The sequence below is a fragment of the Lithobates pipiens genome, unplaced genomic scaffold (assembly GCF_037356315.1).
Source record: "Lithobates pipiens isolate NorthernLeopardFrog02 unplaced genomic scaffold, aLitPip1_a1.2 Scaffold_30, whole genome shotgun sequence".
In the NCBI taxonomy this organism is placed as follows: domain Eukaryota; kingdom Metazoa; phylum Chordata; class Amphibia; order Anura; family Ranidae; genus Lithobates; species Lithobates pipiens.
In genome coordinates this window covers 88,492,860-88,781,217 of record NW_027507791.1, presented here as the reverse complement: position 1 = coordinate 88,781,217, position 288,358 = coordinate 88,492,860, and the positions used below count along the sequence as shown (strand labels likewise).

General features: G+C 44.2%; 1 protein-coding gene and 2 pseudogenes across 2 annotated transcripts; all 3 read left to right on the top strand.

Moving 5' to 3' along the window:
- Nucleotides 1-17,992: 17,992 nt before the first annotated feature.
- LOC143950431 (U2 spliceosomal RNA) lies at nucleotides 17,993-18,100 on the top strand (annotated as a pseudogene).
- Nucleotides 18,101-50,704: 32,604 nt separating this feature from the next.
- PSEN1 (presenilin 1) lies at nucleotides 50,705-192,661 on the top strand. 2 transcript variants are annotated; one of them, XM_077464580.1, is made up of 12 exons: nucleotides 50,705-50,817; nucleotides 66,686-66,799; nucleotides 84,442-84,560; nucleotides 109,316-109,548; nucleotides 119,513-119,654; nucleotides 143,295-143,362; nucleotides 146,094-146,314; nucleotides 162,445-162,543; nucleotides 165,861-165,947; nucleotides 166,585-166,761; nucleotides 189,087-189,205; nucleotides 191,932-192,661. In XM_077464580.1, exons 3-12 carry the CDS (start codon nucleotides 84,477-84,479, stop codon nucleotides 192,085-192,087), a joined length of 1,386 nt encoding a protein of 461 aa, XP_077320706.1. In that variant the 5' UTR covers nucleotides 50,705-50,817; nucleotides 66,686-66,799; nucleotides 84,442-84,476; the 3' UTR covers nucleotides 192,088-192,661. The 2 variants fall into 2 exon arrangements, with proteins under 2 accessions (XP_077320706.1, XP_077320707.1); XM_077464581.1 differs by lacking the exons at nucleotides 50,705-50,817; nucleotides 66,686-66,799; nucleotides 84,442-84,560 and adding an exon at nucleotides 104,373-104,505.
- Nucleotides 192,662-239,416: 46,755 nt separating this feature from the next.
- Nucleotides 239,417-239,525, top strand: LOC143949812 (5S ribosomal RNA; annotated as a pseudogene).
- Nucleotides 239,526-288,358: the final 48,833 nt, after the last annotated feature.

Below are 288,358 nucleotides of genomic sequence, written 5' to 3'. Positions count from 1 at the left end.
GACACAGCCCATCCCCGATCTGTGGGATTTTCCTTCCCATCGACACCCCCCCCCCCCCCCCCCGATACATGTGACCGGTCGTGTCCAATCACAGCCGGTCACATGTACTGTGCCGTTATAGGGCGCGTGCAGAGCGCCGATCGGGGATGCGGCTTGTCACCCTGACACAGCCCAACCCCGATCGCAGTAAAGAGCCAATGAAATTGGCTCTTTACCACGTGACCGGCTGTGTCCAATCACAGCCAGTCACAGAATGTAAACAAACCGCGTAACGAGATGTTACCGGGTTCTCCTCCTCCCACACTGATCGTGTGTGAGGAGGAGATTGCGGTAACATCTCGTTACCGCCCAGTGTACACACCAACCACACTGATTACCCCCCCAATAAAGAGGACCCATCACCACCCATCAAAGTACCTGTCATCACCCATCAAAGTACCTGTCATCACCCATCACAGCCCATCTGAGTACCCGAGTACCTGTCCCAGCCCATCTGTGTACCCGAGCACCTGTCCCAGCCCATCTGAGTACCCGAGTACCTGTCAGCCCATCTGAGTACCCGAGTACCTGTCAGCCCATCCGAGTACCCGAGTACCTGTCACAGCCCATCTGAATACCCGAGTACCTGTCCCAGCCCATCTGAGTACCTGTCAGCCCATCTGAGTACCCGAGTACCTGTCAGCCCATCTGAGTACCCGAGTACCTGTCACAGCCCATCTGAGTACCCGAGTACCTGTCACAGCCCATCTGAGTACCTGTCACAACCCATCTGAGTACCTGAGTACGTGTCACAGCCCATCTGAGTATCTGAGTACCTGTCACAGCCCATCTGAGTACCTGTCACAGCCCATCTGAGTACCTGTCACAGTCCATCTGAGTACCCGAGTACCTGTCACAGTTCATCTGAGTACCCGAATGCCTGTCACCAGCCCGTCGAAGTACCCAAGTATCTGTCACCAGCCCGTCGGAGTACCCGAGTACCTGTCACCAGCCCGTCGGAGTACCCGAGTACCTGTCACCAGCCCGTCGGAGTACCCGAGTACCTGTTACCAGCCCGTCGGAGTACCCGAGTACCTGTTACCAGCCCGTCGGAGTAACAGAGTACCCGTCACCAGCCCGTCGGAGTAACAGAGTACCTGTCACCAGCCCATCGGAGTAACAGAGTACCTGTCACCAGCCCGTCGGAGTAACAGAGTACCTATTTGCAGCCCATGCCTCATAGAATACACATTGGGGTGTTTGCTTTCCAAAATGAGGTCATTTTGTGGGTAATTCTATTGTCCTGGTGCTCCAGGACCTTCAAAAGTGTGATAGGTAGGAACGAAATGAGATGTGTAATTTATGCTCCTAGAACGCCTGAAGGTACCACTTCAATGTTGGACCTCTGTATATGGCCAGGCTGTGTAAAAATCTCACACATGTGGTATCGCAATACTCAGGAGGAGTAGCAGAATGTGTTTAGGGGTGTAATTTTTGCTATATACGTGCTATGTGTTAGAAATATCTTATAAATGGACAACTTTGTATAAAAAAAAAAACATTTTAATTTTCTTTCCATGTTTTCTGAAGACTTGTGTAAAAAAAATTAACCGCTCAAAAGACTCATAATGCTTCATAGAATATACTTTGGTATGTTTGTTTTCCAAAATGGGGTCATTTCGTGGGTAATTCCATTGTCCTGGTGCTCCAGGGCCTTCACAAATGTAATAGGTCGTTAGGAAATTAGAGGTGTCATTTATGCTCCTAGAACACCTGACGGCGCTCCCTGCATGTTGGGCCTCTGTATGTGGACACGCTGTGTAAAAGTCACACACATGTGGTATCGCCATACTCAGGATGAGTAGCAGAATGTATTTTGGGGTGTCATTTTTTTCTATGTACATGCTTTGAGTTAGAAATATCTTATAAACTGAGCACTGTGTAAAAAAAAAAAAAAAAATGTTTTCATTTTCTTTTCACGTTTTCCGAAGACTTGTGGAAAAAAATTAACTGTTCAAAAGACTCATTATGCCTCATAGAATATACGTTGGGGTGTCTGCTTTCCAAAATGGGTTCATTTTGTGGGTAATTCTACTGTCCTGGTGCTTCAGGGCCTTCACAAATGTAATAGGTCATTAGAAAATTAGAGGTGTAATTTATGCTCCTAGAACCCCTTACTCCCTGCATTTTGGACTTCTCTGTGTGGCCAGCCTGTGTAAAAGTCCCACACATGTGGTATCGCCATACTCAGGAAGAGTTGCAGAATGTGTTTTGGGGTGTAATTGGAAGTATGCATATGCTGTGTATGAGAAATAACTTGTTATTATGACAATTTTGTAAAAAAAAAATAAAATAAAAAACATTCTTCTTTTTCCCAAGAATTGTGGGAAAAAATTACAACTTCAAAAAACTCACCATGCCTCTTACTAAATACCTTGGACTGTCTACTTTTCAAAAAGGGGTCATTTGGGGGGTATTTGTACTTTCCTGACATTTCAGAGCCTCAAGAATTGAGATAGGCCGTCAGTGCATCAGGTGTGATCAGATGTGATCAATTTTCAATGATTTGCACCATAGCTTGTAGACTCTATAACTTTCAAAGAGACTAAATAATATCCACTAATTTGGTTTATTTTTACCAAAGAGATGAAGCCGTATAAATTTTGGCCCAAATTTATGAACATAAATGACTTATTTGCAAAATGTTATCATAGAAACTAAAAAAAAGTGTTTTTTTTTTCAAAATTTTCGCTCTTTTTTCACTTATGCCGCAAAAAATAAAAAACCCAGTGGTGATTAAATACCACCAAAAGAAAGCTCTATTTGTATGAAAAAAAATGATAAAAATTTTGTTTTGGGTACAGTGTTGCATGACTGAGTAACTGGCATTCAAAGTGTGAGAGCGCTGAAAGCTAAAAATTGGTCTGGTAAGGAAGCTGTATAAATGCCCTGTATTGAAGTGGTTAAGGGTGTTTAAGTGCCCAGTGGTCAAGTGGTTAAAATGCAGAAGCTTGAACATTAACGTGCGAGGAGGAGCCCCAGGAGGGTCCCTGTTACGTACCTGCTGGATGAGCCTGACATGCAGTGGGAAGGCTGTCTCGTACAACCCCGGCTCAAGGGCCACTGATGTTGCAACAGTGGCCGCAAGAGCCTGGCGGTGTATGGGTGCCTGGTTCATCTTTGGTCTTGTCAGTTCAGCTGGTGCAGCAGGAAGCAGGTTGGTAAGCTGGGAAGACAATGAATACGTAGTCAGACCAGCCGGGTTTGGTAACAGATGATCAGATGTAGATATAGACGACAGGCAGAGAATGGTCAGGATACAGGCAAAGTTCGGCAACAGGATATCAAGCAGTGTAGAATAGAGCATGGTACAAGGCAGGCCAGGGTCAGGATAGCAGAGATCAATTGTAGTCAAACAAGCCGGGTCAAACACAGGAAACAGATCGAATCACAGGAACAGGAAGTCAGGGGAACAGGTATGAGCTGCAGACCAGACAGAAAAGACACAGTGCTGCTGAGGTGTTTAAATAAGGCAGCCTGTTACCAATCACTGAAATTAGTCTGCACTATTTTAACCCCTAGCTGGCAGATCCATGACAGCCTCGTGCAGGGAGCATGCAATGGGCCTGTTTCACTGAGAAAAATTAGGAGAACTGGGTATTGGGCAAAAGCCGAGTGAGCAGCTGTTCAGTAAATTTAGTAGGCTCAGAGCTCTCTGTTCCCTCCGGAAGGCCCAAGATCCACAGATTGTTGGCATTCCTTAGTCTTTGCATAAGGAATTTATTCCTCTTGTGGGACTTTAAAGGGAAAAGGCTACTCTTATAGTCATTGTGAGTATACAGGATATTACACGGCATTCCAACAGAATGCTATTACCAAGTAAAAGTGGGAATTTGTCAGAACCAGCCACCCCAAAGAGGCCACTTTCTATGCTCTACCTAAAATGCATAAACAACAAGATAACCCCCCTGGCAGACTGATTATTTCTGGTCACGGAAATTTAACTGAAAATCTCAGTCAAGTAGTGGACAGCTACTGGAAACCCCTGGTTACCAGTCTGTCATCCTATATATGCGATGCAACAAATTTTTTACAGACTCTTCAGGATTTGCACATTGAGGAGGGTGTCCAGCTAGTTACGATAGATGTTGAGGCACTTTACTATACCATCCCTCTTGAGAAAGGCCTTGCCACAATACGCCATGTGCTGTCGCAATTTGGCGATGGCAAGCCAGTCTATACAGAGTTCATTATGAATTCTCTTGAATTCATACTTCATCACAATGCCTTTTGCTTTTACGGCTTCCACTACCTCCAAGTACAGGGTGTTGTGATGGGGACATGTTGTGCACCATCGTACGCCAATCTGTACCTGGGGGAGTGGGAACACTCACTGCTTACCAACAAACCATTATCGGTGTATATGGACCATGTACTCACATGGAAACGATACATTGATGACATATTCTTGATATGGGATTGTTCAGTCGAATTACTACATGAATTTTTAGCTTCCATCAACTCAAACTAATTCAATCTCAATTTTACTATGTCAAACAGTACTAGTGAAATCACATTTCTGGATGTACTCGTTAAGAGACAAGAAGATGGTAGCCTGTCTAGCCAGATCTATCGCAAACCTACAGCAGGGAACTCATTGCCGCACGTGTCAAGTTCTGAACCCTAAGCAGACAACCTTAGGAAAAGATTCCTTGAAAGAGGCTATTCCAATGCCTATCTAAAAAAAGCATATAAAAAAGTTAGTAAGTTGTCTCATCATAAATGACTTAATGCACAAAAAGAACCACCTATAAATGATACAATTAGAATTATTACCACCTATTCAGTACAACATAAACAGTTTAGGCGAATCCTTAATCAATACTGGCATCTATTGACCATGGACCCCTCAATATTTCAATTTGTGCCAAATACACCAGCTGTCACATTTAGAAGATCACCTTCTGAAGGTGACAGAGAGGTTGCCAGTGAATACCAATTACACAGAGGTGATGCATGCAAAACGTTTGGTACCTTTTCCTGCAGTGGCTGTCCCTATTGTCAGTACATGGATTGACGACAAAACATTAATTTACCTAATGGACAACATTTCTACCCAAAACATTACATGAATTGTAAAATTCCCAGGGTAGTGTACCTGTTCACTTGTGAAAGCGGCTGCTACTACATCGGGAAAACAATCAATGAATTTTGGAAGAGAATTTACCAGCATAGTGTAACTATTCGTAACCGCGATCCAGAGGTAGTCATTGTCCGTCATATGGCCACGATGCATCCTAATTCACTTCCAAATGTCCACTTTCTGGCATTAGACCGAGTGCACTTTCGCCCTGGGGAGGCAACTTCAACAAATGCTTCCTACAGTGCGAATCTCAGTGGATTTTCAATCTCCTGGGCTACCCAACCATCGGGGTTGAATGAAGCATTCAATTTTAGATCTTTTCTGCTGGGTTTCACTTCCAGGGTCTGTGAGCTAAATTTATAGTTGTTTACAACAGCTACTTTTTAAACATTTATCTTTTTCTATGCTATATTTAGTATTACTGGATCATTATCCATATGTACATTATTCTAACTAATTATGTACGATTTTAGGCTATTTTATTCATGGTGCATAATGTAACATATTTTCCTTTTTTGATTACTATAATAAAGTTGGCACCTTTTGTGCCTTTTTTATATATACTTTCTAATTGAGTTTTGACTTTGATATTATATTACTGCCATATAAATTCCAAGGGGGTGTCCCCCAATGTACCATTGTGCATGCTTTTTCATTTAACGGTATTAGGATGTTCGCAGTAATAACACAATAATCAATTTCTCAAGATTTCGTCTTTTACTTTTATAGTAATTGTGAGTATACAATATTTATTAGAAAAAGGGTGTAGATATAAAAGATCTACAGTGCAAAAGGAAATTTCATATAAGATATACAGGCTGCATAATACAATACATGCAATACAATACAAAGGTTACAATAGTTTACTCCGTAGCATGTGGAACACATACGGGGAATACCCGGCGCATTTCGAGTGTTACTCTTCTTCGGGGGGTATGATTGAGATGGCTCCAGATCAGGCGTTGTTACGGAACAGTGCACTCTGCCCCCCCCCCCCCCCCTTTTAAGTTTTTTTTTTTTTTAAAGTGGATGAAACAATACATGATGGTCTTAAGCAATACTATATGGTCAGTACCTATTTGAATGTTATGAACTTGGATGGCATCATTGTCTGCTACCTTTACATTGTTTCCCATGACTGTCTTCGCAATTATAGACATGTTTTATCGTGCTGGTCTCAATCATCACCCCTTAAGAAGAGTAACACTCGAAAAAAAAATCAGTTATTCCCTGTATGTGTTCTACATGCTACAGAGTAAATGATTGTAACCTTTGTATTGTATTGCATGTTAATTGTTTATGCATTCTGTATATCTTATATGAAATTTACTTTTGCATTGTAGATCTTGTACATCTACACCTTTTTTTCTAATAAATATCGTATACTCACAATTACTATAGGAGTAGCCTTTTCCCTCTAAAGTTCCACAAGAGGAATAAATTCAATATGTATAGACTATTTGGAATGTGGGTTAATCCTACTCTCCAGACCAACCTAGCACCCTCTCTGTATTTTCATACCTTAATCTTTGGGGCATAGGTGTGTGCAGGGGGTGTGCCGGGTGTACCAGGGCTCACCCTAAAAACCCTGGGTGCATTAACATTATCACATTGTGTGTCGACGGGGAGATGGTAATATCTCCCTCTGCACAGTTCTGCCATTAATGAAGTGCTACTGTGCTTCTCTTCCTCCCAGGAAACTCAGGAGCCCAAATAGAGGAATCATGCTGCACAAATCAGGATAGCAAGCAGCGGCCTGGTGGAGCTTCTGAATCAGGCGTCTGCTTTAAGCACTATCTTGGACATTTTAGTTTACATTAAAAGCTATAAAGACAATTTCAACACTTTTCAAAATAGGGTTTAATAATGAAAAGGTCAAAGTGCTGCAAATATTTACAGAAAATGGGTGTTACAAATAAATAAAGAGGCAGTAATACATTAGAGTAAAGGAAGAATACTTGCAATGTCTTAGTTTCAGCAGAGTCTAGCGAATGAGAAAAAAACAGTACAATGGTTCTCACCAAGTCCTATTAGGTGATTCTTGGTTTGATGTTAACAAGAGCTGTCAAATTGTCCTGGCATTCCCTTTTTTCTGGTATCAAAAGGGGTGTTGACGGAGGCCATATGATCAATTAAGCGTCTCAGGAGTGGTTTCTGGGACGTCACTATGGTTATGTCCCAGATACAGTTTTGTATAGGTACACATTTCTCTGGGAACTTACTGGGTACAGCCTGCTAACATGCAGATTATTGTCCAGCATAAATTTAACTTCCAAATGAATATAAACTTGACAGGTTTTCAGATGCCCAGTTCCCCTAGGACAGTGATGGCGAACCTTGGCACCCCAGATGTTTTGGAACTACATTTCCCATGATGCTCAGCTACACTGCAGAGTGCATGAGCATCATGGGAGATGTAGTTCCAAAACATCTGGGGTGCCAAGGTTCACCATCACTGCCCTAGGAGATGAATTGAGCTGCTTCTGCTACCAGTACTTCTAGGTTAAATTATGGCTGTGCTATTATTATTTCATGAGTTATGAAACATGCTGAAGTTTCAGAGTCATAACTGCTTACCAGTCTAGCAAGATGTGTGTTGGCCATCCCCTTCAACTGAGCATCTCTTAGTTCTCTGGATTGCTCAAGCTTGTGAGGTTGACAGTTCTATTAGGGTTTCCAGATTTAGGTTGTGGATTGGGTAATAGAGAGGTCTGTGTGTCTGATCAATGGATTAACAAGGTCCCAGCATCAGTTAACAGTTTGTGTATTGTATAAAGTGAAGGAAGGAGCAGGGAAAGGTCACTGTGGCTATATTCTGGAAGAAGGGGAGGGGACGAATTAGAGCTGCTTGATCTCTGGTTTTAACACAGAGAAGTAAAAGACAAATAAAATGTAATGGCTGACCATGAACAAAAGAAGGGGGGGGGGAAAGGAGGTGGGACTTTATATGAAGCATGTGGTTGCAAAAACAATAAGTTGGTGAACACATTGGAATTTTTATTTATTGCCCAAAAATATAACTGAGCATAACAGATGAATACATATAACAATAATATCATAAAAATACAAATACAGTAATATAGTACAGATCATAAATGAGTAATAGCACATGCTATGGCAAGCAAGAAACCTTCCAAAGTTCACCAGAACATATATTGGGTTTGAGCAGTAGCATCCAGTAATACTTGCAAAACCTATGAGCTGCTTGGTCCCATGGTGATAAAATATTGGAGGTGAGCTTGGTATTCAATTAATATGGATTGAAAGTATAATATATGGCAGCTCTACGCGTTTCGTGGCTGAGAGGCCACTCATCAGGAGCAAGCACAAGGTGTATCTGTTGGTAAAAAAAGTTAAGCTTAAATAATATGATATAGAAACACATACAGTGCCTTGCGAAAGTATTCGGCCCCCTTGAACTTTTCAACCTTTTGCCACATTTCAGGCTTCAAACATAAAGATATAACATTTTTATTTTTTGTGAAGAATCACCAACACGTGGGACACAATTGTGAAGTGGAACGAAATCTATTGGATTTTTGAAACTTTTTAAACTAATAGAAAAATGAAAAGTGGGGCGTGCAAAATTATTTGGCCCCCTTGCGTTAATACTTTGTAGAGCCACCTTTTGCTGCGATTACAGCTGCAAGTCGCTTGGGGTATGTCTCTATCAGTTTTGCACATCGAGAGACTGAAATTCTTGCCCATTCTTCCTTGCAAAACAGCTCGAGCTCAGTGAGGTTGGATGGAGAGCGTTTGTGAACAGCAGTTTTCAGCTCTTTCCACAGATTCTCGATTGGATTCAGGTCTGGACTTTGACTTGGCCATTCTAACACCTGGATACGTTTATTTGTGAACCATTCCTTTGTAGATTTTGCTGTATGTTTGGGATCATTGTCTTGTTGGAAGATAAATCTCCGTCCCAGTTTCGGGTCTTTTGCAGACTCCAACAGGTTTTCATCCAGAATGGTCCTGTATTTGGCTGCACCCATCTTCCCCTCAATTTTAACCATCTTCCCTGTCCCTGCTGAAGAAAAACAGGCCCAAACCATCATGCTGCCACCACCATGTTTGACAGTGGGGATGGTGTGTTGAGGATGATGAGCTGTGTTGCTTTTACGCCAAACATATCGTTTTGCATTGTGGGCAAAAAGTTGGATTTTGGTTTCATCTGACCAGAGCACCTTCTTCCACATGTTTGGTGTGTCTCCCAGGTGGCTTGTGGCAAACTTTAGACAAGACTTTTTATGGATATCTTTGAGAAATGGCTTTCTTCTTGCCACTCTTCTATAAAGGCCAGATTTGTGCAGTGTACGACTGATTGTTGTCCTATGGACAGACTCTCCCACCTCAGCTGTAGTTTTCTGCAGTTCATCCAGAGTGATCATGGGCCTCTTGGCTGCATCTCTGATCAGTCTTCTCCTTGTCTGAGCTGAAAGTTTAGAGGGACGGCCAGATCTTGGTAGATTTGCAGTGGTCTGATACTCCTTCCATTTCAAAATGATCACTTGCACAGTGCTCCTTGGGATGTTTAAAGCTTGGGAAATCTTTTTGTATCCAAATCCGGCTTTAAACTTCTCCACAACAGTATTACGGACCTGCCTGGTTTGTTCCTTGGTCTTCATGATGCTCTCTGCGCTTTCAACAGAACCCTGAGACTATCACAGAGTAGGTGCATTTATACAGAGACTTGATTACACACAGGTGGATTCTATTTATCACCATCAGTCATTTAGGACAACATTGGATCATTCAGAGATCCTATCTGAACTTCTGGAGTGGGTTTGCTGCACTGAAAGTAAAGGGGCCGAATAATTTTGCACGCACCACTTTTCAGTTTTTTATTTGCTAAAAAAGTTTAAAATATCCAATAGATTTCGTTCCACTTCACAATTGTGTCCCACTTGTTGGTGGTTCTTCACAAAAAAATTTAAATTTTATATCTTTATGTTTGAAGCCTGAAATGTGGCAAAAGGTTGAAAAGTTCAAGGGGGCTGAATACTTTCGCAAGGCACTGTATATATAAGGATGGGATAAAAAAAACCCCAAACCAAATACCTGTTGACTACTCCATAGTTCATGTGGTGATGGTGTGGTACCAGGTACCAAATCCATCCATATGAAAGCACCCCACAGTGGGAGCTGCGGCGGATGACACATCAGAGGTGCCCCACAAGCACCAACCGGGACAGGCACAGAAACCCCAGACAATCTAAATATAAGTTGAATAAAACAGTGAACTCAAGTAAAAATGCTCAGGAGGAAAGATGTGATGGAGTGGATAGGACCAATCCAAGGTGAGATGAAAGGGACTAGAACCGATAGCCCAAGGCTGAATTAGAAAGTGATGTGAGGAATAGAAAAAAATAATATTACCACCAGTGAGGAGTAGAAAAGTGATAGTGCAGAATGACCTGGAGTGATGTGTGAAAGACTGATGATCCCAGGCATACAAGTGGTGTATGGCTGGAACAAAGAGATTGCTGGACTAGCATGCAAACCCATGTGAAGAGGAGCCTGGAGTGTCAGAGCACGCCCGGGAGCCACTCATGTAGGCGCCCTAGCGATGACGCCGCCGACGTCACGCCAGCGCGGCAGATGGAAGGGAGGAGACAAAGGGCGAGAGAGGTCAGGCACGGACTGCCCGATCCTCCGCCGCCGGAGCTCCCCCAATCTGCCCGTGAGCATGGGAACCACATACATGGGCGCAATGGCGCCAATAGCACACTGAACGTCCAACGGGGGTGCGTGATGTTGATGCGTCATGGCGGCGCCCCCGCCCCCCAGGCGCATAAAGGGTAGTGGGTGGGGCCGCCAGGCACGTCACAGCTCCCAGAAGGGGAGAGCAAACTGGACAGCATGGTAACCTAGCTGAACCACACCTACACCAAGCCAGAACCTGGGTGGGATTAGTTAATTATAATATGCCATTAAAAATTGATGTATAGGAATAATTAGAATGATAAAAAATCATGAAAGGTGAACAGAAAAAAGGGGGGCTATGATAAAAAAATATGAAGGGATCAAGAGATAATTCTCATAGGAACTAAAATTGCAAGAAACATAATACAATTGATCAATATTAGAGCATATCCATGTGCTTCCATCCCTATTATTTGGTATTAAGGAAACAAATTCGGAATGACCTCCAATCATTCTAGGGACTTTATATGAACGTATGGCTCAGTAAGGCCAATTGTTCCATCCCTGAGACTTTAAATGAAACTGTGGCCTGGTAAGGTCACACATTTCATCCCTTGTCATGTCAAAAGAAGGGGGGGAGGAAGGAGGTGGGACTTTATATGAAGCACGTGGTTGCAAAAACAATAAGTTGGTGAACACATTGGAATTTTTATTTATTGCCCAAAAATATAACTGAGCATAACAGATGAATACATATAACAATAATATCATAAAAATACAAATACAGTAATATACCGTATTTATCGGCGTATAACACGCACCCCAAGTTTAGGAGGGAATTTTAAGGAAAAAACTTTTAGGAGGGAAATTTAAGGAAAAAAAACTTACATTTAAATGCCCATCAATGCAGCCTTATCAGTGTCCATCTGAAGCCTTGTCAGTGTCATTTGCAGCCTTGTCATGCAGCCTGTCCTCATTGCAGCCTTGTCATGCAGCCTGGCCATTATTGCAGCCTTGTCATGCAGCCTGTCCTCATTGCAGCCTTGTCATGCAGCCTGTCCATTATTGCAGCCTGTCCATTATTGCAGCCTTGTCATGCAGCCTGTCCTCATTGCAGCCTTGTCATGCAGCCTGTCCTCATTGCAGCCTTGTCATGCAGCCTTGTCTGTCATTGATGTCAGCTAATGTTTTTAAAAATGGCGCTGCCGAGATGTCCTGTGTATCTCGGCGGCACCCGGAAGTTCTTGGCGGCTTTCGGCCACTCTCTGACCTTCTCGGCGGCTTTCGGCCGCCTCGGCCCTTCTCAGTGGCTTTCGGCCGCCTCGGCCCTTCTCAGCGGCTTTCGACTGCTCTCGGCCCTTCTCTGCGGTTTTCGGCCACTGAGAAGGGCCGAAGGCGGCCGAATAGCCGCGAGAAGGGCCGAAAGACGGCGAGAAGGTCCGCTACACACACAGGTATTTATGTGCCCAGAATGCATAACCATTACAATGCCGTCTGCTCACCCTTCTCCAGTCACAGCAGCACACAAGCTGCATGTGGTCACAGAAATGTAATTTATACAAAGCTCAACCTCCCAACACAGAACAATGATTTTAAAACTAATGAGGCTCCTTGACTGCAATGCAATTTTTATTATAAAAACAAACTAACCTTTCAATCCTTTTACTGCCACTGACATAACGTTGGTGGCAGCGGGGGGGGTTTCACACAGACTATGCAGGGTGTGTGTATATCTGACAAGCTGCTCAGGCTGTCAGCTGTCAGATGGAAGTTATCTGGCAGCTCTGCAGCAGCAGGATCACTTCCACACACCCTGGTAATGGTCACCTCCCCTGTGCTGGCGCCATGGTTCCAAGGCTCTGCATGCCCATTGGCGGACTGAGGACGAGCATGGCAGGTGCTGCCGGGTAGAGGGGAGACTAGCGAACATCCATCTGCTGGCCTCCCCTTCCTGTTACTGACCTAGAAATGCTATGTAAAATGTTGTTTCTAGGTCACGGTGTCATTTACACCAGCCAGTATCTGCACTGTATTGTTTTAATTAGAGGACAGTGGAGAGATCAGGGGACTCTTGATGTCTCATTAATAGGAACTTGTCACCAAATCCAAAAAATCACATAGGTCACATAGGGGACTGGCTGAGGTGACCAGCCGGGGTATCCGGGATCTGTCACATTGGTGGCAGCGGTGGGATGTATCCTGCAGTCCAGGAAATCCAAACCACCACCGGGATTCAAGATCCGGGCAGCCGACAAGGAGCGGTATGGGGACCGACCAGCATGAAAACGGAGTTCGGGAGGAGGCTGCAAGGCATGCAGGATTGGGGATCGGCGACAGAGCGCACTGTGCTCAGTTGGGGGATGTGATCCAACAGCAACTCTGGAAAGAGACGCTAACCAATGAAGCAACGAGCAGCACCATCAGGGGAAGATTCTTCCCTCCTCCACAGAGATATACTGGACACAGTACTATGTGCAAGAGGTATTCCTAAAGGGAACGACCGCGAGGCATGTGGAAGATGGAGCTCGGAAGATTGGTCCGGGAGGAGATGAGGCTGGACCCAGCTACAGAGCCCTCCGAGGGTTTGCAGCTTCCTTACAACACTGGCCGTTGGTTGTCAGGGTCTGCGGGCGGGGGGCTTATCGGAATCTGGAGCCCCCTTTAATAAGGGGGCCCCCAAATCCCAGCCCACCACCCTATGTGAATAAGTATGGATACCCATTCACCTGAGGGAAAAAGTGTCAATAAAAAACACACTACACAGGTTTTTAAAGTAGTTTATTAGGGAGCTCCGGGGGTCTTCTTACGACTTTTCCAAGCTTTCCGGTTCTTCTCTCGGGCTATCTTCTGCTCTTTTGCTAGCGGTGGCCCGGCTTTCTCCTTCGTCGTCGCCGCCGTCTTCTTCTTCCTTCTTCTGTTCTTGCGATGTTGACACAATGCTCTCTCCCCCTGTAATGCCGTTGACAAGGTGCGCGACGACTTATATAGGCATGAGGGGCGGGGTCACGGGTGATGTCACCCGGTGACCCCGCCCCGTATGACGTCACAGTCCCGGGGCATGCTGGGACTGTGACGTCTTAAGGGCCGGGATCACTGGGTGAAGAAGAAGAAGAAGACAGCGGCGACGACGAAGGAGAAAGCCAGGCCACCGCTAGCAAAAGAGCAATAAAAAGAGCATAAGATAGCGGAGGAGCCCAGGAGAAGAACCGAAAAGCATGGAGAAGTCAGAAGAAGACCCCCAAAGTCAGAAGAAGACCCCCAGAGCTGCCTAATAAACTACTTTAAAAACCTGTGTAGTGTGTTTTTTTTTATTGACACTTTTCCCCCCAGGTGAATGGGTAGGGGTACGATGTACCCCATACTTATTCACATAGGGTGGTGGGCCAGGATCTGGGGGCCCACAGACCCTGACAACCAACGGCCAGGGTTGTCGGGAAGAGGCCCTTGTCCTCATCAACATGGAGAGAAGGTGCTTTGAGGTGGGGGGGGGGGCCACAGGGCGCCTCCCTTCCCCAAAGCACCCACCCCCCATGTTGAGGGCATGCAGCCATGTACAGTTCAGGAGGGGGGTGCTCGCTCGTCCCCACCCAATTTCCTGACCGACCGGGCTGTGTGCTCTAATAAGGGTCTGGTTTGGACTTTGGGGGACCCCCACGCCATTTTTTCATCGTAGGGGGTTCCCCTTCAAATCCATACCAGGCGACAGGGCTCGCAAGGTGTTACTCTCACCGATGAAAGCCGCAAGTTTGACTTCCCTTCCCTTTACCCGTTGTACCTGGGATTATGTTCAAAACAGGCAAGTCCGTTCATTTTGAAAGTCTGTTGGGAAGTCCGTCAGACCTAGTCTGCCGGAAAGTCCGTTCATGTGTACTCAAGTAAGCTCATTCGGAAAGTCCGTCTGGCCTCTACCGAAACTCCGTTGGGAAGACCATCGTACCTAGTCTGTCGAAAAGTCTGGTCGTGTGTACACGGCATAAAGTGCAGAATAGGGAGTATCACTAACAGAAGCAGAATATGTTAAGGGCCCACTAGAGAGAGAGACTGCTGACACTACAGGAAAGAACTAGGGAATACCGTGCTGTTTTGTCTGACCAAACCACAAAACTTAGACTCTCACAGAGGAGACGTATATTTGAGTTCGGGGACAAGAATAGCAGACTCCTGGAGTACCTGGCAAGGCTAGAATACCTCTCTGTGTATATTAAAAGCGTATATGACAAGCAGGGGTCTGAGATCTGTGACTCAGCTGAAATCCTAGGAACCTTTACTCAAATCTATAAGGAACTTTATGTTTCCTGTGCTGTTGTGGGGGGAGAGGCATTAGAGACTTACCTGGCTGTTACTGACCTGCCTATATTGACAAACGAAAACAGTGCTGCTCTAGAAGTGGATATTACTGTAGAGGAAGTGGAGGGGGCAATCTCTTCCTTCGCTCCTCGGAAATCTCCAGGTCTTGATGGTCTCCCTTCGGAGTGGTACCGCACATTTAGATGTGGTCTGGCGCCTCACCTGCTCCGACTATTTAATTTGGCTAGGTCGGATGGTAGATTGCCACTCTCTATGAGGGAAGCGTTGGTCGTTCTGATTCCTAAAGGGGGGAAGGACCTTCGGGAGTGTGACTCCTATCATCTGATCTTGCTGATGAACGTGGATACCAAAATTCTGGTTAAAATTATAGCAGAGAGGTTACAAACAGTTATCCTAAAATTGGTGGATGCGGACCAGAAGGGATTTATCCAGGAGCGATGTGTACAGAATATAATGAGACTCTTTGTGAACCTCTAGACTGTACATGACAACTCCAGGACAAGATTAGTAGCCACCTTAAAAAAAAGGCTTTTGACTCAGTAGAGTGGACATACCTGTTTCGCCTTTAAGAATCCTATGGATTTGGACTTGTCTTCGTCTCCTGGGTGAGGCTGCTGTACACAGATCCACTGGTCAGACTAAGGGTTAATGGTATTATCTCAGACCCCTTCCCTATTTCCAGGGGAACCAGGCAGGGGTGCCCGCTGTCACCCCTCCTGTTTGCTCTGGCTATAGAGCCCCTGGCAGTAAAGCTGAGATCTACAGCTACTCTGTCAGGTCTGCGAATTGGGGAGTTTGAAGAATGGGTGTCTCTTTGCGCGGATGACATGCTTTTATATCTGCAGGATCCAGGACACTCGCTATCGGGGGGCCTTCAAGATGATACAGGAATTTGGAGATTACTCTGGATTTCTAATTAACTTTGCAAAATTGTTACTTTTTCCCATAGATGAGACCGTAGCTCTTCCATCTGAATGTCCCATTTCTTTCTCTACTTCCTTTAAACATTTGGGGATTGTGATACAGCTTCCTATTGCACGGTTTCTGAAGAATAATTCGGCACCAATTATCATGGCCTTTAGAGAGAACGTACAGAAATGGCAGAATCTGCCGATCACATTGATGGAATGAATACATTTGTTTAAGATGATCTTTCAGCCTAAGATTTCTTTATATACTCTCAAACTCCCTGGTCTTTGTGACACTACAGATTTTCAGAACCATTCACTCTATTATTGTGTGATTTCTGTGGGGATCAAGCACCCCCAGAGTCTCCCTAGCTTTTCTAAGATTACCAGTTACAATGGGGTGGGGGGGGTTGGCCCTTCCGGACCTGCGCTCCTATTTATTTGCATCACAATTGTCCTTTCTACACTGGCGACTTTTTCCCCAGACACCCAATGCCACTTACTTTATTGGAAGCAGCGATTGCGGGGATCCCGGGTAGGAGGTGGGATCAGTCATGGCACTTCCTGGTAAAATATTCAATCTTTGTTCCCAATGGAGGAAGGATGGGCCCTTATGTCTATCCCCAAATAATCATTTGTGGTGTAATTAAAGTGGTTGTAAACCCTTACAAACCACTTTGACCTACAGGTAAGCCTAGATTAAGGCTTACCTGTAGGTCCAAGCAATATCTCCTAAACCTATATGGTTTAGGAGATATTTGCCCGAAAACGGGCACCGCTGTCTACGGCGCATGCGCCGTAGACAGCGGCGCGCAGGCGCACTGAGCGCGGCATTTCCAAGAATGGAGCTGCCGCGCGTGTCGACTCCTGTGCGCATGCGCGGGAGTGACGTCATCGCGGCTTCGCCGAATGACAGCGGCGGTGCTGCGAGACGCCACCAGCAAGATGGATGCGGCGGACTACAGGGGACAGCGGCGACTTCGCTGGCTCCTGTGTCAGGTAAGTGACACATAATGGGCTACGATGCGATGCATAGTAGTCCATTATGCTTTGCCTTTGCAGGGAATGAAAGAGGAAGTAAACCCATTAGGGTTTACTTCCTCTTTAATCCTTGAAGGAATTTTTTAAATTAACAGAAAACTATGGGCAAAATATGGTGTGAAATATTTACATCATATATGCCAGGACAACGGATTGTCCACTTTTACACAATTGAGGGAACAATTTGGAATACCCAGGACATGGCATTTCCGCTATGCTCAGCTGCATCATGCAGCGGTGGCACAGTTTGGGAACGGTGGACTCCAAATACAGAATACGGAGATGGAGAGGGTTCTGATTGAATCCAGCCAGGGCAGCTGATAGGCCAGTACAACCGGCCTCGTTGTACCAGGCCCGACGTCCTCAGCTCAGCAAAGGGGGCCCGGGCAGCCTCACAGACAGCACAGAATAAAATAAAAATAATACGGATTTCTGAATTACACCTCCTGCTCAGCCGCTCCTACTAGCTTGGGGGGGTGTATTATTGCTATAATCTTCCGGGGCCCCTTTTCTCTGATGTGGAAGTGGAGGGACTTTTTTCCCAGTTTCAGGCGCATGCGCACTGCTTCCTGCACCCACTCCTGCCGCTGTGGTTGCTTGTTCCTTCCCTGGTGGAGTGATCTTCCTCCGCTCAGCTTCCCACTCAGTCAGTAGTCAGCCCGTGAGAGACAGAGAGTGGGAGGGTGTGAGGTGGGCAGCGACAGGCAGCTGATAGAGTCCAGAGGCAGAGGAGGAAGTCGGAATTTGTGGCTACTGCTGGGGGTGGGTGAATATAACGGTATACTGCAGTGCACTGTACATTCCTATAATGTCACCATCCACATCACTATGTATAATACACAGGCAGCAGACAGCAGGTTCTCTCTCACAGTGTGTTACATGACATGGCTGTTGGGTGCTGATTTTGTTAACTTATTGGTCATAAGTTAACAAGGTCAGCATCCAACAGCCATGTCATGTAACACACTGTAACGCTTCTCGGCCTTTTGGCTAAGATCAAGTGTAGTATCTGTTCTTATCAGTTGCCAAAGGAGGCGCTGGTCCATCCCTATTCGAGAGGGTTTGGGCGGCGCTCTCCGATGGTGTAATTTGCATCCCGAAGGATGGTTTCGGTAGGGGCCACGTCGTGCCGCCCGACAGTAAACTGGGGGCCGATGCATGGTCGAGTCTGAGCCATCTGGAAGGATGCCCCTGGTGAGGATGGGTCCAGAGGGTCGGGTTCCTGGCCTCTGGTCTGGATTGGGGTAGTTCTAGCCCCGGGCAGTTTTTCGGAAAGGAAAGCCGGCTACTCCCTTGGTGGGGGGGGAGGACCGGTTAGTACATCCGAATATAATTAGGAAGGAGTGATGGGAGCGACGGTGGAGCCTGATGGTAAAGGGCTCTCACCAAGCTTTCTGATCTTCATGCCTTCCTGTCCGGGGTGGGGGCTGCTGTGGTCTGGACCGGGGGTTGGGGGCGGTCTTGAAAGCCTATGGAGTATGTGCCCCTGGAGTGGCAGTCCGGGGGTGCCTAACAATCACTGTGAGTGAGGGTCACTTTGATTTTGGGCACCAAGGTCACTGCACCATGACACGCTTTTTTAGCACCTGCCTCTTGGGCCGGGCCTTTTGGCTGGGACCAGAGGAATTTTTTTATTCCCGGCCGGAGGGCCTGGTCGTTGTTTCACACAACGACCACCTTTTCACTCTCCTCTCCACTATCCCTTCCCCACTTTTTATTTATTTTCAGTGTGTCTTGTCACGTCTTGTTTTGTCACTTTGCACGTTTGCTGTGATGAGTAGGGTCACAGGTTCTAGGGCCTGTCCTGAAAGTCTGGTGTGGGGGTGGACATGGCCTTCTGGCTTAGTTCACCCTCTGCCTTAGGGTTTGGGGTCTTCCTTCGGGGGAGCCCTACCTAGTATTTGGGTGGGTCTGTTTCGGCAGACCTTCCGAAGAACGGGGTCTGACTGGTTTTGGCCAGGAAGACCAAGTTTTAAGTGTCCTTGTCCCTGTCAGGAGCCTAACGCCCCGGGGGATTCAGGACAAGGTCCTCTGATTTTAGAGGACTTGTGTACCCGTCTGCACTTTTTTGTGTCACTCTCTATGTGTGTGCACATTTTTTATGCACCGGGTGAAGTTTTTTGGAGTGTGTTTTGCACGCCACTGGCTTTCAAAAAAAAAAAAAAAAAAAACACTGTAACAGTGCCAGCCATGATAGAGTGTGCCTGTGTGTAATAATGCTGATGATCTTAAGCTCCCTGTGTTGCTGTTTGTGATCAAGGTTTTCACACAGAGTAGAATCTGCTTGTTCAGTGGGGAATCTGCCCACTGATCCCTATGCTGATTGGAGTGGGCCGATGACAGGTCCGTGTCCACTCAGCTTATGCAGAGCGGACACGGACACAGCCCACTCTGCTCTAAGGGAGGCTGGTGTACACAAGCCAGCTGTCCATTTACACCTGACTTCCCTCCAATCTGATCTGCTAGATGGAGAAAAACAGATCCCTTTCCGTTTTGTTTAGCGGATCAGATTGGCGGTAGGTGGGTGTAAATGGACACAGGTCCATTTAGATCCATTGCTCTATAGTAGTGTTGGGAGGATCAGATCAGGTCCACCCGAAAAATGGACAGGCGTACCTGATCAGACCTGTCATGTGAAGCCACCCCCAACCTTTTCCCTTTAACTGCTTGCTGCCAACCCTCAGTACATTTACTGTAGCAGGGTGGCACGGGCAGGCTGGATCACATATATGTACTTTCATCCAGCCTGTTCCTGCACTTTGTTTCAAGGTGGGGCTGGGGGAAGGGACCAGGCCGGAGTTGGGGGTGGGGCTGCGAAGGGGGCCCCACCAGGTAGGCTGTACGGGGCCCCATGATTTCTATTAGCGGCCCTGGATCCAGCTAAACAAATTTCTAGATATTATTGTTTTGGATCAGAACAGAAATGCGATATTATTATATCTACCCCTGATCAGATTGAATATAAAGCATGCATGCTGTGAAGTAATATGCTGATACCAGTTCAGAGTAAAATACTTTCTGTTTAATTAGTTCCTGTTCTCAACTTATATATTAATAGCCGGATATTTCATTATCAAATTAGGCAGGCTTATGCAAACTACAAAATAACCACAAAAACGTATACATCTTATGATAGTACATAGATTTTAAGCTGGGTCTTTGCCCATATAGGGGAGTAACATTCTATTATAGCCATATAGGGTATCTTGCTTCTTGACCTCAATGTCATCTCTTGGGTGTAGAAGCAGGTGCAGTCTTTTTGTTAACTCTTGCTGTTCCATGATAAGGGAGGGGTGGGTTGTGCACATTATCTATTGAGTATGAGTTGAAGGCTAATGAGCAGAAGCTTGTTTCAAATATGTACTGTGAGGGGGTTAGCTCAGCAGCGGGTGTGTGTGACCCCCTGGATGGGTTCACAACACAAAATTAGGCACAGCAGACAGCATTGTAGGTGCAAAAAAACAAAAGATGCGGTTTATTTATGCTACATGCAGTGAAACATATAACAGCCAAACAAAAATAAAACATGAAAATAAATCCTGGTCAGCTTGACCTCTAATTACACACTTAGATTCCCTGTCTACCAACTGAGTACAGCCTTGTGCTGCACCAGTCCCTGTCTCTGTTGTAGAGGTTTGCCACACAGGCGTTAACTCACCGCACAGAACAGGTGTCACACTCCCCAGTCTATACAAACACAAAACTGGTTCCAGGATGGAGCATCTCCCTAAGCATGCTGGGGTTTTTTGTAGAGGTCTTAATGAACCCATTTACTTCAGCTGGGCTCATTAACTCTTCCCCTCTAATTATACAAGTCTGCATAAAGCCTGAATCTAGGGCACACATATTTCCCATCCTGGATACAACCAGGTGACTTTACCTGCGTGCTGCCACAGTACTTATATATTTAAAAGCAAATATGGAATAGACATTTCATTGTGATATTTTTATCATATCCATTACCGTTCCCCCCTTGGAATGTCTATTACAAAACTGTCCCTCATGTTAATGTCCTATCCACCTGGCCCATTCTGCTTCGGCAACTCTTATGCAGCGTACACATGGTCGGAGAATCCGTCGGAATGCGTCTTATGGGACCGTGTCGTCAGATAATCCGACTGTGTGTGGTATGCATTGGACTGATTCCGTCCGAATCTCCGTCGGACCCAATTTTCCAACATGTTGGAAATATTTCCTGACCAACTGGGCCGATCGGACGTAATCCGATCATGTGTAGAGAATTTTGATCGGACCAAGTGCCACGCATGCTCAGATCAAATTCCTACATCAAAGCTATTGGCTACTAGCCTGAATGTAGTCCCATTGTAACGAAATTACGTCATCACGTTCTGAAAGATCGTCCGACCGTGTGTATGCAACAGTTTCGGACACAATCCGTCAGACTAAATCTGACGGACAAAATCTGACGGATTTGGTTGGCAGAATCTCCGACCGTGTGTACAGGGGCTTAGCCCTTGTACACACGGTCGGACATTCTGCCAACCAAATCTGTTGGATTTTGTCCGTCAGATTTAGTCTGACGGATTGTGTCCGAAACTGTTGCATACACACGGTCGGACGATCTTTCAGAACGTGATGACGTAATTTCGTGATTCAGATCGCTACTGCTCTTCGGTTTGTGCTTGTGTGTGTGCGTATCTGATAATCAGTGCGTGCAGTCAGTAAGTATTTGTTTCTCATTGTGGACTATATCTTGGTATAGTACGCTTTGAAAGGCATTTTTTGTCTGCTTGCTTCTGCTATTCAGGTCGTTCTTTCAGGCCTTGCTGTTTATCGGTGCTTTCTGGTGTCCGTTCTGACGAGCCGACCGTTTTCAAACCATGTTTCGTCTACGTACTCGTCGTAGAGTTTGTGCTGTGCAGGGGCTTTGTGTTGGGGTTGTTACTTTGACACAAGCCCGGTCCATGAACAGGGAGGGGAGGCGTTTGTGGACCAAGAATTGGTTGCGCCAGCGTGACCAGTTCTCGCACATGCCTTTGCTCCGTGAGATCCGGGAGAATAATCCTGATGATTTCAGGAATTATCTCCGGATGACGGACCCTGTTTTTCACCGTCTGCTGGCTTTGCTGACCCCTTATATCACCAGGCAGGATACCTGCATGCGGCAAGCCATCACTCCGGAGCAGAGGCTCATCGCCACGTTGCGCTACTTGGCGACTGGGAGAAGCCTTCAGGACCTGAAGTTCTCTACAGGCATCTCCCCCCAGGCTCTGGGGATTATTATTCCAGAGACCTGTTCTGCCATCATTCAGGTCCTGCAGAAGGACTATATGAAGGTAAGTTTTATCCTTTAACATTACATTCTATGTATTTAATGCTTGCTAATTTCTTGGATTTCTTTCCTCATTCCCTAATTACCATCATTGCAAAATGCTCTAATTCATATGCTCTGCCCGTTTTGTCCTCATGCATATATATGCCTCACTAACTTCCCCACCATGCTCTTCTTGGCCCATAAAACTATAGTCTAGTCACTTACCAATGTCTTTTGTCAGCTCCATGGTATTGCTTTCCCCTAAACACCCCCTAAAATGTCTACAAATGTGATGTGTGTGCTTCAATTCATGCAGAGTGACATTTTTTTTTTTTGGGGTTGTGCCAAACTTATTAAGAACCCCCTTCCCCCAACTGCTAGCTCAGCTGATAGCAATCCTCTATCTGCTGACTTTACCAAACCCAATACACACTATACCTACCTTTTTGATGCTCACATTTATGGACAAATTCACCCAGGCATGTAGTGCAAGGGCCTGCCTCAATACTTTCAAATGCAATTTTTTTTTAACCTATTAATTATCTTGATATGTAATAGCATAATGTCAAAAAGTGCTTCCATTTTGGTTTCTTTTTGGTATTATGACACTTCTTACCTGTCCGGTGGGCTGCCAATAGTGTAACTAAGGAGGGGCTTCCCAAAGTAGCACACATTATTTAGCCATTCAGCTCTCAATCAAGTGGAGAGGGTTACCTGTCCTAAACATCCCCCCCTCATTTTTTAGCAAGGGCCCATCAGATGGGGGGTGGGGGAGGGATGGGGGGGTGATGACTCTCATAAGGGGACCTTAGACTTTAGGCTTTAAATACTCAGTTCCCAAAATGTTATACTAATTTTGATCAAAAATGTTGGTGTTTAATCTGCTTGCAATGTTGATTTGTCAAATTACTAATTTTTGTTCTTGTTTCTCTCCACAGTGTCCTTCAACGCCACAGGAATGGCAGACTGTGGCCTCCCACTTTGCCAGTCGTTGGGACTTTCCCAATTTTGGAGGAGCAATAGATGGGAAGCACGTCCGCATCGTCCCACCACCCAACTCGGGGTCGTACTATTATAATAATAAGGGGTTTCATAGTATCATGATGTTGGCGGTGGTGTCTGTGACATATGACTTTTTGTATGTGGAAGTTGGGCAAAATGGACGGATGTCGGATGGTGGAGTCTTCGCACGGATGGAGTTCTACTGGCGTCTCCAGAGTGTCAGTCTGGGCTTGCCACCCCAGCGGAGAATCAGGAAGGACTCCCGTTCGTCTTTGTCGCGGATGAGGCGTTTGCCCTGGCGAACCATCTGATGCGGCCTTTCCCCATGAGGACCCTCACCCCAGAGCAGAGGATTTTTAATTTCCACCTCTCCAGAGCCCGAAGAGTGGTGGAGAACACTTTTGGTATACTGGCCAGCCGGTTCCGCCTTTTTCTTACGCCTATTCACATGGCGGAATACAAACTGAATCACATAGTACTGGCGTGCTGTGTTCTGCACAATTTTATGAAAAAAGTTTCTGTGAACTATGCGGTCTCAGTTGGCCAACAAGAAGCAGACTTGCTGGAAAATGAAGATAACCTCACAGGCCTTAAACATGCTCATCCTGGCTTGCCCCCCCCAAAGCGCCCGTGAGGTTAGAACACAATACATGGACTACTTTGTGGGTAGGGGGGCCATTGACATTTTTATCTAAAACTCCTTCATCTACTGCTTGGCTTGGTTTTAGGTGTCTCCTAGGTATATTTAGTTTTTTTCAAGTTGGGCCTTTTTCACCAACAGTGCAAACCCAAGTTCAGAGCGAGATGAGGGGACAGTCTCTTCTTAAGATAATGTTATTATGTTGTGAGTCTGCTACACACACACCTTGTTTTTGTAACTAATGTATGTAGTGCATTACTGACCAAAATCGTGCTCATTTTCTGCACCATGGCAGGAAAATGGCATGATTGTCCAAATTTACACCTCACTGTGGGTGTTTTTTAGTAAAGGCACATCCACTATGCACTACAAGTGCACTGCAAAAGTACACATGAAACTGCACTTGGAGTGCAAAGTGGAGTTGCCTTTATTAAATCACACTCCTTCTCAGCACAAACTAAAATTTTACTCCAAATACATTTTTGGTGCAATGAAAAAGGAAGCCACACATTGTTGATAATTAAACTTTTTAATACAAGCACATTCACATGTGCGTTTCGAAAAGGTTTTTACAACAAACCAAGAAATTGTGTGTATCAAAAACAGAGTTTAATCAAAATTTGGTTTACTTGGTGTTTTTGTGTAAACAGGCATGTATCAAACCGTAAAATACAGAACACAGGAACTTACAAAGTTCAACTTTGAAAAGTGAAGACAATATCAGACATGAGTATGTACAAACTGGGCTGATATTGCCTTCATCACATGGGGTGTCACCCCTAAAAAATCCAAATTTGGAAGATGCACACAGTGTGTCAACATGTGCTATCTCCCATCATGGGGGAATCAATGTACATGCTTTGGGGCTGCAACCCCTTCATCTCAGACACTTTCCACAAAACACGTACATTGATCCCCCATGATGGGAGATAGCGCATGTTTACACACTCTGTGCATCTTCCAAATTTGTAATTTCGAGAAATACAAAATGTTTTGTTTAAAATATCAAAAATAAAACCCTATCTAGTTTTGTGTGTTTCACACTCTCCCCAAAACATCAATGATGTTCTTCATTTTATTTTTAACATCATTGATGTTTTGCTGTATATTTTCCAAATCCCGATTGCACCCCATTATCTCCCCAATCAGGATCTGGGCACTTTCACTGGTAAAACGGGAATCTTCTTCCACATCACCTACAAAACAAAGCAAAAAAACACACCATGTAATAAAAATATGGTGACATACATTGATGAGCTTACCGGAAGCTGTGTTCTCCGACACTCACCTGTTGTGGTGACAATTTGCCCAACCTCCACGATCTCTCCTTCCTCCTCCTCCTACTGCTCCTCTGTTTCTGTTTTTGGAAGTTGCCCTTCTTTGGGAGGGGTGTGGTCCCTGGTGTCCTCATACTTGCCGAGTCTTCTCTGCCCTATGAGAATGGAAAAAAAGAAAGAATTAGCACACAGAGGGCAGAATTAACAATATGAAACATTGTTTGGAAGTGTTGTACAATTGTTTATTTTGGCTGAGCTTCAAGGTCATAACATTATTGGTGACACTGTGTTCAGCTGGAATACTTACCTGCAGAACGATGTTTCCTACGAACGAATGAAACCATGAACTTGAAAGTGGCCATTTTAAAATGCACAACATGAAATCAAAGCACATGGAGCAGGATGCAAGCAATAATAATCATATGAACACACGACAACTACTTACTTTTGTCAAGAACACGCTTGATCCTTATGTACTGCTCGTGCTCCCTCAGTTTCAGGTCTGACCAGCTTTTTCTCAGTTGATCCTTGGATCGGCGTACCCCAAAATTCTTATGAAGACTCTTCACAACTTTATTCATGATCTTGGCCTTTCTGATATTTGAGTTTGGGTAAGGTCCATACTTCCCATCATAGTCGGTCCTGTTCAATATGTCCACCATCTCCAAAATCTCTCCAAAAGACATATTTGAGGCCTTAAATCTTCTCTTCCTGGATCGGGACGTTTCAGGCTCCGGGCTTTCCTCACCCTCCTCCTCGTTAGTGGAACTATTATTAGTGTGCACCTGTGTTCTCTCCACCATGTGCTCTCCCCACTGCACCGGAAGCAAAGGGGCGGGGAATAGTCTAGAAAGAACGTCAGGGGCGGGTGGAGTTTCGCGCATGCGCACTGAATATAAAACGCAACACGCGTGTGTCGTCCGTATGATCAGTGAAAAGAGGGAGAAGCTGACGCGACGAACGTGCAAACGAAGGTAACATTTTGAACTTGGTACATCACTAGGCTACACTGCTTCTAGATTGAGGCCTGCATTAGTGGAGTTTAGACTGACATTAGGGTTTGTCTTGTGTTGTGTCTTGCAGACATTATGGACGGCTTCAACGACCATAGCTTCCTCCCTCTGGTCATAGATAAATACAGAGACATGCCCTTCCTGTGGCAAGCAACACACCCACTATATAATAACAGACAAAAGAGGCAGGCAGCAATGTTGCAATTGGTTGAGTTTGTGAAGCCGGTGGTCCCCAGGGCAGACGTCAACTATTTAAAAAAGAAAATTGGTAGCCTCGGGAGTACATATATGAGGGAGAGGACCAAGGTGCTGAAGTCCATGCAATCTGGAGCTTCAGCAGATTACTTTTATGTCCCCACCCTGTGGTATTATGACAGGATGCATTTTCTGGCAGACCAGGCTGAGGTCAGAGAATCCCTCTCTACTCTTCCTTCCACGCGTCCTTCTATGCTCCATTCCACACCCGATGAGTCTTCCGACGCCCAACCTGGGCCTTCCACTCCGGAAGAACTGGGGGAACCCAGCTTGAGCCAGGTATAGTATTGTTCTACATATTTGTGGAGTCAAAATGAATGATGTTAACTTGATTTTTGCTCACTAATTGCTGAGTTTTGAAAGTGTTTCACATATCAATAGACAGTAGTGGCCAAAACCTTTGGGACAAGAAAGAAAAATGTGGGGCACAGAATGATAGTCTTTTCTATTGGTTAACAATTTGCAACAGTGTTGATGTGAAAATTGTGTTTGTTTGATGAACCAAAAACTCAAACTATGTCCCTTTTTCATACACAGGAAGAACTCAGCCAGGAACAGGAGGGTGTGGAATGCAGCAGCCAGGAGGTCGCTGTGGAAAGTGGCAGCCAGGAGGAGGCGGGGGGTAAGCGGCAGCCAGGCGGTGGGCAGCCAAAGGAGCCTCACTGAATGCCAGGTCCCTCCCCTCCGCCTTCCACGCAAAAGGGCGAGAAAGGGGGGGAATGTTGAGGAGTCGGCCCTGAGGCTGATTGGTGAGGCTTCTGCGGCACTCCAAGCAAAACCCACCTACCAAGAGTCCTTTGCCGCCTTGGTTGCATGCAAGCTTGATAAAATGGAGCAGGGGCAACAGATCTTGTGTGAGGAGGTTATTCTCCACACCCTCAACAAGGGTCTGTTGGGCCAAATGACACAAGAAACACACTTTTGTGGTTTGGCCCATGCCCCTGCTCCTCCTCCTTCTGCCACACCTCCAGCACCACAGCCACAGCCTGGAAGGAAGCGTGGAAGGAAGACCAGAGTGTGATGACCTGGGTTCAGCCTGGTCTGACAGAAGATGCAGCCTGTTGTAGTACCACAGCCTGGGAACATAGATGTCATCTACTGCTGTTCCGGGTTTCATGGACTTCAGGACCAGACTTCTCTCCCTCAGACATGTATTCCTCAGGCCACCAATTTTTGCGTTTAAATAGTTGATGTGTGCCCTGGGGGCCAAAGGCTTCTCTAATCTCCCCAGTTTCAACATTGCTGCCTCCCTCTTTATCTGTTACTGACACCGAAATAAAGGTATTTTTTTTTTTTTGAAGAAATACTTGCGTATGTGTTTTCCTTCCAAAAGGCCAGTTTATTTGTGAGCAGGCAGGTACATTTCCAAAAAACAAAGTGAAATGAATAACAAGGGGTACCAACAATAAACAACCTCCTGTAGATTAAAAAAGAAAAACAAAAAGTCTAAAATAGAATAATGTTGTTGTGGTAAGTTTACACACCAAAAAAACTCCAAAAAAAGGAGAAATTAGCAAACTGTCTTTAAAGGAGATTTTTAGGGAATCCCCCAAAAAAAAAACATCCAAAAAAGAATAAACAAAATCTAAAATTGTGTAGCTGTGACACAAACTAAAATTGTATTGCTGAAATGGTTAAAAAAGAGTAATGAAATCCGTTCGGGAGAAGTGTGTGCGACTATGAGCATCAAAAGAAGTTCATTCTTGCAGCATTGTAAAGAACAAGAGAATGCGCTTCATGAAAGAATTTTTAACACTGCAGCGTGACGAATGTGCTATATCGCTTACGAGCAGTAGTTTTACCTGAACGAGCGCTTCCGTGTCGGAATTTGAATGTGAGCATGCGTGGCACCTTGTCCGTCGGAGTAGGCTACACATGATCGGAGTATGTCCGATCGGACCAGTTTGTCGAAAAATATTTCCAGCAAGTTGGAAAATTGGGTCCGACGGATATTCCGACGGAATCAGTCCGATGCATACCACACACAGTCGGATTATCCAACAAAACGGTCCGACAGGACACATTCCTTCAGAATCTCCGACCGTGTGTACAAGGGCTTAAGAGAGAAGTAGTGACTAACTCACCACCCCCCCCCCAATACAGTTTGGGGGAAAGGGCGATCAGATGCTGTCTCTCCCTACAGCCTCTCGGCATCTTGGGGGAAGAGTGTCTGCAATGGGGTGTAACATGTAATCACCATCAGGTCTTATGTAATCTTCATCGTCTGGTATCTCTTGGTTCATGAACATGGGAGTAGATTGGTCGACATCTTTTTCTACACATTTCTTAAAGCAGGGAAGAACAAAGTAGACCATGACAGCTAGGGTCACTGAAATTATCAGAATGGCTATTCCCATCTGTGTTAAAATTCCCTGCTATCCCCATTTTTTCCAGGTAAAGTACTGATCCCAGGGGTTGGAGAGCCCTGAATTCTTGTTAAATTTTTTGGACAGATCCTCAAGTTTTTGGATGGCTAGAGTCACTTTACCATTTGGGCCTGCGTTATCTGGGATATAAGTGCAGCATGTACTTGTTTCAGGTAAAATTTTACACACACACACCCCTTTTCAGCTAGGACCATATCTAAGGCCATAGGGGTTTGGAAGGTCATATGTGAAGCGGCTTCTAGTTGTTCGGCTAAACCCTCAGAGTACATCTCTGGTGTAATTAACAAACCTTTGTTGATTGCAGTAGATATCATTTATCCAGTCTACATTCTTGTTTACAGTGATGATGGAGATCAGAGACTCAAATCCTGCTGCTACTTGGTCTCTTGCCTTGAACTCATCTGGGACCCCTATAGCGTCTATGTATACATGAGGGTCAAAACTCCCTGCTGGGGCGCTCCTTCGTCTCCTAGTAGGCCTGGGTGTGCTGGTTGTATCTAACTCCACCCGTGGAGTGGCTTCTGGGAAAATATGTAGAGGCATTATGGCTTTGGCCAGTGCACATTCTCCTGTCCACCGCCCTGTGAACCTGCTTCTAATCTTCATGTCTCTGCAGATCCAGTACACATCTCCCAAATGCTGGACTTGATTTTGCACCAGATCTGCAGACGCCTCACTATAAGATCCACAGTAACCCTTGGTGAAATTGCCAAGGTCTTGGTGACTATGGGATATTCCTTCTTCCAACGTTCACACAGTATCTGTGTGGTTGAGTTAGTAAATAGGCTGAGGAAACATGTCTCATGTTCTGGGGGTATATTCAGGGGCACTGGTCCCAAATGAGGTCTAGCCCCTCCATACACATAGCAATTGGTCTTATTGTGTTTCCCTGCATTGTACTTCATCCACTCAAGCCACAGGTTGGTGTCTGAGGACCCAGTCTTTGTGGCCATAGTATCTCTGAAATTAGGGTCTGCTATGGCCACCATGTCCCCTAACTTCTGTATGTGGGGCTTCAGGGAGTTGGCTATGGATCGAGGAGGCTGCCAGTCTGGTGAGTTATACATGTCTTTAAGTTGGAATTTCCCTGTTGATCCCCTGGCCCCTGAAGCCACTATCCATGTTCCCAGAATATATGTACCAGCATCTGTGGGGCTGGGGTTCTCTATGGTTAGGGTGAATTTCATGCTATGTCCTGTTCTTCCAATATTCAGACATGTACCTGTCTTTAGTAAGGTCATCTTATCGAGTAGGGGTTTTCCATTCTTATCTTTCCTATCCGGAGTACTCTGTGGTTTGTACCCCCAGTTATCCTCTATATTCCACCCACTAGATCCCCAGTAGTCACAGTTGTCGCTCCAATAGTCATCTGTGACACATATGTTTGTGGACCTGGACTTAGGGGTGTTTTAAAATGGTTTTAATTGTGTTTAAGCTGTATTAATAATTGGGGATTTTAAAATGTTGATTTTTAACCAGATACAAGTTTTAAGAGTATTATAAATAATGAGTGTATACACTAAACTGTTCCTTAGGAATTTAGACCCCTTTCACATGGGCGGCTATTCTGGCCGTTCACTTGCAGTTGTGCATTGCGATTAGCTGCGTTTACATGCGGCTGCGTTTAGCTGCGTTGGAACATTCTTGCCATGTTTGATGTGCTTCCTGTTGTTTTTATTTCCTTGTTGCTGCTGCTATCTGTAGGAGAAATAGTACACTGAGATTACCTGCAGTTATGTGCAGATAGCTGCAATAATTCGGTCTTGGATGCAGTGAAATTTATTTTTTTCTAACTGTACCAAACCCCATGTAATGAAACCATTGCTAAATTAAGTGTTTGAATCGGGCCATAGGAAACCATTGTGTGAGTTTAGCTGCGGTAGATAACTTGATCTATTTGCAGCTAAAAGCTTAATTCTATCTGCCCGTGTGAAAGGGGCCTATATTTTGGTGTCAGAAAACTGATAGTCCATCGCTGGAACTATAGAGAGCAAATGACAGTAGGGATGTGAATAAAAGTAGTAAATGCGGATATACTTCTATATAGGATGACGTATGAGGCCAGGGGTGCTCCCAAGAAATTCAGGAAGGTATGGTTTAGATGAGTGGACTCCAAGAGCACACTTGAGGAAGAAGGGACAGAGTTGTGGATGTACCTAAGAGCATAGAGCTCAGTCAGAGGTTGGGAGTAGAGGTCGACCGATATGGGTTTTTCTCTGGCCGATGCCGATATTTAGAAATCGCCGCGGCCGCTGGCCAATATATGATGCCGATTTTTTTGGGCCGATATGTTAGGCCGATTTTTTTTTTTTCCCTTCATCTCATAAAATCTAACAGTTAGACACCTTTCACACTGGGGCGTTTTTCAAGTGCTTTTGGGCTAAAAATAGCACCAGTAAAGTGCCTGCAAACAGCTCCCCTGCAGTCTGTATGGAAGCCCGAGTGCTTTCACCCTAAAGCGATGTGCTGGCAGGACGTTAAAAAAAAGTCCTGCAAGCAGCATCTTTGGAGTGGTGTATACTGCTCCTCCACCACTCCTGCCCATTGAAATGAATGGGCACTGCTGCCGAAGCACCTGCAATACGATTTGGCTTCAGGGGCACATTTAACCCCTTCCTCGGCCGCTAGCTGGATTATAAGTGCCCCGCTAGCAGCCGAATAGCGCGGCTAAAATGACGGTAAAGCGCCACTAAAACTGGCAGCGTTTTACCGTCAACGCCTGCCCGCTCCAGTGTGAAAGCAGCCTTAAGTAATACAGAAAATGTATTACATTTAAACATTTATTAAACAAAACAAAAACATCCAATCAGTTCACTTGTATGTATAATTTAGATATATATATATATATATATATATATATATATATATATATATATTAAATACACAAAAACAGATAATCAAAACTTTTGGATGAAAAAAATGGGCTAACTTTACTGTTTTCGTTTTTTTTTTCTTTAAATCATTAGTGTATTTTTTCCAAAAAAATTGTGTTTGAAGGAACTCTGCACAAATACCGTGTGACATAAAATATTGCAACAACCGCTATTTTATTCCCTAGGATCTCTGCTAAAAAATATATATAGAAAGGCCAGTATGGTGGCCTGAAATTATGGGAGGAGCCCGGTGGGGTATTTAACTATCCGTTCGCCTATCTTCCTCGTCGGTTCCGGTGCGCGATATCTGATACGTCAGAAATCAAGGGCCGACTATCCTCGAGACCTTACAGTGAGCCGGGTTCGTGAGTTCCCACGCTATTCCGTCCGCCTTCGTGTCGACAAAGCCTTGTCGTTCGTCAGCGTCCGTCTGATTGCCGTCTGAGTCGCTATACTCAAAATCGAAATTTTCCGTTGTCGTACAACACGTCTGGGCCGGCTGTCGCAGGTAGGGCTTCGGCACCCGTTTCATTTCATGTGTTACAAAATCACGTAAACTAGATTCCTGAACTCACGAACCACTCACTCTAGATTGCACGAACGTCTTAACTGTGGCACTCGTATTCGTTACTTCATGTCACTACCCCTTCTTCGAAAGAAGTCGTTATCACTTTTTCGGTACATGTCGTTCGTGCCACCAGGCACTTCGTTTCGTAGCACGTCGTTGCTAAACTGAACGACTCCCCCGATCATTTCTCTATGTTCGAATCGATCGAACCGTTTCGAAATTACAGCTGTCTGCTTGTCACGTTAAATTGAGCAGTCCGGACAATGTCAATCTCATGTTGTTCAAACCGTAAAAACGGTCGGACCGTTTCAAATCCGAATAAGTTTAAACATTTCAATCATTTCATGCCGTTTGTACTATGTCTGTCATTTCGTTTCATTTCATTTCAATCATTTCAGTCATTTCAATCATTTCGAGTCATTTCAATCATTTCAGTCTGTTATATCGGATCATTTCATTTCTACCATTTCTAAATCATTTCATCATTTCTGTCACTTACCGCGCTCCGATGCGAATCCCGTCGCATCTCCAATGCACCGATTCGCTTCGAAGTGCCCCAGGGTTCGGCCTCATTTCTGTACATGCTCCAGAGACTGAGTCACTCGCAGGTTCAAGCACGGTCCTTGATTCTAGTCTTTGTCATGGCTTTTCCTTTCTGTCACTTATTACGCGCCAATTCGAATCCTGTCGCATTCTGCTATGCACCGATTCGTCCTGGCGTGCCCAGCTGCTACGCCTTATTTCAGTACATGCTCCAGAGACGGATTCTTTTGTTGTAACCGTCAGTCCAGTCGTTGAATTTTGTCTCTGTCATGGCATATCATTTCTGTCACTTATTACGCGCCAATTCGAATCCTGTCGCATTCTGCTATGCACCGATTCGTCCTGGCGTGCCGAGCTGCTACGCCTCATTTCGGTACATGCTCCAGAGACGGTTTCTTGGTTGTAACCATCAGTCCAGTCGTTGAAACTTGTCTCTGTCATGGCATATCATTTCTGTCACTTATTACGCGCCAATGCGAATCCTGTCGCGTTCTGTTATGCACCGATTCGTTCTGGTGTGCCCAGCTGCTACGCCTCATTTCAGTACATGCTCCAGAGACGGGTTCTTTATTGTAAACCATCAGTCCAGTCGTTGAATCTTGTCTCTGTCATGGCTTATCATTTCTGTCACTTATTACGCTCCAATTCGAATCCCATCGCATTCCTTATGCATCGATTCGTTCTGGTGCGCCCAGCTGCTACGCCTCATTTCAGTACATGCTCCAGAGACGGATTCTTTGTGGTAACCATCTGTCCAGTTGTTGAATCTTGTCTCTGTCATGGCATATCATTTCTGTCACTTATTACGCTCCGATTCGAATCCTGTTGCATTTATTTATGCACCGATTAGTTCCGGTGTGCCCAGCTGTTACGCCTCATTTCAGTACATGCTCCAAAGACAGGATTCATCTGTTTGGTTCATGGGCTCGTCCTCTGATTCTTGTCTTTGTCATGGGTTTTCATTTCATTTCACCTATCACGTTCCGGTACGAATAGTCACATCTGTGTACCAAATTCGTCTCGGCGTGCCCCAGGAATGGCCTCATTTCAGTACATGCTCCAGAATCCGTTTCGTGCTCGGTCGCAAGTTTGTGGCATGGCGATTCGGATCTCTGTCATGGCAGATTCACTCATTTCATTGTCACATACCGCTTCCCGGTTTGGGTCCAGTTGATTCTTCAATGTTTTGGATGCCTACCGGGGGCCTTGCTCCTCGGCCTCATTTCATTATACGTTACCACAAAAGGAAAACACAGCTTCGTTTAGGCGTTTCTCGCTGTTTTCTTTCCTCATACAAACGTAGACTTCTTGCAATCGTTGCAAACACACATCCAAGCGTAGACTTCTTGCAATCATGGCAAGCACGCATCCAGACATAGACTTCTCGCAATCATTGCAGCACACATTCGAGCATAGACCTCTTGCACTCATTACAAGCACGCATTCGAACATAGACCTCTTGCAATCGTTGCAAGCACGCATTCGAGCATAGACATCATGCGATCATTGCAAGCACGCATTCGAGCATAGACCTCTTGCACTCATCACAAGCACGCATTCGAGCATAGACCTCTTGCAATAATTGCAAGCACGCATTCGAGCATAGATTTCTTGCGATCATTGCAAGCACGCACTCGAGCATAGACCTCTTGCACTCGTTACAAGCACGCATTCGAGCATGGACCTCTGGCAATCGTTGCAAGCACGCATTCGAGCATAGACCTCTCGCGGTCATCGTAAGCACGCATTCGAGCATAGACCTCTTGCACTCATTACAAGCACGCATTCGAGCACGGACCTCTTGCGATCATTGCAAACACGCATTCAAGCTTAGACCTCTTGCGATCATGGCAAGCTCGCATTCGAGCATGGACCTCTTGCAGTCGTTGCAAGCAGATGTCCAGGCACAGCTCATTGCAATCATTGCTGGCAGGCACTTCTGGCTTGCTCAATAGGTTGCTTTAGGGAAAGCCTGGATACTTTCCTAAAGGTACGTTGTATTACGGGGTACTTATTATAGGTATAGTTGATCCAGGAAAAATCCGATTGCCTCTCGAGGGATCAGGAAGGAATTTTTCCCCTGCTGTAGCGAATTGGCCTATGCTCTGTTGGGTTTTTTTTTGCCTTCCTCTGGATCAGCTATGGGCGTAGAATTGGGTGTGTCGGGTTGTGTGATACCTTATTTATTTTGATTTGTGGTTGGACCGGATGGACTTCTGTCTTTGCCGGCCTGGCTACCCATGTAACCTACCATAATTCCTTGCAATCGTTGCAGGCACGAGTCCTGGCATAACTCCTCGCATTAGTGGCAGGCACGCTTCCAGCATAACATCTTGCAATCATAACAAGCACGTATCCTGGGTAACATCTTGCGATCGTCGCAAGCACGCATCCAAACATACATTTAAGCACAACTCCTGCAGTCTTCGCAGTGCACATGCGGTAACACGAATTGCTCACAGTCACTACGCATACATCTCCAGTGATAAACTCCCGGGCAATTGTCGCAAGCACATGTTTAAACACAACTTTTCAGTCATGCCAAGGCTCGTGACTTATCATAACTTCTAGCAATCATTCGTTGGCAAGCACATTCTCAGTGGCACACAAATTGGCTACACGTCATTTTCAGCAGCACTCAATTGGCCACTCGTCTCCTGTGGCTTTTCTTACAAACCACTCACTGTTGTCTGCCTACCCGTCTCTTCCTCAGGACAGTTGAGTTCAACTTCCGTCCTGCACCAGGATCATGTTGACACACGCAACTGGCTTCTTCCTGTAGCTCGCCCAGGCTATTTCTAGCCAGCGTTCAGCATTTCTTACCCTTACAGTGCACGGAGAGCCATCTGTCGTTAAGGCCCATACAGCAAGATCCCCACTACGAGGCATCCAGAGACATCAGCTCATAGCCAACGGCAAACGCTCGCCCATCACAACTGCCATCTTTAGGGGCATATAATGTCCTCGCATATTCCCCAGTCTAGTCATCCTATAGACTCCTACAGTCCCTACACGGCATGTTGAGTTTCGCTATGCACATCATCCCTCAGGGTCGCGCTTTTGTGTCACGCCTATTGGCCTCACTGTCCCTCTCACAGGATTCAGAGCAAGTCCTCAGCCTGGGTCCCGCGGCGGTAGCAGTCCTTGCTATGCGGGAGGATTTCCTATCGTCTGGGAATGGCGTCTCCCTGTTCATTCCCTCTGTGTCTTCCCTTTCACCCCAGGTGATGACCGACGCAGCTGCCTCCACGGGCTTGCGGCTGTTTTTGGCCACCTCTGGCTCGCAGCTCCCTGGCCTCCCCAGTTACTGGCAATTCCTGGCTGCGCCAAGGCGTCCTCTCTGTTAATTATGTCCTTCCTACGTCGACTGGTCCAGCTCTTGTTGTTGTCTCAGTTCAACATCCATTGTTCCTTTATCCTCGGTAAATTCAATCAGGCAGCGGACGCCCTTTCCCGCTCTAACATTGTTTCATTTTCAATCAGGTACCCGGAGCCGGACTAACATCAGCAGCTATCCCGGACTGGTCTCAACTGACCCTGGATTAGCCCCTCACCTCCGAGCGGCTACCCAACTCGTCGATCACTCCCTTTCCCGCAATACCCCCAGGCCTATCAATCAGCCTGGAGGGCCTTTAACCGCTTCATCACGCGTCTCAGCACAGAGACGTCCCGTGTCAAGCAAGTCATAGCCTTCATTTCATACTGCCACTCGCAGTTGGCGTTATCCTTTAATACGACCCGGCTATACCTGACCGGCGTACAACGTTTCACATCCCTCCAGGACCCTACTGTACCCTCCTTATTTCTTACCACACCGTTCGGGCGGCTATGCGCGGTGTCCAGAAGCGCCAGCCGATGGCCGGCACCAAACGACTGCCTATCACAGGAGACGTTTTAGGAATATGTCAGATATCCTGGCCACTTCACCTTTCGGTCTCCACATTAGTGTCGTTTACAAGCAGCCATACACCTGGCCTTCTACGGCTTCTTACGGCCGAACGAGTTTACTTGTAGTAGCCCCACAGCACGCATGCTGTGCAAGCACCACCTGGTCCGATACGAAGACCATTTCGTCTTACACTTAACAGTCTCTAAGACGCAGCAGCTTGGCTCGGGTATGGACATACACTTCTATAAGTCCAACAACCGCTGGTACCCGGTTGCCATTCTCACCCGCTTGTTGACCCTTTTGGCTGATCAACCAGGAACTAGTCTGCTTCTGCCATTTCACACTAAACCTCTGAACGCTGCCCGCTTTATGGAACACGTCAGGATACTCTAGGGTATCCTTCACCTCAATCCTACTCACTACTCCGGACATCCATTCCGTATCGGAGCAGCTTCAACAGCATCCCGCCAAGGCGTCCCGGACCACTCTAACAAGAGGTTGGGCAGATGGAGGTCCACCTGTCTCGCCCGCTGCATACCCGATCCGCAAGTGGAGATGGCCCAGGCCTTTGTCAAGCTCACCCAGTAACAAGCTTGAAACAATGAAGATGCAACCCCTACCTGAATGTTTTTGCCCCCTTATTTTGGTATACCGTACGTTAGACCAGGGCACACTTTCAGGTCCATTTCGAGTAAGCGAGTTTATGTTAACCTTGTTTGTCATCCTTATCCGTATCGGTCAGAGGGCGCTGGACCATAAATATATATATATATATATAAGTTTTGGGGGTTCTAAGTGATTTTCTAGCAGAAAATACAGGATTTTTATTTGTAGGCATCAAGTGTCAGAAAAGATTTAGTCTTTAAATGGTTAAACTGAGAACTCCTACACACAGAGTTGAATTCATTCAGAAGTGTAAACATTGTATCTCTTTGCTCTTTTCTTGGCAGACTGCCCAGAGAGGAGGAAAGTCGCTTCACTGATGTCTTTAGGCAACTTGCATTGACGTCTATTACTGAAGTCATTTGCAAGTCGTGCTGAAGATATCATCGGCCTCTTTTAACAGCACCGATGCCGATTAATTAAAAAATCCGACCTCTAGTTGGGAGTATGAGCATAATCGTCAAACAAATTAAAAAATGAAGTTAGAAGGGTGTAGTAGACTGTAAAACTGTATCCCATTGCCCATGGCTTTGTAAAATTAATATTGAAATCCCTGGGGGGGGGGGGGGGGGTTGGCCCTTTACGGAATAAGGAGGATTGGTTACTTACTTTTCCTGAAAAGCAAGTGGGGGGGGGGGGGGTTGCCACCTGTCCAGGATCCACTAGGACAGTTCGGGTTTGAAACCATGTGTCCAGATTTCAAACAGCCTGAAACCTGGACATATTGTTTAGACTGAACTATGGCTTCCTAGCAAGGTAGCTGGCTGCAGTTGTCTAAGCTGAGATTGTCTTTTACACTCTTTCATACCAAAGCCAACACTAACAATCCCCCCCAAAGACACACACAGAAGATAGAGGAGAGGGAGCTCAATCTGCACCTCTTCCCCCCACCCCTACCCCTTTGTGTCTGCCCACACTCTAATCCCCGACACTGTGCTGGATGAGAGGTGCTGAATGCCAAAATCAGGGTTCTCAGAGCACCCCTTACATCAGAGTTCGCCTTTATACCAGAGGCCACAGTGTTTCCTCTTACATCAGAGTCCTCTCAGTACATCAGAGTTCTCAGTGTTCTCCCTTAACACTCTTTCTCAGACTTAAATTAAAAACACGTTTTTTTTGCTAGAAAATTACTTAGAACCCCCCCCCCGAACATTATACATTTTTTTTCTAACACCCTAGAGAATAAAATGGTGGCCATTGCAATACTTTTTGTCACACTGTATTTGCGCAGCGGTCTTACAAGCGCAATTCAAAAAATTCACTTTAGCAGTAAAGTTAGCCTAATTTTTTTTATATTGTGAAAGGTAATGTTACTCAGAGTAAATTGATACCCAACATGTCACGCTTCAAAATTGCGCCCGCTCGTGGAATGGCATCAAACTTTTACCCTTAAAAATCTCCATAGGCGACGTTTAAAAAATTCTACAGTTTGTATGTTTTGAGTTACAGAGGGCTAGAATTATTGCACTCGCTCTAACGATCGCGATACCTCACATGTGTGGTTTGACCACCGTTTTCATATGCGGGCGCTACTCACATATGCGTTTGCTTCTGTACGTAAGCTCGAAGGGACAGGAACTTTAAAAAAAAAAAATCTTATTTATTTTATTTATTTTTACACAGTTTTTTTTAACCACCTCAATACTGGGCACTTTGCCCCCTTCCTTCCCTGACCAATTTTCAGCTTTCAGCGCTGTCACACTTTCAATGGTCATGCTACGCTTTACCCAAATGAAATTTTTATTATTTTGTTCATACAAATAGAGCTTTCTTTTGATGGTATTAATTCACTACTCTGTTTTTTTTTTTTTTTTTTGCGATATAAGTGAAAAAATAGCGGAAATTTGGAAAAAAAACAATATTTTCTTTATTCTATTTTAACCCCTTCCCGCCGCGCATACGCAGATCTGCGTACTCGGCTTCCGGGGGTTATACCGGGATGATGCCCGCACCTGCAGGCATCATCCCGGTACCGTTTTTCACAGCGGGCGATTGGCTATCCAGCCATAACAACCGAAGCGGCTAAAAGCCGCTCAGCTGTTATGCCGGAGGAGCAGGAGGGGATGTCCCCCTCTCCTGCCGCCTCCCGCCGCTGTTATCGGTGCTCCCGCTCAATCGGGAGCACCGATTCAAGCTCCGATGCCTCCGGCTGCTGGGGAGGAACTGGAACGAAGCTGTAAACGGCTTTGTTCCAGTATCCTAATAGTAAACACGGAAGCGACATCATGACGTCACTTCCCGTTTACTCGGATGCCAATGGCGCCGGTTTTAAAAAAATATACAGTATTCAGAATCGCCGTTTTTGGCGATCTGAATACATTGAAGTATAAAGGAGGGATCGGGGGTATTTTAGACCCCCAATCCCTCCATAAAGAGTACCTGTCACCACCTATTACTGTCACAAGGGATGTTTACATTCCTTGTGACAGCAATAAAAGTGATCACATTTTTATTTTTTTTTAAAAAACAATTTATTCATTTAAAAAAAAAAAAATAATTTAAAAAATGTTTTAAAGCTCCCGCCGTCCCCGCGAGCTCGCGAAGCAAAGAAAACGAATAGGGAAGTCGCGCCCGCATATGTAAACGGTGTTCAAATCACACATGTGAGGTATCACCGCGACCGTCAGAGCGAGAGCAATAAATCTAGCACTAGACCTCCTGTGTAACGCTAACCTGGTAACCATAAAAAAAATTAAAGCGTCGCCTATTGAGATTTTTAGGTATCGCACTTTGTCGTCAATCCACGAGTGCATGCAATTATAAAGTGTGACATTTGTGGTATCTATTTACTCGGCGTAACATTATCTTTCACTTTATGCAAAAAAATTGGGCTAATTTTACTGTTTCGTTTTTTTTAATTCATGAAAGTGTCCCTTTTCCCAAAAAGTTGCGTTTAAAACACCGCTGCGCAAATACCGCTTGACATAAAATATTGCAACAATCGCCGTTTTATTCTCTAGAGTCTCTGCTCAAAAAATATATATAATGTTTGGGGGTTCCAAGTAATTTTCTAGCAAAAAATATGGATTTTAACTTGTAAACACCAAATGCCAAAATTAGGCTTAGTCATGAAAGGGTTAAAAGAAATCCAGTAAAATCGAATTTTGTCATAAACTTAAAGGGGTTGTAAAGGTAAATGTTTTTTCACCTTAATGCATTCTATGCATTAAGGTGAAAAAACATCTGACACTGCCTGCGCCCCCAGCCCCCCCCCCCGTTTTACTTGCCTGACCCCTCGAAAATCCCGCGCTCGCCCCCGCCGTCCTTTTCACCGTTCAGCCTGGCTGCTGATTGGCTGGAGTGGATGGATGGAAAGCAGTGCAGCCATTGGCTTGCGCTGCTGTCAATCATATCCACTGACACTGAGCGCCGCGGGGCGGGGCCGTTTGATACAGCGAGAGGCTATAGCCGCCAGCTGTATCACAGGAGCGCGCCCGCAGGTGCTTCTCACCATGCGAGGGAGCTCGCATGAACGTGAGAAGTACCTGCAGGAGGAAGCCGAGACAGCCACCGAGGGACCCCAGAAGAGCAGGTTCGGGGCCACTCTGTGCAAAACGAGCTGCACAGTGGAGGTAAGTATAACATATTTGTTATTTTAAAAAAAAAACAATTTCACTTTACAATCCCTTTTAGCCAAAATGTATTCTGCTACATGTTTTTGGTAAAAAAATCCCGTTAAGTGTATAATAATTGGTTTGTGTGATCACAGACATATGTACGCAAATGATCATGTACAGATGTGCGCAGGTGATCACGGACATATGTGTGCAAATGATCATTGGGACATGTGATTTTACTGTTATATATGTGGGGGTCATGTGTTTTGGGGATCATTACTATGTAGGGATATGTGGATTTGTGTTTTGTGTTTACTTTGTGTTCACTGTGTGTTTTACATTGTGGGGACATTAATTAGGTTGGTGATCAGTGAGTAAAAAGCTGTAAAAAATAGCTCATACTCACTCACTAGCCGGCTGCAGAGATCCGGTCTCCTCTGCTCACCGACAACTTCCGTGTGAGGAGAGAAGAGCCGATCACCTAGCAACTGGCTCTGTGTTTACATCACATGATGGCTGTAATTGGACATGGCCGTCATGTAATCAGGAGGGCCAATCACAGAGCCCTCCTGCAGATCTGAGATGCGCCTTGTCCGGGTGACACGAGTGCATCAGGATCGCACCTCTGCGTGAGCATGCGCGATCCCCCTCCCTCTGAGGGACGTTTCTGAATGGAACTGGTTAAAAAAAATTTGAGTCACCTTTATTCCTATTACAAGGAATGTATACAACCCTTGTAATAGAAAAAAAGAATGACAGGTCCTCTTAAATATGAGATCTGGGGTCAAAAAGTCTGCATATCTCATATTTGGACCGAAATGCAATAAAAGAAAAAAAAATAATTTGAAAAAAATGTGCCTTTAACACGTATGGGCGGAAGTGACGTTTTGACGTCGCTTCCGCCCTGCTATGGTATGGAGACGGGTGGGGGCCATCTTGGCCTCACTCGTCTCCATACTGGGCCATGGACAGGTCCTGATCGCCGCAGCCGCTGCGGTTAGCTCCGGTAAGGTGGAGGGTGCAGGAGAGCGGCGGGAAGGGGGGTGGACCCTCCCCCACCACTGATAATGGTGATCTCGTGGCGAATCCATGGCAGAGACCACCATTATCATAAACAAGACCACCGGCTCAAAAGATGGATACCTCGATTGCGGCAGCAGCTGCTGCCGTTACCGAGCTATCTAACTTTAAAGTGCCAACGTATATGTATAGGAGCCGGTCAGCAAGTTGTTTAACTCAGGGTTCCCAGAGCATCCCTTATGTTAAAGGACCTAGAGTTCTCCCTTACATCAGAGTCTGCAGAGTTCTCCCTTACAGTGAAAGGGAACTCTGCAAGTTCAGATGTAAAAGGGGAACTCTGTGGACTCTGGTGTGAAAGGGGAGGAGGGAGTTGAACTGAATGGTTTATATTGTTTAAAAAAAAAAAAAGAGCAACTATTCTGAGGTGCGGGATAGGGCTGGAAATCCAGGACGTTATGGTTATGGAATACTCATGGTTATCTTGTTATCTGGATCACTGTGGAATTCACTGTTGACTATACTTGATGTAATATCTACCCGATGTCTTAGCCCTTGTACACACGGTTGGAGATTCCGACGGAATGTGTCCTATCGGACCGTTTAGTCGGATATTCCGAATGTGTGTGGTCTGCATCGGACTGTTTCCGTTGGAATCATGTGTAGCCTACTCCGACGGACAAAGTGCCACGCATGCTCGGATCAAATTCCTAGACCAAAGCTATTGGCTACTAGCCTGAACGTAGTCCTGTCTAACGAAATAACGTCATCACGTTATGTACAATCGGATTTTCTGACAACTTGGTCTGACCGTGTGTATGCAACATCACTTCCGGACCTCTTCCGGAATTAATCCGTCGGAATTACTCCGACGGATTTGGTGGTCGGAATCTCCGACCGTGTGTACAAGGGCTTATATGTTTAATTCTTTGATATGCTAAATAAAAACTTTTTGAAAAACAAAAAAACAAAGGGTGAACTTATCCATTAAAGAATGAGTTCACCTTTTACAAAAAATAATAAATACGCATATTTTTGCAGGTAAAAAAATGTGCATTTATTATTTTTTGTATTAGGAGCCTGCAAAGCATTGCACCCACAATCAGCAGATCTTGGGTGCAATGCAGGGCTCTTGCAGACTCTCTGTAAGCTGTCTGGCTGTACCCCATATGGGCAGGCAGTTACACACTAGCAGGAAGCACTAATGAACTACCATAGCCAGTGCTGCTGTTAGAAATCACAGGGCCCCATACAGCCTAGGTGACATAGATGTATCATTGAAACAGAAAAGGTTGTGTCTGATATGTCCTTGATAGATAAGGCACCTCATCCCGGTAATTAAATACAATTTGGAGCAAACAGGGAAGGGATTATCACGGTGCCACCAATAAATCGACAAGTACTTTTATAAAGAAAACTTTTATTCATACAAAATTATACAAAATGTGATTTAAAAAGGGAGCCGTCAGTACAAAGTAGTCACATATCAATAATGAAGCAAATTTTTTTTCAATTAACGTTTTATTGGTAATTTTTAGAAAGTAAACAGCACCTTTAAAAACAAAAACAGTGTACCTTCTATAAAGTATGTAGCATCAATTCAAGTGTACATCCAACAGTCTTATGCAGACTGGCCGACGGTGCACTTCATAACAGACGGCACCATAGACCAGTAACTATATATTTACTTACATATCCATATAGATACAGATACATAACCAGTGTGCTAAACTGAGAGCGATGCAGAGATAGTCTGCAGTGTAAACAGAAGTAAAAGAGAAAGAAAGATAGAAAAGAGCAAGGTAGTAGATAGCCAGGGGTCTTTGGTTCCATTCCAGTACAGGATCACCATTAGTCCTCCCGCAGCTGCCACCTCTCCCGGATCAGGTCATGTTCCTCCAACCTGTCCCGTATTCTAGCAGTCATTTTTCCCATCAGTTCTATGTCCTTAATCCTGGAATATAGGGCCTCTTTAAATAGGGGCAATTGGCTCTTCCAATTAAGAGCTATCAGGCAAGGGGCTGCTGTCAGGACGTGTCTAAGGAGTTTCTTACATGGTTTAGATATCTTCGGTTGAGAAAGGCCGAATAAGAAAAACTTGGGGGTCAGCGGTATTGGCACCTCAAAGAGGCGTGTGAGTAGCTGTTGGGTCAGGTTCCAGAATGGAGCTATGAGAGGGCATGTCCAGTAAATGTGAATAGAGAGCCTCTGTCCCGCTGGCATCGCCAGCATCGGTCAGAGGTGGAAGGGTATATTTTATGGAGTATAGCTGGAGTCTGGTACCAGAAGAGGAGAATTTTGTAAGAGTTCTCTTTGTAGAGGGTACATAAGGAGGTTTTGGCTGCCTGTCTCCACACCCCCTGCCATGCCTCCAGTGGAAGCTCCTATCCCAGCTCTCTCTCCCAACTCGTCATGTATGCATGTTTACCTCTCGTTTGGAATTGGTGTGCATTGAGAATACGATATATGTCTGAAATCAGTCCTCTGCAGTTCCGTCCCTCAAGTATTACCTGTTCAAATGGGGAGGGTGGGGAGAATTGGAGGCATGGGGCTATAGTCTGGGCAAAATGTCTAATTTGTAAGTAACTCTAGAACATCTGTCGGGGGAGTTCGTGCTTGGTCTGGAGCTCCGAGAATGTCAACAGTCTCCGTGTTCTGGGATCCACCAAGTGTCCCAAATGGAACAAGCTTCGTGAGGCCCAGGGCCAAGACATCTGATGGGTTAGACTAGCCGGCAATTTGGGGTTGCAGAGAAAGGAGTTCATCAGGGAAGACTCTGAATGAAGTCTACATTCACGGGAAAGCTTTTGCCAAAGCTGGCGAAGCTGAGCCATCGACCCCAATAGCCGGCCAGGGTCCACCTCCACATTCGTGCTCCACAGAAGACTGTTTGGGTGTACCGGGGCTGGCCAAATTTTTTCTATCTCCGACCACTTATTGTAAGACCTCTGAGGGAACCATGAAACTATTGCGTGTAGTTGGGCCACTTGATAGTACCGAACAAAGTTAGGGAATGCCAAGCCGCCGTCTGAGCGCAGGGCTGTCATAACGGAGCTGGGCACCCGGTGCTTTTTAAAGTTCCAGACGAACTTCAACATGTCCCTCTGAAGTTTACGTGCGACGGCCTCTGGGCTTTGGGGGGGCCGATGTCGGCCAGGCAGCCTGGCAACAGTTTCCACTCATGGAGGGTGCTGGAGCATCCCTGTGATGGAGGGGGCCTGGAAGATCTGATGGAGAGGGGGAAAAACACCCGGTATTGGTTGTTCCCGGGTCTGACGCTGTCCTCAGCAGCCGGGGAAAGGCCTCCGAGCACTGAGTGTGCAGCAGAAGCGGCTGTGCTACGGCCTGTTCTCCCTGCATCACAGGCGGTGTGCGGGGGGAATGGTGCTGTTCACTCACCCCTTGTTGAAGCCCGCAGAATGCGTGGGCACCTGTGGAGAGGCCGGATAATCTGATCGCTGCCTGCAGGATCGCAGGGATGATGGCGTGGAGGCCTTGTGCTGAGATGCGGGGCCATCTGGCGCCATCTTGCCGCTGCGGCCCGACACATGCTGCGGCTGGCAGTAGGTTGCGGCCTGTTCTCCCCGTATCTCTTGCAGGGGGGGGTGGTGGCGCAGGTAGCCCACCCCCTGTAGGATCCGGGCGGGGTGCAGGAGCGTCTGTGGGGAGGCCGGGTGATCCGATGGCTGCTCGCAGAACCGCGAGGACGGCGGTGTGGAGGCCCAGTGTCAGGTGGTGGAGCCATCCAGCGCCACTTTGCTGCTGCTGCCCGGGGACATTCCGGGAGGCTTAAAATAAGCTTTAAAGGACAGAGCGGTGCCCGACGGCGGCTGGGACGATCCCAGGGCTGAGGACGATCTAGTGTGTCGTGATCTTCCTATCTAGCGGTGCTTTATCCCCCGATTAAAGCCTGTTTAGTGGTGGGCTGGAGGAGAGCTCTCACACACTGCTTCCTTCCAGCTTGGCTTCCCAATGAAGCAAATTTTGATGACCAGCTGATAAGCTGGTAAGTAGCAGGCCAACTTCTTCCCTACTAGTTTTGCCAACACATTGGCTTCATCATGGGAGTAGAATAAAGTGATGATCAAAAATTACTTTAGCACTAAAGAGAGAAAAAACAATTATATAAATATTAACCACTTTGCGCCCGCCCTATAGCCAAAAGACGGCTACAGAGCGGACGCTAACTGCCGGGAGGGCATCCCTGGACGTTCTCCTGTTTACTTTCCCAATGCGCGCCGCCACAGGCACGCATCGGGGAAGTTCTGTGTTTGCCGTGTCCCTCGGACACAGCCAATCACAGATCGTGCTAAATGGCCAATCACAGCGGCCATTTAGCACTCGATCGGCCTGTCCAATGAGCGGTGATCTCATATGTAAACATATGAGATCATCTCTCATCGCCAGCTCCCCTCCTCACACAGAGACAGCGTGTGAGGAGGGAGAGCTTCCGTGCTGCAGCGTCAGTGACAGAGAGTACACACACAGTAATACACACACGTCCACCTGTCCCCAGTGCCACCTATCAGTGCCATCTGTTCCCTGTGCCACCTATCAGTGACATCTGTTCCCTGTGCCACCTATCAGTGACATCTGTCCCCAGTGCGATCTGTCCCCAGTGCCACCTATCAGTGCCACCTGTCCATGCCATGTGTCCCCAGTGCCACCTGTCTGTGCCATGTGTCCCCAGTGCCACCAGTCCCCAGGGCCATCTAACAGTGTCATCTGTCCCCAGTACCACCTGTCCCCAGTGCCACCTATCCGTGCCACCTGTCCCCAGTGCCACCCATCTCTAGTGCCACGTGTCCCCAGTGCCACCTGTCCCTAGTACCACGTGTCTCCAGTGCCACCTGTCAGTGTCACGTGTTATAAGTGTCACCTGTCAGTGTCACGTGTCATCAGTGCCACGTATTGGTGCCATCTGTCACCAGTATCACGTGTCATCAGTGCCACGTATTGGTGCCATCTGTCATGAGTGCCACATATTAGTGCCATCTGTCAGTGCCACATCAGTGTCACGTGTCATCAGTGCCACATATTAGTTCCATCTGTCATCGGTGTCAAGTGTCATCAGTGCCACGTATTAGTGCCATCTGTCATCAGTGTCACGTGCCATCTGTGCCACGTATCAGTGACATCTGCCATCAGTGCCACGTCAGTGTCACGTGTCATTGTCCTGGTGCTCCAGGGCCTTCAAAAGTGTAATAGGTAGTCAACAAGTTAGATGTGTAATTTATGCTCCTAGAACACGTGACGGTGCTCCCTGCATGTTGGGCCTCTCTAAGTGTCCAGGCTGTGAAAAAGTCCCACACATGTGGTATCGTAATACTCAGGAGGAGTAGCAGAATGTATTTTGGGGCATTATTTGTGGTATACACATGCCACGTGAGAGAAATAACCTATTACAATGACAATTTTGTGGGGAAAAAAAAATAAAAAACAAAAAACTCTTCATTTTGCAAAGAATTGTAGGAAAAAATGACAACACCAAAAACCTCACTATGCCTCTTACTAAATACCTTGGAATGTCTACTTTCCAAAAAGGGGTCATTTGGGGAGTATTTGTACATTCCTGGCTTGTTCGGGTCACAAGAAATGTGGCCACCAGTACATCAGGTGTGATCAATTTTTTATGATTCGCACCACAGCTTGTGGACTCTCTAATTTTCACAAAGATCAAATAATATCCACTAATTTGGGTTATTTTTACCAAAGATATGTAGCAGTATGAATTGTGGCCAAAATTTATGAAGAAAAATTCATAATTTGCATAATTTTATCACAGAAACAAGAAAAAATTTGTTTTTTTTTCAAAATATTCGGTCTTTTTTCATTTATAGCGCAAAAAATAAAAACCCAGAGGTGATCAAATACCACCAAAAGAAAGCTCTATTTGTGGAAAAAAAAGGACAAAAAATACATTTGGGTACAGTGTTGCATGACTAAGTAATTGTCATTCAAAGTGTGAGAGCACCGAAAGCTGAAAATTGGTCTGGGCAGGAAGGGTGTTTAAGTGCCCAGTAGGCAAGTGGTTAAAGTGCACGCTACAGCGACATCTGTGGGGGAGGGGTTAGGAGGAGTGGCCAGGGTTGGGACCAGACTCTTTCTAGCCGGACAGCTGGTCACTCGCTGTAGCGTGCACGTTAATATTTATATTATTGTTTTTTTTCTCTTTAGTGCTAAAGCAATTTTTGATCAAAAAAATCTTGACAAAGACTGCTGGATAAATGAATAAATAAAGTCGCGCTATGGAAAAATCAGATCTCCAATGTGATAGAAATATGTGAAATGAAATTAAAATTAAAAAATGGAGAGAGGAAAGGAAATATACTGGGTTAGAGCTGCCTGTGCCTGAAGCCCTCACTTCCTTATTGGGGAAGAGAGGGAAATAAAAAGTGTGAAATAAAAAGGTTATGGCGCTAAACCCTATCAGTGATGAGATGAGTTAACTTATCAAAACCTAGTGTTTATTTTTTATATATAAAAAGAAAAAGAAAAAAGAAAAAACTGTTGGTGATACCGTGCAGAGATATCCTAAAGCAATTTTATCCAAAGAAGATTGTGTGTGATTAATGTGGAGTCAACATTCATGTTCCATTATAATTAAAATCAAAAAAGGGTGTTAAATAATCCTATACGTATCAACCTACTAAAAACATGTAAATATTCATTTAAATGTGCAAAATAGTGGAAATAATGTTAGTATTCGACAATATGTTAGTTTAAAACAGATTGTGCAAACATGTGCAAAAAATGTGCAAAAAAAAAAATGTGCAAAAAAATGTGCAAAAAAGCAACTAAAGGTCAGAACAACCAAGGATCAGAAATGATTCAGCCAAAAAATCGCATGAAGACGCAAAATGTGCAAATAGACAATAACTAAGGATCACAACAACCAGGGGTCTGAAATATTTTCAACCAATAATCGCATGAAGACGCATCTGTGTCCAATATAAGTCCAAAATTAATATTTGGCTTGATAATACTGCCTCTTCAGATTATTGTTGTAATTGTTACAAAAAGTCAATAGGGAGTATTTGATTCACTCGTGCAAATAGTGCGGGCTTTCAATTAGAGAACTTCATCCCCGATGCGCCACTCAGTGTTATAGTGTGTAAATGCTCTCACCAGAGTTAATGCCCCTGTGGGGCTGGATGGACCTTCACAATGTAAGCCACTGTGTCGCTCTCTGGCTGCTGCTGATGCACTGGGTGAAGCTTCGTTATTCCGTCCGTATGGTATCCAACGTTAATTATATAAGGAAAGACATATCCATAGTGTAATACATTCTTAACCAAATCGTTCGTTTATTAGTATTAAAATCTACTCACATTTTACATTAAAAGCATATGCGTATAGAAAAACTCCGCCGTTCGTCTCAAACGAGTGCACACAACGTGGCCACGCCCTACGCGTTTCGTCACTACGACGTCCTCTGGAGCGGCCATATTGGTGCACCTTATTGCTTAAATAGGGTGCAGTGCTCCACTACGCCTGCGCTGAACTAACAGCGCCATTTTAGGTGTGGGATGCCCTTACTCTGCTGGGGATGAATACAATTGCTCCCCCTAGTGCCCTTAGGGAAGACAGATATAATTAGCCTTGGAGCACTGCAGCCTACCCATAGACCATACTCAATTTAGATGACATTCCTTAGTCTTTTCCCATTTAACCGGACGTTTATAATTATTTCTATCTGGGGAATATTGAATAAGAAAACAAGAATGACAATAAGAAAATAAATATATGTATAGGAATACATATATAAAATTCACATATATAAAAAATTCATACATATATATAAAAAAATTCTTACATAAAAAATTCATACATAAAAAAGGGGGGTACACATTAATACTGAAGAAAACGCATGAAAATTTATAAAGATTATAAAAATTATAAAAATTATGTGACATCGTTTAAGGGGTTTTATTATATTTAAAAAAGTTTTTTTTATGCATACTGATATGTAATTATAATGGAACATGAATGTTGACTCCACATTAATCACACACAAAGACTGCTGGACCTTGTAGTTTTCCGATCACAGAACTCTGTGAATGAATGACCCGGCTTGGTGGGTGGAGTCCTGCATGGCCATGTTCTATGCAGATTCTGACAAGGGGGGGGGAGATCCATGTGCGGGAGCCGGTAGATTTGTAACATGTTAGACCCTGAATATGGATATAACATGTTACACAATGTGAACTTATCCATTAACTCTAAACCGATGACCTGCTTTTAAAGTATTGCTTCTGGAACATACTGGGTATTGAAGTTTGTTGCCATTTCATGGGCGCACAATTTTAAGACTTGACATGTTTTATATCTATTTACACAACCTCATCTTTAATGTGTTTGTTAAAAAAGATTGGGTAATATATTGGGTTTATGTGCCCTAATATTACCTTTAGTGTATTTTTCCCTGAGATTTTGTGATTCCTAAAACCATTGCATTCATTTTCTGTGACATAAAACAGTGTAACTACTGTTGTATTCTCCAGGGTCTCTACTTTCAGAAAATATAACATGTTTGGGGGCTCGCCTAATCTTCAGGACTAAAATACATTTTGAGCATGTGTGCAAAAAAAAAAATAGGAAATAAAAAAAAAAATGCAAAAACGGCCTCGGGAGCGAAAGAGTTACAAGTGTTGTATGTAGGCTTGTCCTATTCTTCTTCCAATCCGCGATGTCAGCACAGAGCCGTCCAATGACGTTTGTGGGGCGGGGCATGAACCGGAAATGTTCGTTGTGGACACCTGATTACAGAATTGTTTTGTTGTTGTTGTCGGGGGTAGTTTGGGGTGTCAGAGTGAGGCGGCGGCGGGTCTCTGAGGTGAGTGTATGGGACGCGGAGGGTGAGGGATAGACCGAGGAGAAGGCGGTACTGCGGGCGGATCATGCTTGCTTCCCCTCGGCAGTAAAACTCATTGTGTGAGAGTCTCATCACCGGAAACCAGCGCTCGTCCTCCGGCTCTTCAGAACCACATGTGATGAGTGCGGCGGGAGATGTGTGTGTCCCCGGCATTCAGTGCCTCATGATAGTAATGTGTGTGTGACACTCCGGTGTTGTCTTTACTACGATGTGTATACCGGGATAGAATTGGCCGCTGTGAGGCCTGGCATGGAGGGGGTCAGTCATGGGTGAAGTGTGTGCCATCAAGTCCCTGCTGTGGTGCGGGTGGTCCGTCGCCTTGGCTGCCCCTTGTGGGTGGTCCGTCGCCTTGGCTGCCCCTTGTGGGTGGTCCGTCGCCTTGGCTGCCCCTTGTGGGTGGTCCCTTGCCTCGGGCGTCCTTGTGGCTGCAGGTGGTCTCTCGCCTTGGGCACCCCTTTGGAGGATGGTCTAAACTCCCAGATAATCAAACAAAACCCCAGCGCAATTATGACAACTTGCTGCTCGTTCACACCACAGAAACGTCCTCCAGATCTGTTTCATTTGCATTTCTGCATGCGCTTTTGTAACATATTTTTTATGTGTTTTTCCCGCAGTCTAGGACAGTTCTGTTCTGGAAAAAAGCAGCATGTTGTATTTGCTGATGTAAACTATGCCATTGAAATGCTTATAAACTACTTTTAATGCTTTTTTTTTTTTTTTTTTTTTTTTTTTTTTTTTTTATGCATAAAAAGCACTGCACGTGGTGTGAATGTGCACTGTGTAGTTTAAATTGCTGCTGATGCGAAGTGCATTCCCACAAACGCCACTGATTAAAATATACTTAAACAGTTACACACAATGCCTCCTTCCCACTCAATGTAACACTTCCTAAATAATTATCTCAGCCTGTTCCAGAAAAAAACTAAAACCTAGTACACACTATTAGTGTGTTTTTGCTTGAAGGGAAAAAAAACTGACAGCTCAGGTTGGAGCCACTGTACTAACAATTCGACATAGGTACAGCGATCTCCCCTGCTGAGCTGTTGTGCTCTGATAGGGGAACGGCTTCTTGGGCCCCACGTTGGCACTCTTGACCAATCCCTCTTGCTGAAGTGCCCCCACATCAAGCATCTTGTTATGGGGCATCTGAGCCAAGCTACTGCCCTGTGTGTCCAATCAGACACGGAGCTGTGGTTTGGCCCAACCCCATCCATTTCCTGATTAGCAGCATTGTAATATGTGGGTTATAGGCCACCTTCAGGTGATGGACACTGGCACACCCTAAACAAGAAGTTGCCTCCCTATATAACCCCTCTCATACCGGGAGCACCTCCCATTTATTTCGCAGTGTCTAAGGTGTTGGTCACTAGTGAAGATGTGCTCTGGAGGGCTCCTTGCTGGATTTAAACAGCCTCCATAGACCGGATCCATCCAAAGTGCCACTGAGGCCAAGGTGGATGGTACCCGGGCCTCGTAAACTAAGCACAAGGTTTTACCTTTAACTCCTTTCCTTGCAGGGCTGGACCCCGGGACCCAGGGTTTTTTGGTCATGCCTGCATTACCTAAAGCTTTTCATGGGGGGTGCTAATACAGGTCCAAGGGAGTGGAACCTCTATAGAGGGACACTGTCTTTGAAGGTTTGCTAACACAGCCCACCATGATGGATGAAGTTTGGATCTGTCTGTTACAGCAGTATCCTGCAGTGAGGATAAGGTAAGCGAAGAAGCCTAGGAATGGTAAAAAGTCCACCTATGAATTTTTTTTTTCTTCCATGACTAAAATATTGTCATGCCTTAAAGTCTCCACTAGGAGTAAATGCGCATACCTTGGTACGTTGCTTCTCAATCAGCTCAGTGTCTCAGCTAAAGAGCATGTGTGTGTTCTCAGCAGCTGGGGGGATTGCTAATCTAGAACAAAGTTTTTCAACGACATGTTCTTTTCCCCCCCTGGGGGAACTAAGAGGCTGGGAGGTAAAACAGTAGTTTGTACTAGTAATGGCGGCGATCAGCGATTATTATTATTTTTTTTTTATTGTGACTGCGACATTATGGCGGACACATCGGACATTTTTGACGCATTTTTGGGACCATTATCATTTATACAGCAATCAGTGCTATTCAAATGCACTAATCCTGTGTAAATGACACTGGCAGTGAAGGAGTTAACCAGGGGGTGGCAGTGTAGGGGTTAAGTGTTCCTAGGGGCGTGTTACTGTGGGGGGCTGGGCTTTGTGTTAGTGAACACTGATCTCTGCTCCAATCACATGGAGCAGAGATCAGCGTCACTTGTTGCTAGGCAGAACATGGAGATGCTGTTTACAACGGCATCTCCCCTTGAGACGTTCACGGCGATTGAGTCCGAGGGACCCGTGACAGGACTCGCGGGGGTCTCGACCAGTACGCAAGAGCGCTGTCGGCGGCGCGCACGCAATGGCAGGGCCGCATATAGAAATGGACGTACCTGTACGCCAATATGCCTGCCCGTGCCATTCTGCCCACGTACATCGTCGTGCGCCGGTCGGGAACTGGTTAAACAAGGGGTGCGGGTTAATAAGCGGAGGGGGCATAGCGTCCACGAGGAGCACACAGCACAGGCGCTGGGGACTCTGGGTAGAGCCTTGCAATCTGAGATATCAAAAAGATGCTTCTTGAGCCAGGAACTGGAAAGATGAATGTCTGACACACAGGACGAGCGCTGGGGTCACTTAAGGCAATGCATACAGGCATTTCTAGTACAGGAAATTCATTTTGCTGAACACCAAGCTGAACTTTATTGGCAGCATTGTATGCTAGACTATTGCTCAGCATATAGTGCATTTACTTGGTGCCTGTGCTTTTGTGATTAGCACTATGGCTCCCAAAAGGACACCACAAAGGAGGTACCAAAAATTTCACCCCCAGGAGCTGGGAACTTCAGTTGTTCCTCTACACCAGGGGTAGGGAACCTTGGCTCTCCAGCTGTTTTGAAACTACAACTCCCATGAGACATTGCAAGACCCTAGCATGACTGCTAGAGGCAGAGGCATGATGGGATTTGTAGTTTCAAAACGGCTGGAGAGCTGAGGTTCCCTACCCCTGCTCTACACTGTTATCCTCTCCTGAAATACCAGATGTGGCACAGAGTTATTGGAACTAACTGGTGGTGCAGCTGCTTCTCACATCTTGGCCCCTGTATATGTGAAGATGCATTTTCCTCCGCCCTGCTGGGCCTAGAAGGAATATTAGCAGCTTTAATTGCATCCTCTATCCTAAAGGATAGGAAGCGTGCTAGATCCCCCTCCCCCACCTTTGACCATTTACAAGGGAATAGTGGGTAGAGGATGAGGGTTTACCCTCAGGCGATCAGGAGGAAAGACAAACGATTACTCATCAGAGGAAACAACGGTGGATGATCCCTTTTCAGCCTCGCAATCTGAGAAATTGCTGGTACAATCTCTTAGGTAGATGGTTCGTTCCACTTTCAAGCTACCCCTAATGGAGTCAGCTGACTGTTCTGTTTCTTCTTGAGGTTCCTTAAAAACACAGCCTATGCATGCGTTTTCTGTCCATGCATTGCTAGAACAGCTTATTTATGCTGAATGGGATCGCCCGGATAAGCATTTTCTCCCTCCAAAGAGATTCAGACTCTATCCCATGGGGGAGAAATTCACCAAAAGATGGATTGTGCCAGCAGTTGAAGCTGCTATATCCAGTGTGAATAAAAGTCTAACTTGTCCAGTAGACAATGCACAAATGCCTAAGGATCCAACAGATAAAAGGTTGGAATTCCTCTTAAAATCACACATGCAAATTTACACATACCACACATGGTACACATGCATAGGATCCTGTGGTTACAAAATTGGTCAGCCAAAGCATGAAAAAGGCTCCTGACTGGTTTTTCTTTTCATGGGAATCGGCTATTTGGTGATAATTTGGACTAATACATCCAAAAGATTTCAAGTGGGAAAAGTACTCCTTTTGCCAGGCAAGAGAAGGAATAAACGCCCTTCTTTTAGGCCAACTCTTTCTCCTGCGCCAGGGGCCTCAGACTATAGGCAGTGGCGATGACCTTTGCCATCAAAGTCTCGAGGAAAGCCTCAGGGTCATACCCAGGTTCAAAGGTCATCCTGAGGGTACAAACTAGAATTTTTGGAACCTTCCACCGTCTCGTTTTCTGAGGTTAAACGTTACCCAAAGATCCAGGGAAAAGGCAATCTGTTTCAGGCACTAGACCGATTACTGGCTCGGGCTGATCATGCTCACCTGTGGAGATTTGTAGGGTTTGGGGTTTTATTCAAACCTCTTTACAGTACCAAAGCAGAATGGAGGTGTCAGACCCATTCTAGATCTAAAGCATCTAAATCAGTTCCTGAATATCCACTCTTTTTGCAGGGAGTCGATCAGGTCAGTGGTTTCTATCCTACAAGAAGGAGATCTTTTGGTGTCTGTCAACATCACGGATGCATATCTGTATGTCCCTGTATTTCTGACTCGCCAAAGGTTTCTGCGGTTTGAGGTAGAACAGCAGCATCTTCAGTTTGTAGCCTTGCCCTTCGGGCTAGCTACAGCACCCTGGGTGTTAAAAGTTCTGGCTCCACCTTTTAGTCAGGTTAAGAGCACAGGGCATAAGTGTTGGTGTACCTAGACTATCTATTGCTAATAGACCTGTCAGTGGCCCGTTTGGTGTAAAGGGGGTTATTTTTACGAAAGGCAAATCCACTTTGCACTACAAGTGCAAAGTTCACTTGGAAGTGCAGTCGCTGTAAATCTGAGGGGAAGCTCTGCTGATTTTATCATCCAATCGTGTACAAGCTAAAATGCTGTTTTTATTTATTTATTTTTTCCTTGCATGTCCCCTTTGGATCTACAGAGACTGCACTTTCAGTGCAATTTCAAGTGCACTTTGTACTTGTAGTTTGCACTTGTAGTGCCAAGTGGATTTGCCTGAAAAATCTGGGTTGAATTCTCAGCCTAGAGAAGTCTTCCTTAAAACCGCTAAAAAGGCTGGAGTACTTGGGTCTGATCATAGACCCAGCCCAAAAAAAGGTGTTCTTGCCTCAAGCAAAGATAAACTCCATAAGAGAGCTGGTGCAGATGGTCAGGTCAAAAAAGAGATCCCTTCATTCGCCTATGCATGAGGTTAGGAAAGATGGTGGCTTCATTCAAAGTGGTTCATTATGCCCAGTTCCATTCGAGACTGTTGCAAAACATTATCGTGTCTGCTTGAAACAAAACCGTTCAAGCTCTAGATTTGCCAATGTGGCTGTCCCCAAGGGTGTCCCAGAGCCTCAGTTGGTGCTCAGTATCTGGGAATCTACAGAAGGAAAAGTCGTTCATACCAGTTGCCTGGAAAGTGGTGACGACAGATGCCAACTTTTTCAGGTTGGGGAGCAGTACTGGAAAAGACAGTGGTCCAGAACCGAAAAAGCCTTGCCCATCAACATCCTAGAGATTCAGGCAGCGCATCTGGTTCTGAAGCACTGAACATTCAGGTAACGGGATTGTCGGCTTGGATCCTGACGGGACAATGCCACAGCTGTGGCCTATATCAATCTCCAAGGAGGCCCTAAGGGTCACGCAGCTCAGAGTTGTGGACCATATTCTAGCTTGGGTGGAAAATAATTTTCCTTGCCTATGGGCAGTCTTCATTCCGGGAATAGAAAATTGGCAGGCGGACCACTTGAGTCACCAGCGGTTGCTCCCAGGGGAGTGGTCCCTTCACTGCAAAATTTTTCTGGCTATATGCCAAAGATGGGGGATCCTGGATGTAGATCTTTTTTGGCATCCAGGTTCAACATGTAACCTTATGTCAAGGACAAGGGATCCACTCGCATGCAAGACAGATGCGTGGTAACCCCATGGGGTCAGTTTTACCCCTATTCAGTTGCTGGCATGGATTCGTTGCAGGATCAAGTAGGAAAGAAATCCGGTAATTCTTGTAGCACCAGCATGGCCCAGAAGGTCCTGGTATGCAGAAACTGTAAAGATGGTGGTGGAGGATTCATGGTCCCTTCCACTACGTCCAGACCTACTCTGACGGGTGCCGATGTTCCATCCTACCTTAAACTCTACGTTTGACAGCTTGGCTATGGAAGCCCACATTCTGAAAAGACGTAGTCTTTCTGGGTCAGTGATTTCTACCCTAATTAATAAAGACGGCTTCCAGAGTCCTATATTGTTCTGGAGAGCTTATGTTTCCTGGTTTGAATCCAAGGGTTGGTACCTTCGGAAATATAACTTGGGTAGAATTCTTGTTTTTTCTACAAATACAAATGAAGCTGGCCTTGAGTACAATTTTAGGGCCAAGTCTCGGCTTTATCCGTCCTATTTCAGAGACCGATTTTTATTTATTTTTATTTTTTTCCATTTGCATTCTTTGGTCTGGGGTTTTTATACAAGGGGTAATGCGGCTTATTCCGCCAGTTAGACCAACCTTGGGACTTGAACATTAGTTTTTTTTTTTTTTCGGTATTGCAAAAACAGCCCTTTGAACCATTACAGCATACTCCATAGGTCCTTTGGATAAGGGAAATAGTGTTTTGGGTTGCTGTACCCTTTTGCAGGGGGTATCAGTGTTGGCTGATCTTTCCTGTAAAGAAGCCATATTATTTGCGAGGACAGGTTTGTGTTGTCCTCATCCAAGTTTTCTGCCTAAGGTAGTTTTAGGCTTTCACCTAAACCAAGATATTGTCCTACCGTCATATTTTCCAAAACCAGGTTCTAGGGTAGAGAACTCACTACATTGTCATGATGTAGTGAGATCGGTCAAGGTCTAGTTAAAGGCGACTGCTCAGGTCCGAAAGACTGATGACTTATTGTGCTGCCAGAGGGTCCTAGGAAAGAACAGGCAGTGTCGAAATCCACTATTGCTAAGTGGATTTGGCAAGTTATAATTCAGGCCTAATGGTTAAAAGTAGAGCTGCAAGATTCTGGCTAAAATGAGAATCACGATTTTTTTTTTCCTTAGAAGATAGATCACGATTCTCGCAGCGTAACATCATCTTTCACATTAAGGCCTCATGCACACAAGACTGTTAAACGCGTGTTCAGATGCAGTGGGACACTTTTTTTTTTTTTTTTTTATTTATTTTTATTTTTTTTCCAACTGCCCCTGAACTCATTCAATGTTATCCTATGTGTCCATGCACACAGTCTAATTTTTTGCCGCTTTTATGCAGTTGCGTTTAACTTCGTTTTTCCAGAAGCAAAAAAATGGGTTCAGACGCAAACATTTCCACATGTCAGACGCAAAACGCAGCTAAACGTGGCACCTGCGTTTAGCCGCGTTTTTAAAGGAACCCAATTTTTTGGACCTGAAAAACTCAGAAATATGATCTAAGAATGACATTTTGCGACCCGACTTTGGGGCCACTTATTGCCAGGAACCCCAAATTCGGAATGCAGACACTGTGGAACTAGCACTACAACAAATTTTAGGTTCCTATCAAGTGACCCAGAGATAGGGGCCCCTAAAGTCAGGTCGCAAAATGTCATGCACTTGTTTTTGGTGCCGCCCATCACGGGAGGTGTATAGCACAGGAAAGCCGCCTCCGCCGTCTGGATCAATAGAGCGCCGGGAACATCACAGCTTTAATTTTAATCTGGACGGGTGATCTGTCTATCACAGTTCCCCGGACAAGGGGGAGGGGCTGTATGCGACGGCGGGCGACGGGGGAACACACAGCTATTGAAATTAAAGCTGTGATGTTCCCGGCGCTCTATTGATCCAGATGGCAGAGGCGGCTCTCCTCTCTTTCTGCATCACTGACTACACAGGGGACACAAACACTGGCTGCACGAGGGGACACAAACACTTATCTCTTTTATCATGTCGCCAGTCTCTGGCCACCTCCTGTACCATGTCGCCAGTCTCTGGCCACCTCCTGTATAAAAATATTTTTTAAAAACAGTCATTTTCGGTATCGGTGCTGTTTCGGTATCGGTTTCGGCACCAAAAAACCCATTCGGTGCATCCCTAATATAATTTTTTTTGTGAAGAATCACCAACAAGTGGGACACAATTGTGAAGTGGAAAGAAATCTATTGTATTTTTGAAACTTTTTTAACTAATAAAAAAATGAAAAGTGGGGCGTGCAAAATTATTCGGCCCCTTTGCGTTTAATACTTTGTAGAGCCACCTTTTGCTGCAAGTCGCTTGGGGTATGTCTCTATCAGTTTTGCACATCGAGAGACTGAAATTCTTGCCCATTCTTCCTTGCAAAACAGATCGAGCTCAGTGAGGTTGGATGGAGAGCGTTTGTGAACAGCAGTTTTCAGCTCTTTCCACAGATTCTCGATTGGATTCGGGTCTGGACTTTGACTTGGCCATTCTAACACCTGGATACGTTTATTTGTGAACCATTCTTTTGTAGATTTTGCTGTATGTTTGGGATCATTGTCTTGTTGGAAGATAAATCTCCGTTCCAGTTTCAGGTCTTTTGCAGACTCCAACAGGTTTTCATCCAGAATGGTCCTGTATTTGGCTGCATCCATCTTCCCCTCAATTTTAACCATCTTCCCTGTCCCAGCTGAAGAAAAGCAGGCCCAAACCATGATGCTGCCACCACCATGTTTGACAATGGGGATGGTGTGTTGAGGGTGATGAGCTGTGTTGCTTTTACGCCAAACATATCGTTTTGCATTGTGGGCAAAAAGTTTGATTTTGGTTTCATCTGACCATAGCACCTTCTTCCACGTGTTTGGTTTGTCTCCCAGGTGGCTTGTGGCAAACTTTAGATGAGACTTTTTATGGATATCTTTGAGAAATGGCTTTCTTCTTGCCACTCTTCCATAAAGGCCAGATTTGTGCATTGTACGACATGATTGTTGTCCTATGGACGGACCTCAGCTGTAGTTCTCTGCAGTTCATCCAGAGTGGTCATGGGCCTCTTGGCTGCATCTCTGATCAGTCTTCTCCTTGTCTGAGCTGAAAGTTTAGAGGGACGGCCAGGTCTTGGTAGATTTGCAGTGGTCTGATACTCCTTCCATTTCAAAATGATCACTTGCACAGTGCTCCTTGAGATGTTTAAAGCTTGGGGAATCTTTTTGTATCCAAATCCAGCTTTAAACTTTTCTCCACAACAGTATTACAGACCTGCCTGGTGTGTTCCTTGGTCTTCATGATGCTCTCTGCGCTTTCAACAGAACCCTGAGACTATCACAGAGCAGGTGCATTTATACAGAGACTTGATTACACACAGGTGGATTCTATTTATCACCATCAGTCATTTAGGACAACATTGGATAATTCAGAGATCCTCGCTGAACTTCTGGAGTGAGTTTGCTGCACTGAAAGTAAAGCGGCCGAATAATTTTGCACGCACTACTTTTCAGTTTTTTATTTGCTAAAAAAGTTTAAATTATCCAATAGATTTCGTTCCACTTCACAATTGTGTCCCACTTGTTGGTGATTCTTCACAAAAAAAAAATTTTTTATATCTTTATGTTTGAAGCCTGAAATGTGGCAAAAGGTTGAAAAGTTCAAGGGGGCCGAATACTTTCGCAAGGCACTGTACATGGCCTCAAAGTCAACTGTGACCATCTGCGGCAATTTAAATTGGTCATTAGGGTTGGGTGTTATTGTAAGTGGTTATCCGTTTAGGGTTGGATTAGGGTTGGGGTAGGGTAAGTGTAAGGGGTAGGGGTAGCAGTTGGGATGAATGGTTAGGATTCTGGATATTTTAATAAGGTATTAAAAAATATTATACTACCATATACAGCAGCAAAGAATTAAAATATATTAATCAATACATATTTCACGATAAAAATATATCAAATTGGCCAAATAAATTTAAAACGATTATAAAAACTCGAATTAACATAGATTTGCTTTTAAAGCGGTTCTTCACCCTAAAGGGAAAGTTCCGCTAATCTGATCCCTCCCCCCCTCCGGTGCCACAATCGGCACCTTTCAGGGGGGAGGGGGGTGCAGTTACCTGGATAATCCAGGTATCTGCACCCACTTCCGGGCAGACCGCCGCAGACACCTCGCCCCCCATTTGTGTTCTGGGAAACGCACAGTTCCCAGAGACACAGCAGGGGGCCATAAGAGACGCGTAGCGCGACTTGCGCATGCGCAGTAGGGAACCGGGCAGTGAAGCTGTAATGCTTCACTTCCCGATTCCCTGACAGAGGATGGCGGTGGGAGCAGCAGCGAGACGAGCGATCGCTCGTCATCTGCCGCCGACATCACTGGACCCTGGGACAGGTAAGTGTGATTACTTAAAAATTGCCACAAGAAAATTTTAGTTATTTAAAAAAATTGGATAATTTGCTATAAATAGACATTATTTTATTTATTTTTTTAAATAAAGGACCGAGAAAAAAATTAATCTGTACATCTATAGATAAATATATTTTATAAATATATACACATACTTGATCGTTACCAACAGATGTTCCTCTGGTGACACACAGTTTCTCATATTGGTGTCCATGAATGTCAGACCAGGTCGTACGTATGTGTATTGCTTTGCTACAAAAACTGAGGTGTTCCCGGTATGGAAGGGGTTATAATGCTGTGTGCTTTAAAAAAAAAAAAAAAAAAAAGTTATTTAGGTTCCATACACACTAATTAAAAAGTTTGAACAAAACCGCGCTTAGGCAATACAGGAACCAGAAAGAATACAGAGAGCAAGAAGCATACAACTATCTATATATACGGGTTGCAGCCCCCCAACCAAGAAATCCCCGCAAGGGTCTTTCAAAATAATCGATAATTTCAAGAGAATGTGAGGTGTCCGGCGCTACCCGATATTAAAAGGTGAATATCACCCTTATTTCCACTAGATACAATATTACCACAATACAGTAGGTTGTTCGTTATAAGTTTGTAGAAAACAATCGTATCCTCACCATAAAAATTCAATAGACTGTGCATAAAGGGACTACAGGAAATCTTCTAAAGTGCTTTTGTGCAAGACTAAGTGCTACATATAGTACTTAGTGTGAGTCACATGCGTATTCACACAATTCCCTATATATGTTATATTAATCACTGTTAATAAACTTCAAAAACAAGCTAAAGTGCAACCTCATAAAAAAACCAAAATGATATGACTATAAAATTTACTATATGCACCAAACCCCAGACCTTGTATATCCAAATGTGCAAAAATGCAAGATAATCTTGCTAGATAAATGCATATACCATAAATATCAACCAGGATATTTATATATTATAGAAAAAAAGAGATAAATATATATGAAATTATGTGCTTTAAATCAAAAATTAAAAGTTTTCCCAAACAACATTAAATGAACAGTAGAACCAAAAAATAAAATAAAAAACCAAAAGCGGAAAAAGAAAAAATGGAAAAAACACAAAAAGTCTGTTAATGTCCACACCTGAAAACAAAGAAAATTAAAAAAATCAGACCAAAATCTTGATTGTGCAAATCCAGCAGGAATAAAGTGACTTTCGTGCTTGCGACTAAATTCTCCAGGTGACTGTGTGCTCCCCCACAAGGTTCCCCACTCACCGGAACGATACACCCCTACAGGGGTAATGGGCCTTCAAATAAATCTTTATGTGATTCCAAACTTCAATTCCATATGCGATGCGATTGCTCCAAGAAAAACACCCCTCCAGGGGTTTTCCACCTTTAAATGCGATCCCAATTTTCAGGTACCATATACGCAATCCAAAAGAGGAGGGAGTCCAATTTAATCCTCATAGGAGAAAAAATATAAAATCTCCATAGTGTAGTAAATGATTTAAATGTGATCAAAAATAGGGGCACTAGTTGTAATGGCAAAAGAAACCTTTATTTTTAAGAAGCACATGTGCCAGAAAGTGTATAAAAAGAGAGAATTTTTTTTTATATTAAAAATCTTTCAACAAAAAAGTATATAAAAAGTAATTAACATCCCACTTAACAGTTCATAAGCCAGTGGGAATTAATCATAAAAAAACAAAAAATGACAGGACAAAAATTAATAAAAAAAATGAATTAATAAAAAAACAACAGTCTCAAGTTAAAATCAAGCTATGAAGAAAGCTAGCAGAGGGTAGATTAACAACTCTCAGCTCACACCACAATAAATTCCAAATGATTTAGTCAGCAAGAGGTCTGCAAACTAAAGAGGACATGCATTCAAAAGATAGCTTTTAGTGTCAGCAGTCTGCCGTTCTAAAGTGCGGAAACATCACTGCTAACCCCGGGTTGTGGCTATAAAAATACAAACATCCTCTGCAAGCTTCAGAAAAAACTTATTCGGGAACCGATCAGAGGATACGCAGCGTGCGCTCCAACTGCGTTCCACCCGTTTGCGGCGACCCGGAAATGACGTAGTATGCGTGGCTCCGTCGGACGCGTTTCGTCATTGACATCTTCAGCGGCGGTGCCACGCCACTACACACAACGTCATTTATAGAACGCCTCCGCATGTCAATCACCACGGAAGGGCAATCCAACTCCTAGGCGGCAGGCACGGGGATGGGCCGTCGTAACCATACTTGTAAACAATGAGGATATCTCGATGTACACTAATGCCTTTTTTTCATGCTTTTTGCAGAAATTCAGGACTTTTTTTTTTTTTTTTTTTTTTTTATTTTTTTTTTAACATGAGTTTCCTATGGCACATGTTCACATCAATGCATTTTTTTGCCTCTGCAGTTCTGGAAAGGGCAAGGGACATTAAATGAAAAATTGTGCTTTTTATGTGTTTATTTTATTTTTTTCAATATATTTTAATGGAGAAGCTGCAGAATGTAGTGCATTTTTGCCGCTATTTACGTTTTTTAAATCTGCCCACCAACAGATTTTCCAAAAAAAGAGCAAAAAGCACTGCAGAAACGGTTGAAAGCAACATGCATAAATGTGAATCGAGCCTTATGTAGAAAGTCCAGAGAATGGAGAAGTTCCTTCACCTTTTACAAATGTTTCTAGACAGCTTGACTTTCTGTGACCACAAAGATGTTTGAAATCAAAAATATTTCTCTTTGGCTGCTTTTTAGTCAATGGGGGTGTTTGGGGTTTATTCTTATTTTTTTTAAAGGTAGTATATTTTGAATAGTTTTTTGCAGTTGTAATGTTTTATTGTCATGCATTTATAGTAGATCAGCTCTGGAATAGTTATCCTATGAGCACTGGGGCATGTTTTAAAGGGCTATAAAGTTTTTTTTTTTTTTTTCCATGTAATGTGTTAATTCATACTGTATTAGGCAACCGTATTCCAAAGTGTTTCACATAATAGGTTAGAACCATTCCAATCATCCTTAGATTTCTGGTAGTCCCAGCTGCTTGCTGCATAACAAGTTGTCATACAGCTTACCTGTGAAACTAACCTAGAGTACATTAATATGCAAATACAAAGTTCCTACTAGGAAGTCGGAGGCTTGTTTTTGGCATGTTTGGTATTGGTTGAGGTCACTGATCAATATGGAAACTTATTGGCGGAAGTAGGAAAAATCACTAATATTCTAGTACCCCAAACTCTGCAACTTTGTTACCATTTTTAGCAAAGGAATGGACTTGCCTTTTTGATTGATTTTTTTTATTTATTTATTTTCCTGTTAAAGGGTTCATATTTAGCAAAAAACTGCCTATGCAGATAAGGTGTCTGTAGATAAAGACAATCTGTAGCTTTTGTTGAATAATGCCCTTGCTATAAATGTAGGCCATTTATGTACCTCATGAAGCCTGATGGGGAAAACTAGGATGTTTTTAAGGGAAGCCTAGTGTTGCTGCTCACATCCACCATCACAGAAGTTGGCATTTATTCAACTTTAGTCAATTACATAGTAGAGGTTCAAAAAAGACACAAGTTCATCAAGTCCAACTTATGTGTGTGATTATAGTGCCCCCCCCCCCCCCATCTACAGGCGCCCCTTATCTGCGTAGGCCTTTTGTTGGTAAAGGTGAAGTAAATCTATTGTAAAATAAATGCCTGCACTGCCAGTGCTAACTAACTTCTGAAAATGCTTATGTAGCTGTCAAGTTGACACATTCGTTTAAAGTGATATTGAAGTAAAAAAAAAAAAAACCTTTATACTTACCTGCTCTGTGCAGTGGCTTTGCACAGAGCAGTGCCGATCCTCCTCTTCTCGGGTCCCCAGCCGGTGTGTGTGTGTGTGTGTGTGTGTGTGTGTGTGTGTGTTTTTTTTTTATTTATTTTTTATCCCCCCCCCCCTGACAATGTCCCCAATAGCAAGCTGCTTGCTATGGGGGGCACTGTTGCATGTTCGCTCCCCAACCCTCCTCTATGCATCCATGAGAGACACATGTGGCTTGGCCCCGCCCCCCACTCTCCTCATTGGCTCACTGGCTGGGATTGATGGCAGTGGGAGCCAATTGCTGCTGTATCAGCCATTTAGAAGAGGGAGCACATTGCTGGACCGAGAGAGGGCTCAGGTGAGCTGTGGGCGGAGTGGCACACAGGTTTATTTTACCTTCATAGACTACATGAAGGTAAAAAAAAAAACCTTCAGCTTTTACAACCGCTTTAATACCAAAGTCACTGACCTGAAACAACTGTAAGTGAGGAATGTCAAAGAAGAAACTTTCATATATTTTGGGGACCACTGACTCAAACATTGGTCAAGCGTTGGTATGAAAACCAGGCACCTAGCATCATTAGTTATTACAGCCTACTTGTTTCTTTCATAACGGGTTTAAAAAAAAAAAAAAAACGCTGTGCCCAGGGTTTGTCAGACCTCTAGAATGGGAGAGGTCTAGGATTGTGCTTGCAGATTAATTTATACTCTAGGGGTTATATGGCTGGGTTTTGTAGTTGGAACACGTGTTGCCAAGATATCTCTGCAAATCACCAATTACGTCAGTGGTTAGATGTAGATGACTGTTCTAAGCTCTTCGTTGCCTTTCTTTGAATGAAGCATGGCCTATTGAGATTCATTTGCATGGTAGGCAAAGCAGGCCAAACAGCCTTTGTTGTGTTTGTTTGAAACTAATGTATTTAGGCAGTGCTCTGGTCACATCCAAAAGGCAGCATCCAGTGAAGCCTGTCTATAGGAGCCCTTGCTTTAAGCCTAGTTGGCCCTGTTACAGGATGTTGTGTAAGGAAACAGGCTTGCCTCTTCTTGTCCTGTAAGGGTTTTTTTTTTTTTTTTTTATTATATAGCCAAGACATGCTAGTAATCCAGGTTCCAAATACTTGTATTCCGTGTACATCTGTGTTTTTCTTTGCAAATGTCTTGAAATATTGTGCTGTCAAACAGGTTTGAGGAATACTATGTTTTTAAAGTTATTGCTCTGCTTTAAAAGCTGTACAAATAGTTTACTTTGAATGTATAACCTTGTATGGCCATTGCAGTGTTCTATTAATATACATCCACTCTCATTTTCAGTATACACTTGTTTCTGCACCTGGGTTTTGTTTGGCTTCTTTTTTGGGTAAATCAAATGTCTGGACATTAAAGGATGTGTGCTGTTCATAATAGGTCTTGCTTACCTACAACACCCTCTACCAGAAATCTTCAGAGGTTTACCACCGCAGGTGAGCTGCCACCTGAAAGGCTGGTGGACGGGCTTTTCATAAAAATACACTGCAACACCCGTGGGAGGGTATAAACCCAACTATCGCAGGTAGAGGCTGCGTGTAGCGGGGCAGGCCACACATTAAAGATCCTCACCTTGTTGATTGTTATTAGGACAGGCCAGCACTCCATGCTCTGGGACACAGGGATATGCTGTCACCTTTACTTTGAGAGACTCCAAAAGCAATTTAACAGGTCGCAAGGTTTTTGTATCTTATTTGAATGTTCTGTGGAAAGGGAGGGGGTGTCTGAAAAGTCTCACTGATTATTATGGCTTATATTTTCCTTTTTACTATGTCACATTGAATCCCATAAAGTAAAATTATTATTTATTTTTATTTTTTTTCTCCAGCAGTGGCAGTTCTAGACTGGTCAGTACACAAGTTATGGGTTACTGCTATGAGTAGTTCAAAGTAACAAGCTAAGTGACTATTTATGTAGATGACCACGGAATTCTGCTGTACAGGTATGTAAATAAATTGGTTAATTCAAATGCTTTGTATTGAGCACTTTTTTTTTTTTTTTTTTTTTTTTTTGTGGTGTGAATTTACACTTGTGCATTGTGGTAATGTGAACAATTTTACATTACGATTTGCTGTTAAATGAATACTAAAGTCTCTTTTTTATTTATTTTGTATTGTTCTGCTCTGTGCAATGGTTTTGTACAGAGCACCCCAGATGCTTCTCTTTTTGTGTCCCTCTTCAGGGGTCCTGGCCCCTCCCTCCTGTTGAGTGCCCCCTACAGCAAGCAGCTTGCTATGGGTGCACTCGAGCCAAGTCGCAGCTCCCTGTGCCCATTCAGACAATGGAGTCTCGGCACGGCCCTGCCCCTTTCTCTCCTCACTGACTTTGACAGCAGAGGGAGCCAATGGCGCTTCACTGCTGTCTCAGCCAATGAGAAGGAGTCCTGGACAGCTGAGTCTCTCGTGCAGCATCGCTGGATCAAGAGGGACCTCAGGTAAGTATTAGGGGGGCTGAGGGGAGCTGCTGCACACAGAAGGCTTTTTATCTTAATGTATTAGGATAAAAAAAAACTTCTGCCTTTACGACCACTTTAATTTTGAATGTCGCACCAATGCACTATTATGGTATAAGAAAATGTACCCACAATGCAGCTCAACACGACTGTGTGTGAACATTTTAATATTGTACTTGTACAAGTTTTTGGTAGTGTCTGGTGAACTGAATCACCTATTGGTTTGTCTTTAATTTTTTTTTTTTATCTATACATAAACCTTTTATTCGGGTTTTGCAAAATCAACAGATTTTATAAGTTCCAAAATATGTCCACAAAATGTGTGAAGCAGGATACATATCTAAAGAGAGAATATATCCTGACGCAATAAGAGTGAAAGGTACAATGTGACTATGAACAGGAGGAGCATCTGTACCCCTAATAGGAACAGGTGGGGAGTATGACAAACAAAAAGTAGTTGTCAGTAGTTTCATTCGCATGAGATTCAGTTCAGCTGTCCAGCCTTCTATACTAGAAAAAAAAAAATGTGTGGATCTCTAGCGTCTAGTAATTAGTGTTTTACCAGTGATGGCGAATCTTGGCACCCCAGATGTTTTGGTACTACACTGCAGAGTGCTGGGGCATCATAGGAAATGTAGTTCCAAAACATGTGGGGTGCCAAGGTTTGCCATCACTGCTCTAGGGTTTCAGGGCACTTTTCACCAGTACACTGGTCGAAGATGGATCACCAAAGGGGTCTAATCTACCTGCAGGTCCACCAGATACGAAGCATCTCCAGCACCATGGAAAGATTTTATGCAATGTGGAAGGGCAGCAGAACCACCAAGAATTTTTGTATTCCTTTCCTGCAAATGACTGGCTAGGACAAGGTCGGAAGGAATGCCTTATTTCCCCAGTCGTCTTCCAGCATAGCCCTTGAGAGATACATTATACAATCCCCAGGAGAGTTTCAGATTCAATATCTTTTCTTCCAGCAAGACTATCCTTTGATCTACAGACAGGATTTTGTAGCTTAAATACAGAATATTCTGTTGGTGGTGTTTTGGACTTTTTTTAACTGATTATCCACCCCAACTGACTCAGGCTGAGTTGTGTTAACTCCAAGTCCTGACAAAGTTGTTTCTCCGAGTGGGACATGAGGAGTAAATCGTCTAGATATGGAATGATCGAGACCGACTGACTGAAGTCTCAACGGAACTAGTGCCTTTGGGCTTTCACACTACAAACAATGGTGCAGCTTTTATTTTTTTTTTTTTTTTTTTTTTAGGGCGGATTGCAGGCGCTATTTCTAACGCTATAGCGCTTACAAAACGCCCTGGTGTGAAAGGAGTCTTAGTCTCATATAAAGGGGACACTGCACAGGCGTGTTTTGAATGGAAGCACGTTATGTATAGGGAATACTTTTGCCTTTTTCCCCAGGGCCTCATACATCTTGTCATGTCTGTTCAATTGAACTTCTTCATCAAATTCCAGTGTATCGTAAATAGCGCTCAACAGCTCGTCCACTTCCTCAAGGGACAGTTTTTATTTTGTGGCTTTGTTAGCTGCTGCCTGATCCTCATCCTGGTCTGAGTCTGCGTCAGAGGATTCAGGGCTAACTAATGTGGGGGCTATGCTCCCTGACTCCACGGAACTGGGTGTTGTAAGGCCTGGTGAAGAGGGAATTGCAACTCTACTGGTGGAAGCAGACGTGTTTAGATCTGTGATTAACTCCCTGAGGGATTTAAAGGTTGACACCATCTCATCTTTGAAGGAGCTAAGGAATTTAGCCAAGGGAGAGTCTGCCTCTGATTTTAGTAAGCCTGCAATACTGTCTGCATAAAGCTTTGTTAGAGCCTGAGGATAACTTGTTTTCACAATTGGGACACTTATTTTATTTTTTTGCAGCCTGACTTGTCTTCCCTTGGAGCCTCCTTAGCCTGTAAATAAAGAATAGATGATCTCGGCATCAAACATTTTTTACCCTCCAAACTGCATAATCCCGGGACAGTGAGTTATCCACCACCATGTAGTACTACAAGTCCCAGCCTTACAACTACCAACATGAGAAAACATCAGTACATGGCTTGGCCAGCAGCCTACCTGGGTTTGGCTGGTGCCTGTATCAGGAGTGTCCTGGGGATTTGCCTCCACTGGGGAAAACAGGAGTTAGACTTACTAGTAACTCCTTTTCCAGTGGTCTTCCAGGACAGCACGATCCCACCCTTGAAGTACGCTGATGTGTTAATGTTGTTCCCCGTTATGGTTATATTTCTTTCGTTCATTGACTGACACAGCTCCAGTAATCTTGATATTACGCCATCTTCAGGAGAGGACTAGGCAGAACATGTAATACATGTCAAAACTTTACAGTTCCGCCCATGGGTCGGTCCCTCAGAATGCTTCTTGCAGCTCAGGTTTTTTTTTTTTTATTTTTTTTTTTTTTTACTTCTTTTAAGAGAAAAGTTACACTTCTTCTTTTTTTTTTTTTTTTTTTTTTTTTTATGTTAATGCACTCTGATGCATACATTGACTGCAAGTTCTGATGCGGTTGGTTCAGATGGTGACTCCCCTGTTAGGGAGCACCTCTGGTGGGTGAAGTTATGTTGCTGTTCCCACCCCTTGTTATGACACTGCTTGGGGACGTGCTACAGTCAAGATTACTGAAACTGTGTCCGTCAATGAACGAAAGAGAAAATAAGATTTTTATACTCACCGTAAAATCCTTTTCTCTGAATTTCATTGACTGACACAGCACCCTCCCCTCCTATTGGTTTACGTTATACTGCTTGTTGACGTACTGAGCTGCAGGAAGCAGGCAGATGGACCGCCCCCTAGGCAGAACTGTAAAGTTCTGTTGTTTTCACATGTATTACATGTTCTGCCTAGTCCTCTCCTGAAGGTGACGTAATAACCTTACAGTCAAGATTACTGGAGTTGTGTCCTATTGTTTATATATTTTTTTTTTTTCAGTTCCATCCTTCGGTTCTTGGTAAATGACTGACTGGACAGTGACCTGAGGGACTACCTTTTGAACTGTGGCAATGTGTTTCCTGTGGTGATGGGAGGGACTCCATCTCTCCAGGTCTGTCCTGGAACTCCACTGGAAAACGGAAAATTGTATACTCACCTTCCTTAATTTTCCTTTCCTGACGCGTCTTCACGGCAGCACACACTGGGTTGTGACTCCGCCCCCACAACCTGACAGGATTGGATTAGCTATAAATTTGAAGGGGGGGACTCGTAGCCCTTTCTCCCTGAGGAAAGCTACTAGTGGCAGCAGAATTTTGGTAAACGTCCTGGGAGCCGAGGAGATGCCGAACGGAAGACACTGAAATTGGAAGTGGTGTTGATTTATGGTGAAGCTTATGAATTTTTTGAAAAAAAATGGGTGAACTGGCACGTGAAGATAGGCATCCGACAAATCTATAGAAAGCATCCAGTAGTTTAGGTTTATTGCTAGGAGAATAGACTGTAAGCTCTCCATTTTGAAGGACTCCACTTGGATGCCTCTGTTGAGTCTCTTGAGGTCCAGTACGGGTCACAAGTCGCCCGTTTTCTTCACCAAAAAGAGGGGAATAGAACCCTCTCCCTTTTTGGTGTGATGGTACTTCTAGGATTGCACCCTTTTGTCTCAGTTCCGTTATATTTCACTAGCAGGCTCCTCTTGGACAAAGAAGACGGAAGCCTGGTTGCACGGAAGTAGCTTGGTGGAAGACCGTTCTTGAACTTCCATTTGTGACCAAATTTTATCGTGGAAAGTGTCCAGGAGTCTTTTGTGTCTTGCTCAAATTTTGGAAAAGCTTTTCAGCCTGGCGCCCACCTGGGCCGGGTGGGCAGGCGGATCTTCAAAACTACTTTGGCTGATCCCCAGCCAGGTTGGCCTTGGATTTTTGTAATTTGAGAAAAGAGGGTTTTGTGCTCCTCCAGTCCCTTCTAAACTACCTACCAGGACGGTAGGATCTGGTTTCCCGATACTTGTCTGGTAAATTACGCTTGAAGGCTGGACCTCTGTGTTCTAGGTCTTCTGTCGGAGGGGGATCAAACCTGACTTCCCTCCGGAAACTTTGGAGATGGCTGAATATAGTTTGGCACCGAACAGGTTAGAACCATCGTATGGAATCTGACACCAATTAGTTTTTGAGGCTGTGTCCGCTACCCATGGCTTGAGCCATAGAGCTCTTCTCACCGTCACCGAGGCCAGCATTGACCTTGCAGAAGATCTAATAACATCTACCGAGGCCTTTGCCACGAAATCCCCTGCGAGTCTGATCTCCTGCAGGGAAAATATTATTTTCTCCATCTCAACGCCGTCTCTGAGATCCTTCTCCACTCCGGATGCCCGTCCTTAAATGGCCCTGGCCACTGCCGCCGTAGTAATCGCTGGTCTACAGGCCCCTCCAGCCGTGGAATAAGCTGTTTTATTTTATTATTTTTTTTAACTCCAGATCCATTTTTCGATCTAAAACATCCCGGAAAGAGACCGCATCCTCGATCGGTAAAGTTGCGCGACGGGCAAGACGCATTAATGAAGAGTCAACGACGGGGGAGTTCATTAGGGGTCTCACTTTCGCTTCCTTCAAGGGATACATTTTCGCCAGTCTATTGGAGAGGCTAGCTCTCTCATTCTAGCATCTGCTTCTTTTTCTCTAGTGGCCTCACTGAAGCAGGAACGACGAGCAAGCTTGTCTGGCAAAGCTGGGGCACCGCATACCCAGCAGGCATTTGGTGCAGGGCGAGCATGGCGACTCTGATGGCGCGAGGGAGGAGATTTTCTACGTTCTGACTGGCTGCGGTGTGAGTGGCTATGCCGTGAATGGCTATGCCTTCGGTGGCGTGAAGGGGATCTCGAGCGGCTTCTACGAGATTTCCTGCTTGAGGTATGGCTGGATCTTCTCCCCTGTCTAGAACTTGCCATTCTTGACTCTGCCAGGCTTCTGGAATAAAAAAAAGGCAGCACTAAGCATCTGGCACTCTTTTGATCTCCCCTTCAATACGTACCTAACCGGTAAAGCCTCTTACCTAACTTGCTGATGGTGGTCTGCGTGGGCAGTGGACTCCATAAGGAAAGGGTACAGGATAGTCTAAAACGTAAGAAGGAACGCATAAGCAGGAAGGGACTACTATGAATCGTACCGACACTTTTTTATTTATTTTTTTTTATTTATTTTTTTTAAACATTTAACTGCATAGGAAAAAAATAAATTAAATACTTAATGTTAAATATTTAAATATTTATGCTTAAATAAAACAGAAAAAAATAAGTAGAAAGAATACAAAGAAACCCCACAGGGACTTGCCTTTAGCAGAATTCTGAATCTAGGGATGCAGAGCAGTTTTTTTCCCAGCTGCAGCCAGCAATAAATCATGTATTGGAACTTACACAGGAGCACGGTGTGTTTTTTTTTTTTTTTTTTTTTTTTTTTTTTTAAATGGCGCCATACCGCCGCTGAATGATGCTCCGCGCATGCGCGGAAGTGGTACGAGCACTCCCGCGCCATCTTGGAAGAGGGCAGCCGCAAGGAAAGCCTAGGAACGAAAATCCTAAGACTGGGCATGAGCAGTGCGGCGGGACGAACGGCGCATGGGAGGGATAACGGGTACCATCAAGACCTGCTCCCTCCGCTGGAGATAAAGATATATAAAAAATTTTCAAAGTTAAATGAAACCTGAGCTCTAGTCACTGTAGCAGAATTCCGAAAGGAAAAAATGGGGAAAAGACAAGAAAAAGGGAATCCACTGCAAAGAAATCTTCTTTAAGGCTTTATCAAAATGCCAGTAAAAACGCCCCTTGAGACCACCAGAGCAGGGGGCTCCCTCCATAGAAGCTCCTTTAGAGACTGTACAGGAGGGACTTCCAAACAGGAGAGGCTAGAACCTGCTGGGGCGAATGCGGTAGAGGCTTTTTTTAATCTGTAACAAGGAAACGCATCCGACCAACCTGTCGGGTGAGGATAAAAGAATGCAGCGTGGGGTCTTCCCTTCAAATTTATAGCTAATCCAATCCTGTCAGGTTGTGGGGGCGGAGTCACAACCCAGTGTGTGCTGCCATGAAGGCGTCAGCAAAAGGAGTTACCGCTAAGTCTAACTCCGGTTTTCCCAATATTAATCTGATGTGGAATGGCTAAACTAATTTTCCCACTCCCTAGTGTAAAATGGATGCTGCAAAAAAAGAATAATTTTAGCAGGATGTTATAAAGGAGATTGGGTGCATGCTACCGGCACCCATCACCTTTTTATCTCACAGGAAGGTTTTTTTTATTTCTGGCGGCCTGGGGGTGAGTTACTCTTAACGCTACTTACTCTGGGCATTCATAGTTCGCTTTTTTTTTTTTTTTGTGTTCAGCCCCTGGCCTGAACAAAAAAAAAAAGTGAGGTGGATGGAGGAATATTTCAAACAGGGAAGGCCACACAGATTGAAGAAGCAGGTCATCCTTTTTTGCATTATACTTTCTTTTATTGTTTGCTAACAGGTATGCAGACCTTGTAACAGAAGTGCAAAGTTCTTATTTTAGAGTAACAGAAATCCATCAGCTGACAACTTGCCAGAGCTATCAATGAAAAAAAACTGTACTGACCTTTTAGGCTCGGTTCACACTTGTGCAATGCGAGAACCCTGCAAATCCACTGCGGGTTCCCGCATTGGCACCCGACACGCACGGCAGTTCACACTGCCATATGCGTACTGCTGGGGAGTGTCATTATATGTTAATGACACCCCATTTAATTTCACATATCGCACTGTGAACTGGGACATGAATCCGATCGCATATGTGTGGACACACATGCGATCCGATTCTGGTCCGAACAGAAAAAAGGGTCCTGTGCGTGTTTGGACCAAATGCAGTGCAATATCATCCATACTATCTGTATGACTGATATTGCACCGCACATACATCGCATGTAATCTGAACAGCGGTGCGCTGCAAATTACATGCAATGTCTGGCATCGCACAAGTGTGAACTGGGCCTTAAAGCCACACGCCAGACACCAGAAAATAAATATTCTTGAAGTGGAACCTTCCTTTACTGCCAGGCTTTTAAATACAGTAGAAATAAACCCCCTGATTTAACTGCTTCCCAAAACTGCTACATTCAAGACATGTCTTGAAATATGACTGTTACTAGTGTGTTAGCTCTCTGAAGTACTGTCAAGCCATCGAATGGCTGGTGTCATAGCTGAGCACATATGCAGCACCATGGCACCTGCAGATCAAACGGAGGCTAATATGGCTTCCTTATCTCTTGAGAATAGGAGAGTTTAGTTCCGCTTTGAGGGGTGGAGGAATAAGCTGTAATACTTGCCATGTTTCTCACTCAGCAGTCTAACTTCATGCTTTGCTACAGATCCCCTGATGCCTCTTCAAGGAGCTCAGGCTGGTGGTCATCATCTGACATAATCATATACAGGGCAGGACCATTGGTTTAAATTTTGTATGTGAGGACAGCAAGTACCCATCCACAAACTGCGCTGTCAGAGAAAAAGAAGCTGCCAGGGCGAAGAATAAATATTATTCTTCCCCTAGACTTACGGCCGCCTTGAACTTTTCAACCTTTTGCCACATTTCAGGCTTCAAACATAAAGATATAAAAAATTTTATTTTCTTGATCATACATCACGGGACACAGGAGCTCATTACATAGTGGGTTATATAGGCACCTCTGGTGATTGGACACTGGTTAACCCCAATTGAGGAGGATTCCTCCCCTATATAACCCCTCCCATATGGGAGGCACCTCAGTTTTTTCGCCAGTGTCTATGGTGGTTGGTCACGTAAAACATGTGCTATGAAGAAAGCTCTGTGCGGGGGCCTAAGGGCTACAACAAACCGGATCCATATCTCGGGCCGATATTTGACTCCCAAGATGGTATGGTACCCGGGCCTCGTCATCCGAAGAAACGAGGTTTGGCCTGTAAGTCCTCTCGTATTGGAAGACTGGGCTCTGGGAAAACCAGACTTGGTGTACTATTACATAGTGGCTCGAAAGTTTCTGGCAGAGTCTTTTACATGGTCCAGGTAGGAGGTTCTTCTGAGAAAGAACCCCAAAAAAACCTGAAGCTTGGCACAACTCTGCCCGCCGTGATGGGTGAAGGCTGGAATCTGTCTGTTTTCAGCAATTTCTGCGGCGAGGACAGGTAAGGGAAGTTAATCCTATATATATTATGGATTTCTTCATTGAGTAGTAGTATGTCTTACCTGGTATCCACCACTAGAGGGAGTAAGAGCAGCCTGATGCATACTTGCATGCCTTTTCAATACACACGCTCAGTGAAGCCTGGTTCTCCAGCTGTCTCACGTCTCCACTGCAATCCCTGCCACAATAGAGGTAATACAGGGGTCCCACGTAGTCTGGAGGTCCCACGCAGCTCTGATGGAGTTTCCCTTTCTCCCCCTGGATTCCGCGGTCCTCGTGCACGCGCGCAGGGTGCGCTCCCGGCCTAATGGAGGAGGGGGGAGTGTGGTTGTGAGCCGTGCACGTCAGTGTGCATGGCGCTGTACTGCGCAGGCGGCAGTTTTAAAAAGCCCAGAGCGTCAGGGGACTGTAAGTGGAGACACAGGAGCTGTGGGCAGTAAGCATCCCAAGGGATTGGATCCAGGCAAACCTAAGACACCTACTCCGCATCAGGTTGTGCAGTTTAAGCATATATATTTATTGTGAGACTTTAAGCGCAACAGTGATTGCACTTTGTACTAGTACCTCTGCTTTGTAGCTTAGGACTATGTCTCCTCGTAAGAGGGTCTCAGGGGGAGGTAACAAGGGCACTGGTAAATCACCGCCTAGGTCCAGGGGCTCTAAAAATGCCTGTAAGTTACCATTCCCCCCTGCAAGACTGGAGCCAGCCTCTCAGGACGAGTCAGTGCCCCTGTCAGGTTTTGCAGCCTCTCCTAATGTGTCAGCCCCGGTATATGTCACTGAGGACTCCCTTAGGGCTACATTGGAGGGTTTTGAAGGGAGAATAATGAATTTTATTTCTGCTTCCCTGAAAGATAGCAGGAAAAGGGGTAGATCCCCCCCCCTCCCTCTGCTGATATTCCTCTTTCAGATGACTCTTCTAACAATGAGGAGAGATCCCTATCTTGGGGCAGGAATCTTGAGCAGTCGGAGGAATCAGAGGAAGAGGAGAGAGTCCCCTCCTCCCAGGCGCTCAGAAAACGGGTGCAGTATTATACTGAATTGGTGCGATCCACATTCAGAATGCCTGCTGCTGAAGTCGCTACGTCCTCTGTTTCTTCCCTGGGAGTCAGGAAAGTCCCACAGACTGCCTATTCCTTCCCAATTCATCCCTTTAATGGCTAAATTGTTTGTATGAGGATTGGGGACATCCCGATAAACTGTTTGCTCCTCCTAAAAGGTTTTCTATGCTTTATCCTCTGGAGGAAAGTTTCACCAAGAAGTGGGGGGGGTCCCATCTGTCTATGCGGCTGTTTCTTGCGTGAATAAAAACCTGACCTGTCCGTTGGATAATGCTCAGGTATTTAAAGATCCAACTGATAAGAAGCTGGAAACATTATTAAAAGCCTCCTTTTCAATGACTGGCGCTGTAGTTCAACCTACAGTCACAGCCGTGGGGTTGTGTCAGTTCCTCAAGGAACAGGTTAAGCAGATGCTTGGCCTCCTCCCCAGTGAGGAAGTAGAGAATTATGCAGAAATACCTCAAATTCTGTGTTTCATGATTGATGCGATTTTGGATTCTGTCCAACAAGCATCTCGTTTGTCTCTCCTGTTGGTACACATGCGAAGGGCCCTATGGCTAAAGAATTGGGCAGCTGAGCTGTCATGCAAGAAGCATTTGATTGGGTTCCCGTTTTAAAGGGGAACGTTTGTTTGGAGAAGAATTAGACAAATTCGTCCAAAAAATTTCAGGGGGTAAATCTACTCTCCTTCCAGTCAAAAGGAGCAAACGTCCATCATTTAGGCGCGCTCTCTCTCCCGGAGCATCAAGCTCTAAGCAGTGGCAACGGCCTTCTCAACCCTCCTCTACAGGAAAGGCTCAGGGCCGGGCCCAGGGGCAGAAAAAGACTTGGGGGCGAAAGCCTGCCAAGCAGAGCCCAAAAGCTTCCTTGTGAAGGGGCGCCCCCACTCGGCCGAGTGGGGGGAAGGCTCCTGCAGTTTGCAGGAGCCTGCAAAAGATCCGGGACAAGTGGGTGATCTCTTCGGTATTTCTGGGCTACAGGCTAGAGTTTCAGGAGATTCCACCTTCTCGCTTTCTAAGGTCAAGGATCCCCAGGGATCCAGTAAAGCAAAAAACGTTTTCTGGCCTTAGATCACTTACTATCCCAAGGGGGTGATAGTAGAAGTGGACCCAAAAGAACAGGGTTCAGGGTTTTACTTGAATCTCTTCACCGTTCCGAAGCCAAATGGAAGTGTCAGACCTATCCTGGATCTGAAGGATCTGAACTGTTTTTTACGCATCCGGTCCTTCCGAATGCAGTCAATTCGCACTGTGGTCTCCTCCCTGCAAGGGGGAGAGTTTATGGCATCAATAGACATCAAGGATGCATATCTCCATGTGCCAATTTTTCCCGCACACCAAAAATATCTAAGGTTCGCAGTACAGCGGCACCATTTTAAATTTGTGGCCTTGCCGTTCGGGTTTGCTACGGCCCCTCGAGTCTTCACAAAGATTCTGGACCCTCTCTTGGCAAACCTAAGAGCTCAGGGTATAGCCATCATGGCTTATCTAGACTATTTGCTTCTCATGGAGAAAACGGTAGCGTTCCTGAACCACAGTGTTACCAGAACGCTAGAGCACCTGGAACGCCTAGGTTGGATTATAAACCTAGAAAAGTCGTCCCTACAGCCTGCCACCAGGTTGGAATACCTGGGTATGATCATCGACACCTCCTCAGGGCAAGGTGTTTCTTCCAAGACCAAAAGCCTTGGCCATTGGGGATCTGGTGCGCCTAATTCTGGGCAGGAGATCTTTCCCCATTCGGTTGTGCATGAGACTGTTAGGGAAAATGGTCGCCTCCTTTGAGGCCGTCCCATTCGCCCAGTTCCACTCAAGGCCTCTGCAAAGATGCATCCTTGCGGCTTGGAACAGGTAGCCCCAATCCTTGGATCTTCCTATGTGTCTATCCCCAGGGACACGCAAGAGTCTCATCTGGTGGTTACAAACCAAGAATTTGCTGAAGGGCAAAACTTTTCTTCCTCTTCCATGGAAGATTATCACGACAGATGCCAGCCTGACAGGCTGGGGAGCAGTGTTGGAGGAGACGTGCTCGCAGGGGAAATGGTCTGCGATCGAGAAGCGACTGCCCATAAATGTCTTGGAGATTCGGGCAGTTTATATGGCTCTCATAAAGTGGTCTTACAGACTACGGGGTCTCCCTGTTCGGGTTCAGTCCGACAATGCCACAGCAGTGGCTTATATCAATTACCAGGGCGGTACCAGGAGTCTGGTTGTGCAAAAAGAGGTGTATCGCATACTTGTCTGGGCAGAAAAAGCATGTTCCGTGTCTTTCTGCAGTCTTCATTCCAGGTGTGGAAAATTGGCAGGTGGATTTTCTGAGCCGCCAGCAGTTGTGCCCAGGAGAATGGGCTCTGCACCCTGACGTGTTTTGGAACACATGTCACAGGTGGGGTACTCCAGACGTAGATCTGTTTGCGTCCAGATTCAACAGGAAACTGTACAATTTTGTGTCAAGGACAAGAGATGCACTTGCTCAGGGGTCAGATGCTCCGACTATTCCCTGGGATCAGTACAATCTGATTTATGCCTTCCCCCCCCCCCCGTGCCCTCTTCTGTCGCGGTTCCTGGGAAGAGTCAAGAGGGAGACAAAATCGATCCTTTTGGTAGCCCTGGCTTGGCCCAGGCGACCGTGGTATGCAGAGATCATGAAGTTGGCAGTAGGCAGGCCATGAATCCTCCCTCTCCGGCCAGAGCTGCTCTCACAGGGTCCAATTTACCATCCTGCTTTACACAGTCTGAATTTGACGGTTTGGCTGCTGAGACCTACATTCTGAGAGACCGTGGGCTTTCGGGGCCAGTCCTTTCTACTCTGGTCAATGCCAGAAAGCCGGCCTCCAGGCTTATTTATTACAAAATCTGGAGGGCATATGTTTCCTGGTGTGAACTCAGGGAATGGCATCCTAGAAAGTATGTCATTAGCAGGATATTGGCCTTTCTCCAGTCAGGCCTAGAAATGAATTTGGCCATAAGCACTATCAAGGTGCAGATTTCGGGCCTTTTCAGTGTTTTTTTTTTTCAGAAGCCATTTGCATCGCATTCCCTGGTGTGGGCTTTCATCCAGGGGGCCATGCGGATAAGACTGCCAGTCAAACCTCCAGTATGCCCATGGGATCTTTGAATTTTCTCTCGGCTTTGCAGGGGCAACCATTTGAACCTTTGCATTTGGCTTCATTAGTTCTCCTGACTAAAAAAAAAATGGTTTTCTTGGTAGCCATATCCACGGCTAGAAGAGTATCAGAGCTAGCAGCTCTTTCCAGCAAAGAGCCGTATCTAATTATTCATAAGGACTGGGTGGTCATGCGTCCCAACAGTTCCTTTCTACCTAAGATGGTTTCGGGATTCCATTTTAATCAAGATGTAATCCTACCATCCTTTTTTCCGGACCCACAGTCCACAGAAGAAAAATCTTTGCACACTTTGGATGTGGTTAGAGCAATCAGTATATATCTTCAAGCAACTGCTGAGATAAGGAAAACTGATTGCTTATTTATTTTGCCGGAAGGGCCAGGCGGCGTCAAAATCCCCATCTCTCAAGTTGGATTAGACAGGTTATTTCTCAAGCCTATAGTGTTAAAGGGAAAATTCCCTCCTTTTCAAGTGAAAGCGCACTCTACTAGGGCTGTAAGTGCTTCTTGGGCAGTGCATCACCAGGCCTCCCTGGCTCAGATCTGTAAGGCTGCAACTTGGTCATCAGTCCACACGTTCACCAGATTCTCTCAGGTGGATGTCAGAGGGCAAGAGGATATCGCCTTTGGGCGCAGTGTACTGCAGGCTGCAGTTTAGGTCCTCCGGTCCCTGGCGGTCTATAATTATGATCTGTTTCTCCCTCCCCTCAATCTGAGCATTGCTTTGGGACATCCCACTATGTAATGAGCTCCTGTGTCCCTTGATGTATGATCAAGAAAATGGCATTTTTATATACAGCTTACCTGTAAAATCCTTTTCTTGAGAGTACATCACGGGACACAGAGCTCCCGCCCCTCTTGGGTTTTACGTGGTTTCTTATTGCTTTGCTACAAAACTAAGGGGCCTCCCATATGGGAGGGGTTATATAGGGGAGGAATTCTCCTTAATTGGGGTTAACCAGTGTCCAATCACCAGAGGTGCCTATATAACCCACTATGTAATGAGCTCCTGTGTCCCGTGATGTACTGAAGAAAAGGATTTTACAGGTAAGCTGTATATAAAAATCCCTTTTTTATTTAATTTTTTTTTTTTTTTGGGTGAAGAATCACCAACAAGTGGGACACAATTGTGAAGTGTAATAAAATCTATTGGGTAATTTTAAACTTTTTTAGCAAATAAAAAACTGAAAAGTGGTGCGTACAAAATTATTCGGCCCCTTTTACTTTTAGTGCAGCAAACTCACTCCAGAAGTTCAGCGAGGATCTCTGAATGATCCAATGTTGTCCTAAATGACTGATGGTGATAAATAGAATCCACCTTTGTGTAATCAAGTCTCTGTAATAAATGCACCTACTCTGTGATAGTCTCAGGGTTCTGTTGAAAGCGCAGAGAGCATCATGAAGACCAAGGAACACACCAGGCAGATCCGTAATACTGTTGTGGAGAAGTTTTAAAGCCGGATTTGGATACAAAACGATTTCCCAAGCTTTAAACATCCCAAGGAGCACTGTGCAAGCGATCATTTTGAAATGGAAGGAGTATCAGACCACTGCAAATCTATCAAGACCTGGCCGTCCCTCTAAACTTTCAGCTCAGACAAGGAGAAGACTGATCAGAGATGCAGCCAAGAGGCCCATGACCACTCTGGATGAACTGCAGAGAACTACAGCTGAGGTGGGAGAGTCTGTCCATAGGACAACAATCAGTCGTACACTGCACAAATCTGGCCTTTTATGGAAGAGTGGCAAGAAGAAAGCCATTTCTCAAAGATATCCATAAAAAGTCTTGTCTAAAGTTTGCCACAAGCCACCTGGGAGACACTCCAAACATGTGGAAGAAGGTGCTCTGGTCAGATGAAACCAAAATCGAACTTTTTGCCCACAATGCAAAACGATATGTTTGGCGTAAAAGCAACACAGCTCATCACCCTCAACACACCATCCCCACTGTCAAACATGGTGGTGGCAGCATCATGGTTTGGGCCTGCTTTTCTTCAGCAGGGACAGGGAAGATGGTTAAAATTGAGGGGAAGATGGATGCAGCCAAATACAGGACCATTCTGGATGAAAACCTGTTGGAGTCTGCAAAAGACCTGAAACTGGGACGGAGATTTATCTTCCAACAAGACAATGATCCCAAACATACAGCAAAATCTACAAAGGAATGGTTCACAAATAAACGTATCCAGGGGTTAAAATGGCCAAGTCAAAGTCCAGACCCGAATCCAATCGAGAATCTGTGGAAAGAGCTGAAAACTGCTGTTCACAAACGCTCTCCATCCAACCTCACTGAGCTCAAGCTGTTTTGCAAGGAAGAATGGGCAAGAATTTCAGTCTCTCGATGTGCAAAACTGATAGAGACATACCCCAAGCGACTTGCAGCTGTAATCGCAGCAAAAGGTGGCTCTACAAAGTATTAACACAAGGGGGCCGAATAATTTAGCACGCCGCACTTTTTTTCATTTTTTTTTTATTAGTTAAAAAAAATCCAATAGATTTCGTTCCACTTCACAATTGTGTCCCACTTGTTGGTGATTCTTCACAAAAAATAAAATTTTTATATCTTTATGTTTTGAAGCCTGAAATGTGGCAAAAGGTTGAAAAGTTCAAGGGGGCCGAATACTTTCGCAAGGCACTGTGTGTGTGTGTGTGTGTGTATGTATGTATGTATGTATGTATGCATGCATGCATGCATAGATGCATACACACAGTGCCTTGCGAAAGTATTCGGCCCCCTTGAACTTTTCAACCTTTTGCCACGTTTCAGGGTTGAAACATAAAGATATAAAATTTTTATTTTTTGTGAAGAATCACCAACAAGTGGGACACAATTGTGAAGTGGAACTTCGACTTGGACTTTTGAAACTTTTTTTAACTAATAAAAAAAAAATGAAAAGTGGGGCGTGCAAAATTATTCGGCTCCCTTGTGTTAATACTTTGTAGAGCCACCTTTTGCTGCGATTACAGCTGCAAGTCGCTTGGGGTATGTCTCTATCAGTTTTGCACATCGAGAGACTGAAATTCTTGCCCATTCTTCCTTGCAAAACAGCTCAAGCTCAGTGAGGTTGGTAACTTTTTTTTTTTTTTTTTTGTTTGTTTGTTTATAAATGAGAAAAGTGTGGCATGCATATTGCATTTACAACTTCAGAAGTGACTTGGTGTGTTGAATAGTTTTGTATGTCTTCTGTCATTTCTGAGCATGCGTAGTCTTGCTTCAATAAAAAAAAATTTTCAGACGCAAATAGGGAGTTGAGTTCATGTACGACAACAATTTTATAGTCTGCGCATCCAGCTTTTGTCAGACGAAAAATCGGAATTGGCTGTTGAAAGCATCCTATGAATTTAACTTCTGATTTTTGTATTGCGTGTGTGTGTACATGCCTTCAGAAGAGAACTTTTGAGTCTGTAAAAGACTTGAGATTGTGGCGGAGGTGCACCTTCCAGCAGGATAACAACCCAAAACATACAGCCAGAGTTGCAATGGAATGGTTTAGATCAAAGTATATTCATGTGTTGGAATGGCCCAGTCAAAGTTCAGACCTAAGTCCAATTGATTATCTATGGCAAGACTTGAAAATTGCTGTTCAGATGCTCTCCATTCAATCTGACAGAGCTTGAGCTTTTTATGCAAAGAAGAATGGGCAAAAATGTGACTAGATGTGCAAAGCTGGTGGAGACATCAGCTGTAATTGCAGCGAAAGGTGGTTCTACAAAGTATTGACTCAGGGAGTTGACTACAAATGCACTCCACACTTTCCACATATTTGTAAAAAATTGGAAAATCGTTTATCATTTTCCTGCCACTTCACAATTTGATCAGATTGTATGGCTCAGAGCAGTGGGAAACAGTCTTACTTTGGAAGTTTGCAGTCAGGATGTCCAAGCTGAGGTGTCCTCCCACACACCAATAGACAAATTGTCATCAAATAAAAGAAGCATCCAGCAACTCGATAACATCAAGCGTATTTATTTTCAAGCCTTCACAATAAGTACAGTCAGCAGCAGACTGGTTTTAGTGATAAGTCTTGTTGACCGCTCCAATACTCTTGATGTTATGGAGTTGCCAGCAGCTTCTTTTATTCGATGACCACTTCACAATTACGTGCCACGTTTTTGCTTGTAACATGACAAAATGTGGAAAATTTTAAGAGGTATGAATACTTTCAAGGCACTGTGTGTGTGTGTGTGTGTATATGTGTCTCTGTCTCTCTGTGTGTCTGTCTCATTTTGTGTTAGTTTGCGTGCTAGTGCCCAGAAATTATAGAATGGTGAACATATCCTCTTATCCATGGTTTACTATGTAAAACATCCATATTCCATTCCCAGTGAAATTTAATCCTTCACTATTGACTGTCCCAACTTCCACAAAGCATACCAAAAACTTTTAGACTGGTTAATCAAAAGTAGGTTTTTGCATGTGCATTATGTATGGAAGTGAAGCAATCCTGTCTAATAGTTACACCCCTCAATTTTAGGGTGGTCTTAAACCACACTAGATAAATGGTGCTCCATAGAACCTTCAGTTTTTTTTTTTTTTTTTTTTTTTAAATAAATAAATGTTGTTTAATATTTTACTTGTATTGCATTCACAATCCAATGCTTTTAATTTTGGTCCTACCACAGTATTATTCTGGGTGCTCACTAAACGGGGGTCCAGAATGGGTGGTGTACTCATAAGATTTTATTTTGGATATTTTATTAGGATGCTTTATTGGGAAGCTTTTGTTCTGTGACTTCTATGCTCTAAAGGTGATCTAGACCACAGAAAAAAACTATCAGCAAGTATATTACTTTATGGGCTCAGTAAAATCTATTGTCATTTTTCCTTACAGATTTTACTATAGAAGAAAATTTTCAACGTGTCTGAATGACCGAATTGTCAGCATCTTTAACTCAGGTCCAGCAAGGACAAGTGCAAGAAGACTTTGTTGAAAACCACACTGCAAACATGGTACGTAGTCCGAAAGCAGGTACATATTCAGTAAGTAGCATTTATACTCCCAAGGACAGAGAGTGAAGTGAAGTCCCCTAGTTGAGAGACAACAAAAACACGTGGGCTCTAACACTGAGAACCAAGCAATCAAACGCCGCTGATTGCTCGGTTCTCAGGGCTCCTTGACCAGAGCTGGGCTGTGGAGCAGGCAGGAGCGGCTGGTTTAACCTCTCAGCAGCTCACTGAGAGGCTGAGCCGGGTACCGGTTCAGGCATGTGGGTGGATCCTGACCATATGGTCGCAATCTTTCCTGAGTCCTGGACCCGCTCTGTGACGTCAGCCTGCTGTCTGCTGAAAACTGACCACAGGAGTGCAAAACAAACTGCTGTGATCCACAGGAGAAGTACAGCCAAATAAGCTTTAACTATACTTCTTTTAACCACTTGACCACTGGGCACTTAAACACCCTTAATAACCAGACCAATTTTCAGCTTTCGGTGCTCTCACATTTTGAATGACAATTACTCAGTCATGCAACACTGGACCTATATGACATTTTTGTCCTTTTTTTCACACAAATGGAGCTTTCTTTTGGTGGTATTTAATCACCGCTCGGTTTTTTATTTTTGTGCTATAAAAGAAAAAATACAGAAAATTCTGTAAAAAAAAAAAAATAAAAAAAAAAAATGAATTTTTCTTTGTTTCGGTTATAAAATTTAGCAGATTAGTAATTTTTTTCTTCATACATTTTGGCCAAAATTTATACTACTACATATCTTTGGTAAAAATAAGTACAAATTGGTGGATATTATTTGGTCTTTGTGAAAGTTATAGAGTCCACAAGCTATGGTGCCAATATCTGAAAATTGATCACACCTGAAGTACTGACGGCCTATTTCAATTCTTGAGACCCTAACATGCCAGAAAAGTACAAATACCCCCCAAATGACCCCTTTTTGGAAAGAAGACATTCCAAGATATTTAGTAAGAGGCATGATGAGTTTTTTGAAGTTGTCATTTTTTTTTTTTCCACACAATTCTTTGCAAAATCAATATTTTTTTTTTTTTACTTAATTTTTATTTTTTTTCACAAAATTGTCATATTAGTTTATTTCTCACACAGCATATGCATACCACAAATTACACCCCAAAACACTTTCTGCTATTACTCCTGAGTACGGCGCTACCACATGTGTGAGACTTTTACACAGTGTGGCCACATACAGAGGCCCAACATGCAGGGAGCGCCATCAGGCGTTCTGGAGCACCCAGGACAATTCTGACTTTTCTCTCCTACATGTAAAAATCATAATTTTATTTGCTAGAAAATTACATAGAATCCCAAAACATTATAAATGTTTTTTTAGCAAAGACCCTGGAGAATACAATGGTGGTCGTTGCAACTTTTTTTATCTCGCACGGTATTTGCGCAGCAATTTTTCGAATGCTTTTTTTTGGGAAAAAAAGTTTTGTGCTTAAAAAAAACCCCAGTAAAGTTAGCCCAATTTTTGCATAATGTGAAAGATGAAGTTACACCGAGTAAATGGATACCTAACATGTCGCTCTTCAAAATTGCACAGGCTCGTGGAATGGCGCCAAACGTCGCTACTTTTTTTTTTACTGGTTATATGTTTTGAGTTACAGAGGAGGTCTAGGGCTAGAATTATTGCTCTCGCTCCAACGTTCGCAGCGATACCTCACATGTGTGGTTTGAACACCGTTTTCATATGTGGGCGGGACTTGCGTATGCGTTCACTTCTGCATGCGAGCACATGGGGACAGGGGCGCTTTAAAAAAAAAAAAATTATTGTTCATTTTACTTTATTTTAGTTTGAAATTTTTTCCCCCCAAAAATACATTTTTTGATCACTTTTATTCCTATTACAAGGAATGTAAACATCCCTTGTAATAGGAATATGGCATGACAGGTCCTCTTTACAGTGAGATATGGGTCAATAAGACCCCGCATCTCACCTCTAAGCTGGGAAGCCTGGAAAAAAAAAAAAAAAAAAAAGATTCTGGATTTGATCGTATTGGCGAGTCGGTAGAAGCACCGGAGGGCGGCGGGAGGGGGGGGGGTGTCTATGGCTGGGTATTGCAGGGTATCACCGACTATGGCTGGGTATCTCAGAGTATGGCGTTGCAGAGCATTGCAGGATATTGGCGGGTGTTGCAGAGCATTGCAGAGTGTTGCAGGGTATTGGCAGGGAATGAGGGGTTAATTTTCGGTGAGCAGCGATGTGGGCACTGCAGATGCAGCCCACATTGCTGCTGACACCGATCTCTTCCCCCTCCGCTGTTCCGATTGGTACAGAGAGGGGGAGGGAGGAACCGGCGTCATAACGTGACGCCGGTTTGTTTACAAGTGATCACTCCGTCATTTGACGGAGCGATCAAGTGGTAAACGGCCTCTATGAGCGGCCGTTTACTGTGATCCGTGATGCACCGGGTCCTATGGACCCGGCGGTCACGGATGCTCTCGAGTGCGCGCCTCAGGGGGCGCAAGAGCGAAATTCTGGGAGGACGTCATATGACAGCCTCCCAGAGTTAAGAAACCGCCCTGTAGCCGTCATTCGGCTATAGGGCGGTTGTTAAGTGGTTAAAGTCCAGGCGAAAATGTATTTTTGTTTCTTTTGGTCAGAAGGCCAAAAGGATATAACCTCTGTTAAGTTTTGGTTTGTGATCAGTATCCCCATTAGAGAGATTTTCCATCGCTTTAGATCACAACAGAAAGTAATGTGGAATCTCTCCAGTGGGGAAATGGCCCTAACAAAACAGTTTTATTTTACATTTTGTGTTATTGTTTAATGCAGGAATTTCCCATGCTTCTCTGTGTGCAATGAATGCTGGGCTGAGAGCACAGGAGTTGCTCTTAACTTATGTGAACTGCTCCTGCAGCCTCTAGATCAGTGTTTCTAAGCCTTGGCAAGACCAGAGCTTGGGGAAATTCTTCAAAACCTTCCATGCCCCAACATGCCTGTGATAAATTATGATCAACCTATTGCTGATTGGCATTGTAAACCCTCCCTCTCTACGCTATTTACTTTAAGGCTCGGTTCACACAGGGGCGACACGACTTCAGGACGACTTTGAGGCAACTTGGAGACGACTTGAACACAACTTTTAGACACTACCTGGGGCGACTTACAAGTCGCCCCAGGCCAGGCGACTTTTGCCGTGGCCAATCAGAGAATGAGCTCTGAAGGGGGAACTCCACGCCAAATCTCCGAGAGCATACCAGGCCCTTAGGTCTGGTATGGATTCCAAGGGGAAACCCCCTACGCCGAAAAAACGGCGTGGGGGTCCCCCCCAGATCCACACCAGACCCTTATCCGAGCACGCTACTCGGCCGGCCAGGAAAGGGGGTGGGGACGAGCGGGCGCCCCCCTCCTGAGCCGTACCAGGCCGCGTGCCCTCAACATGGGGGGGGTGCCTTGGGGGAGGCGGGGCGTGCGGCCCCCCCACCCCAAAGCACCTTGTCCCCATGTTGATGAGGACAAGGGCCTCTTTCCGACAACCCTGGCCGTTGGTTGTCGGGGTCTGTGGGCGGGGGGCTTATCGGAATCCGGGAGCCCCCTTTAATAAGGGGGCCCCCGGATACCGGCCCCCCACCCTATGTGAATGAGTATGGGGTACAATGTACCCCTACCCATTCACCTGTAAAATAAAGTACAAAAAAAACGCAACACACAAGATAAAATAGTTTATTGCACAGCTCCGGGGGTCTTCCGTCTTCGGGGGTCTTCTCGCCGGACTCCTCCGCTATCTTCTTATAGCTCTTTTGCTAGCGGAGGAGCCCAGCATTCTTCTTCGTCGCCGCGGCCTCTTCTTCCGACTTCGGGGGTCTTGTCCCCCTCTTTGGTTCTTCTGCCGGGCCACCGCTCCTTCTTATAGCTCTTTTACAGGCGGTGGCCCGGTCTTCTTCTTCTTCTTCGTCTTCGTCTTCGTCTTCGTCTTCGTCTTCGTCTTCGTCTTCGTCTTCGTCTTCGTCTTCGTCTTCGTCTTCGTCTTCGTCTTCTTCCCGGCCGCAATGCCGCGGCGACTTATATAGGGACAAGGGGCGGGATCATCGGTTGATGTCACATGGTGACCCCGTCCCCTTACGATGTCAGTCCCGGAGGATGCTGGGACTGTCGCCATGTGACATCAACCCATGACCCTGCCCCTTGTCCCTATATAAGTCGCCGCGCAGTGCGTCCCTGGCATTGCGGCCGGAGAGAGCGTTGAGTCAACATCTCCAGGAGAAGAAGAACGGAAGGCGGCGACAGAAGACCGGGCCACCGCCTGTAAAAGAGGTATAAGAAGGCGCGGTGGCCCGGCAGAAGAATCGAAGAGGGGGACAAGACCCCCGAAGTCGGAAGAAGAGGCAGCAGCGACGAAGAAGAATGCCGGGCTCCTCCGCTAGCAAAAGAGCTATAAGAAGATAGCGGAGGAGTCCGGCGAGAAGATCCCCGAAGACGGAAGACCCCCGGAGCTGTGCAATAAACTATTTTATCTTGTGTGTTGTGGTTTTTTTTTTGTACTTTATTTTACAGGTGAATGGGTAGGGGTACATTGTACCCCATACTCATTCACATAGGGTGGGGGGCCGGTATCCGGGGGCCCCCTTATTAAAGGGGGCTCCCGGATTCCAATAAGCCCCCCGCCCGCAGACCCCGACAACCAACGGCCAGGGTTGTCGGGAAGAGGCCCTTGTCCTCATCAACATGGGGACAAGGTGCTCTGGGGTGGGGGGGCCGCACCCCCCCCCATGTTGAGGGCACGCGGCCTGGTACGGCTCAGGGGGGGGGGGTGCCCGCTCGTCCCCACCCCTTTCCTGGCCGGCCGGGTAGCGTGCTCGGATAAGGGTCTGGTGTGGATTTGGGGGGACCCCCACGCCGTTTTTTCGGCATAGGGGGTTCCCCTTGGAATCCATACCAGACCTAAGGGCCTGGTATGCTCTCGGAGGGGGGACCTTTGGCGTGGAGTTCCCCCTTCAGAGCTAATAATTCTGTCAAAGTCTCCTCCATATAGACAGAGATCCGACTTTGAGGCGACCTCCATTGAAATCAATGGGTACAAGTCGGATTGAAGTAGTATAGGAACTTCTTTTGAAGTCGGAGGCGACTTCAGTAGCGTGCATTAAGACGGCTCTCATTCACTTACATTGATTTTTAAATGTTGTCCGACCTGAGGCGACTAGGGGCGACCTGAAGTCGGATCTGAGTCGCCCCTGTGTGAACCAAGCCTAACGAATTGACTGGTCATGCAACGCTGTACACAAATGAAATTAAAATAATTTTTTTGCACAAATAGAGCTTTCTTTTGGTGGTATTTGATCACTGGGTTTATTTTTTTGCGCTATAAGTTAAAAAAGACAAAAGTTTGAAAAACAATATTTTTTTACTTCTATAAAACCTCTCGATCTCGCTCTCTCGTGCTCTCTCTCTCTCGTGCTCTCTCTCTCTCTCTCTCTCTCTCGTGCTCTCTCTCGTGCTCTCTCTCGCTCTCGTGCGCTCTCGCTCTCGTTGGTTCTCTCTCGTTTTTCTCAAGTGAGTACACCCTCACACTGAAGAAATTACACTTTACTACAATGTACAGCTTGTATAACGGTGTAAATTTGTCCCCTAAAAATAACTCGATACACAGCCATTAATGTCTAAACCGCTGGCAACAAAAGTGAGTGTGTAATTGCTTTCACTCATACTGGTCACTGGAAGTTCAACAGTGCAGAGAACTCTCTGAGCATCTGAAAAAAAAAATTGTTGCTCTACATAAAGATGGCCTAGGCTAGAGACCCTTAAACTGAGCTGCAGCACGGTGGCCAAGACCATAAAGCGCTTTAACAGGACAGGTTTCACTCAGATTGGGCCTCGCCATGGTCAACCAAAGAAGTCGGTTGCGCGTGCTCAGCGTCATATCCAGAGGTCGAAGGGGTCAGCCTGTCAGTGCTCAGACCATATGCCACACACTGCATCAAAATTGGTCTGCATGGCTGTCGTCCCAGAAGCAAAGCCTCCTCTACAGATGATACACAAGAAAGCCCGCAAACAGTTTACCGAAGACAAGCAGACAAAGGACATGGATTACTGGAACCATGTCCTGTGGTCTGATGTGACCAAGATAAACTTGTTTGGTTCAGATGGTGTCAAGTGCGTGTGGCGGCAACCAGGTGAGGAGTACAAAGACAAGTGTGTCTTGCCTGCAATTAAGCATGATGGTGGAGTGTTATGGTCTGAGGCTGCATGAGAGCTGCCGCCACTGGGGAGCTACAGTCATTGAGGGAACAATGAATACCAACATGTACTGTGACATACTGAAGCAGAGCACGATCCCCCTCCATTCAGTGACTGGGCTGCAGGGCAGTATTCCAACATAACAACCCCAAACACACCTCCAAGATGAACTTGCCAAGCATGTCTCCAGACCTAAACCCTATTGAGCCTCTGTGGGGCATCCTCAAACAGAAGTTGGAAGAGTGCAAGGTCTCTAACATCCACTAGCTTTGTGATATGTATTTTTATGATGTGTATGTATAATTTAGTTTTTTGGCAGCTATCAGCGACTTGTATCAGGACTGTGATGGTATGGTGAGTAATCTGACACTTTGTTGGAATCAGTGACACTAATGCAATGATCAGTGCTAGAAATATGCATGGTCGCTGCACTAATGACACTGGCTGGGAAGGGGTTAACATCTTGGGCGATCAAAGGGTTACATTTGCAGCAAATAAAAACCACCACATCCCAACCTGTCTTCCTCCTCGCCAATCACCGAGTGCTGGCGGTCATCCATTGGCCATCACCCGCTGATCAGCTTGTTCTGTCTAATCCTGGCACAGCCAAGAGCCGCTCTGCCGCCGTATAACTATGTTATGGATAATAACATACACTTTACCCAGTGTTATGTGGGTCCGATCGCCTCTGTACTGGACCTCAAATCTTCGAAAGAGGTCAAAACGGCTTAATTCATCTATGGGCACACAATTCAGATCCATCTTCAGTATTTACACCTCCAGCAGGCACCTTTCACAACTCTGATCCATAGAAATGGAATACTGTAGAAAGGAAGAATAGTGCTCTCTGTATGCAATTTGTTAAAATTTAAAGGGGTTGAAAACACTCGCTTAAAAGATGTATAAAAATTGCATTTAACTCAGATACTCCAGTGCACCACCAATTCCCAGATATAAAACTTTATGGCAGCATCAACATAGTTAGTCAGGTTGAAAAAAGACACAAGTCCATCCAGTTCAACTACCAAAAAAAAAAAAATATATCTATATAATATATCTATATAATATATATATATATATATATAATTTTATCTCATACCAGCCCATATACCCAATTCTATTCCCACAGTTGATCCAGAGGAAGGTGAAAAACCCCAGCAGAGCATGATCCAATTTGCTAAAGCAGGGGAAAAAATTCCTTCCCGATCCCCTGAGAGGCAATCGGATTTTCCCCGGATCAACTTTACCTATAAATGTTAGTAACCAGTTATAATATGTACACTTAGGAAATAATCCAGGCCTTTCTTAAAGCAATCCACTGAGCTGGCCATAACTACCTCTGCAGGGAGCCTATTCCACATTTTCACAGCTCTTACTGTGAAGAAACCCTTCTGTATTTGGAGATGAAATCTCTTTTCCTCTAGACGTAAAGAGTGCCCCCTTGTCCTCTTTGTTGACTGTAAAGTGAATAACTCAACACCAAGTTCACTATATGGACCCCTTATATATTTGTACATGTTGATCATATCCCCCCTTAATCTCCTCTTATCAAGAGTGAATAAATTCAGTTCCTCTAATCTTTCCTCATAGCTGAGTTCCTCCATGCCTCTTATCAGTTTGGTTGCCCTTCTCTGCACTTTCTCCAGTTCCCCAATATCCTTTTTGAAAATTGGTGCCCAAAACTGAACCTCATGTTCCAGATGAGGTCTTACTAATGATTTGAACAGGGGCAAAATGATCTCTCAAATGATCTCTCTGCATGCTATTATTCTCCACTATGGATTACCCCATTTGTACTTCCCCCCCCCCCCCCCCCCCAAGCCTGTATGATGCATGCATATTCTTAGCCCCCAAGTGCATAACTTTACATTTCTCAACATTAAACCTCATCTGCCACATATTCCCCCAATTAGACACTGAATGAATGAAATACTTGTATAGCGCACAATGCGAACTGAATCGCCTCTAGGCGCTGTGGCGAGCTTTGATCATCTCACACTGCATTGAGGTCGGCTTGTAAATTGGAGACACCCTGTAAGGACGTTATTCCACTGCATAGCTTGGTGTCATCTGCAAAGATGGAAATGTTACTTTTGATCCCAGACCCAATATCCTTTATAAAGACATTTAAAAATAAGGGTCCCAACACTGAACCTTGGGGTACACCACTGATAACCTTGGACCATTCAGAGTAAGAATCATTAACCACTACTCTCTGAATTCTGTCTTTTAGCCAGTTTTCTATCCATTTCCAAACCTGTAGACTTTACCTTACACGTGAGTCGTGTGTGCGGAACTGTATCCGAACGCTTTTGCAAAATCCAAGTATATCACGTCCACCGCCAACCCTCTGTCCAAGGTTTTACTTACCACCTCATAAAAAGAAATCGGGTTTGTCTGACAACTTCTGTCTTTCATGAATCCATGTTGTCTGTTGCTTAAAATATTTTTTTCCTGACAGAACCCATCTATGTGGTCTCTTATTTATCCTTCCAGTATCTTCCCAACTATAGAAGTTAAACTAACGGGTCTATAGTTACTTGGTAAAGACTTTGTTCCCTTTTTAAATATAGGCACCACATTGGCCCTGCGCCAATCCAGTGGTTCTATTCCTATCGTTGAGTCCCTAAAAATTAGATACAATAGCTTTGAAATTACAGAGCTCAATTCTTTTAGGATCCGTGGGTGGACAGGTTCTACTTCTATATGTGTTGTGTCCCCAGCAGGGCTTCTTCAGTAGGCATAGTCTAGAGTTATATGTAGGCTGGTCATTATATAAATAATATATCTCGGGTAGCACTTTGGTATTGTAGAAGGGTGTTGTGGCATCAGTGATTGGTGTATGCTTGCTACTCACATTAGGGGAGTTTACTGACTGATTGCATTTTGTTTAGTATCAAGCAGGTTCTTCAGATGGAAGTAGACTATCATTTTGCCATAACATTTATAAAATACACATGTGCACATAAATAATTGTGTATTCACTTTCAAAAGTGGTAATATTTTAGCGTCCGGTTTTGCATCAACTTTTAGAAATGATTTTGCAGCTAGAGATCTAAGTTAATGCTCTAATATCTGTTGCTGATGTAGTGTAGCAATAACTATCTCATTTGCAACAAGCTTGCCAGTCGCACTTAAATTTGGATGTACAAGGGATTGCCAAACTGCTGCACATAAACTTCAGTGAGCTTACCCTCCTGATGCATGTTAATATTTGATGCACGGAGCATTTCAATATGTTTCCAGTGAAAATGCGGGGGGGGGGGGGGGGGGAATGGGTCGTGAGTGTTAGCAGCATACAAAAATCAGGTTTTATGTTGTGGCAGTCAGGACTGTGTGGTGTGTCCAAGCTTTGTAGATTTTAGGAATGGGTGGACAGAAATACAAATCCTTTTGGCGGATATTGTTTCCGTATACAGTATGTATTTCATGTATAAAATCTTATTTAACAGAAAATGTAGAGATTGTGTGTGTGTTGAAAAAAAATAGATAAATGGTCTGGCAGAAAAAATGTTAATATAAAGACTGTTAGGATATAAATGTTTTGCTGTAATTAGCTAGCTTGGTTTTGAAAGGAACATACCTCAGGGCTGTCATCCTGTTGTGCTTTTTAGCACTTCGTTAATCACTGACCTAGAGCGAACACCTGTATATGGTGTTGGCACACGTGGCATGCACATGCTTGCTCCAGGTCAGTGCCTTGCTAAACAGTGAAGCAAGAATGACGATGACAGCCCTGAATCCCATACTTTCAATCATTTAGTCTGCTGTTGCTTATATCCTATTTCTTTGTTGATAGATTTCCATTAAGGCAGGTATTTCCTACAGGCATTTATTTACAGACATTTGCCTCTGTTATTTAAGAATTTGAATGGAATAAAGCACCAGTTGTGCCCCAGTTGATAAAGGCTGCCCAGCTCAGTACTTCAGGCAATGTTTTTAACACTTACATTTTTATCTCAGGAAAAAAAAGTTGCTGTTACTTGTACTATTGTTACAGTGCTATATTTTTCTGGAAGTAGGCCCTCAGGAGATATCTTTTGGATTACATGCACATTTCACATTATCACATTTTCTCCCTGTAAACACCTTGTAAGTACAGAAAAATCTCTGATGTGCCAGAAATAGACTATGCTCCCGCTTTGTACTTTGACATGACTGCACAACTCTGAATTCCTAGGGTGTTAACTGTGCGTATTTCATTTGATTACTGATTACAAAGAACTCAGATCTCTCCTCCCCATCCTTGTGCACAGGTAGAGAGTGTCTCCTTTAATTTAAACAGATGTTGGGGGGGGGGGGGGTAGAGAGAATGAAATGAGTCCTTGAAGTGAAGGTATCCAGAATCTTCAGCTAGCTACGAAGGGGCCCAAAGATGTTGCTGTGCAATGGCGAACAGTAAGGGTGAATAGCATAAGCAAAGAGTTTCCCAGTGGACTGCCTTTAACCACTTTAACAACCTTAAAGACCAGGCCATTTTTTGGCATATGGCACTGCGTCGCTTTAACAATTGCATGGTCGCGCGACGCTGTACCTAAACAAAATTGATGTCCTCTCTTCCCACAAATAGAGCTTTCTTTTGGTGGTATTTGATCACCTCTGTCTTTCTGCTATAAAATATTTCCATTCGAGTGGCGGTACTCCACAGGAGGGAGGGATCTGAGAAGAGAAGAATCCGGGGACTTACCTCAGCTCCAGAGGTGGTCGGTGAGCTTTAATGCTCCGGGGCACATATATGACTGGGCTACTGATGTCTGCGTCTATGTGCCGTGGCCAGCAGCCACCCCATACTGATCAGAGAGTGGGTCTGTGATGGAATGTCTCCCAGATGCAGGAATGGTAAGTACAGCTCTCCCTGCCTCTGTGGGACTGAGCAGCTGGGCATTCCCTGGGAGGTTGATTCGGGGGTCCCTCAGCTCCCTCTCTTCTCTCCCTGTCTCTATCTTCCCTCCCCCCTCCCTATGGGGGATGCTGCATGTGGCTGCTGAGCGGTGGGTGGGTTTCATCAGGGGGGGGGGGGGGGGGGCTGTGCTGGTTGGCTGTGCCCGTGTGTGTTTTTTTTATTTTTTTTTATTTTTTCCTCCTTGGGACTGTTGAGGCTGTCTGTGATCCCTGCTGCGCTGTCCACCGCCATTTTCTGTCTATGGTATTCAGTATTCAGCGGCCATCTTAGGTGAGGGCATGGAACAGCATGCTCTCCTGTAGCTTGGCGGACATTTTCCCTGTGGTTTTGTCCTTTTATACTGGATGCCTAGCGACCATTTTCTTGAAGCCTGAGCATGTTTTTTGAGCAGTCTCTAGGAGCAGCATGCTTTCCTGTAGTCTGGCGGCCATTTTCTCTGTGCAATATGTCCATATACCGGACGCTTGGTAGTCATTTTCTTTGAGCCTGGGCACATTATAGGATCGGTTTCGGCGCCATAAGCAGCAGCTCTGGATGACAGTGTGATTTCCTCTGCACCTGGGAGCTGACAGAACACAAGCACTACTTGCTGGACAGTGCAGAACCAGTCAGGGTGGTGAGTCCTGCGGAAAAGAGCCCCTCAGCCAGCAGCAGTTAAGAGGGTGGGACCATCACTGTCCTAAGTCCCCGTCAGGTGGCAGACAGGGTAGGGTCGGCATGTCTTCAGAAACTGGTGTTTCTTCCCTCAAAATCCAGGCAGTTGCAACCAGGTCAGTGTGCAGTGCCCCTAGGCGCTTTGTCAGCAGTCCTCAACTCGTTCGTTGCCAAGATGGAGGCGGTGCGTGGGTGCAAAGGTGCTAAAAAGCGGCCCCTGCCCCCCCCCCCAATATGGGGAGAGCTCTGACGCAGACTCTGGCCCTGCTGAGGCTGGTGACCCCTGTTCTGTCGTTTCAGATGACACTGACCTGGACCGTTCCGACAGTGAAGAGTCCAGGTTCGTGCACGACAAAGCGCTTGTTGGAGCACTTATCACAGCTGTGCGTGATACCCTGAAGATTTGGGAGCCAGCAGATCCCTCTGCTGATGTAGCAGTCCCTTTTTGGTTCCTGCAAGCCAGCTGGTTCACCTAAGGTGTTCCCGTATCTGTCTTATTTTGACAAGTTCATTTACAAGGAATGGGGTCGACCACAACAGACCTTTTCCGTCCCCAAATACATGGTGGAGCGCTACCCCTTTTGAGGAGAGCCTTCTCAAAGTGCTCGGCTCCTCCAGTCGTGGACCCCCATTATCCAGGTTAAATTAACCATGATCCTGGTAGAGGGGACTCCTGCATTTAAGGATCCCACAGACAGGAAGGCTGAGGCAGTGGCTCGTTTCTTGTTTATGGTGTTGGGGTCAACCATGCTACCAGTACTGGCATCTGCAAAATGGGCAAAACTGTTGCACCGTGAATTTGGAGAACAGGTCTCCGTGGAACTAGCACATCAACTAGTGCAAGGCCTGAAGTGCGTTTAACGCTGCCCTGGATACTCTCCCTTTGTTATCCAGGGCTTCAGTGTCAGCAGTGGTGCTGAGGCGCCTGATTTGGTTAAAATGCTGGTCTGCTGACCAGGCATCCAAAAAAGCCCTGACGGATCTTCCCTTCCTTGGCGATCGGCTCTTTGGATGACCTTATTCAAAATGCCACAGGTGGTAAAAGTACTCTACTCCCACAGGCCTGGAAGGCTAAGGAGCCACGCCGTAGGCAAGGGCCCTCATTTTCTGCTCACAAATGGCTTTTTCGTCCGCCCGGAGCTTCGACGAAACGCTTCCAGCCCGACAGGACGACTACTGAAGGACAAAAGTGTCCTTGGAACCGCAATCCTAACAAGCCTGCAAGGAAAAGTGCTACTGCTAAGAGGAGCTGTGTCAGTCAGTGAATCAGAGAAAAGGATTTTACGGTGAGTACAAAAATCCTATCTTCCCCTATTGCCCCTTGCCAAAATATCCACAGCGGAATATTGGGACCACTTGAATTTAATCGCCCTGCACAACTCATCTTTGAGAGATACAGCTGGGACAAAAGGATGACAGGAGAGCTGTGGAGGGTGTCTGAGGGTCAGCGTGTAACCAATCGTAGACGTTGGCAAGTTGAGAGGCAATAAAGTAGTCCTGTATGTTTTGGGTATGCAAGACCTCCCTTTAATTTAGATGCCTGTAGGGATGACTTTGCAATCTGTGGTTGGGTATTGTTTCTTATGAAAGAGGATAAGGTGGATTCAATATTCAGAAATATTTTTTGGGGGAAAACTGGAGCAACTCTAAAACAAAATAAACATTTAGGCAAATAAATCATTTTAAAAATATTCATACAACCAATCGGGTTCAAAGGGAGAGTTGACCATGTGCGAAGTTTGTCCGCCATCTGCTTGATTATGGGCGTAATATTAAGTTCCTCATATTTGGAGAGCTCATTATGGATCTGAATACCCAAGTACTTGAAGGATGAAGTCGTTTTGAAGGTTAGATTTCTTCAAAGTCATCTGCAAAGTGAGGAGACCTCTAATTGGTACGGACCCTAGCCCTAGGGTCTGCATTAAGTAGGGCGACCCCCATTTCACATAGCGTGGACCAAAGCCCATCCTTGACATAGTTTCCCATAAGAAGGTCCAGCGAACAGTATCGAATGTTTTCAACACATCTAACGCTATTACCAGTCCACTATGCTTTTCTACAGATGCTCTACGGATATGCAGATACAGCCTCCAGATATCATCAAAAGTGTCCCGTCCAGGCATAAATCCTGACTGATTGGGAGATATGAGGGACAGTAAACTTTCTGTAGCCAAAGTGCCAGTATTTTGGCATCATTGTTCAATAGAGAAATGGGTCAATATGACTTGCTTAATAACTTGAACGAGGCCCTAATTGTTTGGGCAAGACTACAATTAGGGTCTCGTTCATCGAATCGGGGAGGATTCCATGATCCAATGACTCACGAAAAATGGCAAGAAGTTTGGGGGCAATTATTTTGGTATGTCTGATACAATTTGGAGGGAAGTCCCATCAAGGCCTGGAGTTTTGGAGGATGTCGGAGAGGGGATGGCAGTTTTGACCTCCTCTATAGTTATGTTCTGGTCCAAAAGGTTCTTGTGGAAGTCGCTAAGTGCGGGAAAGTGTAGCGAGGAGAAAAAAAACCTGTATAGGTGGTCTCATATGGATCATCATAAAGTGTTTGTTTGTGTGTTTTTTTTTTTTATTTTTTTTTTTTATATAGATATAGTATGATGCAAACTCTAGGGTTAATGGTCAGGGAATCTGAGATAACTGACCTGTCGGCTAACTGTAATGGCAGGTTTCAAGCTGTCTTTGAATTCCGTATGGGCAAGAAAAGCCAGCAACCTCCCATTTCACCCCCCCCCCCCCCCCATGTATTCGGGCTGAAAGGTGTAGTTGGTGTGTGTGTTGTGTTTTTTTTTTTTTTTTTTTTTGTCACGTGATGTAGCTGTAGTGCATTTTTTTTTTGTCACGTGATGTAGCTGTAGTGCATTTTTTTTTTTGTCACGTGATGTAGCTGTAGTGCATTATGGGCCTCAGTCAATCCACCCCGAGTTAGAGGATGGGTTAGTCAGATGATGGGATCTGGCAGCTTCTAGGGATTGTTCAAGTGCAGCTTGTATCACACGTCCGGTCAATCTATGGTGTTTAATTTGTGAAAAGTGCGAGCCCCGCAGTACTGCCTTGAAGACGTCCCATAGAGGACCCGTTGCAGCAGTGTCAGATGCCCAATAATTAGCCATGTCTGTTGGGATAGTCATGTATTTCAAGTGTGGAGATCAAGAGGGGACAGTCTCCAGACCCGAAACGCAGGCCTATGACCCAGGGTGATCTTTAACTGTACGACCGAGTGACCGTATATCGTCTGGGAGACATAGGTGATGGACTGAATACATGGTAGGAGATCTTTGGTGGCAAGTGCATAATACAACCTGGAAAGAGTACAATATGATTGATAAGAAAAGACTTTAACAGTAGGAAATTTCCAGCATATTCATAGGCCTCACACCATTTAGATTCTGATGCTAGAGGTTCCAGTGATGGTTCTAGTACGGAGTTGCAAACCTCTATAATAATTGTAGGACATATTGGTAGAGCGGAGAGCCTGGTACTCGGCTCAGTAAACACTGTGGCCGTGACCATAAACTGTAGCTAGAAAAATAGGCGTTCCATGTACCGTGGCGTGTAGCACAAGATATTGGCCCTTGGGGTAAGATCACCTGATGACAGGTAAAGGGGAGCCCCTTAGGAATTGGCTACTCCACGGGTATAATTTGAATAGGTGGATTGATAATTGTGTGCGACCCATTGCTGCTTCAGTGCTAAGACTTTTAGAACCCATGAGGTGTCTCCTGAAAGCCGTTTTACCTGTTCAAAAACCAAGGCTCGTTTAAATTTAGAGTTCAGCCTGCGTACATTCCACAAGCAAATAATTAACTCGGCCATCTTGGGAATGAACCAGCCATAGCACCCTGTAGAGTTTAGTGAGTCTCATGGGTCAGCCCCCTGTGAACTGGTTACAGCCACAGCATTATAGTCGGGACCATATTGCATACATTCAAGCATTCATTTTACTTTTCCATACATACAACTACAAAACTATATACATGGAACACAGGGCAGCAACGACCCTGTCCAACTCCCACAAGTTGGGCAGGGTCGTTGTACCCAAAACTGATCCATGCATGGGGTGCACGGTCTGTCACCCATGAATTGAAAAAGAAAAGTTGAAATTCCACCAAGTGAATTGACATGGTTCCCTCAGTGCAGCGCCTGCCTATTCAGCAGATGAGGATTGCGGACTCTCCTGCAGGAGAAATTTAAAATGGTTGATCTCCTAAAACCACAGGGAAGATACTGTAGGGCTCACAGCATACAGATGGAAGGGGATAAGAAGACACACATAAACTGATGATAATAGGGACTGGCATCCATCAAGTGGGCGCTCGGGGAGGTTGTGGCAGTGATTCCCACCACGCCATGGCATTCCTAGGAGAATGGAAGAATCGTACTTTTTCTTGATAGACGATACGGAGAGTGTATTGAATTGAGTGCTCCTGTAATTTCTGCTTTACTGCTTGATATTGGGCTTGTTGGTTGCGAACAGCCACCGAATAATCCGGATATAGTGACACCACCGCATTTATCTTGAGACCTCCTTTCAGTCTTGCAGCACGTAGAATGGATTCTTAATCTCTGTAATTTAGTAGGTGAATCGCCATGGCGCAGGTAGGATTTCCCTCTGATAGAGGCCGACCAGGGACCTGGTGAGCACGTTCGATCACGAAACATGGGGACAGGAGATCCCGGCCAAACTCCTGCTCTAGCCAGCTCTCCAGGAAGGCCACACAGGGTCTGACCCCTAACCTGCTCAGGGAGACCTAAGAGCCTCAGGCTGTTTCTACGGAGGCAGTTTCAAGGTCATCCACGTTGTCCTCTAGGGCAGTTATCTTCCCGCCAGCAGTATTTACTTTGGGTAGAAGGGGGTTAATGATGATGTCCTGAAGGTCGCTGATGCGGCGTTCAGTTTCGATGACCCGGCCATGCAGTTTTTACACATCATGCTGCAGTATCGCAAAGTCAGTTTTTAATGATCTAAAAAGAATGGGATATCTGGCGCTACCCAATATTGAAAAGATAATTGTAATAAAGTGATAAACCCCAGTGTTTCCAACAAATCCCAGTGTCACATCAAATTGATGAACTTGACCTCACAGGGGTACTGTGCCTTTTAAAACAGCCTTATGCAGTTCCAACTCTCTGGCCCATATGCGTTGTAGTCCTTCCTATCCAAAACTATTCAGTTTATACCTTCTCCGCCTCACTCAAGCCAGCCTTACCGTGCTGACGTCAAGCACCTGAAGGAGCTGACATTTTGGCCAATGTGCTAGAGGTCTTGGGGCTTGTTCACACTTAACTAAATTTCTGATGCTCAACAAACGCTCCTATAGCGATTGTATGACATTGGTATGTGCATCAGACAGGCATCAATGAGCTTTAGAATGGGGCGTTTTACAAGTGTTCATGCCCCCTATGTGCTGTTTTGTAGCATTTGATGAGCGATTAAAACTGCTTCAAAATAAAGTAACAGACATGAACTAATTAAAATGCCACAACTGCAGCAAAATCGTGCTGACAATGCCTGCCCAGAGCGTTATCTTGGACTTGAATGGGAGGCATTGAAAGGCTTCAAACACCTCTTGACTCGACATGAGGCTTCAATTTTGAAGCAATGCAATGCTAGAGCGTAGTGTGACCAGCACAATGTGCCATCTATTATATCTTGTGCATAGGAATTTTAGGGGCGTTTTTAACTCCCCTCAAACGCCTTCTCTTAATGCCAGTGTATAAATGGTATATAAATTGGCATAGAAGCGATAAAAAGTAACAGTATCTGCATGAGACGTACCTGGTCAATGGGGACCACTTCCTGTTGTGCCCTAGCCACCATCGCAAGCATATGGCCTGTATTCTCCCCCCCTCCTTTAAAGTAACTTTGGAGAAAGTATTGTTCGTTTTTTCTGCTGCAGACAAAACTACTGAACTGTAGAGTGAGCTTCAGACCTGAATTTTTCGGTAGGAGTTGGATTCACTACTAACTCAGCCTCTCTACGTTGCATCTCACCTCTAACCATATCCTCCCAATCCCTAGATCTACACTTGACATATTAGTTCTCTGATGAGGTGTCCTCAGAGGTGGGCTTTTACTAACCACTTAAGGACCGCCGCATGGCAATGTACGTCAGCAGAATGGCACCGACAGGCATAAGCACGTACATGTACGTGCTTGCCTTCCAGCGGATGGGGGGTCCGATCGGACCCACTCTCGCTGGCTGCGCCGGTCCTTTTCGCTTCTGGAGCGATCCGGAATGAGGGGATGGCCATTGGTTTATGGCCATCCCCTCTCGATCGCTCCTGGCAAATGAGAAGCTTCCCCTGCCTGTGTAGTGTAAACACAGGCAGGGAGGAAGGGATGTCATTCTCCTTGGGGCAGTCTTTTTGACCGGACTGCAAGGAGAACACAATAGTAAGTGCACCAACACTACACTGACATGTAGGTACACATAGACACACAAATGCCCCCCCCCCCCCAGTGTCACTGATTGCAGTGATCATTTATTTACTGATCACTGCCTTTAGTGTCAGTTGTGACAGTAAAAACTGTCAGGGCAGTTAGTGTTGGGTCCAGGGTAGCCCCCTACCCCCCCCCCCCCCATAAAGGTTTAACCCACTGATTGCCCCTAGTTAACCCTTTCACCCCCTTTTGCCAGTGTCACTAAGCGATCGTTTTTCTGATCGCTGCATTAGTGTCACTGGTGCCGCTAGGTAGCTAGTTATTTTTTTAGGTTCACCGCCAGGTTTTTATAGCGCTAGGTACCCCGATATACTACCCAATAATGGTTTTAACCCCCTGATTGCCCCTAGTTAACCCTGTCATCAGCGATCACCGTATAAGTGCCACTGGTGACGCTGGTTAGCCAGTTAGTTAGGTTTTTATATAGCGTCAGGGACCCCCATATACTACCTAATAAAGATTTTAACCCCCTGATTGCCCCTAGTTAACCCTTTCACCAGTGATCACCGTATAAGTGTTACGGGTGACTCTGGTTAGTTTGCTTTTTATAGCATCAGGGCACCCACCATTTATTACCCAATAAAGGTTTAACCCCCTGATCACCCGGCGGGTGATATGAATTAGGTTTTAGGGTCAGGGCCCAGGCAGCGCTAGGTTAGTGCCAGTACCGCTAACACCCACGTGCAAAGCATACACCTCCCGTAGTGGTATAGTATCTGATCTATACTAGCGTCCCTAGCAGTTTAGGGTTTCAAAAAAAACTAATTGTTAGCGGAATCAGCCCAGATACCTGCTAGCACCTGCGTTTTGCCCCTTCGCCCAGCCCACCCAAGTGCAGTATCGATCGATCACTGTCACTTACAAAACACTAAACACATAACTGCAGCATTCGCAGAGTCAGGCCTGATCCCTGCGATCGCTAACAGTTTTTTTTGGTAGCGTTTTATATTTAAATCCTGAAGGCAATGCTTGGTTTTCGGGGTCCCGTACATGGCTAGGCTCCCAAAAAGTCCCCCATGTGTGGTATCCCCATACTCGGGAGAAGCAGCAGAATATATTTTGGGGTGCAATTCCACATATAACTAGTGACAACTTTTGTAAACTTTTTTACAAAGTTACCCAGAGCTAAATCAGTGTGGGACAGGCCTCCATGGGAAGCAGAGTGACATGAGTAACATTTGTCTTCCACATGTCTCTCCCTTCACACATCTGAGTCCGACTTTGGCAATTAATTTAGCAAAAGCAGTAGATTGAGATGAAAAAGCCACATCACCCCAAGCAAGGGAGAGCTTATCCAGATTTGGGATAAGAAATGTATTGTCCTCACCGAATGCCAATACATGTGGGACATCTGGGTATGGGGCCATAAATTGCATCAGTCTTTTCTAGGGCTGCAACTAACTATTTTCATAATCGATCTAGTTGGGCGATTATTTTTTTTTTTTTTATACTGTAAGCACCTTCTTCTTTTATTTATATATATATATACATACATACATACATACATACATACAGTGTGTGTGTAATATATTATGCAGATCTTTTGTCTGAGTGAACTTTTTTTTTTCAGAGAAACATGTTTAGGGTTAATACTTAACCAGAGTCATTTCCCGGTGTTGTCTGTTATCGTACTGGGCGTTTTTTCATTAGAGCCAAGTTACTGCTTACTCATAGGCCACATGTGAAGATATGTCTGAAGACGAGGAATCCATTCCACTGCTTGTACTGCAGTCTGTGAGTATTCTGGGAGAAAGGCCCAATTGACCCTTTGAACTTCTGGTTTCATCCAGTAAGGGTGGATTCTTCATTCTCTTATTAGGACTCTGAATCTGGAGAAGAGGAAGTGAAGTCAGGCAGGTCATTTTAAAGAGTGTAGGCACTTTCAGTGCCCTTTTCTTGTGACCATCCTGCAACCTGTTTTTGTCAGTGCAAGTAATAGTGTTTGTAGTGGGTACTGAAAAAGCAAAATAAACCAAATATAGTTTTCTAATCTACTTTTGCACTAATTTAAAGTGACACAAAAAAAACAAATACATTTTTATATATTTATTATATACTTTTTTTTTATTTTTATGTTTAGGCTTCCTATTCTAAGGTGGCTTCGTTATTCTTAATGCCTGCTTGTGTATATGAACTTGGCCACCCTTTCCTAACCCCCCCAGAAGGAATAATGGCACTGCTTGCGCTACACCAGTAGCTGTCCACCAGTGAACAAGTGAAATATCTTGCTAATAAAACATTTTAATTATTTGCTGATAGTCACAGAACAGGCTAAAGCTACACAAGAGATTTAATAGCTCAATCCTGCACACCAACGCTTCCAACTACAGCGATCTGGATATTAACCCCTTCCCGCCGAGCATACGCAGATGTGCGTACTCGGCTTCCGGGGGGTATACCGGGGTGACCGCGGGCGATTGGCTATCCAGCCATAACAACCGAAGCGGCTAAAAAGCCGCCCGGCTATCATGCCGGAGGAGCGGGAGGGGACCTCCCGCCGCTGTTCAATCGGGAGCACCGATTCACGATCCGATGCCTCCGGCTGCTGGGGAGGAACTGGAACGAAGCCGTAATTGGCTTCGTTCCAGTCTCCTAATAGTAAACACGGAAGCGACATCATGACGTCACTTCCCGTTTACTCGGCTGCCAATGGCGCCGGTTTAAAAAAATATACAGTATTCAGAATCGCCGTTTTCGGCGATCTGAATACATTGAAGTGTAAAGGAGGGATTGGGGGTCTTTTAGACCCCCGATCCCTCCATAAAGAGTACCTGTCACCACCTATTACTGTCACAAGGGATGTTTACATTCCTTGTGACAGCAATAAAAGTGATCAAATTTTTATTTTTATTTTTTTAAACAATTTATTCATTTTAAAATAAATTTAAAAAAAAAAAATTTCAAGCGCCCGCCGTCCCCGCGAGCTCGTGAAGCAAAGAAAACTCATACGGAAGTCGTGCCCACATATGTAAACGGTGTTCAAATCACACATGTGAGGTATCGCTGCGATTGTCGGAGCGAAAGCAATAATTATAGCACTACACCTCCTCTGTAATTGTAACCGTAAAAAAAAAAAAATAATTAAAGCGTCGCCTATTGAGATTTTTAGGTACCGTACTTTGTCGTCATTCCACGAGGTGCGTGCAATTATAAAGTGTGACATGTTTGATATCTATTTACTCGGCATAACATTCTCTTTCACATTATGCAAAAAATTGGGCTAATTTTACTGTTTCTTTTTTTTTTTTTTTTTTATTCATGAAAGTGTCCCTTTTCCCAAAAAGTTGTTTAAAATACCACTGCGCAAATACCGTGTGACATAAAATATTGCAACAATCCCCGTTTTTATTCTCTGGAGTCTCTGCTAAAATATATATGTATGTATGTATGTATGTTTGGGGGTTCCAAGTAATTTTCTAGCAAAAAATATGGATTTTAACTTGTAAACACCAAATGCCAAAATAGGCTTAGTCATGAAAGCGTTAACTATGCTGGAGTTGTGACTTGATATACTTTGATCTTCTCATGTTTGAGAAATGTTTTTGGCTTTTTATCAAATAAGAGGTACTGTGCTAGGCGTTTGCGATTTTTCTATGTTTCTTTACAGATTGAGAGCTGAGGCTTTATAGTGTTTGCTGTTCAGCAGTGACCAGAAACACATTGGCATTTTAACTGATGCTTGAGTGGGCAGAGGAATTGTATTGAAGCAGTAGCCCATCCCAGGGGCAGGCAGTGGGCAGTCAGATGGAGATGAGTAAATCATTTGTAGGGAATATTGTGTATTTGGTAAAAAACAAATATATAGTGTGTGTGTGTATATGTATATATGTATGTGTGTGTGTAATATATATGTGTGTGTGTATATGTATATGTATATGTATGTATATATATATATATATATATATATATATAATATTATTATATTATATTTTTCACCTGTCCTGCATCCTTTTTTGTGTGGTGGGTGTTTTTTTTTTTTTTTTTTTTTTTATACCCCTGTTACAAAAGGTCTCCTGAATAAAAATGTCCAAGGGATGGATATTGTGGACCACATGTCATTTGATACATCTTTTAATATTTCAGTTACAGCATGCGAAAATAGGAACAACATGGATGGTTGTCGGAGGCGTAAAACACGTATAAAGTTTTCTCCTGCCTGACGTTTTTCTTGATGAAATTTCTGCATTCCAGCATTTAGAACCCCTTCACAACCTGCACTGTAAGGCCCTGTTAACACTGGCATTAAAAGCAGGCGTTTGAGGCATGTTTTTTAATGCTCCTCAAACTTTCTAGTAAAGTAATCTTCAATTGATAATATGGACAGCACACAGTGCTGTTTACATTATCAAACCATGAAGCGTTTAGGTTGCATCGCTGTGCTTCAATAATGAGGCTTCATGTCAATTCCTTCCATTCAAGTCTATGGTAACGCACCATAAACCTGCCAGCAGCACGTTTGAGGCAAGTTAAGCCTTGTTCACAAAAGCTAAAAAAAATAAATATTTTGGGGTGTTTTTTTTTTGTTTTTTTTAACGCATGACAAACTCTACGTAAAAACTGACATTCATGCTATAAGAGCATTTGTTAAGCAGCAGTATTTTAAATAAGTGTGAACAGCGCCTAATAAACACCCCCCCTTTTTAAGGATGGCAAGAAATGTGCTTTGTATGCAACAAGAAAGAGGAAGTAGTTATAGCCAGCTTCCTGCCTATCGCCCTTACTGGAATATTGTAGATAAACTTGCTTCCTGAAATCTAATTCACTCAGAACTGAAGCTTTGCAGTTTGCAAAATTGGATTCTGTGCTGATAAACAGTTTGAGAGATTCTATGTTTATAATTAGTTTAGTAATTTATGAAAGTGGTTGGGGAAGGAATCGCCACAAACTGTGCTTCCTAACATGCAAATAATTTTATTTTGTGGTGTGGTACAATAGTGGGGGATGTCTGGTTGCTGAGGGGCAGCTCAGACTGGCTCCCTGAGTCACTTTAAAGAGGAAGTAAACAGTAATGGGTTTACTTCCTCGTTTCCCTGCAAAGGTAAAGCATAATGGGCTACTATGCTTCGCATAGTAGCCCATTATGTGTCACTTACCTGACACAGGATCCAGCGATGTCACTGCTGCCCCCTCTTCCACGGAGCATCCATCTTCTTTCTGGGTATCGTGGCTCCGGCGCTGTGATTGGCCGGAGCCGTGATGTCACTCCCGCGCATGCGCACGTTGGCCACCACTAAAAGCATATCGCTGTTGGCAGCATGCTCAGTGCGCCTGCGCCGTACACAGCGGTGCCTGTCTTTTTGCAAATATTTCCTAAACCGTGTAGGTTTAGGAAATATTTATTGGACCTACAGGTAAGCCTTAATCTGGGCTTACCTGTAGGTCAAAGTGGTCTAAGGGTTTACAACCACTTTAATAAGTAACATTAAAGTAGTTGCAGACATTTTCAGCTTTATTTTTCTAACTTGTCAAGCCTGGTCTCTATGGGCCAGCATTTCAGGCACTTTTTGCATTTTGCAGATTTGCACTACAGAACGTGTTCCATAGGAAACCATGTTAAATGGACTCTAGTGCAAATCTGCAAAATGCAAAAAGCACTAAAAATGCATAGGTGTGAATCCAGCCTAAAGCCCATCATACCCTAACAGCCGATGCACAGCAGCTGAAGCCTAACTTTGTAGTAACCAACAGATTTCTTAGATTGATGCTAAAGTTCAATTTGCTTACATTTTGTCTTTCCCAATTAGTTGGAGTCCTCCAGCCCTGTTGCGTGCAGGGAGCCTCCATGTTTGAAGAAAAATAAATGCATTTCAGTTAGCCTCGTTTACACCATTGCAGTGTTTTCGTAAGCATTTTATTAAAAAAAGTACCGTGTGTTGCATTTTATTCATGCTGGAATGCACATGAATGCAAGCTATTAAAATAAAATGCTCCCCAATTGCAATATAAATGCGTGTAAACATGCATGCAAAACCGCACAAACACCAAATGCAAGGGCTAGGGTGTAAACAAGCCCTAAGACTGGGGAGGAAAGGACTAGATCATGCTGCACCTCCTCCAGCCAGAACATGCGATGGGCGTTCTCTGACTTGTTGCAGCTTCTAATGTAAACCGTGAGAAGCTCAGTTTTGTAATGAAATCCAGAGTAAACAATTCCAGTACAGGAGAAGAGCCCATACAACTGTGCAACAACTCAAGAGGCTGAAGTTTAATTTTGAATTCTGTATTATGCATAGTGGCATTGCAAGTTGATCTGAAGGGTTACAGAATGTAGACTGAATCTTTCCATCTCTCTTCCTCCACCCTCTGTTTTTTTTTTTTTTTTTTCCCCATATTGTTTTTGACTGGGATCGCTACATGGTAGATGCTTTGCAAATAATGATATACGTGCCAATATGACTATTAGTTTAATACTAATGACTATTTGGTATTGATTATGACTTTACCAGAATGAAACAGTGCTTATAATATATTACAAAATATTTGTGCCCTCCCCCTTTTTTTAAATATCCCATTTCAAAAATGGTTTTGCTTTACTCTCTTTTAGAATGATAGCCGTGAAAGGCGAAATAATGAACGCAGTGAATCTCAAAGCAATGGACAGACCCAAAGCAGCTCCCAGCAAGTGCTGGAACAGGATGAGGAAGAAGATGAGGAGCTTACATTAAAATATGGTGCCAAGCATGTTATCATGCTGTTTGTACCAGTTACCCTCTGCATGGTTGTGGTTGTGGCAACAATTAAGTCTGTCAGCTTTTACACACGGAAGGATGGACAGCTGTGAGTACTGTTCTTATGTTTAGTTTGCTTAAACTACCTTGCAGTATCTTGTCGTCAGAATAAAGAAAATGTTTGGTTACTAGATGCATTTTCCCCTCAGACCGCATTGTTAAATAATGTTTTATCCTTGTGCAGTTGGTGTTTTTGACCAGTTAAAGCCAGTCATGCATGGCTTAAAGTTTCAGCAGGGATCAGCCAAATTTCAATCCATGTATGGGCTAGCTGGTTGTACACAAGTCAATCTATTGACCAACTTGTGTACAACCAGCCTGTCAGGTTTTTCCTGAGCTTTCATTACAGCCGGCAACCCTGAGCGTTGTATTCTGCCGCAGAAGGATGCCCCATCCACATCGAATGTGGGGATTTGTTTTTTCAGTTCAACCCGCTGGTTGAACAAAAAATTAAGATTCATATATGGCCAGCTTTAGTGCACAGATAATGTGACTTCTCTATTTGAATGATACATGTTTTCTTTTTAAAGTGATTACTGTGGCTGCATTCATTTATTTTTTTTTATTTATTTTTTTCCCCCCTTTTTTATTTTTTCTTGATGATTCTGCCAGTAATGCTCTTCTGACCTAGCGTGAACAAGCTTACCCTTTGTACTGTATCAATTGAGGAACAGCATTGTAATTCTCTAGGTCAGGTCAACAGCATCCTTCACCTCTCCTTTTTCTTAACATAGATAACAGGAAGTTTTCAGCTCACAAGATTTATGGCAGAATTAACCTTTTAAGTATTTGCACTTCTGAAACATAACAAAACCCTTTCCAGTCGCATATTTACTGGAACAAAAGGGAGCAAACGAGAACTTTTTTTTTTTTTTTTTTTCCTTGCTTTCTGCTGCTGCTTCTTTTAAAGGCACATTCACATAGAAAATGCTGCCTGTGGATGCATACAGCCTATGGTTTTGTTTGTATCTAAATGCAGCGCTATAATAATCAGTGAGCCCATTCACCCAGCCCTGTCTTCATCCAAAAGTGTTCACCATGTTTGGCCTCACACAAAAATGGTATGTGTGTGCATAAGCCAATAGAAGAATTGTGCATATCTAAACGTGAGTACTTTAGATGCATATTTAATGCTTCATCTTCTGCTGGCTCTGCAGAAAGAACCTGCATTCCATGCAGGAAATATGAAAGTGCCCATGTGAATGAAGCCTAATGCTATACAGCGGCAACTTGCCAAGCCTTTTTTTTTTTTTTGTTCTATGTTACTTGCAACACCAACATTTGTCAATAGGTGGCATATATGTTGCAGTTTACACGTGAACCTAATTGACACTAAAAGTTGGATAACCATGTAGAATCCACATATTTTGCATGTCAGTTGTATGAATTTGGTCAGCATATTGTTTAGAAATCACATTTTGTTTTTTAATACATCTAAATATTATTGTCACTCATCAGCCACATCGTATATTGACGTTGGAACAAAAAAAAGTGGGTAAAACCCACTAAGTCAGACTTTGAAGGCAGATTGGACCAACACAATTTTATAAAATTAGAAAAAGCACATTTTATTGTACATAGAACAAAGATACACGGACTTACAAAAACTACAAAAGACATATATACTTTGTCTAGGGACACAGAGTAATCCCCAGCAACCTTGTCCACTTAGAAGTAATGAAACACTTGGGGGTAAAACACACGGGCCAACTATCATGCAGTGTCAGTCCACATGTGTACGGCAGCCGGTCCGACAGAAGCTGGCCAAAAAAGGTCTGCTGATTGGCATCTGACCAGTGTGTTCTGGCAGGGGGCCGTCCCACTATCAAAGCAAAATGGCTCAGCTGGTAAGATCCGCTGTACTAGTAGGTTAGTAAAGGACAACCCCTCCCACTCCTATCAAGCTCTAGTTGTATGCTAGTGTCTTAGGTAAGCCTTTTTCAACCAGGGTGCCTTCAGGTTTCTTCAGGGGTGCCTTGGCAAAATGCCTAAAAATTGTCCAAAAATTATATACACCCCAGCAGTTGGATCAGCCTGTCTTTTAGTTACACAAAGCCACATATTTTCATTGTGTACCATTACCTGCAGATTGCTTCCACTACGGTAACTCACAGTGCCTTGCCACTGGTTACTTTTTTTGGCTGCACCTCCACAAGGGTTTATGCTGAAGCTCCAGCCACAACACTATGTGCAGGGCCTGAAATGTTGGCTAGTGTTGTTCCACTTCTGAATTGCTGTCTTGCCTCTGCCATAGTGAGCCTGCATGGTTCCCTCGTTTAGCTGCTTTTACTGCACCTGTGCCATACCTCCTCCTATGTTATGTGCACTTTTACAGTCTTCCTCCCATCTGAAGCATGCATCCCCTCCTATGCAAGCCTCAGGCTCCTTACAAACAGAGCTAAATCCAGGGATCTTCTTGCCATAGCAATTGATGCCCTGGTGACCCTATGGCTATAACCACTTGCTCACAGGATGTTTTTATACGTGCGGTGGTCAACAAGTGTTTTAGGACCCAACCAATAAACATTGGAAACCCTCTACTTGTCCTTCTCTGCGTCTATCCTTAGCCATGCCCTTGCTGACTGATCATATACCATTTAAAAGGTATCTTGCCACTGTTGCAGTTGATCCCTTGTTCCTACAATATTTGGCGCAAATAGTTGTTACTTTACAATATTGTGATGACTGGTGGAGGATTTCCATCTTGGCTTTCCTTTTAGTCCACTTTTTGTACACATGCAGAGGACACATTGGTTAGAGTCTTGAGCTAAGGAAACCGCATCTGAACTGTGTGGCCTCTAAAAAGCAGCGTCTCTGCAGATCTACTCTGGATACCGTTATCAGGGATGCTATGGCTGGCAAGATCACCCATCTTCCTTTGTGGAAGAAGTTTAAGGTGTCGATCAAGAAGGCTCTTCCCTTGCTGATGGTTGAAGATCTCTCTTCATTTCACCAGTCCTGAAACATCCCCATGCAGCCCTCCAAGCTGGGTTCCCAGTCAACGCGCAAAGTCTGAGATTCATTCTGCCAAATAGGGATGAGCCGAACACCCCCCGGTTCGGTTCGCACCAGAACTTTCGAACGGACCCCAAATTCGAACGAACTTTAGAACCCCATTGACGTCTATGGGACTCGAACGTTCGAAATTAAAAGTGCTAATTTTAACGGCTAATATGCAAGATACTGTCCTAAAAAGGGTTTGGGGACATGGGTCAATGCCTAAAATGTTTTTAAAAATGGCCGTTTTGGCGGGAGCACTGATTTTTAATGATGATTAAAGTGAAAAAAAAGGGGAAATATTCCTTTAAATATGGTGCCTGGGGGGTGTCTGTAGTATGGCTGTGAAGTGCCACGTGTTTCCTGTGTTTAGAACCGTCCCTGCACAAAATTACATTAAACAGAAATAACATCATTGAAAACTGCTTGCGGTTTTAATGTTATATCTGGTTCCTGCAATATGGTTGAAAACCATTGAGAAAAATGGCATGGGTAGCCCTCCCTGCCCATTACTAGCCCCTTTGGGTCTTGTACGCATATCAAGGGGAACCCTGCACCCATATTAAAAAAAGGAAATGCGTGTGGCCCCCAGGCCCTATATAATCAGAACAGCAGTATACAGGCGGTGAAAACAAAACAGGGACTGTGTAGGTTTGTTGTGTTAAGTTGAATCTGTTTGTAATTTTCAACTGGTACATTTTTAAAGTGTAGCTCCAGTCAAAAAAACTATTTTTAAACTTTTTGGGAAACATAGGGAAGGGTTATCACCCCTGTATAATTTGTTTTGTCGTCCATCTTTTTTCATCTCACTTGCTGTTGTCTCCTTCCGTTTGCAAGTAGGAGATGTTTGTAAGTTGGATGTTTGAAAGTAGGGGCCTGCCCTATATGCTCTGCAGAAATGGCGGAACAAGGTGTTTGTTTTGCCACAACATTGTAAGCCCTCAAAGTGACTCTTGCTGGACGCTGAAGCGCCCTGCTGTGAACGATTATATCAAGAATTGTAATTACATGCCATTGTTGAACAGTGGTAGAAAAATTGACCTTTGGTGGTTGTGGTGCTGGTGCCACAACACTATAAGTCCTCACAGTTACTCTGGGTGGGCACAGGAGCGGGCCCTCCTGTGAAATATTATATCAAGAATTGTAATTACATGTCCCTGTTAAACAGGGGCAGAAAAATTGGGCCTTAGGCACTGGTGCTGGTGCCACGACACTGCAACCTCTCCCATATACTCTAGTTTTATTGCAGGAATTAGCCCTGCTGCAAAGCATTGCATCAAAAATTGTACTTAAACGCCCCTGTTAAACGGGCAGAAAAATTGGGCTAATGGCATCACCCAGAACCAGAAATGTTCTTCCAACATATCAGCGGAGGAGGAAGAGGATAGACAATCAACATAACAGGACAGTCACTCAGCATAGGCAGTCTTGAAGGGATGTGATATTTCAAAAAAAATTATTCGGTTACATCAGCTTCAGGTGCTTGGTAGCTGTGGGTGATCCAAGACTGATTCATCTTGATGGTCAGTCGATCAACTGATTCGGTGGACAGGCGCACCCTGTGATCGGTAACAAAGCCACCAGCAGCACTGAAGGTGCGTTCCGAAAGAACGCTGGATGTAGGACAGGCCAGTAGCTCAATTGCATACTGTGCAAGCTCTGGCCAGTGATCCATCCTCAAGACCCAGTAAGCCAGAGGATTTTCGGTGGGAAAGGTGTCCAAGTCTGACCTTGCCCCTAGGTATTCCTGCACCATGTAAATCAGACGCTGGCGATGGTTGCTGGAAGCGATCATACTTTGGGGCTGCGGACTAAAAAATTGTCTGAAAGCATCAGTCAGGCGGCCACCTTCTCCACCGCTCCTTCTGACCGATGCCTCAGCAACACTTTGTCCAGGAGTTTGTAACCTCCCAGTCTCTGGGAACGCGTTGCACAGACCTTTCTGCAAGGCCTCCCGGAGATGTCTCATCCTCTGCGATGGCAAGATAAGGTCGGCAACCTTACCCTTGTACCGTGGATCAAGGAGAGTGGCCAGCCAGTAATGGTCCCTCTCCTTGATCCGAAGAATACAAGGATCCTTCCGCAGGCTTTGCAGGATCAGGGAGGCCATGCAGCGTAGGTTAGCTGAGGCATTCGGTCCGGAGACCTCTGGGTCACTAAGGACAACGTGATCCGCAGCTACCTCCTCCCAGCCACGTACAAGTCCACGTGTTTCTTGGGACTGTAAATCATCCCTACAAGGCTGCTGATGCTGAGTGCCAGCCTCCACCTCCATGCTGACACAATCCTCCTCCTCCTCCTCCTCTTCTTCCTCCTCCTCTTCCTCCTCCTCTTCCTCCTCCTCTTCCTCCTCCTCTTCCTCCTCCTCTTCCTCCTCCTCTTCCTCCTCCTCTTCCTCCTCCTCTTCCTCCTCTTCCTCCTCCTCCTCCTCCTCCTCCTCCTCCTCTTCCTCCTCCTCCTCCTCCTCCTCCTCCTCCTCCTCCTCCTCCTCTTCTCTTCTTCCTCCTCCTCATCCTCTTCCTGTGTGATGGGTGGCACAGCAGGAATACTGTCTGGATAAAGGGGGCCTTGAGAGGCAAGGAAGTCCTCCTCTTCCTGCCTCTGTTCTGCCTCAAGTGCCCTGTCCATTATTCCACGCAGCGTATGCTCCAAGAGGTGGACAAGAGGTACAGTGTCACTGATGCATGCACTGTCACTGCTCACCATCCTTGTGGCCTCCTCAAACGGTGACAGGACAGTGCATGCATCCCTGATCATGCCCCACTGGCGTGGTGAGAAAAAACCGAGCTCCCCTGACCCTGTCCTGGTGCCGTAGTCGCACAGGTACTCATTGATGGCCCTCTGCTGCGTGTGCAGCCGCTGCAGCATGGCCAACGTTGAGTTCCACCTGGTGGGCATGTCACATATAAGGCGGTTCTTGGGCAGGTTCAACTCCTTTTGGAGCTCAGCCAGCCGAGCACAGGCATTAAATGATCGGTGGAAATTCACACAGACTTTCCTGGCCTGCTTCAGGACATCCTGTAAGCCCGGGTACCTGCCCAAGAACCGCTGCACCACCAGGTTAAGGACGTGAGCTACACAGGGCACATGGGTCAGTTGTCCCTGTCGGAGGGCGGAGAGGAGGTTGGTGCCATTGTCGCAAACCACCATTCCTGGCTTAAGCTGGCGTGGCGTCAACCACCTCTCGGCCTGCCCCTGCAGAGCTGACAAAACATCTGCCCCAGTGTGGCTCCTGTCCCCCAAACAAACCAGCGCAAGCACGGCATGGCATCGTTTTGCCTGCGTACTTGCGTAGCCCCTGGAACGCCTACGGAGCACCGCTGGTTCTGAGGACAGAGCACTGGAAGAGGCCATGGAGGAAGAAGAAGAGGAGGGGGTGGAGGAGAGAGGTGTCACAACCAATAGTAGCATTTTGAGGCGTGGTGGAACAACCTCCAACACTACTGCACCTTGTCCTGCATCCTTCCCAGCTGCCAGAAGAGTGACCCAATGGGCCGTGAAAGACCGGTAACGTCCCTATCCATGCCTGCTGGACCATGAGTCAGCGGTAATATGCACCTTACCGCCCTGTCCAGCGAGGCAAGGACATTGCCTTCCACATGCCGGTAGAGAGCCGGAATCGCCTTCCGTGAGAAAAAGTGGCGTTTGGGGACCTGCCACTGAGGAACCGCACATTGTACAAACTCACGGAAGGGGGCCGAGTCTACCAACTGAAAAGGCAGCAGTTGAAGTGCTAGCAATTTAGCCAAGCTAGCATTCAACCACTGGGCATGTGGATGGCTGGGAGTGAACTTCTTTCGCCGGTCCAGCAGCTGGGGCAGGGACATTTGCCTGCTATAATCGGACGTGGGTGTACCGCTAGAAGAGTTCCCGCAAGCACTTGGCTGTGACACACCTAATTCTACACCTTCATTCCTCTCAGAGCAGGTTTCAGAGAGGACTGAAGGTCTAGTGGGGTTGGAGATGCCAGCTGATGAGGAGCAAGGAGAGGTCCGCTTTGTTCTTTGGTGTGGGTCTTTGAGGTACGCGTGCCAACGAGCTGCATGGCAGGTCAACATATGTCTGGTCAAGCATGGGGTGCCCAAGCGGCTGATGTTTTGGCCACGCGAGATACGCTTGAGACATATGTTGCAAAAAGCAGCGGTGCGATCTGATGCACTTGTCTCAAAGGCCCACACCAAAGAACTTTTAGAATAACGCGCAGAGGCAGCGCCCTGCACAGGCGGAGCTCTGCGGTGTGATTCAGTCGGTGTGCTGCCCCTAAGCTGGCCCCCGGAGGGCATCCTGCCTCGTTGGACATGTGCCTCCTCCTCCCTCCTCCCTCCCTCCTACCTCCTACCAGGCACCCACGTGGAGTCAGTGTCCTCATCATCCCCTCCCTCTTCATCGCTGTAGCAAACCTGGCAGTATGCTGCAGCTTGTGGAACATGACTGCCAGATTGCTGTCCTTCTTGAGCATCCCCTCTCTCTGCGCTCACGCTACTGCCTTCCTCTAGCTGAGTGTCATCATCAGAGCCCACAAAACACTGGGCATCCTCCTGGAGCATGTACCCAACACTGTGCTCAAAGAGTTCAGGAGACTCCTCAGGAGGACGTGGTGGGTCTAGGGAAGGAGTCACTGATGATGACATTGAGAGGAGGGAAGACGATGCGTTGGCAGCTGCTTTGCTAGTACCCTGAGAATGGGTGAGAGAGGATGAGGAGGATGAAGAGGGCTTGGTCATCCACTCTGCCAAGTCGTTGGCATGTTGCGGTTCAACATGTCCAGCTGCCGAAAAGCAGGACAAGCGTGTCCTATGGCCACGTGCTGATGACAATGCACCGCTTGCACGACCAGCACTGTTGTCTCTAGACACAGAGCCTGCTTGCCCTCTTTTATCGGCTCGCGCCTGTCTGCCTCTCCTTGCTGGCCTTCCAGACATGGTAATGGCCTGAAGGGAGTTAGGTAAAACAGCAGTGTAATGGAGTCACACAACACCCACTAACTCCTGCAGATGCCTTTTATTATAGAACACCAGAGATAAAGGGGTATACTGTAATGGAGTCACACAACACCCACTAAGCCCTGCAGATGGCTCTATTAGAGAACAGCAATAAAGGGTAGATACAGGTGTATATTGTGCTGGAGGCACAAAAAACCCACTAACTCCTGCAGATGCCTTTTTTATAGAACACCAGAGATAAAGGAGTATATACAGATGTATACTGTGCTGGAGGCACACACAACTTCCAATAACTCCTGCAGATGGCAAGTGGGCTCAAATAGAGAAGAGCTATGTAGGTGGATATAGCGGTGTGTACTGGGTACAGAGCACGCAGACAGCACGCACAAGCTCCTAACACTACTGACTGCAAGCTCTATTATAAAAGATATATCACTAGCTATATAGGTGAGGTGAATATAGCGGTGTATACTGCGGTCAGGGCACACAGACAACAACCACTACACAACAGCAAGATCGAAAATCGGCCGAAAACGATCGGTGTGTACTGTGTTGAAGGTACACAGAACACCCACTAATGGCTTCAGACGCCAACACACTACACTAGGCCGCCGCGCTGGCGGCCTTATATAGTGTGGGGCGTGTACTACACAGCCTGAGCTATGATTGGCCACAGGCATCCTGCCTGTGGCCAATCATGGCTCTCCTCGCTGCTGGCGCTGTGATTGGCCAAGCATGTGGGGTCACAGTGCATGCTTGGCCAATCATGAGCCAGCAATGCACTGCGATGACGCAGTGCATTGTGGGCCGTGAGCGCCACACTAATTTGGCGCGAACGGCCCATAACGTTCGGAATTCGCCGAACGGGCGAACAGCCGATGTTCGAGTCGAATGTATGTTCAACTCGAATACGAAGCTTATCCCTACTGCCAAACCCTATACAAACCTTCATATTCATGAAGATGTGTCTTCACTTTCCAGAGTGGGGGAGGACATCCGTTTAACCTTTTTTTTTTTTTTCCTTCACACTTGGATAATTGCATCTTGGGTACCTGGGTGCAGGAGTTGATTTCTAAGGGTTATAAGCTGGAGTTTTGCTCCCTCCCTCTGCTCAGTTTATCACCTCCAACCTTCCTGTGTCACCCCACAGATGAAAAAATGCCCATCAAGCCCTCTTGGATCTTCTAGACCAAGATGTAATCACCCCAGGTCCTGTGTTAGAATGTTTGTTTTGGCTTCAGGGTTTAATCCAGTCTATTTACATTTCCGAACACAAAGGGGGCTGCCACCCGAAAATGGATCTCAAAGCACTGAATGTCTTTGTTTGAGCAGCCCGCATTGTGGGATACTTAGATAACCTACTCTTAAGAGAATTGGTGCAAGCTTTGTTGAATAACCTGGCCTTAACTGTTCAGGCATTACAATGGTTTGGCTGTATCCTGGACTTCCATAAATCCATTGCTTGAACAGACTCATTGTTTGTTATATCTGGGTCTAGTTCTGAACCTGACACGGGCCTTCTCCCTTAAATTCTCTAGTTTGAGCTTTCCATTGTCTGGATGCAGTTCCGACCTTTACCTGCCTGTGCTACATTTACCATCTATCTGCTGAGTGGTGGAGAGGAGCAGCATTAACATTACACAGTTGTACTTGGTTGTGTTTAGCAAAGCAGGCATAATCATAATGCTTTTTTTTTTCTGGCAACTATTTCAGTTACCTAATGCAAATCACAAAAGTATATTTATTCTTATTCAAGACACATTCCTAAAGAATTGTAAACTATTCAGTATTTAACTGATAATGTAAAATGTGTGGTGTTTGCAAACTAAAACTGTCTTTATAATTGTGAAGCTCAGGCCACATTTTAGGAGCAGTTTGTGCAGAAACATTAGTAATTCCAAAGGGATCACCATTTTTGCTACTATATTTGCTGTGATTGCAAATATCAAAAGCTGATTTGAAACCTGGAAATATCTGAATGTAGGATTGTATGCAAAGAGCAGGTATATTCCTGTGGCATTCTCATAATGTGTGTTTTTTTTTTTTTTTTGTTTTGTTTTTTCCCTCTCCTAGTATTTACACTCCATTCACAGAAGATACAGAAACCGTGGGACAGAGGGCTCTGAACTCCATTCTTAACGCTGCAATCATGATCAGCGTAATCATTGTCATGACTATTCTCCTAGTGGTACTCTACAAGTATAGGTGTTATAAGGTAATGTCTAACCTATTCTTATATTGCAATATGCATCTAAAAAGAGGGCTGTTGGAAATAAAGTGTTCTGTTTATTGTACTCTCCATCTAGTCCAGCTTTTTGTTTGAGATATTCCGCTTGTCTTTTGCAAAACAGATTTGTCAAACTTGAAACTGTGTAACAGAATCAATCTAGTACCACAGTATACTGCCCCTTTAAATTCTCAGACTAAGCATCATTGTCAGTGGGGAACACATGCCATAGCATGTTTTTAAATAGATTCTTAAAATTCACAACTGCTTGTTTTGCCCCTAGCAGTTTGTAAAAGTCTTATGTTGGAGTTTCCCTAGCCATAGTATTAGGGCATCACTTGATTTTGCAGGTCATTGTAGGAGTCCTATACACTGTTGAACTTTAGACCTATGTAATCATCCTATGTTCAAAGAATACTAGAAAAATGGCCTAGTGCAAAAAAGCACAGCCGGTACCCCTAGGGATGTTTGAATGAGATAGACCAGTTCGTAAATAAAGTATAACACAGTAATTTATTAATAGTACATCTTGGATACATATGTTAAACGTTTTTGTAAACGTGAATAAAGGGTTACTTGACAAGACTTTGGTTAACAATTGACTTGCGACATATGTAAACCTGAGAAAAATGCCGACATGTTTCGGACCATCCGTCCTTTTTCCTAGGCATATAATATGTCTCGTATGTACATCATCTAGGATATAAGTATAGTCCTATTAGTACAAATATAACTAGAACAATACGTGCATATCTTTATAATCATGAACAATATTAGAACATGTCTGAAAAATAATACATACCAGCCAAGACCTATTGCCAGTGGTAACCAGTGGGGGGCGACAAAGAATTATTTGGTCCTAAAAAAAAATACTGTCCTAATCCATTTGATGCAAGGTATTAGTTTTTATGTAGAATTTTTTATTTTTTTTGTGTCCATTTTGAGGACATAATTCTTACATAATTGTGTTAACTCGGCCACCTTTTTTATGATATATTTTTTTTTTTTCTCCAGCAAAGTCCCTTTCTCTAACTCTTATCATGCTGTGTCACAGACCTGAAGTGGACTTGTAACTGGCCACATGGTTTCCTCAGGCCATTGACCCCTGAATTTGTTCAGTCATGGGAACCAACATGTTTGGCTTATAACCAGTTTCATTTAGTATTTTGTAGTAGGAATATGGAACATTGGAAAAAGTCAGATGTGATGCAGGAAAAAAAATGTCTGTAGATTTCACAGATCTGTTAAATAATGGCATATAATTGTTTCAGCGGAAAGAAGATCTAAAAATGATATTTTGGTAAAATGTAATATGTTCTTGTTTTCAGCAGTGTTTGAAAAACAGGCTATATGATGTAGCTCATTGGTCATTTTGGAGATTAAAATTTAGATACAGAAATGTATTTCCAAAATTCATAGGATAGGGTTCAGAAAATTGTACAAGTAAAAGGATGTCTGCGAGGCTGTTTAAGTGTTTAACCACTTCCCACCCGGCCAATGCATATATACGGCCGGGTGGGAGCAGTCTACTCCTGATAGGCCGTTCAGGAACGTCCTTCAGGAGTAGCGGGATCGCGCGTGCGCGCTCTCGCGCAGCGGCGCGATCCCGATGTGCTCGTGTCACCCGGACACGGCACATCTCAGATCGGCAGGAGGGCTCTGTGATTGGCCCTCCTGATCACATGACGGCCGTGTCCAATCACGGCCGTCATGTGATGTAAACAAACAGCCGCTTGCTAGGCAATCGGCTCTCCTCTCCTCACACGGAAGTCACCGCTGAGGAGAGCAGAACGCTGCAGCCGGCTGATGATCAGTGAGTATGGGCTGCTTTTTACAGCTTTTTACTCACTGATCATCAGTGTAGTGTAAACACACAACACACCACACAGTACAAACACAGTCCCCACATATGTCCCCAAAACACACATGTCCCCAAATAATAAAAACACATGTCCCTAATAATAAAAACATGCCCCCCACATATGTCCCACTAAAATTACATGTCCCAATGATTATCTGCACATATGTACGTGATCACCTGCACACATATGTACATGATCATTTGCGTACATATGTCCGTGATCACACAAACCAATTATTATACACTTAACGGAATTTTTTTTACCAAAAACATGTAGCAGAATATATTTTGGCTTAAATTTATGACAAAATTTGATTTTATTGGATTTCTTTTCAAATAGAAAAAAGAAAATATTGTTTTTTTTCCAAATTTCCGCTATTTTTGCGCTTATATCACAAAAAAAAAAAAACGGAGTCGTGAATAAATAACACCAAAATAAAGCGCTATTTGTGCGAACAAAATGATAATTTCATTTGGGTACAGTGTAGCATGACCGCGCAATTGTCACTGAAAGCGCTAGAGCGCTGAAAGCTGAAAATTGGGCTGGGAAGGAAGGGGGTGAAAGTGCCCGGTATTGTAGTGGTTAAGGAGAACAAAAACCTACTTTGCCTCCAAAAAGGCTTTAAATATAGAGGTGCCTAGGACAGGAAGTGAACTGCTTTGTGTAAAATGAATTGTAACTTTTTCAGAGCACAGTAAACCTTTCTGGATGTTCCCTGTAAATATCAAATTTTCTTCCTCCTGTTTTTTTTTGTTTTAGGTTTTATGTTCATTTTGATTTGGGGGGTGATTTACTAAAGGCAAATATACTGCGCACTGCAAGTGCTGTTGCTTCCGAGCTTGGTGAATGAGGTAAAGCTTTGCTTTCCAAAGAAAACTCAATCACATGCAAGGAAAAAAAATAAAAAAAATGTTTTGCTTGGATGATGGAAATCTAGAGCTTTCACTAAGATCTAGAACAGGGATCCTCAAACTTTTTAAACGGGGGGGGGCAGGCCGTTCCTGGTCCCTCAGACTGTGTGTGTGTGTGTGTGTGTGTGGGGGGGGGGGGTCGGCGGACTATAGTTTTAAAAAAAATATGAAAGAATGCCTATGCACATCTCATTTGTAGTGCAAAGAAGCAAGAAATAAAAAATACAATATTTAAAATACAGAACAATTTTAATCAACATAAACTTATTAGCATTTCACATAAAACCCTCATCATAGACTCCTCTGCATCACAGAGCGCCGCCCCCAACCCCCCCCCCCCCCCATCACCAATCAGACTCAAATGAATACCTAAGTTCTGCCCACATATGAAAACTGTTCAAGTTCAAACCACACATGTGAGGTATTGCTGTGAACATTAGAGCAAGAGCAATAATCCTAGCCCTGGACCTCCTCTGTAATGCAAAACATGTAACCAGTAAAAAAAAAATTAAAGCGTTGTGCATGGGGAATTTTAAGAACCGACGTTTGGCACCATTCCACAAGCATGTGCAGTTTTGAAGCATGATATGGGTATCTTTACTCGGGGTAACTTCATCTTTCACATTATGCAAAAAAAATTGGGCTAACTTTTTAGCACTTTTTCCACTTTTTCCAAAAAAAAAAAAAAAACCCTTTTTTTAAAAAGTTGCAATGACCGCCATTGTAATCTCTAGGGTCTTTGCTAAAAAAAAAAAAAAAAAAGTTTGGGGGTTCTACGTAATTTTCTAGCCAACAAAAAATTTGGATTTTTACATGTAGGAGTGAAATGTCAGAATTGGTCTGGGTGGCAAGTGGTTGAAAAATTCTTTGACGTATAGGAGATTAGACCATAATCCTATCCCTGAAAATGTTTGGTATCATTTAATTTCTGATTTAGTTGTCAAAGTAGTAGGCCTCCTAAGCAAATGAGAATATGATCATCTTCAAGTGAGGGAATTCAATGTACCCATCTTTTTATATTATACCCAAGGTGCACAAAAATCTGCAGAATCCACCTGGTAGGCCGATTGTTTTGACCTGCCAGGGCCCCCTTGTGAGGGTTGGTGGCTACTTGGATTCCCTCCTTGAGGATATGGTAAAAAACTTAAAATCATTTTGTTCAGGATACACATCATGTGTTAGCCAAAATCTCTGATCTACAGGTGGGTGACGAGGTGTGGCTGATGGGCATTGATGTGGAATCGCTCTACACCTTGATGTCACACACTTGTGGAATACAGGTAGTTGAAACTTTTCTAGACTTTCACCGCCCACAGCTTGGGCCACAAAATGAGTCTTTGAACTGCTGGAATTTGCTTTATTCAGCAACTTCTTCCAGTTCTCCACACAAAACTAGCAACAGATTGGAAAGTACCTTGATGGGGGCACCATGGGCACCTGCCTATGCTTGTCTCCACTTGGGACTTGGGACTGGGTGTTTAACTCGTCAATATACCAGGATCATGTATATACATGGCTAAGGTACATCAACGATGTACTGGTGGTTTGGAAAGGCAGCATGGAAGATCTGCATGTGTTCCTTGGGCAACTTAATCTAAATGAAAGTAACATAAACTTGACCTATGCATATGATCAGATACAGATTTCTTAAGACTTATGGATAACATTTGAACAGGGACAGCTTTGTACCCACGCGTTCTGCAAGAAGACTGTGGCTAACACTCTTTTACGTGCTGATAGCCACCATCCACACTGGCTTAAAAATGGAATTCAAGTAGGCCAATTTCTAAGGATAAAAAGAAACTACACAAATGATTTATAGAAAAGAGGATGTTGCGATGTACAAAAGATTCCGTGAGCATGGCTACTCCCACGGACAAATTAGGAAAGTCAAAAAAAGGTAGAAGTAGGGAAAGTCTACTGCAAATGGGTACCAATGGGGGTACAGGACCCCCAAAAAATTACCCCATTTTAGAATAACTGCCCTTTGGAGCCCAATGGAATCTGGTACTGCATCTTGGAAAGACATTGGGTCATACTGGCAAACAGTCCTGGCCTAACGGAAATAGTGGGCCCAGCACCTAGATGGTGGCCTGACATGCTGATATATAATCTGAGTTCACTAAGGAACCTGATTCTAATAGGTCAACAGCCAATCTTAAGACAAAGGGAATACGGGAATGTTTCCTTGTAATAAGTGTCAGATTTGCCCCTTCGTGGACAGAACTTAGACTTTTAGGGATGCTTTAAAACAAGGTAGCTGTAAGGTTAGGGATCCAATCAATTGCTCCACAGTGAGAGTGATCTATATGCTATCCCTGTCCAAAAATCTACATAGGGAAAAGAGGCCATTAAACGTGCGGATAGAAGAGCATCTGAGAGACGTTAATAAAAAGGAAAAATATCCCGAAAAACAAAACATTTTGCCTTATGCCATGAAGGCAGTTCCGTGGGCATAAAGATATATAAAAGGGATCAATGTTCCAAAATTATCTACCAGAAGAGTTGACTTTGACCGTGGTGGATATATAGGTTAAGGTCCCTCGCACCGATGGGCGTCAACACAGAATTGAATCTCCAGGTTTTCTGGGAGAGTTAATAATATCATGTTTAAATAAACAAAATCCTCTTAAACAATTGGGCCACGGTGTGACTTCATAGACCGGTAGTTGTCTCTAACCCCTTAATTTGGATGGGATGACTCCCGGATTGGATGTGATCAGTAGTAGGGCTAGTTCCCATACCTAAAGCAACAAAGTCTCTACTCGTTTAAATGTTTTAATTTTGCTTATTCATGTTTCCCTACATGTATTTATATCCCTTCCCCTATCTGCTTTTTTTTTTTTCTTTTCTTTTTCTTCCCTTTCCGTGCTTCGCGTGTGTGTTTTTCTTTTTCTTCTATTTTCTTTCCGTTTCTTCACCTTTTTAAAGTGAACATTGGAGCAGCTAATTAAATCATGATTATAGCTGACCTTGGCTAAGATATTTCCCTTTTTTAATTCATGGAATGGGTGGCGTTCCCACGAAAAAAAATGATAGAGTGTGGTATGCCATTCAGATGAAGCTACACTATCCTTCCTAGTGAAACATGTTGACGTCACAACCGTCACATGCCGCTGTCTTTGCAAGGCTTCCTGAGTTGAGGTTGCTAGTAGAGTGAAGGCGACACATGATTGCACACAGCATACAGCTGAACACGCTGGGAAATGGGCACTTTTGAAGTGGTCCAGCCTTACATTACCTATGGATGGGATTGAACGAAGGATGGAAACTACACGCACATCTGTCGCACAGGACGATAAAGTACCTCCACCACAGAGCGATTTAATTTAAGCCCACGACTGGATGTTTTATGCTACAGTATACGCATAAATTACGTTTCCCATTCCCACCTTGAAAGGGGTTGCCGACACAACTTATATTGCATCAGGCTGCCGGGGCTAAAATCAATGCAGACCAGGGCTTGTATAGTGCTATGAATGTACGTCAACTAGCATTGAATTTTCTATTCCTCTTTCCCTATTCTTTCTTCCCTTGGAGCCACACACATTCAGATTGCCACTAATTGATATAGCTACTGTTATTTAACCTTTCTATGATGAGTTTTTCACCTGACAACTTGTCTGTGTGTCGTATGGCATCTGGACATTTTTCTTTTAATTGTTACATGTAGCGTCGTGTGTGTGTGTTGTGAAGTAAATCAACACAGAGACTTGTTAGCTGTGAAGCTTTTTTTTCTTTTCTTGCATCAGGGGACACAGAGCCGTAGTACTTACTATGTGGGTTATATCGGCTTATCAGGTGCTGGACACTGGCACGCCCCTTAAGGCGTGACCTTCCCCCCATATAACCCCTCCCACTACTGGGAGCCCTCAGTTTTTTTCGCCAGTGTCTAAGGTGTTGGACACGTGTAAGGATGTGTGTACTGAGCTCCACGGGCAGTAATCCTTTGATGCGAGCCAGTCATCCTGACCGGATACGTTCTGATGTCTCCGTAGTGGACTAAATGAACTGTACCCGGGTCTCGTCATCCGAAGACACAAGGTTTTTCTTGCAAATGCTTTTAAGCTGGGCCATGGGATCCAGTAGTTTTTGGTAGTAAGGCCAATAAAAGTTTACTGGCAGGTCTTCTCGCAGGTCCCGGATTACGGGATTACCTGAGTGTACCCCTGTTCCTGAAAGTTTCCTTTCAAGGTCTTGGAGCCTACCATGAAGGGTGAAGATTGTGGTGTGTGTTTTTTTTTTTTTTTTTAATCTCTGATAAAGCCCTGTGGCGAGGAAAGGTAGGGGAGATTTTTTGCAAGGAATCTCTCCTTCCATGTATTATGTTGTCATGTCATATGTGTCACTACTGGAGGCTGTAGTGAGCACTCACCATTCTGACGCTGAAAACAGCAGAAGCTTTCTCTCTCCTCTCCATTCAAGCCAGCTCAGGTATGAAGGGGGGTCTGATCACTTCCTGGGCCCCCAGAGTGGCGTTTTTTGTTCCTTTGTATGCCAGCCCGCTGCCTCCTTTTTCTTAGAAAAAAAAAATGTTTTGGGCCAATAGCAGCCGTTTTAGCCCCCCCCCCTCCGCGCCGCCGACCGCCATGTTGACGGCGCTCATACACTTCCCTAGTTGGAAGGGGGCATGGCTAATCGGCATCAGACGCCAGCCACACGTGGAGGAAGTATTTTAAGCTACACAGGCAGAGCTGCAGTCTGGCAGTGGAGGGACAGAGCAGAGTGGTTGCTGGTCAGGTTTGGTGACACAGGCATCTCCCTTTTGTTACCATTGTACTGTAGAGCTAGGACTAATAGCAGTTATTGTACTGTACTATAGCCTAGCAAGTGTTGCATTCTTTTGCTGGTAGTGCCTCTGCTTTGTACTGTAAGCTATGGGTGACAAGGGGGCCAGGAACTCCTCTAAGGGTTTTAGGGGGTCACAACAAACTAAGACCCTGTCCAAAAGAACGTCTTCCTCTTCTGAGAGTATTGCGGCTGGTCAGATTGAGCCGTCAGGGGAAGCTGTTATTGCAGTCGCTCAAGACGCTTCAGCCCCTGAGTATGTCACATGTGAAGTGTTGTCCTCTACCATTGCTGGCTTAGAGAAAAAGCTTGATGCGATTTTATCCCTTCACAGCGGGGTTAAACGCAGTAGATCCCCTTCAAGTGCTCAAGATCCTCCTCTGGAGGTTCAGGATGCTGGGGATCAGGCAGATCTTCCTAGAGATATGGAAGATGCTGGCTTATCCTTCTGAGGATCCTAACACAGAAGGAGTATCGCCGCAAGAGAGCTTGCTTGTGCACGCTCTCACTGGGTTGGTTCGGTCAACCTTTTTGCTACTTGCAGCGCAGGCTTCTGATGATCCCATCTCTAAGTTGGGATCATTTAAAACCTCCTCTGGCTGGGGATGCCTTTCCTATCCATGTGTGGCTAAGAAAGCTTATGTACGCAGAGTGGGAGCATCCAGATAAGCAGTTTTAACCTCCTAAGAGGTTTGCCAAACTATCCTATGGAAGAGGATTTCTATAAGAAATGGGGGATTCCAGCAGTTGAGGCTGCAATTACCTCAGTAAATAAGTATCTCGCATGTCCGGTTGATAATGCAAGTTGAAGGACTCAGTGGATAAGAAGCTGGAGAACCTTTCTAAGAACCAGATGGTTTTAGCAGGTTCAGCAGTGCAGCTGGTTCTGGTCGCAATGTATCCCAGGCCATTAAGGAGCTATTTGAGGAGATGCTTAAATTGTTACCTTTTTTAACAGGTTCAGCAGTATGTTGATTTAGCAGACGCACTGTTTCACAGTAGATGCTATGAGAGATGCATCCATTCAGATTTCACTTCTGATGTTGGGACTAGTGCATTATCGCAGAGTTCTTTGGCTTAAGAGTTTGTCAGCCGAAGCACCGTGTAAGAAGCTCCTAGCCAGTTTCCCTTTTTCATGGTGAATGGCTATTCGGAGAAGATTTGTATAAATATTTACAAAAGCTTTCCAATGGCAAAAGCTCTGTTGCCAGTAAAGAAGAAATTTAGACATTTCTCATTTAAGCAGGCCTCTTCGCCTGTATCAGGGACATCAACCTCTAGGCAGTCTCGACGGCCTCAGCCGTCAGGTTCAAGGGGGAAACCCCAGGGACAGCACCAGGGTCAGAAAAGTTCTTGGGGAAAGAAGCCCACCAAGCAGAGTACTAAAGCCTCCTTATGAAGGGGCGCCCCCGCTCGCCCGAGTGGGGGGAAGGCTCCTGCAATTTTCAAAGATCTGGCAGGAGCAAGGTCAAGATGAATGGGTGGCTTCTGCAGTGTCTCCAGGTTACAAACTAGAGTTCCGAGTTTTGCCCTCTCCCCAGTTTCTATGGTCAGGGGTTCCCAAGGACCCAGAAAAGAAGGCTCTCCTTCTAGCACTGGACCATCTGCTAGCCAAGGCAGTCATATCATAGGTCCCCTTAAAGGAACAGGGCACAGGTTTTTATTCAAACCTCTTCACTGTCCCGAAACCAAACTGGGAAGTAAGACCTATTTTAGATCTGAGATCTAAATCAGCACTTGTGCATCCGATCCTTCCACATGGAATCAATTCGGTCTGTAGTAGCCATCCTCCAAGGAGGAGAATTTTTGGTTTCAGTTGATATTAAGGATGCCTATCGTGCAAATATTTCCCGCTCACCAGAGGTTTCTACGCTTCGAAGTAGAAAACTGTCACTTTCAGTTTGTGGCCCTGCCATACGGTCTAGCCACAGCTCCTCGAGTATTCTCAAAGATTCTGGCTCCTGCTTTAGCCAGATTAAGGGCTCAGGGCATAATGGTCCTAGCCTGTTTGGACAACCTACTCTTAGTTGAGCATTCGGTTTCTGGGTTAGACCAAAGACTGGTGACAACGGTAAACTACCTGGAATCTCTAGGCTGGAAAAGTCATCCTTGAGGCCATCAAGGAGAGTACAGTACCTGGGACTTGTCATAGATACCAGACAGGCAAAGTTATTTCTACCTCCAAAGAGAATCAGTTCCATTGTAGAACTAATTCATCTCATCAAGGCAAAGAAAAAGCCTTCAATTCGGTTGTGCATGAGATTATTGGGGAAGATTGTGACCTCCTTCAAGGCCGTCCCTTACGCACAGTTTCATTCAAGATTGCTACAAAGCGCAATCCTGTCAGCCTGGAACACAAAGGTTCAGGCCATAGATTTTCCGATTCAGCTTGCTCCCGAAGTACGCCAGAGCCTGAATTGGGGGCTGTGATATCCAGCAACCTTCAAAAGGGAAGAACATTTCTGCCTTCCATCTGGAAGGTAGTAACCACAGATGCCAGTCTTTCAGGCTGGGGAGCGGTCGGAAGAGGATTCTGTCCAGGGAAGGTGGTCCAGGTTGGAAACGACCGTGCCTATCTATTTTGGAAATTCAGGCAATCCATCTGGCTTTAAGAGCCTGGACGGCCAGACTGTCTGTACTGTCAGGATTCAGTCTGAGAATGCCACGGCTGTGGCTTAAATCGATCACCAGGCGGCCACGAGGAATCATGCAGCCCAGAGAGAGGCGAATCGCGCTTTTTTTTATCTTGGGCAGAACACAACGTTCCTTACCTTTCGGCAGTGTTCATTCCCAGGATAGAGAATTGGCAAGCGGACTACTTGAGCCACCAACAACTGTTTCCAGAATAGTGGTCTCTTCACCCCGACATCTTTCTTGCAATATGTCAGAGATGGGGTACTCCAGATGTGGACCTGTTCGTGTCCAGATTCAACAACAAAGTCGACAACTTTTTTTGTTTCAAGGACAAGGGATCCGCTAGCTTGCGGAACAGATGCATTAGTCTTCCCATGGGATCAGTTTTCTCTGATCTATGCGTTTCCTCCAGTTCTGCTACTTCCGCGTCTTCTTCGCAGGAACAAAGGGAGGTGATTCTCGTGGCCCAGAAGGCCTTGGTTCACCGAGATCATAAGGATGGCAGTAGGAGTTCCCTGGACTCTGCCATCATGGCTGGACCTTTTTTTCGCAGGGTTCGGTATTCCATCCTACCTTACAGATGCTAAATTTGACAGTCTGTCTATTGAGACCCACATCTTAAGGGTTCGTGGCTTATCTCCTTCAGTCATATCTACCATGATTAATGCTAGGAAGCCAGCTTCCAGGATCATCTACTATAGAGTCTGGAAGGCATATGTTGCCTGGTGCGGATCCAGGGGTTGGCACCCCAGGAAATATGTTATAGGTAGAATTCTTGAATTCCTACAGATGGGCTTAGAAATGAATCTGGCCTTGAATAACGTCAAGGGCCAGATCTCGGCCTTGTTGGTGTTCTTTCAGCGGCCTTTAGCTTCTCACTCTTTAGTGCGTAGCTTTGTGCAGGGGGTAACACAGATTAGTCCTCTGATCAAGACACCCCTAAATCCTTGGGATTTGAACTTGGGCCTGTCCTGGCTTTACAAAAGCAGCCTTTTGAACCTTTTACGGGAGATTCCCTTGGTTCTGTTGACCAGAAAAATAGCATTTCTGGTTGCCATTTCTTCTGCCAGAAGAATTTCTGAACTAGCGGCTCTCTTGTAAGGAGCCATATCTGATTATACGTAAGGATAAGGTGGTTTTTCGCCCTGATCCTGAATTTCTGCCAAAGGTAGTGACAGGGTTTCACTTAAACCAAGATATTGTTCTTCCTTCATTCTTCCCAGAGCCTCAATCTAGGGAAGAGAGTTTGCTACATTCCCTTGATGTAGTAAGGGCGGTCAGAGTGTAATTAAAGGCGACCGCTCAGGTTCGTAAGACAGATATTTTGTTTATTCTGCCAGATGGTCCAAAGAGGACAGGCAGCATCTGTATCCACTATTGCCAAGTGGATTTGTCAAGTCATTGTGCAGGCTTAAGGTTTATAGAGGAAGATTCCGCCTTTTCATATTAAGGCACACTCTGCCAAGGCGATTAGTACCTACTGGGCGGTGCATCATCAGGCCTCTGCGGCTCAGATCTGTAAAGCCGCGACAGGGTCTTCAGTCCATAAATTTTACCAGATTTTATCAAATCTATGTTAAGGGTCAGGAGAATTCTGCCTTTGGGCGCAGCGTACTGCAGGCTGCAGTATAAGTCCCCTGACTTCCTTTTTTGTTGTCTTCCCCCCCCCCTTCAGTTGCCATTGCTATGGGACATCCCACATAGTAAGTACTACGACTCTGTGTCTCCTGATGTACATCAAAGAAAAGGATTTTACAGGTACCGTATATACTCGAGTATAAGCCGAGATTTTCAGCCTCTTTTTTGAGGCTGAAAGTGCCCCCTCGGCTTATACTCGAGTCACCGCTGTCTGACTGCTCGATCAGCGTATCGAGCAGACAGACGGCGGACATTAAAATTCAAAAGCCGCGCCTCCTTCTCCGCCTCCGCCTGTGATAGGCGGAACACTGAATTTCCCAGCAGTCAGTGTTCCGCCTATCACGGACATCCGTTCATTCTCATACTACGGACGAGTATGAGAGGATGTCCGTGATAGGCGGAACACAGGCTGCTGGGAAATTGAGTGTTCCGCCTATCACAGGCGGAGGACGGAGGCGCAGCTTTTGAATCGTAGAATGGCCGCCGAGAAGAGCGGCGATCCATCGGCACGACACGGGACGGAGGAGGCACGGGACGGAGGAGGCACGGGACGGAGGAGGCACGGGACGGAGGAGGCACGGGACGGAGGAGGCACGGGACGGAGGAGGCACGGGACGGAGGAGGCACGGGACGGAGGAGGCACGGGACGGAGGAGGCACGGGACGACGGCTTGGGACACAGGTAGGCTGGACACACACACACACACACACACACACACACACACACACACACACACACACACACACACACACACACACACACACACACACACACACACACACACACACACACACACACGGATGGATGAATACACACACACACACACACACACAGGGATGGATGGATACACACACACACACACACACACAGGGATGGATGGATACACACACAGGGATGGATGGACGGACACACACACAGGGATGGATGGATGGATGGACACACACACAGGGATGGATGGATGGACACACACACAGGGATGGATGGACGGACACACACACAGGGATGGACGGACACACAGGGATGGACGGACACACAGGGATGGACAGCCATGTCTCACCCTCGGCTTATACACGAGTCAATAAGTTTTCCAGTTTTTTGGGGGTAAATTGGGGGCCTCGGCTTATATTCGGGTCGGCCTATACTCGAGTATATACGGTAAGCTGTTTTAAAAATCTTATTTTTCTAATGCTCACCTTAGACTGTACCAATCTTTGTAATATAATAAATTCTGATTTTAGATTAATCCTATTATGATCTACTTTCTGTTAACATAAGTAACCCTTTCCTGGTGCTCTATATTGGGCTATTGTTTGTGATATGTTTTTGGTTACGATAACCGCACCCAACACGGTGAATGATCTATGAGTGGCCACTTTATTCAAGTGCATAAATGCGTGCAAGTCCTGCCCTTTGTTTCATTTTCTTCCCCAAAAAAAATGATACCTGGTAAACCTAGTTGGGTGCTTCATCTGTCCCCTGCTCCCTCTAAGATTGAGAGCTGTGCGATCAAAGACCTCTGATCGTTTTGGTTCTTGGGTTTTCAATGGACAGAAAGCGATGACTAAGTTACCACCACCTGCTCTGTCCTCCCAGCACTGACTGAGGCACTGGGCTGTGGAGGGGCTGGCTCAGGCTCCCAGTAGCACGCTGAGAGGCTGAGCCAGCTGCTGGTCAGGCACCTGGAAGGATCCCAACATTGTCAGGATTCCTGCAGAGCATGGACTGGGTCTGTTACATCAGCTCACATCAGGCTAAAGCCCGCTGTCAGCTGAATCTGGGTACTGAACTAAGTGACCCACAGGGGAAGTATAGCCAAAATGGCTTTGCCCATACTTTGTTAAAACTGAGAAACCCATATAGTAGGAGCTTTCAATGGGAAAGATGCATTTGCTTTAGCATACTGTGCTATCTAGAACTTAAAACTCATGTGCCAAAAAATAAATAAAAAATTTAATTATGGTAAATGGTATTGCCATAACCAGATGTGTATCATTCAAATATCACAAATGTAATAAATATGTGATAATTCATGACTAAATCCAAATTGGTGTATAATCTTGAATTGTGCATTAAGTCCACTTCTCAGTTGAAATCAGAGGTGCTCTACCAAAAGAAACTCCACTGGCCCCCAACACATTTTGTCATAAATTACCTCATCGGGGGTTAGGATGATGTATCATTCACAATGAAACGCAACGTTGAAGTCTCACAATCCTGGATTGAACACGTGGTTGAGCCACAGGGACCTGAGCTTTGTATTGCAGCCTTTGGATTTCACATGTCAGTGCAATTTAGTTTAATAAAGTGGTTTTATTCCAGTGAGCACTACGATCTGTTTTCTCTGCTTTGATTTTGAAAGGCATAACCTTCTCCTGGATGTGCGCCTTTTCTAGGTAGAAAAGTAGCTGGGCTTTGTGGTTCCACAGAGGTATTACTCTGAGCTATACAAGATACATGCTGATCTAGTGAAGACAGCAACTTCTGGGTCCTGGTGGCTGACAAACATTTTGTTTGACCCCCCCCCCCCACTACAAAGGTCAATCAGTGGAAGTGAGCATTTGCCCTTTGGGGGTCGGAGGTCTTTTGTTCTTTATGGAGAACTGTTCGCAACTGAGAAGTGGAATGATTGAAAGATTATTCACTTTTCTGGGACTGCTTCATAACTTATCACATATTTATTATATTTGTGATGTCTTTATTTGATACACAGATGTGTTTAGTTGCGTCAGCACTTTTTTAATAACAGTATTTTTCCATAAATCGTCACTTTGCTTTTAACAGGAATTTAAGGTTCTAGATGGCACAGCAGTTTTTCATATTTCCCTTTATTTGTGCATGTGGCTTTGCTTTCTAACTGGCTAGTGTGCAGTTTTATTTTTACAGATTTGCTTTAACATGCCTAAAAACACATGATTGTACAACCATCTAAATTTTTTATTTTTTTTTTAACTTGCATTGCCCTTTCATATGTAAGATGTCCAATTTCCTGCACTAAAATGCATGCAAGTGTGAGAAGGGGCTCAGTGTATGCAAGTTCTGGATGCACATTAGAATGAGAACCTGAGAGGATAGGAGGAACCTTTCCCCACTATACCTAAAACAAAAAAGGCTTTGGCAGGAATTGGGTTCAAGGGTTGCTATGGTGTGTTTGCAGTAACTGTTTTATATAAATTCAGGTTCAATCTAGCTTGTAGATTCAGTTGGAGATATAACTGCATATAAATTATCTGAAAATCCTCTGGTATTTTCATAAAATATTTGTAGTCAGACCTTACCCTTGGGGCTTCTCTGCACCTCTCAAACTTGTGCTATTTCAAAAAAATGTTGCAAGACCACGTCAAGGACAAATAAAATGTAAAAGTGCATTTTCAAAGTCAAAATAACCTAACAACCCAGAAATGTGCCTACAGGAAGAATGCAGCTGAATGATAGACTATGTACAGAATGTTGGGCAACCATATGAATTGTGGGTAAAATGGTAGCTTGCAGCAATTTTACTTCTTAGAACTAATGCAGTTCTATTAGTCTGAGATGACAGTGTAAGTGACATCAAGAACATTGTTGAATAATAAGGCACAAATTGCCCTGGGCACATTTTATTTGAGGAAACAAGCCTCTGTTTTGTGATTAGACAAAATTAGTTTAGAAAATTGCCTTTGTTTCGCTCTGTCAATGTCATAGATCACCAAGGTTCTTTGTGTAGTTTTAGGACATGTAACAAGGAGCACAGATGACTTAATGATCAGAAGTGGTGATATCTATAATTTTTTTTTTTATTATTATTATTTATTTTTATTTTTATTTTTTTTGCAGCCTTTTAATTTCAGGGATATTTTTTGGTAAATGTTTTGTGATAATTTGTCCCAATGAGCAGGTTATAGATTTTTTTTGTATATCGTGGGCTAGGCTTCTAGTTGGTGGTAGATTTTTCACAGGCTTTCTTTTAGGGTCTGTTTCTTCAGTGGGGTTAGAAAGGAAGGTATCTAGTATTGGTAATTCATAAGAAATGATCAATCACGTTTTATGTAATTCAATATAATTTAGTTATATATGCCCTATAGTGCAGTTAAACTTTTGTTAAATAGACCCTGTTGCCAGACCATTTCAACGAAAACCTTTCTTTGTGCATTTAAAGATTTAAGTTCACCTTTTGAGAAAAAAAAAATGCACATTTTTTTTACCTTCAATATTTCTTTTCTAAGGGGCCTGCAGAGCATTGCACCCACAATCGGCAGATCACGGGTGTCATGCTCTACACACTGTAATGATATCCATCTGCCCATGTCATCAATACGGGCAGACAGCAACTGGAGAGCAGGAAGAATCAATGAGCTATGAGCGCTCGCTAGCACCCTTGCAGTTCGTTGATCACTGAAATGCAACAGTACATGGCTGCTATTGGGTGGGGGTTTAGGTTTGTTCAAAAGGAGAAGGTGCGGGTGCTGGTACATGTTACATGATGAGCCTTTCATTTAATGCTCATATTTACCCTTGAAAACCTCCCATGTGTAGTTCAAAAACACAGAGAATACTGCTTGGTGCTGACATCTTGGGAGTAATGTCAACAGTCCGGGCATACTCGGAGCTCTCTCAATGCCACATAAAGGTTTTAACCACTTGACCACTGGGCACTTAAACACCCTTAATAACCAGACCAATTTTCAGCTTTCAGGGCTCTCACGTTTTGAATGACAATTACTCAGTCATGCAACACTGTGCCCACATGAAATTTTTGTCCTTTTTTTCCACACATAAGCTTTCTTTTGGTAGTATTTAATCACTGCTGGGTTTTTTATTTTTTGTGCTATAAAAAGAAAGACCGAAAATTCTGTTAAAAAAAAAAAAAAAAAAAAAAATTTCTTTGTTTGTTATAAAATTTAGCAGATTAGTAATTTTTCTTTTATACATTTTGGCCAAAATTTATACTACTACATATCTTTGGTAAAAATAAGTACAAATTGGTGGATATTATTTGGTCTTTGTAAAAGTTAGAGTCCACAAGCTATGGTGCCAATATCTGAAAACTGATCACACCTGAAGTACTGACGGCCTATCTCATTTCTTGAGACCCTAACATGCCAGAAAAGTACAAATACCCTCAAGATATTCCAAGATATTTAGTAAGAGGCATAGTGAGTTTTTTTTTTGAAGTTGTCATGTTTCCCCCCACAATTCTTTACTATATATATATATATATATATGTATATATGTATATATGTATAGATAATATTAATAGATATATATGTATAGATAATATTAATAGATATATATGTATAGATAATATTAATAGATATATATGTATAGATAATATTAATAGAAATAGATATAGATAATATATTATCTAATAATAGATATAGATAGATAATATATATATATATTAATATAATATAATTTTTTTTTCCACAAAATTGTCATTATCAGTTTATTTCTCACACACAGCATATGTATACCACAAATTACACCCCAAAGCACATTCTGCTATTACTCCTGATACCACATGTGTGAGACTTTTACACAGCGTGGTCACATACAGAGGCCCAACATGCAGGGAGCACCATCAGGTGTTCTGGAGCACCCAGGCCAATCCTGACATTTTCTCTCCTACATGTAAAAATCATCATTTATTTACTAGAAAATTACATAGAACCCCAAAACATTATATATGTGTTTTTTTTAGCAAAGACCCTAGAGAATACAATGGTGGTCGTGGCAACATTTTATCTCGCACGGTATTTGCGCAGCAATTTTCTAACGCGTTTTAAAAAAAAAACTGTTTTGTGCTTTAAAAAAAAAAAAAAACAGTAAAGTTAGTCCAATGTTTTTTTGCATAATATGAAAGATGAAGTTACGCCGAGTAAATGGATACCTAACATGTCACCCTTAAAAATTGCACACGCTCGTGGAATGGCGCCAAATGTTGCTACTTAAAAATCCCCTTAGGCGACGCTTTAAATTTTTTTACTGGTTACATGTTTTGAGTTAGAGGAGTTCTAGGGCCAGAATTATTGCTCTCGCTCTAACGTTTGCAGCGATACCTCACATGTGTGGTTTGAACACCGTTTTCATATGTGGGCGGGACTTGTATCGCTTCTGCATGCGAGCTCATGGGGACAGGGGCGCTTTACTTTTTGTTATTTTTATTTTTTGTTCACTTTACTTTATTTAAATTTGAAACTTTTTTTTCCCCAAAAATATTTTTTTTTGATCACTTTTATTCCTTTTACAAGGAATGTAAACATCCCTTGTAATAGGAATATGTCAGGACAGGTCCTCTTTACAGTGAGATATGGTGTCAATAAGACCCCACATCTCACCTCTAGGCTGGGAAGCCTGAAATAAAACAAAACAATTCTGGCTTTGATCGTAATGGCGAGTCGGTAGAAGCACCAGAGGGCGGTGGGGGAGAGGAGAGGAGGGGAGTCCCCTCTCGATCGGTACAGAGGGGAGAGTGAAGAACCGGCATCATAACATAACGCCGGTTTGTTTACAAGTGAACGCTACGTCATTTGACGGAGCGATCACGTGGTAAACGCCCGCGATACTCTCCAGTGCGCACCAAATTCTGGGAGGACATCATATGTAGAGGTCGGCCGATATTTGTCATTTTTTAGTTAATCGGCCAGCGCGACTTACAAAAGACTTCTGTAATAGAAGTCAATGTAAGTTGCCTGAAGTTTATCAGTGAAGTGACTTTCCTCCTCTCTGGGCAGTCTGCCAAGAAACAAAGAGATGCATGTTTCTTCTTCAATGGACTGAACTCCCTGTGTAGAGTTGTCAGATTAACCATTTAAAGACTAAATCTTTTCTGACACTTGTTGCTTACAAGTAAAAGTCCTGTATTTTCTGCTAGAAAATCACTTGGAAACCCCAAAAATTATATAATTTTTTTTTAGCAGAGACCCTAGGGAATAAAATAGCGGAAGGCTGCTTTCACACTGGAGCGGGCGGACGTTGACAGTAAAACGCTGCTAGTTTTAGCAGAGCTTTATCGTCATTTTAGCGGCGCTATTCAGCTGTTAGCGGGGCACTTATAACCCAGCTAGTGGCCGAGGAAGGGGTTAAATGAGCTTGTGAAGCGCTACTGCCAAATCGCATTGCATGCGCTTCAGCAGCGGTGCCCATTCATTTCAATGGGCAGGAGTGGCGGAGGAGCGGGTTACACCGCTTCAAAGATGCTGCTTGCAGGATTTTTTTTTTTTTTTTTTTTTAAACGTCCTGCCAGCGCATCTCCTCATCGTGAAAGCACTCGGGCTTTCACACAGACTGCAGGGGAGCCGCTTTGAAGGCAATTTACAGGCACTATTTTTAGCCCAAAAGCGCCTGAAAAATGCCCCAGTGTGAAAGGTGTCTAACTTAGATTTTATGAGATGAAGGGAAAAAGGGGGGCGGGGGGGGGGGGGAGAATCGGCCTAACATATCGGGCCAAAAAAATCGGCATCATATATCGGCCGCCGCGATTTCTAAATATCGGCATCGGCCAGAGAAAAACCCATATCGGTTGACCTCTAGTCATGTGACGGCCTCCCAGAGTTAAGCAACCGCCCTGTAGCCATCATTCGGCTATGGGCTGGTTGTTAACTGGTTAATGAAGGTAGGGGCTGAAAAGCTGTACCAGAACAGACCGTGATTAGACACTCACGTTGCTAGGAAATAGATTTTCCTGGAGTGTTCAAATTTTCTAGCAAGTGTAATGGCACAGTGCAAGTAAAGAATTTCTGGAAAGGGAAAAACTACAAGTAAAATATTTTGATTTCTCTGTACTTTTTACCTGCATTTTTTAAATTTTGTGATGGGATCTTAAATGAAGAAAAATCTGTCTTATCAGAAATGAAACTATTTGGGAATGTTAATGGTCTGCCTCTAGTTTTTAAGCTTTTGTCCTGTACAGTGGACCATTTTTAAAGGAGATCTACAGCCAAAGCTCAAAGTTTACTCTGCACTCCTGTGACCTGGTTTCAGCAGACGGCGAGCTAAAGCAAAATTGCAACATTGAAGTCTGGATCAGTCCACATGCCTGGACCGACACCTGGCTCAGGCTCTCAGCCACTGAGAGCTTGAGCTGGCTGCTCCCACCCCTTTCACAGGCCAGCACTCTAATGAGTACAGGACGACAGGGGGAGGTTTGGAATGAGCAGACAGTGGTGACTAACAGCCACCAGCTCTCTGCTGCTCGGTGAGCTTTGGTAACCGAGTGATCAAACACTGCCAATTGCTTGGTTTTCAGTGTTAAAACCAGCATCGAACCAGTGCTGCAGCCACATAGGGAAGTATGATTCTAAAAAAAAAAAACATACTGGAAGTATTTATCTCTGCATGCTTCTACCTCTTTGGATCTGAAAATACTTTGTCTGCTGTTGCCATTATATAAGGCAAGTCCTGTTTCAAGTAGCTTTTGCATGCATCCTCCCAGAAGAACTATCTTCGCCTCCTGCTCTTTTTAGAAACAAGATTTTCTGAATAAGCAGCCTCTGTCTCCAGACAGTACCATCTAGTGGTGACCGCTATTACATGACTCTTGGAGACTTTAACCACCTCAATACAGTGCACTTACACCCCCATTTTAGAAAGCAGACATTCCAAGGTATTAAGTAGCATGGTGAATTTTTTTATTTTTTTTTAAGTTGTCCTTTTTTTTTTTTTTCCCACAATTCTTTGCAAAATGAAGATTTTATTTATTTTTTTACAAAATTGTCATGTTATCAGGTTATTTCTCACACACAGCATATGCATACAACAAATTAAACCCCAAAATACATTCTGCAACTCTTCCCGAGTATGGCAATACCACATGTGTGAGACTTTTACACAGCATGGCCTCATACAGAGCACCAACATTGAAGTGGCACTTTCAGACGTTCTACGAGCAAAAATGACACATCTCATTTCACAGATGCCTATTACAATTTTGAAGGCCCTAGAGTACACCGATGGCCAGGTGACGGGTACTCGGGTAGTCTGATGGCCAGGTGACGGGTACTCGGGTAGTCTGATGGCCAGGTGACGGGTACTTGGGTACTCTGATTGGCCTGGTGACAGGTCCTCTTTTTGGGGGGGGGGAGAATTAGTGTGGTTGGTGTACACTGTAAGCAGTAACGAGATTTTACCGCAATCTCCTCCTCACACACGATCGGTGTGTGAGGAGGAGAACCCGGTAACATCTCGTTACCACGGTTTGTTTACATTTTAGTGATCGGCTGTGGAAAGGATCACGGCCGATCACATGGGTAAACAGTCAGCCAATGGCTGTTTACCAGCGTCGGTGACGAGCAGTGTTCCCGGGAACAGGCCACCACTGACGTGCTCGCGTGCATGGGCCGTGCACAGTGGGGGTGTGACCATCTGTGATCGGCCGTGACTTCATCACGGCCAATCACATGGTAAACAGCGGTGTCTCTGTGACACGCCACCACCGAAGGAACAGGGATGCGCATGATCGCATGCATTCCCTGTTTAAACGGGAGGACGTCATATGACGTCCTCCCGCCACAATAGGTGCGCCACCTGGCCGTCATTTGACGGCCGGCGGTCAGCATCTATACTTAAAGGGGTCATAAACATTTGTGGTTTTTCACCTTAATGCATCCTATGCTCTTGAGTGGAAAGATTGATAGCAACGCAGCAATTTGCTCCCGCTGTCAATCAAATCCAATGACGTGGGGCAGAGTCCGGCATTCGTGTCTATGGAGGCTGAATGCTGGGCTTGTGAGTGTGCCGCAAAGTAACTCCCCGGGGGACCACTTCTCCTAGGGGGTTATCTGATGCAGGGAGGGCCCGCGAGAGCCGCTGAGGGACCCCGCAGTGTTCGGACCACTCTGCAAAACGAACTGCACAGTGAAGGTATTTCTTTTTGAGAGAGAAATTCATAATTCATAGCTAAGGGGCACTTCTCTACTAAAATGTGCATTTTGGCTCCCAATTTTGTCTGATGGGAGAATCCTCAAATTTTTGTAACTAATGTATCCCCAGTGTCAGAGTTTTTTAAGGGAATCCACCAAATTGCCTTTTAATAATGTAAAATATAGAAGGGAACCCATTCATTTTCAATGTATGTCAACTTGTACCTTGAACATGCAGTATTGATTGACTAATTTGTTTCATTGAGCTATATAGTCCGTGGTACAACCATGTCTTTAAATAACCAGTAATACAGCTGCTAGTTTCCCATCTAAATAACTTGTAGACCTTTTGTTTGATGTTTTTGCCAACAGCGGTTTTTAGGCATTTCGGCTACCTACTTCCTGAGACTTGTCAAGTCCTGCATGCCTTTCAGGTCTATAAATGTCTAAGCTGCAACGAATAAGATAGAGATCTGTCCAAAACTATTTACAGAAATTTGAGATACTGCATTTTGCCATGGTGAATACTTTCTACAAGTGCTGGGGTTCAGATTAACATTACATTAAAAATCCCCTATTGCTTAAGTCCAAACATGCTATACTTGCCTCCTCTGTGCAAGGGTTTTGCACAGAGTGGCCATGATCCTCCTTTTCTGGGGTCCCCTGCAGTGCTTCTGGTTCTTCCCCCTTTCGAGTGCCGCATCAGAGAGCCGCTTTCCAAGGGCGTGCTCCTGAGTCCTGCTGTGTGTCCTTTGATACATACAGCAGGACCCTGCCTCCCCCCGTCACTGGATTTGATTGAAGCAGCGGGAGCCAATGGCTCCTGCTGCTTTCAATCTATCCAATGAGGAGCCGAGACAGCTGCTGTGCTCATCCCTGTCACTGGAACAATCCGGTAAGAAAAGGGGGGTCTGAGGGGGTTGCTGCAGCACAAAAGGTTTTTCACCTTGATGCATAGAATGAGGGTTAACCACCCCTTTAATACTTTTTGGTGGTGTGTAATTCCTTATCCCTCCCCCTCCTTTGTCACTACTCTATCTTGTAATGATGTGGTGGTCATCAAAAGGAACAACTGAACGTGGTAGGGGACCTGGACTCCATCACCACCAGAAATGTTCATCTTCTTCCCAGTGATGTTTTGGCTGCTTTTTCGAGGGTGGTATCTATTGGTCATTTTTATTTTTATTTTCCTGGGTTCATTGTGCATGTATTTACTAGAAACATGGATTTAATAGAAACCATTTCAGGTAGTCTTGAAATCTTGTGATGTTTTGGATCTAATTATAGAATATGATCATTTTGGAACTGCACAAACATACACCCATTTTTTTTTTTTTTTTGTCTAAATGCCTTCTGTTTTGCTTTTAGTTGCAGGAGAAGGAACCCGTTTATTTTGAGTGACAAACGATTATGTTAAGCGAAAGCTACTTTTGTCTTTGGTAATCTGCTTCTTTAGCCTTCCTTTGGTAGTGGTTGTAAAGGCAGAAGGTTTTTTTTTTTTTACTTAATGCATTCTCTGTGGCTTGCTATGGAGGCACATTGAAGGAAAGAGGAGCCAGGAGCCCTCTTATCTGGCCCCCCAGATAAGTATGACATGTTAAATATAAAAAACAAAAATAGAATCCCTTTTAATTTCCAGTATAGAGTTTGACAAAGGGGTGTTCTGCCCAACACAATATGGGACCTGTGATGTCCGCTGGCTCTTCTGGAAGTCTCCCAGGAGACACCAGCAACATTGCCTAAAATGATTTCAGGCAAGAGAGATGCATGGAATAGTTTTCTTCTTGGTAGTTGACTAAAGTGGTTTATGTGGTTCCTTGTAGTATTAAGTACATATGGCTAATCTGTGTACTTCAAATTTTAGTATTTCTGTTAAAGAAAAAGGTAAACAAATACTTCAAATGTAACACATGCTTTTCTCAAAATAATGTTCACTTTTTTTTTTTTTTTTTTATCCAGGTCATTCACGGCTGGCTCATCGTTTCCTCACTGCTGTTACTGTTTTTCTTCTCTTTCATCTACCTGGGGTAAGTGTACAAGAAGTGTGGTCTCAAACTTTGCAGCATTTTCCAATTGGAGTGGTCCTACATGTGACATGTATTAAGAAATATAAGTAGATTTCCACTGCTGAACTCCTTTTGAAAATGCCATTTACCTGCCTGTATCACTTTAACCTTTTAATTTGCTTACTCAGAAAAAACAGTCTAGTCAGAACTAGAGGTCGACCGATATATCGGCCGGCCGATATATCGGCCGATATTTGCAGTTTTTTAAATAATCTGCATCGGCCGATTGTGCTGATAAAAAGCCGATTTAGAACTACGGGACTTTGAAATGAGTTCTGTAATAGAAGTCAGTGTAAGTTGCCATAGAAACGTCTTTCCTCCTCTCTGGGCAGGCTGCCAAGAAAAGAACAAAATGATACAATGTTTACACTTGAATGAATGAAGTCATCTCAGTGTGTAGAAGTTCTCAGTTTAACCATTTAAAGACTAAATCTTTTCTGACACTTGTTGCTTACAAGTAAAAAGCCTGTATTTTCTGCCAGAAAATCACTTAGACCCCCCCAAAAATGATATATATTTTTTTAGCAGAGATCCTAGGGAATAAAATAGCGGTTGTTGCAATATTTTATGTCACACGGCATTTGCACAGAGGTCTTTCAAATGCATTTTTTTGGGAAAAAAATACACTATTTAAAAAATAAAAATAAAATAAAAACAGTAAAGTTAGCCCATTTTTTTTTTTTTTTTTTTTTTTGTCCAAAAGTTTTGACTACCTGTTTTTTATTTAATATATAGGTTTTTTTTTTTTTTTTTTTTTTTTTTTTTTTTATCTAAATCATACATTCAAGTAAACTGATTGGAGGTTTGTTTTGTTTAACCACTTGCAGACCGGACCATTTTTCTGGTCAAAGACCAGACCACTTTTTGCGATTCGGCACTCCTTCGCTTTAACTGACATTTGCGCGGTCGTGCGACGTGGCTCCCAAACAAAATTGACGTCCTTTTTTTTCCCACAAATAGAGCTTTCTTTTGGTGCTATTTGATCACCCCTGCGGTTTTTATTTTTTGCGCTATAAACAAAAATAGAGCGACAATTTTGAAAAAACGCATTATTTTTTACTTTTTGTTATAATAAATATCCCCCAAAAATATATAAAAACATTTTTTTCCCTCAGTTTAGGCCGATACGTATTCTTCTACATATTTTTGGTAAAAAAAATCGCAACAAGCGATTTATTGATTGGTTTGCGCAAAAGTTATAGCGTTTACAAAATAGGGATAGTTTTATAGCATTTTTATTAATAATTTTTTATTTATTTTTTTACTAGTAATGGCGGCGATCAGCGATTTTTATTGTGACTGCGACATTGTGGGGGACCCATCGGGCATTTTTGACACATTTTTGGGACCATTGTCATTTATACAGTAATCACTGCTATATAAATGCAGTGATTCCTGTGTAAATGACACTGGCAGTGAAAGGGTTAACCAGTGGGTGGCAGTGTAGGGGGTTAAGTGTTCCTAGGGGTGTGTTACTAACTGTGGGGGGGTTGGGCTTTCATTTAGTGAACACTGATCTCTGCTCCAATCACATGGAGCAGAGATCAGCGTCACTAGTTGCTACGCAGAATAGAGAAATGTTTACACAGCATTTCCTCCATTCGGCCGCTCCGTGAGACGATCGCGGGGATGCCCGCGGTGATCGAGTCCGCGGGTCCCGCGACCGGACTCACGGGGGTCCCGACCAGCGCGGGAGCGCGCCGCCGGTGGCGCGCTCCCGATGGCAGGGCGGCATTAAATATTGGACGTACCTGTACGCCAATATGCCTGCCCGTGCCATTCTGTCGACGTACATCGCCTTGCGCTGGTCGGGAAGTGGTTAATGTTTAAATGTAAGAAATTTTCTGTATCACTTATGAAGACAGCGTTCACACTGGAGCAGGCAGGCGTTGATGGTAAAACGCAAGTTTTAGCGGCTCTTTACCATAATTTTAGCGGTGCTATTTGGCTGCTAGTGGGGCACATATAACCCAGCTAGCTAGCAAGGAAGAGGTTAAATGCGCCCATGAAGCACTGCTGCCAAATCGCATTGCATGCGCTTCGGCAGTGGTGCCCATTCATATCAATGGGCAGGAGTGGTGGAGGAGCGGTATACACCACTCCAAACGTGCTGCTTGCAGGACTTTTTTTTTAAGATCCTGCCAGAGCATCGCCTCAGTGTGAAAGCACTCTGTCTTTCACACAGACTGCAGGGGAGCCATTTTGCAGGCAATTTACAGGTGCTATTTTTAGCCCAAAAGCAGCTGAAAAACGCCACAGTGGGAAAGGTGTGTTAGATCAAGGGGGATTAAAAAAATAAAAATGATAAAAAAGGAAAAAAATAAATAAAATAAAATCGGCCTAACATATCGGCCCAAAAAAATCGGCATCATATATCGGCTATCGGCCGCCATGATTTCTAAATATCGGCATCGGCCAGAGAAAAACCCATATCGGTCGACCTCTAGTCAGAACTCCTGTGCTGCGTATTCTGGGTCTGTGACCAAAAAAGTAATGAATGTTCTTGACCAATATGATGGGGAAGACAACTGTTTATTTTGAGAAAAAAAATTAACAGGACAATCCCCATGTTTTGGCTCTGTATGCGATTCCTTCAAAAATATCCTCCACTGTTTAGCATAAGTTGTATAATTTTTCTGTCCTGTTTAGCAGTCCAGAAGAAATAGGATGTGAAAATTGTTTGTTTTTCCAGTGAAGTGTTTAAGACTTACAACGTTGCCATGGATTACATTACACTGGCCTTGATGATCTGGAATTTTGGAGTGGTTGGCATGATCTGCATTCACTGGAAAGGACCCCTCCTTCTACAGCAGGCCTATCTCATTATGATCAGTGCACTCATGGCTTTAGTGTTCATTAAATATCTTCCGGAATGGACAGCTTGGCTCATCCTGGCTGTAATATCGGTTTATGGTGAGTGTGCTTCTTATAAATGAGGGTCTTTTGCCAAAGTCTGCATCATAAAAAGTTGATCTAACAAAATGTTTTGTTTTCAATAGGGTTAGAACCTCTGTAAAGTCTTTATTGCTGTTTTGTATTCCTGTTGGACGTTCCCCTTACTTGATTCTCTAGAGGAAGAGGGCAAATATACCTGAAGTGAGAGGAATTTCTGCATTTAAAAAGTTCCTCTGGAACAGGTGTCCTTATGGTGATTTCCCCCCCCCCCCCCCAACATTCTTTTTTCAGGTGACATCTGTCATTTTTCAGGTTTCCTCTTGCTTTCTATTCCTTGTGACCTCATGCCATGGGATTAGCAAGTAAGTTGAAGGTCCATAGTGGGAATAGAGACCAGTAAAAACCTTTTAAAACCCATCACAAAATTTTTGACTATGTTTGTACATTAATATGTTTGCTTCAGTGCACTTCAAGGAGTTATGCATTTTTTTTCCAGGGTCTCATTCCTATAAGACCAGAAAAATAGTGATAGGGTTCATAACAGCCAGCCTTATGCAGGCCATACACGGTCGAATTTCGAACAAATTTTCTTTTGTGATCCGATGATGCCACCATTGATTTTCAAAATTCGGCCGACCAAGCCTTCAATTTCACCTCATGTTGCTACAGTCTCTCCGTAAATTTTCTTTTATCTCCGTAAATTTTCTTTTATCTCCGTACATTTTCTTTTATCTCCGTACATTTTCTTTTATCTCCGTACATTATCTTTTCTTATTACGTTTCTCGCACGATTCTCCCATCATTGATTAGAAAATCGTTCGTATTTCTAAAAATTTCCAACATGTCCGATTCCTCAAATTTTATTTCCGCACGAAAATCGGCTGTTGCTGCAGCCCACTAATGGTGCAAAATTCATACGAAAATTCTTAGATGCCATTTTCGAAAGAAAATTCTTTCGAAATTCGAACCGTGTATGGCCGGCATTAGTTTATGTTCAGTATGTAAAATCTTTGCTTTTCATAAGGGATATCATGTTATTGTAGAGTTCAAGGTCTGTATAGCTATGCAAGGGCTTGCCACACTGGAGCCACTAATGTTATCTAAGGACATGAAGTGAGTGCAGACTCTTTGGTTGGTTTAGGGAAGGTCTTTACATATTTTTTTTTTTTTTTATGACATACCTCAGCTGATTATTTTTACGTTATAGTCCATCTACTAGAGCTGCACAATTTTTTTTTTTTTTTTTTTTTTCAAATATAAATTTTATTCCACTCCAAAAAGGGGTGAGGGCCCCGCAGTACAAACATTTGTGTATGTTGCCAAGGTTACATCAAATATACAACGAGTAAATGCATTCAACACAAATTGGTTTATCTGCTAGTAGGAAACATTGGATCAAGTGTTTATCTTCAATGAAGTATATATTCTTCAGGAACATCATTCACTTGGGTAGTATAATAGCAGGGCTCCCCTCTCCTACTTTTCCAACTTTTCCTTAGAGGGGGGAAATTTGGAGGGGGGGGGGAGAGAGAGACAAGGGGCGGAAAGGAGACAAGAAAAAAGGCAGAAAGACACGGCAGTAGCCGATGTTCACAAATTGGCATGGGGGCGGGTTATGACCCCAGCAGGCATTGCCCCTCATCAGAATAGATGAGGACATTCCATATATCCCAGGTCTCCTTATGGGTCTCTTGTTTATGTTGTGCAGTGAGGATCAGATCCTGCATTTCTTCACTTCTTCCACCTTTCTCAGCCAGTGTGCAATGGCTGGGGGGGGGGAGTGTTTCCAATGGAGGGTAATACATGCTTTTGCTGCACTGAGTAAATGTCTCAATAGCGACTTCTTATATGTTTTGGTAGGAATCTTTGAATGGTGCAGGAGAAAGAATGCGGCATTGTTTGGAATGACGTATTCTGTAAACTTCTGCGTGATACGGCAAACTTCTCCCCAAAACTTTTAGCTTAGGCCAAGACCAGAAGATGTGGATCATGGTTCCCTCCTCGGCACAGCGCCAACACTGGTTTGAGGCAGAGGGAAAGCATTTCTGTAATCTGGAGGGTGTTGGGTACCAGCGTGTAAGTATCTTAAAATTTGTCTCTTGCATTTTTTTGCAGAGGGAAGATTTAAGGGTAAAAGTGAAGATACGTTGTGTTTGCACAGCTGAGAATTTACAGTTTAGTTCCCTTTCCCATCCAGGCAGGGTAATTGTGGTTGTTCTTTTTGGGTGTTGAGCAGAGTGCATGTTTGGGATAAAATGTGGTTTAACGGGCCTGTACCTGAGCAGAGGTCTCAAACAACGTTTGTATATCTGTGGGCTTCCGCGCTCTATGGAAAATTTGGGGAAGGTAAATTTAAAAGCAGCAGCAATCACTGTTATGAGTGAACTCTCAATATAGGATAAATAGGGGGGTGTGTGCGCTCGCTTTTAAACCAAAGAAAGAGATAACAGACAATGTTTTAAATAACAACCAGGTGTGAGTGAATGTGAAATATGTGAAACAGCACAAACAATAAGTACGTAAACTTGTATATAAACTATGTGGACTCACACAAGTAAAAAAATGAAAAGTGACTTGGTGCAAAATTAAAGTTGCTGCATACATAAAAGATGCGCCATATACCTTAAATATTCAAATAGAATCAAATAAATAAAATATGGCAACAAACAGTGAAATGAAGTATGGTACAAGCCATATATGTGAGACACAGTGATATCAGTGCATCAGGCTAAAGTGTCCCAAATAAGATGCAATTTTTTTTTGCCTATAAATGGATTCAGGCTGCTGGGCACTGAATTTGTTTTCCCATATAAAAAACATTTCCCCTTTTCTACACACAAGCGTCTGATCAGTAAAACACATTGCTGTTATTGCGTTGGTAGATGGACCGAGCGATTGACACACCTACTCGCTCGGATTGGTTCGTTCCGGTATGTATCGGCCTCTATATTTGGTTAAACACACTATAGGCTGCGATTGCGGTGGGAGATGGACGGAGTGAGTGACACACCCACTCGCCGTGATTGATCCGTCCCTGTATGCAATTGCCTTTTCATTCAGTAAGCATATACGAATTGAGGGCGGTACTTCCCCGCCCAGTGCTCTCAAAAGCCACTTCCTGTCACCTTGTTACTATCCCAGTTGAAGTCCTATTGATGACGTAACGCATAGGAACCGGAAGTGACGTTTACATCCGGGCAAGACGCTCGGCGGTCTGCTGTGCTTATGTTGACATTTCCTTGTGAGTAGATATTTTATTTAAAATAAAATGGTGTTTTAAAATACTACACTATGGCGGTATCTTTTGGTTTATCCTTCTGAGCCCGGTGACCATATACGAGGAAACTGGAGACATTTGTGTTATCCCCAAGACCTTGCTGTACAGCCATCCCTTGGATCATCCTCTGCCACCTGGTTGCCTGTGTGATTTTTCGCTACTTATCTTGCAGCGGGGAGGTAATTACCCAGCGCTAGCACTACTGGCACGGATCACCACTAGAGGATCGTCCCCCGTTTGGCACATTGCACTTTAAATTTAATTTTTTTTGCTGCGATCTTTTGAGTTGCATGTTTGCATCTTATTTGGGACACTTTAGCCTGATGCACTGATATCACTGCGTCTCACATATATGGCTTGTACCATACTTCATTTCACTGTTTGTTGCCATATTTTATTTATTTGATTCTATTTGAATATTTAAGGTATATGGCGCATCTTTTATGTATGCAGCAACTTTAATTTTGCACCAAGTCACTTTTCATTTTTTTACTTGTGTGAGTCCACATAGTTTATATATAAGTTTACGTACTTATTGTTTGTGCTGGTTCACATATTTCACATTCACTCACACCTGGTTATTTAAAACATTGTCTGTTATCTTTTTTTTCTTTGGTTTAAAAGCTAGCGCACACACCCCCCTATTAATTTACTCAAACAACGTTTGCCGGCGTGCAAAGTCTTGAGCTCTAGGGAGTGAATGGAGAAAGTGGCACAGTCGCATTGCTCTCCAGAAGGGGAGTTGAAAGGTTTCCATCGGGTCGGTCAATTCCGAAATCTATGGCCTTACCTGTCAATGACAAATTGGGCTGCATGGTCGCAGTCCAGTTCTCTGAGAATGGGATATTCCGTAGGGTGTAAGCCTGTTTCAAAGTTCGGGTGGCCTAGTGTTGGGAACAATGGGGTGTTTTTTGGATGTGAGGGAGATGTGGTTGGTGATCAGATGGCTATGCCTTGGGGTAGTACCCATTAGTGGTTGTGTCTTCAGTCTAAGAGGCAAGTCATCATAGCACCATAACGTGCCTTTTGTGGTATGCGGGTTTGGGACTGTTCAACCTGTACCCAGAGTTTGGATGCCTTATTTCGTCTCCAGTCACGTATACGTCTCAGGTGGGAGGCTAAGTAGTATTGCCGTATTTCAGGTAGTGCCAGTCCTCCATAATGTTTGGGGAGCGTCATTTGTGAACGACGTATTCTGGGTTTTTTATGTGCCCATACAAATCCGGTAAAGAGGGCCTGTACTTGTTTGAAAAGGGAAGGTGGAATCTGAATGGGCAGGGCTTTGAAAAGGTAGATGCATTTGGGTAATATGCTCATTTTAATAAGGTTACACCTTCCGAACCAGGAATGAAAACCTGGATGCCATTTTTCTAGTAGGGTGTGGGTCTTGGTCAGTAGGGGGGGGGGGGGGGGAAATTAAGCTCAAATGTGCGGGATATGTCAGGAGGTAGCTTCGTTTCTAGATATGTTAGTGCTGTATTGGTCCATTTTTAAAACAGAAGTTGGCTTGCAGGTCATGTGGTGTGTGTGTGTGTGGGGAGGGGTTGCTACTCACATAGCTGCCAACTTCGAAAAATATATCTTTAGATGGGAGATAGCCCCATGTACTTTAAATTCTCAGAGGAGGCTTGGTAAAGAGATTCTGGGGTTTGTCAGGGAGAATAGTAGGTCATCTGCATATGCTGATATTTTTTTATAGTGAGAGCTACCTACTTTAAGTCCCATTCTATCAGGGTTCAATCTGATAGTGCGGGGAAATGGCTCTAGCGAAATGGCAAAAGGGAGGGGGGAAAATGGGCACCCCTGCCTTGTTCCATTTCTGATAGGGAATGTACTCGAGAGCATCCCGTTCGCTTTCACTTACGCTGAAGGGTTGGAGTATATGTTGCTTATCCACCTTCATTCATCCTGTCTCCCAGACCAAGGTGGTGAACAGCGAACCTATAGTTCCAATTCACCCTATCAAATGCCTTTTCGGCATTGGTACTCACAAATACACAGGGGGTTTTAGTGGTGTTCTCAACTCGAAGAAGGTTGAGTACCTTAATGGTGTTGTCCCTTGCCTCTCTGTAAGGTATGAACTTGACCTGGTCTAGATGTATTAGGTCTTGGTGGTGTTGTGTCAATCTATTAGCTATTATTTTTGAGAAAATCTTAAGATCCGTGTTTAGAAGGGATATGGGCCTGTAGATTCCGCATAGGCTTGGGTCCTTCCCCTCTTTATGGATCAGAGAGATATGGGCTCTCAGGGTGTGTCTGGGGAAGTTAGTATCTGATCCCAAGGCATTAAAAAATGCCACCGTTTGTGAGCCTAATATCGGGCGATGGTATTATATTTCCCGAGCCTCCAAAGGAAGTCATGGAAGTTGTGAGTCTGAGATAGATATATTTGTCTATAGGTGGCTGGTTGGAGGAAGAGCTTGGTAAATTGTATAGAATAGTAATCGCCAAATTCTTTTGAGATTTGCGCAGGTGTTGTGGCTTTCTGACCTTCGGGCTGTTTTCTGCGGGATGTAAGATGCGGATTTGACCTCTTTGACAGACCTGGCTGGCATTTTTCCCACATTTGTTTCCCGATTCATAGGACATCCTGCGACAACTGCAGAGCTGTCTTGGCTCTGTATTGTAGTATGTCTGTTATTTGAGTCTGAAGAGTCCTCAGTTCTGTCTCTAGAGTCTGTGTGGGGGCATGTTTATGTTGTGCTTCCACTGAGGCCAGTTTGGAAAGTAAACTGTTAAGATGTTGTTTTTCCTTTTCTTTTCCTTTAATAAAGACCCCTCGGAGACCGTATTTGTGGGACTTCCACAAAACTCGGGGATCGCAATCCTGCGTATCATTCTCTCTGAAGTACAAGTCTAGTTGAGCTGCACGATTTTGGCTAAAATGAGAATCGCAATTTTTGCGGTGTAACTTCTTTCACATTCTACAAAAAAATGGGCTACTTTACGGTTTCGTATTTTATTTTTTAAAATTGCGTTTGAAAGACTGCGCAAATACGGTGTGACTTAAAATATTGCAACAGCCAGCATTTTATTCTCTACGGTCTCTGTTAAAAAAAATATTTATATATCATGTTTGGGTGTTCCAAGTAATTTTCTAGCAGAAGATAATCATTCTTACTCGGTCAGTCATGATTTTTACTACGTCAGAAAAGGTTTGGTCTTTAAATGGTTAAACCTCCCTCATTTACAGTGGGTTCTTTCATTTGATAAAAGAACAAAAAGATACTTTGTTTCTACTTATTCTCATGTTGTGATGAAACTTGGCAGGCTGCCTGGAATTTTTTTTTTTTTTTTTTTCAGCTGTGAAAACTCTCTGCACTTCTGCAAGGAATCCTGAAATTCTGTTTTGAAGATTGGGAAGGGAAAAGGATCACATTTTTATTCTTGACTAATAATCGTGCAGCTCTACCATCTACCGTGTTGAATTCTCAAAGCTTTTATTTGAATTTTTTGTATTTCCCTTTTAAAATGTTTTTGCTAGGGATGTCTGCTCAGTGCACAAACTGGCACTTTTAGATGGTCCATGCATATTTATTAACAACTTCAGCCCCGGAAGATTTTACCCCCTTCCTGACCCGAGCACTTTTTGCGATTTGACACTGCTTTGATTTAACTGACAAATGCGCAGTCGTGCGACATTGTACCCAAACAAAATTGATGTCCTTCCCCCCCCCCCCCCTACAATTGGAGCTTTCTTTTGGTGGTATTGGATCGTCTGCGGTCTTTATTTTTTGCGCTGTAAACAAAAAAAGAGCAACAATTTTGAAAAAAATACAATATTTTTTACTTTTTCTATAATAAACACCCCACAAAAATATATAAAAAAAATATTATTTTCCCTGTTTAGGGCGATGTGTGTTCTACATATTTTTGGTAAAAATCGCAATAAGCATATATCGATTGGTTTGTGCAAAATGTATAGCGTCTACAAAATAAGGGATAGTTTTATGGCATTTTTATAATTTTTTTTTTTTTTTTTTTTTTTTTTTTTTTAGTAATGACGGTGATCTGCGATTTTTATCGGGACTGCGATGACATGGCGGACACGTCCAGACATTTTTTACACTATTTTGGGACAATTGTCATTTATACAGTAATCAATGCTATAAAAATGCATTGATTACTGTGTAAATGACACTGGCAGTGAAGGGGTTAAGTGATGTACATCGGCGTGCACTGAAGAGATTTTTGGTAGTTGATGCTCAACATGACTACTATTTTACATGGTTGAAAAAGACACAAGTCCATGCAGTTCAACCACCGAAAAAAATAAAATAAATCCTACAATCCTATATACCCAAGTCTATACCCAGAGTTGATCCAGAGGAAGGTGAAAAACCCCAGCAGAGCATGATCCAATTTGCTAAAGCAGGGGAAAAAATTCCTTCCTGATCCCCCGAGAGGCAATCGGATTTTACCTGGATCAACTTCATCTATAAATGTTAGTACCCAGTTATATTATGTACATTTTAGGAAATAATCCAGGCCTTTCTTAAAGTAATCTACTGAGCTGACCAGAACCACCTCTGCAGGGAGTCTATTCCACATTTTCACAGCTCTTACTGTGAAGAAACCTTTCCGTATTTGGTGATGAAATCTCTTTTCCTCCAGCCGTAAAGTGTGCCCCCTTTTCCTCTTTGTTGACTGTAAAGTGAATAACTCAACACCAAGTTCACTATATGGACCCCTTATATATATGTTGATCATATCCCCCTTAATCTCCTCTTATCAAGAGTGAATAAACTCAGTTCATCTAATCTTTCCTCATAGCTGAGCTCCTCCATGCCTTTTATCAGTTTGGTTGCACTTGTCTGCGCTTTCTACAGTTCCCCGATCAGTGGCGGCCCGCCCATAGGGGGCGCCCGGGCGCCCCCCCCCCCCTCCCCCTAGTTGTAAAAAAAAAAAGTCATTTAACAATTTAACATAGTGTACTGTGGCGCCGCTCACAGTGCACTATGAGAAGTGCCACGTCGATGCAATCACAAGATTGCATCCATGGCGCTTCATTTGCGGGTTAAAAACCCGCCTTGCGGCGCACTGTAGAACGCTGACTAGAATCACTGTGATTCTACGGGCGGGAGCATTGTCATTCTTGGACAGGCAGGTCACTTCCGGCTTTCGGCTGCTTAACGAAACCCGGAAGTGACGTCAGCTCCTTTCCTCAGCCTGAGCTGAGCGGACAGTCAGGCAGGAGATGAGTCTGTTCGTTGGGCTTAAAGGCCCTTAAAGGGAATGAAAGTTCTTCAGAACTTTCTTTAACAGTGTCATTCACGATACTACTGGTATTCACATTGTGTGTCTGCATAAATGCTGGAGATCTCTGCATCGGAAGGAGGACCAATCTTCATCTACCACTATAGTAGTACTGCAAAGGTGACCATAGTCTATATCCCACTCAAGCTGAAGATATCCAAGCCAGAAGCTCTCTGTCCTTCCTGATCAGCCTTTTGTCTGAAGGTAAGCTCCAACATTTGCAAGTGGGAACTTAGTTGTGTATCCCAGAGGGTGTCTTGGTAGTTTATCTTCTTGCAGCTTGGATGCTCAGGCTTCTCCCTATAGCTTGCACTCTATACTTTTCAATCAGGCATCTCCTTCATTTGCCCTTCCTTGTGCTTCTGGTATTACTGCACCCCATTGTGGTTCTTCCCAGGCATGTTGGGGTTCCCTACACCATGAGATCTCTAGTTCCTACTCTAGTAAAATCCTTTCCTTGGAAATGATATCCCACTCAAATGTTCACTCCTTTCTTCATGGATGATTCTCATCATCCATGAAGCCTGCCATAGATGGATATAAATTCTAATTTCTTTGTTTTTTGAAAGATTTTGTTTGCTTAACCTCTGATTTTGGGATGAATGGACTTTATCGAATGAAAACCACATATACTATACTGCTCCATCAAATTTTCTCATTACTGTGGTCAAAAACGAACAACAAATTGACCCACTAATGATTAAAAAAAATGAATGAACTTTCTTAGAACTGTCTTTTCCTAAGAATTTTCTTTCGAGTTTATACCCATCTATGACCAACTTAACCACTTCCCGACCAGCGCACGATGATCCCTCCAGCTCTAAATCCCCTAATAGTTCCCTCCTGAGGCTGGGTTCACACCGCTGCGGCAGCGAGAACCGGATGTGATTCGCACTGCAGTGCAAATCACATCCGATCTCTGTGCGATGCGAGTTCAGCCATACAGATAGTATGGCTGAATTTGCATCGCACCCGCCGTAAACTCGCACGGGACCCTTTTTTTGGCCCGCAGCAGAATCGGATCGCATGGGTGTTCACACCATGCGATCCGATTCCTGTCAGAGTTTGCAGATCGCACTGCGATATGCGAACTGATCTGGGGCTGTCATTAACATTTCACTGACACTCCCAGCAGTCCGCATAGGGCAGTGTGAACTGCCGGCGGGAGGTATGCGATGCGGGAAAACGCCGCAGATTCGCGGCGTTCCCGGATCGCTCCAGTGTGAACCCAGCCTCAATGCGGTATTCTTATTCAGCAAAGTGCAAAAAGTAATGGTCTGCTGATGCTCTGTTGCTTGTTGTTACTCACAGTTAATTTGCTGGCAAAGACATTTTATAAACCTTTTTTGTATTTTAGTGTAAATGTGAGATCTGAGGACTTTTTGACCCAGATCTCATATTTAAGAGGACCTGTCATGCTTTTTTCTATTACAATGAATGTTTACATTCCTTGTAATAGGAATAAAAGTGACACCATTTATTTTTTAAAACTGTGATCTGAGCTGTATACTCGTGACACTATGGGTGGAGAGAAGTGGAATACAGGGGACGGATTAGGTGGATTACATAAGGGGCGTGGTTTATGAGAAGTGGGAGGGGCCAAAATGATGGGCGGGGTCTGGCGCCCCCCCCATCCAAAAACTTCACCAGCCGCGACTGTCTCCGATATCCTTTTTGAGAACTGGTGCCCAAAACTGAACTGCATATTCCAGATGAGGTCTTGCTAATGATTTGAACAGGGGTGAAATCAATCTCTCTCTCCCTCTCCCTCTCCCCATCTCCCTCTCTCCCCATCTCCCTCTCTCCCCATCTCCCTCTCTCCCCATCTCCCTCTCTCCCCATCTCCCTCTCTCCCCATCTCCCTCTCTCCCCATCTCCCTCTCTCCCCATCTCCCTCTCTCCCCATCTCCCTCTCTCCCCATCTCCCTCTCTCCCCATCTCCCTCTCTCCCCATCTCCCTCTCTCCCCATCTCCCTCTCTCCCCATCTCCCTCTCTCCCCATCTCCCTCTCTCCCCATCTCCCTCTCTCCCCATCTCCCTCTCTCCCCATCTCCCTCTCTCCCCATCTCCCTCTCTCCCCATCTCCCTCTCTCCCCATCTCCCTCTCTCCCCATCTCCCTCTCTCCCCATCTCCCTCTCTCCCCATCTCCCTCTCTCCCCATCTCCCTCTCTCCCCATCTCCCTCTCTCCCCATCTCCCTCTCTCCCCATCTCCCTCTCTCCCCATCTCCCTCTCTCCCCATCTCCCTCTCTCCCCATCTCCCTCTCTCCCCATCTCCCTCTCTCCCCATCTCCCTCTCTCCCCATCTCCCTCTCTCCCCATCTCCCCATCTCCCCCTCTCCCCATCTCCCCATCTCCCCCTCTCCCCATCTCCCCCTCTCCCTCTCTCCCTCTCTCCCTCCCTACCTCTCTCTCTACCTCTCAATAGAAGAAAGGTCTTTGCTCGCTTTGGAAACCGCAGTTTGGCATTACATGCTATTATTGAGCTTATGATCTACCAAAAACCCCTAGATTCTTCACTATGGATCCCCCAGTTGTACTCCCCTAGTGTGTATGATGCATGCATATTCTTAGCCCCCAAGTGCATAACTTTACATTTTTCAACATTAAACCTCATCAGCCACATAGTCGCCCAATTAGACAGAGCATTGAGGTCAGCTTGGAAATTGGAGACCTCCTGTAAGGACGTTATTCCACTGCATAGCTTGGTGTCATCTGCAAAGACTGAAATGTTACTTTTGATCCCAGACCCAATATCATTTATAAAGATATTAGAAAGTAAGGATCCCAGCACTGAACCTTGGGCTACACCACTGATAACCTTAGACCAGGGGTCTCAAACTGAAGGCCCTCCAGCTGTGAAACTACAAGTCCCATGAGGCATTGCAAGGGTGACAGTTACAAGCATGAGTCCCACAGGCAAAGGCATGATGGGGCTTGTAGTTTCGCAACAGCTGGAGGGCCGCCAGTTTGAGACCCCTGCCTTAGACCATTCGGAGTAAGAATAATTAACCACTATCCATCCATTTACAAAATGATCTTTCCAAACCTGATGGGTTTACGTCCTCTTTGTCTCCCTGCAAAGGTAAAGCATAATGGACTACTATGCATCGCTTACCTGACACAGGAGTCAGCGATGTCACCGCTGTAGCACGGAATGTCCATCTTCTTCTGGGTATTGCTGCTCCGGCCACTCACAGCGCCGGAGCAGTGATGTCCCTCCCACGCATGCGCACAGGAGCCGCCACTAACTGCATATCGCCGTTAGCAGCAGCATGCTCAGTGTACCTGCGCACCGCTGTCTACGGTGCAGGCAGACACCCAGAGGCAGAGGCATGATGGGACTTGTAGTTTTGCAACAGCTGGAGGTCCGCTAATTGCAGATCCCTGATATAGACGATCTCCTGTTTGTTTGTGTGCCACAAATCTGTTTAGATCAATGGCTGGAGTATATGAATGCTTTGAATTTAAAATTTACAATACAACATGAGCCAAAGTCTATAGAGTTTCCTAGATGTTAAGCTTACAGGAGACAATGAGATCATCTCAAATTTCTATAGAAAACCCATTGTGGGCAATACTCTTCTGCGTGCAGATTCTAGCCACCCGACCCATACCATCAAAAGTTTTCCAGTGGGCCAATTTTTAAGGCTGAAAAGACTATGCACCAGACAAATAGATTTTGAACAGGAGGCAGTACACATGTCGGCTAGATTTGAAGCTAGGGATTACCCCAGGTCAGCTATCAACAGGGTTCTGTCCATTGCAAATAAAACACCTTGTAGATGCAACAGATCAGAAAAATCCCACTTTGTTCCAACATTTTACACTTCGTATAGGGCTGAATTACATAAAATTCCGAAAATAGTCACCAAATATCTACCGGTGTTGTCTAACAATCATATCTATTCTCAAATTTTAAGTAAAGGCAAACATATGGTATCAATGAGAGCACCTTCTTTAGGTGGACTTCTGTCCCCCAGCCTTTACATTAGCAAAAAACATACTGTTCATTGGCTACAGTTTAAGGGAACATAAAGATGTGGTGGTCGGTCTTGCACATATTGTCCCTTTTATTAAAGGGGGGGGGACACCGTTACATCCACTTCTACTGGAAAATCATATAAAATACAGTCTTTCATCAACTGTGATACGTCTTATAGTTTGTCATCACGTGTACCATTTGCTCTATTCAATATGTTGGCAGGACCACCCGCAGAGTGAGGGATCGTCTTTACGATCACCTCTGACATAGAGAAGGAACATGCCACCAACATTGCTCGCCATTGGAATGATGTTCATTCCAATGACGCTTCCAGCCTGACCATTTAAGGTATTGCAAAAATTGTCAAACCTCCTAGAGGTGGGGACAAATTTGGCATATTGTGCAAACAAGAAGTTCGGTGGATTTTGTTTATCTAAATACTAAACGTCCCACTGGCCTTAATTTTGAATGGGATGTGTCCTACTTTATCAATAGATACACATGGGCATAACACAATATGTATCACCAATTTAATCCAAATAATATATTGATTTTTATGTCAGTATTCCCATAATATTTTATACACATGCCTGTCTATCTTGATACCTCAGCCTAAATTTATTCAGCATATGACATAATGCTCCCTGGTGTATATTTGTCTGGCTATTCCTCACTTTTTTTATTTTTTATTTTTTGTGATCTACTTTAGAGCCTGGAAGTTAAAATTATCGCTTTTGTAGCAGAATTATCATCCCAATCATGTTATTGCACCAAGTATAGATAGACTATATCTCCCACACATCTGTTTACATGACACCTGTTGTTTTTCTAGGGTTCCTTGAAATTCAACAGGGAGGGGAAGCAAAAAACAGCAGTGTGACCACTTTTTCCATAGCAATTACAGATACTTATGAGACCATTGCTCTTTGTTTATTGTTTCTTGTATAGCCATTCATGTAATATCTATAGATCTCTGTGAATTTTGCATCACCGTCTGAAGTTATTGAACATATATAGCTAGTTTATTAAAAAGATGTTCGCATAACATCTCTAGGGTCCCTCTTTATTTTTCCATGCACCGTTTCATCTGATGAAGATTTTCAGTTTGTTGCAAATTTTAGATATGTTTTTTTGTTTGTGAATCCAATATGAATAGATTCCAGATGTCGTGGGGTTTGCGTTTTCTCTAGTGTACTTATGTGGAAATGGACAATGGGACGTGGACTTATGTGGAAATAGTGATTTATACATGATAATTTTTAACGAAAATTAAGGTTTTATCTACACAATTTTCAAATGTAATTAGGTTTATATATTTCAGTGTGTGTGTGTGGGTGTGTGTGTCTGTGTGTGTGTGTGTGTGTATATGCAGTTACCAAGACATTGATAGTGTTGGGAATAGGATTACTGGTATTTGCACATTAATTTTATGTATTTGCTATTTTACAATTTTGTATAATTTTTAGCATGTTTAGAAATTTTCATGAATTTTTGTTTATCATTTATACACAGGTCTCCTTTTAGAGTATTTATTCATGAATGGAAGATTGATTTTGTTACTTTGTACTTATTATTTGTTTTAGTATTTATCATGGTCTTTGTCCCTAGGCTATGGGTGTACACAATGGGAGGAGTTGAATAAGTGTGAACATTGAAAACAATCATGTGTCTAGGGCAGGGCTCGACCAAATCCCGGGCGCCAGGTCGCATTTGCGACTAAATTAGCGACCCGGTGCCTGGGGCAGAACAGCTGGGGGTACCTGTCTCCGTGGACCCCCCCGGCATGATTGCGTCGGGTCGTTCCGCCGGCGGCCGGTAATTAAGGCCGTGGCTTTGAGGCCTTCTGCGGTCCTGATTCCTTCTGGAATCTGGCGCCCTTTTGTGGTGGCCGTTGGTATGACAACCAGCAATGCTAATGGAGCTTCCCCTGCCTTTTTTTTATTGCCTGCCTATCTCCTACCCTTTATTTAGAACCCCTAAACATTATTATATATATATATTTTTTATTCTAACACCCTAGAGAATAAAATGGTGGTTGTTGCAATACTGTCTGTCACACCGTATTTGCGCAGCAGACTTAAAAGCGCAGTTTTTTGGGGGAAAATAATTTATTTAATAAAAAAATAAGACAACAGTAAAGTTAGCTCAATTTTTTTATATTGTGAAAGATAATGTTACGCCGAGTAAATTGATACCCAACATGTCATGCTTCAAAATTACGCCCGCTCATGGAATGACGACAAACCTTTTACGCTTTAAAATCTCCATAGGCGAAGTTTAAAGTCTACAGGTTACACGTTTTGAGTTAGAGGAGGTCTATTGCTCTCGCTCTACCGATCACGGCGATACCTCACATGTGTGGTTTGAACACCGCTTTCATATGTGGGTGGGACAGGGCGCGTTTAAAAAATTTTAATTTTTTTTACTTATTAACTTTTATTTTGATTTTTTTTTTCACTGTTCTTTTAAAAAAAAAATTGTCACTTTTATTCCTATTACAAGGAATGTAAAAATCCCTTGTAATAGAAAACATGACGGGTACTCTTAAATATGAAATCTGGGGGGGTCAGAGAGACCTCGGATCTCATATTTACACTAAAATGCAATTTAAAAAAAAATTGTCATTTGAAAATAAATAAATAAAATGTCCCTCTAAGAGCTATGGGCAATGACTTGGAGACAGGTGGCGGGGTTGCCCTATCTTGCCCTATCTTGCCTCCATGTCAGGCCAGGGACAGGTCCAGATTGCTGTTACGGACCTGGCTCCTAACTTTTTTTTACCTGGCTCCTAGATTCCAAGCAAATTTGTCAAGCCCTGGTCTAGGGCATACATATATATGCGCATTAGTTCACTTAACTTTTCTGGTTTGGTGGACCTCTCTATTTGAGACTGTTTTTTGATTGGCTATCAAAATCGGAATTCTCCTATATATACCCATGATCAAACTTTAATCATTTGGCTACGAAGAAGCGCCATGATGGGGTGTGAAACGTGTTGGCTATTTGCCTTTTTCTTCTCTATACATGAGATGACTGCATTTGGATTTTCTTACTTCATATCAATAAAGATGCCTTCTATGGTGTGCGGCCATCCAGGATCTTTTTTCTTTCCTCAAGCTTGTGCAGAGCCAGCACCTGTGAGCTCTATTAGGGCAGGTGTCTTGTCATGGATTTGAGAGATTGGAGCGGCAATATTCTGCTTATGCAGTGCCAACATCACTGGACTCCAGGACAGGTAAGTATACATTTAAAAGTCAGCAGCTGCAGTATGTGTAGTTGCTGACTTAATTTTTGCAGCGGTGGGCGGACCTCCACTTTAATTCTGCCGCAGAATAATAGGAATGTGCAACTGTGTGTTCCTCGTTTCCAGACCTGCAGGTTGACTGACTCCTACAAACACTGTTAAACCTGGTCTGGGCATCTAAGCTTCTAAAACCTTCAGTCATAAAAGGATTAATGATTCATTAGTTGCATGTTAAGACATTTTGTACTGTGTACATAAATGCATTTTAATAAGTGCTTGTGGTGGCTTTGTGTAACCTTACTATTTTTGGGGGATAAATTTGAATACAATGAAAAGATGTAAAAAAATAAATGCTGTGACCTAGCTAATCCAGTGTTTTTATTTAGATCTTGTAGCTGTTTTGTGTCCGAAGGGGCCTCTCCGCATGCTGGTGGAAACTGCCCAGGAGAGAAATGAAACGCTCTTCCCAGCCTTAATCTATTCCTGTACGTATACTAGATTGAATGGTGTATTTTTTTACAGAATATTTTTATTTCCTAAATCATTGCGCTAATATTGCGTGACATAAAATTTTTAGCTACCATTATTTTATTCTTTAGGCATTCTGCAATCATAAAATATTGTTTTGTGGGTTTTACATAACCTAATGCCTAAAATTATTTTTCTTAAGCATAAGATGCAGAAATAGCTCTAGCAGCAAAAGTATTAATTGCTATCTTTGTCACTGTTGGAGATTTTACCTCACGCACTGTACCAATTTAGTGAAATAAAATGCAAATTTTAGACTTAAAGGCCAAGTTCACCACCTTTCTTTCTTCCTTCTTCTTTCTTTTTTACTTCTAAATTTCAGCTCCCCTATGGTACCAATATATAGAATTGATGTATTTTTTTGCAGAAATAAAACGGTTTTCTATTCTATACTGGCTTACACAACTCTCATCATAGCTGTTTAACCGGTTCCCTACCGGCTGCCACAGTTATACTGCAGCAAAATGGCCCCCTGGATGAGCCATCGTAGCTGTACATCAGCCCTTTAAGTTGTAGGAGGCACACGCCCAGTGTGTGCCCAGCAGGCGCGATGACCGACAGGCACCCGCAATCGCTCATGACAGAGTGAGAACCAGGATCTGTGTGTGTAAATGCACAAATCCTGGCTCTCTCAGGGGAGAGGAGACACATTGTGTGTTCATACTAAGTATGAACACCCATCGCTCTTCTCTAGTCAGTCCCATCCCTCCCACAGAACACACCTAGAGAACACAGTTAACACCTATCCTGCCAGTGACATTTATACAGTAATCCAGTGCATTTTTATAGCACTGATCGCTGTATAATTGTCATTGGTCCCAAAAAAGTGTCAAGTGTCCAATTTGTCTGCCGCAAATTATTTAAATCGCAGTCCCGATTTAAATAATGGCAGATCACCTCCATTACTAGTAAAAACAAAAAAATTAATAATAATAAAAATGCCGTAAATCTCCTATTTTGTAGATGCTTTTTCGCAAACCAATCAATATGCGCTTTATTGCGATTTCTACATATTGAAAAAAAAAAAAAGGAATACATTTCGGCCTAAACTGAGGAAATAAAAAATAAATAAAAAATTGGCATATTTAAATTATATATTGTCTGTCAGTTAAAGCAAAGCAGTGCCATATCACAAAAAATGGCCTGGTCATTGAGCAGCCAAATCATCTGGGGCTGAAGTGGTTAAACGCACTGCTGCCTTCCTGGTTAGACTTTAGGTCGTAACACAGGAAGGAGTTGACCAGTTGAGGGTAGAGGTGTGTGCCAATGAGATCAGCTGGTCAACTACTTCCTGTGTCATGACCTAAATTCTGTCCAGGAAGTAAGGCAGAAGTAATCGAGCAGTGTGTTCAAACAGCTATGCAGAGAGTGAGGTAAGCCTGTGTAGAATTAAAAAGCTGTTTTATTTTTGCAAAATAAGTACATATACTATGCTCAGGGCTACTAGCCAGGCCTTAAGGGTTACTCACCACCAGTTGCCCCACATATACACACCCTCATAAATTCTCATGAAATTACACTTAAATGTTTTATGCAGAATTAAGTTACACAAATATTAACAACAACTTTGTCACCCGTGCCCATCAACGCATCGTGACCAGTGCCCACTAACGCAGCCTCAACTGTGTCCATCATTGCAGGCTCACCTGTACAGAGGGGCCGGATCATTGTAGTGGAAGAGAGCGTGGAGGAAGAGGAGATCCGTCTCGATCAGAGCGGGGTTTGCATGCTGTAAAAGCTTACATTACAATTGCAGTCCACACGCCATCAAACATCTCCCTGCCCTCCTGACTCCGAACCTGAGAGAACAGACGGACAGAATGAGCCCTGGCATTGGACCGGCGTTCTCAAGCCAGATCTCCTCTTCCTCCACGCTCTCTTCTGCTATAATCCAGCCGTCCTCTCTGTTCCTCCACACTCTGGGAGAATGGCTGGCTCCCATTCATCTCCCCCTGACGGTGGTGCTCCCCCCCCCCCCCCCCCCCCACTCCCTTGCAGCCCAGGTCCTCGTCAGACCTCATCTTCCATTCGCAAAATGCAAGTAGGCGAGTGGAAAATTTGAGGGCTGCTATATTGGTACATAGGAGAGCTGGAATTTAAAAAACATAAAAGTGAACAAAGATGGACTCTGCCTTTTTTTGCATTAATTTTAGTGCACACAAACTCAATATTATGTACCCATTTTTTAGTAAAATATAAAAGCTGAGATTGTATGGAGTACATGAATGCAGAATATGTCAAGCCTCACTACTGTGCATGCCTTTAAAAATACGATATTCAATCGTTCATACATATTGAAGTTTACAACTTATCAATTTAGCGTTAACGATGAATGATAGCTCTAGGATTATTGCTCTTGCTCCGGGATACATAATACCTCATTTGTGTGGCACACTTGTGGTGTTTTTGTTATTTTAATTTTTTTTAATATTGATCATCTTGGTCATATAGTACAGAACGCATGGTCTACTGTATTTGTAGACCATGGGTTCTATGCAAGGCTATAATCAGGGGATTGGCACTGGCAGGGAACTTGCTAAGGCTCCCCTCAATGAACACTCCATGAGACTACAGTTTTTGCTAGTGTCTGTAGATCGATTTATTCAACTTAATAACCAAGAGCCATCAGATGGTCATTACAACAATGGATCTCCCTTCTGCGAGGTCACTCAGTCAGGGGTACCCATTGCATCAAATTTGGCCCAGAAGAATCAGGTACTCGGTTGCTGCCTTTAGTGGCAAGGCTGTTGAAACTTGGTCCTATAGAATATGGGTATCTAACGGTTTATTCCCACCTTAGTCAGAATTGAGTGTTTTCAGCTTCTTTAACCCATGTGTTTTTTGTGAGCCCATTGGCAGTTCTGTTTACTATGTTTTCCACCCCTCAATTCATTGTATAGGGACATCCCATAGTTTACGAATAGAAGTCCTGTAGTGTACAACTAAAGTGGAAGTAATGGCTAAGTCACTAGCAGTGAAAGAGTTAAAACATCAGTTATGGTTTTATTGTGGTCTGTGACCTTGCTGGAGAAAGTCCACTTCTTAACTTCATGTAGAACAGCAGGAATTAAGTGGAAATCTCCCCAGTAAGTATGTGGAAGATAGAAAGCCGTACTGACTGGTTTTAACTCTAATTTTTATTTTGGCTGGAGATGGGCTTTTAAGCATACAGTTTGCATCTTCCCAGAAAGAAAACTACCCCAGCAGTATCACTTCACCATGGTTGTAGCCAGTGTAGGTCAGTATGTAATTTTGAATTGTATGTCATCAACAGCTACAATGATCTGGTTAGTGAAGATGGCCGATGGGGATCCTGGATTCACACAGAGTAGCTCGAAGAAACCAACATACAACATGCAAGGTAGGGTTTCATCTGTCAAGGAGTAGAACTCTTTAGAAAACCTATATCATACCTTGTGTATTTTCTCACTGTGTTCTCTGCATTAAATAACTCTAGATTCTAGACACACAAACAATTGAATACAAAAGTGTATACAATTCTTGTGCTTTAGTACTGACTCAACCATTTTGGTATTTATTTAAATAAATCTGACATTAAAGCAGTACTTTGTGGCGGGCTGTCTCAGGTACCTATCATCTAAACTGACTTCTTCATATAACTACATACAGATTCTAAGAATTATTTGCAATCGCTTTTTTTTTTTGTTGGCTCTCTCCCATAAGTGGAATTTGCCTGCAGTCGAAAGATACGTGTAAAAAAAAATCTTTCAGAATTCCTTTTAATGCATTAGATTGCTATGAATGTAGTTCCACACATGACATAGTTGTATTGATATTTCAACAGCAAACTAAGCTTCTATTATAACCCTGTACATTTTTACTGCCAGATTTCATGGTATACAGTGCAAGATTTGAAAAATTAATCGCATCATTTGTCCTAAATTTAGTTTAGCCTTGCATTCTGAACAGTAGTTGTACATGCTTATTCTTATCTATGTGCTTTTTACATTTTGTTTTTTGGATTCTTGCTTACAAAGTGCCTGCAGTCCAGGAAGGCAGTGATGCTGCTACATCTGATGATAATGGGGGCTTTGATTCTCAATGGGAGGAGCACATGGATGCAAGAATTGGACCAATTGATTCCACCCCAGAAACCCGAGCAGTTGTCCAAGCCCTTCCAAGTAATGCACCTCCAAGTGAAGACCCTGAAGAACGTAAGTAGATTGCCGTAACATGATTGAAGTGGAAAATAAATTCCAAGGATAAGATTACATTTTAAAAAGAAAATGACAGATTAAAAAATGTTTTCTGTACTTCATGGTAATTTGCCAAATATGAATCTCTTTATAAATCTAATTTGAAAGAAAACTGTTGACCGCTAACCTGTTAAAGGTTTGCTTAAAGAGGTTGTACACCCTGGGGAAATGAGAACAAAAACCTGTAAGGCTAAAGCATAATGAGCTAGTATGCATCGCATACCTTAGAGTGAAGCCCTCCAGCGGTGCCTGCACACCGCTGAGATGGTGTTTCTTCTGGGTCTGCGAGCTCTGAGTGGCCACAGCCACGATAATGTCACTCTCGTGTCACCGGTCATGGCACAGGGCTTTGAATAATCGTCACTGGCAGCCCTTCCTTCAGAGTTCTAGTGCCGATGACATCAGCGGCAGTGTATGCAGTAAATATCTCCTAAATGGTGCAAGTTTAGGAGGCATTTATAGTACCTATAGCGAAGGCTTACCTATAGGTACAAACAAACCAAGGAAGTTTACTTCCGCTTTAAGTCCCTCTCCTATAGAGCATCCAATCAATTTTTTCTTACCCTGCTATTCCATTCAGCCATTGGGAGGTAAGAAAATCAAAACTTGGTACATCTGTTAAAGAAACGTATGACAGTGCTTCATGGTTTGCCCAGCCCTATCACATGAGGGTGGAAGGAGTCCTCACCTTAGTGTAAACTCCAACTTGATTGACAACACTGCTTTATTTCTTTACTCCTAGTTGTTGAATGGAGCTGCGGGGGAGTAAAGGAAATGAGTATGCACTCCGGGGGAGAGGGTCATTAAAGCAAACCCATTGCTTTCTTTATGGATGGGCATTGGGCTAATGGTTACCATTTTAGAGACTTGTAAAAATGGCTTTCTAAGACAGAGAAATTCAATGTATTCATGGAAATCTGAACTGCTACATCTACTCTCATTGTGAAAAATAGCAATAGTCACCAAATTTTTAACTGACACTTCTTAAAGGAATAGTTCACTCAGTTGAACTAAATGACACTCTTGCTAGGCTGTCACATTAAAGAGCTCTTGTATCCCTGATACAAGCCTATATTTTAAACTGTTTACCTGTAATATGAGCACTGCAGCTGAACAGCTTATGGCCTTTTTATATAGCCTTATAGCAATTTATTCTTTACTGGTTCTGCTGAGATGATCTATTTCTGAAGTCTTAACAGAATAAAATGCCATTGTTCATGTGTTTTCTTATGTAAATAAAGTCTAGTTTAAATGAAAACTATTACATTTGTCAGAATATTGACTTTGAAAACCATTATGGAATAACCTGGCCACACACACACTACATGTTGGTTCTGAAAACAAGCTAGCCAACTGCAAAGAATCTTTAAGAGAATAGTAAGTTTAGTCCAGTATTCCTATACCACACCTGTTGTGAAGTAAAGCTGTCTCTTCTTATTAGTGCTCCCAGGTGTGTGCTGTTACAGGACACTTCCCCCACCTGTAACAAGACTCTTTGTGCTTTGTGAGCCACCTCATAGCCTGCAGACGTTTCACAGGAAAGTCCAGGAGGTCTACAAACACTGCACAGCTTTTCTATCAGTAGGCCAGACACATACATGTTTAATTCTACAGATGTTCTGCAGTTTAGTGGCTATAAAATACAGCCCTAAAGCTCTGCTACAGAATTTTTAAACTATCTTCCAAAAATATTCACTTAACTGTCTGCTTTCCTTAGGGGCTGTTTATGTAGATGTGGTGTTTTTTTTTTTTTTTTTTTTTTTTCTTCCTCCTATATTCAGATGGAGAGGCCTTATATGCTTTTAAATATACTTTTTCTCTTTCGTTCATTGGCTGACACAGCTCCATTATTTTTGACCATAGGGTTGTTACGCCACCTTCAGGAGAGGACTAGGTAGAACATGTTGTACATGTGAAACAACAAGGTTACAGTTCCGCCCAGGGGGCGGTCCCTCCAGTGACAACCCCTCAGCCTGCTTCCTGCAGCGCAGTTTTTTTCTGTCTAGTGAAGGAGATGTCCCGCAGGGTTCCTAGGTCCCATCGGTCCTGGGATTTTTTTTGCGGACATTTGCCTTTTGCGCAAGATTTTTGAATCCTGTGATCTACTATCAACAGCCGGTTGGGTGACTGGCTGGATATCCTTATCCTTGTAGTCTCCCCAGCCTGGCCATCAAGCGTGTGCTGACCATAGCTACGCGCTGGGTCGGCCACAACATGCCCCTCAGGCTCCAGGGGTGGCCGGTGAGCACAACGCTCCGGGGCACACATATGACCAGACTACTGATGTCTTTGTCACAGTGTGCCATGGCCAGCAGCCACCCCATACTGATCAGAGAGTGGGTCTGTGTTGGGATGTCCCCAGCTCATCCAGATGGTAAGTACAGTTCTCCCTGCCGCGGCAGGATGGAGCAGCTGGGCATTCCCTGGGAGGTTGATTCGGGGGTCCCTCTCTTCTCTCTCTATACCTATCTTCGCCCCCCCCCCCCCCCGTGGGGGATCCTTCATTATGGGCTACTGAGCGGTGTGTGTACCCATAGGGGGGCTCTCACCTTGAATGGGGGGGCTGCGCTGGGTGGCTGTGTCTGTGGTCTCCCCGCTGGGTGTCTGGAGGTCTACATGTGCTGATCGCCATAGCGATGTTTCTGCCAACATTTTCACTGTCCTTTCACTGTACAGTTTTGTCTGCCATTTTTGGTGTGCCTCAGTGGAAAGCATGATCAGAGGCCATTTTACTGTGGTTCGTCACCCATTTTCTCGGTGATTATGTCCTTTATACTGGGCGACCATTTTGTTGTAGCTTAGCGTGGTTTTTATGCTCAGCGCTGGTACCTGCTGCTCAGAATAGCGCGGTTTCTCACTCGGGACACCTGGGAGCTGACACAGGATGGTCGGGGTGGTAAGTCCTGCGGTGGGGGCCCCTCAGTCTGCAGCAGCTAGGAGGGTGTGACTGTGCATCTGTCCTAAGTCCCCAAGGGTGGCAGGCAGGGTGGGTCAGCATGGCTTTAGAAACTGGTGTTTCTTCCCCAGAACTCCCTGCAATTGCAACCGGCTCATCTGCAAACTGTGCAGTGCCTTTGGACGCTTTGTTGGCAGTCCTCAACGTTTGTTGCTAGGGTGGAAGCGGTGCATGGGCACAAAGGTGGTAAAAGGCAGCCCCTGCCCCCCCCTCCTCCATGGAGAGCTCTGACGCAGACTCGGGCCCCACTGTGGCGGGTGTTACCTGCTCTGTTGCTTCAGATGACACTGACCAGGACCGATCGGGCAGTGAGGGTGAGTCCAGGTCCGCAAGACAAAGCGCTAGTTGGCGCACTTATCACAGCTGTGTATGATACCCTGAACATTCAGGATGCAGCAGGACCCTCTGCTGAAGAAACGGTCCCTTTTGGGTCTTGTAACCCAGCCCGTGCACCTAAGGTGTTTCTGTATCTGACTTATTTCGATAATTTAATATACAAGGAATGGGGAAGACTGCAACGGACCTTTTCTGTCACAAAAAGTATGATGGTGCGTTACCCTTTGAGGAGAGCCTTCTTAAAAAAAATGGTCGGCTCCTCCGGTCATGTACCCCCCAGTATCCAGGTTACATAAAGTAACCATCATCCCGGAGGGGACTGCTGCATTTAAGGACCCTATGGACAGGAAGGCCGAGACAGTGACCCGTTGCTTGTTTACAGTTGTGGGGTCTGCAGTGCGACCAGTACTGGCCACAGCACTTCTGTCAGACACTTACTGAGTGGGCAAAACTTTTCCACCGCGAATTGGGGAAGCATCGTGGAACTAGCAGACCAGTTAGTGCAAGGCCTTAATTACATTTGTGACACGGCCTTGGATACGCTTCCACTGCTATCCAGGGCTTCAGTGTCGGCAGTAGTGCTGAGGTGCCTGATTTGGCTAAAATGCTGGTCTGCAGACCAAGCATCTAAAAAAGCCCTAATGGATCTACCCTTCCTTGGTGAGCAGCTCTTTGGAGTCTTGTTGGATGACATCATTAAGAATGCCACAGGTGGGAAGAGTACCTTGCTCCCACAGGTCAGGAATACTAAGGAGCCACGCTGCAGGCAAGGGCCCTCATTTTCCACTCAATAGGCTTTTTCGTCTGTCCGGGGCTTCGATTAAACGCTCCCAGCCTGACAGGACGACATCTGAGGGACAGAAGCGTCCCTGGAACCGCAAGCCTGCGAGCAGAAGTGCTACCACATGAAGGTTTGTCCCCGCCCATCACATGGGTGGAGGGTCACCTTCGGGAGTTTGCAGCCCGGTGGGCCTCTTGGCTGTCTGACCAATGGGTCTGCAAACTGATTTCCTCTGGCTACAAGATAGAGTTCCTCTCTTGTCCACCAGATTCTTCCCCTCTAGCATACCCTGAATCCCGGGTCACCGGGAGGCCCTAATTGGGGCGGTAATGGACCTGCTAAGCCGCGGAATGATAGTGCCTGTTCTGGAGTCAGGTTCCAGGGGTTCTAATCCAATCTGTTTGGACGTACCCCTTCCTTTTTGGGGACTACAATCTTGGACCTGAAAGCCCTCACTTGCTTTGTAAAAGTACAGAGGTTCAGAATAGAATCGGTTTGCTCAGTGGTCGCTGCACTCCCTCAAGGGGGTCTCCCTGGCATTTTTGGACATCCAGGATGTGTACCTGCACATACCTATATGCCTCTGGCATCAGAGGTTTCTGCGATTTGCACTTGGGGAAGCTCACTACCAGTTTGTGGCTCTCCCCTTTGGATTGGCATCAGCTCCCCGAGTCTTTACCAAGGTATTGGCTCCAAGTTTGGCATTGTTGCGACAACGTGGGATCGCGATCGTAGGTTATGTAGACTATCTCCTCCTGAGAGCATCTTCCACCGCAGAATTAGAGGAGGATGTGGCGATCACCATGCAAACCCTGCAGGAATTTGGGTGGCTGTTGAACCTAAAGAAGTCGGTGCTCATACCGACTCAGCACTTGGAGTTACCTAGGCCTACTGCTGGAAGCGTAAGTGTTTATCCCTTCAGACAAGCTGCAGACTCTCAGAACCATGGTAAAACTATTGATGATCTGCAGGTGGTCGTCGCTATGCTTCTGCATGCGAGACCTGGGGCTCATGGTGGCCTCCTTCGAGGCGTTACCGTATGCCCAGTTTCACACCAGAGTCTTGCAGAAGGAGATCTTGACAAAATGGGACAGATCTCCGTTATCCCAGGATCGGCAGATTCAGGTGAGCCAGCTAGTCAGGGACTCCCTGTGCTCTGGTGGCAGAGGTCCCCGGCACTTCGGTCCGGTAAGTCGTTCCTACCTCTACATTGGACGGTGATCACAACGGACACCAGCCTGTCCGGCTGGGGTGGAGTACTGGGAGTACAGTTGACCCAGGGCCTCTGGTCGGGGTAGGAATCCAAGTTGCCGATCAATGTGCTCTACCTTCGAGCGATCAGGCTACGCTTGTCCACATGGTCGATCAGACTGAGGGCGTCTGATCAGGATCCAGTCAGACAACGCCATGGTGGTGGCATATGTCAACCATCAAGGAGGAACAAGCTGCTCAACAGCAGCACGGGAGGTCGCGCACATCCTTCAGTGGGTGGAGCGACATGTACCGGCCCTGTTGGCCATTTACATCCCGGGAGTAGAGAACTGGCAGTCGGATTACCTAAGTCGCCAGATGCTGGAACCAGGAGAATTGGTGCTGCATCTGGAGGTGTTCAGGCTACTGTGCCTGTTATGGGGCACACCAGACATGGATCTCCTGGCTTCCCGTCTCAATTGGAAAGGTGCCGAAATTCGTATCCAGGACAAGAGATCCTTGGGCAGATGCGCTGGTGGCTCTGTGGGGTCAGTATCGACTGATCTACGCCTTTCCTCCGCTAAAGCTACTACCACGTCTGCAGAGTGGAGACCGAGGGGATTCCAGTAATATTGATTGACCCAGATTGGCCTCGGCGCCCCTGGTACGCCGACCTAGTACACCTGGTGGCGGACGCTCCCTGTTGACTACCGATGCGAGAAGATCTTCTGTCTCAAGGTCCGATTCTCCATCCTGCTTTAAATCGCTGGTTTTAACGGCATGGCTGTTGAGAGTCAGGTGCTAAAAAACCGAGGCCTATCGGACTTGGTGATTTCAACTATGTTGAGGGCATGGAAATCTTCTTCTCGGAAGATATACCATCGTACCTGGAAGGCCTACATCTCAATGTGTGAAGCGAGAGGGTGGCGTCCACGCACCTATTCCATTTCCAGGATCCTGCTTTTTCTACAGTGAGGAGTAGACCAGAAATTGTCTTTAAGCACCATTAAGGAAAAAAAAAGACAGCCAAGGCTAATATTTGTCCAGCGGCCATTGGCGTCTCATTCTCTAGTGAGCACTTTTATTCAAGGGGTCCGGCATGTAGTTCCTCCAGTGCATCTACCTTTAGCCCCCTGGGATCTGAACCTGGTGTTATCGGTGCTTCAGAAAACGCAGTTTGAGAACATCAGGGAAATTCCCTTGTTGACTCTTTCCCAGGAAAGTGGTCTTTCTAGTGGCCATTACATCGTTTCAGAACTGGCGGCCTTCTCTTGCAAGTCGCCCTATCTGGTTATCCATAAGGATAAGGTGATGATGTGTCCGCAACTTTCTTTAATGCCAAGGGTGGTTTTGGCATTCCACATCAATGAAGACATTGTGTTACCATCTTTGTGTCCTAAACCGACACACCCTAAGGAGGTGGCCCTTCATTCCCTGGACATGGTCCAGGCTCTAAGGGTGTATTTGTCTGCCACGGCTCCCTTTCGAAAGTCAGACTGTTTGTTTCGGTAGCTGGTCCGAAAAAAGAAATGGCGGTCTCGTCGGCCACCATTTTCTAGGTGGATCAGACAGATTGTGGTACAGGCCTACGCCTTGAAGGGGCAGGTGCCCCCCTTTCCTGTCACGGCCCGTTCCACCAGGGTTATTGGAACCTCCTTGGGCTTTCCAACATCAAGCGTCATTCGCTCAAGTGTGTAAGGTGGCGACTTGGTCGTCCGTTCACACCTTTACCAAATTCTACAAAGTGGATGTAAGCACATTGTCTGATGCCTGCTTTGGCCTCAAGGTTTTGCAGGCGGCCGTGTAATGTTGCAATTCTGCACTGTTTGTTTTTTTTGTTTTTTTAAGAAAATAGTTACTTTTGAGTACAATGCACTGTTGCATTGTTGCAAGTTCTGATGCAGCTAGATAAGGTGGAGACTCCCTTGTTAGGTAACACTTCTGGTTGTGGGTGAATATTTTTTTTTTTTTTTTTTTTTTTTTTACGATGTTCCCACCCCTCTTTATGACACTGCTTGGGGATGTCCCTATGGTCAAGAATAATGGAGATGTGTGAGTGAACGAAAGAGAAAATAGGATCTTTTTTCTGATGCGTTTTGATTTACATAGACCTCATGATTACACAGGCATTGCATCAAGGCGGACAACTTTCAGGTCGTTCAAGCGTGAAAGGGGCCTCAGAGCCCTGCAGGTGCAGCAGCTGATTGATAATTATGAAACCACTCCAATTAGAATCACTTTCCCACATGGACACAGACAAACACACAGGAATTTCTTCAGAATAACAAATGGTACGAATCTGCAACAAGGTTTGTTAAAATCCTTGCAATGCACATAGATCACAGGGGGAATGTTTTGTCGTCCCCCCGACAAAAGGCGTTGCACTTTAAATGATACATTTTGTTGAACATTTTGTTTTTCTTCAAATTTTTTCATCACAGCATGCTAAATTGCAAATTACGTTAATGTTTATAAAAATGACCAATTAATACAGCACTGCTTATTATATCCCTGAATATTATGTACAATGGCCACCTCAGTAATTAACCACTTTCAGACCGGACCATTTTGCTGGTAAATGACCAGAGGTCTTTTTACACTTTGGCACTGCGCTGCTTTAACTGGTAATTGCGCGGTCATGCAATGTTGTACCCAAACAAAATTTGCGTCCTTTTCTTCCCACAAATAGAGCTTTCTTTTGATGGTATTTGATTGCCTCTGCGATTTTTATTTTTTGCGATATAAACGTAAAAAGACCGCAAATTTTGAAAAAAAATGATATTTTCTACTTTTTGTTATTAGAAAAATCCAATAAACTCAATTTTAGTCATACATTTAGGACAAAATGTATTCAGCCACATGTCTTTGGTAAAAAAAAAGTCAATAATTGTATATTTATTGGTTTGCGCAAAAGTTGTCACATCTACAAACTAAGGTACGTTTTCTGGAATTTACGCAGCTTTTAGTTTACGACTGCCTATCTCATTTCTTGAGGTGCTAAAATGACAGGGCAGTACAAAACCCCCCCAAATGACCCCATTTTGGAAAGTAGACCCCCTAAGGAAATTGATAAGAGGCATGTTGAGCCCATTGAATATTTTATTTTTTTGCCTCAAGCGATTGAATAATGACAAAAAAAAATTTTTTTTTTTTTTTTTACACAAAGTTGTCACTAAATGATATATTGCTCACACATGCTATGGGCGTATGTGAAATGACACCCCAAAATAAATTCTGCTGCTTCTCCTGAGTACGGGGATACCACATATGTGGGACTTTTTGGGAGCCTAGCCGCGTACAGGGCCCCGAAAACCAAGCACCGCCTTCAGGCTTTCTAAGGGCGTCAATTTTTGATTTCACGCCTCACTACCTATTACAGTTTTGAAGGCCATAAAATGCCAAGATGGCACAAAACCCCCACAAATGACCCCATTTTAGAAAGTAGACACCCCAAGCTATTTGCTGAGAGGCATGTTGAGTCCATGGAATATTTTATATTTTGCCACAAGTTGCGGGAAAATTACAAACTTTTTTTTTTTTTTTTTTTTTTTCACAAAGTTGTCACTAAATGATATATTGCTCATGCATGCCATGGGCATATGTGAAATGACACCCCAAAATAAATTCTGCTGCTTCTCCTGAGTACGGGGATACCACATATGTGGGACTTTTTGGGAGCCTAGCCGCGTACGGGGCCCCGAAAACCAAGCACCGCCTTCAGGCTTTCTAAGGGCGTAATTTTTTGAGTTCACTTCTCACTACCTATTACAGTTTTGAAGGCCATAAAATGCCAAGATGGCACAAAACCCCCACAAATGACCCCATTTTAGAAAGTAGACACCCCAAGCTATTTGCTGAGAGGCATGTTGAGTCCATGGAATATTTTATATTTTGCCACAAGTTGCGGGAAAATTACAAACTTTTTTTTTTTTTCACAAAGTTGTCACTAAATGATATATTGCTCACGCATGCCATGGGCATATGTGAAATGACACCCCAAAATAAATTCTGCTGCTTCTCCTGAGTACGGGGATACCACATATGTGGGACTTTTTGGGAGCCTAGCCGCGTACGGGGCCCCAAAAACCAAGCACCGCCTTCAGGCTTTCTAAGGGCGTTACAGTTTTGAAGGCCATAAAATGCCAAGATGGCACAAACCCCCCCCCCCCAAATGACCCCATTTTAGAAAGTAGACACCCCTAAATTTAGGGGTACACTAGTGAGACTAGGTAATAAATGGCGGGTGCCCTGAAACTATAAAAAAATAACTAACCAACCAGCGTCACCTGTAACAGTTATATGGTGATCACTGGTGAAAGGGTTAACTAGGGGGCAATCAGGGGGCTTTATGCGGTAGTATATGGGGGTCCCTGGCGCTATAAAAAGCTGCGGCGAACCTAAATACCTACCTGCCTAACTAGCGTCACCTGTGACACTAATACAGCGATCAGAAAAACGATCGCTTATTAGGCTGGGTTCACACTGGAGCGATGCGGGAACGCCACGAATGCGCGGCGGGTTCCCGCATCGCATGCCTCCCGGCGGCAGTTCACACTGCCCTATGCGAACTGCTGGGAGTGTCAGTGAAATGTTAATGACACCCCCAGATCAGTTCGCATATCGCAGTGCGATCTGCAAACTTGGATCGCATGGTGTGAACACCCATGCGATCCGATTCTGCTGCGGACCAAAAAAAGGGTCCCGTGCGAGTTTGCGGCGGGTGCGACACGAATTCAGCCATACTATCTGTATAGCTGAACTCGAATCGCACAGAGATCGGATGTGATTTGCACTGCAGTGCGGTGCGAATCACATCCGTTCTCATAAACCGCTGCAATGTGAACCCAGCCTTAGTGACACTGGCGACGGGGGGTGATCACGGGGTTAAACCTTTATTGGGGGGGTTAGGGGGGTACCTTAGAACTAAAGGGGGCTAACCCTAACTGCCCTAACAGTTATTAGTCACAAATGACACCTGCCGGGTGATCAGGGGGTTAAACCTTTATTAGGTAATAAATGGCGGGTGCCCTGAAACTATAAAAAAATAACTAACCAACCAGCGTCACCTGTAACAGTTATATGGTGATCACTGGTGAAAGGGTTAACTAGGGGGCAATCAGGGGGCTTTATGCGGTAGTATATGGGGGTCCCTAGCGCTATAAAAAGCTGCGGCGAACCTAAATACCTACCTGCCTAACTAGCGTCACCTGTGACACTAATACGGCGATCAGAAAAATGATCGCTTATTAGGCTGGGTTCACACTGGAGCGATGCGGAAACGCCGCAAATCCGCGGCGGGTTCCCGCATCGCATGCCTCCCGGCGGCAGTTCACACTGCCCTATGCGAACTGCTGGGAGTGTCAGTGAAATGTTACTGACACCCCCAGATCAGTTCGCATATCGCAGTGCGATCTGCAAACTCGGATCGCATGGTGTGAACACCCATGCGATCCGATTCTGCTGCGGGCCAAAAAAAGGGTCCCGTGCGAATTTGCGGCGGGTGCGGCGGGTGTGGCGGGTGCGGCGGGTGCGGCGAATGGCTGAACTCGAATCGCACAGAGATCGGATGTGATTTGCACTGCAGTGCGGTGCGAATCACATTCGTTCTCATAAACCGCTGCAATGTGAACCCAGCCTTAGTGACACTGGCGACGGGGGGTGATCACGGGGTTAAACCTTTATTGGGGGGGTTAGGGGGGTACATTAGAACTAAAGGGGGCTAACCCTAACTGCCCTAACAGTTATTACAGTCACAAATGACACCAATGCAAAAAAAAAAAAAAAAAAAAAAAAAATGACATTGGTGTCACTGTGACTGGGGGGCAGGGGTAATTGGGGGGGTGATCGGGGGGTAAAGGGGGGGTGTGAGTGTGCCTGGCATGTTCTACTGTGTGTGGGATGTGTTGGTGCAACTCACTGATCCGCTCTCCTCCGTGTCGGAACGAAAAATACCGACACGGAGGAGAGAATACATCACTTCCTCTCCTGTGTTTACATTACAGGAGAGGAAGTGATGTCACCGGGGATTTCCATTCGTCGGGAGCGATCGCGAGGGGGTGGCCATGAATGAATGGCCGTCCCCTCGTCCGGGATCGCTCCCGAACGAAAACCGACCGCCGCAGGCACCGGGCGGGGGCCCGATCGGGCCCCCGACCCGCGGGAGGCAAAGGACGTACATATATGTGCTTATGCCTGCCCGTGCCATTCTGATGACGTACATCGGCGTGAGGCGGTCGGCAAGTGGTTAAGTATACATTTTGATATATCTTAGTGCACTCTTTTTTAAAGCGGAGTTCCACCCAAAAATAACCTAATGACAGGTCCCCTTTCCCGCTTCCCGGAGATGGGTCACAGCTCAATCTCCCGAAAGTTTGCCCCCTTCTCATTCCCCCCCTGCCAGACCAATTGGAAAGAGCAGCGCCCTTCGCCCATGTGCAGTAGGGAACCAGCAGTGAAAGGCTTCACTGCCTGGTTTCCTTACCAGGAATGGCTGCAGCACTTGGGAGTCGATCCAAAGATTGGCTGGGGTGCTGACATCGCGGCCTCCCTGAACAGGTAAGTGCCCTAATATTAAAAGTCAGCAGCTGCAGTATTTGTAGCTGCTGACTTTTTTTTTTTAATTCAGCATTATTGCTTTTACAAGGGGTGAACGAACATCCTTGCGATAGCTTGGGCAGTGTACTCTTTATTGAAAGATCAGGAGCTCATAAGACCCTCTATTCCGCCTCTGCCCTCCAAGGCAGCCAATCAAACAGATCAAGAAACAAAGAACCAAAACCTAAATTGACTAAATTCCTCTGGGATCATTCATTACAGGGGGGCATTGCGCTATGGATGTTCCTCTTCCTTTTTCTCCTCTGTGGTGAGCTAACCCCTGGCTAAAACCCCCCCAAAAGGGCTGCTAAAAAAAAATATATATATTTTTGTAGAATTTTTTTTTTTTTTTTACAATTGTAAAGAGAAATGAAATGCTAATCTTAAAAATAAGACGGCAACCTCTGCTCTGACATCATCATCATCTGCCTCACTAACACTGTCCACACACCATCCACTGCCCTACTGAAGCTGATCTACTGACTGACACTGTTTGCTTTTAAGGTAGGCTAAGTTTAGATTTTTATAGTAACTTTTGTTAAATAATTTATTTATTTTTTAAGTTTTAACTTGCTAATTAGTTAGGCCTGGTGATCTTTCATGTTTAACCTCTCAAAGGTTGTCTATCCCTGATCTAGAATGTTTTTGTATGCATCTTTTTCACGCGACAAAAATATTTCAAGATCTGCGCTTATACATAAATACACACATCGTTTTACCTGTAACGAATTTAAACATTTTGTTTTGTTTTTGTTTTGTTTTTGTATCGGTTTCCTTGTAAATCGGGTTTAATCTTGTGAGCTGGTGCCTATGTATTTGTTTCACAGGACAAATCCTAGCCTCTATTATACAGACTATATTTCTGTACTAGGAACCCTTAAAAATGCTATAAAATTACACAAATGAAAGCCTTATTCTCCAAAAATCTATAAACATTTAAGAGTTAATAGAGCTGGAATTTTTTTTTTTTTTTTTCCATTAAATAATTTCTTACTGTGGTGTTTTGCCTCTTTTGTTATGATCTCCCAAACCTCTATTTCCCGCTCACTTGCATTTTGTTTGAAATGAACAGTGCTTGTTGGTTGCATTGATTTGCATTGTTCTATGCACACTATTAATTCCATAATACCTAGTCCATCATGGGAGCAAGCAAGAGGGGATGGAAACTTTCCTACATACAGTGGGACCAATGTGAGAGAATTATCATAGGCACCCTCTAACAAGAAGTAGTTACTATGCGGGTTATAGGCCAGCTTCAGGTGATGGACACTGGCATGCCCTAAGACAAAAACTGCCCTCCCTATATAACCCCTCCCACTACTGGGAGTACCTCAGTTTTTTCGCCAGTGTCTAAGGTGTTGGTCATGACTAAAGATGTGCTGTGCTGAGCTCCTCTAAAGCAATTCTTGCTGGGGCTAGCCATGCTGATCGGATCCATTCAAAGTGTCTCTTTTGGCCAAATTGAATGGTACCCAGGCCTCATAGCCGAAGAAACAAGGTTTTGCCTGGAAAGGCTTCTCTTTTTAGAGAGCTGGACCTTGGGATCCAGTACTTTTTGGCAGTAAGGCCATAAAGTTTTACATGTGGAGGTGCTTTTACAGGTCCAGGATAGTGGGTTTCCTGAGGATCCCCACCTCCTTAAGGTTTAACGGAACCCACGTGAAGGGTGAAGATTGGGTCTGTTGGTTTGCTACAGAAAACCCTGCGGCGGAAAAAGGCAAGTGGAGTTTTCTAAGACTTTTTTTGAATTTTCTTATGAATGTCTCCTTTAAGATCAGTAAATTTTGTCATGCATATGTGTCACCACTGGGGGCTATTTTGAGCACTCACCGCCTCACGCTTGGAGAACACGCTGTGTCAGGGAGCTGAGATACTTCTTCCTCCAGGCAGACAGCAGGACCTCCGGTAAACTTGAGCGGGGATTCTTCCGGTGCTGACAGTCTCCCCCTCTTCATGGGGGAAGAAGCGCTCCAAGTTTTTCTTCTTTTAAAAAGAAAACTAGCACAATCAGTGTGCCGCTTGGCAGCTTACAGACTCCCCCCGCACCATTCTGCGCCTTCCCGTAGCTCCTGTGGTCCGCCACTCAAAGGGGAAAAAAATGTATTTTTAAAAGGAATGGGGGAAGAGCCGTATGAAACGCGGGGGGTCGGGCCTAGAGGCGTTGTGTCCTCTAATGCCCAACACAAGGAGGCAAGGTTTTAAAAGCACCTTTTGTGTTGCTGCAGGTTGTGGAGGGACACGAGAAAAAGATGGCGTTAAGAGGTTTTGGTGACACAGGCATTTCCTTAGACACATTTTTACTGCTGCATTAGGCTGGGTATTAATAGCAGCAACTGTACTGGACTATAGCTCAAGCAGTGTATGAATTCCTTCTGGTAGTACCTCTGCTTTGGGCATCAGGCTATGAGCAGAAGGGGGACAAGGAACACCTCAAAGGGTTATAGAGCAGGGGTCTCAAACTGGTGGCCCTCCAGCTGTTGCGGAACTACAAGTCCCATGAGGCATTGCAAGGCTGACAGTTACAAACATGACTCCCACAGGCTGAGGCATGATGGGACTTGTAGTTCTGGAGGGTCTGTTTCACAACAACCTACGTCCATATCTAAAAAGATGGCATCCTCCTCAGAGTGATGTGGCCGGTGTTGCAGAAGCTTTGGACACTACAACCCCTATATACATCACTGAGGAGGTTTTTTCTTCTACCATTTCAAATTTGGAACAAAAGATCAATGCTAGAGTGGGCCTAAGCGTAGCTGATCACCGTCCATTGCTCAGCACCCTCATGCTGAGTAACAAGGGGTGAAAAAATATTAGGAAGAGGCTAATGACTCCTCTTCCGAAGATCCAAATAAGGATGGATCAGCTTCGCAGGAGAGACTGTTGGTACACTCCCTCACTAAATTGGTCCACTCAACTTTTTTTGCTGCCTGTAACGCAGTCAGTCGATGAGTTCACCCCTGTATTCTGAGTGGAAGCACCCAGATAAACAGTTCTTCTCCAACTGTCTTCCAGGACAGCCCATGAGAACTAGGGCTCTTTTTACCAGGACAGGATATGGAAGGGTGAGTAGGTACAATATGGGCTACTCCAAACCCCATTGACCCCAAATCACCCTAGAAAGGGTCTTGGGACTATTACGGAACCTAGTAATGCAAAAACTCTTTAAAAAGGGAATAACATTTATTGAAAAATATACAAATACAATTTTTTACAATACAAACAACAATAGAGTATTTTACAACAATTAAGGCATAAAATTCGGGGTAGTATCCCCCAAAATTAATTGGGGGTATGATGTAGGTACAGAAGTAGCCTCTACTAGTTTTGCGGCTCATGCCGCTTCCTCAGGAGTCAACCTATAGACCTCTAAGGAAAAATATGGGTAGACAAATAAATCAATTCAAAGGTAAACAATGCAACATAAGTACAGAACAAAAAAACACCAAATTCACCAACGGACCCAAAAATGGAGTAACAAACGGCAAATAATGACACCAGTCTGTTACTCCATTTTTGGGTTTGTTGATGAGTTGCTCAAAATTCAAATACTCCTAACGTATTTTTTTTTTTGTTCTGTGCTTATGTTGCATTGTTCACCTTTGAATTGATTTATATTTCTACCCATATTTTTCCTTAGATGTCTATAGCTTGACGCCTCCTGAGGAAGCGGCGTGAGCCGCAAAACTAGCAGAGGCTAAGTCTGTACCTACATCATACCCCCAGTTCATTTTAGGGGATACTACCCAGAATTGTATGCCTTAATTGTTGTAAAATACTCTTGTGTATTGTTTGTATTGTAAAAAAATGTTTGATTAAATAGTTTGTATATTTTTCAATAAATGTTATACCCTTTTTAAAGAGTTTTTGCATTACTAGGTACTGTAATAGTCCTAAGACCCTTTCTAAGGTGATTCGGGGTCAATGGGGTTTGGAGTAGCCCATATTGTACCTACTCACCCTTCCATATCCTCAATTGTTTTTTCAGGATGGTACCTATACCCCTAATTTACCTTCATTTTTTAGGATAACCTATTCTACCAGGACAGGAAACGCATTTCCCCCACCAGATAAAAGGGGAGCAGTCCTTCAGGCCCCATGTCCGTTATTAGTGTTTCCTCTGGACGGGGGGTAACACGTTCCTGGAACCTGGTCCCCTAGGTCTCATGAGCAGGGGCTCTGAAATGGCCGTTTGGGGGCATGTCACTAGCCTTCCCAGAAGCAGCATCTCCACTGGGGAAGTTGGCTGTGCTGCTGTCCCCTGTTTTCAGTGCCTGGAGAGGGCCAGGACCGGGGTGATGTCAGCTTCCATAGCACGGTGCATGGCACTCTTGGCTACAGGCAGAGCCGGCTATGTTCTTTCTCCACTGACCGCGTGGCTGATACATGCAGGGGAAAGAGGAAGCTGTGGCAGCTCCTAAAGTTTTCTATACTTTATCCTATGGGGGATTCCAGCAATTGATGCTGCTATATCCTCTGAACAAGAACCTGACTTGTCCTGTAAACAGTGCTAAAATGTTGAAGGATCCAACAGATAAGAAGTTGGAATTTCTCTTTTTAAAAACAATATTTTTCTTGCAGGTTCATTCATTCAGCCGACATTGGCAGAGATTGGAGTATCTCAGTCCTTAAAGGACCAGTTTGTAGAGGTACTCGGAATTATTCCTGATCAGCAGGCCCAGCAGTTGGCCAGTATATCCGAAGCATTGTGTTTCACAGTAAACGCTATGAAAGATTTTATTCGCCAAGCCTCACAGCTTATACTAGGGCTGGTGCATGTGCGAAGAATTGTGTTGAAAAATTGGTCCGCCGAAGCGCCATGTAAAAATCTCTTGGCCAGTTTCTCCTTGCATGGTGAACAGTTATTTGGAGATAATCTGGATAAGTATAGCCAAAGAATTTCTAATGGGAAAAGTTCTCTTTTACCAGTTAATAAGTTTAAGCGGTTTTTCCCTTTTTTTTTTTTAAACGTGCATCTTCTCCAGTGCCAGGGGCATCGGCCTCCAGGCAGTCTAATGGCCTGCACCGTCAGGTTCAAGAGGAAGACCTCAGGGGCAGTCCCAGGGCCAAAAGAAGACCTGGGGCAGGAAACCCACAAAGCAAAATACTAAAGCCTCCCTATGAAGGGACGCCCCCGCTCGCTCGAGTGGGGGGGAGGCTTCTACACTTTTCAAAGATCTGGCAGGAACAATATCAAGACAGATGGGTGGCTTCCTCAATTTTTATAGGTTACAAACTAGAATTCAGAGAATTCCCATCTCCTTGTTTTCTAGGATCGAACGTTCCCAGAGACCCAGGCAAAAGGAAGTCTTTCTGGATCATCTCTTGTCCCAAAAAGTGATATCAGGGGTTCCCACAGAAGAGCAGGGATCGGGGTTTTATTCAAACCTCTTCACGGTGCCAAAACCAAACGGGAGGCTAGACCCATTTTAGATCTCAAACCGGCATTTGAATTCCTTTGTTCCTTTCGCATGGAGTCATTTCGATCAGTTGTCTCCATCCTACAAGGAGGATAATTTTTTGGCATTGATCTACATCCAGGAGGCCTATCTCCCTGTGCCAATTTTCCCTGCTTATCAGAAATTTCTACGCTTCGAGGTAGAAAATCGTCATTTTCTGTTTGTAGCTCTAGCTACTGCACCTTGAGTGCTCACAAAGATCCTGGTCCCTCCTTTAGCCAGGTTAAGGGCTCAGGGTATAACAGTTCTAGCCTACTTAGATGATCTGCTCTTGGTAGATCAGTCAGTTACCCGCCTAAACCAAAGTTTAATCTCAGCAGTGAGTTACCTAGAATTCCTAGGCTGGATTCTCAACCTAGAGAAATCCTCCTTAAAACCACCCAGGAGATTGCAGTACTTGGGGTGATCATAGATGGTTCAGAAGAGGGTAAATCTTACCCCAGGAAAGAATCCGTTCCATTTGGCTTGTCAAAACAAAGAAAAAAACCTTCTATTCGGCTTTGCATGAAGTTATTGGGAAAGATGGTGGCTTCCTTCGAGGCCATTCCTTATGCGCAGTTTCATTCAAGACTGCTGCAAAACCGTATTCTGTCAACTTGGAACAAGAAGATCCAGGCTTTGGACTTGGTGGTTGATATCCAGCAATCTTCAACAGGGGAGATCCTTTCTACCAGTATCCTGGAGGGTGGTAACTACTGATGCCAGCCTTCTAGGTTTGGGAGCACTCCTGGAAAAAGCATCTGTCCAAGGGAAGTGGTCCAAGTCAGAGAGGACCTTGCCCATCAATATTATGGAAATTCGGGCAGTAAGTCTGGCCCTAGAGGCCTGGACGCTCAGACTACGGAATTATCCTGTCAGGATCCAATCCAACAATGCCACGGCAGTGGCCTACATCAATCACCAAGGGGGCACGAAAAGTTGTGCAGCCCAAAGAGGTGAATCATGTTCTCACTTAGGCAAGGGACGTTGCTTTCTGCCCATCGGTGGTTTTCGTTCCAGGGATAGAAAATTGGCAGGCGGACTACTTGAGTCGCCAACAATTGTTTTCGGGAGATGGTCCCTTCACCCCGATATCTTTCTGTCGATATGTCAAAGATGGGGTGTTCTGGACGTGGTTCTGTTTGCGTCCAGATTCAACAACAAAGTCGACAACTTTGTGTCAAGGACAAGGGATCCGCTGGTATGCGGAACAGACGTCTTGGTCTTTTCATGGGATCAGTTTTCGCTGATCTGTGCGTTCCCTCCGGTTCTGCTGCTTCTGCACCTTCTTCGCAGGATCAAGCAGGAAGGGAAGGAAGTGATTCTGGTGGCCCAGGAGATCTTTGTTTTGCCGAGATCATAAAGTTGGTGATAGGGGACCCTTGGACCCTGCCACTGTGGCTAGACCTTCTCTTGCAAGGTCCGGTATTTCATTCTACCTTTACAAACGCTAAATTTAACGGTTTGGCTATTGAGACACATTCTAAAGGACCGTGGGCTGTCACCTTCAGTAGTTTCTACTTTGATTAATACTAGGAAGCCGGCCTCCAGAGTCGTATACTATAGAGTCTGGAAGGCATATGTCTCCTGGTGTGAATCCAGGGGTTGGCATCCCAGAAAATATGTCCCAAGTAGGATCCTTGAATTCCTACAGATGGGATTAGAAATTAAGCTGGCCTTAAGTACTATCGAGGGCCAGGTGTTGGCCTTGTTGGTATTTTTTCAACTGCCTCCTGCTTCTCACTCTCTGGTTCGTAACTTTTTATTCAGGGGGTAACACAGATTAATCCTTCAGTCAGGACACCCCTGAACCCTTGGGATTTGAATTAAGTCCTGTCGGCTTTACAAAAACAGCCTTTTGAGCCTATACAGGATATTCCCTTGGTCCTCTTGACAAGGAATGTATTTTTTTTGGTTGCCATATCGTCTGCAAGAAGAGTATCGGAGCCTATTTCTTGCAAAGAGCCCTATTTGATTATTAAGGATAAGGTGGTATTGCGGCCTCATCCTAGATTACTACCAAAGGTAGTGACGGGTTTTAATTTAAACCAGGATATTTTCCTACCTTCCCTTTTCCCAGAACCTCGGTCTCTGGAAGAGAGGTCACTACATTCTCTTGCTGTAGTGAGAGCCGTCAGTCTATTTAAAGGGGACCACTCAGATTCGTAAAACAGATGTTTTGTTTGTATTGCCAGACGGTCCTAAAAGAGGACAGGCAGCGTCAAAATCTACCATTTACAAATGGATTCAAGTGATTGTTCAGGCTTATGGTCTAAAGAGGAAAATTCCTCCTTTTCATGTTAAAGTGCACTCCACCAGGGCTGTTGGTGCTTCTTGGGCAGTGCATCACCAGGCCTCCATGGCTCAGATCTGAAAGGCCGCAACTTGGTCTTCAGTCCATACATTTACCAGATTCTATCAAATTGATGTAAAAGGTCATGAGGATATCGCCTTTGGGCACAGTATACTGCAGGATGCAGTATGCCGTCTCTTAATGCCCTACTTTTTGTTGTCTCCCTCCCTTCAGTTGCCATTGCTATGGGACATCCCACATGGTAACTACTATGGCTATGTGTCCCGTGATGTATGATAAGAAAATAGGATTTTTGTAACAGCTTACCTGTAAAATCCTTTTCTTTTTAAGTACATCACGGGACACAGAGGTCCCTCCCTTCTTTGGTATACACATGTATTGCTTGTCTACAAAACTGAGGTACTCCCAGTAGTGGGACGGGTTATATAGGGAGGGCACTTTTTGTCTTGGGGTGTGCCAGTGCCCATCACCTGAAGGTGACCTATAACCCACATGGTAACTCCTATGACTCTGTGTCCCGTGATGTACTTCAAAAATTAGGATTTTACAAGTAAGCTCTTATTAAAATCCTATATTTATTTTTTCTTTGAGTTAAGACTATGCACTCAAATAGGAATTTAGTGTCACTTTAAGAGCTAAAGGACCGTTCAGAAATCCTATTCACTTTACGTGCACTTTTGACCTTAACAATGTACACTTTATAACACAATCCACCACTTTCTACTGGTTAAGTATAAAATAACATCTGCTCAGAATAACCCCCCACTCCCCCTTCACCAATTCTTAGTATGAGTCTCTGTGAATATGCAACTGTAGATATTTTTGGCAGAAAATAAATCTCATGGGCAATTCTAGAAGGCTGAGCAGCTGACTCCTTTCTCTGCGATTCTGCTTTTCAAGGCTGTACATGAAAAGTTCAGGTATGGTTCCTAATGGCAAAAAAGATGCTATTGGCTTAATCAATGGAACCTTTTGTAATTTGGATCGTTCTGTCCCAACATATACAGTAAATATATAAACACCCTAAATACAGGTCTTTCTAATGTATATTGCCTATAATGTAAAGTGGTTTAGCAGCCCAGCACAATGGCTACAGGAGTCTTTGCTTATCTGATCACTGAATATAATCATTACAATATTGTAGTACTAATAAGGTTAATAGGTTATTTCTCACATGGCATGTGTATACCACAAATTACACCCCCAAAAAAATTCTGCTACTCCTCCTAAGTATTACAATACCACATGTGTGGAACTTTTTCACAGCCTGGCCACATAGAGAGGCCCAACATGCAGGGAGCGCCATCATGTGTTCTAGGAACATAAATTACACATCTAACTTGTTGACTACCTATTACACTTTTGAAGCACCAGGACAATGACACGTGACACTGATGACAGATGGCACTGATATGTGGCACTGGTGACAGATGGCACTGATATGTGGCACTGGTGACAGATGGCACTGATATGTGGCACTGGTGACAGATGGCACTGATATGTGGCACTGGTGACAGATGGCACTAATATGTGGCACTGATGACAGATGGCACTAATATGTGGCACTGATGACAGATGGCACTAATATGTGGCACTGATGACAGATGGCACTAATACGTGCCACCGATGACAGATGGCACTGATAAGTGGCACTGGTGACAGATGGCACTAATGTGGCACTGATGACAGATGGCACTGATAAGTGGCATTGATGACACGTGACACTGACGACAGATGGCACGTGACACTGACGGGTGGCGCTGATGACAAATGGCACTGATACGTGGCGCTGATGACAAATGGCACTGATACGTGGCGCTGATGACAAATGGCACTGATACGTGGCGCTGATGACAAATGGCACTGATACGTGGCGCTGATGACAAATGGCACTGATACGTGGCGCTGATGACAGATGGCACTTATACGTGGCACTGGGGCGGATGGCACTGGGGGAGGATGGCACTTTTTTTTACTTCAAATCAAAGCAGAACGGCTGCCACTGCAGCCGTTCATCTCTCTCCCCTCTCACACTCTGTGTGAGGAGGGAGAGCCGCGCTGAGAGATGATCTCATATGTTTACATATGAGATCATCTCCCATTGGACACGCCGATTGCGCTGTAAACGGCCGCTGTGATTGCCCGTTTACAGCGATCTGTGTTTGCCTGTCCCCGGGGGACACGGCAAACACAGAACTTCCCCGATGCGCGCCTGCGGCGGTGCGCATTGCGGAAGTAAACATTAGGACGTCCAGGGACGGCCACCCAGACGAAAGCGCCTGCTCTACGGCCATCATTCGGCTATAGGACGGGCGCGAGGTGGTTAATATGATTTCAGATAATTCTTTGCAATTCATGATGCTACTAAATCTACCCAGAGTCATCAAACGTCTAACATCTGAATGGATTCTGGTGGGTGTTGCCTGACTACCTTGGTATCATGACCTGTGGAGCATAACCTCACTGTCTGTATGTTGGTATTTCCAGGGAGAAAAGTGGATCTCCTGAATTTGTATTTTCTGAACCCGTTTCTTAAGATTGTTTGCCTTCATTTTGAGTCCTGCATGATGCAGACAAACATCTGTAGTTGCCTCCCTTTTTTTTTTTTTTTTTTAACCTTTGTTTTAGCATAGGTTAATCTGATGATCTTCATCTGTACTCTGTACTTCTCCTTAGGTGGAGTGAAACTGGGACTAGGAGACTTTATATTCTACAGTGTCCTTGTTGGGAAGGCTTCAGCCACAGCTAGTGGAGACTGGAACACAACATTGGCTTGCTTTGTTGCCATCCTGATTGTAAGTATGAAACACATTTTGTTTCTCCGTAAAAGTTCTGAAAGTAGTATGTACCTGTGTATATAGGTCTTTGTCCACTTTTCTTTTTCAATCCAGTCACTACAAATGCTAAAGCAGCTTAGAAAAATCCATAAGCTAATCATAAACCATTTAGAAGCAGGACAAAAGCAAGTTAAAGTGTATATGTCCTTTGCCTTTTGAGTCCGAAATCCACATACACATGACTTAAGTCTTAAGGTGTTTTTGCAATGTCATTAATTCAGGCCAAGATTTTTTGGCGTGAGATTTGCACCTGTTTTAAGAACAGTCAGTAGTGACATGACTGCCAGAGTATGCTGAGCTAATTTTTGCAGTTAACACATCTCTTCCACTAGCCCTGTGAAATGCACCAGTTCGTGTGTGCTCATAAAATATATAATTGGTACTAACCTTTTTTTTTCTTGACGCACTTGGCGGTAAAGGCTAGTAAGATGTAGAACTCAAACAATCTTAATTATGAAAAATCATGTGTGACTAACAATCAGAAGTTGACAGTAAAGAAATGAGAAATCGTACATACAGTGTCTAAGTATATAGTACTTTAAATCCGTGACTTAAAGTCCACAAGTGTCAACACACCATGATTAAAAATGTGACTTGTGTTTAGAGAATAATCCTCCAGGCGCTCCTCCACCATCACATAAACCTACTTGCAAAGACTAGTGGACCCCACAGATGAAGAGGTCTCGCATCACTTTAATATGCATATAAATTATGGCTGTTACTGATTAAAATTTTCGTGTTTCGATCAATCGATTTCTTTTTTTTTTTTTTATCAACCAATTTCGATTTAATTCTAACGCACATACACATCCAACTACTTTTAGCTTTATTTAGCACCGTTGTTATGGCTGAAGCTGGACATAGCGAGGCATGGCCAGGACATCACTCATCAAAACTCAGCCTTGCCGTGCCCATAATCGCAGCCTAGCCATGCCTATAATCGCAGCCTCACCGTAGTCAGTGCCTGTGCCTGGATTACACAGTCTGTGGGCATCTCCTGCTGTGTGTCTCCGAGCTGAGTGAAAACATTGGCCGTGATGTGAGAAAAGTCCCGCCCTCCTAGATAAGCTCGTGTGATAGACACAGTGTTCTGTCTATCACACAAGCTGATCTAGGAGGAGGGCGGGACTTTCTCTCACAGCACGGCCAAAGTTTTCACACTCCGCTCGGTGACACAGCAGGAGATGCCCACAGACTGTACGACATATAGTGGAGGAGGGAGCAGAGCGCTGTGCTGCAGCCACAGCTTGGCCCAAAGCAGCCCCAGGGCAGGCAGCCTACCAATCAAAAAGACTTTTAATCGATCAAAAAAAAGAACCACTAATCGAGGAATTAATCGTTAATTTCCACAGCCCTAATATATTATATATATATATATATATATATATATATATATATATATATATATTTTATAATTTACACACACTCCGGGATCCAAACACTCATCATAAAAAAACAGCTCCCCAGCTAACTAAGCCACGCTACAGGGAAAAAGAGGTTCCATAGTGCAGTATTTAGGTTGAATCATTTATAAGGGTCAGTACTCACATAATTGTACAGCAAGATGTACAAATGAGCATTGCATGAAAACGCTCAACCTTTGGCTTCCATAATGTCACTCCTACGTTCCCCCCCGATGGGCATTTTGTCTCAGAAGATTTCTTTCAGATTATTTTTTTATGCCAGCAATTGCCGCAGATTTGGAATGCGATTTGACATGCCAAATCGCATGCCAAATCCCTCCAATGTGAACCAGGGCTTAAGGATCATTAATTACGGAGCTGCTTTTTTGTGATGAGTGTTTGGATCCTGGCTACTCTTTGGATCACATGTTGAAGTGCTGTAAGACCTCTTTATCTGTGGAGTCCACTAGTCCTGGTAAGCAGATTGATGTGATGGTGGAGGAGCGCTTGGAGTATGTGTGTGTGTGTGTTTTTTTTATTTTTTATTTTTTATTTTTTTTAATGACCGTGTATGTTTGTTTTGTTTTATTTCTTTTATTGGCATTTCTGATTATTTTGAAAGATCGTGTGACTAACAAAGTGATATTTACTGCTTGCCGACCAGCCGTCGTCATTTTACTGCGGCAGGTCGGCACGATCCCACGAACTGTCGTAGCTGCGAAGTGTACCAAATGCTCGTGGCCTACAGTCACGCGCATGGGTGACAGAGCGTGTGTGTGTGTGTGTGTGTGTGTGTGTGTGTAAAAACACACAAATCCGTGTTCTGTTCTGAGAGGAGTGACAGATTGCATGTTCTTATTAAGGTAAAACAACTTTGAGACTTTAGAACTACTTTTTAAGAGTTTAAACACTTTTTTTTTTTTTATTCATATGTTTGCATTGTTGGTGTTCGAACAATAGTGAGTAGTGCTGTCATTACATTTAGAATTGTACTAAGCATGTTGGTGGTGTGTGTGTGTGTGTGTGTGTGTGTGTGTGTGTGTGTGTGTGTGTGTGTGTGTGTGTGTGTGTGTGTGTGTGTGTGTGTGTGTGTTTTTTTTTCTTGTATAGTAAGAGAAGTGATCAAAATTTAGAATGTCACTGGAAGCAATGAAATAAAACTACTCGCCTCACTGAGTCCACATCTCTAAGGTGAATAATTTGTAAACGAAACATGATTTTCCAAAGTGTTTTCTTGTAATGCCCATTTTTTTCTTTTTTTTTTTTTTTCTCTCTTTACAGGGTCTGTGCCTTACTCTTTTACTACTTGCCATTTTCAAGAAGGCTTTACCTGCCCTACCCATCTCCATAACATTTGGTCTTGTATTTTACTTTGCTACAGACAATTTAGTACAGCCTTTTATGGACCAGTTAGCATTCCACCAGTTTTATATTTAAGTTCTGGACACTTGTTTTCCTGGGACTCGCAAGCCCCCCCCCCCCCTCCACCTCTTCAGATTGACTGCATATGTGAACAGCTAACAGTAAAGAGCATCTAATTCTTGATTTGATCCATGAAATCTGAGGGAAAGTGTTGATTGCCCTCTTTCTAGTACGGAGCAGGTAGTGCATCTTGGTACGGTTGTTTTTTGTTTTATCTCATCAAGAAAGGAATCCCAGACATCTTAACTTTTCATTGTAGTGGCATTTTTGTACCTGCAATATGTTGCCTGATGAAAAGTGCACATGGTGAGAAAAGGGACTTCAATTATTATCCTCACCTACTGAATGTGCCACTTCTGAAAACCCTTTAAGGCTGAGCAGCTGTGTCTAAAGTGTGGATATTCAAATGGAACACAGACCATTACAGAGATGTCCGATTCGCTTTTACCCTCAAGAACAAACGGGGCTTTTTTTTTTACTGGAATTCCCACTAAGCTGGGAGTGCATAACACTGTAATATAAAGCAATACATTGTACAGCAAACATGATCTTCCAATAATAAACACTGTTGGAGTCTGTTAGTACATAAGACTTGTCAATCTTTATATGCCAAACGATCTCTAAATCAGTAGTGTGTGTGTGTATATGGATAGAGATATAGATGTGTGTATATGTATATGTACGTGTGTGTGTATGTATGTATGTGTGTGTATATGTATGTGTATATATATATATATATATATATATATATATATATATATATATATACACACTTTTTTGGGGGGGTGGGGTGGTAACTTTAGAACTACAACATGGCTAGAATATTCATGAATAATGCATTCTTTATCCTTTTTACAGTTTTTTTTTTCTTCTTTGCTCTTAACCACTTCCCGACCAGCGCACAACGATGTACGTCAACAGAATGGCACGGGCAGGCATATTGGCGTACAGGTACGTCCAATATTCAATGCCGCCCTGCCATCGGGAGCGCGGCGCGCTCCCGCGCTGGTCGGGACCTCCATGAGTCCGGTCGCGGGACCCGCGGACTCGATCGCCGCGGGCATCCCCGCAATCGTCTCACGGAGCGGCCGAATGGAGGAAATGTTGTGTAAACATTTCTCCATTCTGCCTAGCAACTAGTGACTCTGATCTCTGCTCCATGTGATTGGAACAGAGATCAGTGTTCACTAAATGAAAGCCCAACCCCCCCACAGTTAGTAACACACCCCTAGGAACAGTTAACCCCTACACTGCCACCCACTGGTTAACCCTTTCACTGCCAGTGTCATTTACACAGGAATCACTGCATTTATATAGCAGTGATTACTGTATAAATGACAATGGTCCCAAAAATGTGTCAAAAATGTCCGATGGGTCCCCCACAATGTCGCAGTCACAATAAAAATCGCTGATCGCCGCCATTACTAGTAAAAAAATAATAATAAAAAATTATTAATAAAAATGCTATAAAACTATCCCTATTTTGTAAACGCTATAACTTTTGCGCAAACCAATCAATCGCTTATTGCGATTTTTTTTTTTTTTACCAAAAATATGTAGAATACGTATCGGCCTAAACTGAGGGAAAAAAATGTTTTTTTTATATATTTTTGGGGGATATTTATTATAACAAAAAGTAAAAAATAATGCGTTTTTTTTAAAATTGTCGCTCTATTTTTGTTTATAGCGCAAAAAATAAAAACCGCAGGGGTGATCAAATACCACCAAAAGAAAGCTCTATTTGTGGGAAAAAAAGGACGCCAATTTTGTTTGGGAGCCACGTCGCACGACCGCGCAATTGTCAGTTAAAGCGACGCAGTGCCGAATCGCAAAAAGTGGTCTGGTCTTTGACCAGCAAAATGGTCCGGTCTGCAAGTGGTTAAAAGCTGAAAATGCTACTAAATTGTTGTGCATTGAGCTGGTTTGTTTTTTTCAATTTATTTATTTATTTTTTCCCTTTCCATAAGTAAGCCAAAACAAAGTTTTACATAAACAATCTAAGAGTCATACATCTAGTTTCCATGATCATACATAATAAACAGAAATAGCATAACAGTTCATTCCATTCCGTTCGCTTCTTACTCCCCTTATAGTATAATATATAAAACCACAAAGAAAACACGCAAGGTTAATGGTAATATATATAACATATCGGGACAGTAGCGTGGAAACTTCTCTCTCAGTCCCACATACACCATGTCTAATCCTAGATTGGTACTGTTCCCAGTTAGATTAGAGTTGTATTGTTATCTCCTTTTTACTCATCTACCCCTCTTACTATTTTCCCCCCTATTCTTCAGCCCTCCCCACCAACCCCCCCCCCCCCCCCCCAAAAAGGAAAAAAAAAAAAAAAAACCGAACCAAGCCAGAGAGAGGGGGAGTTCTCATCTCCTCCCCCCGAGTCTCCCCCCCCACCCCCCTAAACTGCATCGATCCGTCTCCTTCCATCCCCCGAGGAGATATAGAGGTTCCATGGTGTCCATATTTCCAAATAAGTTTTCCTTCTTTTCCTAGCTGTCCATATTAGGTCTTCCATCCTGTTCACCTCCTCGACTTCAACCACATGCTCACACTGGGAGGTTGTATTTGTTTCCACCTAAGTGTTATACATGACTTGGCTGTATTTACCAAGTGACACATGATGGAGTTCCCACCTATATTCCCTGAGGTCTCTGACAAATTCAAGAGGAATACTGCTGGATCCTCCCGTATCTCTACTTCACTGAATTTTTGAACGATCTCTCGTACATCTTTCCAATATTTCTTAATTTTTGGACATGACCAAAATATGTGTAAAAAATTTCCCACTTCTTTCTGGCACCTCCAACACTTATTTGATATATGAGGGAAATATTTTTGAAGTTTTTCTGGTGTTCTGTACCACTGTGCAATAATTTTATAATTAGTTTCCTGCAATTTTGTGCATGTTGCTGTTTTAAAAATTGATTGTATCATCTTTTTCTTCTGCTCCTCAGAGAAAATCCTTCCTAGGTCTATTTCCCACTTCCGAAAGAAGGGTAACTGAAAATTTTCTACGGGTTTAATCAGTAACGCATACATTTTCGAGATTACATGCGTAATTGGTTCCTTTTCCGTACAAAGTTTCTCAAATGGCATATAGTCTCGGTCTAGTAACTCTGGCTCTATCTCTGTTCTTAAAAAGTGTCCTAATTGTGCCGCCTGCCAGAAATCTAATTGAAAGGGGCCTTTTCTATCTGTCATCTCCTGCCTTGTTGGCCATTTACCTTTTTTCACGAAATGCGAGGCTTGATATATTCCTTTTTTAATCAGCTTATCAAAAGGTCCTTTCTGTATGCCTGGTATAAATCGGGGATTGCCCAATATAGGAACTAGAGGGGAGTTCTGTGTCGATATCTTATTCTTAGCTAGGAGATGGTAGCATATCTGTAATGTGGGTCCTATTGTAGGGTGAAGCTTCGTATCTAAGGTCAAATTTCTGTAGCACCAAGGTGCTCTATGTAGTAGCTCCCTGCATTGTGCTTGCTCTAATTTTACCCATATTTTCTGATCTCCATGTCGACACCAGTCTAGTAGTCTACCTAGATGTATTGCCTGATAGTATTTATATATGTCTGGTGTTGCTAATCCCCCGTATTGCTTTGGTAATGTTAATAATGTCCTCCGTATCCTTGGTTGTTTGTCTGCCCAGATAAATTTCATAAATAATGTTTGTATAGTTCTGAAGAATTTTCTTGGTATTAACATTGGAATTGCCTGTAGGAGGTACAGGAGTTTTGGCAAAATATTCATCTTAATTATATTATTTCTTCCAAACCAGGAATATATTCCCCTGTGCCATCTCTCCAGGCATCCTCGTACCATCTTCAATGCTGGTGCAAAATTTAATTCATATATCTTATTGAGGTCTGTTGCGATCGTTATTTCAAACCATAGTCCGTCCAATTAAATTTATAATCTAATTTTATTAGTCTCATCATTTTCTCTGGGAATGCTATCATTAAGGCTTCTGACTTGGAGCAGTTTATTTTAAAGTAGGATAGTATACTGTATGTCTCGATTTCCTTACATAGATTTGGGAGCGAGATTATCGGGTTCGTCACTGTGAAAAGCATATCATCTGCATATGCTGCAACTTTATTATGGGTTTCTCCTATAATTATTCCTTGGATATCCCTGTTGAGCCTTACTCTGCATAAAAGTGGTTCGAGGGTCAGCGCAAATAACAAAGGGGACAATGGACATCCCTGTCTGGTCCCATTTGTTATTGGGAAAGATGTAGATACCACTCCATTTACTCTTACTTGAGCTGTAGGTTTTCCGTACAAGCTTGTTATCCAGCCCAACATTTTCCCTCCTAGCTTTATATGTCGAAGTACCGAGAACATAAACTCCCACCCCACCCGATCAAAAGCTTTTTCTGCATCTGTTCCCAGAAATATGCAGGGAGTCTCGGTGGTGTTAACTGTATGTATTAGGTTTAGGGCCTTAATAGTATTGTCCCTTGATTCTCTTGTTGGGACAAATCCCACTTGGTCTTGATGAATCAGAGAGGGCAAATACTGTTGTATCCTCAAGGCTAGTAGTTTGCTAAATATTTTCAAATCTGCGTTCAGTAAGGATATTGGCCTATAGCTTCCACATTGTTTCGGGTCTTTACCTTCCTTCTGTATCACTGTGATTGTAGCTTTAAGTGTATCTGAGTGGAAAGTCGATATGTCTCCTATTTCATTGAACAATTTAACCATATGTGGACCTAATTCCGGCAAAAACGTCTTATAATATTGGGCTGTTAGTCCATCTGGACCAGGTGCTTTCTCACTTTTTATCTGTTTTATCGTGTTTTGTACTTCTACTAGTGTGATTGGGGATTCCATCTCCTCCCGTGCATCACCCGTCAGAGTCGGCATTTCACTTGAACTTATGTATTCATTTATCTTAGCTTGATCTGCCGCCCTCAAGTTCAGGTTATACAGTGAGGAGTAGAAATCGCCAAACACACCAGCGATCTGTTCTGGCATCCGTTCTTCCTCCCCATCTTTTTTTCTAATTATAGGTATATGTGTCTTGGTTTGTATTTCTCGTAATGCTCTCGCTAATTGTTTTCCGCATTTATTGCCAGATTCATAGCTACACTTACGTCCTATCTGAATTGCCATTTTAGCTCTGTACTGTAATAAATCTGTGACTTGCCTACGTATACTTATTAATTCTTGTTCAACTTCTAGGTTCTGGGCATGTTTATGTTGTGCTTCTAGATGTTGCATTTTTACTAATAATTCTGTTAACTTAGTTTCTCTTTCCTTCTTAATCCTTGCTCCATGCTTAATTAATATTCCTCTGATTACTGCCTTGTGCGTTTCCCAGATTGTACCCGAGGAACTTTCTGGGCCTTCGTTCTCCTGAAAGAAGAATTTTATCTCCTTTCTAATATCCTCCAGGACTAAAGGATCCTGAAGGAGGCTCTCGTTAAGTTTCCACATCCTAGAGGTTAGATATTTTTTCCCCGTTAAGTTATATTTTAAGAAAATTGGAGCATGGTCTGACCAAGTAATTAGGCCAATAGTGGCGTCCTTAACTGAGGGTAATTGTTTATGCGGAATAAAAAACATATCTATTCGTGAGTACACTTTATGCGGATTGGAGAAAAAAGAGTAATCTCTTTCCTTGGGGTGTAATATTCGCCATATATCTGCTAGTTTTGTTTCTGTTAATGCCTGAGCTATCCTCTTTCTTATTTTTGGTGTCACTGACGATGTCCCTGATGAGGTGTCTTCACTGGGGATTAATGGGATATTAAGGTCTCCCCCCATAATCAACTGTCCTTCTTCAAAGTCCATAAGTTTATCAAGTATCTCTTTAACAAAGAGGTCTTGTTGTATATTGGGGGCATAATATGTTGCTAATGTAACTCCTACCCCTCCCATCGTCCCCTTTACAAAGAGATACCTTCCCTTTGCATCTATCATGGAATCCTTATGATTCCATGCTACTGTTTTGGATATCATGATGGTAACTCCCTTAGTTTTGGAAATCGGGTTAAGTGCATGGTAAATCGTTGGATATCCCGTAGACCTCAACAGAGAAAGATTATTTTCTCTGAAATGTGTTTCTTGGATATACGCTACATCTATTTTCAGTCTCTTTAAATCGTGGAATAGCATTCGTCTTTTTTCCGGGACGTTCAGTCCCTTAACATTCAGGGACATTATTTTTAAAGTCTCCATATCTCCTCGGGGAAATAGGCAGAGACCAATAAAGGTGCAAAAAAAAAAAAAGGCCCCCTCTAGCCCCACCCCCTCCCACCCCCCTCCCTCCCGTCTAGTCTACTACTCCCTCCCTCCCTCCCCCACTACCAATCCCTGGGTCGACCGTTTACCAACGGTCTCCCCACGAATTCCAAAGCTCTACTGCTTTTATCCACTCAATTTCCAGACCCTCCGGATTATGAGTGTTTACCTAATGGGGTTTTGTGGTTGTGCTTGGTTGCTCCTGGGCGAGCTTCCCCCGTGCTCTCCCCCACCAGTCTTTTATAATATCATGTTTTCTACTATCACCTGTTACTTCTCTACACAGATTGTGTCTACTCCAACATGGCTCTTTGAGAGAGGGGGGGTAAAAAAAAAAAAAAAAACCCCGGAAAGGGAAGGAGACAAAAGCCATAACACAGGCAAAGTTAATTATGTCTATCCATTCCCATCTACGTACATACTTTTACATGTATACTCCTATACCCTTGCATATACGTATATGGGCACACACATCCACAGCTGCGCCTGTGTTTGCAAATTCAAACATGTTCCCCCCTCTGTATTTATCCAAAATTTAAGCCTCCCCTGCATATATAATTCATGTATAGTTTATATCAGTCTCCTCCCTTCCCATTTTCCATATCTCCTCTCCGTTTCTCTCCCCTTTCCCCAAAGAGCCACGTTGTGTATTGACATTGTTCCAAACATTAATACAATAAAACAACAATACAATATAATGCCTTACATTCCTCATCCCAAAAAAAAAAAAAAAAAAAAAAAAAAAAAAAAAAAAGGGGGGGGGGGGGATGGAGCCGGAGGTCAAATCCTAAAAAGTTATTTTATTCATCCTTAGGTTCAGGTAGGGGGGTCTGGTCCCAGTCCATAAGCCCTCTGTTTCCCCCGGGTCCCTAGCTTTGTGCTTTATTTTATTAGTGATAATATTAAAGGTTACTAATATTAGTGTTTAGTGATTCACCGTATTAATTAGTAAAAAAAAAAAAAAAAAAAACCCCCCCAGTTTCTTGTGTACTAGTTCTATGTTCTCTCTCCCCCTACTCATTGTCCCTCCTTATCCCGCCCTCTCATCCCTCATAAGTCTAAACCATCCCCTGTGCACCATCATTCACATTTACATTTACTGACCCTCCGCGTCCATTGCCCCTCCCCCCCCCAAGAAAAACAAACATGTATTAAACAAACATTTATGTATTATATTAAATCCCCTCCTCCTCCCTACACATCTAGTGAAAAAAAAAAAAAAAAGGAAAGACCACTGCAACCTCTATCATCCCATTCCCTCTTTCTTTATCTCTCTTTATCCCTAGTGAATTATAATACTCTCTTAAGTGACCACCTCTTCTAGGAGCCCAGGTCCTAGAAACCTAGGTCATGTAAATCCCCCCCAAGGACCCCAAGGGACCCGAACCCTCCCCCCTTTATAATAATTATCTAATCTTATTTGTATATTTTATCTTAGACTCTTCCCCCCCCCTCCCGTCCCCCCCGCCACCCCCACCTCACCCCCCATTATCTCCATTCATCCCAAAAGAAAGAGGACTCAAGAGTATTTAGACAAGTTGAAAACCTATGGGGTGAGGCTAAAAAAAAAAATTCAGATTCAGGGATATGAGTTAATTTAGCACAGATTCTGACACAAGTCTCATTATATTGTATTATGTCTTTCTCATCTTTCTCACTCCCTCTCTTTCCCTCCTGTACTTTCTGGGTTTTTTCTCTGCAGCTGAGAGAGTGGGAGTCTCCAGTTCGGCACCATAAACGGCTCCACACCTATAAAGGCAAATAATTTTGGAAGATCGCTGTATAGTCTCAGTGTGCATGTAGATGTTCCTTTTCTTATTACCGCAGCAAGAGGGTATTTCCATCTATATGTATGTCCCTCCCGCCGTACACAGTCCAAGACAGTGCGCAACTGTGCTCTGCGCTGTAATGTGGCCCGGGATAAGTCAGGTAGGAGCTTCACTACTGAGCCCTCTATCTCTATTACCAGCCACCCATGCCTTCCTCAGCAGAGTCTCCTTGTGCGCATATCTATGGAGGCGGCAAATTATATCCCTGGGCCTTTGCGGGTCTGCTGGTTTAGGCCCTAGCGCCCTGTGTACTCTGTCCAAGTCCATGTTGGGCGGGACATTCCCCTCTAAAATCATGTGAAAAATGCTCATTACCTTCTCCTGTAAGTCCTCCTGCTCAGCGACTTCTGGGACGCCTCGGAGCCTCAAGTTGCAGCGGCGACTGCGATCCTCAAGTTCTTCGATCTGGAGCTGCATCTCCACCAACATCTCACCTTGCTCTTTGCTCTCCCTTTCCACTCTCTCCATTTTTCCTTCGAATGAGGATACTCTTACCTCCCCCGCTATCAAGCGGTCGGAAATTACCTGGATCTCAGTGTGTACTTGCTGAATCTCAGCACGGTGTGTCTCCTCCACTCTCTTAATGAGAGCCTCTATGTCGGCTTTCGTTGGTAGAGCCTGGATTAAGCTCTTCAGATCCTCCGCTTCCGATCGCATACTACGAGGGGTGACTCCTCCGCTTTCCTCTTTGCCGTTCCCGGCCCCGGTTAAGCTTTCCATCTCTCCCCTATTCATCCACGCCCTCGTCTCCGCTTCCGAACGCTTAACACGAAGGGTAGCTCCTTCGTTTTCCTCACGGCCGTTCACTGCCTCGGTTGAGCTTTCCGTCTCCCCCTTATTCACTCGCCCGCTCACCTCCGCTTCCGATCGTTTAGTGCGAGGGGTAGCTCCTTCGTTTTCCTCTCTGCCGCTCCCGGCCTCGGTTGAGCTTTTCGTCTCCCCCCTGTTTGTCCGAGCGCTCGCCACCTCGCGGGGTTTAGCTACGTCCGTAGTCTCCGCGATATGCCCGGCAGCTGACATCCGCCTCGGGGAGAAATACTGCTGTATAGCGGGTTGTGGGGCACTACACCCTGCAGCTCTGCGCAAGGTTTTCGTTTCTCTGTCTAGGAGCACTCATTCCGGGATCCTCAGGTGCACATCACCTATGACTGGCGGTTCAGCTGGGAGCACAAACTCTGCACGCCCTCACTCAGCCATGCTCAGACCACTCCCCCCTTCACCTGGTTTGTTTTTAAACTTTGACCACGTTGTTTTCTTATTTGACTTCAAACTGGAAGGAAAATTAATCAATCTTTAGTGGGTTGTGTGTGTTTTATTTTATTTTTTTTATGTTTTTTTTTTTATTATTTAAATTGTGACTGTAAACTAATCAGTATTTTAAAGACTTTATATATCTGCTCACTATACAGATCTAAACATGTAGAGGCAAACTTTTTTTGTTTTTTTGTTAAAAATGTAGCCTGGGCTTCCCATTTGGTAGTTTTGCATGGTAATTGTGCTCTGCTGGTTCTCTTCCTCTGTGCAAGTCTTTAGTCTGCCGTGGTAGACTTGGAACTGAACATTTTTTCTGATTCATCCTTTTATCTTGGCAGCTGTTTTATCAGGGATGCTTCTTGCATTGCTTTGATACCTGCTGATACTTTAAACCTGGACATACTTCTAAAAAAAAAAAGTAATGATAATATGGAATGACAAGCATGTAAAAATAGGAAACTCATACAATATATTCTAGTTTAATGTGTTTCAGAACTTTAAATGATTGTGTTCCATTTCTGAAAGTTTCAGTTTTTTTTTTTTTTTTTTTTTTTTTTTTTTTTTTAATTATTGTAGACTTTTGCATTTAAAGTGGTTGTAAACCCTTACAAACCACTTTTGACCTACAGGTAAGCCTAGATTAAGGCTTACCTGTAGGTCCAAGAAATATCTCCTAAACCTATACGGTTTAGGAAATATTTACAAAAAGACAGGCACCACTGTCTACGGCGCATGCGCCGTAGACAGCGGCGCGCAGACGCACGGAGCAGGCTGCAGATCGCTGCAATATGCCGCTCGCGTCGGCTCCCGTGCGCATGCGCGGGAGTGATGTCATCGCTGCTCCGGCGAATCACAGCGCCGGAGCAGCGAGACCTGGAAGTCACTCTGGGATGCGTAGCAGCGGCGAACATGAAGACGGAGGACCGCTTTGAGGGCTTCGTTCTCAGGTAAGTTATTCATAATGAGCTAGTATGCTATGCATACTAGCTCATTATGCCTTTGCCTTGCAGGCTGCATTTTTTTTTTTTTTAATAGCCTTTACTTCCTCTTTAAATGCTGTCGGCACAATAATTAATACAGCAGGCACATATTTGAATTGGAAAAGGTGACACCCACCTGCTTCCCGAACAGCACCTGGGAACTGTCGCCTGTCTTTCCTTTAAACACTAGGATACTGTAAAAGTAGCACAAGACTTCTAAAGTCCATCAGATGAGCAAACCCATCACCCGTTGGTCAGTGAATGTTTACGTTCAAATAAAGGGTGAGTGGGGTTTCTAAGATTTCTGATCAATCCTTACACCAGATAATGGCCAGCAGGATGACAAAGCCTCATACATGACATTTCTGCCCAATATGGCGAAAGTTCTCCAGGGGTATTTATTTTTTTTACAATATAAAGGATTGAGAAAGAACTTCCTCAAAAAAATAGCAGACTTTGTTGGCACAACATGAGGCAGTATGTATGCAAGCTAAATATTACAATTACCGTATTTATCAGCATATAACATGCCCTTTTTTCCCCCTGAAAATGGGGGGGAAAATTGCGGGTGAGTCTTATACTCAGACAGCGTACCTCAGAGGGGGACAAGTGCCACCGGAATTCAGAGCCGTCATCTGCTCTCGGCTCTCACGTCACACATACACAGTCCTGCCACCTGCATTGGACCAGTGTTCTCTCTATCGCAGGAGCTGGTCCAATGCCGATGGTGGAGGCAGGACTGTGTATGTGAGAGCCGAGTAAACAGGAGATGGCTCTGTGATTTCCTATGAGAGATAGTGAGGTGCGGATGGGCACAGATTAGGCTGCATTGAGGTTGCAGATGGGCACTAATGGGGCTGCATTGATACTCACTGACCATTATTTTTCTTCAAAGTGGTTTATTTACAAAAATAAGTTGTTTTTCCTGAACCTTCCCTGTTAAATTATGGTGCGTGTTATACGCCGATAAAAATGCATATAATCACTTCAACATCCACTACTAAACAGTAGTTGAACAGATACCCAATCACAGACATGAAGGTACGAGTCTAATCATATAGGCATATGAGAGTCCATCAATATACAAGATTGGATAGATATCAAAAGGGTTAGGTCCATAAATCTTACATGCGTGTTTGTCAATGTGTTTTGGAAAACATTTTCTTCCTCGGTACAGTTTGGGTAGGTGCTACTGAAAAATAATAAAAATATAGACAAAGAAAATTGCATAAATATCATCTATTTAAATTGTGTACATTTTATATTTTGAGAAATATTTGTGCATCTTGAAGGGGGGGGTTATAATAAATTTAAATATAATTCTTGCCTGATTGACCTTGAATAGACAGGCACTTTGTGGGGACAAGTCAAAAGGGCAAGGTGACAAGAGGATGTCCAACTCCCAACACTAAACCAGTGGTGATGTACTTCTCAAGGTAACCAGAAAAGATTATCTGGCCACTCTAAAAACAAAGAAAAATGTAAAGGTTTTGTATTAAGTATGTTGGATAGGTGGGAAGGGACATCAGTAGTGTCTTGCCTATCTAAACAAAGGCCTTGTTCAAAGGGGATCAAAAACAGTACAAGAGGGTGAATTAACCACTTCGCACCCAGGCCAATTCTGACATTTCTCTCCTACATGTAAATTTCCTAATTTTTTTGCTAGAAAATTACATAGAACCCCCAAACATTATATATGTTTTTTTAGCAAAGACCCTAGAGAATACAATGGCAGTCATTGCAACTTTTTATCTCGCACGGTATTTGCGCAGCAATTTTTCGAACGCGTTTTTTTTCAGAAAAAAAACTGTTTCATGCTTAAAAAAAAACAGTAAAGTTAGCCCAATTTTTTTGCATAATGTGAAAGAGGAGGATACGCCGAGTAAATAGATATCCAACATGTCACGCTTCAAAATTGCATGCGCTCGTGGAATGGCGCCAAACTTTGGTATTTAAAAATCCCCATAGACGACGCTTTAAATTTTTTTTACTGGTTACATATTTTGGGTTACAGAGGAGGTCTAGGGCTAGAATTATTGCTCTCGCTCTAACGTTCGCGGCGATACCTCACATGTGTGGTTTGAACACCGTTTTCATATGTGGGCGGGACTTACGTATGCGCTCGCTTCTATGTGCGAGCTCACGGGGACGGGGGCGCTTTAAATTTTTTTATTTTTTATTTTTTTATGTTTTACACTTAAAAAAATAAAATAAAAAATTGATGACTTTTATTCCTATTACAAGGAATGTAAACATCCCTTGTAATAGGAATATGGCACGATCGGACCTATTTACAGTGAAATATGGGGTCAATAAGACCCCATATCTCACCTCTAGGCTGGGAAGAATAAAAAAAAAAACACGATCTTGGCTTCCTAGCCAGATCGGCGCCGTTAATTTGAATACCGAGGCCGGGCGTGACGTCATAACATTGCGCCCGGCCTCCGAACAATCATAGAGACTCCGGGGACAATGTAGTCCGCCGGAAATCTCTGATTACTTGCTGTGGCCAGCGGATCCTGTGACCGACTCACCGATGGAAACGGTGAGTCGGTAGAAGCACCAGAGGGCGGCGGGAGGGGGGGGCGTCCCCTCCCGCCGCCCGTAAGAATGATCAAGCGGCGGAACAGCCACTATGATTGTTCTTATGGTGTAGGGAATCGCCGGCTGAAAACGGCAATATCTGAATGATGTCTGTGGCCTCATGCATCATTTAGATATAACCACCGAAACCCCATGACGTCAATAGACGTAGTGTGGGAACCAAGTGGTTAAACTTAAATTCTGGATGTTTATAGATATAGGGGAGCCCCAAAAATTTGGTAGATGTAAGAGTTTTCTAAGGTCTGTTGTGCTCAAGGATGAAATATAGGCTAGAAATAAAAAATATATATTAAATATAAGTTCCCTGAAATACGGATCAGAGGATCTATCCTATTGAAAATAAAGAATAAGGCTAGTCTAGTTTTAGCATTTTGGAAATACCCACCTTTTGCTACCACAACCTGAAAAAACGCTCCTCCCAAAGAGGGTGTCTACCTAGAATGGACGCAAGTGAGATTTATTGATCACCAGAGAGATGCCTACATGGTTGTTAGAGAAAAGAATAGAGGAAAGGGGGAAGATTAGGGACAAGTAGGGATTTGCAGGGAATGTGGGCAAGGGAGCTTTGACTATTCTTTAGTTGCTATAAAGAGAACTACATTTTGTAAATGAGAAACCAAACCTCATTATTCTGTGTTTTTTTTTTTTATCCTAAAGATTTTTATTCAAAATAAGCAAATCCAGTATAATTGAGTTAGTCAGGTAGAATCAAACAAGTAGACCATAACAAATTTCCTAAACGGATCACAATACAGGAGAATTGAGCATAGTATCTTGTTTTATATCAAGTATCTGTCTTCTGTTTTATATCAAGTCTAGTAAGAACTGGTTGATTTTAAAACCATTTTACCAAATTACTGTGATTGCCAGAAGGGGGCCTGTTTATGGGGAGACAAAGGGTCCAAAGTGGTTGATTTGGGAGCTATTTCTGCTCTTAATCGGGCAAGTGTGTAGTGTTTGGCAGACAATTTTGAAGGTTATTAACTGTATCATAGCAATGTATGCATTGAGAGTGAGTGTGTGCAGTGAATTAGGTAAGGAGGTTATAGTATAGACAATCTTGTCTTCCTACTAGACTTATGTTGAGAGTAGAACATAATTTTTGTGTTCGGTATATGTCTGGATAGGAGATAAGGCTTCTGTTTGTCTGTGGTGCGAGTGTGGTTCAAGGGTGGAGTGGGGATGGGGTGTGGGTTGATAGAAAGGAGGGGTAGTCAGAGTAGGGAGTACGGAGGGGGTCTCTCTCTCTCTCTCTCTCTCTCTCTCTCGTTCTCTCTCGTTCTCTCTCGTTCTCTCTCGTTCTCTCTCGTTCTCTCTCGTTCTCTCTCGTTCTCTCTCGTTTCAGTTGTGTGTTATAAAGGGTGCTGTGTATGAGGTTGGTATTGAGGCAGTTTTAAGTTGGAATATCTCGTGGGGCACGTGCTTGTGGCATGTTAGGGTTAATAAGGTCACGGTTCTCTGTCTGGAAGTGGGTCCAGCATGCCCATTTGAAAGACAATTTTGTGGGCGTGATGTTGGCTATGCTGATGAGCCTTTCCATTTCCACTGTCTTGGCTATTATGGATAACCATTATTTGGGGAACCTCACAAACCCACTCAATGGACTGGTATGCACTGTTTGGCAGAATTTACCATGTGCATGGCAAGGGTATCTTTTTGTTTGTAGAGGTAGTGTAGGAGGAATTGGGCTGGGGTGAAATCTAGTGTGTGTATGTGGTGACCTTCGGTCCAAAGAGTTTGGATTTTAGGGCAGCTCCAGAATACGTGTTGGAGAGACCCTCTGTCACTTCAACATCTCAAAGTAGCCACCAAACCTAATTTAAGCACATCACTGACCGGAATCTCAAACCTATATCGGCCCCTGTGTTTCATTCTACTCTGCCAAGATTTGTATTTTTTTTATTTTTTATTTTTTTTACAGTTATGTTCCAAGTACATTTATTAGGTAGTATAGTTGCAATAATAGTAGATCTCCACATATGAAGTGTGGGTGGAAAAGTCTGTTAACATCCAAGAATTGCCCTCCTGCATAATGCACAGAAAATAAACAGTGTTCTGTAATGGGTAGTATCAACATTATCACATATGCCCAGAAATATTCTCAGAGGGTCTACTCCCTTTACATTGTCAGCCAATGCCTCTTGCCAAAAGGATTGAGTGTAGAGGGGTGGGTCCAAACCACACAAAATAAGTGGCTATACACATCTGTGACATGTCACATCTATATTCTGGTGTATAGTAGCTTCTGTGGGGTGTAGTACACCTGGTGTAAATGTTTAAGTTGCATAAACCTATCCCTGGCTGATATCTTGGCCCAATCATCATCTGCTAGGTCTAGAACATCCTGTTGCCATTTACTAAGACGACAGACTTTAGACATCTCAGTACTGGAAAATCTAAGATAGAACCCTACCAACACCTTTTCGGATTACGTTTCTAAATACTGTTTGAGGCTAGAAAAACAGTTGCTGGGATATGTGCTTGTTCTTTGAATTCTCCAGTTGAGACATGTGATTCATCTAATTAGATGGAACAAGCATTTCTGGCGTAGTATAACGTTTTTTTTTTTTTTTTATGCCAAATCTAGCCCCCAAATGGAGCAGGTAGGTAATAGAGAGGGATTGCCCCACAGAAAAGTGAATGGGTTTGATGTTTGAGCTGTAGTGTTCCTTTACCTGTTTCCATATCATATTGATGGTTTTCATGGAAACAGTAATATTTGGTTTGATCAAGGGCCACAAAATACAAGCTTATATAGCACAAAATAAGAGCCCAGGAGTGCTGCTATTAGTTTTAGTTTTTTTTTTTTTCTGTAGACTCCCTACAGAATAAAATGGCGATCATTGCAATACTTTGTCACATGATAGTTGCGCAGTGGTCTTGCAGGTGACATTTTTGGGAGAAATAAAAATATACTTTTTTGATAAAGTTAGCCCAATTTTTTTACATATTGTGAAAAATAATGTTATGCCGACTAAATTGATACCCAACATGTCATGCTTCAAAATTGCACCCGCTCGTGGAATGGAGACAAACTTTAGCACTTAATCTCCATTGGCAAGGTTTAAAAAATTTCTACAGGTTACCAGTTTTGAGTTAGACGAGGTCCAGTGATGGTGTGAGAAAGAAGGCCTTCGCGCTACTATTTAAAGTGTAAGATCACAAAAACTTTTTTGAAAATTGTAAATATATGTATAAATGTGATAAACCTCATGCATACAGATGAAGTAAACAAACGCAGTTAAAACAAACAAGTGTCACTTAAACGTGTAAACGTGCAAATAGCAATTAAAGTGCTAATAACTGCAGCTGGACCTAGTAGTATTTACATAATACCAGTAGCTGAAAGATAAAATAAATAATGGTCCTGCGCAAATACAAATGTGATAATAAAAGTGCTAGTGCTTAAATGAATATACAAAAAGGGAGTTCAAAATCTAGTCCCTATAGCAAGTCTTTAGGTACAGTGCCTTGCGAAAGTATGCGCCCCCTTGAACTTTTCAACCTTTTGACACATTTCAGGCTTCAAACATAGATATAAAATTAACATTTTTTGTGAAGAATCACCAACAAGTGGGACACAATTGTGAAGTGGAACGAAATCTATTGGATAATTTAAACTTTTTTAGCAAATAAAAAACTGAAAAGTGGTGCGTGCAAAATTATTCGGCTCCTTTACTTTCAGTGCAGCAAACTCACTCCAGAAGTTCAGCGAGGATCTCTGAATGATCCAATGTTGTCCTAAATGACTGATGGTTATAAATAGAATCCACCTGTGTGTAATCAAGTCTCTGTATAAATGCACCTGCTCTGTGATAGTCTCAGGGTTCTGTTGAAAGCACAGAGAGCAACATGAAGACCAAGGAACACACCAAGCAGGTCCGTAATACTGTTGTGGAGAAGTTTAAAGCCGGATTTAGATACAAAAAGATTTCCCAAGCTTTAAACATCCCAAGGAGCACTGTGCAAGCGATCATTTTGAAATGGAAGGAGTATCAGACCACTGCAAATCTACCTAGACCTGGCCGTCCCTCTAAACTTTCAGCTCAGACAAGGAGAAGACTGATCAGAGATGCAGCCAAGAGGCCCATGATCACTCTGGATGAACTGCAGAGAACTACAGCTGAGGTGGGAGAGTCTGTCCATAGGACAACAATCAGTCGTACACTGCACAAATCTGGCCTTTATGGAAGAGTGGCAAGAAGAAAGCCATTTCTCAAAGATATCCATAAAAAGTCTCGTCTAAAGTTTGCCACAAGCCACCTGGGAGACACACCAAACATGTGGAAGAAGGTCCTCTGGTCAGATGAAACCAAAATCGAACTTTTTGCCCACAATGCAAAACGATATGTTTGGCATAAAAGCAACACAGCTCATCACCCTCAACACACCATCCCCACTGTCAAACATGGTGGTGGCAGCATCATGGTTTGGGCCTGCTTTTCTTCAGCAGGGACAGGGAAGATGGTTAAAATTGAGGGGAAGATGGATGCAGCCAAATACAGTACCATTCTGGATGAAAACCTGTTGGAGTCTGCAAAAGACCTGAAACTGGGACGGAGATTTATCTTCCAACAAGACAATAATCCCAAACATACAGCAAAATCTACAAAGGAGTGGTTCACAAATAAACGTATCCAGGTGTTAGAATGGCCAAGTCAAAGTCCAGACCTGAATCCAATCGAGAATCTGTGGAAAGAGCTGAAAACTGCTGTTCACAAACGCTCTCCATCCAACCTCACTGAGCTCGAGCTGTTTTGCAAGGAAGAATGGGCAAGAATTTCAGTCTCTCGATGTGCAAAACTGATAGAGACATACCCCAAGCGACTTGCAGCTGTAATCACAGCAAAAGGTGGCTCTACAAAGTATTAACACAAGGGGGCCGAATAATTTTTCACGCCCCACTTTTCATTTTTTTTATTAGTTAAAGTTTCAAAAATCCAATAGATTTCGTTCCACTTCACAATTGTGTCCCACTTGTTGGTGATTCTTCACAAAAAATAAAAATTTTATATCTTTATGTTTGAAGCCTGAAATGTGGCAAAAGGTTGAAAAGTTCAAGGGGGCCGAATACTTTCGCAAGGCACTGTATATTCAATGGCACCAAAGGTATTCTGATAGACTCAACTCAGAGAGGAAGTGGTTAAAGCATATTCATGTAGAAAGGAAAGGATATGAGCTCCCAGAACTCTCATCTCTACTTTAGGAAAGATATATGTTCGCCCCACATATTGTAGGCCACAACTACATTGGAGAGCATTTACGGCTCCTTCCGTATTACAGCATATGAAATCCTTAATTTCATATGAATTACCGGTACTTGTAGAGGTAAAGTTAAATTTCTTTTCAACAGGTCTTTTTATTCTTGTACAGGCATAGCAGTGTTTGCACGGGTAAAACCCCTTTCCTGTAAAAAAGGTTGCGCCGTTATACGGAGGGTCAGGGATATTCTTCAAAATCTTGTCCCTTAGAGTTGGTACCCTCTTATAAATTTTCGGATGTTGGGGTAGTATCTCCTGAAGGTGTGTATCTGACCTTAATATATGCCAATGCTTTTTTATCATTTTCTCAATACTTCTATATTGCACATTATAATTCAGTATTATTGATACTCCATTAGGTTTATCGGTAGTAGGTGGTTTATCCTTTATTAACATTGCTCTATCCATCTTCTCTACTTCTAAGATCTTAGTCTCAATATCTTCACTTCTGTATCCTTTATTGGTAAATCTTTGTCCAATTTTATCTGCTTGTATCAAGAAGTCCTTGGAAGGGAGAGCAGTTCCTTCGTAACCGGATCAGTTGTATTGTATTCTCCAAGACATCCAAAAATCAATGAAGGACAAAATGATCACAATTACTCTACTCCGCAAAATTGTGATCAAAGACCACAATATGCTTATAATACTCCACAGAATAAAGGAAAAAAGCCATATTGGAAGAATAATAACAAGAAACCATATAATGGTAATAGTAACTGGAATCGACCAGTCTATGATCAGAGAAAATAGAGGCCCACCCCAGGGGACATATGGACCACGAGGGAGAAGTCCCCAAGGGACATATGGACCACGAGGGAGAAGTCCACCATATAATTATGGAAACGTACAGAGAGATAACTGGGGCCCCTCGCAAAGAGAACATCGCCCGTATGATCATAATCCATTACCGCTGTATAATTACTATGCTCCATTAAGGGATCACTATGATGATGAGAGAGATGGAAGAATACAGAATTACTATTCAGACTCATATCAGAATAGAGCTTTTTTAGAGAGAGGGATGGAAAATCATCCCCCAAAGCGTGCAATGGAACCAAGAGGCCCAAGAAAAAGTCCAGGAAGAAGAGAGGAAAGAGAGCTGGAAAAACACAGGCCAAGAAGAAATTAAAGGGTGAGGTTATCTTTAACCTAAGTGGAAAACCCTTGTCGCATAAAGAGATTGGAGTACTAGACAAGGGTTTGAAATATGCACCAACAAAAAACTTGGATAAGTTTGAGACCTAATATACAGATTCAAAAATATGTTAGAACTTTGAATATTAAAAAGTATATAGCTAGTAACCCCATTAAACGACTACCGATGGAAAATTCAGATGTTGTCCACAGTTCCTTAAGGAACAGATCTATTTTTAATCCACCTATGAACAAAAAACATGTAGATGTCTTCAAAAAAGCTGTAATTCAAGACCTGAAGGAGTTGAAAATTAAAAAGTCAGAAGGACCGAAGTTTATAAAAAGTGGTATAAGTAAACTGACAAAGAGAAACTATATTGTTGTTCGCCCCGCAGACAAAGGGGGAGGTATTGTAGTTCTCTTTAAATTACAATACAAAGAGACTATGAAGAACCTCCTGGAGGATAGAGGTACATATACAATATTACCCAGTAATCTGGTATTTAGATGTAGGAAGGCGCTTGAACAAGTCATACACTTGGGGCTAAAGAAAAATATTTTAAATAAAAAGGAAGCAAAATATTTGGTTCCTGAGCCATGTACAACTCCAGTTATCTATTCGGTGCCCAAGATACACAAAGACAATATGAATCCTCCACCGAGACCCATAGTCAATGGGATTGATTCCCTCACTTCAAGAATTGGACAATACCTAGATAATTATCTACAACCAGTAGTGAAACAAACCACAGCCTACTTGAGAGACACTAAGCAAGTATTACAATTGATTGAAGAGGCCCCTATAGGAGAAAAACCTTGGATACTAGCAACTGCAGATGTAGCTTCTTTATATACAATAATCCAACATCATCGGGCATGTGAAGCCACGAAATGGGGTTTAAGAAAATTCTCTACTCTGCCATGCTTTCAGAGAAAATATTTAATTAAATGTTTAGATTTTTGTTTGAAAAACAGTTATTTTTGGTACGACCGAAGTTACTATCATCAGAAAGTAGAAGTAGCGATGGGGGCAAAGTTTGCACCTAGTGTGGCATGCTTGTTTATGTCTCAATGGGAAGAAGAGGCAGTATTTAAAAATCCCCCAGAAGAATTGGTAATTTTTAAGAGGTAAATTGATGATATCCTAATATTGTGGAAAGGAGAGAGAAATAACCTGATCACCTTCCTAGAAAAGCTGAATAGAAATGATAGCAATATCAATCTATCGTGGGAGATAAGTGATAGGGCAATTTCGTTCCTGGATTTGGAAATTTGGCAAGAAGATAATACGCTATATACTAAAACACATTTTAAAAATGTCGACAGAAATAGCTACCTGTCAGTAAATAACTGTCACCCCCGGACCTGGTTATGCAACATCCCAATGGCACAACTGATCCGGTTACGAAGGAACTGCTCTCATTCCAAGGACTTCTTTTTTTTTTAATCAGAAAAAGTTTTTATTAGAGAAACATAATGGTACAATACATCCATACAATGGCCTCACATAATGAGAACAAACACAATATGAAATCAGAGTAACAAACATAATCTTCCCAGAACCAGCATATCAAGGAGGTGCAGTAAATAAGAATAAGGGAGATCGGATAATAGACAGGATGTCAGCAAATCTGTCCTCAGCATAAGAAGCAAGAGGGAAAAAGGAGAAAACTATTGTGCAGTTACAGTATTAAAATTTTACATTTTCTTAGTCAATAGGAACAAAAAAATATATATAAAAAAAATAAAAAAAGAAGTAACAGAAAAAGAAAGCAGAATAAACTAGGGGGAGGGGGAGATAGTCAGAGATCCCTGAGCCACGGAACATATAGAGCCAGTACCGTATGCAATACCCACAGTTATTGGCATTCAAAAGCATTCTTCAACAATTGTATACATCCAAACCAAACAGGTAAAACAGGACCCATGGGAAATATCAAGGACAGATCAGCCCTGCAGTAACCTATTCTGGATCAACTGGTGCGGTGCCAGACCTGGGACGTCCAGCCAGTCCTGCCACATATTATAAAACTTTTGGGGGGTATTTCTATGTTGGTATGCCAGCTTTTCACGTATCAACATCCCGTTAACCCGATCAATCCACTGTTGCCTGCTGGGTACCCTGGGCGTGATCCACATCTGGGCTATCAGTTTACGAGCCATATAAAGCAGCCTAAGAATCGCCGTGCAAACGGCCGGGGTAAGGGACTCCTCGTCCAGGGCCCCCAGCAGGCATATCACCGGGCTTGTGGGAATCATGATTCGAAATACCTGATGAATAGTTTCCAGAATCGTAGTCCAGTAACGAGTCAGTTTAGGGCACTTCCAGAACATATGGAGAAGGTCACCGTGGTCTCTTTTACATTTAGTGCACAGGGGGGAGTCCCAGAGGCCCCAAGCATACAATTTAGCTGGTGTCTTATAGGCTCTATGTAACAAATAAAGATGGGAAAGTCTCTGGGAGGCCGACACTGATACCCTGTGGGCAGACATAAGACAGAGATCCCAGGTCTCACCATCTAGAGGTCCTAGGTCCCCTTCCCATCCATGCCTGCACGGCAACATAGCCGAGTCTTGAAGCGCCCCGGTAATAATGGCATACCCCTTAGAAATCATACCCTTCCTACTGTCCGTCATCATTATAGAGTGTATAATTGCATGGTCAACCAAGGCAAGTGGGGTAGCTCTGGACTGAGATTGTAAAGCGTGTCTCAGTTGAAGGTATTTAAAAAAATCAGTGCGTGGTAGTGCGAACTCCCTCTGTAGCTCCAAAAAAGACTTGAGGGTGGGGCCATTGTATAATTGGGTCAAGTATTCCAGACCTTTCACCTGCCAGCTGCGGAAACCTTTGAGTCTCAGCAGCTGATAATAAAAACCATTGTCCCAAATAGGGGTTAGAGAAAAAAAGCCCTGGATTTTCAACAGTCGCTTAATATATTTCCAGAGTGTGTTTAATAAGACCACAGTCGGAGCACCCTTAGGAAGATGAGGGAAGCCCGCCTCTAAGTTTGAGAACGCTACACGGTGGTGAGCCGTATTGCTCAGCAACTTGCGAACAGGGTCCAGTGAATCTTCCAGTCCCCAGCCACCAAGCTGCTGTAGTTGAGACGCCAAAAAATAGGCCCTGGCATGTGGAACAGCCAGGCCCCCGTCCTCTTTACCATATTGTAACGTTCGCAAACTAATCCTGGCAGCTTTTTTACGCCAAATTAGTTCTCTGAATTGGGAGTCTATTTTGTCAAACCAGTACTTGGGTATCCACACCGGGGAGTTGTGGCAAACGTATAATAATTGGGGAGCCCAGACCATTTTTATAAGATTAGCCTGCCCCACCACTGATAACGGTAATTTGCACCAAGCCTTGCATTTTTCCCTAAATTTAGTCAGCAGGGGGACCAGGTTTAATTGAATATAGTGTGTGACCTCTCGGGAAACCTGCACCCCCAAATATCTGAAAGTGGACACCACTTGAATCATAGCTGCACAGTCAGGGAGGGCGGTCGGTATGGGGTCTAGGGGTAGGAGTACTGACTTATTCCCGTTAATTGAAAAGCCAGAAAGAGCACCAAAGTCCGTAATTAGGGTCATAGCGGCCGACAGGGAGTCCTGCGTGTCACCTAGGTATAGCATAGTATCGTCTGCATAGAGCGATACTACATCCACACCCGTGCTACGAATAAAACCTTTAATACCAGCATCTCCCCTGATCCTAGCAGCAAGAGGCTCGAGAGCCAGAGCAAAGAGCAAGGGAGATAAAGGGCAACCCTGCCTGGTACCACGAAACAAGGGAAAGGGTTCCGACTTTGCAGAGTTAACCCTAATCCTAGCTACAGGGTTAGCATAAAGTAGTCTGACCCATCCAATAAACCGTCTGCCTAGGCCCATCTTTTCCAAAACCTTCCACAGGTAAGGCAACTCGACACTGTCGAAGGCCTTAGCTGCATCCAGCGAAAGGATGGCTCGGTTACCAGGGTTTAATACAGGGACTTGAATATTTAGATAAAGACGTCGTATGTTTTGTGCCGTGGATCTCGTGGATATAAAACCCGCCTGGTCATAGTGCACTAGCTTCTGAATAACGTGAGACAATCTGGTCGCCATGACTCTAGCCAGCAACTTAACATCCGTTGTAAGTAGGGAGATAGGCCGGTAGTAGTCAGGGGACGTTGGCTCTTTACCTGGCTTCAATAGCACAATTATAATGGCCTCATTCATGGAGTCCGGAAGCGTGCCAGAGTCCAATGCATTATTAAAAACATTCAAAAGTGTCGGCAATAAGGTGGCCGCATATCGTTTATACACCTCAGAAGGAAGCCCGTCTGCCCCCGGAGATTTATTGTTGTGGGTGTGTTCCAATGCTAGAGCAAGTTCGTCTGTGGTCAATGGGGCATCCAGCTTACAAGCATCAGAAGTAGACAAGCAAGGTAGGTCACTCCCAGCCAGAAAAGCATCAATCTCTTCCGCGCTGGGATGGACCTTGGATGCATACAAATCAGCATAAAACGAGCGGAAGACTTGCAATATAGAGGGAGTATCCGTGTGGAGTTCCCCCCGTGTATCACACAGGGAGGAAACCATCGGAGTGGATCCCTGCGCTCTCGCCAACACAGCCAGCATGTGACCAGTAGCTTCGCCCTCCTCAAAGTGTGTTTGTTGCAGAAAAAATCTCTTATTTTCCGCCAACTGTAAAGTCAGCTGAGTAGCCATAGCCTGTGCACTCAGCCAAAGCTTTTTAGTATCATCTGAGGGATGGTTGATATAACGGTCCTCTGTATCCTTAAGGGTTTTACAAACCTCCCGCTCCCAGGCCTTAGTATTTGTTTTAATAGAAGTAATAGCGGCAATAAATTGAACTCTCAGAAAGGCTTTCGCCGTATCCCAAACCGTACCCAAAGGGGCGGAACCAATATTGTCCCGAAAAAAAATCTGGAGGTTGTCACTAATGGGGTCGGGTGAGGGAAAAAGTGTCAGCCAGAAAGGGTTCAGCTTCCATAGTCTTGGGGTAGCTGCGGTAAATAGATTAAGTTCGACCCAAAAGGATGAATGATCAGAAATGTGTCTGTCTCCATAACCAGAGTCAGCAACAAAAGGGAGTAAGGCCGCGTTACCCAACCCCAGGTCAATGCGCGAGAGGCTTCCATGAGCGGTAGAGCAGCACGAGTAGCACCTGACCTGGGGGTGGGAAGTCCGCCACACATCCTTCAAACCAAGTTCAGACAACAGGTCTGCGAACGGGGTATCCGCAGGGTGGGAAGGCATGGGCGGGGGGGCGGGAATCTTATCCCATCTATGGTTAAGATAGTTATTGAAGTCACCCAGTGCCAGCAGGGGGACCGTATGGTGAGGGGCCATAAACTTGGCCAAACATCGGAGAACTTCAGCTGAGTACGGGGGTGGCACATAAATATTAGCTATAATACATGCCCAATTACCAATCCTGCCATGCAGAAAAATATATCTTCCCCCAGGATCAATAACCGCCCGAGAACAGGTAAAGCGGGTATCCTGACGTATCAAGACACTCGCCCCCCTAGCAAATGCGGAGAACGTAGAGTGAAACTGGGTAGGGTATGTCCTCGGGCTAAGACTAGGTATGTGATCCGGGGGGAAATGAGTCTCCTGCAGGCAGACAATACCCGAACCCATGGCCTTCAAATGCCGGAGGACAGCCAGGCGCTTCACAGGGCTGCTTAGTCCCCTGACTTTCCTGGAAAGGCACTTAACGGTGGTCGACATTGCTCAGTAACATAAAAATGTGTACACTCAACATATGTGATAACAGTATCAAAATAAGCAGGAAGGTAATAGCAGACCAAAGCACCCCGGCATAGTCACACCAAGAGCCAGAGTATCTGAGCAGGACAAGCACAAAGCCCCCCGTCATAGTTCGGGATCCAGATATGTAGGCATTGTCTGCGTAGCAAGGAGAAGGTTGTGGAATCAGAGGGACTCTGTAGAAAAAGGAAAGGGGGGGGAAAAAAGGGAAACAAAACAGAAAAGAGACAAAAAATAAAATCCAAAAAGCAGGGGGAGAAAAAAAAAAGGTCAGGTGCAGAACCAAACAGGCCCTGAGTCTGCATAACAAGGGTGGGACGTGCCCCCACTATCCTTATGGGGGGATGGGGGGGAAGGCCACGGAAACACCCAAAGAAAACATTCCCAGGTAACAAATGGGGTTTCACCCAAACAAGCAGCATAGTCTGTCAGTAGGTAATAAGAAACACTGAGTCCTGCGTGCTCCGCCGAATCTGGAAAAAAAGATCGTCCCCATCAGAAGAAGTCATTCGGATCCGGGATCAAACAGGAGGGCGTTGTTGCCTGGCTTCTCTAAGCGCCTTATCTTCGCGGTCCAGCCACTGCCTGGCCGCAGCAGGGCTATCAAAGAAATGGGTAGAGCCCAGGGCGGTGACCCGAAGATGGGCCGGGTACAGCATGCCGTATTGAACATTAAGATCCCTGAGCTTCTTTTTGACTTCAATAAACGTTGCCTGTTTCTTCTGTAGTTCTGCTGAGAAGTCAGGAAACAGCGATATTTTGGCATTGTCAATCACCATCTTGTCAGAGAAGCCTCTGGCCTTGGAAAGTACCGCATCCCTGTCTTTGTAGTTGAGGAGTTTAAACAGGAAGGGACGTGGGTGGTTACCAGGAGGCAGCGGGCGGGATGGCACCCTATGGGCACGTTCCACAGCAAAGAGAGGAGAGAAGGATTCCCTGCCAAAAGTTGCAATCAACCAATTCTCAAAGTCTACAGGATTTCTGCCCTCAGCCTTTTCCGGAATCCCCAGAGCGCGCACATTATTGCGTCTCATGCGATTCTCCATTTCGTCGAGTCGCATAGCGTGTTGCTCAGTAAGATGGCAATTGAATCGCAAGTCTCTCTGCATGGGTGCCATGTCATCCTCCACTGTGCTCAGCCGGCCCTCCAGGGCTGAGGCCCTCTCCCTAAGCTTCTGCATATCATGACGGACAAAAGTAATCTCGGCTTTCACACCTTTAATGTCAGCAGAGAGAGCGGTTATAGAGTGATTACAGGAGGTAACCGCAGTAAATATGTCTCTCAAAGTAGGTTCTGATGGATCAGCAGCAGGGGAGTGAGCATGCAGCTCAGGGACACCGCCATCAGGGGTACTCACTGTGTTCCATGGCGCAGGGAATCCATCAGCATCCTCCAAGGGAAGAGTGTCATCAGCTTCAGGGGACCCTTGGGGGGTAGCCCCGGACGAGGGTGGACCGGCTAGGGCTTCTTTATAGGATTTCCCTCCATACAGGAATTTCTGCGCTGCCTCCTTGTAACAGTCTTTCGCCGTCCTCCGCGCGCCGGCGCCATCTTGGTCAGGAGGATCCGGCTGGGCCTTGCTCAATTTGTGTCCCTTAGACATGTCCGGTGTCCTGCGGGGTCCGGAGGCAGAGCCCGGTCGTCTCCCGGTACCCGGTGGAGCAATTCTGGAGCTTTTCGCCGCCCTAACGCGCGCTGGGGAGGATGTATGTGCGGATGATCAGCGGAGCTCCGGGAACACACGTCTGCCTACATGCGCTGCTTGGCCACGCCCCCCCTTCCAAGGACTTCTTGATACAAGCAGATAAAATTGGACAAAGATTTACCAATAAAGGATACAGAAGTGAAGATATTGAGACTAAGATCTTGGAAGTAGAGAAGATGGATAGAGCAATGTTAATAAAGGATAAACCACCTACTACCGATAAACCTAATGGAGTATCAATAATACTGAATTATAATGTGCAATATAGAAGTATTGAGAAAATGATAAAAAAGCAATGGCATATATTAAGGTCAGATACACACCTTCAGGAGATACTACCCCAACATCCGAAATTTATTTATAAGAGGGCACCAACTCTAAGGGACAAGATTGTGAAGAATATCCCTGACCCTCCGTATAACGGCGTAACCTTTTTTTACAGGAAAGGGGTTTTACCCGTGCAAACGCTGCTATGCCTGTACAAGAATAAAAAGACCTGTTGAAAAGAAATGCAACTTTACCTCTACAAGTACCGGTAATTCATATGAAATTAAGGATTTCATATGCTGTAATACGGAAGGAGCCGTAAATGCTCTCCAATGTAGTTGTGGCCTACAATATGTGGGGCGAACAAAAAGGCCCTTAAAAGTAAGGATCAAGGAACATGTAAAAAATATTACTAATGGCTTTGATAAACATAGCGTGTCTAGACATTTTAGCACCCACCATAATAGGGACCCCACTCGCCTTACTTTTTGGGGCATAGAACCTTATAAAAGACATTGGAGAGGGAGCCATAAAGTCAGGACACTTAGCCAATTAGAATCTAAGTGGATTTTTATTTTAGATACTTTCTCACCCCAAGGCCTAAATATTGTAAAAATATTCGCAAATGTCATATATATCTCTTATATCTGGTGAGACCGATTGAGATTGTGAGACGAATTTCCTTAATTAGTTCTGAGTCAGGGTAAATCAAATGTGTATTTATTGTACACATTAAAATAGAAAAGAATACTTACAAAAATAGTACAATGATAATCATTAGTATCTTTAAAAATGTTTCTTATGAAAGATATCAAGTTTGTCCATGTGGTCTATTGTACTAATAATACTAAAATGGCGGAATAACCCTTTGTAGGCTTAAAAATCTGTGTGCATGCTGAGATGTCTTTCTAGATGTTTTTTCAAAGCTGCAGGAGTTCCTTGCTGAGATGTAGGACTTCCGTCTTTTGATTATATCAACCAAACTTCTAATTTCGCGCCAAAAGAAAGACCCTCCATCCCAAGGGTATGGGCTAAAGAGTGGTTACTATAGCAACCTACCATCTGTTAACATTTAACGCGGCTCCACATTCTAATGAAATGGCAGGAAGTGGGGGGGGGGGGAAGGGAAAACTTCAGACTCTAAGCAAAATATCACTTACATACATAGATCTCGAAAAAGCATATATAAGATATACAATATTTATGAAAATCCTGACAGGTTTTAAATGTTTACTTTTTCAATTATCGCAAGTCATAACATAGAATTAATTGATTCAAAGTTTTCCTTTCACACAATGGAGAATCCATATTCTAAATAAAATATAATAAAGCCAATTAAAATTTAGATATTAAGAATATAACATTCCCCTCTGAAATATGAATACTAATCATATTTTTCAGATTATAAAATCCATTCAACATTCATGTCTCATTCAAACAAACTTTGATTCAATAACTCCAAATGTTCTGTCATGTACAATTTGAATTCGTACCTCTAAAACCCATTTTCCTTAACTTATTTTGCAACAAATCATCTCCTTTCTTAATATCACTTCTAATTCGATAATATAACTTTTTCATTCTAAACATCAAACATAACTGGAATATAAGAAATAACATAATAATAAAAATAATTACAATAGGATGTGATAAAATATTTCCTGCTGCTGAAGTTATCAAAGTTTTTCCCCAAATGGATACACTATTACTAAATTTTTTCCACCAATTACTTCCTGAAAATTCTGACCATTGATGCGATATTTCTTGCAAATTACCTTGTTCATGTTTAAACAATACTTCTGCATTCTGCAATTCCTTAGCCAAAGCTATTAATAAACCTTGATCCTTTTGAATTCTATTTGCCCATTTTTCCCATGGAAATTCATCTATTTGGGAAATATTATACTGTGTAGGAAGAGCGCTAATATTTTTCATAAACATATTTGTTAAATTTGTTCTCAACCCATTAATACTTATTGCAACAATGTCTCCTTCTATACAATACAACCCTTGATTTAGGTTTTCTGTATTTGTACAAGAGAAAAAAGTTTTAACCCTTTCTGTATCTGACATAATCTGAAAACAAACCTTCTTTTTATCTACACGAGTAATTAATTCAGAAATTATTCCAACATTTTCAATTCTTGCTGAACATAATGTGTGATTATGATAACAAGAATGAAATATACTTTTATCTTGATTAGGTAAACATAATTTTAGACTGGAATTGTAAACATGACAAATCTAATTGTTCTAATTCAGAATTTTCATTGTTGCATACAAAATCTGTATACTGTAATTTATAGTATAATAATTGTGTATTGCTGACAGGTAATCCCAAAACAGTGATTGGAACCAAAATTTGTTCTTTTCCGGCTATTGGAATCATAGAAGAACTATAACATATGTCCTGCTTGCATCCTATCCATTTATTTACCCATAAACCTGTATGATTGATCGCATATACAGTGGTGTGAAAAAGTGTTTGCCCCCTTCCTCATTTCCTGTTCCTTTGCACGTTTGTCACACTTAAGTGTTTCGGAACATTAAACCAATTTAAACAATAGTCAAGGACAACACAAGTAAACACAAAATGCAATTTGTAAATGAAGGTGTTTATTATTAAAGGTGAAAAAAAATCCAAACCATCATGGCCCTGTGTGAAAAAGTGATTGCCCCCTAAACCTAATAACTGGTTGGGCCACCCTTAGCAGCAACAACTGCAACCAAGCGTTTGCGATAACGTGCAATGAGGCTTTTACAGCGTCCTGGAGGAATTTTGGCCCACTCATCTTTGCAGAATTGTCCTAATTCAGTTACATTAGAGGGTTTTCGAGCATGAACGGCCTTTTTAAGGTCATACCACAACATCTCAATAGGATTCAGGTCAGGACTTTGGCTAGGCCACTCCAAAGTCTTCATTTTGTTTTTCTTCAGCCATTCGGTGGTGGACTTGCTGGTGTGTTTAGGATCATTGTCCTGCTGCAGAACCCAAGTTCGTTTCAGCTTGAGTACACGAACAGATGGTCGGACATTCTCCTTCAGGATCTCTTGGTAGACAGCAGAATTCATAGTTCCTTTTATCACGGCAAGTCTTCCAGGTCCTGAAGCAGCAAAACAGCCCCAGACCATCACACTACCACCACCATATTTTACTGTTGGTATAATGTTCTTTTTATGAAATGCAGTGTTCCTTCTACGCCAGATATACTTGGACACACACCTTCCAAAGAGTTCCACTTTTGTCTCATCGGTCCACAGAATGTTGTCCCAAAAGTCTTGGGGATCATCAAGATGTGTTGTGGAGAAATTGAGACGAGCTTTGATGTTCTTTTTGCTCAGCAGTGGTTTTCTCCTTGGAACTCTGCCATGCAGGCCATTTTTGCCCAGTCTTTTCCTGATGGTGGAGGCATGAACGCTGACCTTAACTGAGGCAAGTGAGGCCTGCAGTTCCTTGGACGTTGTTGTGGGGTCTTTTGTGACCTCTTGGATGAGTCGTCGCTGCGCTCTTGGGGTAATTTTGGGCGGCCGGCCACTCCTGGGAAGGTTCACCACTGTTCCATGTCTTCGCCATTTGTGGATAATGGCTCTCACTGTGGTTCGCTGGATTCCCAAAGCTTTGGAAATGGCTTCATAACCCTTTCCAGACTGATAGATCTCAATTACTTTCTTTCTCAATTGTTCCTGAATTTCGTTGGGTCTCGGCATGATGTGTAGCTTTTAAGGATCTTCTGGTGGACCTTACTGTGTCAAGCAGCTCCTATTTAAGTGATGCCTTGATTGTGAACAGGTGTGGCAATAATCAGGCCTGGGTGTGGCTAGAGAAATTGAACTCAGGTGTGGACAACCACAGTTATAGTATGTTTTAACAAGGGGGGCAATCACTTTTTCACACAGGGCCATGATGGTTTGGATTTTTTTTCACCTTTAATAATAAACACCTTCATTTACAAATTGCATTTTGTGTTTACTTGTGTTGTCCTTGACTATTGTTTAAATTGGTTTGATGTTCCGAAACACTTAAGTGTGACAAACATGCAAAGGAACAGGAAATGAGGAAGGGGGCAAACACTTTTTCACACCACTGTAAATATTCTTTGGGCAAATACTGTAAAATGGCAAGAGGAGTTATTCCACTCTGAAATGCTTGCGCAATTATTTTAAAATTAATGGAATATTCCGTCTGAATCTCTAAGCATGCTCTGGCTATATGAGAATGTTATTCACTTATCAAATCAAGAGTAATATTTTGAAGATGTAAAATAGATGGACCCATTATATTAGCAGTTTAAATTAATATTTTCCCACAATCTTTGAAAATTATGGAAGATAAAGATAATTTGCATTTGATATGTGATACAAAAATATCTTTACCTCAAAATTCATTGTTAACTTGGAAAAGGAATGATGAGTTTTTGGGTAGTTTTCGATGCTTCGATAGCGGCCTTAAGCTCATCCAGAGTGTTGGGTCTTGCGTCTCTCAACTTTCTCTTCCCAATATCCCACAGATTCTCTATGGGGTTCAGGTCAGGAGAGTTGGCAGGCCAATTGAGCACAGTAATACCATGGTCAGTAAACCATTTACCAGTGGTTTTGGCACTGTGAGCAGGTGCCAGGTCGTGCTAAAAAATGAAATCTTCATCTCCATAAAGCTTTTCAGCAGATGGAAGCATGAAGTCCTCCAAAATCTCCTGATAGCTAGCTGCATTGACCCTGCCCTTGATAAAACACAGAGGACCAACACCAGCAGCTGACATGGCACCCCAGACCATCACTGACTGTGGGTACTTGACACTGGACCTCAGGCATTTTGGCATTTCCCTCTCCCCAGTCTTCCTCCAGACTCTGGCACCTTGATTTCCGAATGACATGCAAAATTTGCTTTCATCCGAAAAAAGTATTTTGGACCACTGAGTAACAGTCCAGTGCTGCTTCTCTGTAGCCCAGGTCAGGTGCTTCTGCCGCTGTTTCTGGTTCAAAAGTGGCTTGACCTGGGGAATGCGGCACCTGTAGCCAATTTCCTGCACACGCCTGTTCACGGTGGCTCTGGATGTTTCTACTCCAGACTCAGTCCACTGCTTCCGCAGGTCCTCCAAGGTATGGAATCGGTCCTTCTCCACAATCTTCTTCAGGGTCCGGTCACCTCTTCTCGTTGTGCGTTTTCTGCCACACTTTTTCCTTCCCACAGACTTCCCACTGAGGTGCCTTGATACAGCACTCTGGGAACAGCCTATTCGTTCAGAAATTTCTTTCTGTGTCTTACCCTCTTGCTTGAGGGTGTCAATGATGGCCTTCTGGACAGCAGTCAGGTCGGCAGTCTTACCCATGATTGCAGTTTTGAGTAATGAACCAGGCTGGGAGTTTTATAAATCCTCAGGAATCTTTTGCAGCTGTTTAGAGTTAATTAGTTGATTCAGATGATTAGGTTAATAGCTTGTTTAGAGAACCTTTTCATGATATGCTAATTTTTTGAGATAGGAATTTGGGGTTTTCATGAGCTGTATGCCAAAATCATCAATATTAAAACAAGAAAAGGCTTGAACTACTTCAGTTGTGTGTAATGAATCTAAAATATATGAAAGTCTAATGTTTATCAGTACATTACAGAAAATAATGAACTTTATCACAATATGCTAATTTTTTGAGAAGGACCTGTATTTCTTCTCCTGTGTTGCTGCAATTTCTATTGCATTCTCTAAATGCTCAATATACATACAAAAAGTTTCACAACTTGAACAACTACCGTATATACTCGAGTATAGGCCGACCCGAATATAAGCCGAGGCCCCCAATTTACCCCCAAAAAAACTGGCAAACTTATTGACTCGTGTATAAGCCGAGGGTGAGACATGCCTGTCCATCCCTGTGTGTGTGTCCGTCCATCCCTGTGTGTCCGTCCATCCCTGTGTGTCCGTCCATCCCTGTGTGTCCGTCCATCCCTGTGTGTCCGTCCATCCATCCCTGTGTGTGTGTGTGTCCATCCATCCATCCATCCCTGTGTGTGTGTGTCTCCATCCATCCATCCATCCCTGTGTGTGTGTGTCTCCATCCATCCATCCATCCATCCCTGTGTGTGTGTGTCTCCATCCATCCATCCATCCCTGTGTGTGTCTCCATCCATCCGTGTGTGTGTGTGTGTGTATGTGTGTGTGTGTGTGTATGTGTGTGTGTGTATGTGTGTGTGTGTGTGTGTGTGTGTGTGTGTGTCCAGCCTACCTTTGTCCCGAGCCTCCTAATAACCAGCAATTTGTTTCATGGAGTTGGGCTTTAAAGGGACTACAGATCCCTATTTGGGATGATCCTACTTTCTTTATGGTGTTATGATGCCCTATAGGGTGAGCCATAGTGCCGGTGAAGAATAATGAATCTTTATGTACACAGGGTTATGGAAGGCATTCGAGGGCACAATAAACACATGTAATCAGGGATTGTTCTGGCCAGAATTATCTGCTGATAAGAGCAAGCAGCCGCATTCTGTAGGCATATGAATTATTAATGTTCCTCTGAAACTCTCTGGCTTGTTCTGAAAAGATCATTTCTTTGTGAGCAAAGGACTGAAAAACACACAGCACACAAGGAAGGGGGGATTTACCTTGCCTCCTTGCCTCCGTCCCGTGCCGTGTCGTGCCTTGCCTTGCCTTGCCCCCGTCCCGTCCCGTCCCGTGCCCTCTTCGTCGGCGGCCATTGTAAAATTCAAAAGCTGCGCCGCCGCCTTCGCCTGTGATAGGCGGAACACTGAATTTCCCAGCAGCCTGTGTTCCGCCTATCACAGACGTCGTATCATCCTCGTCCGTAGTACGAGGATGATACGATGTCCGTGATAGGCGGAACACAGGCTGCTGGGAAATTCAGTGTTCCGCCTATCACAGGCGAAGGCGGAGCCGGAGGCACGGCTTTTGAATAGAATGGCCGCTGTCTGTCTGCTCGACACGCTGTTCGAGCGGGCAGACAGCGATGACTCGAGTATAAGCCGAGGGGGGCACTTTCAGCCTCAAAAAAGAGGCTGAAAATCTCGGCTTATACTCGAGTATATACGGTAGGTTCAAAAAATACATTTTCATGTGTATTTTCAGTTACATTTTGACTTTGTTTTCCTGGCATATCTAATGCCATTGTATTATAAATTTTTACTAGCTTCATTACATTACGTAATTTTTTTCTTTGTTTTAACTAATGAGAATCTATCCTTCTCAATGTCAGCATTTGCCTGAAAGCATTGATTATACATTGATTTCCATAAAACGGCATCAGAGACCTGTTTCGATAAACCTTTAAATTCTAATGTACTTTCATCAGCTAAAACATCTACAAAGTCCATATTACTTTTCTACTCACCCAATATAAAACTTGTCAGTGTCGCCGCTGTACTCGAAATTCAAATCTGTCAAGACTTCTGTATATCTGAAATTCTCCGGTCTTTCATAATCAATATCATAATTTTCTTCTAGGTTCTTTTCAATCTTTGCAAAGTTAATTTCTGTTCATCACTTCTTTCCCCTCTGATCAAAGGATGAAAGTTGAAAAAAAAAAACTTCCGACTTATGATTGACTGGATGGCTGAGCCAATGTAAAAATATTCGCAAATGTCTTATATATATCTTATATTTGGTGAGACCGATTGAGATTGTGAGACAAATTTCCTTAATTAGTTCTGAGTCAGCGTAAATCAAATATGTGTATTTATTGTACACATTAAAATAGAAAAGAATACTTACAAAAATAGTACAATGATCATTAGTATCTTTAAAAATGTTTCTTATGAAAGATATCAAGTTTGTCCATGTGGTCTATTGTAAGTTTGTCCATGTGGTCTATTGTACTAAAATGTACTAAGTATCTAAAATGGCGGAATAACCCTTTGTAGGCTTAAAAATCTGTGTGCGTGCTGAGATGTCTTTCTAGATGTTTCTTTCAAAGCTGCAGGAGTTCCTTGCTGAGATGTAGGACTTCCGTCTTTTGATTATATCAACCAAACTTCTAATTTCGCGCCAAAAGAAAGACCCTCCTTCCCAAGGGTTTGGGCTAAAGAGTGGTTACTATAGCAACCTACCATCTGTTAACATTTAACACGGCTCCACATTCTAATGAGATGGCAGGAAGTGGGGGGGAAGGGAAAACTTCAGACTCTAAGCAAAATATCACTTACATACATAGATCTCTAAAAAGCATATATAAGATATACAATATTTATCAAAATCCTGACCGGTTTTAAATGTTTACTTTTTCAATTATCGCAAGTCATAACATAGAATTAATTGATTCAAAGTTTTCCTTTCACACAATGGAGAATCCATATTCTAAATAAAATATAATAAAGCCAATTAAAATTTAGATATTAACCACTTCCCGACCAGCGCACGACGATGTACGTCGACAGAATGGCACGGGCAGGCATATTGGCGTACAGGTACGTCCAATATTCAATGCTGCCCTGCCATCGGGAGCACGCCGGCACGCTCCCACGCTGGTCGGGACCCCCGTGAGTCCAGTCGCGGGACCCGCGGACTCGATCGCCGTGGGCATCCCCGCGATCGTCTCACGGAGCGGCCGAATGGAGGAAATGCTGTGTAAACGACATTTCTCCATTCTGCCTAGCAACTAGTGACGCTGATCTCTGCTCCATGTGATTGGAGCAGAGATCAGTGTTCACTAAATGAAAGCCCAACCCCCCCACAGTTAGTAACACACCCCTAGGAACACTTAACCCCTACACTGCCACCCACTGGTTAACCCCTTCACTGCCAGTGTCATTTACACAGGAATCACTGCATTTATATAGCAGTGATTACTGTATAAATGACAATGGTCCCAAAAATGTCCGATGGGTCCCCCACAATGTCCCAGTCACAATAAAAATCGCTGATCGCCGCCATTACTAGTAAAAAAAAAATAATAAAAAATTAATAAAAATGCTATAAAACTATCCCTATTTTGTAAACGCTATAACTTTTGCGCAAACCAATCAATCGCTTATTGCGATTTTTTTTTTTTACCAAAAATATGTAGAAGAATACGTATCGGCCTAAACTGAGGGAAAAAAATGTTTTTTTTTATATATTTTTGGGGGATATTTATTATAACAAAAAGTAAAAAATAATGTGTTTTTTTTCAAAATTGTCGCTCTATTTTTGTTTATAGTGCAAAAAATAAAAACCGCAGGGGTGATCAAATATCACCAAAAGAAAGCTCTATTTGTGGGGGGAAAAAGGACGACAATTTTGTTTGGGAGCCACGTCGCACGACCGCGCAACTGTCAGTTAAAGCGACGCAGTGCCGAATCGCAAAAAGTGGTCTGGTCTTTGACCAGCAAAATGGTCCGGTCTGCAAGTGGTTAAGAATATAACAAATATAGACTTTGATGTAAATTGTTTTATTAGTGATTTTTAGCTTTAATAATGATTTTTTTCTTCTTGAATAGGAGTCGGGGGGTATTTAAATCTAGCTTAATTATGTATATTTAATATAATTGTTTATTGACCTGTGAAATTTACTGGGCTCTTGGACATCATTTCCGGTGTCCGTCTCCAATTTATCTTTGGGTAGCTTAGTTTAATTTTAATTTTGGTGTAGTTTTTAGATTTTTTAATTAACTTGTTGAATATTTTTTATAAAAATTTTTAGGTATTTTTTTTAAATTGGACTTCCCTATATTGGCTACAATGGGGAACTGCGTGTCAGTCCGTTTGATTGATGCCAAATATGTAGGAAGTATGCCCCCAAAACGGGGACCATACTCTGTCCATCATATCTTATTGTTTATAACTATTTGTATAGTTGTCTTTCCCGGGCTGCTTTGATATATAGCGTATTATGAGCAGCTTATGCTCGCTACATGTTCTGCGTTGGACAGAGCCCGGGGGTTTTGTTTCCCTCTCCCTTCCCCTTAATGTCCTTTTTTTCGCTATAGTTTCAATAAATTTTATTAAGAACAAGATTTTTTTAAATGGATGTATTGGAGAAGAAAAGTGTATGTTTGTTTGGGCAGACAGTAAAACCGTAGCCTAAAAACAGTCTGCATGGTTGTCTATCCATGTATGACTCCGGGGAATGCACCATCCGTCTTTGAGCTATGGGAGTGCTTCGGGAAAATGGCCGACAACTGGGCATATGGAAAATGGCCGCGTTTGTAGCCTGATCCTCTAGAAAATGGCCGCGATAATGTTATCCTATGGGAGGCTTCGGAATAATGGCCGCCATATATGCCAATATAAAAGACACTTCAGTACACCTATATCCCATGCCCTGATGAAGACACGTGACAATACGCGTCAGAATAGGAGGAATTAGGACACCGGAAGTGACGTCCAAGATACGAACGGAACGCTTGGCTGTGCTTTGATATGTGAACTATCTGTCTTATGTTTGTGAGTACCTCTCCATTTTTTTGGTTTTATTAATAAGTGTATACATACTTCACCATTGGAGCCTACCTTTCCTTTTCCCTATGAGACCCTGTTATTTCAACAACTGAAGTGGGGACAGTATTTATGTTCCGGGAGTAGGGATACACCGCCTGGATTGTTTGGGAAAAAATTTTTTTTGCCTGCTGTTTACCTTACAGCAGTAAGGTAAGGCGCCCCTCCACCTGATGTGTGTTGAACACTGATGAGGCACAAGAGTTTGTACACACTGGTTTTTCTGGCACCCTCTACTTGGAGAAGCACCTTATGAAACACGTGTCACTTTATCTTTTTATATAGAGACTCTGCTATTTATTTTGTTTGTTTGCTGCAGCTGCACTGTGTGATTCACGTGCAGGGCCGGCGCTACCACTAGGCGAAGTAGGCAGCCGCCTAGGGCGCACTACCACCTAGGGCGCAACTACGGCCTCTGCCCAGTGTGAGCTCCTCTTCTGCTCTCTCGCCCCCCCTGTGGTGTTCCACCGGCGCCACCAATCCCCCATGTTTCCCGCTGAGCGCCCCACTGTACTCCTCTTACAGCGCCGCTCCGGGACTCCTTTGCTCCAGCCTGTCCCTCTGGAGCGGCGCTGTGTGTCTGTGTGAGTGCAGCGGAGGGGCGGGGCTCGGCGGAGATGGGAGCTTCGAGAGGTCGGTCAGCTGACCTCCTGCCCGGCGGGGACATCATGGAGCGCGGTTGACTGCGCTGGCCTGGTCCCGGCGGGGATATGATGGAGGCGGAGCGGATGGATGGCGCTGGTGTGGCCCCGGCGGAGCGGATGGATGGCGCTGGCAGTGCGGAGGAGTCGCAGAGGCCCGGATGATGGTCGCTGAAGGCAGCATCAAAGAGCAGAGGTAAGGAGGAGGATGGATCCATTGAGCTGTATGGAGGGGGTTTGTGTGTGAGTAATGCAGGAAGTAGGAGTCAGGTAGATCAGTGTGATGTGTGTCAGTGTCATGTCAGTGTGGTGTGTCTGTGTATGTGTCATGTCAGTGTAATGTGTCAGTGTATGTGTCATGCCAGTGTGATGTGTCGGTGTATGTGTCGTGTCAGTGTATGTGTCATGTCAGTGTAATGTGTCAGTGTATGTGTCATGTCAGTGTGATGTGTCTGTGTATGTGTCATGTCAGTGTGATGTGTCTGTGTCATGTCAGTGTGATGTGTCTGTGTATGTGTCATGCTAGTGTGATGTGTCAGTGTATGTGTCATGCCAGTGTGATGTGTCAGTGTATGTGTCATGCCAGTGTAATGTGTCAGTGTATGTGTCGTGTCAGTGTATGTGTCATGTCAGTGTAATGTGTCAGTGTATGTGTCATGTCAGTGTGATGTGTCTGTGTATGTGTCATGCTAGTGTGATGTGTCAGTGTATGTGTCATGCCAGTGTGATGTGTCTGTGTATGTGTCATGTCAGTGTAATGTGTCAGTGTATGTGTCATGCCAGTGTGATGTGTCTGTGTATGTGTCATGTCAGTGTGATGTGTCTGTGTATGTGTCATGTCAGTGTGATGTGTCTGTGTATGTGTCATGCCAGTGTGATGTGTCAGTGTATGTGTCATGTCAGTGTAATGTGTCAGTGTATGTGTCATGTCAGTGTAATGTGTCAGTGTATGTGTCGTGTCAGTGTATGTGTCGTGTCAGTGTATGTGTCGTGTCAGTGTATGTGTCATGTCAGTGTAATGTGTCAGTGTATGTGTCATGTCAGTGTAATGTGTCTGTGTATGTGTCATGTCAGTGTATGTGTCATGCCAGTGTGATGTGTCAGTGTATGTGTCATGTCAGTGTGATGTGTCTGTGTATGTGTCATGCCAGTGTGGTGTGTCTGTGTATGTGTCATGTCAGTGTATGTGTCATGCCAGTGTGATGTGTCAGTGTATGTGTCGTGTCAGTGTATGTGTCATGTCAGTGTAATGTGTCAGTGTATGTGTCATGTCAGTGTGATGTGTCTGTGTATGTGTCATGTCAGTGTATGTGTCATGCCAGTGTGATGTGTCAGTGTATGTGTCATGTCAGTGTGATGTGTCTGTGTATGTGTCATGCCAGTGTGGTGTGTCTGTGTATGTGTCATGTCAGTGTATGTGTCATGCCAGTGTGATGTGTCAGTGTATGTGTCGTGTCAGTGTATGTGTCGTGTCAGTGTATGTGTCATGTCAGTGTAATGTGTCAGTGTATGTGTCATGTCAGTGTGATGTGTCTGTGTATGTGTCATGTCAGTGTATGTGTCATGCCAGTGTGATGTGTCAGTGTATGTGTCATGTCAGTGTGATGTGTCTGTGTATGTGTCATGCCAGTGTGGTGTGTCTGTGTATGTGTCATGTCAGTGTATGTGTCATGCCAGTGTGATGTGTCAGTGTATGTGTCGTGTCAGTGTAATGTGTCAGTGTATGTGTCGTGTCAGTGTAATGTGTCAGTGTATGTGTCATGTCAGTGTAATGTGTCAGTGTATGTGTCATGTCAGTGTAATGTGTCAGTGTATGTGTCATGCCAGTGTGATGTGTCTGTGTATGTGTCATGTCAGTGTAATGTGTCAGTGTATGTGTCATGTCAGTGTGATGTGTCTGTGTATGTGTCATGTCAGTGTGATGTGTCAGTGTATGTGTCATGCCAGTGTGATGTGTCAGTGTATGTGTCATGCCAGTGTGATGTGTCAGTGTATGTGTCATGTCAGTGTAATGTGTCAGTGTATGTGTCATGTCAGTGTAATGTGTCAGTGTATGTGTCATGTCAGTGTAATGTGTCAGTGTATGTGTCGTGTCAGTGTATGTGTCATGTCAGTGTAATGTGTCAGTGTATGTGTCATGTCAGTGTAATGTGTCTGTGTATGTGTCATGTCAGTGTATGTGTCATGCCAGTGTGATGTGTCAGTGTATGTGTCATGTCAGTGTGATGTGTCTGTGTATGTGTCATGCCAGTGTGGTGTGTCTGTGTATGTGTCATGTCAGTGTATGTGTCATGCCAGTGTGATGTGTCAGTGTATGTGTCGTGTCTGTGTATGTGTCATGTCAGTGTAATGTGTCAGTGTATGTGTCATGTCAGTGTGATGTGTCTGTGTATGTGTCATGTCAGTGTGATGTGTCAGTGTATGTGTCATGTCAGTGTGATGTGTCAGTGTATGTGTCATGCCAGTGTGATGTGTCAGTGTATGTGTCATGTCAGTGTAATGTGTCAGTGTATGTGTCATGTCAGTGTAATGTGTCAGTGTATGTGTCATGTCAGTGTAATGTGTCAGTGTATGTGTCGTGTCAGTGTATGTGTCATGTCAGTGTAATGTGTCAGTGTATGTGTCATGTCAGTGTAATGTGTCAGTGTATGTGTCATGTCAGTGTAATGTGTCTGTGTATGTGTCATGTCAGTGTATGTGTCATGCCAGTGTGATGTGTCAGTGTATGTGTCATGTCAGTGTGATGTGTCTGTGTATGTGTCATGTCAGTGTAATGTGTCAGTGTATGTGTCATGTCAGTGTAATGTGTCTGTGTATGTGTCATGTCAGTGTAATGTGTCTGTGTATGTGTCATGTCAGTGTAATGTGTCAGTGTATGTGTCATGTCAGTGTGATGTGTCAGTGTATGTGTCATGTCAGTGTGATGTGTCTGTGTATGTGTCATGCCAGTGTGGTGTGTCTGTGTATGTGTCATGTCAGTGTATGTGTCATGCCAGTGTGATGTGTCAGTGTATGTGTCGTGTCAGTGTATGTGTCATGTCAGTGTAATGTGTCAGTGTATGTGTCATGTCAGTGTGATGTGTCTGTGTATGTGTCATGCCAGTGTGGTGTGTCTGTGTATGTGTCATGTCAGTGTATGTGTCATGCCAGTGTGATGTGTCAGTGTATGTGTCGTGTCAGTGTATGTGTCATGTCAGTGTGATGTGTCAGTGTATGTGTCATGTCAGTGTGATGTGTCTGTGTATGTGTCATGTCAGTGTGATGTGTCGTGTCAGTGTATGTGTCATGTCAGTGTGATGTGTCTGTGTATGTGTCATGTCAGTGTAATGTGTCAGTGTATGTGTCATGTCAATGTGATGTGTCTGTGTATGTGTCATGCCAGTGTGATGTGTCTGTGTCTGTGTCATGCCAGTGTGATGTGTCTGTGTCTGTGTCATGTCAGTGTGATGTGTCTGTGTATGTGTCATGCCAGTGTGATGTGTCTGTGTATGTGTCATGCCAGTGTGGTGTGTCTGTGTATGTGTCATGTCAGTGTGATGTGTCTGTGTATGTGTCATGCCAGTGTGATGTGTCTGTGTATGTGTCATGCCAGTGTGATGTGTCTGTGTCTGTGTCATGTCAGTGTGATGTGTCTGTGTATGTGTCATGCCAGTGTGATGTGTCTGTGTCTGTGTCACGTCAGTGTGATGTGTCTGTGTCACGTCAGTGTGATGTGTCTGTGTCATGTCAGTGTGATGTGTCTGTGTATGTGTCATGTCAGTGTGATGTGTCTGTGTATGTGTCATGCCAGTGTGATGTGTCTGTGTATGTGTCATGTCAGTGTGATGTGTCTGTGTATGTGTCATGCCAGTGTGATGTGTCTGTGTATGTGTCATGCCAGTGTGATGTGTCAGTGTATGTGTCATGCCAGTGTGATGTGTCAGTGTATGTGTCATGTCAGTGTAATGTGTCAGTGTATGTGTCATGTCAGTGTAATGTGTCAGTGTATGTGTCATGTCAGTGTAATGTGTCAGTGTATGTGTCGTGTCAGTGTATGTGTCATGTCAGTGTAATGTGTCAGTGTATGTGTCATGTCAGTGTAATGTGTCTGTGTATGTGTCATGTCAGTGTATGTGTCATGCCAGTGTGATGTGTCAGTGTATGTGTCATGTCAGTGTGATGTGTCTGTGTATGTGTCATGCCAGTGTGGTGTGTCTGTGTATGTGTCATGTCAGTGTATGTGTCATGCCAGTGTGATGTGTCAGTGTATGTGTCGTGTCTGTGTATGTGTCATGTCAGTGTAATGTGTCAGTGTATGTGTCATGTCAGTGTGATGTGTCTGTGTATGTGTCATGTCAGTGTGATGTGTCAGTGTATGTGTCATGTCAGTGTGATGTGTCAGTGTATGTGTCATGCCAGTGTGATGTGTCAGTGTATGTGTCATGTCAGTGTAATGTGTCAGTGTATGTGTCATGTCAGTGTAATGTGTCAGTGTATGTGTCATGTCAGTGTAATGTGTCAGTGTATGTGTCGTGTCAGTGTATGTGTCATGTCAGTGTAATGTGTCAGTGTATGTGTCATGTCAGTGTAATGTGTCAGTGTATGTGTCATGTCAGTGTAATGTGTCTGTGTATGTGTCATGTCAGTGTATGTGTCATGCCAGTGTGATGTGTCAGTGTATGTGTCATGTCAGTGTGATGTGTCTGTGTATGTGTCATGTCAGTGTAATGTGTCAGTGTATGTGTCATGTCAGTGTAATGTGTCTGTGTATGTGTCATGTCAGTGTAATGTGTCTGTGTATGTGTCATGTCAGTGTAATGTGTCAGTGTATGTGTCATGTCAGTGTGATGTGTCAGTGTATGTGTCATGTCAGTGTGATGTGTCTGTGTATGTGTCATGCCAGTGTGGTGTGTCTGTGTATGTGTCATGTCAGTGTATGTGTCATGCCAGTGTGATGTGTCAGTGTATGTGTCGTGTCAGTGTATGTGTCATGTCAGTGTAATGTGTCAGTGTATGTGTCATGTCAGTGTGATGTGTCTGTGTATGTGTCATGCCAGTGTGGTGTGTCTGTGTATGTGTCATGTCAGTGTATGTGTCATGCCAGTGTGATGTGTCAGTGTATGTGTCGTGTCAGTGTATGTGTCATGTCAGTGTGATGTGTCAGTGTATGTGTCATGTCAGTGTGATGTGTCTGTGTATGTGTCATGTCAGTGTGATGTGTCGTGTCAGTGTATGTGTCATGTCAGTGTGATGTGTCTGTGTATGTGTCATGTCAGTGTAATGTGTCAGTGTATGTGTCATGTCAATGTGATGTGTCTGTGTATGTGTCATGCCAGTGTGATGTGTCTGTGTCTGTGTCATGCCAGTGTGATGTGTCTGTGTCTGTGTCATGTCAGTGTGATGTGTCTGTGTATGTGTCATGCCAGTGTGATGTGTCTGTGTATGTGTCATGCCAGTGTGGTGTGTCTGTGTATGTGTCATGTCAGTGTGATGTGTCTGTGTATGTGTCATGCCAGTGTGATGTGTCTGTGTATGTGTCATGCCAGTGTGATGTGTCTGTGTCTGTGTCATGTCAGTGTGATGTGTCTGTGTATGTGTCATGCCAGTGTGATGTGTCTGTGTCTGTGTCACGTCAGTGTGATGTGTCTGTGTCACGTCAGTGTGATGTGTCTGTGTCATGTCAGTGTGATGTGTCTGTGTATGTGTCATGTCAGTGTGATGTGTCTGTGTATGTGTCATGCCAGTGTGATGTGTCTGTGTATGTGTCATGTCAGTGTGATGTGTCTGTGTATGTGTCATGCCAGTGTGATGTGTCTGTGTATGTGTCATGCCAGTGTGATGTGTCAGTGTATGTGTCATGCCAGTGTGATGTGTCATGCCAGTGTGATGTGTCAGTGTATGTGTCATGCCAGTGTGATGTGTCATGCCAGTGTGATGTGTCATGCCAGTGTGATGTGTCATGCCAGTGTGATGTGTCATGCCAGTGTGATGTGTCATGCCAGTGTGATGTGTCGTGTCAGTGTATGTGTCAGTGTAATGTGTCGTGTCAGTGTATGCGTCGTGTCAGTGTATGCGTCAGTGCCATTGTATGTGTCAGTGTATGTGTTTTCAGTGTATGTGTTTTCAGTGTATGTGTTTTCAGTGTATGTGTTTTCAGTGTATGTGTTTTCAGTGTAGGTGTTTTCAGTGTAGGTGTTTTCAGTGTTGGTGTTTTCAGTGTTGGTGTTTTCAGGGTAGGTGTTTTCAGGGTAGGTGTTTTCAGGGTAGGTGTCAGCGTGATGGTCAGTGTAGGTGTCAGCGTGATGGTCAGTGTAGGTGTCAGCGTGATGGTCAGTGTAGGTGTCAGCGTGATGGTCAGTGTAGGTGTCAGCGTGATGGTCAGTGTAGGTGTCAGCGTGATGGTCAGTGTAGGTGTCAGCGTGATGGTCAGTGTAGGTGTCAGCGTGCTGGTCAGTGTAGGTGTCAGCGTGATGGTCAGTGTAGGTGTCAGCGTGATGGTCAGTGTAATTGGCAGCGTGATGGTCAGTGTAATTGGCAGTGTAGGTGCCAGGTGGGTCGGTGTAATTATCAGGTGGGTCAGTGTAGGGGTCAGTGTGATGTGAGTAGTGCAGGAAGTAGGAGTCAGGTGGATTAGTTTGTGTCAGGGGGTCAGTGTAGGGGTCAGATAGGTCATGTGTAGCAAGGGCAGGGTAAGGTGGAGTCATGGGCGCAGCCGGGGGGGGGGGGGGGGGGGCGGCAAAATTAGGTTTTCGCCTAGGGTGTCAACGATCCTTGCACCAGCCCTGTTCACGTGTGTCATTATTGATATAGTTGTTTATTTTATTGTGCTAACTTTTACTGAGGAAAGAGTCTGTTTGCACTGTATGATCTCACTGGCTTGGGTTTCACATATGCGACTTTGAACTTATGAAGCACTGGACACTTTAATATTGCTTATATATTTTATGTTCTATTCCAGCACTTGACACTTTATTCACTTATTGCTTTATTTATGGTTATAATAGCCGGGTTACACTATTGTTTTTGTATGTAATTTGGTTACCCTAGGTATAACCTATTAAGGGGTTATTATTTAATTAATAGCAAACACTAAGCACTTTAGATTAATTTAGTATTCTTAAGGTAGCGCATCACCATTTATTTGATTTTGATATGTTGTTTTTAAAGAACCTCCATTTTGTAAAAACCTATGGAGGAACAAAAGAGTAAGGTGGCATTTTAAGATTTTGGTGACAGGTTTTTTCCTCTGACACATTTACTGCTGCATCAGGCTAAACCTTAATAGTGGTGTTGAAGCTGAACTATTGCTCAAGCAGTGCATGCGATTTCTTCTGATGGTACCTCTGCTTTGTGCATCGGGTTAAGGTGAAACGGGGGGTTACAACACCCCAGAAATAGAGCTAGAGGAGTCCCCCTCTAGCTCTGGTAAGCCTACTCATCTCTAAGATGGCATCCTCCCCTGAGGAGTGACTGGTTAGAGTGAGCATCAGGGGTATGGAATGTTTGCAATTGTTTTCAACACTGCAGCCCCTGTCTATTTTACCAAAGGGGTTCTTTTTTCCCTCAGCCTTGATGGGTTTAAAAAAAAATAAAAAACTTTAGCGACTTTTAATCACACGGGTTCTCGTTCATTGCCCAGGACCCTTTAAACTGGGGAACTAGGGGAGGGAGAAGATGAATCCCCTCAGGGGACCGTGGTGAGGCTGATGACTCTTCTGAGGTGTCAAATGTGGGTGAACCAGCTGGTTTCAATGTCTTGCTGAATGGTCCACTCCACGTTTATGCTCCCTTAACTGAGTGTTTAGGTTCGCTAAAGCCTACTCAAACTGTGCATGCTTTTTCCTGTCCAGTTATTGTCGGAAAAGCCTCTTTTGTATCTGAGATCATCTCCCAGATAAATGTTGTTTTTTCCTTCTAAAAGTTTACACTTTATCCTATGGTGAAGGAAATTACTAGCAATTAACGCAGTATATCCTCTGTTAATAAGAGCTCTTATTTTGCAGACAATGCTCAATTGCTTAGGCATCCAACGAATAAAGTTGGAATTCATGTTAAAAATAACAATAAAAAACACTTTTTTTTTTTCTCTGTCAGATTGAGCAGCCTGGCTGACAGTAATTGCTTAATCGTTGAGGCCAGTTTAACAGGTGTTCTAGGTATCCTGCTCAGCAGGCCCAGAATTCTGGCAGCTTTATGCTTGCAAAAATTGCTTGTGAGTTTCTTTTGTAGAACATCCACAAGGTCCTCTTGCAGGTGCTGGCTTATAAACTAGCCAAACGCACAACTGCTGAGATGCCTATGGCAGTTTGTACCTGTATAGGAGACTGCCAGGGAATACCAGGTGCTATACACGGTTCTGTGTACATTCTTGCTAAACGCATGAGTGCAGGAACACACATCAGCGGAGGATAAACTTCCTTTCACTATGCAGAAACTCCTGCCTAGTCTTCCTTTTGCAGTGGAACAGCTATTTGAGGATGCTTGGATAATTTATCCAAAGAAATTCTAGTGGGAAAAGTACCCCCTTTTTTCCATTTAAGTGCCAGGAGCATCAGCCTCCAGGCAGTCACCATGGCTTCCGCCATCAGGTTCAGTAGGTAATCCTCAGTTAACCCTAGTAACAAAAAGGTCTTGGAGGAAAACCTACAAGATACTTGAAGCCTCCTTATCAGGAGACTCCCCGCTAGCTCAATAAGGGAGAATTCTTCTGCAGTTCTCATGGATCTGACAGGAAGACGAATGGCTCCAAACTGGAGTTCCAAGAGTTTCCGTCTCCTCGTTACAGTCCACTAAAGGGTATTTTGTACCCCAGGAAAGAATCGGTTCCTTAAAGGAACTGATTCGGTGGGTCAAAACAGAGAAGAATCCTTCGATTTATCTTTGCATGTGTTTATTGGGAAAGATGGTGGCTTCTTCAAGGTCGTTCCTTCATGCGCAGTTCCATTCAAAACTGCTGCAAAACAGTATCCTGTCAACTTGGAACAAGAAGTTCCAAACTCTGGACTTCCCGTTGCGTTTATCCGCTAAAGTGCATCAGAGCCTCAATTGATGGTCGATATCCAAAAATCTTCAAAAGGGAAGATCCTTTCTACCACTTACCTGGAAAGTGGTAACAGATGCCAGCCCTTTTGGCTGGGGAGCAGTCCTGGAAGAAGCGTCTGTCCAAGGGAAATGGTCCAGATCAGGAGGCCTGGATGCTCAGACTACAAAATTTGTCCTGTCGGGATCCAGCCTACGGCCACATCACCCTGAAAGCACCCAATCTCAGAGGCTAAGCAGGGTCGGGCCTGGTTAATACCTGGATGGGATACCGCCTGGGAATACCAGGTGCCATAGGCTCAATCCGACAGTGTCACAGCTCTGGCTTATATCAGTCGCCAAGGGGGCATGAGAAGTCGTGCGGCCCAGAAGGATGAAGGTGAATTTCTTTTCTGTCTTGGGCAGAAAGCAACATTCCTTGTCTATCAGAAATTTCATTCCAGGAATGGAGAATTGGCAGGTGGACTATGAGTCGCTAACTATTGTTTCCAGGAGAATGGTACCTTCACCCCGTCATCGTTCTGTCAATATGCCAAGGATGGAGAGTTCATGACGTGGGTCTATTGGCGTCCGGGATCCGATGGCATACGAAACAGATGCCTTGGTATTTCCATGGGATCAGTTTTCACTGATCTATGCTTTCCATCCTGTTCTGCTTCTGCGCCTTCTTTGCAGGATCAAGCAAGAAGGGAAGGAGGCGAATCTTGTGGTCCAGGAGATCTTGGTTTGCCGAGATCATAAAGATGGTGGGGACCCTTGGTCCCTACCACTGTGGCCAGACCTTCTTTCGCAAGGTCTGGTATTCTATCCTTCCTTACAACGCTAAATTTAACGATTTGGCTATTGAGACCGACATTCTAAAATAAGACTGCGTGCTGTCAGCTTCAGTAGTTTCTACTTTGGTTATGCTAGGAAGCCGGCCTCCAGTGTCATACTAATGAGTCTGGAAGGCATATGTCTCCGTGTGATTCCAGGGGTTGGCACCCGAGGAAATATGTCCTAGGTAGGATCCTTGAATTCCTACAGATGGGGTTTGTATTTTTATTCAGGGGGAAACATGGATTAATCCTCCAATTGAGTCACCCCTGAATCCTTGGGACTTAAAATTAGTCCTGTTTGGCTTTACAAAAACAGCCTTTTTGAGCCAATACAGGATTTTTCCATTGGTTGTCTTGACGAGGAACATCCATTTTCCTGGTTGCCATATCTTCTGCAAGAAGAATATCAGGGTTGGCTGCTCTTTCTTCTAAAGAGACAGGATATGTTTGTATTGCAGTCTCATCCTAATGTGCTTCCGAAGGTAGTGTCAGTTTTTTGTTTTTTTTTTTCATTTTTAAACCAGGATATTGTTCTGCCTTCATTTTTTATTTTTATTCTTTTAGACCCTCGTTCTCTGAAAGGAAGGTCACTAAATTCTCTTGATGTGGTGAGAGCGCTCAAGGTGTATTTAAAGGTGACCGCTCAGATGCATAAAAACAGATGTTTTTTGTTTGTGTTGCCTGACGGTCCTTAAAGAGGACAGGCAATACCGGAATCTACGATTTCTAGGTGGATTCGTCAAGTGATTGATCAAGCTTTTGGCTTAAAAGAAGATAATTCCTCCCTTTTCATTTTAAAGGCGTGGGGTGGCAATGGTGCCTAAATTTGCCCCCAGTCTAGCCAACTTGTTTTTGACCAAGTGGGAGGAGGATGTCGTCTATGCTCTCAAGAGACCAGAGTTGGTTCTTTGGGCCAGGCACATAGACGACATCCTCCTCCTATGAAAGGGTAACACCGTGAATCTCTGGATGATTTCATGTCTCTGTTGAATTCCAACGACAGAGGCATACGTCTGAGCCATGAGGCTAGTTCCAGTTCGATCAACTTTCTAGACCTCGAGATCAAGGTGGTTGACCACTATTTTGGTATTTACCACCTGTTTCAAACCTACCGACCTTAATGGTTACATTCCGATTGATAGTTGTCACCACTCACAGTGGCTTAAATCAGTGCCGCGGAGGAATTGTACTAGGGCGGAAGATTTTCACGCAGGCTGCCATTTTGAAGAAACGTTTTTTTGGAAAAGGGCTATGTATCCAGTGATCTTGATGTCGAGATTGATCGGATCCAGTGGATTCTTAAGAAACATTGGGGAGTCCTCCAAAAGAGTCCTCCAGAGTTTTGGGATCTGTACTCCCCGAAAGAGCTGGTGTAATTTTTAGGGGAGCCAGATCCATTCAGGGTCAGATCGCACCCAATGTTATAGACCCTCCGAAAAAGGTTTCTCTCTTTTTCCAATGCAAAGGTTCTTTTCCCTGCCATAAGTGCAACGTTTGCTTGCACAATATTAGTGGCAGATGTAAGAGGGACACGTGGAAAGGCTGGCCGGAGGTATTTGTAGGAGGAGCCTGAGAGGGCTATTTAATCCTCCTCCTCTGTCAGGGCCAGTGTTGTCGGCATTTCTGGGTGGTGCTGTCACTCCTGGCTACCTTGCAGAGCAGCGGTCAGCCTTAGCAATGGCCCCCCCTGTCATCCCTGGGTTCCACCGGCTGTTTGGTGTGTCCCCCTTGCAGCCCATGTGTCCAGCATCGTGGGGGGAGGCAGCCGCTGCGTCTCCCGGCACTCATGGGGGGGGCTGTCCTTCTATCCTCCACCACCCACTTCCCCCACTACTCTCGCCAGCGTGCCGCCTGCTTCTACTGGCATTCATGCCGGTGGGGAGCGGGCTGCGTTCTCCTCATGTGGCACCTCATACTCTCACCGCCCGCCTTCTCCCCATGTACTTTGGCTCCACGTGGCAGCCCCGTGTTTCTCCCATTGTGGGGGGAGGGAGGGTCAGCCGGCCCTGCTCCCCTCTCTCCCCATGTGCACATGGCTCCGCCTGCCGATTCTCCCGGTGTGGGGGGAGGGGGGAAGTGACCGGCCACCGCCGGCTCCCCTTCTCTTCTCACATGGGCAGTGCTCTGCCAGCCGTTTCTCCCGCTGTGGGGGGAGGGGTGGGGGAATTGGCTGCCTCTCCCCATGTGCATGTCGCTCCGCCCGCCGATTCTCCCGGTGTGGTGGGAGGTGATCGGCCGGCTCCTCTCTCTCTCCCCATGTGCACATCGCTCCACTGTGGGGGGAGAGGGAGGTGATCGCCTTCTCTTCTCACATGGGTATTGCTCTGCCCGCTGATTCTCCCAGTGTGTGTGTGTGTGTGTGTGGGGGGGGGGGGGTGTTAGCCGCCCACCAGCTCCTCTCACCCCATGCTCTTTCTGCATCTGGGGTCCTCCCGCAGATTCTCGGGGGGGGGGGGATCGGCACATCCATCCCCACATATATGCAGCACACCTGGTGGGGGGGTCAGTGATCTTTCCCCATCCTGCTCCTCTCCTCTGGCTCCACTAGGAGGGCTGGCCGCCGGTGCTGGGGGGGGGGGGTGGTGAATGAATGGTCACCCGTCTGTCGCTCCTTTCCTCCCCATGGTTCTGACATCTCTGCAGCAATCTTGACAACGGCCGGTCATGAGGTGACAGGTCTGCCAGGGTTGCTGCGGTTACTGGCAATTTTGCTTTCTTTGGTCGGTGTTTTTGATCACAGCCAACGTTTTTGGTCATAAGCATTTTTTGCTTTTTTTTCGTAGCATTTCTGTCCAGTTTTTCAGTTGTAGCATTCTGGCCAGCAGTTTGTCGTGGCGTTCTGTTCGGCTTTCTGTCATGGCGCTCTGTCATGGCGCTCTGTCATGGCGCTCTGTCATGGCGCTCTGTCATGGCGCTCTGTCATGGCGCTCTGTCATGGCGCTCTGTCATGGCGTGGATTTTCTGTCACAGCGTTTCTGCCCCTGGATTTTCTGTCACAGCGTTTCTGCCCCTGGATTTTCTGTCACAGCGTTTCTGCCCCTGGATTTTCTGTCACAATGGTCTGCCAGCATGCTTCCCAGCATTTCTGTCTTTGCATTTCGGCCTCAGTGTTCAGCCTCAGCGTGTTTTCGGTCATTGCATTTCTGGCCAGGATTCTGCTGTTGCGTTGCTGTCTCAGCTTTTCTGTTATAGCGTTTCTGCCCCAGGGTTTCTGGCATTGCATTCATGCTTCAGCATTTCAGTCTTGGTTTTGCTGTCATTGTGTTTGTCATTTAAGTTTCTACATCAGCATGAAGTTTCAGCGTTTTCCTGTCATGGCTGTTTTCTGTCATGGCGTGTTGTGTTTTCTGTCATGGCGTGTTGTGTTTTCTGTCATGGCGTGTTGTGTTTTCTGTCATGGCGTGTTGTGTTTTCTGTCATGGCGTGTTGTGTTTTCTGTCATGGCGTGTTGTGTTTTCTGTCATGGCGTGTTGTGTTTTCTGTCATGGCGTGTTGTGTTTTCTGTCATGGCGTGTTGTGTTTTCTGTCATGGCGTGTTGTGTTTTTCTGTCATGGCGTGTTGTGTTTTTCTGTCATGGCGTGTTGTGTTTTCCGTCATGGCGTGTTGTGTTGTGTTTTCCGTCATGGCGTGTTGTGTTGTGTTTTCCGTCATGGCGTGTTGTGTTGTGTTTTCTGTCATGGCGTGTTGTGTTTGTTTTCCGTCATGGCGTGTTGTGTTTGTTTTCCGTCATGGCGTGTTGTGTTTGTTTTCCGTCGTAGCGTTTCTGTTCTAGCATTGATATCTTTGTGTTGCTGCCAGCATGACTGTCATAGTATTTCAGCCTTGGTGTTCAGTCTCAGAGTTTCTCAGAGGGTGTTGTTCACTCCGGTAGTCTTTCATCTTCGTTGATTGTCATGTCCCATCGTGTCTGTGTCATGTTTGTACTTGGGTCAGGTAGCTAGGGCTCACACGTCAGGATCTGTCACGTCTACAGATCCATACGGGCTGAGGTTTCGTTTGTTAATTAATTGTTGTCCACAATCTTCTCGCACGTATACCATACGTCATACGATGCATGTTCATTCACCACACCTATACGACTACCCAACACGGCCTGTGCGTACACTAGCTCTGAGGTTTTCTGTAAGAGTGACACGTTCCAATCATCTGCCACTTCGCGTATTTATTCCATGCAGCGATTCACTACATGTGCTACCCAATTTATCGTTTATCTTTTAACTTGCCCTTGCAAGAAACAATATATTGGACGCACGATCAGGACTTTCTCAATTCGAGTGAACAAACACATCAATAATATCAAAAGTGGTAAAACTAATCATAGCATTCCCCACCACTATTTGCAATACCATGATCGTGATCCCATGAGGACACAATTCCTCATTGGAGAGGGTAATCCCGCTTATGCAGGGCCTGCCTCAAAACTTACTGGATTTATGAACTTCGTACCTACTCACCGTTCGGTTTGAATGTCGAGTGGGATATTAATTCATCAATTCAGCCTAGGCCATTACCACATAAGTGTTTCATTTTTCTTCACTTTGGTTGCTTCAGTCCTGTCCAGCTTTTATGTCATACACATTTTGTAATATGAGGGACGTTTCAGGCTTATGTTATATGTACTATGGGTTTTATTATTGGTGTTTTCATGTTTTGTTTGATTTAATGGATGTTTATTATGGGGGTTTATGACTGCCATTTTATTGTTTGTTCTATTGGGTTTTATACATGGCCCCATGTTTTCTGTTTTTACATCATGTTGTTAGTACCCACATCGTTATGGGTCGCCGGTGAGCACGTGATTGTGCACAAGATTATTTTGCCATTTATGGCGGCGTGTTTACCCAGGGCCTCTTCTATGTGTTGAGTATTTTTAGTATTTTGTTCTCCTTTTAGTCTTTCCTCATTGGGAGTGCGATGTTTCTGCTACTAGATGCCCTTTGTTTAGATGCAGCAGTTTGTTTCCGTATTGTTGTTTGGCATCCAGTGTGCTGATAGCATTACCTAGCTTGTTGTGTGACATCAAGACGTGGGTGCGGGACGCTGGTACCACGTTTTAGCGTGGTCAGTGGCGCTGTCCCGGTCATGTGGAGGCCGCGTGTTTGTGCTGGCGCTTAGACCTACGACAGGCCAGAGGTTATGCCTGGCTTTGTTGGGCGTGACGTCAGCTGTGCTGCAGCCCCTTGTTTGCCTTTAGGTGACCGTCGGGCTTTCCAGACCTGGGGCCGCTTTTATTGGCATGTCGGGCATTTTCCATGTCATCCGTGGGCTTTTGGATCACGTGGGGAGGTCTGATTACACATGAGTGGCTGACGCGAATCACAGGGTTATTCTGCCCCGTTTCGCAGGCTTTTTTCAACATGTCATGTGATGTGACGCTGTTGGATCACTTCCGGGTGTACTTTGGGAGTGATTACTCACCCAGAAGGCTTTCTAGTGCCACAGGTTCTTTGGTTGTGAGGTAGAACCTTGTCAATCATGTGATTGGTTTCTTTCCAATCAGGTATCCCGGCATTGGAGCCATGCGGAATTGGCTGATTGGTTAATGGATTCATTTAATTCTTTATAAATATATGTGCAGTATGGGGGAACAGGTAGATGCCCCAGTAGAAGTCTTATTTAGACGAAGCATGTCATCCAAGGTAAACCATTCCCCATACTGCTTTTTATTCAATTGCAATCACGTTTTATATCTATTTTTTGTTATGTCAGTTTTAGCAATAAAACCCACCCATTTTGACCTGCACCATCGTTTGCCCCCTTCTTTCTTTTTTCTTCCATGGTCTATGGATTTTAAAATCTTTTTGGGTCCTATCTCCAAGTTTGTGCTACGCCTGCCAAGGTGACATCTCATGCCAGCCATCTCCATCAGATCTCCTGTGGATGTTTCTTGTTCCTGTTACATCTATGTGGCCAGACATCCACTTGGTGGTTTGTGATTCAGCCATTTTTTTCTCAGCAGATGGTTAGGAGAGAACAATAGAGTGCACTAGGGCTGCAACTAACGATTATTTTCATAATAGATTAGCTGACCGATTATTGTTTTGATTAATCGATTAATAGCCTTACAAAAAGTGTGGTGTATAATTTAGTAAAGTTTAAAAAAAGGCAATTTATTATTAAATATCTCTATCTGCAGTGGTAAATATAAATAACCAACAATATGGTTAGGGAGCAAAATATCGAATCCACTGTGAGAATGACAGAAGAGATGTACTGTATATACTATCAGAGGAGATGTACCATATATACTATTAGAGGAGAGATATACTGTATATACAAGTATAGGCTATATACTATTAGAGGAGAGTTAGTGTATATACTATTAGAGGAGAGATATACTGCATAAGTGTATATACTATTAGAGGAGAGATATACTGCATATACTATTAGAGATGTACTGTATAAACCTTTAGAGGGGAGAGAGTGTATATACCATTAGAGGAGAGAGATATAGTGTATATATCATTAGAGGAGAGATATAGTGTATGTAATATTAAAGGGTCAATCTGTTAAATATCATCAGACTCATTAACTTTAACCTTATTTTGTTACTGGCCGATCAATTATGAAAATGGTTATCGATTCTTTTCATAATAGATTCGTTGTTTCAGCCCCAGAGTGCACCTACCTACTTCCGGGATCTCAGTGACTCATTGGTCGTTTTGAGAGTTTCATGCTTGATTGACCCTCTGTCGTCTGACAGAGGATCCATCTGTTCCGGTAAGCATGCATTAGCTACACCATTTGTTTGAAAGAGTGTTTCCATGTGTTTATCTACACGATCCAAGACATCTTCACCATGACATCACTTCACTATATGATGGACGTTTTTGTTATAGGTGTGTTTTTTGGAGATTTCTTATCTTTAGTCCCCTTAATGCTTTTTAGCCTTAATTTTACACATATTTTCAAGGGAGTTGGTTCCCATCAATTTACTTTTCTTGATCATACATCACGGGACACAGGAGCTTCATTACATAGTGGTTATATAGGTACCTCTGGTGATTGGACACTGGTTAACCCCCAATTAAGGAGAATTCCTCCCCTATATAACCCCTCCCATATGGGAGGCACCTCAGGTTGGTCACGTAAAACATGTGCTATGAAGAAAGCTCTGTGCAGGTCCCTGCGGGATCCTAAGGGCTACAACAAACCCGGATCCATATCTCGGGCTGATATTTTGACTCCCAAGATGATATGGTACCCGGGCCTCGTCATCCGAAGAAACAAGGTTTTGCCTGTAAGTCCTCTCCTATTGGAAGACTGGGCTCTGGGAAAACCAGACTTGGTGTACTATTTACATAGTGGCACAAAAGTTTCTGGCAGAGTCTTTTACAAGGTCCAGGTAGGTTTTTCTGAGAAGGAACCCCCAAAAAACCTGAAGATTGGCACAACTCTACCCGCCGTGATGGGTGAAGGCTGGAATCTGTCTGTTTTCAGCAATTCCTGCGGTGAGGACAGGTAAGGGAAGTTAATCCTATATAAATTATATTATGGATTTCTTCATTGAGTAGTTGTATGTCTTACCTGGTTGGTTTCCACCAGAGGGAGTAAGAGCAGCCTGATGCATACTTACATGCCTTTCAGATACACACGCTCAGTGAAGCCTGGTTCTCCCAGATGACTCGCGTCTCCACTGCAATCTCTGCCACAATGAAGGTAATACAGGGGTCCCACATAGTCTGGGGGTCTCATGCAGCTCCGATGGCGATCCCTTCCCCCCTGGATACCGGCAGTCCTCGCGCATGCATGCCGAGCACGCTCCCATGCTAATGGAGGAGGGGGGAGTGTGGTTACGAGCCGTGCACATCGGTGTGCATGGTGCTGTACTGCGCAGGCGCCAGGTGGCAGTTTTAAAAAGCCCAGAGCGTCAGGGGGCTGTAAGTGGAGACACAGGAGCTGTGGGCAGTAAGCATCCCAAGGGATTGGATCCAGGCAAACCTTAGACACCTACTCCGCATCAGGTTGTGCAGTTTAAGCATATATATTTATTGTGAGACTTTAAGCACAACAGTGATTGCACTTTGTACTAGTACCTCTGCTTTGTAGCTTAGGACTATGTCTCCTCGTAAGAGGGTCTCAGGGGAAGGTAACAAGGGCACTGGTAAGTCACCGCCTAGGTCTAGGGGTTCTAAAAATGCCTGTAGGTTACCATCCCCCCCCTGCAAGACTGGAGCCAGCCTCACAGGATGAGTCAGTGCCCCTGTCAGGTTTTTCAGCCTCTCCTAATGTTTCAGCCCCGGTATACGTCACTGAGGACTCCCTTAGGGCTACATTGAAGGGTTTTGAAGGGAGAATCATGAATTTTATTTCAGCTTCCCTGAAAGATGGCAGGAAAAGGGGTAGATCCCCTCCCTCTGCTGAGATTCCTCTTTCAGATGACACTTCTGACAATGAGGAGAGATCCCTATCTTGGGACAGGGATCATGAGCAGTCGGAGGAATCAGAGGAAGAGGAGAGAGTCCCCTCCTCCCAGGCGCGCTCAGAAAACAGGTGCAGTATTATACTGAATTGGTGCGTACCACATTCAGAATGCCTGCTGCTGAGGTCACTACGTCCTCTGTTTCTTCCCTGGGAGTCAGGAAAATCCCACAGACTGCCTTTTCCTTTCCATCTCATCCTTTAATGGATAAATTGTTGTATGAGGATTGGGGACATCCCAATAAACTGTTTGCTCCTCCTAAAAGGTTTTCTATGCTTTATCCTCTGGAGGAAAGTTTCACCAAGAAATGGGGGGTCCCATCTGTCGATGCGGCTGTTTCTTGCGTGAATAGAAACCTGACCTGTCCTTTGGATAATGCTCAGGTATTTAAAGATCCAACTGATAAGATAAGAAGCTGGAAACATTATTAAAAGCCTCCTTTTCCATGACTGGCGCTGTAGTGCAACTTACAGTCGCAGCTGTGGGGTTGTCAGTTCCTCAAGGAACAGGTTAAGCAGATGCTTGGCCTCCTTCCCAGTGAGGAAGTGGAGAATTATGCAGAAATACCTCAAATTCTGTGTTTCATGATGATGCGATTTTGGATTCTGTCCAACAAATATCTCGCTTGTCTCTCCTGTTGGTACACATGCGAAGGGCCCTATGGCTAAAGAATTGGGCAGCTGAGCTATCAGAAGCATTTGATTGGGTTCCCGTTTAAAGGGGAACGTTTGTTTGGAGAATAATTAGACAAATTAGTCCAAAAAATGTCAGGGGGTAAATCTACTCTCCTTCCAAGCAAAAGGAGCAAACGTCCATCATATTTAGGCATTCTCTCTCTCCCGGTGCATCAAGCTCTAAGCAGTGGCGACGGCCTTCTCAGCCCCCCTCTACAGGAAAGGCTCAAGGTCGGGCCCAGGGGCAGAAGAAATCCTGGGGGCGAAAGCCTGCCAAGCAAAGCCCAAAAGCTTCCTTGTGAAGGGGCGCCCCCGCTCGGCCGAGTGGGGGGAAGGCTCCTGCAGTTTGTGGAAGCCTGGCAGGAAGAGATCCGGGACAAGTGGGTGGTCTCTTTGGTATCTCTGGGCTACAAGCTGGAGTTTCAGGAGATTCCACCTTCTTGCTTTCTAAGGTCAAGGATCCCCAGGGACCCAGTAAAGCGAAGACCGCTATTTCTGGCCTTAGATCACTTACTATCCCAAGGGGTGATAGTAGAAGTGGACCCAAAAGAACAGAGTTCAGGGTTTTACTCGAATCTCTTCACCATTCCAAAGCCAAATGGAAGTGTCAGACCTATCCTGGATCTGAAGGATCTGAACCGTTTTTTACGCATCTGGTCCTTCCGAATGCAGTCAATTCGCACTGTGGTCTCCTCCCTGCAAGGGGGAGAGTTTATGGCATCAATAGACATCAAGGATGCATATCTCCATGTGCCAATTTTTCCCGCACACCAAAAGTATCTAAGGTTCGCGGTAGAACGGCGCCATTTTCAATTTTTGGCCTTGCCGTTCGGGCTCGCTACGGCCCCTCGAGTCTTCACAAAGATTCTGGATCCTCTCTTGGCAAACCTAAGAGCTCAGGGTATAGCCATCATGGCTTATCTAGACTATTTGCTTCTCATAGAAAAAACAGTAGCGCTCCTGAACCACAGGCTTACCAGAACGCTAGAACACCTGGAACGCCTAGGTTGGATTATAAACATAGAAAAGTCATCCCTACAGCCTGCTACCAGGTTGGAATACCTGGGTATGCTTATCGACACCGCTCAGGGCAAGGTGTTTCTACCAAGGCCAAAAGCCTTGGCCATTGGGGGTCTGGTGCACCTAATTCTGGGCAGAAGATCTTCCCCCATTCGGTTGTGCATGAGACTGTTAGGGAAAATGGTCGCCTCCTTCAAGGCCGTTCCATTCGCCCAGTTCCACTCAAGGCCTCTGCAAAGATGCATCCTTGCGGCTTGGAACAGGAAGCCCCAGTCCTTGGATCTTCCTATGCGTCTATCCCCAGGGACGCGCAAGACTCTCGTCTGGTGGTTACAAACCGAGAATTTGCTGAAAGGCAAAACTTTTCTTCCTCTTCCATGGAAGATTATTACGACAGATGCCAGCCTGACAGGCTGGGGAGCAGTGTTGGAGGAGACATGCTCATAGGGGAAATGGTCTTCGATCGAGAAGCTATTGCCCATAAATGTCTTGGAGATCCGGGCAGTTTATATGGCTCTCATAAACTGGTCTTTCAGACTACGGGGTCTCCCTGTTCGGGTTCAGTCCGACAATGCCACAGCGGTGGCCTATATCAATCACCAGGGTGGTACTCAAAAAGAGGTGAATCGCATACTTGTCTGGGCAGGAAGGCATGTCTTCATTCCAGGAGTGAAAAATTGGCAGGCGGATTTTCTGAGCCGCCAGCAGTTGTGCCCAGGAGAATGGGCTCTGCACCCCGACGTGTTTTGGAACATATGTCGCAGGTGGGGTACTCCAGACGTGGATCTGTTTGCATCCAGGTTCAACAGAAAACTGGACAAATTTGTGTCGAGGACAAGAGATACACTCGCTCAGGGGTCGGATGCTCTGACCGTTCCCTGGGATCAGTACAATTTGATTTATGCCTTCCCCCCGTGCCCGCTTCTGTCGCGGTTCCTAGGAAGAGTCAAGAGGGAGACAAAGTCGGTTCTTTTGGTAGCCCCGGCTTGGCCCAGGCGACCGTGGTACGCAGAGATCATGAAGTTGGCAGTAGGCAGGCCGTGGATCCTCCCTCTCCGGCCAGATCTGCTCTCACAGGGTCCAATTTACCATGCTGCTTTACACAGTCTGAATTTGACGGTTTGGCTGCTGAGAACCACATTCTGAGAGACCGTGGGCTTTCGGGGCCAGTCCTTCCTACTCTGGTCAATGCCAGAAAGTTGGCCTCCAGGCTTATTTATTACAAAATCTGGAGGGCATATGTTTCCTAGTGTGAACTCAGGGAAGGGCATCCTAGAAAGTATGTCATTAGAAGGATCTTGGCCTTCCTCCAGTCAGGCATAGAAATAAATTTTGCCGTAAGCACTATCAAGGTGCAGATTTCGGCCTTGTCCGTGTTTTTTCAGAAGCCACTTGCATCGCATTCCCTGGTGCGGGCTTTCATCCAGGGGGCTATGCGGATAAGGCCGCCACTAAAACCTCTGGTATGCCCATGGGATCTGAATTTGGTTCTCTCGGCTTTGCAGGGGCAACCTTTTGAACCTTTGCATCAGGCTTCGTTAGTTCTTTTGACTAAAAAATTGGTTTTCTTGGTAGCCATATCCATGGCTAGAAGAGTGTCAGAACTAGCAGCTCTCTCCAGCAAAGAGCCGTATCTAATTATTCATAAGGACCGGGTGGTAATGCGTCCCAACAGGTCCTTTCTGCCTAAGGTGGTTTCAGGATTCCATTTGAATCAAGATGTAATCCTACCATCCTTTTTTCCAGACCCACAGTCCGCAGAAGAAGAATCTTTGCACACTTTGCATGTGGTTAGGGCAATCAGTATCTATCTTCAGGCAACTGCTCAGATAAGGAAAACTGATTGCTTATTTATTTTGCTGGAAGGCCCTAGGAAGGGTCAGGCGGCATCAAAATCCACTCTCTCAAGGTGGATTAGACAGATTATTTCTCAGGCCTATAGTGTTAAAGGGAAGATCCCTCCTTTTCAAGTGAAAGCGCACTCAACTAGGGCTGTAAGTGCTTCTTGGGCAGTGCATCACCAGGCCTCCCTGGCTCAGATCTGTAAGGCTGCAACTTGGTCATCAGTCCACACATTCACCAGATTCTATCAGGTGGATGTCAGAGGGCAAGAGGATATCGCCTTTGGGCGCAGTGTACTGCAGACTGCAGTTTAGGTCCTCCGGTCCATGGCGGTCTATAATTATGATCTATGTCTCCCTCCCCTCAATCTGAGCATTGCTTTGGGACATCCCACTATGTAAAGAAGCTCCTGTCCCGTGATGTACTCTCAAGAGAAGGACTTTACAGGTAAGCTGTATATAAAAATCCTATTTCATCGCTACATTTTTTACTCTCACATCACCAGGGCCGTTAGTGCTTCTTGGGCAGTGCATCACCAAGCCTCCATGGCTCAGATCTGCAAGGCCGCAACTTGGTCTTCAATCCATACATTTACCAAATTCTGTCAAGTAGATGTAAAAGATCATGAGGATATCACCTTTGGGTGCAGTGTACTGCAGGCTGTAGTATGAGTCCTAGTCTCTTGGTGCCCTACTATTGTCTCCCTCCCTTCAGTTGGCATTGCTTTGGGACATCCCACATAGTAACTACTATGGCTATGTGTCCCCTGATTTATGAAAAGAAAACATGATTTTTAAAAACGGCTTGCCTGTTAAAAGGATTTTACAGGCAAGCCGTTTTTAAAAATCACTTTGAAGTACATCAGGGGACATAAAGGTCCCTCCCTTCTTTGGTATACACCTATATTGCTTTGCTACAAAACTGGTACTCCCACCAGTGTGTGTGTGTGTGTGTGTGTGTGTGTGTGTGTGTGTGTGTGTGTGTGTATGTGTATGTGTATATATAATATATATATATATATATACTTTTTAATTTAGGGGGTGCCAATGTCCATCACCTGAAGGTGGCCTTTAACTTCCTATAACTACTATGGCTCTGTGTCCCCTGATGAACTTCAAAAAAAAGGATTTTACAGGTAAGAGAGATAGATATATATATCTCTATCTAAAATTTATTTTATTATTTTTATTATGAGAATAAAATGGCGTTTGTTGCAATATTTTATGTCACACTTTGTGCAGCGGTCTTTCAAACGCACATTTTTTGGGAAAAATGCACTTTAAGGCCAGTTCACACCAGATGCAGTTCCGTTTTTTCTGCACCAGAAACTGACTGTGTGGTGTGAACTAGAGCCATTGGAATTCATGGCAAACACTGTGCATGCATTTTTAGTGCAGAAAAAAAGCACACTGAACTGCGTCTAGTGTGAATTGGCCCTTAATGAATAAAAAAAAAAAAAAAAACGTGAAGTTACTCTTTTTTTTTTTTTTTTATTATTATTATTTTTTTTTTTTGGGTGTTATGCCGTGAGAATTGTGAAAGAATCATACATTTTTACAGTGCCTTGCGAAAGTATTCGGCCCCCTTGAACTTTTCAACCTTTTGCCACATTTCAGGCTTCAAACATAAAGATATAAAATTTTAATTTTTTGTGAAGAATCACCAACAAGTGGGACACAATTGTGAAGTGGAACGAAATCTATTGGATACTTCAAACTTTTTTAGCAAATAAAAAACTGAAAAGTGGTGCGTGCAAAATTATTCAGCCCCTTTACTTTCAGTGCAGCAAACTCACTCCAAAAGTTCAGCGAGGATCTCTGAATGATCCAATGTTGTCCTAAATGACTGATGGTGATAAATAGAATCCACCTATGTGTAATCAAGTCTCTGTATAAATGCACCTGCTCTGTGATAGTCTCAGGGTTCTGTTGAAAGCGCAGAGAGCAACATGAAGACCAAGGAACACACCAGGCAGGTCGGTAATACTGTTGTGGAGAAGTTTAAAGCTGGATTTGGATACAAAAAGATTTTCCAAGCTTTAAACATCCCAAGGAGCACTGCGCAAGCGATCATTTTGAAATGGAAGGAGTATCAGACCACTGCAAATCTACCTAGACCTGGCCGTCCCTCTAAACTTTCAGCTCAGACAAAGAGAAGACTGATCAGAGATGCAGCCAAGAGGCCCATGATCACTCTGGATGAACTGCAGAGAACTACAGCTGAGGTGGGAGAGTCTGTCCATAGGACAACAATCAGTCGTACACTGCACAAATCTGGCCTTTATGGAAGAGTGGCAAGAAGAAAGCCATTTCTCAAAGATATCCATAAAAAATCTCGTCTAAAGTTTGCCACAAGCCACCTGGGAGACACACCAAACATGTGGAAGAAGGTGCTCTGGTCAGATGAAACCAAAATCAAACTTTTTACCCACAATGCAAAACGATATGTTTGGCGTAAAAGCAATACAGCTCATCACCATCAACACACCATCCCCAGTGTCAAACATGGTGGTGGCAGCATCATGGTTTGGGCCTGCTTTTCTTCAGCATGGACAGGGAAGATGGTTAAAATTGAGGGGCTTCAAAATTGCTCCCGCTCGTGGAATGGCGTCAAACTTTTAGCCTCAAAAATCTCCATAAGCGACAGTTAAAAAATTCTACAGGTTGCATTTTTTGCGTTACAGAGGTCTAGGGCTAGAATTATTGCTCTCGCTCTACCGATCGCGGCGATACCTCACGTGTGGTTTGACCACCGTTTTCATATGCGGGCGCTACTCACGTATGCGCTCGCTTCTGTGCGCAAGCTCGTCGTGACGGGGTGTTTTTAAAAACCTTTTTTTTATTGAATTTATTTATTTTTACACTGTTTTAAAAAAAAAAAAATGGATCACTTTTATTCCTATTACAAGGAATGTAAACATCCCTTGTAATAGAAAAAAGCATGACAGGTCCTCTTAAATATGAGATCTGGGGTCAAAAAGTCCTCAGATCTCATATTTGGACTAAAATGCAACAAAAAAAAAAGAGAGAAATTACATTTAAAAAAAAATATACCTTTAAGAGGTATGGGCAGAAGTGACGTTGCTTCTGCCCTCCAATGGTATAGAGACGAGTGGGGGGCCATCTTAGCCTCACTTGTCTCCATACCCAGATAGCGAAAGGACCCGATCGCCTCCGCCGCTACCGACTGCTCCGGTAAGCAGCGGGAGGGGTGGCGGCACCTCTCCCGCCGCCGATAGCGGTGATCTTGCGGCGAATCCGCCGCGGAGACCACCGTTATCGTACAGCTGACCGACACCTGAAGAGATGGATATCTCGGTTGTGGCAGCAGCTGCTGCCGTTACCGAGATATCCCTCTTCAAAAATAGGACGTACATCGTCGTGCGCTGGTCGGTAAGTGGTTAAAAATCCCCATAGGCGAAGCTTTACATTTTTTTATTGGTTACATGTTTTGGGTTAGAGGAGGTCTAGAGCTAGAATTATTGCTCTCGCTCTAACATTCGTGGCGATGCCTCATGTGTGGTTTGAACAGTTTTCATATGTGGGGGCGGGACTTGCGTATGCATTCGCTTCTGTGTGCGAGCTCACGGGACAGGGGCGCTTTACTTTTTTTTTTTTTTTTTTGTCACACTAAAAAAATAAAAATAAAAAATGATGACTCTTATTCCTATTACAAGGAATGTAAACATCCCTTGTAATAGGAATATGGCACGATCGGACATATTTACAGTGAGGTATGGGGTCAATAAGACCCCATATCTTACCTCTAGGCTGGGAAGAATAAAAAAAAACGATCCTGGCTTCCCTGCCAAATCGGTGCCGTTAATTTGAATACCGAGGCTGGGCGTGACGTCATAACATCGCGCCTGGCCTCCGAACGATCATAGAGACTCCGGGGACGTTCTGGTCCACCGGAAATCTCTATGGTAACTGGAGGGGGCCGGCGGATCCTGTCACCAACTCACCGATGGGAGCGGTGAGTCGGTACAAGCACCGGAGGACGGCGGAACAGCCGCTATGATCGTTCTTATGGTGCAGGGAATCGCCGGCTGAAAACGCCGATATCTGAATGATGTCTGTGGCCTCAGGCATCATTCAGATATAACCACCGAAAGCCCATGACATCAATAGACGTAGTATGGGCACCAAGTGGTTAAAGTGGTTGTATACCCAATTTTTAAACTTTTACCTACAGGAAAGCCTATAATAAGGCTTACCTGTAGGTAAAAAAAATATCTCCTAAACCTGTACGGTTTAGGAGATATTCCCCTCGGTATGCGCCGCTGACTGCAGCGGCGCATGCGCACAAGGGGATTCTCGGCCTGAAAATCCGGCAGTGGCCGGCCGGAATGAAATCTCCCGCGCGCATGCGCGGGAGTGACGATATCGCGGCTCCGGCCACTCACAGCGCCGGAGCCGCGATACCCGGAAGAAACCGGGCCAGATGTCGGGGCCTCGTTCTATGGTAAGTATACTAGCTCATTATGCCTTTTGCTTTGCAGGTTTAAAAAAAAAATGTGCGGGTTTACTACCGCTTTAAATAACTTCAGAACTTTTTCCAAATTTTAATGTGACCTATAAACTGTACAACTCGGTTTAACAAACTGAAATCTTTTAGGTGGGGGAAAGTAAAAAAAGAAAAGTTGCGTAAGTGTGCTTACCCTTAAACTAATACTTTGTTAAAGCACCTTTTGATCTTATTACAGCACTCAGTCTTTTTGGGTATAAGTCTATCGGCATGGTACATCTTGACTTCGCAATATTTGCCTATTCTACTTCGCAAAAACACTCCAAATCTGTCAGGTTGCAAGGGCACCTCCTGTGCACAGCCCTATTCAGATCACCCCACAGATTTTCAGTCGGCTTCAGGTCTGGGCCATTCTAAAACTTGAATCATCTTCTGGTGAATCCATTCCTTTGTTGATTTGGATGTATGCTTTGGGTCATTGTCATGCCAAAAGAAGTTCCTCTTCATGTTTAGCTTTCTAGCAGAAGCCTGAAGGTTTTGTGTCAATATTGACTGGTATTTGGAACTGTTCATAGTTCTCTCTACCTTGACTAAGTTCCCTGATCCTGCTGAAGAAAAAATAGCCCCAAAGCATGCTGCCGCCACCATGCTTCACTGTGGTTCTGGTGTTCTTTTGGTGATGCGCAGTGTTGTATTTGCGCTAAAACATCTATTTTGGAATTGTGGCCAAAAAGTTCAATCTTGGTTTCATCAGACCATAACCCATTTTCCCACATGCTTTTGGGAGACTGCAAAATTTAGCCAGGCTTGGATGTTTTTCTTCGTAAGAAATGGCTTCCGTCTTGCCACTCTACCCCATATCCCAGACATATGAAGAATACTGGACATTGTTGTCACATGTACCACGCAGCCAGTTCTTGCCAGATATTCCTGCAGCACCTTTAATGTTGTTTCTTCTTGTCTTTGTTCATTTTGGAGGGACATCCAGTTCTTGGTAATGTCACTGTTGTGCCATATTTTCTCCACTTGATGACTGTCTTCACTAATCCATGGTATATCTAATGCCTTGGAAATTCTTTTGTACCATTCTCCTAATTGATACATTTTAACAATGAGATCCCTCTGATGCTTTGTAAGCTCTCTGTGGACCATGGCTTTTGCTGTAGGATGTGACTACGAAAATGTCAGCAAAGACCTACTAGAACGGCTTAACTTTATTTGGGGCTAATTTGAGACACTTTAAATGATGCCAGGTATGTACTGACTCCTATTTAGCATGAGTTTGAATGTGATTGCTTAATTATGAACACAGCTACATTCCTAGTTCTAAGAGGGTGTGCCCACTTATGCAACCACATCATTTTTATTTATTTTTTTAATCCCCCATCCCCTTAAAATATTTGTTTTTCAACTGAGTTGTACAGTTTATAGGTCACATTAAAGGTGGAAAAAGTTCTGAAATTATTTATCGTCTCATTTTTTTTTTTACATTACAGAAACCTGGCATTTTAACAGGGATTTGTAGACTTTTTATATCCACTGTATGTCCTGTACCATCTCTGAAGATCGCAGCTGTATGGCTTGTAGTTCTAGAGCTAGGCAGAAGAGCCCTGGTGAGAGGGGGGAGCCCTGTCTCATTTCCCTATGCAGTATAAATGTGGGTGATAGTACCTCAATAGTTCTTCGAACTGTGGGAGAAAGTTAATAGGTGCTTAAAGAGGAAGTAAACCCTGATGGGTTTACTTCCTCTTTGATTCCCTGCAAAGGTAAAGCATAATGGACTACTATGCATCGCGCCTGCGTGCCGCTGTCTACGGCGCATGCGCCATAGACAGCGGTGCCTGTCTTTCGGCAAATATCTCCTAAACCGTGTAGGTTTAGGAGATATTTCTTAGACATACAGGCAAGCCTTAATCTAGGCTTACCTGTAGGTCAAAGTGGTTTGTAAGGGTTTACAACCACTTTAATCCAGACTTTTAATTTGGGACCAAAGCAAAATCCCCATAGTACAGTTTAGAGGTAATCCCACTCAACTGAGTCAAATGCTTTTTCTGCATTGATGGAGACCACCCTCCACTTATACACCTACTGGCTGAGTTTTTATGTACCGGTAAATATGTTTATATCTACATATACTACCCGGCCAGAGCTGGTGACTGTGTATACTAAATTGAATTACAGAAATTAGGGTATTAGTGAATCCTTGTGCTCAAACGTTTTCTGAAACAGGGACGCTAAACATATTTCATGGGTTGCTGCAACAAAACTGTTAATGAAAGCCACAGATTCAACACTTTCAGAGCTTAATGATAGTTTTGCTTCCTGAGTCCTTTTAATTCATACATATTAGCTTATAAAGCCTGTCTTTTTAAACACTATCATTTTGATAATAAAACTTTACCTGTTTGAAGCCATTCAATTTATGGTGCCTTTGAACTGTCTTAATTATAGTTTCCTATAATTGGTGGCTGAAAGCACTTGACAAGATAGGAATATTGTACCTACCTTTGTTAACCAGTAGAGACCCGCGCTATAGCCAAATGACGGCTACAGCGCGGACCTCCTTTGCCGGGACTACGTCTATTGACGTCGTCCCGTGCACGAGCGGCCTGCGCACCCCCTGAGGGGGGCGCGCTCTGTGATTGGCGAGTCTACGAGACTTGCCTGATCACGGATCCTAGCAAGGGGTCGATCCCGACCCCTTACCACGTGATCAGCTGTCAGCCAGTGACAGCTGATCATGTGATACAACGGAGCCGGTAATCGGCTATTTTTCCTCCTCGCGCTGTTAGCGCGAGGAGAAAAAAAAGAGCCGATCACCGGCGGCCGTGATCACCGCCAGCTTACCAGTGCCCACCTGCCCCCTGTCAGTGCCACCTCTGTAATAAAAAGTGCCCCCCATCAGTGCCCATAGTGCCACACATCAGTGCCCACAATCTGCCTCAACAACGGTGCTGCACCCCAGTGCCACATATCCGTGCCCATCAGTGTCATCTACCAGTGCCCATCAGTGTCATCTACCAGTGCCCATCAGTGCCGCCCAGCAGAGCCACCTATCAGTGCCACCTATCAGTGCCCATCAGTCTCATCTATCAGTGGTACCTATTAGTGCCACCCATCCGTGCCATCTTATTTGTGCCCATCTTTGCCCATCAGTGCCGCCCTATCTGTGCCCATCAGTACTGCCTTATCTGTGCCTATCGGTGCCACTTTATCTGTGCCTATTAGTGCCGCCTTTACTATGCATATCCGTGCCCACCAGTGCCGCCTCATCAGTGCACTTCAATGAAGGAGAAAAATGACCTGTTTGCAAAATTTTATAACAAACTAAACATGCTTTTTTTTTTTGCATCTTTTTTTGTTTGTTTAGCAAAAAATAAAACTCCCAGCTGTAATTAAATACCACCAAAAGAAAGCTCTATTTGTGGGAAAGAAATGATAAAAATTTAATTTGGGTACGGTGTTGTATGACCGCGCAATTGTCATTCAAAGTGCATCAGCGCTGAAAGCTGAAAATTGGTCTGGGCAGGAGGGGGGATTAAGTGCCAAGTAAGCAAGTGGTTAAATATACTTAAAATAATAGTTTTCCCTGGCTTGTTCTTTTCTAATACCCTTTCACACATTTGCTTGGAGTCTTCATTGTCACATTACTGTCACTTTAAAGGAATATGTTTACGCTTTAACAAAAGTGTAGTGCTATCTTTTTTTATTTTTTTTAAAAATGAGAATTATACGTAAAAAAAAAACATGAAAAGGAGGAAAGTACTTTTCTTCAATCGCTACAGATCATCTGCCTTAATAAACAATAAAACCAAAAGGTATAAGAATGCAGTGCAATTAAAAAATGTACAATATAATTAGCAAATACATAACTATTGAAAAGAGATATATGCGGGAGGCTCAGAACATTTTAAAGAAAACTGAAAAAATTTAAAGCTGCAAAATTCAAAAGTGAATTGGATAGAAGCAATACATTTATATCGCCAGCAGGGATGCTATTGCAGAGCCCCACCAAGTGGAGAGGAGGGGATTTTTAAAAAGAATAGAGAAAGGTAAGCAAAGAAAATCCTTCATAAGGTGTTGTGTACCACCAATATTGTTCCCTATGCAGATACAGGTTCATAGAAAGCGCTTTAAATCCCTGACACGGTAAAGTGGTTCCACTGGTTCTACGTTTTCCAGAAAATTCCTGTCTGTTAAATGAGGCAGTAAGCTCCTTCATATGCATTATATTGTTTACTGTAATAATCCAATGACATATATAGTAGGAGGTGATTCTAATGTGCTGGTATACAGGCCCCAGCTGTGAGGAGGCTGTTTCCCACCAGGGAGTGGCGATATTTACATTTATAAAGAGGGCTAAGATGGAATGGTGGCCGGTTCATAAGAGTGCAGAGGTGCCACCCCCCAAATCTCCGTATGGGGTGCCAGACTCATAGGTTTCTAAGCACATGATTAGTAGTTAAAAAAAAAAAAAAAGTTGGGCTCAGGCATAGAGCCCGCTTGTTACATTAGCGAATCAATGTTCGCTATTTTCTTCCGGCTTCTCCTCCCAGCCAATCAGGACAGGAGGCAAATCTTAAGACCAGTTTAGCCAGGAGGGGACGTTGTAACCTGGCAGGGGGCTTTGTTTGCTGACACCGCCAAAAATGGAGCACCAGCTGCCACTGCTAAGATGCATCAAGAAGGCTGATGGGTCTGAGGGAGAGATCAGCAAAGTCCAAAAACTATGAAAACTGTTCCTGCAATCCCAAAGAAATAGAAGATTTGTGGATAACATAAAAATATGAAGCCTCTCTTTAATCAGCGAAAATTTTTGTTTTTGTCTTTTTTTATTTTATTTATTTTTTATCCCTCCCATCCTGCAAAAAAAGGAAGATGTGAGAGTCCAGCGGTGCAATCGGTGCAGTGTTCCCCCCCTGAAGAGGCCATGTCATATAAGTTGAGCCACCACACAGGGGTGCTTGAAAATAGGTTTATCAAGAAAGAGCGAGAGGATATTGAAAGAAGATGATGTAAGTGCCCTAATTAAATTGGCGGTGAAATCATAGATTGATGACTGTGGGTTTCCAGCCACTCACGTCCCTAAAGTCTTGCAATTGAAAGGATTTGAGGTCACATTGCCCTGGGGAGAAATCTGGATTTCCAGTCTCCTGCCTCATGTTTAATAAGGAGTTTATCGCCCTAGGACTGATCCTAAGAGCAGTTTTATAAGCAGTAGTCAGGAAAGGGTGATCATTCACCTGGACAGGGCATGATTTTATGAACCCATGGTAAAGCCTTAAAGCGGAGGTCCACCCTAAAGTGGACCTTCCGCTCATCGGAACCCTCCCCCCCTCCGGCGCCACAATTGGCACCTTTCAGGGGGGAGGGGGGTGCAGATACCTGTACAGTACAGGTATCTGCACCCACTTCCGGGATAGCTCTCTGCGGAAAGGGGCGTAGATTACGCCCCTTTTCGAAAGTCCTGCCTGCTGGGAAACATACAGATCCCAGAGGCAGCGGGTCCATCCTTATTGCGCAGCGCGACTCGCGCATGCGCAGTAGGGAACCGGGAAATGAAGCCGAAAGGCTCCACTTCCTGATTCCCATACCCAAGATGGCGGCGGCAGCACCCGAGAGACGATCGAGAGATCGGCTTCGGGTGCCGACATCGCGGGCGCGCTGGACAGGTAAGTGTCACTATTTTAAAGGTCAGCAGCTGCAGTATTTGTAGCTGCTGGCTTTAAAAAAAAATATATAACCCGGAGTCCCGGCGGACTCCCGCTTTAAGCTGTTTGGCCAACATTTACTGTTCAATTCAAGGGATATTCGGTTCTTTTAGTGTAAAAAAATGTAGCGCTAAAGCAAAATGGTGCAATAATACATGTGAACTACGAAAATATTCCCATACACAAAAGGAAATATTGGAGTCCAACTTTGTGCAAAAAATAAATATCAGAAACCAATTAAAGTGAGAGTCCCGTTACATCCAAGCTTGTAACGAAAAAAGGGGTGTATGTGTATAGAAGTCTGACAGTGGAATGCCAATCTTCAAATGTGAAATGCTATCCAAAAATGGTGAATCCTCAAATTGAAAGAGATTGAATACTATTACCAGAGCAGGTGGATACAGATGTCAGCAACACCGAATCAGACACGCATGGATATCCAGATAGGTGGCTTTCCCGGATCGAAATGGAGACCCCGGATCTCAAATGTCATCTCCTCTTGGCTGGAATCACTTCAGCAGTACCGACTAAACTGGAAAGGTAACTAATCCAAAAAGGAACACCCCAGCAGTTCTCATCCAGCCATAACGTGTGAGAAAAGAGAGGGAATGCTCCAATAGTGCAGGTCCAAAGAGGTAGGTTTATTAAAACCAACAAATATAAAATAGTGATCACATAGAGAAATAAAAACAATGTGGGGAGCGATATGCCTTACTTGGTTCTTTGCCTGAGTATTGTTACACCAATCCAGTATCTGAGATAAATGTGCAGCGTGGTAGTAAGGTACTGGGTCTGTAAATCCTATGCCCACTAGAACATTTGGGCATAAGTATATCTACCTTAACCCTGGGTGGGAAATCTGCCCATAGGAATTTTATAAATTCACATTTCAATTTTCATAGTCAGAACTGTGACTGGGAGGGTGTGGAAAAGAAAGATATGTCGGGAGTACATTCACTCAAACTTTATAAAACATTTTTCCAACCCGTATACCTATAAACTCTGGATTAAGTATGATATGTTGTTAACAGTAGATCCAAGGTAAAGTATGAAAGAGGGGAAAGCCCTAGTGGGTACCATTTTTAATAGGGTAAAGATGATGGATAAAGCACCATTGGCTTTGACTGCAGCCATTGGATTGTCATCCAATTAAACACACTCATAGGTTGGACTTGATGAACTTGTCTTTTTTTTCAACCTCACCTACTATGTAAGGAGTCCATCCATTTAATCGGATTTGCATCAATCCCAATATATTGGGTGCCCCTCATAAATCTGATCATCCAATCAAACGCCTTCTGGGCATCTAGACTGAAGAAGTGCAGGAGGACAGAAGGAATTGCAAAATGAGATTGAGAGCTCTACTAGTATTGTCCCTCACTTCTCTACCAGGTACAAAACCAGACTGATCTGCAGATGCAAATTTAGAGGCCAGAGTTTGCTGAACTGTCTTATAATAAAGTACAGTAAAGCCATTAGGGCCTGGCACCTTGCCAGACAACAGATGTTTGAGAGACAATTCAAAGTCCTCTTCCGTGATTTTATTGAGTACTGTTCTTTCAGCCCAAGAAAGTTTTAGTAAAGAGTTTGCAAAATGCCTGATAAGAGGTCATCTTTTTGGATTGAAGAGAGATGAGGCAAAGATGTTGATTTATTAAAACTGAAGAGTTCAAAATCTGGTGCAGTTGTGCATGGTAGCCAATCCGCTTCTAACTTCAGCTTGTTCAACTAATGCCGCGTACACACGTAGCCGACTATCCGACGGACTTAGTCTGGCGGACTTACCGCCAGACTGTCCGTCGGACTTTCCGAACGAGCTACTTGCCCAAACACGGCACTTTTTCAGCGGACTAATACGGCGTACTAAGTCCGCCGTACTATCCGCCCTACTTTTGAAATGAACGGACTCGCCCATACACGGAGGAAAGTCCACTGATTTCGAGCGCGTCTCCAGGTAGGCGGGGCCGCAAAGGAGACGTCGCTGGCCCCGCCACCTGGTATGGACAAGGGTCTATTGCTGGGCACTGACCATTATTTTTCTTCACAGTTCTTTATTTAAAAAAAAAATTTCCTGAAACTTCCCTCTTAAAGTGAAGGTTCATGTTATACGCCAATTAATACAGTATATACGCCCAAGCTCATCTCTTCCCACACACAGCCACAAAGGCAAGAGAATTATTGTTGGGCAGTGTATTAGAACTCGAACGAACACACTTAGCCCTTGTACACACGGTCGGAGAATCCGTCGGAATGTTTCCTATCGGACCGTGTCGTCGGATAATCCGACTGTGTGTGGTATGCATCGGACTGATTCCGTCGGAATATCCGTCGGACCCAATTTTCCAACATGTTGGAAATATTTCCCGACCAACTGGGCCGGTCGGACATACTTCGATCATGTGTAGCGAATTTTGATCGGACCAAGTGCCACGCATGCTCAGATCAAATTCCTACATCAAATCTATTGGCTACTAGCCTGAATGTAGTCCCATCGTAACGAAATTACGTCATCCCGTTCTGAAAGATCGGAATTTTCGACAACTTAGTCCGACCGTGTGTATGCAACAGTTTCGGACAAGATCCGATGGAGAAAATCCGACGGATTTGGTTGTCGAAATCTCCGACCGTCTGTACAGGGGCTAAGACTGAATTTTAACGGTTCAAAGAATGTCAAGCAAAATGGTCGGCCCTCACCCATGTTCACTTCATCAAATCCGGCCCTCTTTGAAAAAAGTTTGGACACCCCTGATCTATGTGCTTCCAAAACTGAGAGAGCTGCCCAACATCGGAGTCATTCAGTTAAAAAAGGACTAAAGTTTAACGTAAAGTTCCACTTGATATATTTCACCCTCTAGGACGCTGTCATTGAGATGCCATTGTTTGTGCTGGGTAGATTGTAAAAGCATGAAAGACAGGGCAGCAGGAGCACGATCAGAGACGATCATGGATTCAATAGTAGTCTCCACTACATCCTTGGGCAATGCATGGAGAATACTGTAGAAAATCAATCCTAGAGTAGGACTGGTGTACAGGAAAGCAAAATGTGTAATTCTGCGAAATTGTGATGTTGAAGGCACCATATATCTACTAGTTGGGCCACGTATAGGTATTGTTTAAATCTCTTTAAATAAGAGTAACAGCGAGCCCCTAGATTAATCTATCAAAGGTTCCAATAACAGATTGAAATCTACACCCAAAATCTTCCCTGTGGCTAAATAGCAAAGATCGGCTAGACAGTAGAAAGGTAATTTGAGATATATTAGGGAAATATACGTTAGCCAGGGTGACAGCCTGTTCGCCAACCCTAACACTTACAAATCCACCTTGAGGGTCAGACAATTGATCCTACAGCATCCAAAGCAGGGTTCTGGCTAGCACAATTGAAACCTCAAGAGTTAAGATTATCAGAACAACTATAATAGGAGATGGGATACCTTGCATCTTAGGAAGGGATGGTGTGAGTGAAATTGGTTTCTTGCAGGAATACGACACTGGCATGCATCGAACCCTGCTATATCTGCACTCGTGGTGGGACTTGCGCCTTATACCGTGGGATTCCATACATTGTCAGTACTTTCTTTTACCACTGACCCATCTTTAGCCAGATACTGGAATATATGATACAATACAGCAGCCGATACCCTAGATGGGAGTTAGGCTCCCCTGTGCCTCCTTCCTATGTGACATGCTCTGTGTTTTCCCCTTTATGGTTATCACTGTCCTCTCCAATCAGTCCTGAATAGGGATGAGCCGAACACCCCCCGGTTCGGTTCGCACCAGAACTTGCGAACGACCCCCGCGTTCGGTACGAACGTTAGAACCCCATTGAAGTCTATGGGACTCGAACGTTCGAATTGGAAAGTGCTAATTTTAACGGCTAATATGCAAGATACTGTCCTAAAAAGGGTTTGGCGACCTGCCTCCTGCCTCAGGGGACATGGGTCACTGCAAAAAAAAGTTTTAAAAACTACCGTTTTGGCGGGAGCACTGATTTTAATGACGATTAACCACTTGAGGACCGCCGTATTGCCATTGTACGTCAGCACAATGGCACAGGCAGGCACAATCACGTACATCTACGTGATTGCCTTCCAGCGGGTGGGGGGTCCGATCGGACCCCCTCCCGCTGGTTACGGCGGTCCGATTCGGTCCAGGAGCGCTCCGTGATGAGGGGATGGCCGTTGGTTTTCGGCCACCCCCTCTGGATCGCTCCTGGCCAATGAGAAGCTTCCTCCCCTGTGTATTGTTTACACAGGAAGGAGGAAGTGATGTCATTCTCCTCGGGGCGGTCTTTTTGACCGGACTACGAGGAGAAGAGTAAAAGTAAGTGTGCACCAACACTACACTGACATGTAGGTACACACAGGCACACAAACCCCCCCCGACCCCCCCCCCCGATCGCCCCCCGATCCCTCCCCCCCCAGTCACAGTGTCACTGATTGCATTGATCATTTCTTTACTGATCAATGCATTCAGTGTCAGTTGTGACAGTAAAAACTGTCAGAACAGTTAGTGTTAGGTCCAGGGTAGCCCCCTATCACCCCCCAATAAAGATTTAACCCCCTGATTGCCCCTAGAGTTAACCCTTTCACCCCCTTTTGCCAGTGTCACTAAGCGATCATTTTTCTGATCGCTGCATGTGTCGCTAGTGTCGCTAGGTAGCTAGTTATTTTTTTAGGTTCACCGCCAGGTTTTTATATCGCTAGGTACCCCGATATACTACCCAATAATGTTTTTAACCCCCTGATTGCCGCTAGTTAACCCTTTCACCCCCTTTTGCCAGTGTCACTAAGCGATCGTTTTTCTGATCGCTGCATTAGTGTCGCTACAGTCGCTAGGTAGCTAGTTATTTTTTTAGGTTCACCGCCAGGTTTTTATAGCGCTAGGTACCCCGATATACTACCCAATAATGTTTTTAACCCCCTGATTGCCGCTAGTTAACCCTTTCACCCCCTTTTGCCAGTGTCACTAAGCGATCATTTTTCTGATCGCTGCATGTGTCGCTAGGTAGCTAGTTATTTTTTTAGGTTCACCGCCAGGTTTTTATATCGCTAGGTACCCCGATATACTACCCAATAATGGTTTTAACCCCCTGATTGCCGCTAGTTAACCCTTTCACCCCCTTTTGCCAGTGTCACTAAGCGATCGTTTTTCTGATCGCTGCATTAGTGTTGCTACAGTCGCTAGGTAGCTAGTTATTTTTTTAGGTTCACCGCCAGGTTTTTATAGCGCTAGGTACCCCGATATACTACCCAATAATGGTTTTAACCCCCTGATTGCTGCTAGTTAACCCTTTCACCCCCTTTCACCAGCGATCACAGTATAAGTGTCACTGGTGACGCTGGTTAGCCAGTTAGTTATTTAGGTTCCCCGTCAGGTTTTTATATAGCGCCAGGGACCCCCATATACTACCTAATAAAAATTTGAACCCCCTGATTGCCCCTAGTTAACCCTTTCACCACTGATCACCGTATAAGTGTTACGGGTGACTCTGGTTAGTTTGTTTTTTATAGCATTTTATATTCAAATCCGGAAGGCAGTGCTTGGTTTTCGGGGTCCCGTACGTGGCTAGGCTCCCAAAAAGTCCCCCACATGTGGTATCCCCGTACTCGGGAGAAGCAGCAGAATGTATTTTGGGGTGTCATTTCACATATGCCCATAGCATGTGTGAGCAATATATCATTTAGTGACAACTTGGTGCAAAAAAAAAAAAGTTTGTAATATTCCCGCAACTTGTGGCAAAATATAAAATATTCCATGGACTCAACATGCCTCTCAGTAAATAGCTTGGGGTGTCTACTTTCCAAAATGGGGTCATTTTGGGGGGTTTTGTGCTATTTTGGCATTTTATGGCCTTCGAAACTGTGATAGGTAGTAAGGAGTTAAATCAAAAATGTGCACCCTTAGAAATCCTGAAGGTGGTGATTGGTTTTCGGGGTGCCGTGCGCGACTAGACTCCCAAAAAGTCCCACACACGTGGTATCGCCATACTCGGGAGAAGTAGCGGAATATATTTTGGGGTGCAATTCCACATATAACCATGGCATGTGTGAGCAATATATCATTTAGTGACAACTTTTTGTAAAAAAAATTTTTTTTTTTTTTTTTTGTCATTATTCAATCCCTTAGGACAAAAAAAATAAATATTCAATGGGCTCAACATACCCATCAGCAATTTCCTTGGGGTGTCTACTTTCCAAAATGGGGTCATTTGGGGGGGGATTTGTACTGCCCTGCCATTTTAGCACCTCAAGAAATGAGATCGGCAGTCATAAATTAAAAGCTGTGTAAATTCCAGAAAATGTACTCTAGTTTGTAGACGCTATAACTTTTGCGCAAACCAAAAAATATACGCTTATTGACATTTTTTTTACTAAAGACATGTGGCTGAATACATTTTGCCCTCAATGTATGACTAAAATTTAGTTTATTCGATTTTTCTTATAACAAAAAGAAGAAAATATCTTTTTTTTTCAAAATTTTCGCTCTTTTTCCATTTATATCGCAAAAAAAAAAAATCGCAGAGGCAATCAAATACCATCAAAAGAAAGCTCTATTTGTGGGAAGAAAAGGACGCAAATTTCGTTTGGGTGCAATATTGCATGACCGCGCAATTACCAGTTAAAGCAGCGCAGTGCGAAATTGCAAAAAGACCTCTGGTCCTTAAGGTGTTTATTGGTCCGGAGCTGAAGTGGTTAAAGTGAAAAAAAAAAGTGAAATATTCCTTTAAATATGGTGCCTGGGGGGTGTCTGTAGTATGCCTGTGAAGTGCCACGTGTTTCCCGTGTTTAGAACAGTCCCTGCACAAAATGACATTAAACGGAAATAACACCATTTAAAACTGCTTGCGGTTTTAATGTTATATCTGGTTCCTGCAATATGGTTGAAAATCATTCAGAAAAATGGCATGGGTAGCCCTCCCTGCCCATTACCAGCCCCTTTGGGTTTCGTACGCATATTAAGGGGAACCCCGTACCCATATTAAAAAAAAGGAAATGCGTGTGGCCCCCAGGCCCTATATACTCAGAACAGCAGTATACAGGCGGTGCAAACAAGACCGGGACTGTGTAGGTTTGTTGTGTTAAGTTGAATCTGTTTGTAATTTTCAACTGGTACATTTTTAAAGTGTAGCTCCAGTCAAAAAAACTATTTTTAAGCTTTTTGGAAAACATAGGGAAGGGTTATCACCCCTGTATAATTTGTTTTGTCGTCCATCTTTTTTCATCTCACTTGCTGTTGTCTCCTTCCGTTTGCAAGTAGGAGATGTTTGTAAATTGGATGTTTGAAAGTAGGGGCCTGCCCTATATGCTCTGCAGAAATGGCGGAACAAGGTGTTGGTTTTGCAACAACATTGTAAGCCCTGAAAGTGACTCTTGGTGGGCGCTGGAGCGCCCTGCTGTGAACGATTATATCAAGAATTGTAATTACATGCCATTGTTGAACAGTAGTAGAAAAATTGACCTTTGGTGGTTGTGGTGCTGGTGCCACAACACTATAAGTCCTCACCGTTACTCTGGGTGGGCACAGGAAGGGGCCCTCCTGTGAAATGTTATATCAAGAATTGTAATTACATGTCCCTGTTAAACAGGGGCAGAAAAATTGGGCCTTAGGCACTGGTGCCATCACACTGCAACCTCTGCCATATACTCTAGTTTTATTGCAGGAATTAGCCCTGCTGCAAAGCATTGCATCAAAAATTTTACTTAAACGCTCCTGTTAAACAGGGGCAGAAAAATTGGGCTGCTGGCATCACCCAGAACCAAAAATGTTCTTCCAACATATCAGCGGAGGAGGAAAAGGATAGACAATCAACATAACGGGACAGTCACTCAGCATCAGCATAGGCAGTCTTGAAGGGATGTGGTATTTCAAAAAAAATTATTCGGTTACATCAGCTTCAGGTGCTTGGTAGCTGTGGGTGATCCAAGACTGATTCATCTTGATGAAGGTCAGTCGATCAACTGATTCGGTGGACAGGCGCACCCTGTGATCGGTAACGAAGCCACCAGCAGCACTGAAGGTGCGTTCCGAAAGAACGCTGGATGCAGGACAGGCCAGTAGCTCAATTGCATACTGTGCAAGCTCTGGCCAGTGATCCATCCTCAAGACCCAGTAAGCCAGAGGATTTTCAGTGGGAAAGGTGTCCAAGTCTGACCTTGCCCCTAGGTATTCCTGCACCATGTAAATTAGACGCTGGCGATGGGTGCTGGAACCAATCATACCTTGGGGCTGCGGACTAAAAAATTGTCTGAAAGCATCAGTCAGACGGCCACCTTCTCCACCGCTCCTTCTGACTGATGCCTCAGCAACACGTTGTCCAGGACCAGGAGTTTGTAACCTCCCAGTCTCTGGGAACGCGTTGCACAGAGCTTTCTGCAAGGCCTCCCGGAGATGTCTCATCCTCTGCTCCCTCTGCGATGGCAAGATAAGGTCGGCAACCTTACCCTTGTACCGTGGATCAAGGAGAGTGGCCAGCCAGTAATGGTCCCTCTCCTTGATCCGAAGAATACGAGGATCCTTCCGCAGGCTTTGCAGGATCAGGGAGGCCATGCAGCGTAGGTTAGCTGAGGCATTCGGTCCGGAGTCCTCTGGGTCACTAAGGACAACATGATCCGCAGCTACCTCCTCCCAGCCACGTACAAGTCCACGTGTTTCTTGGGACTGTAAATCATCCCTATAAGACTGCTGCTGCTGATGCTGATGCTGAGTGCCAGCCTCCACCTCCATGCTGACACAATCATCCTCCTCCTCCTCTTCCTCCTCCTCACCCTCTTCCTGTGTGATGGGTGGCACAGCAGGAACACTGTCTGGATAAAGGGGGCCTTGAGAGGCAAGGAAGTCCTCCTCTTCCTGCCTCTGTTCTGCCTCAAGTGCCCTGTCCATTATTCCACGCAGCGTATGCTCCAAGAGGTGGACAAGAGGTACAGTGTCACTGATGCATGCACTGTCACTGCTCACCATCCTTGTGGCCTCCTCAAACGGTGACAGGACAGTGCATGCATCCCTGATCATGCCCCACTGGCGTGGTGAGAAAAAACCAAGCTCCCCTGACCCTGTCCTGGTGCCGTAGTCGCACAGGTACTCATTGATGGCCCTCTGCTGCGTGTGCAGCCGCTGCAGCATGGCCAATGTTGAGTTCCATCTGGTGGGCATGTCACATATAAGGCGGTTCTTGGGCAGGTTCAACTCCTTTTGGAGCTCAGCCAGCCGAGCACAGGCATTAAATGATCGGCGGAAATGCACACAGACTCTCCTGGCCTGTTTCAGGACATCCTGTAAGCCGGGGTACCTGCCCAAGAACCGCTGCACCACCAGGTTAAGGACGTGAGCTACACAGGGCACATGGGTCAGTTGTCCCTGTCGGAGGGCGGAGAGGAGGTTGGTGCCATTGTCGCAAACCACCATTCCTGGCTTAAGCTGGCGTGGCGTCAACCACCTCTCGGCCTGCCCCTGCAGAGCTGACAAAACATCCGCCCCAGTGTGGCTCCTGTCCCCCAAACAAACCAGCGCAAGCACGGCATGGCATCGTTTTGCCTGCGTACTTGCGTAGCCCCTGCAACGCCTACGGAGCACCGCTGGTTCTGAGGACAGAGCACTGGAAGAGGCCATGGAGGAAGAAGAAGAGGAGGGGGTGGAGGAGAGAGGTGTGTCACAACCAATAGTAGCATTTTGGAGGCGTGGTGGCGGAACAACCTCCAACACTACTGCACCTTGTCCTGCATCCTTCCCAGCAGCCAGAAGGGTGACCCAATGGGCCGTGAAAGACAGGTAACGTCCCTGTCCATGCCTGCTGGACCATGAGTCAGCGGTAATATGCACCTTACCGCTGACCGCCCTGTCCAGCGAGGCAAGGACATTGCCTTCCACATGCCGGTAGAGAGCCGGAATCGCCTTCCGTGAGAAAAAGTGGCGTTTGGGGACCTGCCACTGAGAAACCGCACATTGTACAAACTCATGGAAGGGGGCCGAGTCTACCAACTGAAAAGGCAGCAGTTGAAGTGCTAGCAATTTAGCCAAGCTAGCATTCAACCGCTGGGCATGTAGATGGCTGGGAGTAAACTTCTTCCGCCGGTCCAGCAGCTGGGGCAGGGACATTTGCCTGCTATAATCGGATGTGGATGTACCACTAGCAGAGTTCCCGGAAGCACTTGGCTGTGACACACCTAATTCTACACCTTCATTCCTCTCAGAGCAGGTTTCAGAGAGGACTGAAGGTCTAGTGGGGTTAGAGATGCCAGCTGATGAGGAGCAAGGAGAGGTCCGCTTTGTTCTTTGGTGTGGGTCTTTCAGGTACGCTTGCCAACGAGCTGCATGGCAGGTCAACATATGTCTGGTCAAGCATGTGGTGCCCAAGCGGCTGATGTTTTGGCCACGTGAGATACGCTTGAGACATATGTTGCAAATAGCAGAGGTGCGATCTGATGCACTCGTCTCAAAAAAGGCCCACACCAAAGAACTTTTAGAATAACGCGCAGAGGAAGCGCTCTGCGCAGGCGGAGCTCTGCGGTGTGATTCCGTCGGTGTGCTGCCCCTAAGCTGGCCCCCGGGGGGCATCCTGCCTCGTTGGACATGTGCCTCCTCCTCCTCCTCCCTCCTTCCAGGCACCCACGTGGAGTCAGTGCCCTCATCATCCCCTCCCTCTTCATCGCTGTAGCAAACCTGGCAGTATGCTGCAGCTTGTGGAACATGACTGCCAGATTGCTGTGCTTCTTGAGCATCCTCTCTCTCTGCGCTCACGCTACTGCCTTCCTCTAGCTGAGTGTCATCATCAGAGCCCACCAAACACTGGGCATCCTCCTGGAGCATGTACCCAACACTGTGCTCAAAGAGTTCAGGAGACTCCTCAGGAGGACGTGGTGGGTCTAGGGAAGGAGTCACTGATGATGACATTGAGAGGAGGGACGACGATGTGTTGGCAGCTGCTTTTCTACTACCCTGAGACTGGGTGAGAGAGGATGAGGAGGATGAAGAGGGCTTGGTCATCCACTCTACCAAGTCGTTGGCATGTTGCGGTTCAACATGTCCAGCTGCAGAAAAGTAGGACAAGCATGTCCCATGGCCACGTGCTGATGACAATGCACCGCGTCCACGACCAGCACTGTTGTCTCTAGACACAGAGCCTGCTTGCCCTCTTTTATCGGCTCGCGCCTGTCTGCCTCTCCTTGCTGGCCTTCCAGACATGGTAATGGCCTGAAGGGAGTTGGGTAAAACAGTGGTTGGGTAGTTTATATTGTGCTGGAGGCACACAACACCCACTAACTCCTGCAGATGCCTTTTTTATAGAACAGCAGAGTTAAAGGGGTATATACAGATGTATACTGTGCTGTGCTGGAGGCACACACAACTTCCAATAACTCCCGCAGATGACAATCGGGCCCAAATAGAGAACAGCTATGTAGGTGGATAATAGCGGTATGTACTGGGTACAGAGCACGCACACAGCACGCACTATCTCCTGAGTGACACTACTGACTGCAAGCTCTATTGTTAAAGATGGACCACTAGCTATATAGGTGAGGGGAATATCACGGTGTATACTGCGGTCAGGGCACGCAGACAATAACCAGAAAACAGCAGAGTTAAAGGGGTATATACAGATGTATACTGTGCTGTGCTGGAAGCACAGCACAACTTCCAATAACTCCTGCAGATGGCAAGTGGGCTCAAATAGAGAACAGCTATGTAGGTGTATATAGTGGTATGTACTGGGTACAGAGCACGCAGACAGCACGCACTAACACTACTGACTGCAAGCTCTATTATTAAAGCTAGATCACTAGCTATATAGGTGAGGTGAATATAGTGGTGTATACTGCGGTCAGGGCACAGACAGTAACCACTACACAAGAGCAAAATAGTAAATCAGCCAAAAACAATTGGTGTGTAACTGTGTTGAAGGTACACAGAACACCCACTGCTTCAGATGCTAACAAACACTACACGAGGCCGCCTGAAAGGCAGCTTTATATAGTGTGGGGCGTGCACTACACAGGCTGAGCTATGATTGGCCACAGGCAGGATGCCTGTGTCCAACCATTGCTCTCCTCGCTGCTGGCGCTGCGATTGGCCAAGCATGCGGGGTCACAGTGCATGCTTGGCCAATCGTGAGACAGCAATGCATTGCGCCATCGCAGTGCATTGTGGGCCACACGAATTTTGCCGCGAACGGCCCAAACGTTCGCAATTCGGCGAACGCACGAACGACCGATGTTCGAGTCGAACATGCGTTCGACTCGAACACGAAGCTCATCCCTAGTCCTGAAGAAGCAAGTATATCTTGTAAAGCGCATTGACGTCTAAGTATGGGGTAACATATTGGCAGAAATTTTGTGAACTACATTGAACCTTTACTTCATTGGTGTACTCCATAATACCATATTACACACCATGATTCTTTTGTCTCCATACTATAGGATTGGGTATCTGTTGACTTTGTTTAGATGGAGGGTGCTTTTTTTAAATTCCCCCTTTTTTTTTATGATCGTTGTATTTTAATGTATATCCAATAAAATCTGTAAATTTTTTTTTTTTTATTTTTTTTTTTATACACAAGCAGTCTCATGCTGTGCCTACAAAGTCCTAGGTTTGCGAAGCTGGGATAGCTTTTTTTTTTTTTGGAGTTTTATACTAGTTGTGAGTCAGGAGAATCGGCTCTTGATCACATAATTGCTGTGATAGCTTATTAAGGACAATCGTGATCATTCACTGTACAGCCCACCCCTGTACTTTTTTTCCTCTTGAATGGAGAAAAAATATATTGCATCTTGGTCTCCTTGCTAGAGGAGAAAATTATAAACAAAAAAAGTGTAAAAAGAAAATACAATAAAAATGAAATGGCTAGACCAGGGTTTGATCTAGGTCAGAGTTAGGGGGAAAATTCATGGTCCGTAAGTTTTTTTTTTTTTTTTTTTTTTTTTTTTATAATTTCTTACAGGTACTTGTATAGCGCTGACAATTTACACTCCGCTTTTATAATATGTATTGTACATTCACATCAGTCTTACCATCTAAGGTTCCTAACATACATTCACATAGGGCTGCAACTAACGATTATTTTCATAATCGATTAGTTGGCTGATTATTGTTTCGATTAATCGGTTAATAACCTTTAAAAAAAAGTGAGTCAAATGGACGTTCATTTTCAACCACAGTGACAGGACAATTTGGAAATAATAGAAAACTTCTTAGTCAAATTAATTTTCAGGCAATGTATGTGGTTTTCGTTCAGAAATAACATTCATTTTAAAAATAGAATGTTAAAAACAAGTGAAAATTTCAAAAAAAATTCTTTCATTCAGCTAATGTACAAAGATTTTTCGTCTGAATATTCTCATCTGAAAATGGATCCGTGTGACTAGCATAGGGCTCGGTACACACCTATGCAGTTTGCTTTTGATCTGTTTCTGCAGTGCTTTTTGCTGTATGTTTTGATTTTTTGCGCACGTGATTTTACTGTAATTTGCATTTTTTGCTTTTTTTTGGGCAGATTAAAAAACACAAATTTCTGCAAAAACGCATTGCATGTTTTTCTGCAGCTTCTCCATTGAAGTATATTGAACCAATAAAGCACCATTTTGCGTTTAAAAGTCTGACCCTTTCAGATGTGACCCTGTCCCATAGGAAACCATGTAAATGAACTGTAGTACATTTCTGCAAAAAGCATCCAATAAACACATAGATGTGAACCAGGTCTAAGACGTTTAGTAACATAATGGGGTTAAAAAAACTAAAATTAGCCCTTTATAGTAGAAAAAAGCAGATAGTCACTACTGTAAGGGGTTCATTTTTTTTACTGTAGAACAGTGAAAGTAATATTTACAGTAGCGATTGTTTGCTCTTTTTGTACTATAAAGGACTCATTTTAGTTTTTTTTTAACCCCATTATGTTACTGGCCGATTAATCGATTATGAAAATAGTAATCGATTATGAAATTAATCGATTAGTTTCAGCCCTACATTCACATATTAGGGCCAATTAACCTACCAGAATGTCTTTGGAGTGTGGGAGGAAAGCTACCCAGGCACATGGAGAACATACAAACTCTAGGCAGGTAGTGCCGTGGTTGGGATTCAAAATATTAGCCCTATTGTTGCCAGGTGGATGTGCTAACTTAGCCACTGTGCTGCCCATTTAATACTAAATAAAAACTTTTTTTTTATTAGTGTGTTTTAGGTAGGATAAAAATGGAAAATGCTCCCCATTAGTTCTGGCCTCTACTACGGCTATAAACATTATACACATGTAGTATAGCTATCATCATGGGGAGTAGGAGAATTTGTTTTAGGTTGTTCTTTGCTTGTAGATCATGGTAATGGCAAGAAATATACAGCTACATTTAGATGATGGATTGTAGTACAGCTTAAAAAAAAATGAAAATGTATTAAATACTTACTGTACTTTTCCTTTCCTGATGGACTTCATGGCAGCCTACGTGTGGGTTAACCCCACCTCCTCTCCAATGCTATAGAACCCCACTACCTTAAATTTGAGCTCACCACTAGAGACTGCATTCCGTTACTAGCCAACTCTTGACTGATGTGTGGGAACCTTGTCTGCCACGGAGTCAATCGGGAAAGGAAAATTAAGGTAAGTATTTGATAATGAATTTTCAGTTTTCCTGACACTAAATTGTAGCCTATGTGTGGGAAATAGCCAGTCCACACAGGTGGGTATGCTGATCAAAAAGAAATTCAATTTAGCCCATCAGCTGACAGGACTCTTAAACCAAAGTTCACAGAAGATAAAGATGCAGGCTCTATTCAATAATGTGACATGAAGATATTGATGGAGGCCCATAAGGCAACTTTACAGATGTCTGGAGCCATATGCCGGGCTGCTACCCACAAAGCCGCCATACCCCTGGTGGAATGTGCCGTCACCATCTCTGGAGGAGCCAAGCCCTTAGCTCTATAAGCTTGCTGGATAGACTGGACTACCACAATTGTTCTGGTCGAAGCTCGCCTCCCTCTGTTACTGCCACAGTGCAAGATAAACAGTCTGAGTATCTAAAGGAGGAAGTAACTTGCATGTATTCCTTCAGTATTTCACCCACATCCAGAGGATGAATTTCAGTGGAATGGAGGTAGGACAATATCCTGGTTCTCATGGAACACTGAAGTAACTTTTAGGTTTGAGCCGGGCATAGGGATGCGAGAAGAAAGTCAGGAAGGGTTCTTCATGACCCAAGGACCCAAGCTCAGAAACCTTTTTGGCTTAAGTAATGGCATCTAGGAAGGCGTCCTTTACAGAAAGGTCTTAGACAGAAAGCGGAAAGAGGTCAGCCAATGAATCAAGAACTGAGGATATCCTGGACTCGTGGATTTTTCACCGATCTGCCTGTAGAGGATGAGAACCCAACAAACTTGGCCCATATCCTCCCACAGACTTTATTCATGCACGCTTTCCTCAAGTTCATAAGGGTGGAAATTACTCTTGAAGCAATTCCAGTCTCTCACTCTCAAGAACCAGACCATCAGTCCTAGTAATGCCGGACAAGAATGCAGGACTGCCCCCTGAGAAAGAAGGTCCAGCCTGAGAGGAAGAGGCGCTGGATCCCGGGAGCTGAGCTGGATCAGAAGGGGAAACCAAGGCCTGTTCGGCCAGTAAGGTGCAATCATTACCACCTCAATTGCTTCCGCCTGGAGTCTCCGTAAAAACCAGAGGATGATCGGGAGCTAGGGGAAAGACCTTTGTATGCCCTGTTGAAGCTCCACTGATCTGTCAAGGCATGCACCCCAAATGCCTGACTGCAGTGGCCCCGTGTGTAATACTTCTTGATCTTGAAGTTGCAGGGGGATACAAATAGGTCCACTTCGGGATTGACTCCCAAGGACAGAATCAATTCTAACGTCTGCACATGAAGAGACCATCCGTTGTGCAACTCTGTGCTAGACCGGAAGTCTGCTTGGATGTTCTGCACTTCGGGGATGAAGACCGCTGAAATATTGGTCAGGTTTTTCTGAGCCCAGGACATGATGGGCTTGACTTCTTGGAGCACAGTGGAGGTCAGAGTGCCTCCTTGCCTCTTCACATAGGAGACCCCTGTGGTGTTGTCCATTCTCAGTAAAACACTCCTCTTTTTCAGGAGATGAGTGAACTATTGAAGGGCACACCAGGCTGCCTGTAGTTCCAGGACATTTGATTGTCATCCCTGAGCTCCACTGATTGAGAAACCCTGTCTGGAAAGGGCATAACCTCCACAGGGACCATTTGAACATGGGGGTTGGAGAGACCATTGTGCCAATAATTTTTAGGCACTGTGAGGTCTTTAAATGTGAAGAGCTCAGAGCCCAGGAGATCCTCACTCGGATGACTGGGATCTTCTCCACTGGGAGAGAGATGGTGCTCTCTACTGTGTCCAACTGGGCCCCTAGGTATTATACCAGGTGCTGAACTGGTTCCAGATGGCTTTGCTCTAAGTTTAGGAGCCAACCAAACTCAAACAGTGTGGGGATAACCTGCTCTCTGTGGATCAATAGCTGCACCTTGTCTTGGGACAGTAGCAGAAGGTCGTCAAAATGTTACACATGTATCCCTTTTGTTCTGATGATTGCCACTACAGCCAGAAGGACTTTTTGAAAAGACTTGGGGTGAAGTTGTCAACCCACAAGGGAGGCAAGTCAACTGTAGATGATCTTGCCCGACTCTGAACCGGATGCATTTGCAGAATCCCTCTGCCACAGACACATGGAAATGGGCATCTTTTAGGTTGATTGAGATTAGCCAATTGCCGGGCTGCATGACTTGTTGGATGGTAGACAAAGTTTCCATCTTGAATCTTTCGCACTTTATGAACTTGTTTAGGTAAATTAGATCTATCATGGGGTGCCATGAACCATTTTTCTTCTGCACAAGGAAGAGAGGGGAGTATACCCCTTGGATCTCTTCACCTTTCAGGACAGGCACTGCAGTTCCTTGTACTATCAGTGAGCCCATGTAGGACAATAACACCTGCTTCTTTTCTTCTGACTAGTAGAAATAAATCTGCAGGGAGGAGTACTGATGAAGGACCATGTGTGGCCTGAGGAGACTGTCTTGATGGTCCAGTAATCCGAGATTGAGGCCACCCAGACGTGCCGAAAGAGAAGCAGACGCGCCCCCCACCTGCCTGCCTGAGTGGGCCCAATATCAAGACGACTTAGCTGGCTCTCATCCACTGGATGCCTGGCTTTTAGCAGACTTTCAGAAGGATGTCTGACCTCTGCTGCAATTCATTCTGAAATCTCAGCCAGGCCTATAAAGCGCATGCTTTCCTTGAACGTTTAGTACTGCGTCTTCTGCACTGAGACCTCTTCTGACCAAGCAGACACCCATCCTGAGGCAGGAAACCTGATTTCCCTCCTGTAGCTCGAGCTATGGTGCTATCCAGCCTGTTGCCAAACAATGAGGGTCCCACAAAGGGGATCCTACACCAGGCCTGCTTAGATGCCAGATCAGCAAACCAAGGGTGCAACCATAGGGCCCACTTAGCCGTGACCGAAGATAGCATAGTCTGGGCCAATAGATGGATCAGGTCGCTAGAAGCCTCCCCAGAAAGGCCACTGCCAGCTTTAGCTCCTAGATTGCAATGCCCCTGGCCAGTTCTTCTGAGACTCCTCTGAGCACGGAGTCAATGTTCCCTTCCAGACCTCCATGGCCGTAAGGACCAAAGTGGGTTTGCAAGCCATGCCGGCTAACCTGTAAATCCTCTTCAGGTCTTGATCTATTCTTCTCTGAAGCCCATCTTTGAAGGATACTGCATCTTCCAAGGAAAGAGTGACATGCCTGGCTAGTCATATCAGAGCCGCGTCTCCGAGGGGAGCATTTTCTGGATGTTTCCCTTCCTCAGCCTTGAAAGTATATAACCTGGAAGTTTTACTTGCGTATAGGTCTTCTCTACCTTGTTCCATTCCTGATCAATAATATCCTTTAATTCAGAAAGGAATGGAAAATTAGAACGTTCCTTCCCCTTCCACTTAAGGACCAGCCTCTTTTTCAGACTCTGTTTACAAGTTAAAAACACTTTTTTTTTTTTTGCTAGAAAATTACTTAAAACCCCTAAACAAATTTTTTTTCTAAGACCCTAGAGAATAAAATGGCGTTCGTTGCAATACTTTTTGTCACATCGTATTTGCGCAGCGGTCTTACAAGCGCACTTTTTTGGGAAAAAATTCACTTTTTTGAATAAGAAAATAAGACAACAGTAAATTTAGCCCAATTTTTATATTGTGAAAGATAATGTTACGCCAAGTAAATTGATACCTAACATGTCACGCTTAAAAATTGCGCCCGCTCGTGGAATGGGGTCAAACTTGTACCCTTAAAAATCTCCATAGACGACATGTAAAAAATTCTACAGGTTGCATATTTTAAGTTAGAAGAGGTCGCGGGGGATACCTCATGTGTGATTTGACCACCGGTTTCATATGCGGGCGCTACTGTTCAGGAAGGTCATGCCAGCACCTAAGATGCCTGCAGAAGAAGATGACCTGCTACCTCTGCCCCTGTCGGCATGCCATTGGTACGCATGCACCATGTGACAGCTTTTGCCGCCCAAACAGGCTATTTAAACTCAGCCAGTTTACAAGCTCAGTGCTGTCTGCTCTACAGCGTTCCCTGTGTAACCTGCAATTACTTACCTGCCTTCTGTTCCTGTTGTGACCCGGCTTGCTTCCCGACGTTCCTGTTTCCTGCCTGCATCCGACCCCGGCTTGTCCCCCACTCCGCACCTGCCTGCTCCTTCTGCCACTCCGCTGCCAGCCTGTTGATGACCCGGCCTGTAATCTGATTCAGCTTCTGCTTCAGCCCCTGTTCCTGACGTGCCCATTGTGTATGACCTGGCCTGCCTGTACTTGCCTTCTCTTCAGCCTTGAGGGTGCCACCATCCCTTCTGCTGCATCTGCACTCCTGCCTGTGGGGACCGGTTGTCTACTTGTTCCAGCTACCTGTCTACCACTGCTCTGCGATTGCTACAGACACCTCTACAGCCCGGCCGAGTGCTCCGAGCCAGCTCCAGGTTCAGCGATCCCGCCAGGCACTCGTGCGACTCTGCAGCTCGGTGCTTCCTGTCAGCTCTATCAGGGGCTCCAAGTCAGAGTTGTAAGAGAGGCTGTCCTCTGCATATCAGGCTCCATCACCAGGTACGTGACAGCTACTCACGTTCGCTTCTGCGCGCAAGCTCGTTGGGGCGAGGCTCTTTAAAAAAAAAGATATTGGGTCACTTTTATTCCTATTACTATTGTATTCGAAAAAAAAGCATGACAGGTCCTCTTAAATATGAGATATGGGGTCAAAAAGACCTCAGATCTCATATTTGGACTTAAATGCAATAAAAAAAAAATTAAAAAAATTCTCATTTGAAAAAAATGTGCCTTTAAGACATATGAGCGGAAGTGACATTTTGACATCGCTTCCTCCCTGCTATGGTATGGAGACGGGTGGGAGCCATCTTAGCTTCACTCGTCTCCATACCCAGTCACGGGTAGGACATGATTGCCTCTGCCACTGCTGACGGATCCAGTAAGTGGCAGAGAGCGGCGGGAGGGGGGCCCCCCCCTCCCGGCACCGATAACTGTGATCTTGCGGTGACTCTGCCGCAGAGAACACCATTGTCTTTTACCGAACCGCCACCTGAAGAGATGGATACTTCGGTTGTGGCAGCAACTGCTGCCGTTACCAAGATATCCCTCTTCAAAAAAGCGATGTTCATCGCAGTGTGGCTCTCTGTAAGTGGTTAAAGAACTTCTACTTAGCCGGGGGAGTGGAAGCACCTTCCCACTTAAGGGCCTCCTTGACCGCGTGCGGTGTCTGGAGGAGCAATGGGAAAATCTCCTCTCCTGCTGGGTCCTGGGTGGAGAGTCACGTCTGAACCTGGAAGAAGAATGTTGATATTGATGTTGCGGTCTGGCAAGGTCTCTGTCATCTGGACCACGTTGATGATCTAACCTAGAAGGGCTGAACAGAGTAAAAGGAGAGTAGGGAAAAACCCAAAGGCATGCTGTTAGGACACCTGTCCACCCACAAACAATCCTGGCCCCTCCCCCTCACGTATCTTGAGCATGAGGGCTGGCTGCATGAAGGCGGTGATCTGAACATAGCGCCACAGAGGAAGACCAGATTTTAAGACCCACAGCTTGTAGGAGAAAAACTGGATGGTCCTGGGACAGGAGGAGAGATGCATGGTGACCAGAGAAAACCCAGGTTACTGACTCTTTAAGGGCCACTGCTGTCCCACAAAGCGCAGACCAGGCTTGGGGAAGCTGCCGCACACTACCCGAGGGGCCTACCTCTGAGCTGAGCATGTGCAAACCAAGCCTCGGAATCGCTAGAGGCCTCGCACATGCGCCGAAGCTCACCACGAACCAGATGGCGTTCTGAAAGGCAGAAGCGCTCCAGGCACCATGAGGGGCCAGAAAAGGGAGGACAAGGGGAAAGATGGAAACTGGGCCACATACATAAATAGAAGTACTGCCATGGAGGATAAATTGAAGAATCCCGACTTTGCCAGCCGTGTTGAACCCACCTGGGCATACTCAGGCTGCCCCCCCACCACTGGGGCATACATGCCTGAAGCCGCTCATCCGCCCGTGGCTGGGCCCTGGGCTTTCCACACCGCTCTGTTGGTGTGCCTGACATCGGCCGACTCGTCTGGTTCGACGTGAGGAAACGCAATGTACATCTTATAGGTCCAAGAAGGAGGACAAAAAAGGAACGCAGTCTCTAATGGTGAGCTCAAATTTATGGGAGTGGGGTCCTATAGCATTGGAGTTTTGACATAAAGCTGTATTTTACTGAGAAATCCACACCCATCTGCAAAGTCTTGACTTTGAATGTGCTGTTGGCTAAAGAGAAGGATAATCTCACCCTGTATTGAATGTTCTTCATCTGGAGTATTAGATCCACTGCTTTCAGGGCATACATTTTTGTTTTTTATTGCGCAGTGTGCAGAGAATTACTTTTACAGGAAGTGGGTAAATGCTGGATGTCATTTAACTTGCAAAAAGACTGGCTGTATATCTTTGAACAGGTGAGTCTGTGGGAGACAGCACTAGACAGGAGGCAAGTATAGCAGCTGGAGTTGCCTTTTGAATTTTATAGGCTGCTCAGGCATCCATTCTGCATTTTTTGCTGGAATCGGGCTTTAAAGCTACTGTCAAACCACCACTAAATACACAGTTGCACTTTGTTGGCATACGTTCATATTTGATATCTCCCTTATACTAGGTAAAAGTATACCTTAAAGAAGTTGTAAAGGCAGAAGTTTTTTATATTAATGCAAAAAGCCTTCAGTGTGTAGCAGCCCCCCCCCCCCCAGCCCCTTAACACTTACCTGAGGTACCTCTCTGTCCAGCGACGTCCAAGAATGTCTCAGCTGTCCGAGATTCCTACTCCCGATTGGCTGTGAAAGGGGCGAGGTTGGGTTGGGGCTCCGTGTCTGAATGGACACAGTGTCTGAAGCGCTTGCTGTGGGGCCACTGAACAGAAGGGAGGGGTCAGGATCACAGAAGAGGGACCCAAGAAGAGGAGGATCTGGACTATTCTGTGCCTATTCACTGCAACAGAGCAGGTAAGTATAACATGTTTGTTATTTTTATAGGAAAAAAATGAGACTTTACAATCACTTTAACTATTCCATCTTCTGGTGACACCTTCTGTAACTTTTATTTTTTTTATTTTTTTTATTTTTATACATTTTTGATACTTACCTTTTATGTTTTTTTTTTTATGGCCAACATATTTAACTTGTATGTTAAAAACAAAAATCTTTTTCTAATAAACAAGATTTAGCATAGGTTTACATTGGTAAGATTTGGCATGCGATTTGACATGTCAAATCGCATGTGTAGACATCTGTGCAGGAACCCGCACAGATGTCTGTCAAATTGCCGCTGAAGTCGGACTGCATTGATTTCTAAGCCCACAGAAATGTGAATCTAGACTTAGTGTGACCTGACATTTCTCTACTGCAGGCAAGCAGCACAGCCTCCTTACTATTTCACACCCAGCCTGAAACTAAACACTAAATAAGCTGCAAGTGTCTGGTTACCTCTTTGCTTTCTCCTGCTGTCAGTGAGTTTGTCATTACAGCATACCTTCTGTCCAAACATGTAGCTTTCCCTCTCCTAGTCTAAGTGCTGCTGTGCAAGGAAAACAAGAGTCTGAAATGAAATCAAATATTTCTCTAGCTGTGTATACAGATGCTTTTTGTGTTTTTTTTTTTTTTTTTAATACATTGTATTTGTGTGTTTTTATATTTGGAGTTCAGTTTTATAAAATACTGTGCCCTAGACACTGCTATAACATTAATATGTGTCATGGATTCTTTGATATTTGTAGACATTGCATCAACATTGGCTCAAAATTCAAAACATGAATGTGATGTTCATTGTCTTTGATTTGTAAAATGCCCATTCTGCATCAGATTTAGAGCTGAAATCTAAGTTACTTAGTTGGATATATCCTGTGTTAAAAGCAGTAGTCCAGTGGAAATTCCTTGTATTTGGACCTAAAACAAAAAGAGGTGGTGGGGGGTCGCAGCTGGTGGGTGTGAGATGTGAGGACGCAGCATCCGCCTGAGGGGAGGGGCCAGCCAGCGCTTACCGCAGCGTGCTGACGAGCGAGCGAAGGAGGACATGGTTCGAGGTGGAGAGGTGAGAGGCTCCGACCCGAGCAGATGCGAGCCCCAGCTGCTGTAGCACGGCAAAGCGTGGAACAACATCCCCCCGCTACTCCCGCCGTTGGCGGCCGCTTTGAGGACCGAGAGTCGCCGGGGTTCTGACCTCCCCCACCGCCCGTATCCCCCCCCCCCCTCCGCTGGCAATGAATACATCGGACGAGATCTGCCACGAGATCGCAGGAGCCCTGAGAATCACTGGGAGACGGCTATAAAAGGCATAAAAGGATGGTAACAGGTTATAGGTGTGATGTTTATGTGATAAAGAGCAGATAAGGAATAGTGTTCCCTAAATGTGACTAATGTGTGTATGAGGCAGCAAAGTGCAGGTGGCAAACAGAGGGTGAATAGATACCCCCGTTCGTGGAAATCCCATGCATACAGGGACATAACTGTGGAACTATTTATTTTTTTCTTTTCTGCTGCATGATACGGCTGGGTGTGTGGGATCAATCTTAAAGTGACACGCTTATGAGGAATGGCCCACATACATAGAGAACCTGGACATAGTGCGATAAGATCATAAAGCATGTCAGCGCTTTTACAGGAAAACGGAAAGGGAAATGTATGGGAAGGCTGTGGAGGAACGTCGCATATTTTGAATATATTACCTGCTTTTTCTCTTTTTTTTTTTTTCCTTCTGCCTAAATGTGAGGTCTTGTTAAAAGCTGTCGCCGGGAGATGTCGAGATGTCTTGGGTAAAGGCGAAAAATCACAGCGTAAGGTTTATCCATATACCCAATATAGAGAAATGTTAGTCCAACCAAAGGCAATTTCATTTCAGGGTTGTAATGAGTAAAGCACCTCCCTTGATGTCTGCATCCTTGCTGAATAGTTATGTGAGCAGACGCAATGTAAAATTGGACAGACTACAGTGGACTATTTTCATATAAAGTAGCCACCTCGGAAATAGTGGCGCGATAACATAGAAGGGTTGCAGAATCAGTAGAGAAAGAAAGGGAAGGCTACATGCGAATATCGCACCCGTAAATACACGGCTAACTATTTATGCTTAACTATGAGCTCTTACTGGAAGTTAGTCCCGGTAGACTTCTCTGACTGAAAAGCGAAGACACACGTCAGGAGGCTCATGCTGTAAGGAACCCAAGTAGTCTATGGAAACTATGGTATAAATAAAATTAATAGCTCGCAGAGGGTGGATCGCTGGGGGAATTGCCCATCTAGAGGACTAGAAATCGCATAAAACTCCCAATAGGCATTTGAAGTTATACAACTAGGGAACCCATATTGTATACTAGTTAAGGCTCACCTATACCGGGGGGGTTTATATTCCTGGACTGGGGGCTTTAAAAACAGGAACACAGGTCGCTTACAAGGTCCCGAGTTTAAAGGGGCAGAATTGCCTGGTGCGAGGTATCACACAAAATACGACGAGGACAGAAATATGAGTAAAGCGGCGAATAAAGCCTCGAAAAGCGGGGTCCCGTGGAATTTAAAGGAGAAAGGACTAGATACTACGATTCAACAATATGACACAAGGGGCAAGCCCAAAAGATCCCAGAATAGATAAGAAACAGCTGTCCATGCAAGAACATAAGAAGGGATCAGGTAAACCTAAAGGAGGTGGCGCCCATCAATCCAGAGAGGACATAACAGACAGCGAATGGGAGAGCAGTAAAATTGATGAGTCGAGGGTTGAAGATCACCCTCCCACAAAAGGAGAAATGTCAGAGATGCTCTTAAAATTAGAGAACACAATTAAAACAGACATTAGGGGACTCCGGGAGGACCTGGGAGGCTTATTAGAGAGAGTTGAGGCTACAGAAAATTGTATGGACCTCCAGGCATAGGAATTAAGCCAAGTTAAAGAGCAAGTAAAAGTAATACAACGAACACAGAGAGATATGTTGTACAAGTTGGAAGACCAGGAGAACCGAAGTAGAAGGAAAAATTTAAAGATTCGGTCGGTCCCAGAAGTAAAAGGTGAAGATCTAAGGACAATAATGGATAATAATCTCTCCCCTTGTTGGGTAGATGAGATGGGAGGTCCCCCAAAAATTGATAGGATTCATAGAATCGGTAAAGCAAGATATGTGGATACGGAAAGACCTAGGGACATAATTGTAAGGTTCACCTTCAAAGAAAAAGCAGCACTCTGGGAAAAGCTAAGGGGGAAAACTCCCCTACAATACGACGGTCGAGATGTACAAATATTTCCAGATATTTCATTTGAGACGCTAGCAAGGAGGCGGCTTTTGAAACCATTGTTGGCCGAAATGCGTGCTCAGAATGTTAAATACAGATGGGGGTTCCCTGCATGTTTAATAGGGAGCAAAGATGGCAAAACGGCGAAGCTGAGTTTTCCGGAAGACCTGGAAAAATTCTGCGATAAATTGGGCATATGCTCTCCTGAATTGCCGGGTTGGAGGGAAGAAGCAGTAGGATTGTTATAGCCGGCGGGGGTTGAGGGGGAAGGGGACGATGTGGGGAAGATGGGGGGGGGGGGAGGGGGAAGGCGGTGAGGAAAAGCAGGAAGCACTAGGTGATGTTGGATAGGAATCCTCTCACCTCCTCCAAGGGGAAGAGGTGGGAGAGGCGCAGGCAAAAAGAGCCCCAGGCCCTCACAACATAATAATAAGTTGATTGGGAGATGGTAGGGGTATATACGACCATCAACCAAACAAGGGCTGAGAATAGGCCACAGGGGAGGGGGGAGTGGGGGCAAGGGGGAGGGAGGAGGGGAGTGGGGTGGGGGAGTGGGGAAAAGGGGAAGCAGTGGACCACCTGAGTAAACGAGACAAATGTACCCGTGTGGGGCAAGGAAGTGATAGGCCAATAGATGGTAAATAGCAAGATGGATGGCATGAATTTAATGTCTTACAGCATTAAGGGCCTGAATACCCCGATAAAAAGACATAAGATTATGGCGGAATTAAAGCATTATGAAGCTGTCGTTGCTCTCCAGGAGACGCATATCTCCCTTGCATCAAACATTAGATTATATTCTAACAATTTCCCTGTTTGGTACTACAGCGATACAATATCGACGAGAAGCAGAGGGGTCGCTATAGACTTTTCAAAAAGGACGAGGTTCCATTTAAGTGAAAAAATGTGTGATGCGGAGGGGAGATATTTGTTTTTAAGGGGCACATTGGAATAGTTGGAATGTACATTAGTTAATATTTATGCCCCTAATAGCAACCCAATCAGTTTTTTAAACAAGATACTAAATAAACTCATGAAGTTCAAAAAGGGGTATGTGATCATGATGGGAGATATAAATTTCAGCCTGAACCTGGAACTGGATAGCTCGTCTGAGGTACGGGGGGCGAGGAATGAAGCACAAAAAAAATATATTACAAAAGTTATATACCAATCAATTGGTGGATACATGGAGAGTCATGAATCCGCAGGTTCGCAATTATTCCTTTTACTCAGCAGCGCATAGGATATACTCCCGCATTGATTACATATGCATAGACCATGGGCTGCTAGATTATGTAGTAGATGCTGGCATAGAAATGATCACCCTTTCGGACCATGCCCCAGTAAAAATAAGAATGAA

Bases quoted from the DNA above. Each gene is read 5' to 3' on its own strand.
- PSEN1 (XM_077464580.1), top strand. From the start codon at position 84,477: ATGACCGAATTGTCAGCATCTTTAACTCAGGTCCAGCAAGGACAAGTG. The intron at 109,549-119,512 runs GTGAGTACTGTT...TCCCTCTCCTAG, and splicing joins ACACGGAAGGATGGACAGCT to TATTTACACTCCATTCACAG. The intron at 146,315-162,444 runs GTGAGTGTGCTT...GTTTTTATTTAG, and splicing joins GGCTGTAATATCGGTTTATG to ATCTTGTAGCTGTTTTGTGT.